The 288,358-nt window shown below is 36.1% G+C and overlaps 3 long non-coding RNA genes across 3 annotated transcripts; all 3 read right to left on the minus strand.

The window, feature by feature from the left end:
* Positions 1–6,404: 6,404 nt before the first annotated feature.
* Positions 6,405–110,753, minus strand: LOC128910708 (uncharacterized). The gene is made up of 3 exons (XR_008466835.1): positions 110,501–110,753; positions 92,515–92,691; positions 6,405–6,858 (listed from the first exon to the last, which is right to left on the minus strand). It is a non-coding gene; the product is annotated as an uncharacterized LOC128910708 (long non-coding RNA).
* Positions 110,754–110,871: 118 nt separating this feature from the next.
* LOC128910709 (uncharacterized) lies at positions 110,872–116,171 on the minus strand. The gene is made up of 3 exons (XR_008466836.1): positions 116,017–116,171; positions 114,520–114,739; positions 110,872–111,014 (listed from the first exon to the last, which is right to left on the minus strand). It is a non-coding gene; the product is annotated as an uncharacterized LOC128910709 (long non-coding RNA).
* Positions 116,172–127,822: 11,651 nt separating this feature from the next.
* LOC128910707 (uncharacterized) lies at positions 127,823–175,655 on the minus strand. Its single transcript, XR_008466834.1, has 6 exons — positions 175,536–175,655; positions 174,872–174,967; positions 174,677–174,743; positions 162,431–162,554; positions 141,593–141,728; positions 127,823–127,905 (listed from the first exon to the last, which is right to left on the minus strand). It is a non-coding gene; the product is annotated as an uncharacterized LOC128910707 (long non-coding RNA).
* Between the last annotated feature and the right edge of the window lie 112,703 nt (positions 175,656–288,358).

The raw sequence follows: 288,358 nt of genomic DNA on the forward strand, positions 1-288,358 counted from the left end.
CTATTATAGCTCTTCTTGAAGAGCTATCATATACATGTTCACACAGGACACATCACTAAAGAAAGGTTTGGGGCTTTGTTTCCTTTTTACTGTTGTTTAGAAGCAGTTTCTTAAGGATATACAACAATTTCCAGACCTAAAAGATACAGGGATCTGATGAGTAGTTATAATTTAGACACACAAGTCACCTACAGAATGCTTATTTCAGCCATTACTGGATATAAGAAATGTGGCTTCATGAAAGAAAAATCAACATAAGAGTAGAAAGCTCCAGATACTTATTGGAAAAAAGGAACCATTCTTATGGTAAAGATAGCAGAGTAGGAGATTTCACCGACCTACTCTGGGGACAAAATTTGAATAAGCCACAATAGCTGGGCTAAACCCCTCATAGTTTCAAAGGAAGGAGTAGCACCATGAGATGATGATCAGAGGCGAAAATACCCACTTTTACCTAGATGTAAGTTAGTTCTATTCAGTCTAGATCTAGTCCTTCCTAAAGATAAAACATACTTTAATATAAATTCTCAGACTCTTTGATTTCCTTGAGAAAGCCAGCAGAGACATGAAAATTGTGCATAAGTAGAATGAATTTTTTTAGTCTACACCACATCAACCCAAGACCTAGGTAAAACTGTAGAGCTGTTCATCTCCACCACTTGGGAAACTGACTCTGTAACTGCTGCATTTTCTCAGACATTTCCCAGATTTTCCCCACATAATCAGGCCTACAGCGAATTCACATTTATTTCCAAGTGTTTTCTCTCTTTTTACCTTTACCACTCTCTTCTCTTTTTTTCAAGTGCTTCTTCACTGATTTACCATTTAAGTGTTCATTACTATATCTGTATAGGCAGTAACCCCTTGAACTATTTCTACAATACATATCAATCATAACAAAGTAGAGTAGGAAGGACCTCAAAAATCAGCTAGGCTGCATGTTAGATCAACATCACAAAAGGATAAAAAAATTAAATAATTAGTTTCTGATGGCTGTCAATGACACGAACTATTCGTTATTGTAAATGAACTAAAATCTCTACAAGAAAAATTAATGCATGTTTGGAAGGCAAATAGGATCTGAATAACTACAATTTAGCTTCTTTTCACAATTTAGAGGAACAGAATATTTTCCTGTCTTTTTTTTTCCCCTTCTTTTTTCTTTATGACAGAACATTTCCACTTTCAGTATTTGCTTTTTTTCCTAAACCTACTCACAAAACCATTTATATTTTCACACCTTTAGTAGGTTATGTCAAAATTCCTGTGTACGTAAAAACAAACGTACTACATGTAACACCGAAGTATTGTACTGTTCCATTTTTAAATATGGAACTCATTTAGGACCCGTCTTAGATAACTGCATTTGAAGATTGATTTAATCGTTTTCTAGGCACTAGTTTGACAATACATTATTTTGGGGGTTGTTTCCTTGGGATATATTTCATATGTATACCACATCTTGTATGTATAGCACAGCCAATGGTGATGCCGATTTTTTTAATCTGCTAAAAAATAAAAAGAAAAAAAAGAATGCATAACATCTTAGTGTATTTATGCAGGATTGTGCAGTTGGTTTCTAGGGATTAAAAAAAAAAAAAAGAAGCAAAAAGCTAAAGTTTCACATCAAACGCATACACACAACACATCACATCAAGTAACTGAAGGTGCTCTTCTATTCTTTTAGTCTCAAACTTCCTACTTACCCTGATTGAGGTCAGACAGTCTCCTGTTGAGCAGCTTGCTCTGCTTTGCAGAATCTCGGTTTATCCTTGGATGCAGGCAATGACTTCCAGCCAGGCTGTGAATTGCTCCCCGTGGTGATCCCTGTCCTCCCACTGCAATGACCAGATCACTTCAAATCACTTGGAAAAATGCCTCCCAACTTACAAAACGCATCGCTTCAAACGAGATGTTCTTACGTAGGGCTCTAAAAGGGAGAGTAAATGCATGAGTACGGGAATCATGCTTCCACGCTGGATTAGCATATTCAAAAAGTCATTTCATTGTCTCTGTAAACAGTCACGTCTGCACAACCTTACACCAAAAGGTGCTGCACGTACTTGGTCAATGCTGTGGAGGTATGTGTCTTCACCATAGGTCTTTGGTACTGAAGATAACCTCAGTGTTCTCTTCTGCTCTTTCAAGTCTAATGCTTTTTGACACATTTCTACAAGCAGTGTGGGGAGCAAGTGTTACACTTAGTCACCTAAGGAACCTCACAGTAAGTTTTTAAAATTTTCCCCAAATCCTCTTCATCCTTCTAAGACACATTATATTCCCTCCATTGCACAGTGCGTTACAAGCTCTGCACAGTGTTTTTGCCTCCTTTGACTCAAAGCAGTGGCTCATCTTCTCCAGGGGGATAAGCAATAGCGAGAGACCTTCTGGATAAAGAAGATACTTTCTGAATATTTTCTCTCTGAGCTTGCACAGACCTCTGATGAAAGAGGCACCAGAGCTGGAGCTGCTTGGACAGCAAGAGAGCAGATGGCAACAGTCCTTCTATGCCAGAGCGGCATCTGTTTGTGGGTGAGAGTTTGCTGATGGAAAATCCATGGAGGGGACAAACTTATCCTGCTGCGACTCTGAATGATACTCAAAGAAACGCTACAGAGTTCCGAAGCTGTAAAGCTTCCCCCTGGTCAGCAAATGGCAGTTAAGACGACTGTTCTGGCTACAGATGCATTCACATCAAGATTTATGTGATTATGGATGAAAAAAAATAAAATTCCAAATTTAAAAAGACAAATAAAAATCACATGCTCAAAATTAAAAAAAAAAAAGCACGCATACCGAGAATACAGTTCTAGCCCAACTTGTGGAACGGTGGAAAAACGCTATTAGAATCTCTTAATCTTCTATCCATATAAATATATGGCCAGGGACATATTATATGCTAGAAAGTGTTTTAATGTAAAGCATAGTTGCAAACAGTAGCAGGTGCATCATGACACAAACGTGACAAAGATCAGGGCATAGCACTTCTTCAAAAGGCTGGGAGTGTGGTCCCTACCAGACACAGCGATGGTGCTTTTTTAATGGACTATCAATAGAAAGTTTCTCATGGGCAGAGAAGAGAGAGTGCAGTAGTTCAAAGGACATCACCTGAAATAATATTTAGATTGTTAACGAGAGATAAGTGCAAAAGAAACTTATTTCAACAAGGTAAAAGGAAACAAGTCATTCAGAAAAAGGCACTAATTCTTTCCTGTATTTCCCAGAAAGTACAGCATGAACTTGATTCATTCTGAACTCAGGAAATCTCACTTCAAAACTGAAGCATGATAGTCTCTACTTACACAATTTTTGCTTGTTTACAAGTTTACTCCTAAACCCCATGTATTTTGGGCCACTCCTGCTCTTCCCTGTACACATGTACATTGTTTTTATGACTCTTTTTTTCCACATACTTTTGATTATTATCAATGTATTGACCTTAACAGGGCTATAATTAAAGGGTAACATTAGTTTGTTCCCAAAACTTAGACCTTCTATAATATTCCCAATCGTTCTCAAAGACAGTGGTATTTAAACAGTAAGTATTTATGCACATGCATTCAAACGTGCCTTTCTTTATAAAGGTATAGTTTTACAAGCCTTATCGTATTTTTGTGTATTTTACATTATTCACGTTAAAAATAATCAAAAGTAAAAAGATCACATTTGCTCTTGAAAATGAACAAACAAAAACAGAATCGAAGAAGAATATGAATAAAAAAAAATAACAGCACGAAGTTAGTTCCAGTAATACGGAGTCCTACCTTTAAACTCTACTAAAGTAGAGTAATCCACATCCATAATGAAACTGATGTCATTAAAAACCTCTTAATAGACTAGAGGTCACCCATATAGATAGCCTTATATCTCCAATCTCCGTCTTTACCTGTGCAAACATGATTCGGAATTTCACACATGTGGCTGGGGGAATTTCCCCTCTCATTTTATCAGGTCTTTCAAGACTTTAATCTTATTGAACAGCATTATAGCTGCCTTTGTTGTTTGATCATGTAAAAAAACTGAGCCTGTTGGTTGAACAATTATATTCTCAGTGATGCAAATCAATGTTTTCCAGATGGACAACTGAAAGGACTCAACTCTTTCTGTTTTAAAAGCAGTGTCTGTTGTGCCATATTTCTTTTTATTGTTTATTGCCTCTCCCTCAAAAAAAAATAAAAAGGTGACGGTGGTGTTTATAACTTTGCATTTATTTTGTAACATCAGAAACCTACAATTCTGACTGCCAAAAAAATTAGCTTCAGAGAGTTCAGAAAGAAGCCAACTCCAGGGCAACCTGATAGCACCTACAGGAACTCTCAGGCACAATTTTGTATTGGGCATGTGCCAAATCACACATATTGCATGCACACTAATTGATCGTTACAGAATACCCCTTAACTACTGGGGGAAAGAAGCGATGTGACAAACCCAGACAGCGTTACAGCTCCAAAGAATTCTCTGGAGCAATGACAGCGTTACCAGATGCCTATCTGTCCTTGTATTTTACAACTTGGCTAAAGAAAAACTGCTTTTTCTCATCAGTTTTCAGGAGAAAAAAACACGCCAAAAATCCCAAAGTAAAAATGCCTAATGGATGGAAACAATCTCATTTGCAGTGAAAAGTTCCTTCCACTAAGAAAATGATTTGAGGAAAATCAGCAAGTTTATGGTTTTGTCCTAGGAATTGAATTTCCACCAATGCTAAAAATGTTTTTATTTCCAGTTTCAGGCCAGATACTTGAGTCCAGGCTTACTCAACTCAAAGGGTTCATTTACTTTAATGGATTACATGCTAAGAGTCTTAATTTACATTTACAGGCTTGTTTTAGTTGTACACTTAAAACAAAGTGGGCATCTCTAAAAAGTGGTAACAGGTAATGTAATTGACAATCTTGTCTGTTAATTCCATATTTTGGGATACCAGCTGTGGCCTGACATAAATATAAGGACTCCGGAGAAAAAATGGTAGAACTTTTTACAAGATCATTTCTTGCTACTTTTGTATCGCAGCACTACTTGTATAGTAGTCCGACTTTTTAACAAGACATATAGAATGAAGAATCAGCTCTCACAAGGCATGTATTATTTGACTGCTGTTACTGCTTTTGGGACTTCAAAGATATTTAACCTTCAACCTTACCAATGCCACTTACCTTTCATGAGACATCTGCCCAACAGCTGAGCTGTTAAATCACAGCTGTATCTGGAAAGTCACAGCTATAAACGATTTGAAAAAAGAGCTTCTATACAGATTGCGTATTTGAAATATGACAAGGTTACTGTCCTAATGCCAACAAGAAATCTCAAAGTCTTTGTATGGGAAAATAAGTATTTAAAACTTTAGAGAGAGCAAGAGAGATGGTGCTTTTTCTTCCACTGTAGAGCTTCAAAGTAAACCTTTGCAGTCTAATAGTTCAAGGGTGCTATTTAAGCAATTTCTCTCATTTGAACAAAAAGAAGTGCTCTAACTCGATCCCTGGTTTTGCTACAAGAATATGATGTTTCATTTTAACTTAATAAAATAAATGGTTCTCGTGTTGTACAGAATTTATACACATGCTGCCTAAGGTACCATTTAAAGACAGAACTTAGGGCAATACATTGCAGGGAGTTATTAGCAGGTCTAATATCAATATAAAGAATAGTACTGTAACTACCATAGTGACGTTGCTGATTTATTTAGCAGGAGCATCAGCAATTTTTTTGCCCTTCTATCATTGTGTTATAGCCTACTTCCTAATATTCATTTATCTCAGTTCCCACAGAAAAAGTGTTACTAGTTCTTTTTGGTCTTCTTCCCAGTTTCAACATCCTGTCTTGATCACTGCTTGGGCCACTGACAGTAGCAATATTTTATACAAAAATGAAGCTCTGTCAACTACTTGTTCCAAGTCAGTTGCTTTTCCTTCACGCTGATTTCAATTAACAGGGAAGAAAAAAAACCCCACTCATTTGTTATCAAGAACCTCAGATTTTCCTGTTCATTTCAAGCTGACTTGTGAATTCCACCTCGTAAACAAAACCTCTTTGTTTATTCTTTAGACATCACTGAACATCTCATTTTTTTTCTTAGTAGTATGCACAGAGTGAGAGGAGGGAAAAGCAGCAACTGAAAATAAAGTGGTTAGAGTTGTGCCATTCTGGACACCAGAACACAAAGAACCCATTTTACTGATATATGTGATGGGAAGAGAACTCTATTGTCAAAGTGTTACTATTTTTAAGGATTGTATTTCATCAAACATTTGAAATTTGCAGAACGCCTTGCATGCACATTCCATTTTTCCAAAGGCATGCTGTCTTGCCAGTGCAACCATAGGTTTCCCTTGCCCAGATTACTTGCTTAGATCACATTTTTCCCCACTAACTTCTACAGCTTTACTGGTATCAGCTGAACTCTACTGCTATTAGAAAGGAGATGGAGAGCAAGGAACTCCGACACTAAAAACTCAGCAAGAAAGTCTCATCTTCTGCCTCCCATTAAGGCACTCACCTCCTCAACAGTAATGCTGGTAAGCACGCTCTCTCCCGGTTCTTCCGGTCTTCTGTGGGTGTAAACACTATTGCCTTCTTCCCTAGGTGTGCACATAGCCGCAGCTGAGTACCTTCTTTCTCTTTTAAAATTCAAGTTGTCTATTTCTTTCCTTTCATCCTCTTAAAAACCCGTCTTTGTTCTGTCTTATCTCTGCTTGGCAATCAGGAGTCAGAGGACAGGAGAAAGCACCTTTATTCAAGCTTGAAGAGCAGCTCTAGCATGGTCTCAGCCCCAGAGGTGCACTTCCAGGGCCACCTGGATGCAGGTGCTTTGCTTGCACGCTGCATTTCCCTGTCGTTTCTTTCTGTACCATTTCGGTTTCTCTGTAAAAGATTCAGCGATAACAATAAGATAAACACAAACAAGTCTGGTAAATACAGGCCCTACAGATGCTCTCTTCAGGTTGGAAGAGAACTGTATACTTGATGTGAATTTTGAGAACAACAGATAACTTCAGTTCTGTGGAAAAGTTGGAAATTAATGAAAAATATTGTTCATTCCCCCCCTCATTTAAGGAGAAAAAAATCTGTAAAGTCTGACAGTGCCATCGTTGCCAGAAATCTTATAAGGCAGCAGACGGAGGGTCTGGCTAAGGCCACTAAGCTGATTGCTGAAAAGGAGCACGTACTTTACACCCAGCTGAAGCGGGTGGTAGACATGCAGTAACACATTGCAGCAGCGCGTACCTTTTTTCAAACACGGTGCTTCTTGGAACTGCTAGCTTTCCCCACTGATCTTAGTCCTTCCAGTAACTTCAAGACTTTACCGAGCCCATAGCTTTACGTAATCCCCAAAAAAGGATGAAAAGTCATCCTATGTTTCTTTAAATTTTACCCTTTCCTCCTCTTTCCCTTTCCATACAACCCTGTGCAGAACGCTTGAGAAGAGAGGCTAAACCCATGACCTTTATTTTCACTTAGTAGTCGGGGGGGAGAAGTGCCCCCACTTCGCCCCGGTTGGGGCTGGTAGAGGTGACGCAAGATTTTGAGTACCTGGTCCCATAGGTGCATTCCCTTCTGCTTCGCTGGTGCCACCCCGACACCCCAGCTGAGGCCGATCAACCAACTGCCAGCCGCAGTTCAGCCCTACAACCATGCTTCTGCCCTTTCTAATAAATACCTTCTATCCTGTGTGATAACAGGCGTCATCATTCAGTAGGACTTTATTCTATAATGCTTTTCTAGTGATTGAGGAGACTAACCCACACTATTACACCACCTCAGCAGAGGCTGGTTTTCCTCCCATTGAAGTCAATAGCAAAATTCTTGTAATAGAAAGAGAAACTGACTGCAGATGAACATTAACCATATCCTTTCAACGTTTTTCTCTGCCTAATGGAGTATATTAAAGCTTCTCTGCATAACTTCTGAATAATACTGTATGCAATTTCATTATTAAATTTTCACTTAATTTAATTCTGCTTTGAGGTTCTTGGTTAAAAATAAAATATGATTAATGCTTACAAAGGAGAATGAGAAATCTGGGTGTTCAGAATTCTGATAATGGCTACAGTTTCTGGGTAAATTGCTTCAGTAATTTTCATAGTAAAACACGTTAATGTTACCCTTGCTTATTGCAGTTCCTTACCCTAACAGACACTGCTCTTCCCTATGATTCTTTTTAAAATTAATTAGCATGGCATTTGGCTGCTTAATAGAACACACTGAAAAAACACTAGTTTTTCCTGAAGGTCATTAGTGGCTGTATACAACTGAAAGAACATGAACACACAGTTGTAGGCGTTTATTCTGCCTGCATCATGAATGAATTTCAGTTTTAGAGCAAGGAGAATTACCAGATCTCCCTCTGGCTGTCTGCTAAACCAGAGTTTTCAAGAGAAAAAAGCTTATACAGGTTAGGAGGACGAAGGACAACTGTGATATGCTCCAGGTCCAGTCTGAACAGGGAATCGGGATGCCAAACGTTTGATGATGCTATTAGCAGATCTATTCCCAATAGTGATTTAAAAAAATCTACCAATACTGTTTTGGATTAGGTATTTGCATAGGAGCCAAACAAAATCTGAGACTGCGTTTCCAAAAATTGAGTTTTATAAATTCTTGATCTTCTCAACCCATGCAGGCTCATATCCTGGCTTCCCAGTCAATCAGTGGAAGCTTGTTAGGATAATCAAGGATTCATTAGAGAAATAAATTTGATCGAATGGGGTAAAGAAAGACAGAACCTGGAGCCTTCCTATGCCCTTCATGCCCTATGTTTTCGTTATATGGATTTAGCTGGAACTTTTTTCAGGTAAGATGCGTGTGCTTTCAGAGTTTATCTACCTATTAACATGCGGTAAAATATAATATAGTAATTAAGCACAGTAGATGTAATATGACAAAAAAAATGGAAAAAAACCCTGTTAATTCAACAGAAGTGCCTTGGCCATACACCAAGCTAACCAGTCCATTTTCTTTATTAATTATTATTGTTATTATAGGAGATTCATAATATCTTTCCCAGTGGTAGTACGTCTGTAGGACTTGAATGTAACGAGGTGATTTGGAATTCACAAAGAGAGGGGTCACCCTATGATTAAGGATGCAGATAATCACATTTTCCAATGGGTTTTGTTAATTCACATTTGGCCAAGACATTAAAAGCAATTACGGCATTAAGCTCTGATGGGTTTAAACGAGGATCTTTTTAGATAAATAAATGTGCATGATAATAGGTGCTTTTTAAAAATTGAAATTTATTCCACAGATGATCTCCCAAGAAAACTACTGAATTCCAAATGCTGTGAAAATTTGAATCTGACTCCTAATCTACACTTCCCAGATAAATTTTAACTGAGCTTTATTAACTAGAAAGAACCTAATAAATGTGGTCCTTTTCCTAAGAATTATGCGATACTAGCCCCTGACCCAGAAAATAATCACCTTTGAGCATAATAAGTAGTTCTATTGAAATCAATAGAAATTCCCATAAAAGAAAAATATTAACTTAAGCATGTGTTTAGATCCTGTGAATAATTTGGACCTTACTTTTTATTTGAAACCTATCTTAAAAATAACAAGCCATAATGATCTGGAGAAGGAGATAAATTACAAAAAAAAAAATGGAGTCAGCAAATAACCGATATTACTTGCTGCAGCTACAGGTTAACAAATCAAACCTAAACCAGTTATTGCCCTTAGACAATAGGGAAATTCAGAGTAAGATCTTAGTCATGACTACTGGAGCCAGGGGTACTATTATTGTGCTTTGCTAAATCTCTGTAGCCTTCATTTATAGTCACACACAACTTGGCATAAAGAATTCTCCTTTACAGTCATGAATAAAGATTTAAATATTATTATTGACCATAGAAGTAACAAGAAGATTCCTAAAGAATAGTGATGAGATCCCCAAAGCAAAACCCACAGATAAACAGAACATGTATATGACTAAAGGTTTGTTTCCCAACCTACATCCAGCTCTACTTACAAAAACTTCACATCCTTTTTGTAAATGTGGGTACAAAAAAAGGCAAAACTCTCATATGCACTATATCTATCTCCTTCCCACTCAACATATGCTTTGCTTTTATTTTTCAGTTATATCTTTCCACTGAAGTGGGTATGTCCCCTACGAAGAAAATTTTTTCTCTGAAATAAGGAGGAAATGGTGGAAAAAAAGAAGATTTGAGGAGAGCTTCTATTGCTAATCATAAAATGTTTTGGTTGGCACAGGATAGTTAACAAATAGAAATTAATTTAATTTCAAAATGACAGGGAAAGGAATATTTTGTTTCTTAAGAAAGTATCAAACTGAACTATAATGTAACTTTTTATAGAGAAGCCAGACTTGCTTATAATTTGCAACTCTGAATATCACTTTGAGCCTTACCAGTGCAAGACTGGGGTTTTAGTTTAAGTTATCCTACTAAAAAAATGTGATGGAGACAATTACAAAATCTTATAAAATCCCAAAGGCAAGGAGCTATTTGTCAAATTAGTTAACATAAGTCATGGGGACACTGCTGCAGGCATGTATAAGTAGTTTCCAGAAAGCAGATAAATTCTCCTGAGCAGAGAGGGGTGTGAAATCAGCAACAACCACCTCCCTCAGCTTGAAAGCTATGCTGCAAAGGACTGCAGGATGCAGAAGTACGTGGTGCCCGCCCGAGCACTGCTGAGAGTGCGAAGGAAGGACTTAGAGCCATTAACAATCCTTCCTTTTTTAAGATATCACAAATCCAGCAGGGAACAGAGCCAGTTCTAGAGCGCTCTCTGGTAAACATAACTTCTTTACTATTTGTTCCTCTAGAAACAATAATGTTCCATCCAAGTCAGGAAGAAAAGTTACATTCAGTAATTTAACTTTGCTCTAAATACTTCCAATGGCCTGTAATCAAAATGCTCACTTCAGTAAGATAAGGATACAAACTCGGATCAAGATGTTAAAGAATAAAGCGATGAATACCAATACAATTTAAACAGTTGCTGATAGAGAACAAGCATTGCTTTCCATTTATAAGGCTCAATACACTTACGAAAAGGAAGGGGAAATAAAACCAAAGCGCATGAGTGCATGGCCATGGAGGGTTGCTTAAGCTCTTGATATTTAACTAAGTTTTCTTTCAGGCAAGCTTGCTTTCCCCACCACCCCCATGTTTCAATTTGCATCTCAGATACATAAGGTATTTTACTTTGTCAAGAGCTCCTCTTGCCCAGGTCTTGAGGACTGCATTATGGCAGAAAACAAATGTCAGAGTTCTTCAGTTCTGTACAAATCAGGTTTGAACTTTTGCAGTGCAACAAATGAGAAGCTCCTCATTACTAACCCAGTAACCCTATTTTGGAAAAAACTAAATGCACAGCCAATAGCCTGTTTTAGATTTCAGACTGGAAGCTTGTCAAAACTCTAATGTAAGCTTGTGGCTTTCTGTGAGTAATAAAAGGGACACAGTGACATGAATCTTTGGCTCTCGTAATCTGCATCATTTCACACAGAATATCCTTATAACCACGGTCCTAATACGTTCTACAAACTCTGTGGACCATTGTTGGGACATCTGAGTATTAAACGAGAGACTAAAATGTGAACCGCATGGATTAGTTAAGTAATAATGATGTATTTTTGCTCTCTTTCTGTTCCAGGGTACGAATCTTGGGTGTAGACAGAAATTCATGAGAGTCTTCAGACCAAATCCCAATATGCTGCCCACTTTACATAATCCATTGGAAGCATTCCTATAGGCTATAAAAACAGATCTAGCCAAATACTTGCCATGCAAAAATATGAGAAAAAGCTGGCCTTTTGACACAGAAGGCACCTCTTGGTTTTAATATAAAGAGATAAAACAGACTATGCTGAAGCAATCTGAAGACTTCAACAAGAAGGACAAAGTGCAAACAGGGATTTACTGCACATGGTGTATCTGATGAAGTCCTGAATGAAGGGAAAATACTAGTTCTGCAGAGCAGTCCTCAGCTGACATACAAAATGGGTGCTGGACCCAAATCTTAGGAACATTTTCAAATAAGACACGGATTTAGAATTGACAAAGCTGGAGCTATTAGCACATAGGACTATAGTTCAGCAGTCATCTCTACTAACCAAAGAACACCTGTCATCGTACTACTTATCCTACTGCATAAAAAAACCTGGTGAAAGACTTCTTACCATTAACTGGGATAGAACACAGCTCTGCCAGCAACTGATGCGCTCCAGCAGAATGCGAATCAGCCTCCACCCCTCTCACATCAGTTTGCCTTTCTCCACTCGCGAGTGCAAACACCTCAACCACTCTCAGAAACATCTGTTCATCCTCTAATGAGGAAGGAGGCAATGCTCTAATTTTATAGGTGCAATTCTATTAAAAAATTGATCTGTTCTCCAACTCACACCCTTGTAGCAGCTCAAACTACTAATCCTTCTCTTAGAGTTAGGACCTGTGATGGTAAAATACCACCCATTAGCTTCTGGATTACCCTGCTTCCAAAGCTTCCCTACTATAGTTTGGAAAACACTATGACATTTGGAGTTGCAAAAGTTGAAAAAGCAAGGATTCTCCTCAGAGATAAACTTTTCTCTTGCTTTTGGGTTGCTACCAGGAAATCTGCAAGCCTCTTGATACCAGACCTACCTTCCCCCTTTTCTTCCTTTTTAATATTATTGTCTCTCTTTTAATTATAGTGGCATCAAGAGACCCCAAATGCAATCAGTGACTTGTTCTGCCAGTCTCTGTGAAGACATATGGTATGAGACAGTCCTTGCCCTGAAGAGCTTACAGTTTAAATAGGCAAGACAATAATGAGACACATTAGCATTGTTATCACCATCTCCCAGGTGGGAAATCGAGTCACAAAGATGAAAAGCAACATGCTCCAAATCACATGTCTACACCATACAGTGAAGCACAGTTCGGTCCTCTCGGAGTTAACAAACATTTAAGCTGATAAATTGACAGGGTGGAAAGAAATGCTGATGTGCCAGTTTGGGTCCAGAAGCCCTACAGATTGGAAATGCACCATTTTGGCCAAGACAACAAGCCCTGAAAGGCAGCACTGTATGAAGCACGCTTACAGTACAACCAAGTCAGATGTCTGCACCATGCTTTCATTCCCATTCAGTCTGGGCAACTCCGAACACACTGCACAGGTACCCATGAAAAGTATATCGTGCAGAAACAGAAATTATTCGAGGCTAGATGAAATAGATTTCTTTACAATCCTCCTTCTGTTCTTTTATGATGGTGTCTGTCCCCAAGATGAGAAATGGACCTTGTTTACAGATTTGCCTTCTCAGCAATCCTGTTGAGCTGGCCTCCAAAGCATGAGCAGAAAATACCCATGTTTTTCATAGCAGTAAAGATCTGAAAGTGAAGCCAAATGGCATCAGTTTGCTATATATCAGTGAGGGAAACCTGTTTATAATGAAGAATATTGCACATAGTTGAAAAATAACACCGTAAGCTAAAGAGCAAGTGACTGCGTATACTTTTAATTCCTTTGCGGAAAAATGTTTCTGAAATGAACTTATTTAAAAAATATCATACCAGAAATGAGAGATTTCCCTTGTCTTTCTGAAGTTAAGTTACACATGGTATATGTGAATGAATAATATTTAGTGTTATTCATCAGTTCAGAGACCACTGGAAACGGAGTTATGCTGTCATATTAGTCTCTTTTCTCTATTGCTCTTTTGTTTCATCTGATGAATAGCATAGTAAATTTTATTTCTTTTATCAATAGATTTATCAATTATCCTGAGCTTTGCAAATTTTTTATTTGTTTTTGTCCAAATTTAGTGAAAAAAATATATAATTTGCTATAGTGCCTTCTTGTGCATGACTTTTTTTCCTGATAACCTCAGGATATCTGGTGATCTTTTGTAACCCTGTTGAGTAGTCTTCCATTATAATTTTGAAGCACAAATTCGTTTTCATAAAACCACTAACAGTTATGAAATAGATTCCCCCCCAACCCCCTGAAATTAGCACGGACTGGTGTGACAAAAACACTTACTGTATCACTTCTGTTATATTCGATGTTTTTCATTTTTGGCTACATATGATATATTATCCTTTACTTATTTAAAAAATACTTGAATACACTGTGGAGCACGTAGATTACTGCGGCTTGTATTATCAGACAAGTAGTGTGGAGGTACTATAGTAGTACTTGACGTTTGTTATTTATCTTGATCTTCTCTCTCCTTTCAACGTTTTGATGAGAAAATTCTGCATACTAAGCTGGTTAAGATAATGCAATACTTCTACTCTTAATTACTAGTTTCTCAAACGCACATGCAAAGCTTTCACGTATTAATAATCTATTATATAAAGAAAAGTACCATAGCAGCAAGTCTTCAAAAGCAAAGTAAAATAAGCTAACGTTTCTTTGAACAGTTAGTTTGCCTGAAGAAGTGATACGAAAATCAAAGGACTAAAGGAGATCTCCTGGAAAAGGTCCATGCCATACCATAGCCCTTTCATAAAGTCATCCAAACCAATTGTAAAATTAATTGTTTTATTTACCACCCTTTTGCATTACTACGTTTGGTAATGCCTCTTGATTGTATAAAATGAATGGTAATTTCAATTTTTTCCAATTAAAATCATGCTACCTGTCATTCCTCATCTATAAAGTCAATCATTTCTTTCCACAATTCAAAAGAGTATCACTATGTAACATAAAGATTGCTTTATCTGTCAGTCAGTTACTTAAAGCAGTAGCTACATGCTAGCTCATTAATGAATCCTGAAAAGTAGTCTGTTGGGGAACAAAAATGACGTCCCATTTTGCAGACAGGAAGAAGACTAAGGGAAAAAAAATATTTAATTTCCAATTCAAGCATACTGAAATCAACCTAAAAGATTCACATTTTACTTTCTAAGCTTTACTGCATCTACCGATTTAGAAGATCTGCAGACTGCGCACAACAGTTACCATCTCCGGAGTTCACTTATTACATATACTCAATGATCTACTAAAAGGTTATGCAGGAATGAACGAGAGAATATAGGTGCTCTGAATCAATTAGAATTGGCCTGAGAAGACGTGGTGTTCACGCTAATCAGTTGTGATAGTCTTCGCTCAAATAAGAAGTTTTCCCATGCCCTTTTATATAGACTTTTACATTCATTGAGTATTCACATCATCTCTAGAATAATTTGCATATCTATCTAATATTTAAGGAGGTATATGATGGCCTCTAGTGGTGCATATCAGCATGAAAATGCCAAACTACTGCTCTATTTCCTCATAGTTTTAAAGACAGCATGTAGGAAAAACAAACATACGTTTGAATTGTCTCTTCTGAATTAGAAGAACAGCAGGATATGGCACGCAGCAAAGACCGCGAATGTTTCATCACTTTTTGCTTGGTATATTCTTTAGCTGGAATTAGCCCTTCATATTAAAAAGACTTTCATCGCTGTATTTGTGAAATATTTTGAAGAGAAACATAGTTCTTGGTAAATTAATTCACAGCAATGAAAACACCAAAATAAAATTTTACCATACTAATTTTACCCTTTTCTTACAAATACGGCATCTCATAACCCAGAGAACTGTAAGAAGGCTCACACGGCGGATGGGATTTGCTATCAAGCTACAAAGTACAGACAGGCAAGCAATTAAACACTAATGGAGTCTTTAGTAGGTTAAATATTAAACAGCTATCTCTCTGTGCACGTCCTCTTAAATCTATTTGTTGCGATATTGCTATTTCTATATGGCCAAAAACTTGATTTTGTCTTTCAAAATGCTTAGCAAAAATGTCAACAGTTAGAGGCTGAAGTTTTAGGCAGGAACTTCAGCCTGAAAAGTTTCATATACTCTTGGAGTTTAGGAGAATTCACAAAAGTTGTTCTTAAGCAAGGATATGTATATATATGTATATATATTTTTCAACAAAAGCAATTAGCAATTTCCTGGCAAGTCTCTCCGTCATGTTTTTAAAAGAAATCTGTTAATTAACAAATAAACTCATAAGCATTTCTAGTCATCAGAATGTGAATTTACAAGAACTTGAAAGGCAGATCTACCGATCTCAGTCAGCATCCTCCATAGCTCTGCTTCAAGCGAGTTTTCAGAAACTAAGTCATACGACAGATAATTGCCATTGCTCGTTCCCAAGGAAAATGCAGAGATAAAAGGATACAGTGAGGCCATTCAAGGGAGTTTCTGAGTACGTATCTCTCTCTGTTATGCCAACCTTTTACAATAGCATCTTTCCCTATCCTAGGCTATCTGCAGTTAGAGGGACTAATTTTTTTTCCTTTGTTCTGAGTCATTTCGCAAGTATTGTAAGAGAGACGGAAGACAGTAATGTCACAGACCCTTTTCCTGTAATTTCTGCATCTTTGCGAGGAAGGTTGTTCAGGTGCAATCAGGTTCTTTTGACTGGAAAACAGAGTTTGGAAATCTCAGCAAGGCAAATGTTGCAAGATGCCTGTGAACTGCACAGACTGACAGTAAGCAAGACGTTTTCACATCAGAACAGAGCAGAAAACTATAGGCAAGGAAATACCTAAGCATACGGTAAGTAACTGATTAGGTCCTTACTGTCTATGAGCTGCTTCTCAGTGCAAAGGGTAGAAGTTGAATGGTTTTTTTAAACACTTCTGATAAGTTTTCAAGTATATACGATTTTTCAGCTGTACCTTTTTCCTTGCAGTTTCTCACATTTCCCCAGGGTGTTATGAATTTTCAGTATCTTACTGCCTCTTTAGGTACACACAGCTACTTCTACTACAGTCCTCCCCTAAGCACTGTATCCCCAGTCTCAGGGTTAGCAAACCACATTTTCACGGAGCCAAAGTGAGTCTACTAGATGAAAACCAAGAAGTGATCCTTTCGACAAGGGGATTTTTCTCTCCCACATTCTTTCCTCCTCTGCCTCACGCTCCCCTGCCTCGGCTCCTCAGCACCACATCCCCACTCTCCTGCTCTCTCTCCCTGGGATCTGGTTGCCCAACACAGTGTGAAATATTAACCAGATAATGATTTTTATTTGCCTTGCAGGAGATCAGAGAAGCTACTAAGAAAACCACCGCTATGAAGCAGAATGCAGACAGAGCCATCATCTGAGGAGCAGTCACCAGCCGCTCTCTGTGCAGCAGTGATGTTAATGTACAATGCTATATCTTAATAGCCATCTCAATTGGCTATTAAAATGCAGCACTGCACATTAAAATCACTACCCCACTGCTGCAGGAATACTTACCAAAGATGCAGTCCCTGAAAATTACCTTTCAGCTCAATGGAATGCTGCCATGCCAAATGAGCTGTCTCAGCTCCTCTAATTTTCTGCTAAAGAAATAAAACTCTTACTTTTTAATTTTAAATTTACATGATTATGCTGTATGGCATATTCTGCCAAGACAACACAGATATAGCACGGGTGTGCTGCATGCGGTGCCTCAGAATTCAATAGCAGAAATACTCTGAACCTCCTCAAGAAAATTGTTCTAACTTCCAGAGGAGTTATTATTCTCAGTTTCTTTAAAGAATACCTTTTAAGAGCATCCGCTTGCAGGTGTTGGAGAGGGGAGAACAGGAAAACGTAACTGCTAAGAGTTTGTTTCTGGAAACTTAGAGGTTATAAGCAAGTGAATTCTGAAAAGGTGGGATAAGAGAGATGATGAAGGCTATAGTATGAACGTAGGGGTAAAAGACACGAATGGAATACAGTCAAAAAGAGGAAGTGGAGAGGCTGGTAGGCTGTATAATAAAGGGGGAGGACGAAGCTTAAAAAAGAATTGAGTCTTTTGATCCAGAGAGATGGTTTGTGGGACAACTTTGTCTCATCTTCTGAGTACACAGATTCAGGTGAGAACAAGGAAAGCCACAGAGGCAGATGTAAAAGACAGAGTAATGTGGTGAGCTCATATTACCCTCCCTGAGTCATAGCAGAAGATGATCAGAAGTCAAAGAGGTATCTGGAATATAGCAAAAATATGTTTCAATTGCATAAGCTTCAAAATGTAAGGCAGAGTCTCTCCCTGCTTCAAATATCTACCAAGCTGAATTGATCTGATTTGAAAGGTAAAAAAAATATATGTTTGATGGGCTTGAGCATCTTACCTCCTCTTTAGCTACACAAAGCTTCTACACATCTGCTGCACAGTCCAGCCCTCACAACCATACCAGATCTGTCTGATTTGGTTTGAAAAGTAGAACTAGTTAGGGATATTAATATGAAACCAGGTGTCTGTCTTCAAAGAGCTGATCCATAAACATGTTTTAAGTACTCTGGGCAACATCAGTTTTGCTTAACCTTTTACCTGGATTCCTGATGTCTCTGGCCTCCAGGCAGATACAACTGCACCTTTTGGCTGAAGTCAGACACAATTCATTAGTCTGCCCCAGAGCCAGGGCCTCTTGAAGCTGCAGAGCAATAGCCCCAGGGAGTCTGCTAGCAGGGCTGTCCTGGATCTTGAGACCTCGAGGGAAACAGGCAGCTAGCCCAATGGAGTTGACAGTGTTGGCAGTTTCATTACTGGTATCATCTGGGATGCTGACAAGGACATCAGTTGTAACTAAAAATCTAAAGGGACAGAAAGTTCTTATTTGTCAGAGAATTCAGATGTGTGATTTCTCAGATTTAGTCTGAAACCATTTCTCCTTGCCCCTCAAATCCACACATGTGCAAACTAGGAATTGCTTTTTTGACAGCTCTACTGCAAAATAGAAAAACAAGGATCAATTTAAGTCTTCCTGTAAGAATATAGAACTGATCAAGCTGTAAAAAAATCACCCAACCAAACAAAAATGTATTCTGAATTACTTGGATGGATAGGATGACAGTTTATATAATCTACTGCTAGAATTTGCAAATACCTGACATTACGGTTAAGCAAAATTTTGAAAATGTCTTATAATTAGCTCTTCAAATAGAAGAAAGCAAAAACGCTGCTCTGCAGCAGAGATCACTCTCCCCTCTTTTTAGTCTGACATCCTCCATCAGTCTCCCGAAACACAGCAACACACCCGACTACAGAGTGACATCCAGCCTACTCAAGTGTGTGGGAGCAAGAGTCAGAAGCTCACTGTGCTCAAATGGAAGAAAAAGGTTTGGTCAGAAAAAAGTCATCTGGGATTTTGAACTTCACAGGATGGTTGAGGTTGGATGGGAGCTCTGGAGGACACCTGGTCCAAGTTCCCTGCTCAAGCAGGGCCACCTAGAGCTGGCTGCCCATGACCTTTCACTGGCAGGTACTTCTTGCCCTTGGAACTTGGTTATCCTTTTCAAACTTGGTTCAGAAAAAGCAAACACTTCTGAAATGGGGGTGGGGGGCAGGATTAATAGTGCTCCAAATAGTCTAACAGGCTGTGGGCTGGATTCCCCATTACCTGCCCCATTACATGCAGGCTCCAAAGCCTGCATGACTTCAGGAAAAGGGTGATGGTTGCCATGTATAAGTGTCCAGCTGTCAAAGGAGAGAACAGAAGAGCATCTGCCTTTAAAAACAGAAATAAAATAAGTCTTACCTAAAACCCAGAGTCTCTGCAGAAAGGAACATCATGCTGCATCATGCCCTCCCCTCCTCCTTCCCCCTCCCTGCCCCGCTCTGAGCCACTGCTTTATGCAACACCAGTACTAAGCACCAGCAAGATACTGCACTGGTGACCTTGGATTTTCCAGCCCATTACTCCTGACTGGTCTCCACAAGGCTGCTACATCACCACCTGCCACATAACACCTCCTCCAATGTCGCCAAGAAGTCAAACTCTGTTCGCGCTTCCCCCGGTCCCACCCCCTTTGGGTCACGGAGCTTTTTCTGTCGATCTGCAAACGGAAAGTGATCCGGGGCTGTCAGCGTACTAAGGATGCATCCTCCCTCCTATGACTGCGTTTGTCACTTATCCGATAGCAGGTGCAGAAGAAGAGAGAGGAAGATGAGTGGAAATATTTTCATTTTCAGCCCGGTTAAAGGAGTATTTCAAATCAACAGATGCTGTGAGCTTTATAAAGAAATCAAAAGCCCAGTAACTATTACAATTTTAAATATATTTTTGGAAAGAAACCTAGATACTTGCAAGGCATAAAGATGCATACACAGTCTGAATGATTATGTCCAGAAAACAGGGTCAAAACAACGTCCTCGCCACTTGTAGCAATTTTTACATGCAAGCCATATTTGAAGTAATTAGCATAGTTGTTTGCCTTTTTATTTCTACAAAAGCAGCTGACAGACTACCCAGAGACCCTAAAGAAAACTGCCTCGGGGAAGACAAAAGCTGTCAACATCAAGCTGCAAAGATCTCTTTGAGGAAGAAAACAAATTCCCAGCAAGAGAAGTTGATATGCCCGCTGATGAGCTGTTCAAATATGAAACACAGACACTTGGAGGGAGCCTGCTGCAAACACATCCACAGAAGAAACAGAACATTTGGCAAAAAATTTGGCATGAGAAAAAATGAAAGCTGAAAGCAAGCATAAGGATGTGATGGAACTAAGAAATGCTGGCATGCCATACAGAGAAGAACTGAAGGGAAAGCAAATATGCCTAGCAAACTAAATACAAAAACATGTGCTGGCTGGCAACAGCAGCTAAGCCCTGGCTATTCCCGGCTAGTAGTGATGCTACTTGATTCAAGTGTTAAGGGAGCACTTTGTGCCACACAGAAAAATGTGGTAGATGTGTTGATATTACTGTATTTTATTGAACCAATACAACAGCAACAACAAGAAACGTTTAATAATCTACCCCAGAGAGTTAGTAGAGAATTTTCTGTTTCAAAAGCTTTTTCAATTCCTAAAATGAATTTCCCCACAAAAACAACATTTCCCGTAGGCATTGTTAATTTTTGTCTAAATGCCTCAATTTTCTATTAGATGGTGGAAACTAAAACAAATCATTTGGACCAATTCAAGTATTTTTCTGCTTTTGGTTGAGCTTCTTGTCTGAAGCTGACATTTTGTGAGAGCAGCATTACTTGAGATCTTTAAATACCTCAGCAAAATTTAAAAGTAAAAAGCATGAACTCTGCATGCTTTCAAGGTCATAATTTGAACCTGTCACCACCTAGTGGCGAGAGAGTGGAGAGAGAGGTGGACTCTTTAGTAGAGTCCTTGAGTATTCCTGTGAACAATTATTTAGGGAGACTTTGTCAACTTACCTACTCTATTCCTTTCTATGTCCTAGTGGAGACAGATAAATCCTGGCATCCTTCAGAGGACTGCCCCAGAGGAGCCAATCATCTAAGAATGGAGAAAGTTTCAGTTTCTGTTTTGGGAACTTAAGTTTTCTCTACAGTCACATGGTTCATTGAAAAACGAGGATTTGGCAGAGTCCACAAGTGGAAACTTTTATGTGAATGTATGTATCCTGAACATACTTCAAAAATAAAAATACCTCCCCCTGCCACACCACAAAAACCCTGCAACACACATAAGCAATTAATGAAAGCAACAAGATGTAAAAATACTTAATCTATGTAATTTGATCCCTTTTAGCTGCTTTATAAAGTAATTCAGGCAGAGCTAAGACAATAATTCCACTGCAGACAATAAGGCAGTCATAAAACAGGGCAGGTAAAGCTACGACAATAATGAAATGATCTGAGTAAAGCCTATTATCTTCATTAATTTTCACTCACTTTCCACCACAGTGGGAAGATATTAACTTGCTAATATCTTTTATCCTGTTCAAAAAAGAAATGCATCCCTTGAGCAAATAAGCTAAGTTATTAATTTCTTTGAATCAGGATTTATAAAATAATAATTATTAATTAAATGTGTGCATAAAGTTTCTGGTTGCAACCTTTAGATGCAAAGTGTGACTGCTGTTTAAGAGAATATCCCTGCCTGTTATTTTAGAAACTCTGAAGTCTGCTAAGCACCTTGAAAAAGCCAGATTTTTTTTAAAATGCATCGGTAAAAAAAGCTTGACTCATTTTACTAACCTTGTCTATTACTATAATTTTTTAGCTATCCTCCAGACATTTTCTGTAGTAAAGCGTGCTGTACAGGTAGAATTGTCACTATCAGTTTATTCTGTTAAACGAACTGAATAATGGCTCTGCCATACCTAAAGGAACGCAACAAGAAATGATTCATGGTTTTGCTAAGAAATTTTGCCTAATAGTTGCGACTGGGGCTCAAAACCAGTTTCTAAAATGAAACAATCAGTTGCCATATTCCTTCTGTGGAATACAATGTGACGAACTCGATCGATGCCATTCACTTCACGTTTCAAAAACGCTTTACCAATAAATGGAAAACATTAGGAGTTAATAGGCACAAATCAAAGATCTAAACCCATGTTCTTTCATACACAGTTAGACTAAAAGTGTTGCAAACATGGGATTTTATTTTTCACATAGGAAAATAATTGCCTTCTGTAAGATTCTTGGGCCTAGCAAACCTCTTGTTACATTTATGCCTGAGAAAATCTACAGCTTCCTAAACACATGCAAAGCTACAGACAAGCGTTTAGTCGTGTCGTTTTCTCATGTGCTTTGAAGTCAGTTATTTTAAAGGCAAAACTGAAAAGATGCAACGATCTTTAAAAAAAGGTCCCGGGTTTTCATAAAAACCTTTAGAACACCAATTTCTTTCATCTTTGTTTCTTTATTATCCACAACTCTCCTTTATTATCCTTTTAGTGACTTTCAAAAGAAAGTGTGTACCCATTCACGTGAAGCATGTAAGGGAACTAAACAGCTCGATTTTACTCAAGAGATCACATTAAAGCAAATTAAAGTTTCCCTATAAATTATAAAACCTGTAATATTACTACAGAAGCTACTGAAACCCCCAGTACTTAGAAGACCTACTGTAGGACAGCTCAAAAAGCTTACTATTTATATGAACGTAAGAGAAAAACCACCAAAAAAACCCCACTAAGAACTCAGTCTCTTTTCTATAACTTGTAAAGTAAAAGGCATAACATGCTCCTCAGAAGTCCTCACTGAAGAATTTGTCTGGCACCAAGAGAGTACACCAAGGCATCAGCAGTAACCAACGATCACATGTTTCAAGTATTTTCAGTATCTGCAAACCACCGACACAATCAGTCAAAAATTCAAATGACAAACTAAAATGCCTGCGTTACCAACAAACGTTAACTATAGCAAGGTGAAGTCTCTCACAAGATCTGTCTGCGGCAGATGATTAAAAAAAGTTTATCAAACTCTATATTCGATACCCTAGAAAAAAGATCACCACAGAGTTCTCCTAAATGTAAAATTTTATTTCTATTGCAGATTCCACTAAAACATGAGAGACTAGAATCAAGATAAATTTCAACTTCAATAACTATAAAAAGACTTAAATCTGTCACTCTGAAGCCATACAAAATAACTAAAAGAACCACAGGAGACATGAGAATTATGACTTTGAGGCAAAGCACACATTCAATGAACCCCAACTGACTAAAGTAGATTTAAACTGAACAACAATATAAATCCAAACCAGAAAATTATACATGTCCCAACACATTTTAAATTCATAGTAACAATGTTTTTGTTGTTGATTATTTCCAAAACATCTGAATTTCAACATCTTTAAAAATAAAAGTAGAACACTGAAAGGACACCTTCCAACTGTCTCTAATGTACTAAAACTTCTTATAGCAATACTAGAGATCAAGACTTAATTTTGTCCAGAATCTTACTCAGCGAGATCAGTAAGATCCCCAGATCTTCCTCAGCGGAAGACAGTAGGCAATAGAAATAACTACCGTGGTGTACCAGAATTTGATTTAAATTGCACTCTAAGTTACATGCATGGCAATTCAAGACCATACATACCAGTGATTATATCCTTCAAAAGCAAAAGAATAACGACTTTGTTATTTGCATTCAGGGAAACAAAGCACAGTAAATCTCCAAGGTTATTCCTGATGCCAAGACAACTGAATGAATCAAGTCCTTAATAGAACTTCAGAGCCACGAGTTTTGCACGACTACAAAACCCAGACAAATAAATCTGGTTTCTCTCATAGGTTTTGCTGCTTTTAAAGGTAAGGGCTTGCCTGTCGTGTCAAGAGAGTTAGACACAGTGACTTAAAGAATGGACTAAGGGAAGTGGAATAAAAACAGTTATCACTTTTGAAAAATCTAGTAACGTGTCCTTGTATAGGATCAAGAATTATAATTTGTTTGTCCCAGGGGCCAGTATTCCCCAAACAGATGAGACATGAGGCAATGCAGGAGGCAAATATGGGCTCAGGCCACAGTTTAAAATATAAAAGAAGCTTAGTAACGAAGACTTACTTGAGAACAAACCATCTGTAGTTAATAGATTTCTTGAAGCAATTCTCTGTTATGTCCCAAGTATAACGTGCTGAAGGTTTTTACTATTGGTAGCTGGTCTCCAGACAAGAACTCTTCAGATGTTAATTATCTAATATAAAAGTTTAAAAAAACCCACAAAACCCCAAACCCAAACCACTAAAAGAGTGCAGCTAGCAAACAAACCAACCATCAACTAAAAAAATAAAAACAAAAAACATTTTAAAAGAGTAGTAGGTGACACACGCAACCCAAATAACTACGTACCTCTCCTAAAAAACAACCAACCAAACCCATCTCTCTACCCCCCCACAAACCAACCAACCAAAACACACCTATAAGGCTGATGCATAGTCCTGGGGACACCAGGAATCATTTCATCCCTGATATTCCAGCAGATTTTTCATTAGATTTTCCAAATATCTACTCAGCATAAGCCCTTTACCACCTCATGTCTTTCTGGTGTATGCTGCACAGGACGTAATCCTGACAGACGCCTACTTATTCATTTATTTTCCGTACTGGTTACCATTAAAGCATGGACCTATGTGGCCAGCTAGCTATACGTGCCTTCTGAACACACAAAGCTAAAGAATATCATTATTCCTGGATTCTGTAGAGCAAGTACAACTTACTTAACACTAATGCACGCTAAAATAATTTTCATGGAGCTATTAATTTGATATTACACAGATCGACACTTAACTCATTGTGTAAGAGCTGGCTGGAAACGGTTGTAGCAGGAGATGCAACTGAATGGATGAGAACTCAAACACTGAGGAATGAGGCAGACCTTTGACAAATTACCCAGTAAAGCTTACAAAGACACTGAAATACTTTAACCTCACGTAATTGAGATTTAATTTCAAGCAAATAATGTCAAAAACAAAAGGAGAGGTTTTTACCTGGTATGAACTAATGAAGCACCAGGAAAGCCAAGGACTTTTAAGAGCAAGGGTTACAAAAAACCCAACCCGAACAACCTAACAAAAACTCACCAGAACATAAGAGGAACATCACATCCATTTAAAAAAAAGAGAAGGCAAACATTAAAGAAGAAGAAAAAAAGATAATTCGGACAACTCTGGCTGTACACACCACTTCCATGATCATACATGATCCAAACAGCCAGAAAGGGAATTTGGGCCTCTCTAGTGCCATTCTGTTCCCACTTACTGAGATGCAACTACCCTTTAAGTCTCTGGCAGTGAAGTCAGAGAGATAAAGGGCAAGCTAACTCCTTAGATACATTAAAGATCAATGATGGGAGTAGTCTCTAAGACATGCAGAGTCAAGGAAACTGTTACTGACGACGAGTCTGAGCGTACAAGTTGGCAGCTGGAATTTTCTAAAATTGCCACAAAATACACATTCACAAGTCCCTAAGAGCTTCTTCACCAGCTGAAAGGATGAATGAAAATTACATGGTGGAAGCTGCTGTTGCCGAATAGCAGTAAACATGAATGATAGCACATATGTAATATCATGGTACAATACACATAAAGCTCCTTTTAAAAAGAGGGAGGAAAGAAAATGAAAGAATTCACCATCGGGAACAAATACCGAAGTTCTTTTATCAAAACTTCAATGGAAGTCGAGTGATGAATTTCAAAAGGGAATTTTGCTTGGCTAAGGAGAATTTAAATAAGAAACGAATAGTGGGTCAACAGCTTCACTTTTTATTAGGTACTTCACTGCCAAAAAAAAAATAAAAATCCTTCTGTCCTTCGTTTGCACATTCTGCATTCTGAACAGAACGAAAACCTGCCTGAAAATTATAAATTCTCTTAATGCTGCTATTTTACATTAATATATTATGTTAGCTTTAAATTATCGTAGTGGACAAACTAGCTGAGCTGGCTTGCTTTCTATACTGATGCTCCCAAGGGGAAAATTCTGCTTGTTAAAGCTAAAATCTCTTCATGTTTCCCTGAACGAGAAGATATAGAGAGCATTTTTAAAGCATTAACAATGTTCTTATTATCCCAATGTGATGTTTACACAGGATAATGACTGTTACCATACAATATCTTAATACACAAACTAATGCAAATGTATTATCTGCTAAGAAAATGGAATCTTTCTCACGCTACGTTTCAAAAGCAAGTATGCTGTCCAAAACCATTTATTCTCATGTGGGCTTAGGAACTGTTCGAACTCCACTGTTTACTTGACACTATTTGATACTTGGAAAGCAAATATTGCAAGGGAATATTTACTAAGTGGGGTTCAAGAAGAACTCAGCAGTGCTGCTGGCTTTGGCATGCACTGTGCCACCTTGCAAGAGTGGCAGAACCGCTGGTGCAGAACAGCAGCTTCGGAAGGAAGCGAGCGAGAACGCCCACACGCAGTTTTTCAAAACCTGGGATTTGCCTTTTTAGGTACTATCTAGATCTGCACTGATTCAGTGAATATATTTTTAAAATAAATATCGCTTTCGGTTTCCTGGATGCCCGTCAATACAAGTCCCTAACATTCTGTGGGAGGAAAGATTAAAAAAAAATAATGAAGTAACTAAATTGGAACTAGAACAGAATGTGGGTGTTTAGTATAACAAGTACGCTTTGGCAGGAATGTAAGCAGTTTGCAGGAAGTATTTAACTTGATTGGCAGAAATCTCTTAGAAGCGAATTAGTGATGCAAACTATTTAAAGGAAAATCAGAAATACAATTTAAGCATATTGGGTACCCATTAAGGACTGAATTATTTAAAACCCATCATACAGTATGATCCAGCAGTCCTCAAACGTACTAATTGTATTTGGATCATTTATTTCCATCACAATTTAATCAAAGATGTAGTTAAAGAGCAGGTTTGACGTGTCTGTATAAATCATACCATGAATTAATCGCCAAACAACAACAGTTAGGTGTTCATTGGTCTGCAAGAAGTGAAGCTTATGTGTCTTCTGGTGTTTGACTTTTGTTTTTGCCCCAAACTAGAATATCTGCATCGGCCTGAGAACTTTCTGCCTTGATATCTCAACAGCCTCTTGTTTTGATTATGTGTCAAACTACATTAATTATAACGGTGAGAGCAACATGGGGCAAGAAGTCTAGAATCCATTTCTTTTTTACTGAATAAGATGTCTTTTTGTTTCTTCCTCATTGTTACAGAGCAATAACCCAAAGAGATTGCTAACCTACTCTTACAGGCCTTCCATTTTACTGTCTCGACAAACTCTGTACCAAATGGTCTCATTTTTCTGGGTAGGAAAAACACCTACTTAATAGCCACGAAAATCTGACTGGCTATCAGACTATTCAACCACTTCCTTTCATTTTCTTTACTAAAAAAAATAATTTTTTTTTTTCCTATTGCTGTAAAGAATTACTAGTTCTAGTACCATTATCAAATTTAGAGAGGAGAGACTTTTTGAGGAGTTTTATTGTTTAACTTGTAGAGAATTTATTAAAAAAACCCCAACAAATCCACTAACTAAAGAAACCACCAACGCCTGCCCCCCAAAAACGCAACCCAAACCTACTCCATGCACTACAATTCAGAAAGCTTTCTATGAGTAAGAATACTCGAATACTCAGAAAGATCAAATCTGAATTTATAAAAATATGTCCATTTCATCTAATACTTTTTCTGATGGATTCAGAAAAAACAAAGCCATGAATTCTAAGCGATTTCTGAAGGTTGTTCCTTACAGTGCTACTGCAACATCAAACAAATTTGCCCGGAGGGAGGTGGGTAGAAAGGAGGAAGAGGAGAGAAGCTAGTAAATCCCATGAATCTCTGGAAGTTCCTAAAATCTCCATGAACCAGAAGCTCCATGAATCTTTGTTCATGGAGCTTCTGGTAAAAGATGATAAAATACTAACTCTCAAAACACAGATGGAAGACATCTCCAGGGACGGATCTAGGTTAAGTAAAGACCAAAACATTTGCAGGAATGACCATCAAGTGATTTGTCTCATAACCATGAAACCAGTAAACCTGACGCAGTCTCTTATTAGCTGTCCCATCAGATTACTGTTGATGAATATCAGAACTGAAACGTGTTGACTAAGAAACATTATTTTCCCGCTTCACCGATCTTAAATGTTTGGAATGCCAGATTAAAATAATTTGTGATATTGTATTTAACAATCCAAATTGATAACTGTGGTTTACCTGCTGTTCCAAGTAAGAAACACTTTATGACAGAACATAATATACTGGAAATAATATATCCACTTTTCCCTCTTCAAACAATTGCAGATTAACAGTTACCCATATTTTTTAAATAGTATTATATACACGCTAATTTTAATTTTTCCAAAGTCAAGTAAGTCAGGCATTAGGCTCACTTCCTGACCTTTCATGTCATGCACTCAGTGATAAACATATCTTGTATTTATTACATTTAATTAGCAGACTGGGAACACGTATTTCACACAAACTATTATTTATAGAAGTATCTGTACACTTTGTGTATATTAATTGAACTAGGAAAGGCAGAAACACACCAGTCAAGAGAACTGAATGAGATAAAATTCCCAGAGGATGTACTTCATTTCAAGTATTTGTACTTTTCCCCTTTTCAACAAGTTGTCTGAAATATTTTCTTTAAATAAACCATTTCGTATTGAGTTCTATTTCCTTGTTCCATAAAGTTTCTGCAAATAGCAACCCCGCAAGAAAACCCAAAACATATGCAGAGGGATCATTCCCTTCTTGCCTCATACTCCTGTCTTTATGTGTCTAGTGAAAAATCAGTGCAAGAAAGTGGCATCTAATTCTACCATTTTTTCCTGCTAGAGAGAGAGAGAGAGAGAGCGAGCGAGCGAGCGAGCATACAAGTCAAAAAGTTTTCTGAAGAAACAATTACTTTTGATTCCTTTATGAGGAATGGGTAGTGATTAAGCTACAAGGGTGAAATGATGGAGCAGTCTCTAATAAAAGGAGGAATCTATGGTGTTCAGTCTTGCACAGCTACCTAAAGACCATTCTACTTCATATGTTAAAATTTCTCACACAAAAATATTTTTTTAGGTGTAATGGGCATCTGAAAAAATTGTACAGGAATTCCAGTACTATATTAATTATTCTCTATTCTGTAATAATAAAAAATGAAGATAGCAGAATAAAACATGCCATTTTAGAAATGCTTTAAAGAGACAGCAGCTCTGCTTTAACTGATGCACTACGGATATGCAAATGAACATCTACATACCATTTGTAATTCCTACGGTTCCCAAGCTGCCAAACACAAAGGCTGCTACGGTACTTCAGCTCAGCAGACTACTCTATAAAAACACATCTGTTATCAGCACATTAATGAAAAGGCCTTTCCATAATATACATTAACACGTTAATATGCTCAATGTTATTTTTAACTTCTGTCAGTTTTCAAGCAATTTTCTGACAAAGAAAAACATAGGAAAGAAAGGAAGAAAAAAGACAAAAATTGTGATCTGGGACCAGAGAAATCCACAACTTTGACAAATATTCAGTATTTCCTGGCTTAGTGTGTCTGGGTGCATTTAGCAATTTAATGTAATCTAATGAAGCTAGGCTTTTTAGTTCTACTTGTGAATACAACCATCAGAGTACAAACTAAATTAATTATCGTGGTGAATCTATAAATCATAGTAGTGTGACCAATTATCTTAACAGGTTTGTAAGCTCTTTTAATGCTTTCTGTACTTACTTAGTTCCAACTGCTCCTGGTTTTTTTTTTTTTTTTAAATTAAAGGTAACCTTACCCTTATCCATATGAATTTTGTGAAGCTGTACCGCTGCTGACCACACACGCTGTGGCACCAGGATAACCTGATTAGTTTTTACCTGGGACCTTAGCAGACAAAGAGAGAATAAATATTTTTAAAAGTGATGGTCAGCTTGATAAAGATATGCCTGCTATGTTTTTTGTGAATTTGCTGAGAAAAAAAATTAGAGGTAATTTCTAACTTTCTTGAAAACGTATGTACACCAAGTTACCAGTCAATGAGTAAGTAAAGGAAAGACAAGGTGTTTTCACTGTGCAGGCAGACAACACAGTCAAACAGTGTCACTCAGCTCATCCTCACCTTCAAAGAGGAATGATGGCAGCCAGAGTGATTGTGGCTCTCTTCATCTGTGGGTAACACTGGATAATTAGACATTAATATGGACTAACTAGACAGGAACTCTAACTGCGGAATGTAAAAACTTCGCGCTCTTGATCCAATATTCTTGCTGATCCTCCCAGGGAAGCCTGAAACCAGAGAACAGAAGGTATCTTGATTTTGCAGTAGAAGGGTTCTCGGTACAGGCAAAACCAAGCATTGTCTTATAGTTGACAACAGCATGCGAGATGCATCCTCCAGCTTAGTCAGATATTTGACTAAGAGATGCTCCTCTACACTCTACTACACATTTAAACTGAGCTGTGGACTTTACAAGTCTTCAAGAGGAGAAATAGCATTTCTAGTCACATACAGATAATTTAAGAAATTGTTCTATACCAGACCCTAGTAGTTATTTCTCACCTTCCAGCCGTGCCCTAATCTAGACCTGTAAGAAAAGGTCAAACAAATTCAGTCAACGAGAGCCCTTTCTGTGCAGCGTGCACAGACAGTGTATGCCCTGGTGCACACACAAGGAGCGTAATGGTGCTATCCTTGCACTGATTATGCGCTACAAACATCCAGCCAGATCAGATTTTGCTAGAACAACATATTGATTACGCTTCTGCCAGTGAAATTGTTTTTCAAACTTAAAGCATGCTAAATAGTCTATATGACTTAAAAATCTATTAGTTTTCCTCGCTCCCCCCCTCCTTTAAGGACCCTAGTGAAAGTAAAAATATTAAAGCAGACGTAAATCCCGGCATATTTATGAAGGAGTTAAGCTCAGGGTTCCTCCACGTTTTCAATCAACAGAAGCAAGCATATAAGATTGAATGAATGACGAGCTCATGTTCAGCTAGTACAAATTTCAGATCCCCAAAGCATACCTATACATACCACACGTACACACACTGCCTCAGGGTCACAAATTTTCAAAACCCATTTTAGGTAACAGATGCACATCCAATACAGTGCAGAAGATATACGCAGAATTACAGTAATCACTCCATGGTTCTTTCTTAATCCTTTATCTTTCCATAAAACAGAAACTAGATAAACCTAGATTAATCTAATAGGTTGCCCTGAAGTTCAGCAGATTCCAAACATAAGATGGAATGCTTTGCAAATTCAAAGACTTATTACAAAGAACCCTGCCACAAGCCCTTTTAAAGAAATCAAAAATCAAAAGCTGATCACTGCATTTGTATCGCACAAAATGTCTAAAGAGCCTCAATAATATGGTGTAAGATCAACAATTCAAACTAAATAAAAATAATGAGAAATTAGTAAGGATCTAACTAATAACCTCTCTTAGAGGGTAACTTCAATGTAAGATTAAAGAATAATACTTGTTTTCAAAATAAGGGATGTATTTAAAATAGACTATTGCCAATAATCAAAATTGAGTATCAGTCCAATAGTTATCAGCACAATGGAAGGAAGTACCATACAAACTGTCCCCTTCATATACCACCTCTAATGCTAATTTGCCTGGATTTTCCAATGTCACTTTTAACTTGTACAGGACTACACATCTGAGTGCTTCCATTCTCGATATTTGCAGAAGTTAATATGAAAAAAAAAGTAGAGATTTTGCCACAAACATAATTGTGCCAGGTAACGACCATTTAATTTACACTGACTATTCTGTCTTCTCAACTGTAAATGTAACGGCGTTGATCCCTCCTGTCTTACCCATTGCTACAGCTCACGAGAAACTTCAGTGTGAAGAACAGAATTACACACATATTGATGGGAACAGAGGATCAAGTGCAGTACAAAGATGAGATATTGATCAATAGTCTCTGTCCAGGTACTCATTAAACAGACCCTCAGAGCAGATAACCAGAAAAGCATGTTCAAAATGGCAAAAGGTATTCTTCCCCAATGCACAAATATTTTAAGTAGCTCTTTATGTCATAAGTTAGTTTAGTTGTCCCAGAGAAAACAAGTTCAGATATGACGAAACTTACTTCACCTTGGAAAATTTCATTGTATTTGAACACCAAGTTTTTACTTTCAAGAGATATCCTACAGCCCGAGCATAGCACCAGAATGTCCTGTTCCCACCTTGCATCCAATTCTTTGTTCTTTTCATGTCTATTTGTCCTGCAAAAATATTTCTTAGTTCCAGCTGGTGTTAAGGAGACTGTATGGGTCAAAGGACATGAACCTTTTGAAGCAGAATGAAACTTTGAAATTAAATAATTGAATGTCTAAAGAATACAGTATATGTGGCAAAGAGGCGGGGGGGAAGAAGCCATGCTCTGTATTTTATATTTTCTATATTCCATCACCCCCCCGACAATATATCTCACTGATTGTACTAATTGTCACCAATATAATACCAGCAAAATTATTCGCTACTGGGAACAATTTTAAACACCTTTTTTTTTTTTTTTAATAAATACTCAATCACCTTTCTTCTTCATTTATTATTCTAGCACACCCCACCCCCAAGTTTTAGTTCAATTGAGATATGAATTAATTTAAAAGTTTACAATTAAAGAATCAACTTCTAATGCTGCAAACATTAACATACATGTGCAGCGTAAGTACAGGGTAAACCCACAGGCACCAGAGAGCTGCTCATCTGAGGCTAAGAGTTTCCTACTGCAAATCCCTTAACTGACAAAATGCAATCCAAACATTTTACATCACAATTATTTATATGCATGAATATCTAAAGGGAATAACTACTCACATATATAAAATTACTTTAAGTGAGGGGGGAAAAAACCTAATCACAATTAATGTCCACATTATCATTTCTAAAATACTTCTTTTCAAATATAATGCAATTCAGTACATAACATCTAATTAAATTTATAAAGAGTTGATCAAAGTTAAATATAAACAGAGAGTACAAAATACGTATTGTTATCAAATAATTTTGATTAAAGTAGTATTATTTAAAATTATACAATGAATACATAGATCATAATTTGATTTAGATGACTGTGGTGGAAAATATTTTGAACAAATGAAATATATTAATGTGAAAGACTACTCTTATGCTAACTGAAAATAGATATTGAAAGGAATCAACTAATTTTTAAAAACTAACTTTAAAATATTCTAGTTTTTTCCAATTATTTTGAGGTTTGCCTCTGAATATGATTACCCAGTGATATCACCTTGTGAAGAGATTAATCTCCAATAACACAAACAAATGCCAAAACCAGCCCTGACAAAATTAAAAACCAATCAACATATAAGAAAACCTGTGAAACTCCGAAACACATAACACAAAAGTCTCTTTTCTCTGACTGGTTTCTTTAAAATATTGCTGCTTCTTCCTTGATATAGAATTTTTGAGAATGAAGAACCAAACAAACTCAAAACAGTCATATGAATAAAGAACAGTAAAAAAAGGCAATTTCATTTAAGGAAAGAAACATAAGTAACTGGTGTCATTGTTCAGATGATTTAAAAAAAAAAAAAGAAAAAAAAAAACAACCCTCAAAACCCCGGTACGGTGTTTTCTTACACTAAGCAGCACAAACTGCCAGCCACCAAAAATTGAGAAGGGAGGGGGCCTCAGGCTATGGAATTAAAATAGAAGCCCGAAGAAAATGAGTAAAAAGCCCGAGTGGAAAGCTGAGGGGAAAAAATTCATAGGACAGCCAGAAAGCAAGGACTGTATCCTGGGAGCAAAGCAGTGAAATGATGCATGCAAATAAAAACTAATTGCTTGAAGACCTAGAAAGGACAATATGAACAAACATATAGAAAGAATATCTGAAAGTCTGGCACAAGCCTAGCATAAAGCATTGGCTTTTTCAGCAAAATGAACGGTGTTCCATCAGGTTCGTGTAGAAGACAGTTTTCCAATTTTAAGTCATATAGTGGTTTTTCCTTGCAGAGATTTAGATTAAAAATTGTTGTAATCTGTAAACTCAGAAGAGAGACAAGGTATACAAAACAGGGGCTTTCCAGGAGAAATAGTCTGTCCTGGTGAAATCCAGCAAAAATATGAAGCCTACAAAACGCCTTAAGCTAAGAAGTAATGGGGAGAAGAAATTAAAAGGAGCTTCAAGCTCCTTTAAACCAGAGATATTTTGCTCAGGGTTCCAGCGCACTTCTGTTTCTCAGCCTCCCTCATGTTGCTAAATTACAGGCACTGTGGGTAAAGCAGGTTTAGTTGAAGTGATGAATGAGCAGAAAAAAAGGGAGTAAAAATTCCTCTAGGATGCAGAGACAGGACATTAAATTCAAAGTCTCAGAAACCTTGGTTCCTTTCTTTGTTAGAACTTCTGAATCATTGCTAGTACACATATTTTTTTAATTCACCGGGGAGGGTAGTTTACAATGATCTAACCCACAGAGCAAGACGTTTGGCTTTCTGTCAGCAGCTTTGTTTTGAATTAAAAAAAAAGAAAATACATACTCATAGTGATTGCCACAGAACACACCTACATTCAAAGATTCACGTGAATATTGTCTCCAATTAAATCAAGGCTGACATATGGAAAGCTTTCTCTCCTTCTCTTAAAATAGTTCAATATTCTACCCCTAAAAAGTACAACTATGTATATCTGCAAATTAGGAGCAAAACCAAAGAAATTTAAAAACAAAACAAAACAGGCCAACTGATTCTGGCCACAGCTCAGTGTTGTGGCAAATGTAGAAGACAGAGACCCTTAATTAGCCAGACCAACCACGCGTTAATAAATCAATGTTGAATATCCAAGAGGATGGCAACTTGCAGTGACTGTCTGAGTCAATGATTCATAGAGATTATCCACACAGAAAAAAGAAACACCTTTGGAAACGTGAAGTATACGTTGCATTTTTGAGCTAGAAATTGCCTGTAAAATTAATTACAACACACTAAAAACTTTGCAACTAAAATTAATTTCTCCCTTACCACGTGTGAAATGGAGCTTAACCTAAAATAAAAAGCTTTTTGTACATCAAAAATTTTGTGAAGGTACTTCTTCCTTTTCTCTATAGAGATTTGCACCAAGCATAAGCATCTTGGATCTCTCTGGTATCAGTACTTTAATCTACTGGTGTTTATACAGAAACCTCCTCCCACCCACTCACTCAGTCCCATCGTCTTACTTGAGCTAAAAATCCCAAATTGGAAAAATACATACAGGAAAAATTCAAAAGCAACCAAAGGTCTACTCATTTAATCACAGTGGCAGAAGCATAGGAATTTCTTCAAGGACTGGGTTCAGGACTTCTTTTGAGGCGACACAATATTTTTAGCGGGCTAAAGCACTGTGTTTATGTACCTGAAGAACGATCAATTAAAAACCAGATCTAGTGTGGAGTTTGTAAATATTCACTTAATGTTTATTGCCATGAGGTAAATCATAAAGCTTTTGACTTAACCGCTGTGCATATAAGCATTTCTCCAAGGATCAAAACCCAAACTGGGAATAATTTGGATGACAGCATAGCGACGCCCACAATAAGTTACCTTAAACACTTGTAAGAAACAAGGAAAGGTTATATTTTTGTGTTGTGTTCCAGTTAGTACCACCTTTATTCTGTAATTAGCAGCAAAGTTTCTAAATCATGTTTTAACACTTTGAAAATTCCACAGGTTGCAACAAAGTGAAAACTCATGAAAAATATCAAAATGGCAGAGTTAATCCCTCTTACTAAAGTTGCCTCAACACATTGAGGAAACACTTGCAGGATTTTTTTCTTTTTTTTTTTTTTATTTTTTATTTTATGACTGCAGTGTTTTTAACTTCATACCATCAATTCATCATTTCCCCTTCAGCCACAGGAAACTTGTTTGACCCACAATGACGGATTGATTTACTTCAGACATTGTGTGGCTTATGAGTGTACGGACTTATATTTTATATGAGGGAAAGTTTGTTCTTCCTCAATCCCTCATCACTCCTCAAGCCCAGCCATAAAACAATGATCACCACACATAGACATAAAATTCAGACCAGGTCTGCAAGGCAAAACTCTTAGCTTTACCTTTTGTTCTTCATTGTCCCTTTTTGTCATCAAAACAAATGATACATGTAGTACGCATAGCATGAAAAATGACAATTAAGAACTTACAACAGAATATGGAATAGAATGGAAACAAGAAAAAGAAGTCTATGCCTGAATCTTGATTATTTGAAATCATGGCAAGGAAGAAAAAGTATCAGCTATAGCAGAAAAGAAAATTCATTTTGATAAAGGGTAACCAGTAACACCTGCTTTAAAACTGCATTTTATTAAGTTTTCCACAGAACACAGGGAAATACCCAAATATTCAAAAACTATGTTCATGTTTGACTCATTGCTCACAGGTAAGAGTACGATTTTTCAATGTTTAAAGGAGCAATCACAACAGTCAGAGTAATAATGATTTAAACAATTACTCTAGTAGCATTTGATCAAGGGGTGCTGTAACTCTTCTGCATAACGACTTCAAATTTTCAAGCAACGCTGTTTCCCTTTTTTCTCAGCCTGAAGCAAGAGCGGAAGGAGATAGAAACCAATACATTATAATTTTATACTTTGGAAAGCACGTTTAGGTCAGAGAAAAAGGAGTTTCCTCAGGCTTTTGTGACCAATACCAGATATGTTAGTGGCTGGAAGCAAGAAAACATACATCATGCTGCTGCTTGAGTCTAGAGGTGATATCAAACAACAACAACAGAAAAAATCCCCGAGTTGCCAAATATGTATTTTGGCTTTCTGATTTTATTTAGTTGTCAAGAAACTGCAAAGAATCCGAGAGCAGCCCTCTTAAAGGATAACGACTCTTGACAGCAAATACTTGTCTTTCTTCAAATTGTTTTCCTCTTGCTGACAGCTTTCCAATCTTCTCCAGAATTAGCTTGAATTGGTTTTCTTTCCTTACAGTTCCAGTTTTCTTCAGGCTTGTGGTTAGCTGAAAGGTAGTATTGTCTATGGTAAACTACATTAATGACTGCCACAGGAAGAGCTGACACTACAGACTACAGTACCACGGCACGGTCCGGCACTATGTGGCAATTAATTGACCTTTCCCCACTGTTCAGTCCACGAGAGGAGTTGAGGGCAACACTCCCAATGGCCACCATACCTCGGGGTAACGTTTTGAGACCTCAAGCATCAGCCTTGCTATGTGTTCTCTATGGATGGCCATTGAGATGAGGGCTGGGAGCTCTGCCTTACAATGCCTTACCCAATTAAAAACCTTAAGAGGGCGAGGGCTCATCAATTCCCAGGGTCCATTCTCCAGTCTCCACCACACTCTCCACAGACTTGGGAAACAAAGGAGATACCTGCCTCCACCCAATGAGCAGTATACCCAAAAGGGCCACACTCCAGGGACACGAGCATCCGACCTGTTAAGAAATTGTAGCTAGAAAGACACTTTTCAGAATCATAACTGATGTAGAAATTAGACATTTACTTAGAAAGTCAGGACAACATGTATTGGAGGTAAAAAGGGGAAAAATCCACAGCAAATAGATTTATTAAAAGTCATGCATAAAGGAAACCGCAAAAATCGAATACATGATGTACCAGAGGTAGAGCAGCAATGTGAAAACACAAAAGCAGAAGACAGCATGAAAGATAAACAGCTGTATCACAACAATTCAGTAACAAAAGGGCGAAACTGTAGGACCACATTATCAAAAAAGCCTGAGAGCACCCTTGGTTTCTGTGGAAATGAAACCCTTTACTGCGGCTGGGGAACCTAGTTAGTAACGTTTGCAGGACACCTTAAATTAATTGAGATCACTGGAAACGGCAGTCAAGCTCATTGATAACTTTTCTCATAATGAACCTTCTAAAATAGCAGTAGAAATCCAAAACACAAGGTAAGTGTCCACAAAAGGGCACTTTATTCAAACTGTGATATAGACTTTCTTGTCATCTTAACAAGCGTGAGATATGCCCTCCACGTAAGAAAACAATCAGTATTCCAGAAATAAGAGTACAAAAGCACCTTCTTCTATACTTTTTTTAAAAAATAAAATGCTAAAACTGTTGGCAAAACAATTCTGTTTCATTATAATGAAAATTTTATTACGCTATATCGAAGATACCAAGGTTAATTTATCCCAAGTTAAACAGAGGTAGCGTGACTAGCTAAAGCTTCCTGGGTTTTTTTTGGTGGTTTGTTTTTTTAATGTGGTAGACAAGATAAGGAGTAGCTCAGAAAAAGGAAAGCTTTGAAATAGCGCTTTTTTTTTAAAGCGGTATACTATTTTCTATGAAAAAACAAGCACATTAATAACGATTCAATCTTATTTTGTAGAGGGAGTCTCTGATGCAGAATTCCAGCTACAAATCTTACTTGGTGCTGCTCAGCCTTTTATTTTGAAGCTTCTGGTTTCTTATTAAAGAAAATGTAAATTGCTCTGAAAATGTTCTCTGCGTACAGGAACAGGCAAATCTCCCAGGGAACAACCTACATCTCTCAGGCTGTGACCAATCATTTGACTGTTGAAATTAAAAGATACTACAAAGTCTCAACTTTTTAGAAAATGACAAGCTCAACTTCAGAAATATAAATTGCCAAATACTTGGGTTTTATTTACCATGGAGGAAAACAAATTCTTTCCTGCTTTTTATATCCTCTTCATACCCCAAAGGATCTCTGGCTTTTCTAGATGCATTGTATGCAGTGCCCTGAGGGTACTTCTATTTGTATTATTATAGGTGGCTTTGAGAGCACAAAGGGAAGCTGAGCAGTTCTATCCTGGGTGAACTGTGAATGAGTCGCCCTGTAATACAAACGGAGGCACCCTGAGGGCACCACTGAATTTGTGTGTGTGTCTATGTATCTCTGTGTGTGCACGCTTTAAAACATAACCAGGGCAGAACGCTTTCAGATGAACTGATCTCTAAAGGTTGGAGTCTTGAAAGGCCTTTTTTTCTTTTTCCCCCCTTTTTTTTTTTTCACAGGCCTTGGCTTGCTTTCAGCATTACCAGTTTCTCTGATAACAAAACTACCTTTGTTTTTTTAATGTATTCAAGGCCTTATGGTTTCAAAATTTCCCCTTACAGTGACTGATTGTCAAACTTGTCATAAAATGCAACCTTAAGAAAAGTGATTCCATTTAAATGAATTAAAATATAGCTCTTCCATTAAAATTCAAAAGGGTCTCTAAAATACTTGTATCGAAAGTAAGCACCTATACTTTATCTTAACTATTTCCTTCCATTTCAAGGGTACGAACAAACATTTACATTGGGATTGTTTGATATTATCAATGTAGACTCCACTTTTCCCAGCTTGAGACCAGCTGAAGCATTTTCTGCCCTCATTGTAGATGTCAGTTAATAATACTTGTTCTATCCAAAAAAATATATAAATATATTCTACCCAAACCAAACTATAAATTCCCATACTGCTATAAAAAGTTGGGTTTTTTGTTTAAAAGAGGACTTAACCTATCATTTACATCACCAGAGCGTTTAAAAAAATCCAGCTTAGAAATTAAAATGGCTTTAACGTTCTTTGTAATACCGCTAAATAGAAGGATTTAAAAAAAAGAAATTTGATCTTGCAAATGTCTGCACTAATAGAAGCCTAACTCTTACAAATAATTGAATATGAATGGAACAAATCATTCCCTGTAGCATACACAGCATCGGACCCCAGGTTCATCCCATCTTCGATCTAGACCATGAATATGGACTTCCACTTTATTTCAAGTGCAAGTGGATGTGTTTTATTTATCAGCAAAGACAAACAATATGTTTTTCTTTGCTGTTGTGACCTAGGCAGCTGTTGGCTTGTAGAGCTCCAGCAAGGTCTTATTGGGCCATTGTACACAACTGTGCCTCTTTCTACCAAAGAATAATTTGCATTCTTTAGGTATTTATGATCTTGTTTCCTTAATCAACTAAGGTGAGCTCATTTCAAAGTAGCCTACCTTTTACATACACCTAGATGACCCAGTGATGCATCCTCTGTGAAAATACATACATGAAGCTCTTTGTGCCCTCAGGCTGCAAAAGGCCATGGAAGGCACAGCTGTTACCGATAGTGGCTATTGGTGGCATGCTGTTTGTAAGGTACCTCAAAATGTCTAAGTGATTTGAGAATGAAGCAGTTTTAGGACAATACAAGTAACAACTTTCTTTCTAAATCCATTTAAGTCATAGAGCACAACTGCTAGTAAAAGAATCTGGATAAAAAAAAAAAACTTTGCGCCAAACTTGGGATCAACCACCGTGAACGTAACTCGATTACTTTTAATTGAAAAAGCAAGATATGAATGTGGATTCTTACAAAATAACTGATTGCTCCTATAAGAATGCTAAAGAGTTTCTAGGACACTAGAATAATTACAACCAAAAGTAGAAAGCTCATCCTTTGCTTTGTGGTTTTATATTAACAAATCAGTAAAGCAGCATGAGAAGTTTGGTCAATATCTCTGATTTTTACATTCATTCATTCAAAATGGTGCCATTTGCATTCAGTTATAATGCACATTCAGTTATAAAGTCAGCAACAAAACAGGCATTAATTCTTCCTTCCATTTTTTCTGATTCTTTGTTGAAGTGCTGCATTTTTCAATTTTCGAAGAGTTGACACATTGATTACACATCCATTAACACGGATGGACTTCAGCAGCATACGACAAACACTGTGCAATAGAGCTTACGGTCAGCTTAGACACAGACAGACATGCTTAATTATTGTTTTTCCTCTTAATAAAGTCCTCCTAAAAGGGTACTGAAGTTTGTTCACAAATCCTAAGGGCTTTTTTTGTTTTATATGTTTTTTGGTGGTTTTATGCGTGTTTGGTTTTGGGTTTTTTTCAGTTTGTTTGGTTGGGTTTTTTTCGGTTTGTTTGGTTGGGTTTTTTTCGTCAATGAACAAAATACATCTTTAACCACTGTTTTTTTTCTTTCAAGACCAAAGATTAGTTACCTCCAATTACATGATACTATAGAATAATAGCACTTTGATTCATTTTACCTGATAGTAAACACACTCAAACCCAATATTCAGCATATTTTAAGCTGTTTATTTAAAACAGCCTGGAATTTTCATTCATAATATGCTTTTTTAAATATATAGACAAAGGTTTTGCTCATCTGGGTTGAAATTCATTCTGTGCAGAGTACTCATTTATATCTCTCTGAAAATTTAAACTAAGCTTCTCCCTCTCCCCTTAAGGAATGTAATTACTATCCTTCATTTCTAGTAGTTCCCATGATGTGCCTGTCTTCCAAATAGAGAATAATGCATTATCTGTGCCCCAAGGAATTTATATTAGAAGATAAACCATATTATTGTCTGTAAAATGAATTATTTTAAATAAAAAAAGATGCTAGGATGCAATTACTATGTTCAAGAGGACACATTTAGTTCTGTTTAAATTGATGTTGAAAAATGCTGCATGCTTAATGGCACAATTCAGCTAATAATATGCTACTACAGGAACTATATTCGTGAAGTCAAATGTAATTTGCATACAGATAAAATATCTATTTAATCTACTGTCCATATTCTAAAACAGAAATTATACATTGTTATTTGCTTCCAGTGTGACACAACTGTGGATAAAGACTCAAACCTTTCCTTGATATTCACACCACTCGCATATACATCATGCTGTATTTTTTTTTATGCTTCCTAAAACTCATATATGCTAGAGTTTTGTTTTCAAAACACCAATGCTATCACACGTGACTGAAAAAGACAAAACCAAAAAATGAAGACCCTCCCCGCTCAAAAAAACCCAACAACCCAAAACTAAAACAACCACCAAAACAAACCCCAACCAAACACAAAACAAATATTCAGGTTATTTTACAATATTGTTTAAAACCTCAATTATAACAATTTAAGTACATAATTGTAATAACTAAATACCATTTCTGCATTATAAGAGTAAAAATAGCAGATAAAGTAGTATATTAGCGCAGACCCACATAGATCCATGCCATCTTTTGAATAAGATGATAAAGCTTTTAATTATTTAAGCTTGCTGCTCTGTTTCATAATCATTTTACACGTCTATTTAGTGCTCCTGGCTGCCTGTATTTATTTGATAAAGCAATATATTCTTCCATTTTCCTCCTAACCCTCTTCTGCTCTTTTTACATAGTGATCAGGAGGAAAGATATAAAAATGGATCTCCATACTCACAGACCACAGGTGAAGAAAATATGCTTTTAAATATCAGGATGCAAGATACAAGACAGACATGAGCAGAAAAGAATGCAAAATGCTAAAAAAGTCACCTAGGAAGTGTTTGACGCCTCCATCGCTAGCAGGTATTATTAACAACTTAGTCACATTAAGCAGGCATTAGTTGTACCTGATTCTGTTCAGAGGCAGAGGGATGGATTGGATGGTTGCTGGAAGCCATTCACAGACCTATTCCTTGCCATTTTTCATGAAAATAAGTCTTAGGATAGATTCTACCTTCTTAATTACAGCACAATATAGTTTCAAGTGAATGAACATGGCAACAGAGATGTGACACATTAAGACTAAATTCCATTAAAAACAGTCTTTTATAATAACAGAATGTACCTGTTTTGTATCGGTACGAAACCTCACAGATCGTATTCGCAAACTTTTTTTGTTTTGTTTAGACTGCCTTATGTGTCATAGCCAGAAATCCTTGATCACTCATGCAAAACCTAGACCTGAAATTCTTCATTTTCAGGAAGCACTGATGTGCTGTTTTTCTCATATACTAGAAAAATGTTAAATGAATTGACCTGTACAGGTTTCATTTGAGTGAACCTACGACAGCTACAATTGCAGTACAGTTTCAAGCCTGACAACACATCTGTATGTTTTCAAATGTTGTAGTCTAAGGAGCATCAGCATATTTTTTCTTCACTTGTTTTCAGATCCCGATTAACTGTTTACCTCTTTCTTCCACAGTTACTTTAACACTTTTCAACCAGAATTAGCAGAACACTTTTCACAATAAAATGTGCAGATTTATTCTACTGCCCTGACTGCTGAACTCTTTTGTATTGGGACTAACGACGCTTTTCAATTGATTTGTACGTCTTTCCTACCATGCATAAAACAATATCACATTTCAGGATAGTTTCTGCCTATTTTCTATGCCTTCATATTCCAAATTTGAAACTGTTCCAAACAGAAACTGCTGCTGATGCTGGATAGATGGGAAGAAAGATGACATCATCAAGCATGGCGGATTCAAAACTTTAGGTCTCCTCTTACATGAGTAAGAAGCAGGTTTTGTCCCTGCATACACCAAGTGACAAAAATTCACTTTTGCCTATACTGCTGGAAAGCCTTTAGCTGCCTGTAAGACAGGATAAAATATTTTTCAAAAAAAGATATAACCAAGCAAAAGACAGCAAACTCGCTCTCTAGATAGGAAACGGAAGCAAATGCCAAATTGTTCCCTTGGACTAGATGAAGTAAGACATTTGCCAAGCTCCAAGGCACGTGTTATGGGCCACTCAACTCCTTAGATCACAGCAAAAGCTTATTTAGGCTTCTAGTTGACCTATTTGACCAGTGCAGGGCTTAAAAGCAGCTGAAAGAAAATTGCAGTCAGCCATTTAATCTATGTTCCAATTTAATCCATCTTCCCAGTTTCAGAGTCAGTGGTGCTTATGATCTGTTATCAGAACTGCAAAGTCCTATAAGTAGACTGCCTCTCACATTTCTTTACAAAAAAATTAGTTAACGCTAAAAGCCAATTTTCCAAGTCTTAAGGAAAACTTCACAAGCACAAACGTAATCTATATATTTATGTACATATGTGTGTAGAAACTACTGGTTCTTCACATTCATTTTTTCTGTATAAAGATTAATATATATTCCCTTCAAAGGCTAGGAGGATCTAATGTGTTTTGAGCAGAGATGAGTCCAATATTGCTACTTTATAAAAGTGAAGATATTTTACGGACAGCTATAGTAAGGTCACTTGACACACTTCGAACAGGTAACTAAGTTAAGAAAACTATTTAATATGGAGATTTTAGCCTTCTTTCTGGGATTAATTATTCTTTCAGAATTTGATAAGGAATCTTTGAATATCGTTGGACAAGAATTTCTTCCAACAATCTTTGGACAAGGAAAGGTAAACAGTCTTCAAGAAGGGATTAAGTCCAAGGATTCTGTAAGAGTGACTTAATTAAAAAGGCTTAAGAGAAGAAATGCTTTAATACGGGAAATGAGTACCATTTGACCCCTAAAGGTTGACTGAAAGTTATCACTTCTTTGAAGATGAGTGATCAATAAAAACTCAAAGGAAGAATTATCTTTAAAGGGGTCCTAGGAGTTGTTATTGGTAGAAAATAAGGAAAATAACTTGTGTTGCATGAGCTTCAGGCGCCACACAAAGCATCCCGCACACAGCAGCGTCTGAACACTGAGATTACACAACTTCTTCCATCTTTTGAGGACTACAAAGAATTAAATGTAAGATCTCTTAAAAATGATACACAGGTTTTCTTTGTGTAATTAGTTTGTCATTGCTTCCTTATGGTACATTCACAGCTGCACAGCTACCCCTTAGTTCTCAAAAGATGTTGGTCAAAACCTGTAACAGCTCATGGGATTCATCTTATCTTAATGAGACCAGAAAGGAAACCAGAGCCGGCACAAGTTTCTGGTCAAGCATTACTACTGTTCTGCAACATAACGATAAGGCTTGGATGTCAATAAGTCAGAGAAGTTATATCAAAACCAAGGTAAAGCCCTGGATCTCTATGAAATTATCTAGAATATATATAAAACTGAGAAGTAAAAAAACAGAGGAAAACCAATGGGAGCCAGTAATAATTTGTGAGACTGATCCATCCAAGATACTCTGTTCTAGCTTAACTAAGTTTACTAAAACTGTTACAGATGCTGGTGAAAGCACTGAATGAGGGAGACACAAGAGGAGTGAGAGAGGACACTATGGGGTTAAATTAAGACAATTAAAACAGAATATATCAAATGGCTAAAAAGTAACTTGAAACAATGAGACTTGTATTGGAGCCACTCTGATGATGGCAAGTTATCAGGAGATATCATATTAGTAAACTGTAATAATGCTATTTTAAGGGATACATACCAAGCACAGTAAGGGAAACAAATGGATGAACACAAGTACAGATACAAAGCAAATACCTCAGTAACCATCACATCTTCAGCGTCAGGCATACGAAAATGCAGAAAAGCAATTTCTTCCAAAGATTTCAGTGAAAACTGTGCATATGTGACCTGGGAGAAGCATTAGCCCAACACATATTTAATCTGATTACGGAAGTGCTATCTGCTGCTTTCCTGGTACAGCTGGATGGGGAAAAACCCAACTTCAAATGAGTAGATCAAATCAACCTCAGGCAAAAATATAACCCAACTTCCTTGCTAGAAATATACTCTGATTCTGTGAATCATGCAGAGGCATTGGCATAGCAAGCACACAGTCTTGAACACGCAGGCCTCTGTGAACAGTTTATAGTCACATGGAGATCAGCTGCTGTTGTTTGTCATCTATATTTCTGAAAAATGCCATATATGCAGCCCGATGACGCACTGAGAATTTTTTTTCAAGGAATTAGTCCCCTGCAGTTTGAAACAAATGACTCCAAACTGTTTTGTAGCAAGCCGAGCTGACATTGCAACAGGTAAATTACGTGAGCTATTTGTTTCCACAAAGGTAGCCTTTTTGTGTGTCCAAGCACAGGAGGAGCAGCAGTGCCTATACCACAGCTGCATTGCTCTTAACTCTGCAAAACTCGGAAACACATATGTCAATACAGCGCATCAGACTGTTCCCAGTGTTATCTTCTAACTAGACACGGTCCTAAAGGGTCAGGAAAAACCTTTTATCTCACTCTAAAACCAGATTAAAAAAAAAAAAGGGAAAAATCCAACCAGAAAAAAAAACAAACCTCAAAAAACCCCCAAAACACGCATGTTACTACACATAGGGAATAGTAACTTCTCAGGACTTAGATGTAGAACAATGCCTAGAAATTTTAGGTTTTATTAAAACTTTACAAGTGTCTAAATTTGGTTAACTTGCTCTATTGAGCTTGAACTTATAAGTCACGGATTGCCAGTTGGTTTCAAGTCATTGATAAATTCACAAACCACTTTGATCCTGATTTTGGTCTGAACTATTTGAACAGAGCAGTTTTTCCTCTGTGGCCGAGGCTGCTACCCAGTTAGTAGATACCACACCGTCTGTTCTGAGGTCCCCTCTCAACTTAAGTACTTTGTCCAGCTACCTAGGGCTGGGTTTTTTCAGGGCAGAAGTTGTATTGAGTCTGCCAAACACTTATGTAACACTGCCAAAATTTGCATTTTATTACACAAGAGAATAATCATGTCATAGACACTATTTACTTATTCGACCCTGCAGAGAACATCAAGTTCTCTTGACCGGACACCATTTTATCAAATTTCAGATGCAGCTACATCCTCGAAAGTTACAGTGCTGCCAGTTTAACCTTTCTTCCAATTTTGCTTTTCCTGCCTGTAACCTTCAAACAATATCTTCAGTTTTCACTAAGAATACATTTACTTGTATAAAAAAAAATTTTCAAAGCTATTGCTTTGGAAAACTTTCTCCCGTTATTTAACATTAAAGTAAAATGCAGTAGAATAAAAAGCAAATATTACATTTGGCAAAGTAAGAGTTCTTTTACTTCTCATGCCTCATTTAAGTTAGAGAATTGAAAGTTACATGCATACATTTCTGTTTGTAGACCAAAACTCAGTATTGCAAAACTAGAAATACTTGAAAGGAGAACTTCAAGGTTGCCAGAAACATGACAAGTTGCAAAATCCAGAAACGGCTCTGGATGGTTTTACCCAGCCATGGACAGCATCAAGTCACCTTGTAAAACAGAAGACCCCTATATTATAATGACATTTCAATCCTTGTAAAGGATTTAAAACTTGTCCTTTTTCTCATTTTCACGTGTGTTATAAATGTTATTTCTTAGAATTAGATACCAGTCCTAGCATTTTTCAGGGTTTTGTTTTACTGGCAGATTAAAAAAAAGGAATAACTCTAATCAACTGTAAGTAAAGGAAAAAATATTGTTCTTACCAAAACAAGTGAAAAGTCAGTCATGTGGTAACAAACAATACCAAGTGTTTCATTTAGAGGAACTTGTCACTAATGGTGGAAGACCTGAGCTAGATTTGCAGCATGATATACTCACCGCATAGAAAAGTCCCCTTGTGGAACAAGATTCCCCTTGTGAATCAAATTTCTTCCATCTCATTTTAGTTTTTCAGCATCTTGGCTATTAGGTAGAACTCTACAGCACAATTCCTATCACTTCTAACAGATGCATTAAATTAAATGTGTTTCTTTGATGGTCGTCATACGTCTAAAGAAAGACTGAGCTTCCAGGCTTTTTCCTCCAAAACAGAGATTTCTACAAGTTTGTCTTTTGAACTTTGACAAAAATACTGTCATATCCCTTTGCTGAAACCAGATTTTCATTCATCAAATAAGCATCCATCCAGACACGGTTTGTCAAATTAAATACCAACATCACAAAAGAAATATTTAAAGTTCTTTGCATTTAGGACTTTCAGTCTGAGATGCCCAGGGCTGTCACAAACCAATTAATGAGATTTCTCCCTAATTTCCTTTAGGAAAATTTAGCAATGTTAATTTAGCACACAACAGAAAGGTGTGACCTTCCCTACCAAAACAGCTGCACCTGAAGACGACTGCTTCCCAAAGCCTAAACAAAAAAGCTGTTGAGCACTGAGGTACTTAGACCTGGGAGACACTTTTACAAATAAAGGCTTCCATATTTCCACTAGGTATCTATTTGTATCAAAAAAGTTTTGGAACAACATGGAATACAGTTAATAAGCTCTTATTTAACTTAAGGCTTTTAATATAAAATAATATATACTCCCCAAAATGTGACTGTATTTTACATAAAAATATTGAACATGAGAGAAGCACAACAAAAAAAAAAAAGGGGTGAGGGCAAGAGAAAGAAGCACCTGGAAGTAAGGACTCTTTATACAGATCATCTTCTCTCCTGTCTGGGAAAAAGTATTTGCTACAAGCAGCACTGTAGCGATTTATTGTTTGTTTCTCTTGGAAAACTAACATTTCAAGAGAATTGCACTCTGGATTGGACTAAGAGAGAACAGGCTGCCAAGAGAAAATTATTAATTGAAAAGGTTATTCCTAGCTGGACTGAGAATACAAACGCAACCTCTCTGCCAGCTTTTTTCTGCGGCAAAGGAGTAGGTTCAACTATATAGCAACTTCTAAAACCAATCAAACAAATTTTATTCCCCACTTTAAATAGTGGGAGTAGGGGAGGAGGAGACTTAAATGTTTCTTACGTGCCCTAAACCGCACAATGTTTCTCACAGAACTAGCAAGTTTAGACTGAAAACAAAGGAAAAAACTTAAAGAAGAAAAGAAATAGAATCACAAAATCATCAGTGTGCATACAACCTTTTCTAGCAGCAGCTTGTGATATCCAGGGATATCTCTTTCCCATGTTAATTTCCTCTCCTTGTCTGTCATTCAAGGTAGAACTCCACTGCTAGTTTATTGGTCCAGCCCCAGTCACCCTTAACACAGTGCCTCTCTTCCAGTCCTACAGCACCATCATCTAATTCAGATGGAATGATTTCAGGTCTATTTTAATGTCAGAAAATAAAGATAAAAATTAGGAGGAAGAAGGTCCTCAACTTTCTAACTTACTCTCCTCTGCTGACTGCAAGCCTACTAGGCACAACGTTGTCTTAAATCATAGAACAGCCCAGGTTGGAAGGTACCTCAAAAGATCATCTGGTCCAACCTTTTAATGGAAAAGAGAGCCTCAATGACATTATCTAGCACCCTGACCAGTTATGTCTTGAAAACCTCCAGTGATGGGGACTCCACCATGTCCCTGGGGAGACTGAAGGGCATGAAAGTCTTCACGCTCTTCGCTTTCATTATCCAGGGGAATACGACAGAGATTACAGTTATAGTTATTTTCCTTACTCAGGATACATTAAATATATTACTGTTGTCCAAAGAGGCACATAATAACAATAGTATTTCATCACAATAGGGATAGAGTCTTAAGTTAAGCAAAGCAAATTATACAAAGAAGATATTGTGTTTCTTGTTCTAATTCATCAATAGATGTAGACAAACAGCTCCTTTTCCTCTAGAGATGACTACACAGAGAGGTTATAAAGTGTAATATTAAGGTAATCAGATCAGCTGACTGCAAATAACCAGCAGTCATCCAGAAAATTAACATCTGTCTATTACTTTTAAAAGTAAAATTGGTTCTACTATTTTCTAGCTATGTGAACATAGATGATTCGCTTCACCTGTTTTTATCTCGGTCTTCTCCCCTATGAAAACTAAGGAACAGATAATTTACTTCCTCTGTGAAGAACCGGGATACCTGAACAGGGCTGTTCCCCCTTAACTGATAAGTGATTTTAGTGTATCTGGTGTTCTTTTCCAGACGAGAAACACACTAATATAGGTTTCTTGGGGGAAAAATTTTCTTTAAAAAAAAAAAATAATTTGATGTCTGAAATCAAACATGTAACAAGAAAAAGTCTGAGATTTCAAATTTCATTTACATTTTTGGAGCTACTTGGTGGCAGTGAAGTACATGTCCTTCAATCAACAATACAATATCACTTCATGTTTTGGGGGGAAAACCCTTACTTCTTTTAAAGTACTTTGTGACTTTAAAAAAAAACCCAAAAGCCAAGAAAACCACAACCCCCCCAAAAAACACACAAAACAACCAACCAGAAATACTGAAATACTTTAAGAGATTCTTTGCCTGAATGCCTTAACTTGTTTCCTTTTGCGAGAATCAGGATTTCTGACGTCCTTTCTACAGACAAATAAAAACTTTCTCTATGGGACCATTTGTAGGTCTACTGCATATAATTACTGAACTTTATTGATATGGTTTCAGTATTTTTTTTCAAATGAGAAAAACCATTTATTTCCATTTTCAAAGGAGAAAAACACCCCCATTAAACTATGTCCACGAGAAATCTTATTTGTCATGCCTTTCCTGAAAGTTTGGAAATATAATAATATGCTTTTTACTGCAAAACGAATTGCTAGAGATAATAAAGACCCTCTGGTTGAACTTCAATATTCTTTTCATTAGGCAAAAAGGAAAGAAAGGAAAACAGCGAAGCACCATTCAGTAAGATTACAGCATAAAGTCTGCCAGAGAAATGAACTCCAGTAAGCAATCGTCTCCAAGATGGTGAGATCCCAGCTGTTCACCCATTTGGATCAAACTGATGAGCACATAGAAAATCACGCAACTGAGCTGCCAAACATTTCCCACTGCTCCAAGCACAGAGCCAACAGAGCTGCTGAAACCATAAGGTGATGCTCAAAATGAGCTCATTCACAATGTGCTTCTCTCTTCTTCTCAGAGTGTGTGAGAAAGCATATATTTCAGCACTGAGAGACTTCGAGACACACAGAAACAGAGATAAAGAAAAACTAATTAAGCTCTCTGTATGCTTACAAGCATTGCTAGTCATTGTAAACAACAAAATATCTTGCTCACCAGCCACATTTCAAAGAATCCCAGAGGGCTACTGCTATCACCCAGGTAGAAGAAAGGAAGATTGGAAGTATGACCAGCTGCATTCCCGATTTGCAGTGGAGAGATGGGATGCAAGGAGGAAGATGAAGGGAAACATTGCATTAGATTTCACAGTAGAAGGACTGTTAGAACAAACTGTTAAAAAGAACAGTTTGTTTAGTGCTGTAACCGCAAGTCACACTAATAGACATAATTTTCCATAATCTTCATGTGATCTTCTCTAATTTTCTCCCCTTTAATGCTACTTAAAACAGTTATTTTAACATCTTTTGTAATTTCTGGATTTCTTTATTGCATGCATTTCCCTCAGTAGGAAAAAGCTATCACTTTACTAGACTCTAGGCATCATCTTTTCATTATTTCCTACCTTTGAACTCTTGCTTTTATGTAGATTTCAGAGGCCATCTCTGCAGCTGGTTAGAATGGTAATGAGTGAAGAAAACCACCTCCAGACAACAGCTGAAACTCACAACAATTTAACTCGGACAAGGCCTTATGTCTTTTTCTTATTTATAGCAGGTTCCTTTGCTCCAAATCTCTTTTTGTGCTTCTACTTTTCTAACACCGTGAAAGTTTAAGAGAACTGATTAATAAGACGGTGCAAATTTTTTTTAAATGATACCTGAATGACAGGTCCATTCTACTTATCTGCAAGAGAAAACTAACAATTATCCTACCCCGCTCACAAGGGAGGCAAACAGCATCGCTTAGAGCTTTGCCTCAGAAGGGCAGAGAATTCAGGCCATTATATAGGAATTTCAGATTTTACAAGAACATATCTCCTAGTTCTCTACACTCGTTAAGTACAGCACTGCTTGTAACAGGGAGATATGTATACTTCCTGGGGGTTTGTGCTATTTATTGTCACAAAAATAAATTTGTGGGAAGAAAGATATCAGTGAAAGACAGCTATAACAATTTCTGTATAAAATAATTTAAAATCAGGATGGAAGCACTTGATCCATGTATACAGACAATATCCTGCTCAAATGGCAAAATAAGTACCTGCTAACAAATGGGAAGTAAAGACAAAAGAGACACTTGGAGGAAATATTTGCTGTTCTAAACCAGAGAAAACTTACACTGACTTAAGTGAAGGTTTTACGTCAGTAAAGACTGCAGTATTAGTTTCTACAAACGTTACCGAGAAGCTGTTGAGATGCAGCAGTGGGGAGAGTTTGGAAACTGGTTAGAGCAAATCCTATTTTCATTAGCGAAACTGCCACTATTAAGTAGTGAGATTGCACGGCTACATTTTCAGTAACTGACATTAACAGCCCTTTAAGGTTTTGAAGCTTTGATTTTTGTTTGTTTGTTTTAATCTAAGCAGTCCCATCCCTCAATTCTATGTTACAAAATGCTGAAATAGGGCTTGTCTGTCTATAGTCAATCAGCATCAATGCAAGTTTTCCACGTGTTCTGAAAATTAAAGGACAGGAAATTTTCTCTATCTCAAATTAAATAACAGAGTTAAATATTCTTCTTCAATGTAAGTACTGGTATGAAAGAACAATGTAGAAACACGAGAGATGACAGAGAAATGTGCAATTAAAATGACACAATTCAAAGAATGCTCAGTAGCCAAAATATGAGGAAGCTTACTGAGAAAACTTTCTAGCCTAACATGCAGAATGAAATTTAGCACACTGGAAAAAAATGGTTAATTGAAACATTTGATAGTTGTGGCTGTTGCATTAATTCTGAGAATATTTAATCATTTCCCCTCTAGTCATCTAATTTCTGCTGCTTTTCCACAAAATAAATACTTCCCAAATTTCCTTTAAGGAGGTTTCTTATCTTCCATTGCCATAATGTCTTTCCTTTTCAGTATCCTGTGTATCTTAGGATGCAACACAATTTGTTCTTTTCTATAACGGAATGCCTCACCATCAGATTTAATTCACCTGAAAGGAAACTGTCATTGCACTAAGATCATAATCCTATTTGACTTATATGATGCGTTTCAGTTGGTGTTTTATTTGCATGGAGGGGAAACCTCTTTTTATGAACAAAGTCTTCCTCCCTCTCCTTCCTCTGTGTCAGCTGCTATTCAGTAATTTACATGCACGTCCTGGTTACAGATTTTTTGCAAAGCAACATCCTGCAGTTACATGAAAAATACTGTTACCACAATATTAAGGAGGATAACAACTTTAACACAAGGACTGAACCTGGTTTTCTCATTGTTGTAAGGGGAAGGTAAATTTAAAGTCATATGTTTATTCTGTTTCCCGTGCCCTCCGAACAGATTATTTCATTTACTAATATTTTTACATTTACTAATATTTATTCTCACCCAGTTACTTGAAGTACACATTATTTAGACTTATAAGTTACATGACTCTAGATGATTCTGCTATTTAGTTTGCTCTCTTTTGTCTCTCCCTTCCAATTTAGTACCAACAGCACTGAACTCAGCCGTCCTTATAGAACAGAAACATTAAAGAAAGAGAAACTAACTTCATTTCTTGTCCAGGAACCCCATAAGACAGAGAAATATAAGGGAACAGTGGCAATTCTCCTTGAAGCCAGACCCAAGTGAAATTTCCTAGGATAGCGGGTTGACCTCTTAATTCAATTTTTCATCATTGCTGAGCAATTTTGACAAAAGTAACTCCTCAGACTACATAAAAGTGCTCTACAGAGGACAGTCTGAGAATCACCGTCCTAGATTACTGGCAAATGACAAATCCAGGCAATTTGAGAATTCTATTTCCTTAGAGAACTTTCTGCTTTCTCTTCATTTTTTTAATTTGTGTTTTTACCCCTAAACCTCTTCTTTTTGTATATATAGTTCAGCGTATTCTTACTTTCAGTTCTAGGGATCACTATTCCCTTCCAAAATAGAGCCTTCACAGAGTAAGAGATATGCCACAAGTTTTCACACACATAAATGATTTGTTATATTTGGCAGCACTAAAAATCAAGAACTGACAGCTTTCTAATCCTTGTGCTTTGTAACATAGGTCAAGTTTGATGAACATACTGGAACATTAGTACTAATGAGAACAGCATAAGTAGCACTAGACAAGGGAAAACAGAGGACAACCTTTTAAATAATAAAGAACCATTTGGAATACAATGACATTAAACTGAAATGAGAAAAAAATATTAATTAAAATAGCCTAATCAAAATCTTGTCAAGAGGTTTGGGAACATCAGTGTAGACCAGGCTTTCTCCTGGCCTCTAAAAAGTTTCCTTTCCTACAAAACTTCCATATGGATAAGAGGAAGACAGATAATGAAGTGGGATCTTGCCTTTCCTCTAAAAAAAAAAAATAAAAAACCCCCCACAAACAAACCAGAAAACATTGATCAGACACCTTTCTAAATCCCATAATTTAGAGATACAGTGATGGAGTCATTTCAGCAAGTGAAGGAGGCAGTTTTGCTTCTATCAGACACAATTCAAGAAAGGTCAAAAATATCAAGAGAGAGACTAATTAGTCTTTGCAAGTGGTCCTGATTCAGGTGTTGTGATTCTCTACTCACTTGATGTGGAAGCTTAAGCTCTCTGCCATTTCCCATAGGGTGTGAACCAGCCTTTAGTAAACCCAGGTTGCTGCTGAACTTTGTCAGCCTTCTCACAGGAACTGGAGATGGTACTCTATGGCCCATTGATAATGTGGGCAGACCAAGGTTGTCCAGATGCTTCCAGACTGGAAACCGTCACCCATCTGAAACCTTGTACCACCACAGTACTCAGAGTTTTACAAGTTTCTAGTTTTTGTTGTGGTTTTGCATTTGGGTTTTTTTGTTTGTTTTTTTTTTTTTTTTTTTTGTTTTTTGCTGGGCATGGGATGGGGGAAGGATTTTTCTTTACTTCTTGATTAGGCTTATCTCAGATAAAAACATTTGATTACTTTAGGTTACTGAACTTCATTCTTCTAAGATCAGACAATATTTGAGTCTCTTGGCAATTCAGAAGACAACTGGCACCCACATAAATTAACTCAGCCTTGAACAACAACAGCCGAGAAGAAACAAAAAAAGAAGCAGCAGACACTGTTTTGGAGAACAAATGTTTGGGATAGTAAAAAAATCTTTTTTTTTTTTGTTCTCTTGAATTCTGCTATCTGACATAGAAACCCCCTTAATTCCAGCCCTAGAGAGCAACATACAAATCAGATGCTATGTTTTCCAACAGAATTTTCAATGAATTCTTCAATCAGGAAAGGATTTTAGCAGCTTCTTCTGAGTACAGAGAAATTTCAATCCAAGTTTTTTTTTTCCCCAGGTCTGTCTCTGCCAGGAGATGGCAGAGAAAGAATCAAATACTGAAGGCTTAGGGGAGAAGCAGGAAATCAAGCTGCTCAATAACCACATATCCACTAAGATGTACAAAGCATAGCTGATGCAACTAACTAATCTGTACATTTTTGGAGGGCATCCTAGATTATTTAAAAACCAGACACTTTTAGGTGGGAAATATAAAGTTGTTTATACAGTTTTGTCCTCATCTTTATAGTTCTCTCTTTTTACCTAGCACAGAAAAATATTGCATAGGTAGAAAAGAATACACACATGTAGTCAGTGCATTATGCCAATCCATCACTCCTCTGTGTGCTTTTTAAACATGCTAGAAAAATATAATTATTTATCTGCTATTTAGATAGCTCGGTGTTAGGCTGTATCCAAAGGAAAACCAATGCTCACTATTCAGTTAGTTGCCCAAATTCCTCCTCCCCATGATTAGTTTTTGAGCAGAGGTAAATTGTCTGCCTCATTCCTACCCTTCAAAGCACTTAGATTTAGTAGCCTTTATTTATTTCTGATGCTTCCAGAAGGAAGCACTTTAATGTATTTTATGGCTTCTGTGATTCCAGAACTCTCTTTATAATAATGAAATAAACCCTATTTCCCCATCGTTTGTTAAGGGCATTTTGGGAAATCTGAAGCCTGAGACTGCATTGAGCAACAGTTTCTGGATGAGTCCTAATGATGAATGGGAAGAAAGGGTCTTGGTTCAAATCTCATACGCATACAGTTTCATATTGATACATATTACGTGACTACCAGTATTTATATTATAAAAGCAATTACATTAAATAGGTTAAGCAATCAAGTGGAATCCTACAAAGCCATTCTGAGTAACTACTATAAATCTTTCTGATATCCTGTGCTATCCTATTATATATAGGACATTACATATCCTGATATCCTGTGATATCCTATTTCAACAAATATTTGTAAGCTTTCCTCTACACAAGTGAGTTTAGTCTCATCAACTGCTTGTGGACCTGAACAACAATTTCAGATTTACTTAATTTCTAGCCTTCTGTCATTTTAAACCTTCAAATCTTCCACACAAATGTGACCAGATTTAAAATAATGTATTGCATATAGTGTAATCTCTGTAATATGTGAACCTCTTTCACCCCCCTTTTGTAGTCAATTTTTTTAGTTAGAAAGAGCTTTATTTATTTTTAAAAGTTTGCCCTGAAGAGTCATTTCAGAAGTTGCAACATTGTCCAGACTCTTTCAAAAATAGTTTTATTATTACTGCCCACATTTGTAACTGGACTGAAATATGTTTTGAAGCCATTACAGGACAGAAAATCCACTTGACTGTTCTTGTCCTTATGAACATTTATTTTCTTAGACGCTGTGCAATCTTAAAGTTATTTGAAAAAGACTGATCTTTTCACATAAAAAAACAGAATTTCATACAGAGCTTCAGAAAGTAGTGAGGGAGGGTTGCCTAGCTATACCTATCGCTTCAATATCTTAATGATGCAATAGAGAAAGAAAGGGGATATTTTGAAATAAAGATAGTTTGGGTGTCATACATGTGATTTATGGTGAATTTTATGATCTAATTTGATTATCAGCATTGTAACTATTAACACACCAAATACAACAGTTGCAGGCAAGACTACACACAAAATTTAAAATATGCATGTACTCCAGTAGTCCTTACAAGCTCTAGCTCAAATATCATACTGAACATGAGACAGTACAGGAGGAAAAGCACTACCAGTAAGTCAGGTATCTTTTCTGTCAGAGACTTTTCCTCCTAATCACACATTCATTGAATTTAATGTGGAAATGACTTTGATTTGAATATCAATCTTTACTACTAATATCCTTCCTTTCACTTATTACTCAAGGTACTCAAATTTGGCCAACTTACCAGCCCGAAGTTTGACAGCTCCACCTGAAGTTGCACATGTAGCCCATGAGTGTTTGCACAATGAGCTCAGAGAGATATGCAAGTTATTTAAGAAATTTGAGGGGGAAAAAAAAAATAAAATGAAAAGATTACAGCAAAACCAAAACCCACACTGAGAAAACCAACACACAACTGTTCAGTTTCATTTTTTCTTTTCAAACCTACGTCAGACTGACTAGTCTCTGAATAGCTTAGGATTCAATAGGTGCAGCATAGTGCCTGAGCAGAAATCCACACAGCGCACACTCGTATCTCTGCAGAATTGCTAACACTAAATAAATACATAAACCTGGAACTCAAACCTGGTTATATTAATCTTTGGATCTTTGTTTGGTTTATTTGGAAGTCCAAATAGGAGCTATTTCTTCTTATGTTTTGGAAATTTGAAAGAAAATTACACAGAAAATGATCACTAATTTATAAAAAAAAAAATTATCCATTTGTCTTTATGCTGCTACTCTTCCGAGTATCTCTTCTCAAGATCTATTTCACTGTGATAGTTAAGGTGAACTAGCAGTACATTAATAGACACTGGAATATTAAACCAGTTGTTTAGGTCACAAAGTTATGAAATTACATCTTTTCATTCTTATTCTAGTCCTCCCTCCCAGTTCCATTTTATTTATTTTCTACCCTGTTTTGTTTTCAGGCAAGATCACAGCATAATCCTGTTTCAGAATCTTTTGGATTGCAATAGAATCCAAGTCTAATTTAAACCCAAGACTATGCAGACCAAAATTACACTGATCACCTTGAAGTTAAAACCAGTATTGCTTCATCTTCAAGCCTATTGTCCTAATGTTATTTCTTAATCAAAAGCATGGTTACAATAATAACAGAAACTGCAAAAAGCAGAAAAAGATGATGGTTAAAAATGCAGGAAATGCCTTTTTTTTAATAAAACAAACAACAACTACTGCTCCCCAGAACAATAAAAAGGTGCAAGATAAAAGTGTAAGAGCAGATAACCACAGAACAGAAGGCACAGCTAACATTACGCATAATATTTGCTAACAGGGAAGATATTTCACTGTGAACAAAATAGCTAAAAGTGTCTACATCGGTGTCAAAGCTCATTTAATCTTATTCCCAAACAGTTTTGAAAAAAAAAAAAAAATGGCATCTATAAAAAGGGAATGCTTGAACTCTCTGTTGAGGTCAGATTTTCTCCTTTGGCATACTCAACAACCGTGATATTGTGACCTGTCGATCTGGCTGGGAAAAGTTAAAACCGAGTACTTAAAGCACACTAGCAGTTCAGCATGATACGAGTTAAAGTATTGATTAACCTATTGCTTTGCATTTTGATAGGTTAAAATTAAAATGTATCTAGTTTCCAGTATCTTTATCAGAATAAAATTTGGTAATAACAGGAGTCCAAAACATATTTGTATATCTGAACTTCATTTCCTCCTCTTTATTGGTAATGATTAAAAATAACAGATTCATAGCTTTTGTTGGAAGACATATACTTTTTAGCGACATCTAGAAATACATGTCTTCGTGCTTTTAAAAAAATTGTTAGACCTTTCAAGAAGTAATTTTGCTACAAAATATCACCCTCAGACTCTTTGTAGGACAGTACAGCCATTAATAATGCTTTGTTATTGCATATGATATGATTTACTCTCAACTCTAATGACTTACAATCCTTTTTTTTTTTTTTGGCAGTATGAGCAAATTAGCTCTGTTTTCCTGGCACAATTAGTTGCAAGTCCTTCATTTTCATTCTGCTGAAAACTGAAGGACAAATCAGTGATAACAGAATCAAGCACTTGGGTAGTCAGCTAAGATTGTTGTCTAGGAGCAATTTATCATGTAAATGGTGTCTGCTTTGTTTTATGGAAATCTGAAAACAGCTTTCTGCATGATTGAAGCCTTTGTCAATGAAAACCCCTTCAAAATGTGACAAATGTTTCTTATCTCTGGGAGATGCTGAAAGGACTTAAGTGATAAAAACTATATATACACTTACTATTTTTACCCAGGGCACACACATATATAGCATTCTGAGGATTTAGCAGCCCTGCCAGAAATAGAAGATTTTCTCTGTATTTTTTTTTTCTCTATTTTAGGTGGAAATCAGTTCCATTCCAGAGGATTCAAAAAAGGTTCTTTGTTTTGCCCACACCATGTATAAATATTAATTACCATCATCATAAATAAACAAAACACAGTATGAAGTGGTTTCCCAGAGAAAAAATGAAGCGTATTACAGATGATTCCCAAGCCTTTTTGGAACGTGAACTGTATGCTTATTAATTGTCACATTTGTCACACACCTATGTATGTCAAAGAAGTCACTTGCAGGCTCTCATTATCTCACAGACCTCCTCCTTCCCACTCTGCCAACCTGCAGTCATTTTCCATTGCATGTCATGGCTACATTTCAGCTCCCACAGGTGAATTATGATATATATTCCACCGTGAATAAACGACATCAAGATGGAACTTTACATACCTCATAACACAGACTTATGCTTTTTTTAATGAAACTGAAAAAGTCTGCTTCGCAGAGTCCCTTCAAATACATTTAGCTGATTGCTCATTTAAGAAAGTATCCTTAAACCATCTGGGATAAAAAAATATGTTACCCATAAGCCGCATATGAGAGTAACATGAAAACAGTTTCTAAGAACAGTGGCATCCAAAACAAATCTAAATTCAGCAAGCACTACTCTGGGATGAACAGGAACTTCCCACCTTCTACATTACAGATGATGCAAAGCATTCATTTTCAACAGAGGTCATCGTACTTTAAAACGTGAGTTCCACCAGCAAATGAAACATGGCTTTAACTACGCCATTCACCTTCTGTTTGCTTGAAGAATCGAAGATCCACACAAAGACCCATTTCTTATTTTGCTTAACCTATGCAAAAGCATGAGTATCATCCAACTGATGACAGAATGCATATCTCAAAAAAAAGTCTGAACTCATCCTTTTTTACTTGGCTTTCCTGAGTTTATTTTATCTCTCTTAATTGCTTAAGGAGATTTTGGCATTCGACGAGTTTTTTGCTTTAGAATGTATACTGTGTACACACACAGAGATATAAACACCTTCTCCCCACAGAGAAGGGGAAAACATTCGCTTAGGTTTTTTTTTTAAACTCCCCTCACAAAATTTCATATTCTTTATGACCTAACAGACATCAGCAACCAGAGGGCTTTAGCTATTTCTGTCATTGTCTACTTCCTAAATCTACTCCCTTGAAACAATGTGTAATGTCTCTCCAACATCTTTTTTTTTTTTTTTTTTTGGTGGGGGGTCAGGGGTAGGGCGTTGTCTTTGTTTTTTCTGAACCACCAAAACCAAAAAATTGTTAAAGCAGCAAAGAAAATACCCATTATGTGTCCTTGTCTGAGATCTCAGGAACAGGAGACATTTTACCCAGCCATTGACACCAGCAGCATAAACCCCTACCTCTCAGCAAGATCTCTAGATGCACCTAAGTTACCCATGTCAATGGCATAAAAGAGACCTTGGTTCTTGCCCTCTGAGAAAGAAGTCAGAGTGAGTTCAGTTGTACCTACCTACCCATTTCCAAAAACCAAGATGAAACTTATCCCAAGCCCCAGCAAACTTTTACTCTTGGAAACGACATACAATGTTCTGATAATAATTTTCAGTTATTGACCTTTCTGAACTTGCATCAGGAGAATAACAACCTTAAACTATTTACACAGTACAGTCATTTTCAGTTTCTTCATCAGCAGTATGCAAAAGACCAGTAAACCTGACTGCTTTCACCTGGAAGATGTTGGAGACAACTCTGGTACTGATATATTTCTGTTTCAGCAAGAAGCAGAGCATAGAGGGAGTAACTGAAACAGAGATAAAAGTAACAGCAGAGAAAAAAAAATAATTCTGAATGACTACCACTTTAATAAAGTCATTGCAAAATTCTTCTTTCAACACGGTAAAATCTAAAGTACTTCAGAAATCTGTGTCATCCCACCAGATAAAATGTGTTCTTGGATGGGGAAGATTCCTGTGTTGTACTCACATTCACTTGAACACACCCCCACCTCCCCCAAACACTCTACCTGGTACAACTCAACCTGGCTAACCAAAACCCAGCTGTTTCACTTACCATATTTAGTACCCTGAAATTCCTAGCCAGTCTTAGCAGCAGTGTTCATCTCCATTGGTTCAGAGCCACACTGTCCTTCCTACGCAGCCTGTATATTAATGTTGGTTGATCTGAAATCTACCGAACAGGCAGAAGTATTTGTTTACTGACACTCCAGAGTAAACTAATCAAGGCAAATATTTAAATTTTTACTTTACATATTTACATTTATTGGTTACAGGTATCCTGTAACATATCTTTACGTACCATCTTCGGGTTTTGTCCTTTTAATATTGAGTACATAGTATGAGTCAAAACAAGTGAAACAATGCTGAGAAGTTATTCCTAACTGGATATCTGCTTTCCTTTGCGTCTGAGTTCTGTCATCACACCTATGATGAAGCATGATATGTGCAGCAGATTTTAATCATGGAAGTTAATTTTCAGTCCTACAATCTTTAACACTTAATTACTTTCCTTCAAACCACTTTTTAATCTCAAGCCATTTTTATATTTAGTTTTGGAACACATAACTTTTGTACAGACTCATCTTTGTTACTTTCCCACACACACACACTATCTGAGTTACACTTCATTTTAAAATTCATTTTTTTTCCTTAGCTTCCAATATATTCAAGTTTGATAAAACCTAATGAGTTCAAAGGCAGTCAGATTAAAGTGCGCATTTTTGACATAAGCAATCTTCTTTAATAGAAGGCGCTTTTATTACCAACTTTGCATTCACTTTCTGGGCAAGAAAAGAGAGTAATTTTAATTTCAATGGGTATGGATTTTAATGGCACTCTCTAAAGCTTTACCAAATCTCCATCAGCCTGATAAATTTGGTCAAAAGGTTCATAGAAATGAAGTCTCAGCAGAGCGAGAAAATTTGCCTGGATTACATACTAGTCAGAAAGAGTAGTTTTGTATTTTCTTTACCATTTCAGCAGAGATTTGATTTCTCCCCTCAGGTTAGTATAACTAAAGAGACTAGGTGATGGGTTATGAAGGACAGGGTTTCTGGCTCAAATTGAAAATAACGGTGGACAAAGGCTTCTCAGGTAATTGAGTGTTTATGCCTGCAGCTGTATTCTGTTCAACATTCATCAGACTGATAGTATCTCCAGATAAAGCCTCTTAGTAAACCATTTTCATAATTTGGAACCCATCTGCACTAAGAAGAGACTGGTAGCCAATTGAAATCTTTTTCATTAACCCGAATGCTCTTTTTCTGGTAAAGTTTCAAGGTATGAGAGAGGGGAAAACACTTTAGAACAATTCAGTTATAAAATATTCCTTAATAATGCTAAAGAATAGACTTAACACATGTCATCAAGTAGCTGTCGGGAGAATATTACCACAGAACAACTTGTTTTTAATTTCAAAGAAAATCAGAGCTAATTAAACCTTTAAGGAACAAAATATAATGGCTTTTGATCAAAAATATAAACAATATTTTTTCAGCTTTTATTATTCTTCCACCTAGCTTTATCCCAAACTTTACTTATATGAGGGAAGCTCCAGGGAAAAAATTAAGATATATAGAGAGATATACATAGCTGAAACCTTTCTGTATCAAACACTACAGCAACACTACTTATTTGAAATGCTCTGTTGTTCTTTAATGAGCAGATAAACTCACAGAAGTTGCCTGAAGCAAATTTTAAATGAACATTAAATACTTCCATACTTTTAAGCACTAAAAACAAAGCTTAGAAAGTCAGATTTATTTAAAGAAAAAGCCAAATGGGTATTTCTATGGTCACCCAAACAAACACCCCCTCAGCCCTAACATATTCCAGTATTACTAAAAGGGAAAATAAAATTGAAAAAGAATCCTGTGTTTTCCCCTGATAATTTTTTTACAAGTGTGGCGGTTGAGGCAGGAAGATAAAACTTACGAACTAAGAAAGAAAATATTATTATGCTATTTCATAATAGCGTAGAGATTCCACTTGACAAATTTTGTTGGGTTGAAAATGCACAAGAGTATGAGTTCAAGTCATTCCACATGGAAGCTGATAGCTTTGCATATCATGTATACCGGGAGAAACAAACAAAGAAATGCCTGCTTTTAGAATTTGCTATATTTTAAATGCACTAGAAACTTTTTAATACTTCTTTTCATAAAACAAGGGATCATAAAGTGATTCTTCTTTGAGCACAAAGGAAGATATAATCAGCTCAGTGACATAAGTTTTTAAAATCAGAAGATAACAACGTTACAATGCAGTCTAACCTCCATTGTAATGTTGATGATGTCAGCCCATAATTCCTTCATCATATACATGACTTCTGTTTTCTTTTCTACAAAGTAGCTCTGTCTTCAGTGCATAGATCCCAGAAATGAAACACATAAACATAAATGTATTGCAGGCTTAAAATCTGATCTCTTTCTTTCAAGGTACGAAGTAGTACTGGAAAGTTAGGGGTGACCGCTTTTCCATTGCGTAAAATTGTCATTTTTAGTCATGAACAGAAACACGGTGTGGTAGACATTCAATTTTGAGTAACTATAAAGTTTACTGTTCAGTGACTTTTTTTTTTTTTTTATGACTCTCAGAGAAAGTTTTGAATTGCACTGGCAAAAATAAAATTAAATCTGCAGTATATTTCCCTCTGACTTTAAAAGTTATGATGGCTATAAGACACTTAAACTGCCTAGTGTAAACTTTAAGGAAATACAATTTGGGGCTAAAGGAAGAGAGAAATATTGTAAGTTCACAGTGAATTAATATAAGTATCCTATTTATATAAAGTTGTTCACATTTGTACATAGTTTTTTATTATTTTCTCCCATATTTCTAAAAGATAAGATCAGGACCCCAAGGAGGTAGGAATCTTATAAACACGTTGAAAGGACAATTACTGCAGAGCCTACCGAAACTACAGAAGAGAGTCAAATAAATGAGGGTTAGAAATTGATGTAGATCACGTTAAAGAGCAGTAAAAAAGTTCCAAAATTGAACTCTGATATTAAAAGCCACAGTGTACTGCCCTGCACATTGAACCTGCTTAAATTTAAAACAATTAGTCTTTCCTAATTTCAAAGGATCTTTTAGCTGCTTAAAACGCACAGAAATATGGAGAACTGAACAGTATTAAACTGCTCTGAACACATTAAAATATTAGGCTTTAGTCTTAGTTCTATGACAATTAATGCTTTGCAGATTTAGAACTTCATCACAGTATATTAATCAAGCTGTAAAAATACAAATTAGCTCTTTAGTATAGAAAAATGCTTTCTAAAATGATTTTAATAGTAATAAATTTCCTTCCTATGGTGCTTTAATTACATGTCTTAAATTACACGAATCTGTCTTATTCAACCTTCACGCTTGTGTTTATTTCTATTTAATTCTTAAATAAAAGTTCTGCATACATAGAAATGGCACACATGGAATAATATTGCTCTTCATAGTACACACACTGTCCTATCAGGAAGTCAGGACAGTACTTTATATTTATTGTGATGAATAGGACAACATATTTATCATTATAAAGGTCATAGTTTTTGCCAAGCAATCTTTATCCCTCAGCCTGATAGATTGGCTGGTGAAGACTATAACTTTAGACAGCACTGCACTTTCCAAATGACGCTCAATACTGAGATAATAAAGTGATATGTGAGCAGAGCACAGGCAGGTCTGCGGGGCAGCAGCAGGGTAAAAGGTAGCCCAGGAAAAATCCACACATCCTGGAAACAGCAGAAGATATTCAGAAAAGGTGAGAGTATTGGAAGAGGTGCAAAAGGTAGAGAGATGACAGTCAACATTAGTAAGTAAGTCTGGGGAGATGCAGAAAACAAGACAGAGGCTTCCAAACAACATACTCCCACACCGCAGCTGCTGGCAAGAGTGCAGAATTAGGAGCTACAGTTGAGGGAAATATCTGCTATGAGGGCACTAATCACGGTCAGCATTTAGAAAGGTTAGATTATGTGACCTTGGAGAAAAAGAGATTTATCCTGATCCAGGGGAAAACCATTTAAAAAAGATATGCAATGACAGCTCTACCACATACTTATCCTTACCTGTATATTTTCACCCAAAGATCATAAACAATAAACATTACCAAGGAATTTCAAATGGTCATACTTAGAACATAATCAAAATATGCATAAAATACTAAGTATTAAACTATTAACTATTTAAATGTATTGCACACACAAGGAAGTAGAGAAAGGATTAAGCTGAGAAAGTACTGATTTATTGAAATAAAATAGCACTTCAGTTAAACTGCCCCTTAGCTGCATCGTAAATGTATGTCTAAAAGACTTATCCTAAGACAAAAGATAATAACCAACAGTAAGCACTCCCAGCATATCTTAGAAAAGGTAAAAATACCATTTAAAAAAAACCTGCCAGCCCTACGCTAACTTAACAGAGAGTTCTCACCCAGTTGTCATCTTTCAGTAAAGGAGTGGTATTTAATAGCTGAGGTGTGGCAGCTATCTAAAATGCTTCAATATTTTAAGAACTCAACTGCTATATTTTAAGTGCTGCGTTAACTAAAGGTTTGGGTTTTGTCCCTCCATTTCACTGCTATATTTCTGCCACTTCCCTCTCGTTTTACTGCAGGCTCTGAACACCACTTTTCAATAGCAGGTACCCTAATCACCTTAATGGTACAGGATAAGCCTGAAATACCATCATGCGGTGCGTACAAGAGGAAAGGGATTTTTTGGGATTAGCTAGGATAATGCTACAGGATCCACTACTGGGAGAAATCCACTGTTTCCTAACAGACAAGAGCTGCTCAAACTGTGTCCAGTCAGTACTTTGATAATTTTCTACAGGCTAATGGACAGAAGATAGAGCCTGGTAAAACTCCTAAAAAGAAAAAAACAACACCACCACCACAACAAACCAAACAACCCAACAAAAAAAACCCCAAACACACAAATCCAAAAAAAGCCACACGAAAAAAAACCCCACACTGTAACACGGAGAGTAGAAGCTACCTCATCTGTTAGCAAACATAAGCAATAAAAGCATGGTACCGGCCTTCAAAGAAGGTTTTTTGTTTGGTTTTACATTGAGTTTGGTCAGGTTAAGTGTTAAAGTGAATTGCTACCAGCTCTTCATACATCAAGGAGACCCCCCCCAACACTCCATTGTTCAGCACACACACATCATGCACTGCAATCTTGGCGAGAGATTCAGTTAAGCTGTAAAGGCACCATTAACATACAAACTTAAATATTTATTCATCGACAGACACCATATAAGTAACACTCTCAGACATGGACAATTCCCTGGTTAAATAAAACTACTCCATGGCTTGCTGAGCCTGCCACTGCATCAGTCATGCGTATCTGCGTCAATCAAAGCAGGTCAAGGACCTGAGTGCGTTTTGGGGATCTGCCTTCCCACGTCACTTCGTCTGACAAGTGATTTGCAAGGTACGTTTTGCCTCTCCTGCGTATCAAAGATTACAAGTTACATTAGAGAATGAGCACAATGGATCTGGATAGTTTGGACGGTACAAAGGAAAAAAAAAATAAAAAAGGATGGGGTGGGAGAAACTGATGAGAAAGATGAGCACAGTTATGACTTTCCTCTTAGTTCGTTCTAGTTGCTGGGAGAGATGTTCATTGTCTTGGATATTTAAAAGAAAAAAAAAAAAAGATCATAAGTGCATGAGAAATAGCTGGGTTTCATACCAAATAATGATAGAATTAAGTTACTAGAAGGATTTTAAATACTTTCTCTGCAGGTTGTAATGAAAAAATGTTTGGGAATTTTATATTAGAAGATTCCTTTTTGGACAAGTTAATTCACCAGAGGTTTGGATTCCAGAGTTTGGTCATCTAGTAATTTCCCTGGGAAAAGCGCTTGTTTATGTAATAAGTTTAATCATATCATATTTTTATCATATAAGATAGCCCTTCTTTTCTCCATACTCAAGCTAGAAACTCCCTTCCCTGCCTGAAGAGAAACACCTTCCATTTTTATACTTGTTTACTCTCACCTGTCAGCATGATTCAGCCAAAGCCTTGGAGGTTTTAACACTTCAGGTTTAGTGTTTCTTCTGAAACACTTTTATAAGAGTCTTTTATACAAACAAACAAAACAGAAAGGAACTGCTGAGTTTATACCAAGGCCGCACTTCGCTTCAAATCATCTAGTGACGGAAAAATCTCACTTTCTGCTGTAATTTACATAGTCATTTATGCCATTATAGGATTGATGTGAAAGATGACTGTTCTGATTTGATAGCATTTTACATCTTTTTTCACTTTTTTTGTACCAGCTCGGCGACTGTGTAAGGTTCAGGGCAATGCCAGGCAGGCCCACTGGGCACTGATGAATTTGTATAGTCTCAGGAAAAGGATTAAGCAATTGACCTTGCGGAGAAAGAAAGAGGTGTTCTTTCTGGTTTATTTATTCTGTTTTTGAAATACTTTTGATTTAGGTACCGCCTGGTCCACCTAAAAGTTTTTTTGCTTCTCAGAAATGAATGGGGGGCTTACAATCAGTCACAATAAATTCGCAGTATCTGGGGGATAGACTCAATCACAAGTTTAATAAATAAGTAAATCATCATTCTAACTATCCTCAGAATTTTAACAAGTTGCTTCTGGAGTGACAAGAGAACAATAGAAAAAAATTGTTTTATTTATTCAGAAAGCAAACAGCTATTTATGAAATTCCTGCTATATTTATTATTGCTCCTTTGTTGCAAGATTTCATTTACTTGTAGGAGTTATTCTTGTGCATAAGAAAAAACATACGTGATGGAATACCGTAGATCAGATCCACAAATCGAGTGTATTTACATAAACTCAAACAAAACGTGGGCAAACTGTCATTTGATTTGTTCACACAAGATCAATCAGCATGGACATCTTCAGAAATAAATGCAGAATTTCACAAGAAGTGATTATTTTTTGTCTTTCCTTATGGAGCTCCCAATTGAAGTACATTCACCAACAGATTTGTTTAATTATATAAACAAAATGACTCAGAATTCCTCATAACATGCTTCTGACATATTTCACAATAGTGAACACTTATGCCTTACCTAAAGGTTCATTAGCTATCAGTGGGCATCTTCTGTAGATAGTCATTAAAGAGAGAATACAGTTATATCACGTATACTAATAACTCCACCACTTTCTTGTCTACCATATCCTCAACCTCCTCCAAATCTAGATAAAAAGCAAATCAAATAAATAAATCCAGCAAAATTTTTAAAAATAAAAACAAAGGTTAGAAGTTTTTTTTAAAAATTAGAAAACCTTATACAGCGTACAAGATGGTACAGACAGAATTAAAACGCACTGTATGTTTTCCAGTAACCCCCACATGATTACAAAAGGCACAAATCACCAACCTGCTATGGACACAAAAGCGTGCAAGGCAGTTTTATCTTAATCCCTCAGTTATGGTTCTGGTCAATGAATATAAATTACATAACGGTACCGATTCATCTGATCAAACCACCTTAGATAGCACCGTTCTGAGCTAATATAGTTTACAGTACTCCAACAGATAACCAGGAAGGCGGAAGTGTAAAGACAGAAAAGGAAATAAGAAGCAAAATACCAAGTCTTTTGTTTGAAACACATTCCTGACACAACCACAAATTTGTTTGTTTTTCATTATCTTTGATGTTGTAGCCAAGTCATTAATCCTAGAAGAAGCACCTTTCTAAAACATTTTTCCTCATCCTGATGTACTTATTCTATTTAAAAACCACGGTAACATACAGAAACCAGTGTCATTTCAGGGTGATTACTGTCCATAGCTGTACACTCTATATAAGGTAGGTTTTAATAATTTAAAAATTCACTACCTGGACAGACCGTTTAAACTACTTTCATGGAAGACCCTAAAAAACCCAACCCAACCTCACCCAAACAAAACCAAAAAAACACAACCCCAAGCCCCAAAATTCATAAGACATAAGTGATAGGGAAGAACTTTGCAGATTTCCCAACAATTACAAAATAATCTTATAAATATCCATTTGCCTGAATTATTTCTTCATCTGCCCTCATCTTCTTTCTCAAAAAAAATACATAGAGATGTAGGAAAAACTGGTGGAAGAATGTAAATGAGTATCTCTTCATCACAGACTGTCTACGCAAGAGGATTATGAACAGGAGGGTGAAAGACACAGGATCACTTTTCTCTACTCGTTAAGTGTTGCAATTTTTAAATGGCACTGCCTTGAATCCTCGTACTTTTCTCTACCCCCTTCAGAAGCCTGCATAAGATTTAACATTTGCCTACAGATTAAGCATCTGAGTCCCAGCAAATGGAGAAAGGGAGAGGAAACAAACCCAAACAACCATATACAAACTTGCAAGAAAACACCACCAGCGCCCTAGACAACATCAACCCATGTACCTGATCACCAGCAAAAATTAACACATCTTCAGCTCCTCTGCTCCATCGATACTTGTCTCACTTCTTTACCACAGAACTGGCAAATTATTATTTTCAGGTCCCATAGACAAGGAAGGAGATGGACAACACACAGCAACCACCAAGAAACAGATCCATCAGCAGGCTGAATTCTCACCCCTCATCCTGAAACTGACTGCAAATCAATGGGAGCAGCTGCATCACATTTTCACCACTTCAGGTGTTCTTCATCCACACTAGGGCTTCAGCTGTCTTTTTTTTAAAGCCTTCTCTTAGAATCTTGCATGCATCTGAAGGTTTCCAGGTGCTATGCTTTAAGGGTATTTGCGGGTTTCTTTCAATTTTTCCCCCTCCCCCAATTACATCCCTCTTAGAAGTTGACATAGAGTCTCTAAGAAATACAGCTGATGTCTGGGTTGATTTGCCACCCCTGAGGAGGAGCTTCAATTAATTTTTAGATAGTCATTGTTCTGCTGTTAAGTAGGAAGGCCTCACTGCCTTTAATGCTTGAAAGCTAAACTCTCTAGTGTTGCTCACTTACCAATCAAATTAATGTTAGCCACTCCTGTTAATTACATTGACTGCCAGGTGCTCCTGTTACTTGAGTTCTGTATTAAACCGTCTATTTGTGACAGATGCAAGGAGCAACTCGTTAACCTTCACATTAACAAGGATTTCTCTTGGTCACTTCCAGAAACTCTGCCTCTCTAATCTATTTACCCAAAACACTCATTTCCCTCCCTCTCTCATCTGCTATGTCTTTTAGGTATGATTTCCTAGATGCATGCAATTTATGAAACCAAAGGAGGACTTGTAGAATTGGATACGCTCTGTGCTTTCAAAAAAATTTTAAACTCTTTTTGTCCTAAGATTGATAACTGTAGTAGTCAGTAACTCCTCTGAGAGTATCACAGTGAACATACTGCATCAGCAGTACCCCTTACCTGATTCCTTTTCAATGTACAGTTAGTCTACAAGTATAAAAGTTCTGGTCAAAACATCAGCATAAATAACAAAGCAAAGATACAATATTGGAATAATGCAATGACCACATGCCTATAAACATTTATAAATATCCACAAGTGGCGCAGATACAACAGGGAATCGGCAACATTCTTCTCTACAAAGCCACAGAAGATCAATACAAACAATGTGAGAGCAGTGGCTGGCAAGAACTTCTAGGGGTGAAGGTGCTTTGCAGCACCAGTGAAGGAACCACTTTAGAACCAACACTTTCACTTCAGGTAGTAAAATGTTCTCTACTGCTAAATCTGTGGTGGTTAGATTTACAATTTGTTTTCCAAATACAGAAAATTTATAGATGTAGTCTGACAGACTTTTGTATGAAAAAATGATTTCTTAGTCCTATGAGGGAAACACAGGAATATCTTTAGTGCAAAAGTTATCTGCATAGATGCAAGAGGAACTGCAGGGAGACAACCTTGCTTTTGAGCACATTTCTGAAGCCCAAGGAGTCTGGGCAGCAGCTCTACCACTACAAGCATCAGAAATAAAGTGGATGCATGACACCAGCATTACTAGTCTACTGATTCTTTTCTGGTGGATCTCCAAGAGAATTTTTGTAAACTGAGATTTTCACAAGCAAGTGTGCGGCAGGCATATTTTCAATATAAGTTTCAAAAAGCAAGCATGGCTAATACCAAACGCCATAGATTCTAAAACCTTCAGGTTGAACTGAGAGAGTAAATCCACACAACCTGATAATCCAAGAAGAGAGTCAAGTGGATTTGTGATGAAACGCAGATTACATCGAAAGAACTTCAGTATCCCTGAACTGACTTCACTATGGTCAGAGGACTGAAAAGTCACATTTTGGGCTATTCTGGTCTCAGCTGTGATACCTCAGTAGCATTTCAGAATTTCATGGTTGTAATTAAGAAATAAATATGAGGTCATCTGTGCATGACTGAATCCACAGTAGAATCCCTTCTAATTTACAACAAAAGATAAAGTAAATTAGGTGTTTGTTGTAGGTGAATGACTTTTCAATAAAGCAAGGTTTCAATCATATCCTCTGCTGCCAGCAGCTTAGAGAAAAACAGAAAAAGAATTAAAAACGGCCTCCAAGACTGGCTAGCTCTGCCTCTCGGAAAAGTGCTGCACATTTATATAATTGTGCATGGATATAACAAAATACTCTACCATATCCTACATACTATCATAAATAAAATATTTAACCGAATTCTACCACTGACAATGCTGAATGTGATAAAAGAATGTTATTGCTCCCCTCCAACCTCCAAAAATGTCATACACGTTTTGAATTGACTTCAGAACAAATTAACTACAGGATCAGGGTTTTGAGGATCTGGGGGAGGTTGTGTGTTTTCCTTTGCATCTAGTTTATGACTTGCCTGCCTCTTGAGTCTCAAATATTTCGCCATTACATCTGGGAGAGAGAGATGTGTCAGCAACCTAGAAACAAAAAATATGAGTTGTTTCTAAGACCATGAACAGCTTGTTACCTGAATTATTAGTCTGGCTATAGGAATAAATGCCACTCACTCAAGGAAAACTGAAATCGTACAGTTTCAGACAATAAAAAACCCACAAAAGTCAGCAAAAAAAAAGTGAGAGAAAACTAACATTAGGATTTTTTTAGACATCACCTGTTGTTGATGTACCTCAAGATGTAGTGATGTGAGTTTTTTAGTGAGACCCCGCAACCCTGGCAAACAGAATTATTCAACTCTTTCAATGCTGAAGCATTGCATGTGAAAAAACTTTCCCCTAGCAAAAAGGCAAACATTTCAATAGTCTCTTTTTTCCACTTAACATGACTTAGCAGAATCCATACTGCTTTTCTCAAAGCCTGAAACAAGCAGAGAAAAATCTGTACTGTTAGCGAAAAGATAAGACAGGAAATTTTTATCAATATTTTTTCAATTTTGTTTGTGTTTAAAATAACCCAAACTTTTAATATTGTACTGTATAGTACTCTATTATTTATTTTTCTCAAGTTCCTTGTTGGGAGCAATTAATCTAAGTCACTTCACAGTGCACAGGGTGAAGGATTAAGACTTTCGGGTAGATAGTTGACTGAATGTGAGTTTCTAGCATGAAACTGTAACTAAGTGAGAAAACACAATTCCCCGATGTATAAAAAGAAGAGCAAGTAGGAAAGTGCTATTTTCTCTTTAGATAATAGATTGAGACTTTTATGGAACAAGGGTCAGGAAAGTTTTGCAATTCTTCATTTATGATAGACAAAATATTTGAAACAGATTAGTAATGAGCTGAGTTTTGGAAAATGCATCTGTTTTGCTTATTAAAGAGAAATTTAGGTTGTAGTTTCATGATAGTCTACACATATCTGCATGGATATGCAAAGAGCTATGACAGTTTTTTTCTGTCTAGCAGACAAAGCAAGATTAGCAAAGACAAAGCAAAAGTCAGTGTTTTGCCTTTGAAGAAAACCGGAGAAGAAATAAAGCACTTTTTTTTTTTTTAATTATGTCGATGAGACCTTACAGCAACTTCTCTAATAGTCCTTCATTCTAAACAGAGATGCTGCAGCTGAAGAAGAGTATGAACTTTGTGCAGAAATTACTGGATAATGCTCTGTCACCTTAAAATCAGCCACATGACTGTAATGCTACCTTATTTAGATGCATGCATTTAATAAATTTTGCTTTTCGCTCTCATTTTACTATTTCATTCTTTCTTATTTTAAATTTACCACTCCAAATTATTTTACTATTATGCTGTGATAAGTATGAGTTCAGCCAAAACGCGGTTTGCATCACTCCCATTGTAGTCAGTGGACTAGAGAAACATTTCAAATTCTGTCCAGTGAAACCAAGCAGAACTAAACCACCTTGTCTAACAGTAGTGCATACCTTCGATCTAATTATTCTTCCACTTATATTACTGTTGGCACTTCAAATGACTACTACGAATAAAAGAAAACTTCTTCAGACACGTCATCAAACATATGCTTGATTTGCCCCATAATTTATATCTGGAGGCATATGACATACCTAGGACTAAGCATTTCCATTTTTGGATCCTCTACTCCAAAGAAGGAAAATTAAAAAGTAAGTTAATCTAAACATTTTAGAACTGCTTTTCAGGCCTTCCTGAGGAAGCTTCCAGGAGGCGTAAGGATATAGGAAAGGTGTCCCAAGTGGTTTACAACTCCTAAATCTTCAGTACCATCTCATAGCTGAAAAGTATTCCTAGCGTTTACAGAGGAGATAAAATTTAATGTTATGAGTTCTAATGTGACAGTAAACCAGGGAAGGAGATAAAATATTGACTGAGCGTTGCTAATCTCGTATTTATGATACTATTACAATAATTCACTTTCTACTTCATAGTGCTGATGTGAAGTATTTAAGTAAGAGCAAGAAAACCAAACAAAACACAGAGAACAAAAGAAATATTAATTCATTTTGAATCTTTGAATCAATTTGAATCTTTGTCAGATCTACATTGGAGGTAAAAAGTGTTGGAAACCAATACGCAGGCTCCAGGTTATTTTTTATTTATGTTTTCCTTTAAAATCACTAAAAACTTATTTTTAAAAATAGTTTAGGAAACTAAATATAAAAGTACATCTTGGAAATTCTGTGTCTAAAGATGTTATCTTAAAAATTGGTGTCTGCTTTCAGAGGGGTCATAGGAAAGCAGAGCTTTTTTCATAATGCCCTGAGCACTGTGTTATTGGTATGCAATCTGAAGCGTAATGGTATACGTGTTCTTAATCAGGAACGGAAACAATAAACAAAGATTCTAAAAGAAATACCATCAATAATAATTACAAGGTAACTGAGTCTAGATTACAAACTTGCAACAAACCTTGAAGTAGCATTTGTTTTTCTACAAATATATGTTGTTCTAATTATGCCCTTGTATTCACATTTAGAGCTTTGTATGATAGCGAAAGACAAAATCTTTCTAAAAGTGTTTAATCAAACCACCTCACTTCAGAAGAACAATCACCTAAAGTAGAGATTTTTAGACAGCAAATACCAAAGCCCGGTACCATAGAAAAAATAGTGAAGAATCCCCCAAAATTTTCCTTCCTCCTTCTTGCAAAAACATGATAGCATAGTTTAAAACACTTACACCTTCAAAATGCATGCTATATTGCCATCGTCTGTATAATAAGATTTCACTTAGCAGAATCACAGTCCTTATGCTTCCGCCTCAGATGCTCTTTACGATTATTATTCATGCCAATGTAAACACCATGATGTAATGCCAAATTAAGCAACGATATACTGAGGTTACTTCCAGCTTTTTCAGATAATATCAATCTTCTAAAACTCATTCTCTGCCAGAGACTGTTGGAATAACAAATAATTTAATAAGCATGTAAACAAGAAGGCTCTATACAAATTTGGAAGACATTGGAAAGATGTCTGGTAAAATCACAGTACCTCAGCTTCTGCTATGATGGTGCTGACTGAAAATTTAAATTTCTGGGAAAGAATTACCTCAATAATACGTTTTAAAATATTCCTATATTCTCACCCACAGTAATACATTCTATTTAAATCTATAAAGAAAAATGATGGGCAAAAATGAAATCACCGTTTTCCATCCCCTTTGTTTCACTTCTTTTTACATCTGAACTCTTCTCCACAGGTCTGCTGTTTGCTGTACTGATTTATTGAGTCACAATTGACAACACTGTCCAGGTTACAGCTGAAGTAACACAAACAGCAATAAATCCATGAGATAGCCAGAAGATAAAACATGTGAAGAAACGACAATCTGAGACCCCTTCTGGACAGCTTGCCTAATAAGACCAAAACATTAAATCCAAGGTAAAGTTTACACATGTGGCATGTTTGTTCTTCTGCCTGATTAAGCCTTGTCTATGAAAAGATATTTTGCTAAGTAAGACCAATAGTGGCGTTATATTCAAAGTTATATAAAAAAGAATATGCAAGTCACATACGCATTTGACGTTTTATGACATTAGCCTGAGCAAAGTATTAATCAGATTGCATATACTTTCCCCTTGTAAAAAAACCATAAAAATCTGAATTTGCCATTTTCTTCTAGAAATAAAGAATTAGAATTCCCTAAAAATGTCCTTTCATCTTAAAGCAATTTGTCAAAGTATTTGTAGTGATGAGAACAATGGAGCCATCTGTACAAATGTATACAGAGGTTTATCTTTCCACTCTCAGGAAGTTCTCAGGAATTTAACCTTGCACTGTGAGGGAGCTGGTCTGAGAAATCCAGGTAGCACTGAATAGCTTTATGATTTGTGATTATTTTCCCCGGAAATCATTGCAGAGGAATATAGTGTTCAAAACTTGACTTACTATGCTGATATATTACCTATCTAGTTTCTCACACATACTGCCGATAGGCCAAAAAAAGGCAAAGCAAATGAGTTAATTTTTTTTCCTACAAGTAGAGACGGACAGAGGTTTGTGAGGTTTGCAGCACGACTGACCCTGTAATTCTGTTCTCAGTTGGCAGAGAATTTCATGTGTCTGTAGGAGGTGCTTCTCTAAGGCTAACTTAAATGTTAAACTAACTAATAAAATAAAACAAATTCAGTTACAAATAAATTACCTCCAAGTTTTCGGATGATGACAGAAGCAAACAGCAGAATCTAGACTGCAAGTAATCTTAAATAAAAGAAAACTGAATTAAGCTAAATATTTTATCATGTTAGTTGAAAGCTTAAGACAGTTATTTGCAAGTCCTGTTTCTCATTCCTGTCATTTCCAGTAATGTCTGGAAAAACATAGAAAAAAAGTTTTTTTGCTTTGTTTTGTTTTCTGCCTACAGTTGAAATCTGTAGAACTGCAGAAATTTTGCCTTCAATTTTAGCTGTGTCTGGTGAGAAATTTAGCTAAATAGATGAACAAATTATTTATATTTTCTGCAGTTTTTTTGAAAAGAGCTTAAGAACATTGGTCTGCTTTACAGAGAAAGAAAAGAGAAGCCATTTAGGGAGGACACACAACACGGCCACTGTGTGCAATCCACTTCCCCTGTATTCCTTAGCATTCACGTTGAATTAGAAATGTAAAAGATACGTGCTCGCCTCTGCCCACTATTACCCGTCCAGCTCTAACCCTGCTTTGAATCTACTGATAGTGTTTACTCTGCAACCTGCTGTGGCCACAAATTCCACAAGGTTACTTCCCACTGAGAAAAAATACTGTCTTTTGTCTAATTTAATCATGTCTCCTAGTAGTTTCAGTGATTGCCCTCTAGTTTTAGTTCTGTGAAATTTGGTGAACAGCAGTTCTGCATTTACCACCTTCCTGATTTTGATCTCGAGATCTTGATAGTATCCCCTCTCAGCTTTCTTCTTCTCAACTAAAAAGTTCCCCCAAAATGCTTTTAACCAAGCCAGTCCAGAAAGAGCGGTAACTAGGACACTTTTGCACAAAAATACTTAGAATTGGGAATACATAGGAATACATATGACTTTTTTTAAAAAGCTGAGAACATAGTTTTGCTAATACAGTGACACGTAATGTCCAATAGATTTTTAAATTCAACAGTTACAAACTCAAATCTTCTGAAATTACAGAAAACAAGGAAATGAACGAAGAGAGTTAAAAGGTTGGCTCTGTTTGCTGTAATTTGATTTTATTTAATTCAGGGCTAGACATGCCTTCTGGCTCACAGGACTGCAGAAACTTCCAAAACAGTCAGGTTTCTATAGCTGAAGCTGGAGTGTTTTGCACTGCTCCCACAGTCCTGGTTCCAGGATGCAGCATGAGTATGGGGTTGTTTCATGTTTCATCATCCCTTCAGACTTTTAATTTTGGCTCTACATTTGATTTGCCTACTGCATTTTCTCTGGTCAATTTTCCTCTATTTGATTTTGGCTTTCTTTCCCCTTTCATTTCCATTCTCTGCAGAGCCTCCTAAAAAATCCTTAAATTGAATTTTCTTTTTATATCAGAATGCATTTGAAATTTGTCAGAATGAGTCGTTAGCATTGTTAAAAAAATTAGTAATGCACAAGAAGCTGATGACAGCTCTACGAGTACACACCTATTGTAAGTTATTTAGTTTCAACTGGATCTCTAGTAGATAGGTACATTCTTTTTGGAAAAAAATGAAACTACAGAGGACTAAAATCCATGACACCAGATAGGACAAGCTGCCTCTGAGACATTCCGTGGAACGCCTAAGAGTTTGTACCTGAAGAAAGAAATACGCTGTGCCTTAGTGGAATTGATCCCTGTCCCTCCAGACTGTTTGGCTGGGACATACTGTCCTCCTTTTGGTTAGGATACAGATCTGCCACATGAGAGTTGTTAGGGTGCTTATGAGAAAGTAATCGAGACTTAAGAGAGGACCCCAACAATGCATAATTGGTAGAAACAAAAAAAGAATTTAAACAAGCCACAGGACAGAAAAGAAAATCAAGACAAAAGGGCAAGGAAGGATCAAGAGAAAATCTGCTTTATCCTTCCCTCCTACCTGCTGCTGTGATCAGGCTGCTAGAGCGTCAGTAACAAAAAGGCTGAAATCAGCCCCCAGGGTAATTCTTTAGCCAAGGGCCAAAATACAGATTATACGTATCTGGCAGCTTTCAGCCTCCATTTCTTTAATATACAGAGAGAAGCACCATATGTTTTGGTCCAAGATTGAACAAAAGATTTTTGGTTTGGATTCAAATTTTTTACCAATCCAAAACGTCATTAATCATAAAGGCTCTAATAATTACCCATTCAAACTGTTCCTATAGGACTGAGACAGAATTTCTATTGCTGAATTTTAAATTTTTAATTTATAACAAAAATTTTACTTTTTCCTCTAAAAGATCTGCTTGAAGCGTAAAACATAAGGAGGAATCCTATGGTCCATGATATTCAGGAGCTCTAATTTGATGATTGTGACTAACCTAATCTCATCATTTATGACTCTCTGATTTATACATTGTGCCTTAGTTACAGTGTCCACTACTGCTCAAAAAGAAAATCTATAAAGCCTAATAGTTTCATATTATCTCCTACACCTGTACAGAATTTTCTACTTCTGAATAGAATGAATATATACTATCATGACAAAAAGGTAAATTGTCCTTATACTGTTCAAGAAAGGAACCTATTAGGAAAACAACCCTGAGTCTTCTCCGTTGCTTGTTATTTCATTTTTTATTTATTACTGAATGTTTTTTGTCTAGTACTAGATGTCTCTTCCCTCATATACTCATTAAATGTTTGATGTTGGTCCTATCATTTTTCCTTATTTTAATCTATGTGTCACAATGGTGGCTGCCCAGCTATCTTATTTTTACAGTTTATTTTTATGGCTTCGGTTTACTCTCCATAGACTCCATTTTAAGCAAGCATCTATCTGCTGGTTTTATGGAAAGATAGCTGTGTTGTTCTTACTGACTCAGATATTTTGTAACAAAGGCAACATAGATTATATTTAAGATACTGTGTTTATGTGAAACAGTGTACCTCAAACACCTGATTTCATCCATTCAGGGTCCTTGGAAAAACACCAGTTGTAATCACAAAACCACACACGTTTATGGAACTATTTCAGAGTCTAAAGAATTAGGGGCTGGTGATTCCAGCTACTGCTTAGATTGAAAAGACTGCAAATGATTTGTTTCCCTTTCTGTGGAAGTATAGTGACTACTGAATGCTTTTAGACTCAGGTGCCTGGAGAAAGATGGCTTGTTTTCATGCTGTTGACAGAGGTAAAGTTAGTAGAGCAACTGGCAGTCACCAGACGTTCTGCCAATATTACTAAACTCCAGCTTTAAGGTAACTTTTCTCTGGATGGAGGGATAGTTCAGTCTTCATGCCAGTTAATTTCTCCCTGGAACTGCCAAAAAACATGACAATTAATGCTAGCTATGATGATATTTCTGATATGGACACTATTCCTCTGGGAGCTGGATTGAGTCATATAATCATTTCATAAAGAAAAATGAACAGGTGGTGGAAAGTTTTAGTCGTGCCAATTTTTGTTGGTCTTTAACCAAGAACTTAATTGTCTTTTAATCCATTACCATTCACTTAAGCTATCCTTTGGGAAAAGATTTGGTTGCTGCCTCAATAGTGAAGAAGTATCATTTAAGAAGGTGGAAGAATTTTTCCCTACGTCGTAGGGAAAAAAAGGTTACCTGGATATTTTCTAGCAGTAATACTATCAGCTACCTATATAGGGTATATTTATTATGAAACACATTTTTTCCTTTTTAGTGTGCCAGTATTGATATTTTGGATTTGCCTAATCACATTTAATCATACTTTATGAAACTTACATTTAATCACTTTTGGTTTTGGAGTGGATTATCCTGGAAGCATATTACTTTGTTCTGAGAAAACAAATTTATAGTAAGTATTTTGATGGTGCAGGCAGCTGTCATATAAAAGTAGCAATGTCATAACATAAAGAAGGTAAGATACTATAAACTTAAAGAAGGAGAATAAGAAACAAGGTTACTATTTTATAACTGCAATTTAACCTAAATGATTGCTTTTTCTTTTAAATCAAAATTTCGTCATTTCTTTGTCACTTTTAATGTTTGCATTTACTGTATCTGCAATAAAGACTTCTTTAGGTTTGTCAGGTTTAAGTAGAATAAAGACATAACATACATTTGACATTTTTAATAGGAAGAGATGAAATCAATAGAAATAAAAATGATAATTTGTGCAGTATAGCACAAGTTATAGCATCAGCTTCATCAATAAAATGTCTTTATATATGGACATCATTTTACTTTATTAAATCCACATCCATGATCTAAAGCTCTATTGAATCGTTGCAATGGTCATGCATATTTCAGATGTTTAAAGATGAAATTCGACTTCACTAGGCCTCCACCAATCATCCACATTGCTAATATAATTGCAAACTTTTATTTGCTTGCATGTCACTTATACAGCATTTAAATAAGGAGAGAGGAAAAAAACTATGTAAGGACTATGTGGAAGCCCTCTTAGCTTAAACAACTAATACGGAGCAAAGGTATACTTCTAAGAACAGCAAACAGAAGTATACTATAATGGTAAAGGAAATGAGTGTTACGATTTGCCTTTTCAAAAAATAGATAAATAGATCAGTTCAAGAGTGGAGGTGAGTGAGGGAGATGTCAAAAAAATAACATACCATTATCTTAAACATGCAGCACTACACAAAATACTTTAAAAAAATTCTTGATGAGCTACAACGCTCAAACTACATAGGTAATGTTTATAGCTGACTCAACATTAATTTAATTAACGTAATTTGCTCAACTTTTTCCGCCATCAGTATGAAATCCTATGACAATAAGTATAATACAACACTACCACAGCAGTAAACCAACTAACGTAAGATATTTTATAACCACTGAAAAATGTCTTCAGTAACATCTGCAGCGGGGCAGTATTTGCTAGAATAGTAATATAAGATTTGCTACCTGGGATACAAGGTTAGTAATGACAGATGCATTTGTAAATAACCTCTCAAGTTTTCAATGCAGGAGTTTGTTAAATGCATGCTAGAATTCCCTCTTTTCTCATGTTCTTCTCTTCTTTTTTTTTATTTTGAAAGAGTGGACTTATTTTATTTCCCTGATTATTATTACTATTTTTTTTACAAGTTAATGTTATAGCATTGTACGTGATTTTAAAACAAGAAGAATAAGTTTGGGAAGAAAGTGTGTTAATAGTGAGAATACTGGCTTCAGAATAGTAAGATTCAGGTTAGAGTACTTATTCATAACACTCCTCTCACAGGTCTTTTTTTAGAATACAAGTTCTCTGCTATCACTTGACTACCTGAAAGCTTAAAAAATCATGTAAGTAAAATTCAGGTTTCCAGCAACTCTACTTATAAGTATCTATGAGGCATTTCATCTATAATTTGCATTTGAAGTATTCATTCCTCATCTATTTTTTCTGTCTCTTCTACCTCCTCCGTTTTCTTTACCAAGCTCTTAAAAAAGACTATAAATGAGACCACCAGTGTATTCAGCCTCCTTCTCCTTCCCTTCTGCTCCAGTCTTTTGTTGTATATGCATACAAAATAGGCATTGCAGATTCTGAAATGCTGATTCAGATTCACAGAGCTGATTATTTTTTCCTGACTTCCGATTCTTTTGAATTTAACTGTGCTACTGAAAAGAAATAGAGATGAGCAGACCTGGGTCTCTCTACTGTGTGAAATGCTTTCCTGATTTCAGCAGACTGGGATATCTCCAGACTGTGCGGAGATGCCCCTGCCTGATCAGGTCTCACCACTCTCCTGTGATGTTCAGGTAACTCAGATAACAAGAGGAGACGGGTAATTAAATTCCATATCATATGGCATATGCATAAAAGGTGACAAGTTTAGTATCTATGGATTCTTAATTCTGATTTTCTTAATCTTACCTGTTCCACATCTCAGACTTCATGCTGCATTGATGTAAAGTTCTATAACCCTTCTCCATGCCTAAATAATACACTTTTCTTTGTTTAAAATAGCATTTTAGCATTTTTATTCAGATTTTATTTTCTCCTTTTTTTCTCCCTCCCCATTTGCTGTGGATACAAGAGGCAAATCTACGAATATCTTTTGCTAAGAAGCTAGGTGTTTATAAATAAAATAACAGAATACAATTTAACTTTAAATTGTGGAAGTACTTGGCTATAGTCTTACTCACCATCTCTCAGGGTCTCTCTGGCCCAACATATATAATTTCCCTTACAAAAGTGAAACTCCCTTGACAGAAACAACAAGAGAGTGCTCCTCAGTCTTGAACAGGCTATGCAGCCAGGCTACTGAGGTGTCTGCGAATATGGGCTCCCTTAGAATCAGGAAAAGTTGAATCCCTAGATTTCAAATTCAATTAAAGCCCACATCCCATAAAAATTCTGCCTGATACTGTACAGAAAAGATCAGGCATTTATTCCTCCTCTTCTATTTTCAGGATTTCAGTTTTCATAAATCATTGGAACTTTTTCATAGCAGAACGCCTTTCAGAAAGGAAAAAAAATTGATAAACACTAAAAGGATAAGGTAGGTGTCTTAGCTGTTGTATATTTACTCATGTCCCATTAAATAAACTCCCCCCCCCCCCGCAAGCCACATGGTAGTTAAGATTATAAATTTAGAATTCAGGTAGTCATCTTTTCCATCAGTTTTTAGATCTTTTATTATTGTGGACTCATTAGATCTAAACAAGCAGAAAAATTACCGCGTCTTTCATAAAAAAGCAGCTTGTACTCAGAAAAGTGTTGAACAAGTTTCTGCTACTTAAGGAGGCAGCTCCAAATAGTTAAATAATCTTAAACGTATACATCATCCAGTATAATGTTTGGAACTTAATTCCTGAACAAAATAAGGATCAAAAATCTCATTGAAATAAGTAGGACAGAGCAGGAAAGGTTTTTGTTCTGGGAGCTTGCTCATCGTGAATAAAAAAGGTGAGCAGCGTGACAGCCTTGTAGGTTAGCAAAGTTAATGCCCTTTCTTAAACTTTCTTTTTCACATTTCAGGCACATTAAGTCAAGTTTTGCCCTCACATGCATCACTGAGCTCAACAGGAGACCTCCTTATGCTTCCAAGGGCAAGATTTGTCCTATACTACTTTCGGAAACTTTCTAATATATGACTTTTTTCTTATTTACTTCACCTTTTTAAAACAGACTTTTTAATTTATTTTTCAGCACTCAGCTTTTTCTATCATTAATCATTCATAGTTTATTGTGATGCCCTAAATTTACATTCTTATCAGTTTTATCAGAAGACTACAATTAACAGCTTTTATTTAGCAATGAGTGCAAATAGAAGTGCAATAAAAATCTTCAACATCTTCTAAATTATTAAGTTGGGGTTTTTTTAAAATCTCATTTCCTCCACAGAAGTATATTTTCATATGCAAAACTTAACTTGCTTACACTTCTTGAATGATCATTCACATTCCTATTTTGAAAGGACCACTTAATCAAAGTATATGTCTTTTTTGATCATACGAAGCAAGCTGTTTCCAGATGGAAAAGCTTAGAAATTCTTTTCTTTGAACTGAAAGTAACATTCAAAGACATTTTTAAGGAGTAAAGTGTAATAAGTACCGAGCTTACATGTTTCTAAACAAACAGTGATGCCTAGTCTCTCTGGAACAAATGTGCAACAGAACAGACATTTAAAATATAACTAATATTTCTGTATTTGTATGCCTTGACACATACAATTGATACAGGGAGCTTTACTAAAGCAAACAAAACTCTCTGCTGCTCATGATAAACATACTGCATACTAATTTAAGATACCACTTTCTGTTTGTAGGTTATGAAGTTTAACATTAAATAATTTAATTTTGAGAGAAGTATGCTGATACATTTACACAACAAAATGCTCTCGTTTGCTGCCCATAACTCCTTTTTGAAAAAAGCTATTAAATACATACAATGATAATAGTTTTTTAATCTTTTTTTTAAAAAAAAACCTTTGGTGTGCTTTATCCTTTTGTTTAGCTGGGTGTCTCCCTTTAGTCATGTAGGTAAGAATAAACTGTAGTGGTTTTGCCAAAAGTGGGAGATAAGACTCTGCTCATCGCTGAATATATCAGCTTCTAAGAAAGCGCAGTGAGCAGCTCTACTAAAGGTCAGACAGTCACTGTACGTTCAGTCTGTAGCACCAAGATACTTTAGGTAAGACTGGATCTGCTTATTTGATCTTTAACAGTAAGCCACGAAAAGCAGTATAGCTTTAAAATACCTGTGCCATTCTCCAACTGTTCCATATAGTCAATATGTTCTATGCTTGGTGAGCTGAGCTCTAGGCTAGGTGTTTATCACCATGGCAAAATACTAGTAGATAAGAAAAAAAAGCCTGATCCTATGTTTCTATACGATCTATTTCAGTCTTGCAGCAAATAGAAGTCTATTATGCTACATAAAACACACAAAGGGATTTTGGTAAATAATTCTAATAGTCAAAAAAAGCTTTTCAGTCTCTATTATTTTCATAACCTTCTAGCTAAAAGCACAGAAATAAAATTTCCAGGGCAGTTTCTTCTTTGCAAAGGTGTATATTCTCCATGCATTCCCAGACGCTTTGATACAAAGACTATTCAGGGAAATAACACAAATATTTCTCAGGCAGATCATCACATCTGTACTTGGCTGAGTATAGGATACTGAGGCTTTTCTTCCCCTCAATCAACAAGAGATAGAGAGTAAAAAGTCTTTTACCAGCTCATTAAACATTTTGTGAGCATCAAATGCTGCAAGTTGCATTCCCTAGCATAATGCAAAAAATTCATTTGGACAAAAGGCTGCCTGGATATAAAAATATTTTTATTGGAAAGCCACTGGTGCCAACAGAAAAATGTGATTCCCATTTTCACATACTCAGTGATTGTGGACATTCATTTGCAGGTAGCTGTAAGATATCATTGGCAACACTGAACTAGGATAATGGGGTTAGAAAATAAAGCTCTGTTTGATTACAGGAACAGTTTCCAGAATATTTTACCAAGTCTTTCACAGCAATCAGAAGATACAGGCAAATGCATTCAGCTCCAGGTGAAGGCCTGATGTCATTTATTTTACCAGGAAAGAAGTGCTGTGTTCTGAAGAAACAACACACAAACTGTCAACTGGCAGAAGTTATTTGGAGAACAACTTCACTAACACTGAAGTCATGTTTGGGTCTGACAGTCCTACTATGAACAGCACCCAGAGATCGTAAGAGTACTGAGATTATTTTCTTTGCTCTGTCTTTATAGACCATAAACTTTTAGGTTGCCACAAGTCTAGAAGACGACAGTGTGACTGCCAACATTTTCTCAGTTTTAGAGTCAGGTATGGGCAGAATACAAACTAGTAGTAGGAACAGTAACTAAGTTACGATAGTCCACATTCAATATTCATTAGGAGTTACGTTATCCTGTACTGCCTGTCCTCCATTACTTGTTTCTAAAAGAAGTGGGGAAGAAAACCCCACAATGTGCAATGCATTTGATGAGGGTGGGAAAGGCAAATATTAAAGGAAGCCATTTGTTAAGCTTGGCAATAGAAAAATCTAGTATTTCCATAGAATTTATTAAACAGTTGAGAAGTAGCATCTATTTCAATTGTTTTGATTGGTTTTTTTGCAAATATTATCAAATACTCTACCAGAAATAATGCAAATATTGTATTAGAGACGTACAGTAACACTGCATTATGAGCTCTTAATCTTTCTCAGTTAGAAATATATTTACACAGGAGCTCATTGTTGACTTGGTTCTGATCCCACGGAAGTCAGTATAAATCTCACCGTTGTTAAACCAACAGAAATAATTTGAAATCCCACCCTTAATTAATATATTCTTAGTATGTAGCAAGACTCAAGACATGAATATTGACTCTGATGAGATAAGAATCTTCTTTACAACAGCCCAGTACTTTACTGGGATTAGGAAGGCACTTCTCTTCCTTTTTCTTTTCTTCCTTTTCCTTTTCTCATTTTCCCTCTTTCCTTTTCCCCTTTCCCTTTCTCTCTCTTTTCTTCTCAGCATGCTTAACTATTCCACTGTCAAGGCAGAACACTCACCAACTGAATGATCTGAATGATCAAACATACTGAAAGCCATGTACTTTTTCTCTTAGGAATGAACGTCTTCCTGAGACGTGAAGATGGTGAAACGTATTTTATAAGATTATGTTTCCACAGAAACATCACTCTCGATGGCAAGTATTAATGATATATGATCACTTTACCTATTACTTTGATAATAATGTTTTCTTGAAAATAACTCATGTCAATTGTGGGACCAAGTCTGTACCATTTAAAAATGTAACTTTTGTATGTTTTATAAAAGCATAAACCATTGCACTGTTCTTCTGATCAAAGAAAACATGAGCAGTCTGTGAGGCAAGAAGAAATGAGTCCCGCAGTGCCTAATTCAGGAGGCATCAGATATTCTACCTTTGTAGACAGAGCAGAATGAAAACTAACAGCAATCAAATAACCACAAATTCAGAAGATGGTGGGCATATAACTATTAGACACTAAGCCAGGCAACTGGTACTGAATATCAAACAAATTAGTTTTGCATTACAATAGAAATGCATTATATTTGCATGAAAATCCCATTTGTATAACTACCAAGTAAAGACAGTTAGGAATCAAAATAACTGGGTCAGAATGACAGAAGAACTACTTGAGGATAACTGGTTTTCATGTGAAGTAATTGCCAAAGGGCAAGATATGATTATTAAATTACTGGACAAATATTAAACCAATTATTATTATAAATTAGCGATTGATAAACTAAAGTGTTGTAAAAAGAAACTCTTCTCAGGAAAAGTTTGCAGTGGAAGGCGATTGGCACATCGATAGCGTTAATTGTGTGTCTCATACGAGTTGAAATTTACAACCCTGCTTTGTTCAGCAGATGTTTTAATTACATGCTTGGAGCACGCAGATGTTTTTGTGCAGTCAGGGAGAAAAATCCTCCACGATGTCACAGAATCGCAGGAGTAAGGCTGGAACTGATCTGGAGACTGACACAGTTCATCCTCCTGCACTGAAGCATGGTTAGATAGACTTGGACTACCTCCGACAGATGTTTGTTTTTAAAAGTTCCTATTAAAGGAGAGATTTCATAATTTCCCTGGGGAAGCTACTTCCTCCACCTTAATTATCCTTTTTTGCAAAAAAGTTTTCCCTGATATGTAACACAAATCATCTTTCCTACAAATCAAACCTTTTTTGTCTTATCCTAAGCTTTGTGGAGCCAGAAGTAAACATTTGCATATGAGAAGATTTATCTGCCCCTTCTTTCTCTTTTAAAGTATTCTAAATTCCCCAAACATCCCAAGTGTTCTGAGCCTGCAGTCAGTTTTGATGTGTGCTAGACAGTCGCCTGCAACACCAGTAACACGTCCACTTGAGGTACCAAAGGAAAATATTTATCCTGGTAACAAGTATCACCAATGTCCAGATACAATCTAATGTGAAGAGAGAGTTAAACACTTCTAGAAGAAAAGTAAGAACATCTAAACATAGGTCATATGTTTATCTTCTTTGACCATCTCTTTCTTAAAAACGAGGTGCCCAAAATACAAACAATATTTAATCCAGATTGTTACAAGCATGAAAAATATTGCAGTAATACTGCCAATATATTAATCTAACACTCCTATTAAATATAACTATAAATGAGATACGCATCTCTCAATAAACTAAAATTAACTTTTTGATGCACGAGAACCATACTTCTCAGTAGCTTTTTCAGGTTAGTCCAACTGTTTCACATTTTGTGCACACATTTGACTTCTCTCTTAAATAAAGTACTTTGCCTAGCCCTTTAAAATTACTAGTGTTATATACAAAGATAATTGTCAATTTGAAATCTGCACTCTGAAGTGCTTGCATCTTTATCTGCATCTTCCTATACATGTTTAAAAAAAATGTAACTGAAGGTAAGCCAACATACAAGTTACTGGAAAAAACCCTGAGCAGAATCATGTTCAGAAAAAAATACCTACAGTAATTCACTTGAAAATCTTTTTCACTTTGACCGCCTGCAACCAGTAACCAACCCTGGAGGTTTTTTTTCCCAAATTTGCACTTTCATCTTAAATTGAAATCAGCTAGTTATACCACACTTCCCTAGTTAGCTACCAAAACGTGATATGAAACTATGCAGGAAGTCCTACTAAAAGTCAGAATATATCTTATCTACTGTTTCTACCTTATCCACTCTGCCAGTTTTCTGGCTGAAGAAGAAAGTTAGATTGGTTCAATAAGATCTGCATGTGGGAAATACATGCTGCCTGTCCTTATCACCTTTTTATCCCCTAGATGCCTATAGATTTATTCATAATTTGTCCAGGTAAATTTCTCTGTATACCAGTTAGGCTGATTGGTCTTTTATTTCCCAAGAAGCACCCTTTTCTTCTTTAAAGTCCCTATACTTGCCCTTTGCCACTCCCCTGGGACTTCTCCCACCCTCCCTTAGTTCAAGGGGATAATTGCTAGTGTTCAGAGACTTCTTAGGCTACTTCCTTAAATACTCTGTGATGAAGTAAGGAACTGACCTTACTTTACTACTTTAATTCATCCAACTCACATAAACGTTCCCTCACCTACCTTTTAGTACTCCAGCTTGTCCTCTGTTTCTCTTGTTAACTATATGGGTTGCTATTAAGCAGTAGAACTGTATTTTCTTTTGCCTTTCTCTAATTTCTCAAGTATCTATGTGAGCTCTCCTGCTTGGTTTTATGTCTTTTGCTAGTTTTCCTTGGTATTGTTTCTTAGATTTCATGGTTATCCTCACACAGTTATGCTAGCCTCGATTTTTATACTCCATCATATTTTCTTTGTGTCTGCTTTTACACAACTCCTTTGGTTTTATTTTCAGATTCTAAAAGAGACCTTAACGCTTCCCTTTTCTTCTGCTATGCCTTCTCCTGCAACCACCATTTCTTCTGCACTTTCCACGCAAAGGGCTCTCAGAGGCCACAGTTTTAAAAAGTGAATATTGTACTAATGGGTACTTGGAAGAGAACACTTTTGTGCAGTAGTTGCAAGTGAAAGGGTGCTATCCCAGTTTAAGTTCTCGAGACAATATTGAATAATTTTTAAGTGAACTGTCCCCATGCCGCTGTTCTTGCTTCTTTTCTATTTCTTAGAACTGCAAACTGCATTATGTGACAATTATCTCTTCAATTGCCTTTCAGCCTTCACATGCTCAATCTGCTCTCCCTTACCTTTGCAGTGAACGTTACATCTAAGTTGCGTCCCCTGAGATAAGAAACTGGGCTCCATGATTTCAAGAACTTGTTCATGTCTACCGTGTTACCAGTAAATATCAAAGCAATTAAAGTGCCTCCTTCATTAGAACAGCATTCTTTGAATGCTTCCTGCAGTTTTTCCAAACCCTCATTCACCACTCCAATTCAGTGATCTGTAGTCAGTGCAGGATCCCTGGTCTTTTCCTTCTGTTGTCTTAACCCTGACTCTCTATTATTCCTCAAGTTTAGGTAAGCAAACCGCCTCACCTCTTTGAGAATTTGTTTTAGTTTTCTAGCCAGCATTAAAGAATGGGCTTACAGACTGTTACACAATATATTCATAGAGATTGTAACTCAGAAGAGTGTTTCAAACCCATTCCCCAGTCACCTCTGCTCAGTGACCTGCTGAAAAAGGATTAAAGTGTTCCAGCCTCTGAGCATCTTATTGTTATGCTCACATTAACAGCAATAAAACACCAAGTAGACTACAAGGCCTAGGAATGGGCAAGGCCGGATGCCAAGGAACCCCGAACCAAAAGGGATGCAGTCAAATTTCTCACAATCTCACCAACACAACCAATTTAGTGGTAATTAAAAAGTTCAGCTTTCCCCTTAGCTTAGTTATTGCCTAGAATATTTAGTTATTCCATTGGAATATTCCATTTTCCAATACAAAAAAATTTCTCTGTATGAGCTGACAATCTGATTCACTCCCCTTCCCTCCCCTACTGCTTACAAACCCCTCTCCCTACCCTTCGATCCATCCACACAGCGAGCTCTCTAAATAGGTCACACAGTGAATTAATTTTCATTTGGCGTACAAAAACTGTCATCTATTCAGATCTTATCTACTAACTGCATCACCACATTTCACTTCAGATGACTTTAAACAGGGACCACCAGAAGCATTTTATTTTTTCAGACTGAGTTCAGAATCTTGATTATAGCTTTGAAAGAAGTAAAAAGAAGTATTTCTCACATTATTATTAGTAGTAGTACATTTATCTGGAAGACAGATTTAATCCTACGAAGTGTTAAGAGGCTCAATAAAGGGTCTGTCAAGTATTTTCGCATGCTTTGATAAATGCCATTATGTGCATGCCAAATGAATACTATTAATATGGATGATTAAAAAATTAAGAACTTATTTGTTCATCCTTCATCATCAAGAGATGAATTTGCATTTTCATTTTTGCATTTTGGAAAGCAGTTTGTATTGAGCTAGAAAACCTCTAAAGCAAAATAAACTGAAATAAACCAAAACAACTCTGACCTTCAGGTAGAGAAACACTTGGATAGCCTTTTGATTTTTTCTGGGTTTCCAACATAGCATTTGACTATTGAAATTTCAATTATAAAAATCTACAAAGAGAAACGGGACTGACTCCTATGAAAAACAATGAGACAGTACCATCAAGTTCCTCCTGTATTTTTACAGGAGGCAGTTCCTCTTACGAATACACACTACTGCCAACTAGACACCGAAGTAATTTATCTAAAATTGTGGTCAATTTATGGTATTAATATCTACTACACAAAATAGATATCCCTCTATAAAATCTGATACTCTATGGCCACCCCGTTTATTATCAGGATACGCTCCTATGACTACGAGTGGGGCCGCACCATGTTTTTTTAGAAGAAAAAAATATATGTATTGCCATATATATAAGCCTTTGAACGTTCATGAAATTAAAAAGCACCCAAACTTTCACATGTTATGAATTGTCAGTCAGACATGTCCTTGAATGGAAAACGCTGTCAACCACACCAGATAAGTCTTTGTGTTTTTTCTTTTCTCTTGCTCTCTCCGTCTTCCAGAACATGCTAATGACTGGCATGGAGAAGTACTTCCAGTCTGTACAGTGTTTGAGTGCTAAATTTAGCAGCAAAACATACCAAAAAGTAGGAAATAGTATCAAGTAGAGAAAGGCTTTTGCATTTTCTCTTCCCCTTATTCTTGTGATCAAACAGTACCAAAAACCCTCAGATTAGGTAACACTAGTACTTAAAAAATGATTATGTTAATGAGAACACCATGTATCAGAGCAAACTACTTTTTACAAGAACAGTTTCTGGACTATAACTTCCATCTAAATACTTTCTTTTAGCCAACTATTCAGATATTACAGATGTTGAACATAAGTTGATACATACTTTATATCTACAGATAAAGAAAAAAAAAGTTTGTTGTTTGAAATTTTAAGTGTGTTCCTTGGCAGACAAAGAAAGACGTCTATTTGACAGCTAAAATGACTGAGAACAGTAGTGATAGCTCAGTTATTACTAGGGGATTTCTAATTTGTTCTCATCATAAAAGTTTAATGCTTGACTTTAATTTTATGGTTTCTAAATTCACAAGGAGACAGCCAGAATTTCAAAACCAATATACATTTACATTTCTGAGAAGAAAACAGAAATGAATCTGTTTATCTTTCCTTCTTGAGTATAAATGGCCTTTCTGTAGACCTTCAAAGTTAAGTGAATAGTGTTTTAAATATTTTAAGAACTCCATTTTATACTGCTGACATAACTTGGAATTTTGCCAAGTAAAACTCTATTCTAATGATCAATTGCTTTATATTTCCTTAAAGAAAATTAGCATACCCACAAAAATGCAGTTAAATATTTCTGATATTTAAACTACCAAATCCATATGAGAAACAAACAGGTTTTTAAACAGAAGGGTAGCACAGAGCTTTACGGTTTTCCTTTTTAAGAAACTTTACCTGATCTTGAAGGTTCTCTAAAACCTTAGGATAAAGACCTTATCTGTATAATCCAAGTAACTGCGATTCTAAGTTCACACACATGCATAATCAGCATTTGTTTTCAGGCAACTAGTTTATCACAAGCTTAGCAGTATAATATACAAAAATACCTACTCTTCATGTATGGATACAAACACTAGGAACAAAAATTCTTGAGTTTGAGTGCTAAATAACAAACAACAAACATATTTTAATTTTCAATGGGAAAGACTTCCTCATCACACTTTCCTCTTAGTTGAAAAGCAACTAAACATTTTCTTTTTTCTGCTATTTAAGGAAAAATGAAAAGAGACATCCCCAGTTGCAAAATAAAAGTTGCGTGTTACATGTGATTATTAAAGAGAAAAACAAGGTGTCTGTGATCATTTACATTAGCTTTTCACTGAAGATGAATCTTGTCATTAAATGCTTTCTAGTACTTCTCCATTCTGATATGCTGTATCAGAGATGAACAGTGGAAACTAAAATTTTTTTAAGAATTCTGCAGTAAACCAGTTTTGATTCACAAAATGCCAAGCATTTCTGAAGCAGTTCCTTGGAAGAAGTTAATTTCAAAAAAGGCTTTCACCGTACCTCAATTAAATTCCTTGTTAAATTCCTAGAGTGAACAAACCAAATCACAGAATAGCCAACTAAACGTTATGGTACTCCCTCTACAACAAAAATGTCTTCTTACACTTACAGCAGCAGACACATGTACCTGTGCCACCAGCAGTCCTTCAAAGTGCCTGGTGATACTGCAGTTAGGGCATACAGTCCTCCAGCAACTCTTATCTTCAGGTTGTATCTGCAAGAGCTCTTCTATAACCACCATGGCTTCCTCAGTGTTACCATCACCCAGTTTCTCAGTCAGCCATTTCTCTGTTGTTCAGAGCACCTGCAATGAGTACAGAAGAATAATGAAGATTTGCACCTGAATCCCTTTCGCAAAATATATGCAAAATCAAATCAAAGAATGTATTGACAAGGGAAAGGATGTGACTCTGTTCTGACGCTTCTGAAAGCACATTGATCAATTAAACCCAGAATGTATCACATTTTCTTTACTGCTTATTCATAGAGCCAAGTGTATCGATACTCCCAATGAGTAGGAGGTTTAAAAAACAAAAGTGGCTTTTTTCTGTTTTTTGGTTTGTTTTTTTTTGTTGTTGTTGGTTTTTTTGTTTGGTTGGTTGGTTGGTTTTTTCTGGGGAGGGGGGACAGTCTGGTATCTGTCTCCAGCGGGTTGAACTCACATGTGACCACCACCAGTGCAACATTCACATTAGCTTTTTCCCTTTTCCCTGAAAACTCCTTATTTGTCTCTTAGTTTATTTTATTCCTTTTTTGTAGGTTTTTTTTTTATCACCTGGTCTCATCAGAAAAGACTTTTTTTTTCTTTTTTTCACACAGCTGTGAGTCCATGGATATAGAAGCAGTGATAGAGAAATGACTAAAAAAAGAACCCTGACACCTATACAACTATATCATGTGCTGGTGTACTTGATATGTCTCTTCCCTCAGTATTAAAGTTTAAATTATGAGCCTGCAAGAGAAAAAGAATCAATTTTCTAAGCCTTTGGGTTTTTTTCTCCCTACGTCCTCACACTCTCATCTTTAGGGAATCAGCATTGTTCCCCAAATGTAAAGATAAGAATATAAGCTCAAGGCTAGATCTCCTAAAATTTCTTGCAGTTAAAATATGGCTGACTAATCCTCAATGGGAATCAGAGTCCGCATTCTCAAAAAAATTTTATTAAAAATCTATCCCCCAGAGAGATGAAATAAAGCTGATATTAATTCCTGTTCAGTTCAGAAATAATTACCTTGATATTCTACTTAATATATTTTTGTAAAGAAATTGTCATTAAGAGGTGGTTGTTCTAAAGAGTTCGCATTCTACCACTGCCTCTCTCACCTTCCAGTTATACCAAGATTACCTTTGTAGAAATTAACACATTTACATCAAAATAAAACTTCTTTTGTTGAGAGGATAAACTACTGCTGGATCTTTCTGGATATGTTATGTTTATGCTGTAGGTTTGTACCAGCACTAGTTTGTACCACAACATTTGTACCACAGGTTTGTACCACGATATTTCCTGAAGTACACTGCACTTTATTTCTGTTTTGGTGGATGGATATCAAACATGAGAATGTGAAATGGACTGAACACTTCAATCCATTTGCTGGCATGTACTGGGGTACCTCGCTGCACCAAGAAACTTCAACACACAGTATAAATAAAGCATCTTTAATCCTTGTGTTACCTTCCAATCATCCTTGAACAGAGGTAGCTTTCTGATGTTATTTTCTTTCTCAATATTTTCCTATTCTATAATCTCTTGAATGTATTTGGCTATATTATTTTTTTCTGAGTAGGTTTGGGTGTTTGCAAAACATTAAGAAAATACAAAGTTTCGGTATAGGTTTAATATGGTTTGCTTAAAGAGAAAATAAATCAGTTCTCAGGGTTGAAAGACTTCCTTAAAACTCCAATGGATGTTTAATCCTGTCAAATAGTTCTGCTGTGAAACAGCAAAAGTATTTTCTTCAGTTCTATGGAGCAGATACGTAACAAGACTCTTTCATTACACAACTGGTAGCACAAACTCTAGAGCAAAAAGGCTAACTCCATTTCTCACCAGACTTTTCTGATATGTAGCTTTGTTACAACTGATCTCATCCTCTTGTAATTTCTTTTCTTCTTGCTTTCATCAGAATATGCATATAAAGAGTATGGAAGTATTTCCCTCTAGACCTCCAGGATTTTACAAAAACTTTCTGTTCAAAGCTAGGAATGAGACAATGCATTCAATCAATCCTTGCAAAGATATGTAATTTCCTTAGTATCTGGAAAGATTTCACTTGTGAGTGGAAAGAAATTGAATTGCCTTATTTCCTTATTCTAAATTCCAATCTCAAGTAGTTTTCTTTACTAGATCTGTCTTAAATTTTAAAGTATAATTATCTCAACAGAATTTATTTATTTTTACAAATACAAAATGAATTTTAGCATGAAAAATTAACTCTGCATAAAGCAAGAATTCAATTTACAATGTACTAGTACTTCCAAGGTAATTTTTTAAAAGGAAATAAGACACTTTAGAATGGAAATCTGCCTATTTACACAGATGTGGTAAAAACAACCAGCAGTTTCCTGGATGCTGCAAAACAGATCAGTTAAACCATAAAGGACATCACATCACAAACTGTGCAAACAGGACAAGAGGTTGAAGAAGACTTTGTCTCCTACAAGACTGACATATTTTTATTCTTTTATGTGGGGAACACATTTAAAATTATTCATGTCATCACTATACATCTGAATCAAGAAAGAAATAACAAAGTCAATAGAAATGATACAGAACAGAAATACTCTCTTTTACTTCCACCTGGTGAGATCTTGGTTTACCACACAAACTGTGTGTGGTGTCTTCTATGTGCACTGAGTATAGTAATATCGGAGATTACTTAGAAGTAAAAAAAGAAATAGATCCAACTATTTAGACTGTTCTTAACATCCCTGTTTATATTTAACGAAATAAAATTTTATTTATTAAATTCTATTAAAACAGGGAAACAGTTTGAACTCCTTTGACAACTCAACACCTTCATATCAAAAGACTGCCTAGTGCCAGATTGAGAATTATTTTTAATATGTAACTATATCCGCCATGGCTGCTTTCTTTTATTTATATGTTTTTGCTTCTCATAACATTAGTATCTATGTTAAAGAGTTGGAAAGGGAAGGAGGGAGACGAGAAACCATAAAATTAATTAGTGGGTAATAAATCCACTAGCAGCTTCCTTCCTATATGGAAAGCAAGCAAATAAACAATATGCTAATTTCTCCTACTCCTGCCTTGTATTCCAAAGGCTGGACAGTTTTCTAGAAGTTGATCATCTTTTGTTATATTTTTCTTTTCCAGGGTCTCTCTTCTGCCCACTTTCATTGTTTGTTCATGTGCCCAAGTCCCAAGGTTCAGCATTAGTTCAAAAATCCCACTTAAATCTGTTTTCTCACAGCACTGTAAATGTTATCCAGGTCTAATAAGTCCCTGGAGTGCTACAATATTTTTTCAACTTACGTTTGTAGCATCCTATATGGATATTCGGATACTATCAACCTTTTGATTAATACATTGTGCTTATAATTTGTTATAATTGTTCTTAATCTTATCTCCATAATTGATCCTAATTGATCTGCAGGCCATTGTATGAACTGTAGATTGGCACAGAAGCATATTATATTTCATATAAAGATTTGTATGTTGTAAGCCTAGTAGGGACTATTAAAATCTATTTAGAGCTTATGCATAGTGCATGTCAAGTAAACACTGCATCAAATTTTTAATTGAATTTAGAACACAACCTCTAGAAAGATACACTTTCTAGATTTAAGAGTCTGCTGAGTGGGGGAATTGCTTTGTGATTTATTACCATCACTGGAAAAGCCCTTTAATAATACTTCTAGTTTAACCAGAGGACCATTGGTTGTCAGTCACTAAAGAGGTTATCTATCATCAAAAGTCTTTTTTCTCATACTTGTGTTAAAATACTAAAATTAAATTATCTCCCAAACGAACCTTGGACAGATGAAGTAGAGTAAAAGAATTAAACTCTCCAATCTGTACATGAGAATTTCTGATTCTCAAATCATTCTGATGGCTTTTTTTTCCTCTTCCAAATAAATTCTAATTTGTGAATTTCCTTTCTGTATTGTAGGTACTACACTCAAGCAAACATCTTATGGACTTGTTTATCCAAGTCAGCAGAATGTATTATCCACTTAATTTGACTTAATATTTCCTTCTCTACAGTTTCAAGTTGACCTTTGCCTTCTCAAACCAGTATTTCATCAGCAATATCTATAACCAGGACATCTAAGACATTTTCCAAATCAGTATGCAAGATAACGCACAGTTTCCCTGCCTATAAAGGGTGACTTCCAGTACATCCTAGTCTGTTTACGCAACTGTAACTACAGCAGCAAGAAAGTGTGAAAGGTGCATAGTAAATTCAGAGCTGACCTTCAAACATGACTCAATAGTTATACTTCCTAGGCAAGCTTCCAAAATCTTTCCTTAGGCAAGACATACAGCTATCTAAAAAATATTTTTACCCAAAATTTGTAGTATTCTTAAATTTCAAGCCTTTTCATGATACCTGTATGTAAGAAAATGGGGAATAAGAACAAGTGCTCACGTACATGTATCACATCAAGTAAAAAAAAAAAAAAAAGAATATGCAGATGTGTGACTTCATTTCTTTATTGTTTTCCTAGTAATAAAAAGGAGTGTCTCTGGAATATATCCTGCTTCATACATATTGCTAGATTTTTCTTCTGACGCCTGTTCTGGGCAATTCACCATCCTTCTCCATACACTTTGCTTTTCCAATGAGTTTCAGAGCAGACCAGCTGTTAGAGAAAGAGGCTTGCAAACACTACAAGAATTTTTTTTCTGTGCTTGATTTAGAGACCAGGTCTGCTTCTTCAAAGTTACCTTTATATCTGATTAGACATAATATATTTGAAAGACTATTTGATGGCAGTTAGACGGACCCTTGTTTTTAGTAAGGAGGTATTATAAAGATTAGAAAAATAGAGAATTAAAGAAAAAAAGAATTTCCCAGTTTCAGACTCCTAGGATAATTAAAGGATAGGGAAAATAACTGTTTATGTTCCTTTTCCTCATTTCACTATTCTTTGACACTTCCCTTTTTTTGGATTACTTTCATCCATTCATGAAGTAGCGCATAGTGTCAGGAGATTCCCACACAGGAAGGGCAAAACAATTACAAGAAGCTATTCAGAAACTGAAACAAAATGTCTGTGTCTTAGAAAAAGACCTTTTCTTAAGTCAAAAAGCAATGGAAAAACCATAGCTTGCTGAAAAAAAACCAAAAAACCAACACAACAAATTGTCCACACACACCCCCTTTTTTTTGGCTACTTTCTATTACTTTTTAGTCCTTTTTCAGGGGACTACTTTATAATTATTGAATAACTTGCCTAAACAAAAGAGGAATGTAAGAGTAAGAACAGAAATTGGGTAGCAGCGTAATTTATTCTTGCCTACTTCTTTCCTACATATTCAGTAACCCATGCAACTCAGCATATAAAGAGGGAGTAACACTCCTCCGTTCTATTCTGTACTGCTTCATCACTGGAAAAAGGACATAGTGGGGAAAGTGTACTTTTGGGTTGACAGAGTTAATTTATTTTCTTTTCTGGACTGGTCTACGAACCAAATAAGCTTTGTTGCCTTCTCTACCCAGGCTATCTGATAAACCGTAGCCTGACTGTAACTAATAATATGTAGTGCTCCCATAAAAAATTACCTAATCTTTTACCAGTAGATACAAATCAAGCTTTCCTAAAACCAGATTTCCTCTTGCTCGCTTTGCACTCTTGGCATCTAAAACACATTTGGCATAATTATTCTTCTTAATTATTCTATTTAATTGACACATTTATTCATCACATAGAAGAAAAAAAATTTTTTTACTTTATAGCATTGTTTCAAATCCCTGCTCTCTATGCATGTAATGTAAATCTTTCTCATTTAATCTCTTTCAAGCAAGACCTAAAGAAGCATTGTATCTTAATGCTATTCCTCACTAATAATTATTTTATAAACCACTGCTTCATTCTAGAAGAATTAGTTGAATTCCCTCTGTAACGACAGTGATGCAAACAATAAGATCTCACTTTCAGCAAAATCAAATGTATCTCTTAGGAACACATTCTGTAAGTGTCCATCCTGATTAATGCGTTACTGTTTGATGTAGCTTTTTTTTTCTCTTTAAACAATCCACCACCCTCCATATCTTCAAGCACACAAGACCCTCAGAATGTCAAGTTCCTCATGATATTGGGTTAATCAGAGTTATATTGAATTCTTAGGGGGAAAAAAATGTACTTCTGCTAAACAATAAATATCTACCTTTTTTTCACCCTCTCATAAATATGAAATAAGGAATTAAACAAGGATGAACACACAGTCTGATGCAGGTACCATTTTTCTCACATAAAATTACACTCTTTTTTTATGAGTGAAGACTGATTTGAGATGGATGAGGTGCAGCAGAAAGAACTCAACAAGGGAGCAAGGCATAAATTACTCCACTTTAATTTGGCCAATGGAAGTGAGAGTAAAAAACTGTTATTTACTGCCCATTATTCAAACTTATTAAATGAAATAGCTGTCACTATTTTTCTATGCCCCCACTGCAATGCAATAAAGCTCTTCTAGACCTTGGATCTAGAGGATGGATGTCAGTGGTACTCCAATAACACAGAGAAAGTAATGTGTTTTACAAAGAAGTTCTTCATATAAACACTCTCCTCTCTTTTGCTCGCTTCAATGTAAAAATAACACATTACATGGAATTATAGAATGGTTAGAGTTGGAAGAGACCTTAAAGATCATCTAGCTCAACTTAGTCTCCTAAATCTATACTTGGTTTTCACATTTATAATTTTATTGATTTTATATGCATATAAATTTGCACACCTGTATGCACATATATGAATTATATACATATATACACGCAAAACACATTTTTAAAAAGTAAATTGGAGACTAGGGAAGTTTCTCCATAGATAATGCATGCATAGATAAGCTTAACTACACACCAGCTGAATAGAAAGCAGGTCTCATGAATTAATACTTCTTTTGAAATCAATGTAACTCACTGAGTGAACATCTTGAACATCAAGTCATTCAAAGATTTGTAGATCTGAATCTAAGAAGCTATCATTAAATATGTACTTTTAAAAGCATGTCCATCACACACTGAACTTATCTCTCAATTTAAACGATAACATTAGGTAATGTGAGATATTCTGAAATACTGAAAATTCTGAAATCTTGAAGCAGTTTCACGCTCGTTTCATTCTGATAATGTTCTTATTATCTATGACACCTATAAAGATTATACCGAAGACAAGAAAAATAAAATTAGTTGTTTCTGTGATAATGAATGACTCAGTTAAGGCACAGTAAAGATCTCTAGTTCTTTTAAAGAGGCCAGCAGGTTGGTTTCTTTTATTTTTTTTTTTAGATTTTTCCTTATATGAGAGAAGTACACAGACAAAGAAAGAAGAAATAAGCAAATAAGGCATTTGTGACCACTGTAAATACTACAGTCTTTGGTTTTGAGCAGTATCCAACCTTAGTTTTTTTTCCTGTCATTGCAATATTACATGTATAATCTAGAAAATAAGCCTCCATAGGCAGCAATGAGTTCTTCATTATATTTGTACATAGAATAGGGGTAGAATTTCTGCTTAAATGTCCAGCACACTGTGTGCATTAGTTTCAGAATAGTCAGTCTGCTGTAATTAAATGCTATCTCGTGAGCAGCAATGGAACTATCACTCAGGATTAGTTCCAGTAGTAGTATCAGGCACACAAAAAAGCACACTATGTAGTATAGTATGTAGTAAAAAGCTGATAAATATTTCTCCTCCTATGACCATACATAGTTACTTCTACTCTAATGGTTGGACTAGATGATCTTAAAGGTCCCTTCCAACGTAGATTCTATGACTCTATATTCTAAGACAGCTTCTGATTATTAGATGTATTTCTAAGAACTTTTAAGCACTTAATAAGTAGAAAAGTTAAGAATTTACACTAGATTTTTTTTCCATGTTATGTATCTCTGAAATGATTTTACATTACTGGTGTATTAACAAATGTATTACACTAGCAAGGATTAAGAGTAATTCAAAATTCTAGATCTCCGCTGGCCTCACTGTTTCAAAGTCAGTTGTTAGAAAAATTATACATTGACACAGCTTAAGTTTCCAAATTAAACATTCAGAATACTAAGCTTCAGAATTCTGTTTGGTCATTTCAGAGCTACAAATTACCATTTTTATTCATAGATTGGTTCCTCTAGTAAAACCGGCCTACCTACTTTCTGTGACTAACTGTTAAGGCCAGACTCTTTCTCACAGTAAATATGCATTATTGTTTCTCGAAGGTGTTGTTTATATCCAGGGGAAAAGTATAGGACTGTATTGATTTACAACTTCTTTTAAAAATTTGGATTTAAAAATATACTATTATTCAGCTAGTCTCCTGTAAGTTGTAAGAGCTATTTTCATTTGCACTGGTTATATCTCAATAAATTTGCTAATTCCTAACTATGTTTCTTCCTGCCTTCATTAGCTTGATATTTGCATTTGCTCTTTTTGTTTGCTTATTTGTTTGTAAGATATAAACCTTTTGAATTACTAGTTCATTACATTAGCTTTTTAAAAGAAATTAAACTCTAGATTTAGACTTCAAAATATATTTCTGTGGGGGTACATAATTACACAGTATATAGATAATGTAATCAGATCTTAAGAAATTATATGCACTGTGGTCAGCAAATCTTTGCTACTCAAGAGCTATCTATTACATCCATTGGGCTGGTGGTCTTTTCATACTGATATGTCTATAGAATCTAAGATTTTCATCTTCACATACACGCAGAAGCCCCACTGACTTTTATATACAGAGTACAACTGCAAAGCTAGAGCATGTGTTTAAACAGACATCAAGACGTAGGCATAGGAGCAGCAAGAGCCTCTATAATCATACCATGAGATATGCATCTTCAGAACTTAACTTATCAAAAGATGATAAAAATCTACTGTGCGGCCAAAAAGCAAAAGGGTAGAATTTCTTCTAACATTCACTCTCTATCTACTTCTAAAAATCCCATAGTGAGATGATGAATTATCTTAAAAAGAGACCAAAATCATCATTCTCATTAAAAGGTTCAGGAACCTGCATTTCAAAATGTGTCTGTAGAAAAGAGGAAACAAGCTTATGCCCCACAAAAATACTTGTTTAAACTTGCATAAGTTAGCAGCTGTAAGCTTTGCAATTCTAAATGCCACCTAGCTGATTCATGCTGTATCTTCACATCTCTGGCAAACAATACAGCTATATCGCCAAAGTGATCAAAGTTCATCTGTCATCACAAGACACCTGCAATCAGCCATCATTTGACTTGTAACAGAGATGCTATGAGAATTAGTATTACCAAAATGGATTAACAACAGGCTCTATCTACAGAAATGAAAGCAGAGTCCATGTGGAGGCCTCATATTTGTACCATGACCATGCTGCCCTGTAACGCAGTATTGCGATTGCTAGTAACTAGCTATAAACTATGTAGTAAATTTGTAAGGCCTCAGGACTCAGGCTTCTGACACTTGCCCCACCTCAACTTTTCGTGAACTGACTGCAGTGTAGTCTTACTAAGTTTTGCTGTGACAGTAATTTTTCTGTTCACTGACATTTTTTGTAGTAGGACCAAGAAGGGCACAAGTGTGAGCATAATGCCCAAGAAAAGGGATAAAATCTAAGAAGTGTGCACTAAGAAGTGTGCGTATAACAATTTTAACTTAGACTTTATATATACGTACAGACATAAATTGATATGCAAGGTGTGCTTTCTTTTGCCCATAAACAAGATTATGAATGTAGCAACACTGTGCAGTGTGTTGCCTTCAAACAGTGCATGGCGTTACAAGGAAAATGCCTGAAACTCACAGCTGGGTGACAACAGTAACTTTGGTAGGAAGTGACAAATACTTTCAAAATTGTTTCATGCATCTCCCAGTATCTGAAAGTAATTGACAAAAAACTGCTGAAAATAACATTTCTTAACTCTTTCCTACTTTCCCCCAAGCTACCAAACATACTCAAGACATACTCATGCCATTTAAAGATTTCTCAGAACATGTCTGAGTTCAAATGGCAGAATATAAAACATTTTAATCCAGGGAAAATGCAGTGAGGTACTTTTTTACTCGGTGACTATAACACGTGACCTGTAAACAAAGTAATATTTTAAAATGGTACCTGTGACAGAATATAAAATGTTATAGGAATATGTTTGTACTCAACTGGTTTTACCAATGCTTTTAAGAAAAGCTTTAAACAAAGCAATTTTTCAAAGAATGCACTATCTGAAGGATGACGATGATGCAGAATTCTTAGGCATGGGAGAAGATACCAAAAAATATTGCTTATCTGGTTTCCAATAGCTAGATCTGAGATTTGCAATTTACATCTCTTCTTAACTAAAATCACAATGGATAAATCTGTGGGTTATTGAAAAACTGATTTCTGAATTTCTTTTACAAAAATATTGATGAAGAGTAGAAGAAATGCTTAACCTGCTAGCAGGTAAAACACCATCTTCCTAAAGGGTTGCACTGCGACCATTTACATATATGGTTTTAAAATGTTCAAAACAAACATTTCACTCAGAAAACCCTCTCCCATTCCCTAGTTACTTACAAAGATATATTCTGATTGAATAAACTCTGACTTTTTTATGTGGCTCCTGTAATGCATTAGTATAATTCTTTTTTTGAGAGAATCAAATCTAATAGCACTTCACTGATGAGGTCCAACCATTGCATCACTCATCCCTATTTCACATTTCTTGCCTTACTCTGCGGAGGCAAGAGAAATTTCCTCCCTTTTTGGAAATATGTACAAAAAGCAAGTTCTCATCTACCTCTTCTCTGCGCATTTTATATGCCAGGTTTTCACTCTTGAGGCACACTGCTCATCTTCATTTTAAACGTTTTAAATATAAAATAATCAACAGAAGAGGCAGAAACAACAATGCACATACTGGAATTTTAACATAAAGTTTGAGATCATCTAATCAAGAAAGAAGCAGTACATTCCAGATTAGTTAATTGGTCTTGACTGACTCAGATGCAATGGCCAAGGAACAGACTCCCATGCTGTGCTGAGACAGGGCATCCCTCCTCCCCCTCCCTTTTATTAGCCATGAAAGTAACTAACCCAGATATTTTAAAATTAGTAAGGACTGCAATTTAATTTGCATTGATTGTCACTTCTTATTTGATATATTCACATAGGCTGTTTTTCTTTGCCTGAGCTGCTTAAATTGAAAAACCCCCAAATTTTATCAGTATAACATACAGTACAATGAACAGTGTAAGTTTAATTATACTTTTGCTTTCCTAAAGATTTCTCTTTGCAGTTCAGTCCTTATTTCATCCCCTTTTAATTTCACAGAGAAGATTCTGAGAATGTGTTAGCAGAGCCTGCGATTTTTTCAATTTTTTTTCTTCACTTCAGATAGAAAAAACAACTTAAAATTACTGCTATAACCAGTAATGATACTGGTTATAGACGAATACCACAGAACTACCCCAAAAGTGTGTTACAAAACTTATTCAAGACCACTGTACTCAGCTGAGGGACTCACTGAGGGACCCAGGCCTTCTCTCCTTTTTCCATCCTAGAAAAAACCTTTTAGTAAAAAAAAATCTATTTGATAAAACTGTGTCAGCATAAGTAATAATGTATAGAAGTAAAATTCCCAAGAATTACATTGTTGGATATTTTTCAAATTTTTTATGCAATTCCTTTGTTTTCAATTCATGGTGGTTTGAGAAAAACAGTAAGTATACTTTGAAAGAAATGAATTCTGAAATGAAAAACTCCCATTTTTTCAACTTGATAGTAGAATGGGTACACTGATAGTGTAGATTGCGGATGGATAAACTGAGGAAAAAAAGGTATTTCGCTGAAGTGTAAGACTAACTCAGAGACCACTAACTCTTATTCTTACAGAGCTGCCCATGAGAACTTTCACTATTTGCCTTCAAAACCTTTATAACCTTTTGTATAGTCAGACGACAAATCCCTTACAAGCAGTATAACTCCCTATCACTAACTCCTTATTTCAAATTGAAAACAAAAGTTTTATAATGTAGGATTCAGCACAAACTTCTCAGAGAACATTTCAACTCTTAATTGCGCAAGGGACATGCGTTTTTCCCTATGATAGCTCTTCTGGATGCAAAGTTACCACACTGGCAATGTTGCAATTTACTAAGGTGCTAATGAGCTTCTTTAAATAACACAGATCATTGCAGTAATGTTCTTCTGTTGTGATTTTACAGTGGCAGAGGAGTTTCACGCAATGTGAGAGAGCATTGTAATTTGCTTTTCTATTTTCTTTCTCTACTCCAGATAGAAAAAACTAAGAAAAGTGTCAAATAAAATGACACTAATTTATTTCTATCAAATGGTCCCCTATTAAAGCTCATTTTCTTATGCAAAACAAGCAAATGGAAAGAGAAGGGGGAATTCCTTCTCTGGGTAAATACAAGCTCCCCTTACTACTTTTCAGAATGCTACATGTTTTCAAAACAACAGCAATACTCACTTGTGCCATTTTAGTCAAGCATTTATCAAAATATATTTATAGGTTTAAACACTGAAAAACATTCAGATGGGGCATGTTTTATATTTTGTTTCTCTCACTGCATTTTTTACAGGCAACGTGAAGGAATATTGTTAATTTTTTTTGCATCAGAGATTTTAATTTATGGAAAAAAACAGATGCTTGACAGCGACCTTTCACATGCATAAGGGACTCATCAAACAGCAGAAATTGAAAAGAGGGAAACAATTCTTTTAAGTAAATGTAATAGCTCCAGCAACGATAGTAGGATTCAGATCATTCAGTCTCAGCGTTCATGACAAGTTACTTCAATGTCCAAAGAGAGACCAAACACAATTTAAAGAAATACCGCCTCCAGTAAACTACAGATTACATGGTATCAAGTGCAACCACCAGCATAAATGGGCATACTAATTTTAAATTACAGGCACGCTGAATCCCTTATAGCAAAAATTAATTTCATCTACTACTTAAAATGTCAAATCTCTTTTAAGTGCTTGTCGTTTCTAAGGACAACAGCTACTGTTATATTATGAATATAACAGTATATATTGGTATATAGATGAATATTGGTATTAGTATATAACCACTACCAATGACAGAGCTTGTTTATTTGGGCTTTTTTACTTTTAAGGGAGTTAGACTGGGAGAAAATTAGACATAGCTGCACAGTCTATGTATACATCTCCAAGGGGTATATCTCCAGTACTGATACTGGGCTATTTCACAGAATCCCTGTTCCTGTACACCACATGTGACAGCAATTTTGCAGTTTCATTTTCTTTGGCTTCCCTTCCTTCTTCTCCTACCACCTATGACTCTGTTGCTACTGGGTGGTTCGACATTAGACCTCTGACCCTTCCCTCCCCAAACTACAGCAGCTACCACAGGCAGCACTGGGCCATGAAGGTGCCCATTAGAGCTTTATAGGTAGTGTTTGGCCCAAGCACTATGCCTAAAGAGTCACGGTAGGATAACCAAATTTATCCTAAACCGTATTGCAACATGAAATTTAAATTTTATGATTTAATGGCAACCACGTCTTAAATACATAAATAATTCACCTTGTTTTTTTTTAAAAAAATACAAAATATAAAGAAGTTCCATCATGTAAAATAATTACTAAGTATTTCTCAAAAATCAAGCTTGATAAATACTCAGATACGCCCTAAATGTTATATGTCCTCTGAAGACATCAAGTTTCATGTATTTCTCTTTTCCTAGAACAGCTGCCTCTCAGTTTAAGTTAGGCATTCAAATGGGGCGTCGGATATTCGGCCACAAGATTGATTTCTGCAAAACCCTACAGCTAACAAGGGTAAGATGTCTGAGAACAGACTGGGGCTCTGAGAAATCATGGATGACAATAGTAATGTGGAAACTATCGGATAATCACATTAGTGTTTGAAATTCTCCAAACGTCAACTGTGGAAGAATAATATTTCACAGGTTTTCACAGTCTTATTCACTTTTCATTGAAATCAAGTAAAACCACAGAAAACAGATGGAGAAACAATCAGGAACCCAACAAAACTGTAAATATAAAATTTCACACAACTGAAAATGTTTTGCAGATTTACTACAGGAATACTTTGATATTATTTCAACTGTTAGAAGATCATCTACTTTAGGATTTCAAATTAAACAGCTTATTTCCATACTGTGGTTTCTATGATTGCTACTTATGCTTTAAATGGCTTTGGAAAGCCAAACCACAGAACTTGATTTAGAATCACAGGGAACTATCTACCTACATGGCTTTCCTTCAGATTCATCTTTTAGGCAATCCTTGGTTTTGTTCATTAGACAAAAATTTCTGAAACTGGTTGAGATACTCTGAGAATCAAAGTGAAGGAAAACTGGTATTCCCAGTCTCATTTAATATTTTTTCTTATTTAGTAAACTAAAATTGACCAGCACGGAAAGAGACCAAACTACACATTAAAATGTAAGTACAATTCAGATTTAACATGAAACGTTTTCTAGAACCCTTAGTCAAAATCATTTTGATGCTCATTTCCACTGGGTACAGAAGTTCCTAGGGGCACAGAAGTATGACAGCCTCAGTGAGATGACAGTAGCCTCAAAAATACCAATAGCATTTGAAAGCGATGCTATTGTGAGAATGCTATGTTGCAGAAGCGAGACTGTGGAAGAACACAAAGCTTACTCCATCCCTGCCTATTTGTACTAAATAGAGAATAATTTCCTTCGCCAAGAGTGATTTTTTCAAACAAAAGATGTTTTTCCCAGGAAAAAATCATTAGGTTTTGGGTTTCTAAATTCTTATTTTCATTTTTCAAACATCTCCTGTCTAAGAACAATGTATTTCAGAGCACTTTTTTTGCTTGTCTTTTGTCCATGTGACAAACACTTCTTATCTACCATTTACTCTTTTCTGATGTTAAATGCTTTTGTGACATTAAAGATTTCAAGATTTTAGATCTGAGAGTCTTCTTATCACTAAGCTCAGATAGTTTCAGAACACACACCTAACAGTAGGCCAGAGATGAACTTCCATGCTTCATAATTGGGGGGTGTGTGGGGTGTAGTCATTTATGTCCTTTTTGAGAGAAGTTGTTCTTTGTATTTTGTATATAAGAACAACATTTACACAGTTTCCTTCAGCACATTCAGATGCACAATTATACAACATTGTTTTCTTCATTTAATTGATTTGAGATATCCTTAGGATACGAGTCCACGTGACGTGTTTTTGGCACTGATTTCCAAAGAAACAATGCTTAGTTCTTGACAATATACGCCATCACTACTTACATCCCTCCCCAGCTTTTTTTCTAATCACTTTTTTTTGGTAAAGTTGGTTCACTTTTTTTTTTACAGGTTTGCCTATGGTTTGGACACATCGATTGCTTTCTTGCAATTGTATTCTTATGTCTGCCATTCTTCTTGATCTAATTTAATCAGTAAGACTGTGCATTTAAGCATTCCCTGTTTAATATTCCGACCTTAATGCTATCATAAGAGAAAAGCTGAGATAATGGGTTCCTCTATCATTTTTCTGTGTGTGTGTGTCAAGTTATATGTCAAAATATTTCCAGTCTCTGCTCTTACGTCAATTTATGGATTTTGGACAAAATTTTCAGTATCCTTCTAGTCCATTAAGAACCCTCCTTGAGTACAGCACTAAATTACTCTTCAGCTTTTCCTGTTCTCTTGCCCCATGTTCAATGATGTCTTGGGCATTGTCTGAAAGAAAAAACACCCCAAAAATCTACCAATTGCATTTTGGTCAAATTCTGAGAGAAATCTTACTCTAATTTAATCCTGATGCAGCTGTCTCTTCCATTCTTTTCCTGGAATTTTTCAACTTTATGACTGATAAACACTTTAAAAATTACCTCACTTGCTTTCCTATTACATGGTCAATGTATGATTTCTGCATATTATATGTATTGAAAAAGATTTTCTGCATTGATGTTGAAATGACTATGAAGATTTCATGCAATAGGGCAATTTTCCTGAAATTAGGGCTTGATAAAGATGAAGCAGAATAATGAGGGGTTTTTTTAATTAGGAATTCAGAATTCTTGGTGGTGTCAGCACTGATTTTTTTTGAATTATAAAAATATAGTAATTCAAAGAGCTTCCAAACTTAACATTTTCTGTTTCATGATTTTGATGCCAATTTGGTAACGGTTTTGCTGCTTACATCCCACTGACAACTTCCAATCCACATACTAGTCAAGTTTCACTAAAGCTTTTTAACAGCTTCCTTTGCTCTTGCCAATTCAGATGATCAGAACACAATGCAGTCCCAGTATGAGCTGAAATATACTTGGTTCCCAAGGAGGACTTTGAATAGAAGTATATGTGACCAAAAGTAAACTGTAATGAGGGACCCAGTACTTGTCAGTTACCGTGCAGCAGACTCAATCCAATTCTGTTTGTACCAGAGAGAGGGACAGGAACTAACACTTATCCTGCTGCAGCTTTTTCTCATTGTATTTTTTTCATAGCAATTTAGAGAGATTTTAGTCTATCCAGCTGATGCAGGATCCTCAACTATGCATCACCTTTTTGTCACCACAAATGCCCCTGTGACTTCAGAGGACGACAGCTCAGAGAGCTCTTTCTAAATGAAAACTGCCATCTCACCCCACCAACACAAGCACTTTCCCCCCCATCCCACCAAGAAACCCCCAGCCCAACCTTGTTCTCAGCTGGATCACCTTCCCATGCTAGCTTACTCTGCAGTCACACAAGTAGTGGTGCTAACACATGCTGCAAGGTGGAGATGGACAGGGTCATGTCAAGTCCCATAGAAGCCCTCAGCTAAATGATCTTCAGTTCTGTAAAACATGGTTTTGCTGCATCCACGAGGAACTAAAACCCACACTTCCCTTCTTGGACTTTCGTTGCTTCTGTCCACCAAGCTTCCTTCTAACTCGAGGTCCTTATCTCCAGTTCTAAGACTTTACACTACCTTGGAAAACTGTTTCTTCACTGATAAATCCAGGGTGGAGGTTAATTCATTCAAACTTAACAGCATGGAGAGCAGAGAAACTGAAGCATGTACACACGCTGTAGCAAAGCATTGCAATAGTCTTCACATCACTCAAAACTTTCATGCATAGGATGGCTATTCAAGATCTTATTTTTAATAGCTCACGATAATAATAATAGAGGTAATTAGCCTCAGTTGAAATCAAAGAAAGTCAGAGCACTGGATGAGAAGAGGATGTTTCGAAACCGATATCTTGTTCAAATCTTTCTAAATGACTGTCAATTTCTTTTCAAAATTTGCCTTGAAAAAAATCTGATTTTCAGCTCATAGTAAGCTGCAATACTTAACCTAATAAACTCCCTTATTACTGATCAGTGTTGTCCAGTGTTATTGATTTGTTCTTTGTTTAAAGCAAGCTATATTTTATAGAGCCAATAAAAAAAGCCAATATGGGCTTTGTTGAACAGAAATGGATTTCCTAAATTATTCTGTCACATCAGACACCCATGTCACAAAATTGCCTTCATAAAATTATTGATCCCTGTCTTAGAAGCTTCTGATTATTTGACTTCTGTTTCCTGTATTTCCACTGAAAGACAGCATTTACTTGCTAGGAAGCTTTAGTAAGACGTTAAGGGCCTTCTAATTTAGTTATTTTTATTCATGACCAGGTTACAACTCTTCATCTTTTTATAGTATTTTTATTTAGTTCTTTCCCTTTCTCAGTGAGTAACCCTGTTTGCATTTACAGGTAGCAACCATTCAATCCTCCTTGCCGTGTCAATCATGCCAAATTATTCACGTATATGAAAGACATTTCTCTAACGCTTTTGCTAGCAACTTTCACTTTTCTAGGGTGTCAATACTCTACACACATTTGATGTACTACAAGATATATCTTGATGGGATGGGAGGGAGAAAACAACCACAAGCCCATCATCTCAGTACTTTGACAACTCTCTTTGTTTAGGGCTATAAGCCAATTACTTACCCAACTGAAATGTGACATCTCACAAGCACAGTCCAGGCGGCAGTCAAGGAGGGAGATTTTGGGAGGGAAGATGGTGAGCAGACTGTATGGACTGTGGATTCCTGGAATCAGATGACTCCTCTGCAAGGGAGGGTAATCTTCCTTTTCTCGGTGAAAGCGGCAGACAGCTCCTCTGAAGGCCTTCCTCCATGAAGTACCCTGTCACCAGCCGAGGGAGGCAGCCACAGAGAGCAGTGACCCTTCAAGTCACTAAAGCAGCTCAAAAGAAAAAAACACCACAGAGTTATTTCTTACTCATATTCACAGCTCTTAATCCAACATCTGCTGTTGGTTACGGTGGAGGTTCACAGGTGTTGCGTAGCTCTGAAAATCTACTTGCCTTGCTTCGTTTTCTTGTTGGTGATAAGTACTCTTAATGAGTATACCTGGGCTGATTTCAGCAGGCCTGATCTCAAAATTATGCCACATTTCACAGAAATTCCAGTGGTAAAATATTTCAGTATTTATTTTTAGTCTACACCGAATTAAAGAAAAACATAAATAGATAGTTCTTCTTACTCAGAGAAGTAGAACAACACTATATATACTTGTATTCAGAACAGAGACACTTAATTTTAATAGCTCCAGACAGAAGTAGGTCATGATTAGTATTTTGTTTTGTCATAAGCCTTATTTTTTTCAGTGGAATTCCTTACCGCAAACATCCCCTTCATCTTCTAGGAAGAAATTTTGATAATTTCCAAAATTATGACAATAGAATATTTCTTATTTTTTGGGATCATAAATGAACAATAAACAAGTTTTGATGCATCTCAGCTCTCCAGAGGTACAAATGCATTACTGAGAATAAATGCTGTCCTGTTGCTACAATATGAATAATTCATCATGACTAAGATCTCTTCGTCTTTATTTTCCACTATGCCTCTTTCAAAACGCAGTCTTGGGAACATAATTTATAGAAATTGTACATTTCTTATATACTTTATCTTACTGTCTGTAATGTCACTCTCTACTTTAAACACTGAAAATGGCATACCTATTAAATTTAATTATAAGGTATCCATTTTAATAAATATGCTCAGAACCTGTGTGTTTATCAATATATTATTTGCCATTATCAGCTGGTGTAGTATGCTATTTATATACAGGACCGTTGTGTTCTGTACCCTTTTTTTACTGGCTGTGTCCATGACAAGCATAAAATCACATATAATGTAGCAAGCAAAATAATAAACATTAATTTACTCAGCATCTAGTATGTATGCTGCCTAAAAGAGAAATGAATGCCAGTTAATGTAATGGTAGGTTTTTTTAATGTTTCAGCAATGTAAAAAAAGGTGAGTTTTTACCTGTGCCATTGTTTTAAATTCTAAACATAATTTCAGAAAAGTCATTTCTTCTCTTTACTTAGTAAGCTGTTTATCATGGATTCGATTTGTTCACTCTTCAAATCAAGAATGTTTTTTATTGAATGTGAGATTTGTATTGTTATTCTTCACTTCAAAGATCAAAGTCTTTTGTCTCCTACATCAGTCTGTGTGTGATCAGACGTCTATTATTAAAATACATTTTTGTTTTATGGAAAATATTTGCAGTCATATATAAAGCTATTGTATTATAAAAACAACTGCTCTGAAACAAAGGTGCTTTTTCTTTTTTTTTAATATAACAAACAATAAACTTTTCTGTGCTGAATTAAGAAGATATGGGTTTTTCATGAAGAGAGAAAGAAAACGTTGATGACTATTTAAAATAAGCCTTCAACCCAATATTGTGTCCATTTTTATGGGGGAGCTTATTAGTTGTTCAAGCTACATATCCTTGTTTCAGATTCGATGACTCACTGAATAAAAAACACAGTTAATGATAATGGCTCAATAGCTTTCTCCGTTTTTAGGCTGTAAGTATTTTAGCTCATTCTAAAATATTGGGCAAACATGGAGGAAAATTTACATTAGACTTCAATACAGGACAATGAACTGTATGTTTATACTCATGAGAAAATAATGTAATTTGATTCAGATATTGGTACATTTGTAAACTGTCGCTTCTTAACAAGTGCATATAATAAAAATAAATGAGAAATACAAGTGATCTTGGTAAAAACAGAAAAACAGTAGGTTAGTGAATTATCTTCATAGTTTAGGAGTGTTACCATATGTTCAAATTTGCCTTTGGTCCTTAGCAGAATGTACTGATCTCAAAGCTGTCCCAAGCAAATGAATACGCTAGGAAAGAAAATGAAAGTGTGGCATTTGAAAGTCAAAGCAGTTTATTCAGTGTAGCTTGTGAACTCAAAGGAAAAAAAAAATCAGATTGGAGAGGGAGAAAGGAATTTTACTTTGTGTTGAAAAAGTAGCAGAAAAAATAAACAGAGATGTTTTAAGATGACACAGTAAGTACTGATCAAAGTCTTATTGGGTGCATAGAAAGAAAGAATGGCATTTAAGTTTGAATGAAAATCAAAATGAAATCTACGAATAGCAACGAAAAGGAAAATACTAGAAGTAGGAAAAGACAGCGCTTAAAGGTTACAACAATTCTTAAAAAAAGATGAGAAAAATTTATTTGATGGTCTAATAACAGGGGAAAACTCAAAAAGGAAAAGTCTTCAAAATCTTTCTTTCTAAAGTCATTAGGAGTGAGTTTTAAGGAAGCAAGGTGGTGATTAATGCTTTTTTCTCGGTTTGCTTCATAGAACAGGTGTTTAATTCTGCAAGTCTCTTAAAATCACAGCCCAAAGGATTTTCAGCATGTGAAAAACCAGGACCAGAGTAACAGACAAAGAGCTCAGCAACGAAAAAACACAATACTGAAGATGAAATGACTAAAAATAAAGTTAGTAAGTGTACTTAAAAGTCATCCATAGCTGAGCAGATCTATTCTTTTGTATATGATAGTCTTTTATTTCAGGAACTCAACCTGTACCAAGTGACAGAAAATCCAGTTTGCACTACCAAAGGATGTCTTCTTGCACTTTCAGCTGCATTTTAAAGAATTATCTAGTAAAAAAATTACTAACATTTCTATACAGCACCTCCAAATCCACATACGCTCGCTGTCCATGAGTGATATTTCAATAAAAAAGAACAGTGCATTGTTTTACAATATGCTCATGCATAATTTTTCAGGATTTCACTATTGTTCCATGTCAAATCTGAACATGACATTTTATTTGTGTAACTGGAGAGATTCCTGATATTTATCATCTCTTTGCTCTTAACAAGTATTTTATCATGAATCACAGGATGCTTGCAGCTGTGCGTTTGATGAAAATTAAATCTGCACTTTTACCAATATAAAAAACAGTTTTACTGCACACACAGCAATGATATTTATCACGATTTGCTCATCTAAGCTGATGAAAGTCTCATCTGTACCATCAGAAAAGGAAAACAACAATCATCATTTATCAAATCCCATCAAAAGTGAAAATGAGGATTAACCTCGTGTTACAGCAGCCTCTCTGAATCTGATATTGTTAATCACATTTTATAAACAATCATCAAATCTATGGTCCAGTATGGACGTGTAAACCTCCTCGCAAAATATTCAGTGTGCTCACTAATTCCTGTCCTTCTGTTCTGAATGTAGGGACATGTTCATATTCCATATTTAACCGATTTCAATTTAGAAATCTGGAAAATCCTGGGATAAAATACTAATTTGAGTCAATGAACCAATAAACTGTTCATCTCTCCACAATTAAAAAATGTGGATTGTATAATCCTCTTTCTGTAGATAGGGATGTTTTTTAACTGAATATCCTCGAAGGGAGTGTAACTGTACTCTTCTTTTGTCTTTTCACCACACTAGGCTGTTTGAAAAGTTGATATAACCATGTGTGAGCTCAGATGGCCCCTTCCCAATCTCTTGCCTAAACCATAAAGAAGCTCTGATATAGAATTGTAATGCTGCCAATCTGTTAATACTATGGCGAAAGACCTATCATACATAGAAGCAAGTGGGTCACTAAGAGCAGGCAAACACAGAAGTGGTGAAGGGAGAGTAAGAGATACCTCAAAGTACTGTTTTTCCTTGCTCTTGTCAATTTATCAGGAATAAACCAAGGACAGAATTTTCTTTGTTGTTGTAAGAATTACAATTCAATGAGAATTTAAAACGTGTTTCTTCTCTCTCTGACATTTTTTCCATGATACGTATCTCTTTGACGTCCTCAAGCTCCAAGCCAGCACACTTACTTTGCCTACGGCTTTTTTGGAGACAGCCTTCAACAAACTGCATAAAGAAAAATGGAATGCAGATGAGAGTCACTCAAACAATTAATACTGGATTTTTATTTCCAAGCTAAAAAGATTCTTTAATTTTGGTGGACATCTTGATGCAACTATTCCTACCCAGCTGGATGCCATTAAGAATCACGACCAGATTGCCACAGGGCATCCTGACAATGGTATTTAAAAACCTATTACGACAAACCTTTAGTGCAACCGAGAGTTTATGGAATTAAATTAAGAAGGACGAAGGCTCACTTCCAAATTAAAATAGCAGAAAAAGAGCTTATTTTAAAATTGTTGCAAATAAGTTTATATAAGGCCATTTGATTACTCTGTTCTGATTTTTTATTTTTTTAACAACTATGGACAGCCAGTGAGAGGAGGGAGGGGGTCACAGGGAAGAGGAAAAAACAAAAGTAGTAACACGACCCTGTAAAATGAATGCGTTGTTTGTAAGATAGGAAAAACATTAAAATTCAAAGAAAACATGCTCCAAGTGTGCTATTTCATTTCAAAAAGACTTACATACTAAACAATAAAAGGTGTATTTCAAATTTATAATGAATTTTTAAATTACAGAAATTTTAAAAATACCCAGAAAGTTATCATTATTTACCAAGAGTTTATTTCAATAAAAAAGGATTATTCAATTATTCTTTTCATGAAACTATTGCAGAAGCCATGACCATAAACTGTTTTTATAAGCTTCCTCATAGACAAGCTATATTACATTCTTATTGGATATAAGACAAGTCAGTAACGAATGGAAAGATGTGGAAAGAGTCACAAAATTGAATTTTATGAATGTATGATGCAAATTTCTAGTACTGGTAATTTGAGGTACAAGGACAACAACTTTTAGTCTAGCCCATAACTCTTCTCTTTCTATGCTTTTCCAAATTTATTTTCCAGATCAGGCTTAGACTACATTTTCTCCTATAATGTTTTTGGATAACTTGGATAAAAGAGCATACTAGAGGTTCACCTCTAAAACACAAGCAACACAAAAAAAATTACATGTGTAAAATAAGCAAAGAAGATCTACTTCACGCATAACATTCAGATTTATAAAGCCAGCGTAGTTGCATTTCTTTGTTATCAGGAGTTTCCTTCATACCACATTCAAATCACAGAAAGAAACGAGATCTCTTTGGAGCTTCTCCCGCCTCCTCCTTCTTCAACTTGTATTTCATATTACTTAATAATATTTATCACAGAGATTTATACTGCTTAATAGATAGTCTACAATTTCTGCTTTTAATAAACAAATGAACTCACCAGCAGGAAGTAGCTAGTCAAGCTTCTGACTTCATTAATACACATTGCACGTGTAGCAACAGAAGTGTAAGATGTAATATTTCCTATAAGGATGATACATCAGGGGAAAATAATGATGTTCAGTTTATGCTCTAGAACTTTGAATAGAATCTGCTCAGTACTAAGGGACGTTAAATAGGCCAATAAATAGAAAAAAAAGAAAACATGAAAAACAAAAAGGTAAAATGCCAACAAAACACTGAACTTCACAAAGTAATCAAATACAGTCTTACCTGTTTATTTAGTCCTGATATTTAGTATTTCACATTAACTCCTCCACACTTACTTGAAAATCATATATTTATTCTAAAGTATACGTAAAAAAGAATATCCATCATTTGTCAGAAAAGTACATTAAATTACTTTGTGATGATGACTAATAATAGTCAATAATATGAAACTGAATTGGCACTATGAAAATTTTGTTGTGAATGTCACTGAAATATATTTCAATCAAACATAACAGGTTGAATCTCATTCACAATATGAAAATTTTTTGCCTTTCATTATGTGTCTCTGTGTGAAAGCAAGTATGTCTAGGCCTACTAATTTCATAAGCTGCATAACTGGGTTTTAATTTTATCCAACTCATTAAGTACAGAAAAAAAATATCATTTTTATCGAAAAATAAAGTATGGAAACTCTTGGAGGAGCTTAAGCTGTATATATATATAACAACTGTATATATGTGCCATGTCAGAGACATGAACTTTAGTTCTGTTAGACAGTTTTAGCTTAAAAAAGGATGTGGAAAAACATGAAATGTCAAATATCTATTTTACATTTTCAGATTTTTGAGTTTTCTGTTTCAATATTTTCAAAGTAAAACTTAGCTCTTTATCTCAAAACACACTCAGACACTGACTTAAATCAGAATAACAACACAACATGTAAACAAACCAAATTAATTTAAATGATTGGTCAAATACAATTGGTCAATACTCCTTCGATATCCTTCTTTTCCTTTTTGTCTGTTGTACTATCTTCCCCTTCTCCTACAAATAGCCTTTACATCTCCCGCCAAAAATACTTCCTAACTTGCCATGCCACGTATTTTTACTATAACCTCTGGCCTAAACAATTCCTCATCTACCCAGTTCTCCAGCATGTTGAACTGCCAAACAAAAGTATGAGGTTACAGACAAAGAAATAAAGAGAAGATGTGCTCTAAGTGCCATTTTCATTTGTAATGACTTGTAGATACTTTTTTTATACTGTCTTACAGCATTCTAATAAACACTTAATTCTAATACCTTTTATGCTTTCCATTTTTTTAAAAAAGGATTTTCATTAATATAAATTTATAACAGTATTTGTCTATATATTAAAATTTTAAAAAATCCAGTATATTCCGTTTATACCTATGATTTATGAAAATAAGGTTTCATACTTGCTGGTTGTTTCCACACATTCATTTAAGAGTTTATCTTTTATTATTTGAGCACTTCACTCTGGGTGTTCAAAGGCTATGTATAGCTTTCACAGATGGAGACAAGAAGCAGTGAAGCAGAGAGAGAAAGCAGGAGAGATTCTCACATGACTAACTCTGCTCTGCTACTCATTTCATGTGAAACATCCCATGATAAGTAAGAGCTGCAGAACGTGCACATCCATATTCTACCTTTGACAACATCAGTATTTTGATCAGCCAACAGAATATTCAAATGCATTCAAGAAACTAGATCCCTGGTGACCTGTGGTAGGGTGTCAGCACGCCTGCTGTTTATTGGCATAAGAGACTCAGCTCAGTAAATACAATCTGGTGTTTTCAGTGAAGAAAAAAAAAAGCAGGCGAACAGATAAATATATTTGGCATTTGGCAAATATATTAGGCCTAAACCAGCCAGGCTTTTCTCATATGTTTAAGGGGTATAACATCAGATATTGATATTTATGATGGTAGAGACACGGGACTAAGGAATGGCTAACTTGATTCAAATTGTGAGATTTTATACCTTTGGATGTCTAGTTACAAAGACAGTGACACACATGAAACTCCTTTTGCTTTTATTTTGACCAAAAGAAGTACCCCAGTACACCATTCTTTACACGCAAAATATTTAGCGACACAATGAAACACCTGCAATAAATGCAGGATGAGACCCTTAATTTCACCTCTTTCAGGGGCCACAATTAATTCTGAATCTACTTGTTTTCTCTTTACAGTGTTAGAAAACATTTGGTTGAGGCCAAAGCAGGACTTATTTCATAGCAGAGGGCATTCAGCAAAATAGGGCTACTGCCCCAAAGAGCCTGACATCTAATTTATCAAAAGATACAGCAAATGAGAAGGAAAACAGTGAGAGCAACAACATAAATGAAGATAAGAAATAATGATAAGCACAGGTTAAAGTTAGATTCACTGACAATATTATAAATTACATCTCTGAAGGCAATAATTTGCTATGTACTACGATATGCTTCAGCTATAAATAGGAAAATAATGAATGTCAAGCACTGTTTTTCATTGTACATCTCTTTCTCTTCTTATAGACCGCAGCTTGAGCACTGAAGCAGCAACCTCATCTTCCACCAAAATGACTTTACACAGTCCAGTAAAAGAACTAATTTTCAGGGATAGTGAAGTAATAATGCAAGTCTTCCCACATTTTTACAATCAAATACGACAAAGTCCACTGTCTTTGGTGGAAATTTCCTTTATTATCCTTTGCCAGTCTCCTGGAAAGGAGACTTTATATAGTGAAAGACATATTCTATCTCATTTGAAAGAATCACTCAACCATTTCTCATCTCTGGTGATCAGTCTTTCTTGCTATCTGCATCCTCAAATCATTGCCAATGCAAAAGGAATTTCCTGAATTCAGATCACTTTGCATTTCTTGTATTGCTCACCTATATTATTGTCTCATTACTTTCCTGTGTAGCTGAAGGATACAGCTACATGAGGAATGACAAACAGCAGAAGAGTCAAAGGCAACACCTAGAGAAATGAGTCTGTACTTTCAAGGAGTTTCCCAAATGGAAGTCTACCATTTTTTGCAGATTGATTGCATGATACAAAAATCGTATAACTGGCTGCACATATGTATGGGTATTTGTAGTTTATTCACTACCTTATTTGGTTTGGCAGTGGGGATGGGATGCAGGAAGGACTAGAACTGAACTTTTCCATATCCTCATGCACCGTTAAGTCAGATTCTCTAATATTGTAAAGCAAAATATCTAACTCCCTTTATGGCTACAACATTAAGCTACTCTATTCAGAGCAATAACCTAACTTCATATTCTCATTTATGTTCTAGATGCAGAGCCACAGTCCCTCCCAATTTCTGGTCATCAGGAGATTCTTAATATTCTGTGAAAATCAATGATTGGTTAAAGTAGACTCGAACCAGAAGAGCACTGCATCTGGCATTAGCAAGTAGTCATCTAATTTTGATGCTTTTGTAGTCTCTTCAGAAAAGGTAGTAGGGGACAAGTACCAATGACAATGATTATCTGTCTTCAAAGAAGGATGTCTTCCTGGGTGCAAGCCAAGCTCAAGTCCCTGCTGACTTTCAGATGGGGTTCTTTAGATGAAAAATATCTCAGGGAGTGAAGGGTCATAGAAAAATTAGCAGGAAAACATCTAAGCTGACCAGATCCACTAACTAACCTGGAAAAACTCAGAGGCTCTAAGAATCTTGGAATAATTTTATGGCAACATTCTAGCATGTGATGAAATGGGGTAGATTAATATGATATGACTGTAATGTTAATATCACATTTCAAGCGTATGCAGTGATTGAGTTCAGAATGATGACCACAATGCATAATGTTTCATAATGCACTCCTGAATTATGGTCCCTAATATTAACACTTTTTCAGAGGCTTCAATCATGAATATATTTCTCAGTTTTGTTGATTTAATGATAAAAAATACATTGACTTAATTACAGAAAGTAATTATAACCGTATGTTAGAAAAGTAGTTTTTAAACATCGTACATGTCCTGTGTAGACCAAAGGGAAGTGAGGTGAAAAGTATATTACAGTTTTATGTAGTGAATAGCAGTTTAAACTAGTTCCACAACTAAACCAGGTACTAAATTACCCTACTGTAGTCTGAATTAGTGCCTTTAGTGCAGTTAAAACAAATACAAATTTATCTTTTCTGGTGTAGTTTCTTGTTTTATCTTCTTAACATGCAGTGTGCCTATGTGAAGTTTTCTGAAAAAAATAGGTAAGCCTAAGTCTAGTATTTAGAAGACTTACGTTTTCTCTGCATGTAAATGAGCCCAGATCAACACAGCACAAAGAAAATTTTTCTCCTAGCTGGTAACAGAAATGTTTCTTTTACTAAATGGTAACTAAATGACATCTACTTGCTTGTCTGTTAAGCCTTTTTCAGGATGGGGACAGTTGTTCCCCAGTTCTTTTCATTCTGATTTTCATATAAAGTTTTTAGGAGTCAGGTTTTAGGAATAAACTTATTGTAGCAAAGATAATCCCTTTCAGCCTGTGTCAAAGTAGTTGTGAAATTACCTACTATATAATTTTGTCCTGATTCCTGAGGGCTTAGACTTTTCCCTAATGTTCATCTGTTAAATTGAACTTTTAGAATCTTAACATCTATTTCCTAAGCTTGTTTTCAAGTGTCTTTATTATTAATCATTCAGACTCTCAAACACCACTTTCTCCCCCACCTCTTCAACATCCCCCCTGCTTCCCCCCCCTTTTATGTTCCACAGTTTTGCTTCAGTCACTATTTTTTCTGGGTCCCTTCATATTTCTGACTACTTATTCTTATCTTTGATACAGCTCTAGTCATCTGCTGAACCACATCGACTTACTGGAATGAACACGGGCTATCAACTTGAAACCTCTCCTCTGAGCTGATTTCAATCAGTTTGCTTCCACTTGGCCTATAGTCTAATTTTTTTCAAGTCTACCTTCAGCTTTAATTGTACTGTCTCAGCAAAAACAACTGAATGTAATTCTGAAAGCAAATCTGTAGAAATTGTGGAAAGTAGAACAATACTTTTGCGGCTCAGGATTGATCCTTCTTTGGTTTGTAATATGTCTCTGCAGGAAATGTGAGAAAATAACCCATCTTAGCCTGAGTTAATAACTTCTTTTCTGGTTTGGCTTTTTTTTTTTTTTCAGTGGGCTTTTGGTTTTCCTGTCCTGCCTGACAAAACGAGAAAGGATAGCTGGAGGATGGAAGTAAACATATTGTTTAAGACACTAAAAATGTAATGGAATACTGTTCTGGCGAAAGAAACAAAGATCACACAGCTGATGTAGACATTAAAAGTTACTGATGTGTTGTTGACAGCAAGTGTTACCCTCTTTGAAAAATATTGACTAGCAAGATAAGAGAAATAAAATTACTTTGGGTTACTTGCCATTTTGATGTTGTGTGCTAATTTTCTCTAACTGCTTCACAAGAAAGCCCCAGGCTTTTCTATGCAGGAAGCAATGTATATCTTCTTTCACCTATACTTGCTTCACTGACCTTTTGACCTTGAAGTTTATCGCTGTATCCTGCAGCACAGCAACACAGAGGCCATGCTTTGCACATTCAGGCATCAGACTGCAGTGCTTTTTAGGCCCATTCCTCCACTGTGTGGAATAAACAAGAAGAAAGAATAAATAAGTAATTATGAAAAAAGAATCAGTCAGGATTACAGATAAATTGAAGCCTTATGGGATTAGCAGAACAATGTGTCTCCTTCAAAAAGTTGCAGAAAAAAGACAAAATTGTGTGGAAATGGGAGAACTATACATGAAGCAAGGAGAAAGGATGTACCCGTTACTCTGGAGAGAGTGAGAAAATTGTCAGCAAAGGAGATGGGTGGGAAAGGCTGCAAGGACTCCCTGAAAAAGGTGGTGAGATTGCATGCAAGGGATCTGAAGATGGAGATACGCACAGGGAGAAATCACTGGTGTGTTTAGGAAGTAAAAAGACTGTACCTTTCAATAAGGCATGTACGTTTACCAAAAGGCTGGGACCTTCAATCACATTCTATGCGAATATGCCAGTGACATAAGTGGTTTACTTTTTCAAAATGGATATACAATTATGCATGAAATTTAGCGGTCTGTTTTCCCAAGAAGTGATTTTATTTGATTCTATAATGTAATTAGATCAATCCAATATTCAGGTATAAATCCCTTTTCCCCTTTTAATATTTGTACATTCATTTGTGGAATCAGTATATGCAGCAGGCTTTTATCCAAAGGCAAAGTAACATTATTAAAAAGACTAAGCTGCCATAGCCTGGCAGGACTGCTGGAAACCACAGAAAACTAAACAAACTTCACTGTTTATTCATTGGGGTCAAACCTGCAGGCACGAAAACAGCATTACAGTGCACTCTTAATTTTTAATTTCCCTCCTATCTGTCAATACATTAAAAATCACAACATCTTTTTCCAGTAAAACAAATGTATACACATATAGCAGAAGAGCGTGCCTACATAAAAGTGTATTTAAAACTTTTTTTAAATATTGGCCAGGAAAAGCAACATTGAAAAAACCCAAGGTTTCTGTAACAAAACAAAATCCATACAAACCAATTTTGGTTCGCATCTCATTAAGAGATTTAGATGCCCTGAAGTGCAAAAATATAAGCAAAGCAACAAACTCCAACTCTGAAAAATGTCCATTCTTTTGTGACTTGCCCTAACCGCAAATGAAATGCCTTTCTTTTTATCTGACTACTCCTTGTCCCCCACTCTCCATCTTGTGTCAAGAAAAGAACATGACTGGGGTGCAGCAGGGAGGAAAGCAAATACTTTCTATGTTTTCACTGCAGTGTACTGTACATGATATTCTGGAATCTCTTTCATTGCCAAAGGAATGTACTTAGAGATCATGACAACACTGCAGCCCTTTTTCTTCTGTCAAGCACATCTGAGTTACCAAATAAAAGATTTGAGATTATAACTGTCTGAAAAAGAAAATTAAAGCCTTACAGAGAAGCAGATGCTACAGCATTATATATTCCAACTGTACACCGTGCTATGCATGACCAGCTGTAGCAGGACAACTGCTTATTTTAATGCTACGCATTGATCTTCTGTGCAGTGTCACAGCATTACAACATCTGGCTTCCCTCCTCTGTCTGCACTATTCGCTATAGCCACCTCATACGCCTACTTATTGACATTCTCTGCTCCCTGGAAGTAGCTTTTGCTGAGGGAATATGCATCTTTTTCTGTTTGTTTACAGGCACTACACACTTCATAACCACAGTTGCCCCTCAGCACAATTCAATTTTCTCAAACAACCTTAGTGCTTGAGCTACCAGTTACTATAGAGATCATTTTCACTGTTTATTGAAAAAAAAATAAACAAACTTGACGTTAAACCATAATATTTTGAGCAAGTGTTGCAATGGGGAAAACTCTACATGTGAAAGCATGTAGGAAGTAGGGAGTTTACCCATTGTTTTCAGTAGTCATGAGGAAGTGATTCTGCTACCTTTTTCTGCTGCAGCAATATACAGTAAAGAATATTATGCATAACCCTGCACAACCTTGAAACAACTGGTATTTATAAATTCAAATTCCATCCATGCCTGGATAAGTGAATGGAAGATTTCTCAGTCATATTATGATCTTAAATAGGAATTTGAATCAAACCTTATTTAAATAAGATGAAGGGGATACCACATATTCATTTTGTCTTGATATTTCTCATCACCTTGTTCATAATCATAGAATCTTTTTAAAGATTAGCATATATAAGTATTGTAACCTAGAAAACAAATAGCACAAAAAGCTTTTCTATTAAAAAAATAGGATCATTAGCCCTGCATATAAAAGATAAACTTTTCATTATACTTGCACCAAGCGTCAGGTTAGATTATTATTATAATGCTTCAAAATTATATCCTGCCCAATTTACTCCTTGCAAGTACTTCTGCCAAATGAAAACCTTTGTGTTAAGGCATGTTAAGAACAGACACCTCCTCTAGCAGGTCTGGCCCAGGACTCCGTCCTTGCCCAGCCGCTGGAGCACAGCCCAGTGCGCTTAGGGACACGGGGTCTCTGCCCGGGCCGAGGGACATGGTGGCTGCTGCTCTCATATCTGCAGGTTCAAGCAGTGGCAAAGCTGCGCATGCATCCAGCAGCTGGCTCATATCCACTCACACCAGTACCCCCTAGTAGTTGGCACTTGGTCCTTGCACGCACACAGGATAGAGAGATTATGCAGAGAGATAGTTAAGAAAGGATTTAACAAGACGACAGGACAGATTGGTGCTCAGGCACAGGGCTTAGACCAGCATAGTGACTGGCCATGTTTTACACACGACCAGACCGTTTTATCCCCCTATTTCTCCTTTGTTTCTCCCCCATTCCCTTCCCCTGCATGTTCCCATGTCAGTTTGCATAGTCCCGCTGAGCTCCCTCCACAACATTTTGAACCTTCAGGTTTCCATCGTTATTGGCTGCAAAGCCCAGGTTTGCATGCAGTTTCTTGATAGCCCATCAATTAGTGTGACTGACAAGGTTTGTTTCTTGTTTTGTCTCTGTTATGTTTGCCTGTCAGGTTCGTATTGTTTTGTCTATGGCTTACCCGTTTTTCCTTATTATCCCATTTGACAAGGTCCTCAATCAGATAATGTTACTGAAATAAACATTTCTGTATCCCACACGTAGCAAGGGAATAAAAGGCCTGTCGTGTGCTTGCACTGTCACTGTCCTCTGGCATCCAACCACCATGAAGGAAAACGTTGCTCAGTTCAAATGTAAAGAATCAAAAATGTGATCATGGAAAAGAACACAAAAGATAAATGGGATCTATGGGCAGAAATCCTATGAATGAGAAAGGAAGTGAGCAGGAAGCTAGTGAGTGAGAACTAAGATAGGCTGTAAGGGAAAAAAGCTGATATTCAGACTAAGGAGAAGCAATGGGAATGATCAAGTCAGTAATAATACCTGCAACCCTCTGATTACAGCGAGAATCCCCCTCCAGATCCCTGAGTGAAACCTGGTACTCTGAGGTCCTCTGTCAGCAGTGAAGATGTGTGAATCCTTCTAGCAACATGTATAGTTCATGATTGCGAAAGAATCGATACACTTGGAAGGTGAAAGCCCCTAGCACTACATCTGCTCTGTTAGCTCAAAGGCCAGAGGCCTGTGTTGGGGATTTAAAGACTCCAGTGCTGCTGATGAGCTCGTTATGAGATATGATGGGTTGCTTTTCTGTTCCTTGTTTGAATATATGTCCAAAATGTACACATTATACTGACTGTTCTTTGATATTGTAATCAGCAAATATAAATATAATAAATCCTTCTGTCCTGACCATACAGACTTCCTCAAAGATCGAGATAAAATCAAATTTAAAGCAATAGAAAAATTGAGATAATGCCCGCAACTAAAATTTAATCTCATTGTAGGTATCTGTTATTAAACTACTTGCTGTTGTCAACTGATGTTCCCTTCTTCATTTCAGAAAATCACTCTTATGAATAAGACCTTTACAGAAAAAGTACTAACATTGCAGTCATACATGCTCTTTAAACCATCTATTTACTTTTTGTTGAATATGTAGTGAATGGAAAAAGGATTTTCAGAAATAAAAATAAGGCAGCTGTATCTGCACTGCAGATCTCGATTAGATGTTAGCCTTTTCCTTAGCAGCCCTGTGAAAAAGTTTTATTCCAAACTTTATGACTTTTTAAAGGTTTTCCTTTGCTATTTCTTAAATCTTTGTTTTGTAGGTTTTTCCACTACAGATCCCAAGCCAAATTCCCGAGTATTTAGAAGAAACAGAAAATTGAGTAGAGCTCATCTCCTGAGCGTGTACAGCATTAAACTGTGCCAAGCACACTGAAGAATAGGAGGTTACAGACACCCCAAACTGGGAGCGCAAAACTAGTGAATACATTTAAGCTTAATTTCTCTGAATGGCCATTACCCATCTGTGAAATGGAGATAATAAAATCCCTTAACCTTATAAGGATTTTGTGAATATAAAGTAATGCCTGACATTATATTAATGAGTTCCACTTAAAAAATAGCATAGAAAAATCAATAATTTCTGCTTAAAGAGTGCAGTCTGAATAGTTTGAAGTCAATAAGGCATGTCCACACACTGAACAAGGACAAGAGAATGAAATACTGAATGCTTCTAATTAAGGAAGTACCGTCCCTGACTGAATGAGTCAGGGATCCCACGTAAAAAAAAAAATACTCTGTGATGATGTAATTAAAGACCATTATAATGCACATGCCCAAGGGAGCCAAATGAAGGTTGCATGGGCAACTTTAATTTTAATGTTTTCTAATTTGAGTGCTTGACTTTGTGACCTTAATATTTTTTTTTTAATATAATTTCCTGGATATAATAATAATTACTTGAGTAGGAAGAGAGAAATTAAAGAGTTATGCAGGATTTTCAGATGTGACCTGAAAAGCAGCGGGCCCTAGACGACAGAGAGCACCTTGAAGCTGGCAGACACTTCAGAGACAATGAGGAGACAGTACTATTGCAGTGAGAAGATAAGCAAGGGGACAAGTGTAACGAAAAGAGCTTCCCAGTCACCTGATTTTTAAGTGTTTATGACAATGACATATGAAATATTTTCCCATCCACAACACATTCAGTCAGACTCTTGCAGCTCCATCTGAAAGTAGAATTAAAGTCCACTCACACCCCACAGTTTTCCATGAACAAAGTATTTTTCAACAAGGCTCTTTTTGAGGAGGAAATTACGTACGCTTGAGGAGGGATTAGAGTTCGTCACCAATTTTTGTTACCTTGCAAAAATAGTGGGGACATTGACGAAGGTTTTGCTTGTGAATTGGAGCTTTCCTCAACAGTCTTAATGATGATTGTATCTTACAGAAGAGCTTTCATGAACTCCTGATTAGTATCAGATCATCTTTTCTAATATATTGTAGATTTTTGTGTCTCACCAAAAAAATGTGATCTCACTGCAGAAAAAAGGGAGGTTGAAAGAGTCATTAGCCCACTTTTAGTGGCTGCTATTTTTCCAGTAACATAAAAAGATAAAACAATTTACTTTAAAAAGTGTCTTATCAAGGTAACAAGCTATTACTTTGTGCGAGAATAAATGAAAAACACACTTATGCTACTCTGTGTTGCTTGAAGTTCAGATGAGGCTTTAAAAACAAGCAGATATTTAACAGAGGAGTCTCAACGCTATTTTGCAAATGTGTCTGGTATTTACAATACTTTCTGTATTTCTAGCATTTTCAAATGCCAAGCATATTGTTTTTTCCACTTGTTTCAGAAATGTACAGCATATATTAATTAAGGATCAAGCCTAATGCTGATTCCTGGCACACCACTGCTCGCTCCAGACAAACTGAGTAGATCACACAGCTTAGAAAACAAAAGGCTGTGCCACATCTGTTCTCCAAGCAAAGTCAGCACATGACTCTGTGAACAGTTGTGCCAAGACAAAGACAGTGGTGCTGCACATTACATGAGGAGAAGCCTATACTCCTGTACTCCCTTTTGAGGTATAAAATATAATCAAACCAACTTTTTCGCCTTCCCTATTCCCTGCCCTGCCCTGTGTTCTCCCCTGCCTGCCCCTCCCATCAATTCAGAAAAGGATCAATTCTTTCAGCTATAGCACCTGACTATGCCACCTTAGAACTCACACAAAAACATAGACCGAGAATTACAGTACCATGAAAAAAAGCCATTACATCAATTACTATGACTCATCCTTTACTAATTCTCTGCACTAAAGTACACACAGATTCTTGTACAGTAAATAGTACCCTCAGCAGCAAACCAGAAGGCTTACTACAAATGTTACAGAATGAAAGTCACGTACCTGTTGGATCTGGCAGAAGAGAATCCAGATCTGAAACAGGGTGAACTCAGTCTAGCAGGCACAAATCCAACTCCAAACAGCACCTAAAATGTAATGTTCACACTTGAATTAACTTCTGTTCACAATATGTGTCCCCTAACAGTTCGATACCCTAAGATTACTATTTAGCAGATACTGCTGATGTAGGAGGATTCCCTAAATAGAACTGACAGCATACATTGAAGAGAATATGGTATTTGAACATCCACAACTGTCATGGTTTTCGAAGCTGGGAAAGCGGGCTTGGGAAATATCCCAAATATCACATAAATGATACAGAGGATGTTAAGACCCCAATGTAGTTATATACTTACATGTGTCAATGCAGACATAAATTTAGGTCTTACAGCTTTGGACAAAATTAAAAACTGAAAGACATCTTGAATCTCCTCCAAGTAGCTAAATATTACTGACATGGATTAATGTTCCTATTTCATTTTCCTCTGCAGGAAAAGGGCAGGTGTAGCTTTCAAACATCAACAGTCTTAAGATGTTTAGAAAGTTCTCTCAGTTCTTGTGAAACAAATTTGTTATCACATTGGAATCTTTAGCAGCCATATCCTTAAAAAAAAATATAAAATATCCGTGTTTATTTTGACTCCTGCGCAACAAATTCCATCCCAATCCATGTCTGAGATACACAGAGAAGACAATGTAGTAATTGCTAATGATACCTTAACTGCAGCATGCCTATTTCATTCAGTAGATCATATTAAGTGATTTTGATTTTACACTTCATGAAGGAAAATAACAGATGACTTAAGATACTGTAATTAATCTCTTAACATTAATCTGATTGTCTTCATGAGCAGTGTGAACAAGGTGGAAAAAGGTTAGAGAGATAATCCTGGCTTTCTAAGTAATTCACTGAATGGCCATCAGCACTTCTCTTAACCTCTTCATAACTAAAGTTTCCCCATCATTTAAAAGATACGAGAATACTTACCTGCCTTTTACACCTGTAACACAGCTTTGAAAACACAATGTTGCAACGTAAGTACTCAGTATTTTTTTTTTTTTTTCCAAATTTCTATTTCCTATTCAGGAATAAGTATTTTTTTTTCCAGAATGCTAAAAATTATGTGGGAACACAAGCTGTACTCCATGAGTAACTGAAGACTCGGGAACACTTGGTTTTATCTAAGTGAAATCATCCATGAAGAAGCAATTCATGTCAAAGTTGCATAATACAGTTTGTGAATTAAAAATTAATGCAACTAAAACTATCAAGAAAGTGAGAGGAATATAGTTTTCAGGGTCTCCTAAAGCCAAAGCCACACAATATACTCCAGACAGTTTTGAAAGCTTGGGGCGACTATCAGCACGGCAATGTGAAGTGTTACTCACAACATTCAAATACAAACTTTGCATCTGCACATTTGTTTCTTGCAGCCTGCTCTTTCTGAGGAAGATTTCTTTATAATGGTACAGTACAGAAACTTTGCGAGGCTGACAATTACTTCAAACTGTCTTAATTAGGAACACTATTATGCAGATTGAAAACTAACTAAAAGGACGTAAACAGAAATAGTGCTAAAATGTGAAAAAGCAAAAAAGGTCTTGCCAATTTGTGTGAGGCTTGGTATCAGATTTTGTTTTATTTAACATTTAAAGTCCTGCAATAAAGAGTGAGTAGCACGTTAGTGACATTTGTAATTGATACTAAGCTGCAAAACTATGCTATTATTACTGAAGATGTAAAAATTGTACAGAAGAGATCTAGTCATATTGGAAACCTGGGAAGACAGTGAAATGAGAACTTCCTGGGAGATGGTGCAGCTATGGAATATTCCTCAATTCTAGGAAGAGATTTTTTAGAAATAGTAATTTATTAAATGTCAGATATGATTCAAATAAGATTGGATACAAATAACACTAGTTGCTTCCACTTGATTTTTCTCTCGTTTATCACTCTGACATATTCACAAGGAATCCTAGATTTACTTTAGCAGAAACCAGTAGACAAAGCCATCTTAAAAAAAAACAAACAAAAACCAACAAAACCAAAAAACCCTCAAAAAATCCCTCATGTGTTTTCCGTTATGATTTCAGCATGTAATCTTGTTTATAATAGTCCACTAAATCAGGCTGGCTTAATCACCTAAGTTATGTCTTTTATACCTTTGATTATCATCTTTTTCAAGGATGACATCTATATAACGCTTACTAGTTACACAAAACACTCAGTTATACTTACGTCAAATTTCATCAACATTACCTCAGCATGATTAGAGTATTAGAATTTAATTTTGCACTTATTATCCACAATTAATTATAGCAAGCAAAATATGTACTACCTTATCAAAAGTATAATCCCTCAGTTTTCATCATCTAACAAATAAAGGCACTATAACCCTTTTAAATGTATACATTACATTCAATTAATTTATCTATAGCAAACTACTTGGACCTCTATTTCTTTTGCTAAAAAATGAATAAAATTAGACAGGGTCACTAAGTATATTAACAGTTATTTCTGAAAATAACAATGGGACTCAAATTAGAAATGCAAATGAGCAAAACTAATTAGATGATGGCATGGGTACTTTCTAAGGTCTTGTGTACATCATAAAATAAGATTACGTACTTTGGGCTGACTAGCCCAAATGGAGTTGCTCAGGGCCTAGGACTAAATGTGTCTTTTCCGTCATGTGAGAACACACAGCTTAAATAACAGTGTGTTACTGGTACAACCTACCCTACCTAAGACAGGCCAGAAGTCTCCCCTGTGTAGGGTGGCTAGCAGTGGCTGGGGCACTGGATTATAGAAAAGGATTGTAAAATGCTGGAGAAGGATGTAATTCTTTTTTCCCCTACCCTTTTCTGGTCCCTAAGAAGTCTTATCTCAGAGCAATATCTGCTTTTCAGTTCCTTTCCTGTGCTTTGACAGCAAAAAGGAGAACTTGCCGAGAAAGCAGGAAAAGGACTTCAGTTAAACTAGAATGTAAAATTTTATTTCTAATTTCTGTGGCTTATTCACATGTTATAAATGATAAATACATAACTAAACCACTGTGGATCAGGGACAATGGAATACAGTTAAGGATGAGACTGTAAGACAAAAACTTTAAAAACTGCACATGTAATTTCAAGACTAGTCCAGTGACTCATAACAGCACAATACAGTGTGTCATGCTGGTCTATCCATGCAATTCCATGCTTTAATTTTGGTTTCCATTTTGAAGACCTTTTAAAGATCATTTTATTTTCAAAACAAGACTAGCTGACCAACAATCAATTACATATTTTGTGTTTGCTTTTGACCAGAGCTTTGGACTTTATTGATAGAATTTAGTTTTCTCTGTGGCAAAGCAGGTAATCAATTAAAGCATTTGTTTCATCTGTGAATAACAGCAACAAAAAAAAGATTGTTTTTCAGCTTAATATTAAAAATGTCAGAAAAACACATTTGAAAAACATTATCTGAAGTACCATTTTATACAGGCTGCTGAGAGATGAATATATTGTCAAAGCAATAAGCTACATGCTGTTGATTGTTTTTTTAGTATCTTAAGAGAATTTTGGTGATACATGTTTTTCCAAATGCTAACATTTAGAACAATTATTGTATTGTTTTTATCAATTTATTAAATCTAAAAATAATCTTTTCTTATTAGATATGCTGAACCTCACCACAGCAAACATCAAACAAGCAGGGAATAATTACCTTCGTGATCATGAAACTTTCATTTCACAATCTGCATCATATTTCGCTAAGTTCCTTTTACATTACATAACCGTAAACTGGTAGGTTTGTTTCAAAGGCGTTTTTTTCTTTGAGGGTATTTTGCTTTTTAGCAAAAGGCCTTTTCCTTTTTCTGTTTCCTTATTCATAATTTTTGCAGTGACATAAATAAAATCTGCAAATTACTATTTCATTCACTGTCATAAAATTATCCCACCACATACTGTTTCAATCATACGTTTCTTATCTCAAGATAGATAATTAGTCAGGAAAGAGTCATCAGGAACAGAATACTCCTAGCACAGCACTGTTTTATGCACCACCTGAGGAGCTATGCACTTCATCATAAAAGCAGTTGGACTGCAAAAAACAGTCTTCAGTTTGGTCTCCCATTCTTTAATTTATATGCAAAATATTTGCAACTTTTTATAGCTATAGTGCTATCATATGTTAACCATTAGAAATATCGGGGTTTAGATGTGCAAGGGATTGCACCTGAGTAACAGATTTGGTATGCTGGACTCTTTAGAAGTGTCTTTCAGAAATGAAAGTTTACAATGAATTGATATTCATATGCTATATCTGATAGCATCCTTGCCCACAACAGAAGATGTCAAAATATCACTCACTAATAAGAAGCCTGCTGTATTTATGCTGAGATTGAGATTTGATTTTTTACACAAAAATCAGATGTAAATAGCTGAACACATTGACTCAGCAGTGAAATAACGTTATTTACTTCATTTTTTAAATGTAAACGTAATGCATGGATGACACTGTATGAAGATTTTTTTCATCTAAACTAACATAACTACAATAAAAATGTCAATTACAGGAATATTTCCTAAAATAATTATAAAATATGTATTTGAAATTTACTTAGTGTAATATTATTGTGTATAAATTTAAATCAAAATATATATGGATCTATCAAAAGAGTCCTTCCAAAGAAAGGCTTATTACTTTTCACTAATTTAAAAAGAGGACATTAAAGAAAAGCTAAGTCCCCATCTTCTGAAGTATTCCAGTAGCTGATTGAAAGAATTTTTACAACTGACCTGCTCAGGGTAGTTTTCAGTAAAGGCTGAAAGAAAGCCTACTGATTTTCCTGTTCTAGTTCTTAAACAAGACCATTTCTACCTTTTACAGACCCAGTAATCCAAAACCGGATAAATCTCAGTATCACAAACAGGATTAAAACATAACACCTAGCCTTCAAGACTGTAATACGAGACTCGCACTACATAAGGAGACTATTTCATCTTATTAACTATAACAAGATGTCTATTACCCAGACCATCAGCATTTAAAAGGATTTAAGGGTTTCCATATCCAAGGTGGCTGGTTAATAACAGTCCTTAGAGATTACATTAACTAAAAATACAGCAGTTTAGTCTTCTGCTAGTCTAGGGAGAGAAAAGGGCACTGTGATTTATAGGATATATATAGTTTAAATAAAAATCTTGGGTCTAAGTGTTTTTATGAGAAATTGTGTCACATTCTTACAATTTTTTTCATGCAATTATTATTTTACCAAGAGGACTCTTTTGAATAACCATCAGCACTATGAATCCCCTTTTAGCTCTGCCTTCCTGAGAAAATGAATATGAATTTTTTAATAATTTCTTCAACGATTTCTAATTAACTATCGAGTAGACACGACATAAATGATGTCTTTACAACATCATATTTTACATTTACAAGAGTACTTCCTCCTCAACAATAACTTAGCCTGGTGACTAAAATCTTGATGTTCATCGAACTCTGGGGTAAAGACCTTACGTTAGTGCATTTACATCAAAACTCCCATATCATTAAACAACTAAATGGACTATTGTTAACACTTTACATTTAATCAGGAACGATGTGTTTTTCCTAAGCCTTGGCTGTTAGAATATGGATACCTGTCTTTAAAAAACTTCCAGTATTCACAATTCTGAGCAAATATCTAAAAATATTACACAAATGAATCATATGTATTTCTTATACACCATTATAAAGCAAGTTAATAATATTGGGTGGCTAGAATCATGATTAATTTTTAGTATCTGGTTTCACAACAAAATAACCCACACAAAAAGTGAAAGCATATGTTTGCTGGAGGAGGCAGAGTGTGATGGCCCTAAACGGGGGCCATACAGGTTCATTTGAATGCTTTGTCTGGAAATTCATGGCAAATCCTTGGTAAAGAGCCCTTTACCAAGACATGGTTAAAAAAAAAAGCACTTAATACAGCATCTACTACTTCTATCTAGCCATATACCCTGCTACCTTCTCTTAAAAGATAAAGCAGTAGGTTTAACTTGATTTCTTCTTGATATTCCTTGTTAGCTCTTACTCATAACCTAGGTGCTGGCACCTAATTTTTTTTTCCTAGGTGCTGGCAAGGAGTTTAATTATTCTCATAAATTAAGTTATATTGACAGCATGATAATTTTCTTGCTGTTCCTTTTTAAAGTTTCCCTTAAAGCAAAAAGAATATTTTCCCAGTTTTCTGGAACCTTTCCTGTTATCTTTGAGTGACAGTCGGCCTCTGAGACTGTTTCAATCATACTTTGGAAACCTTTGAATCAATTTTATCTGATTTAGCCCATTCAAAACACAATTTGTTCAAGTATCCGAATCCATCTTTCTTTAATCTGATACAAAATATTTGTTGTTGATAATAATTTTGCTTCTCATATTGAGAATATCCAACTGCATAAACTGGAGAAGACTGAATGAGAAAATATTTATTACTTTTGTTGGCATCATCTTTCAAAGAGCTTTCCTGGACCACTGAGCAGCAGACCAACACTTTCCTTAGTTTGCCTTTTACTGCTAATGCACTCATAGAATTATTTATTATCTTTTATGTGCCCTGGTAATTATATTTCATTTTGTGTTTTGGCCTTTCTCTGACTTTGTCCACGCATACTCTTAAAACAGAGAGAATTCCAATATCAAGGAGAGCTTTATTATTTCTATACAGTCTGCCTGCATTTAGGTGGTAGTCGGGGGAATAGCTGTAAATAAGGTAGGACAGGAAAGAGGCAAATTGGCTCTGTCCATCACATAAAATTCTCTTACTCTCTGAAACAAGATAGTTGTATCTGAGCTGCTTACTGCAAACAATCCTTGGCCCGTGCTAAATCCTAACTAGCCACTGGCCCAGGCTGTATCTATACCAGGAACTGCAATTTAACAGATCTGGGTTTATGTAAATCACCATTACTGAGTGTTCTGGACTATGAGCCGTCTGTTTGTAAGTGTAGAAATAAGTGGCTATTTTCCTATAAGGATGCTTATTATTACAGTATTTAGGTGAAGAAAATCAGAATTGAGATCACAAGATCCTTTTTTTTTTTTTTTAACTTATCAGGCATTACACCTTGCAAGAAGAAAACGGGACCACTCTGAAGGCCTCTGATTATATATTGTATTAGCAAATCTGCACTGGTAGATTATAGGATTTCTGAAACTCTTTCTTGAAAACCAAGGCTGAATGGCAGAAACCAATTCATTATTTCCAGGTTCAATTTATGAAATCACTTATTCTACAAACTGAGAACAGGGCAGGCCATTTACCTCTTGTGTCATACATCAAACTCTACAGCCTGAAGGGCCTCTTAAGGAAAAGAAAAAAAAATTACGCATTTAACCAGACAATCACTAAGTACCAAGAAACTTTTATTGTAACACCCTTCTGGTGTGCTTCCCTGACCTTTTCTAGAAGAAACACTACAGCTAGGAAAAAAAAGTGAATTAACATGAACAAAAAGCATAAGGATGCGAGCTCTTACGTCCATCGCACAGCAACCCCATAATTGTCACTAGACTTCCACCAGAACTGTTTAAGAGCAGAATGGGTTCTATATAGTGTGGTTTATAAAAAGCCTAGCTTTCATCATTACGTAACTCACAGACAAATAGAAACTAGCCCTGAACTTCAGCTGTAGGGGAAAACAAGCAAACTAAAACCAGAAAGAAAAAAAAAAAAACAAATTGAAAAATCAAAACCCCAAAAGCTAATTATAAAGTTACATTGAAGGAAATCGGTAAACACGTCAGACTCCATAGTGCCCATTCCATTTAGTCTACAGCCTCAACTGACACCGAGTTGTAGCCCTACTACTTTAGAATAGACTATTTCAGTTGGAAGGGACCTACAACAATCATCTAGTCCAACTGCCAACCACTGAACCCACTAAGGTTTCATTAGGTACTCCAAAAATTCACTAGTTGTTTTAGTTTCAACAAGGCAAATCTACATGATGCACACGATTCTGCCACTGGTCATATGGATAATACAGCTTTATACTGCTGACAGCCCTGGGCAGCTTGATGTCCACCTCATTGTTAAGTCTCAGCAAGGTTTGAAAATCAAGTTACCTTCAACTACAGTATGAACCATTAACCATGCAGAGAATACATGTCTTCCATTACAGTCTCCTAGAATCATAGAATCATTTAGGTTGGAAAAGACCCTTGGCATCATCAAGTCCAACCGTCAACCCCACTCTACAAAGTTCTCCCTTACACCATACCCCTTAACACCACATCTGCATTCTCCCCTCTCCTCTGGGAGACATAGTGCCTTTCCTACATTCTCCGCTCTCCTCTGGTTAGTTTATTGCCAAGGAGAAAAGAAAGAAAAAAATCCCTTGCATGAGGCCAAAAGAATGTCACAGTGGTGATTTTCAAAGAGGAATAAGCACCTCTGTGTACTCAAGAATGAATCTTGTCTTTTTTTTGGAGTGTTTTGCCGTCTCCTCCTCATGACTATTTTCAAAGGGTCTCCAGTGAGTTGCTTGACTTCTGTGAACTCTACTTAAGTTTCCTGTGTAGTAGATAGGGAGTATGGGCACCAACCATAAATTTTAGAAAACAGTTGGGCACCTAAAATTAAATTTTGTAATGCAGGGTGTTTCATTGTCATTGTCCTTTGTATGAACCTAGTCCATAGCACCTAAATACTTGATTTGCATAGATACAGGTTTATAAACAGAAAGAAGTGCATGCACAAATTGAGGCAAGCTTCAAATTGTCTGAAAATTGCTCTGTATCAGTAGAAGTTACACTCCGACAAAGCAAGTGGCTGTAGGAAAGAAAACAGAATGGAAGCATATGCTCCAAGTGCATCAGGAAAGGCAGACATAAAGATGCTAAAGGAAGAGAACTTAGTTAAAAAGAAGTAGTAATGGAAAAAAAAACAACCCACAATTGAAGGGAAAGAAAAAGTTTTAATAAGTTAGGCAAACAAGATTGAAAATGGTGTTAATTATGTCTAGCATCATAAATGGCAATTAAAAAAAGCAGAAACAGTGGATGCAATATAGTTGTTTTAAGTTGTTAGTGTAGCAGAAACTGCAGCACATCCCATCATCTAGGAACAATTACCAGCTGTTGCCATCAGGGAAATCATCCCTTCTTCACTGTTCTACTGTACAAAACCTATGTCCAAAACAACCAGATGTGATTAAGAGGGTGCATAGAACTCAGAATGCATAAGTTCAATTTTTTTATTCTTTCTCACTGTTCTGCAATCAGAATCCTATCCTTTCTTATCCTTTCTTGGATAACTTTCCCAACCATTTCTTCCCTAAACTCCTGGTTCATCCCATCTGCCTTACTACCAGGATTACATTTTATTCTGTGTAAAATGTTTTGGACCAATTTCTAAGAATTATACATAAGGGAAATTAAACAAAACAGATTGTTATCTTTTGGAAATTTTTCTGGTTTATGTCATGTAAAAATATATTTCTACTGACTAGAAAGAAAAGAAATGGAGAGGACAGACTGTAGCAGAGGATAATCTACATTCTGTAGCTGACATGGACTTTAGCAAGAGTAAAAACTGTATTTTCTCCCAGTTTTAATAAATGAAAGTCCTTTTGAGGACTATGATCTATGATGGTATTTTAGCCATTATTCAGCAAGATACAGAAGAGCGTAACAACATAGGGCAGGATGTCACTGATATAATCAGCACCATTAATACCATGATGATTTGACATTAAATGCAATTAGGAGGGGACATTTTTATGCTGCTGCTTTTTTGTTGTTATTGTTAGTTTAATAATCTCATCTTTGATAGACATGTTTACTCATACAGACTTTGTGTCTCTGTGCTACTGAATGAGTATCTGACTTTCAGACACAGATCCAGCCTCCTGCATTTTGATCTAATGGAGACAAACCTAATATAGTTAAACAGAAGGCTGCCAGCAGCCCTTTCAGATCAATTTATGATCTCATATGGCATTATCTTAAAGAAGATACATTTGTATTCTTTCATTAAATCTACCTTCTAAGACAAGTAGTTTATTTTATATATTTATATGTATATAAAAACCACACATACACGTAGTGGCTTAGCAGAGAACGGCTGCAAAAAAGTTTTTTACATAGGGAGACACTACATTTGAAGATTTATTTAAATAATTATGAAAAACTGTCACAGCTAGGCAGAAATATGAAAAAGAATTTCAATAAAAACTTTCCCCCAAAAAATCACTCACAAAAATAAGCCTGAGAAGACTACTGTTGAACACAGACATGCATGCTTTTTTTTTTAATATGTAAATTAAACTTCAGGTGTGAATTATACCTACCTGCTGCTTGTTTACATTTTATTAATACTAAATGTTAAGGACTTTTATGTGTAGTAATGCATATAATAAGTAACAGCCATACCGTGCAGATGAAAAAAGAAAAAAGGAATACAAATAAATACATACACGAAAAAAGTGAAACACACAGGAAATTCTAGAAAGAAAAATTTTTAGAAATAAAGAATGAGCCTGAGAGACAGAAGAAATAGGCTGACTATCCAGGGACCTTTAAGTTACAACAAAACTCACCTAGAGATTAAACTCTGAATCTCAGACTACCAAAAGTCAGTCTGGTCCTAAAAAGCAATTTAGAGTATTCTGATTGCTCTGAGAGGAATTAGTCAGGCAGCCAGGGATTTTCAGGGCATAGCTATGGGCTTGGGCAATGATGTAAAGCTGGCTATATTGCCTCTGCAGCCCCTACACATTCCCTTCTGCCAAAGAATTTCTCAACCAGTTACAAACTATTCACCTGAAAAACCTGCAATCCATTCCCATTTCTATCATAGATTTCCTCTATGACTGTGGACTGCTTCGTCTACAGGGTATGTGTAAATGGCAGAAAATGGGAGCATTTCACAGCTGTCAGGTTCAGAAGCATCCTGGGAGGTAGGGTGGGATAGTATCGACCTGTTGTCCCCTCGTCCTTATCATTCAGGCTGACTCTCCAGAAGGCAACCAAGCACGCAAGCCTGGAGGTGTCCAGGGTCACCGCGATAGCGGGGAAACCTGGGCGTGCTGGCTCTGCAGTCTTTCATCACAACTCAAGGCCATAGTTCAACGCACACTTTTTGGGGCAGTTCCCAGTTCACTGCTGATCTAAGCCACTTCCTTTTCATTGTGCACCATATCTTCATTGCACTGACAGAGCGACAACATGAATGGGACTGGTGAACCAGCCCAACTGAAAAATACCCTTTTTCTCTCATCAGTTTTAAAATTAGAGCATGTCCGTGACAGGCCACACAAAACAATGTACCAGCTCAGCCAGGACTGGAAAAAGGTGCTTACAGGCCAGGGCTGGAAAAAGAACAAACCTAAGAGACTTTAAGCTACCTGAAGACCTGCTGCCACAAAAAGCATGAGTGCCTCTCCAGAGCCTATTTTCCTCAGAAATAATACTGTTTCAATTTTTAGGTTTTACCCTATGGACAAAACGTCACATTAATAGGTAGGAAACAGTGCAGAGACACTGATATTGATCTGCCCCAAAACAGGGCTTTTTTGACAGGTTGCAATTTCCTTTTTATCACCAGATGTCTACTAGAATAGAATAGATTATTTCAGCTGGAAGGGACCTACAACGATCATCTAAGTCCAACTGCCTGATCAATTCAGGGCTGACCAAAAGTCAAAGCATGTTAAGAGCATTCCCCAAATACGTGTTGGATATTTTCACAGTTCCAACAACACGCCTCCATAAATATTTGAAACACAAAGAATGGACAAAAAGCTAAATTTTTCAGGACTATGAACAGGATTACAAGCTCCTCACATCTAAATGCACCCATCTAAATTTATTTCAGCTGCACTAAGATACCAGTAACATGGACACTGATGGGCTTGCAAATATGACACTGGATCTACAGAAGAATTGTGCCCTCCTGTCCAGTTAGTGCCTAAAATGGGCTTACTGTGTTATGCAAACTAGAGGCAGGTACCTACATTTTGGCACCCACATTGCTTTATCCATATCTGAATTCCATCTAGCACTATGGTGCTCAATTTGGCTAGAAAGATGTAACTGCTCACCTCTAAATCACTCCTGCTAATATGTTATATTGAGAGAGTAATTTTGGTTTTGGCTTTTGTTTACCATTACATTTTCTCTTTCAGCTACTCCAAGAATAGTTATACCAGACAAGAAACAATATCAAGGCACAAGTTTTCTCTTTATGCTGCAGGTTTTCTAAAAAAAATACCATAACCTCCCCCCCCATAAAAAATTGCAATAAAACATAAAACGAACATTTTAATGTAACCATATAAAATAAAAAAAAAACAACCCCCAAACCAAGCTGTTTTCTGAGGTGGCTAACAATACTGCTTTACATATTCCTGAAGAAAGTCAGAGCTGGACTTTCAATCTGCTTATGACTGAAATACACAAAGTACTGTTTTTTTTTCAAAGGAAAACAAACATCTGTGCAATACGAGCAGCCTCTCATCCTTGTTTCAGCTGTTCTTTCTGATTATTTTGCAAGACCATACAATGACCTTTTTCCTTTTTTTCCCCTCTACCTCCATCCATTTTAGAGGTGTTTAAGTAAACATTATGTTTTACAGGAGGGGGGAAAACATTTAAGACTTGATCACACAATTATATTCACATAGGCAAAGTCCCTTTGTAGTTAATTGTTTGTCTGCATAGAGGCTGAGCTTACCAACGAGCTCTGAGCTGCAGAATCTGTATTTATTTGACAAGGTATGCAATCTCACATCATGACATACAGATCCATGGTTTGGCAGACATTAGGAAGGAAGCAGACATACCAAATATTCTCCAGGAAAAGGGAAATAAACCTGCATTCTTTCAGAGCACATCTGTTTGTCCTGTACTGTATTCAGAAGAAAGTGATTTCTAAAATATTTTATTTTACATGAAGCATTATCTTTATTCCATAGTACTAAATGTATTCATTTTATTGCATTTCCTATAAGAAAAATTTTGGAGTTCAAAACGTTACTACTGGATTTTATATTTTGAACTATAAATTTTTCCTAGAACTCTTTAAAAACAGAGGAGGGGGATAATAATCTTAGTAGGACTATCACCAAAGCTGAGCAGTGGTATATGTATCACACATGACTTTTACCCTCTTCTGTGTTTAGAAAAGTTTGTTCATTTAGAAGCAAAATCTCAAAGAATGTTCAAAATATAGATGGTACCCTGATGCCTACCCCAGGAAGTAGATTAATTTAACTATTTGTCCCACTGAATTGGAGTTATACTTCACCTTTCCATGAACATTTTTTGTCTGATTGCTTTTAACTGTTGCCTTAGGCAGCCTCAAGTTATTTCCAGTCTTCTTGTTTTCCTCTGATTTTGAAGCTTCACTAATTATTTTTGTCTCTGTTTTTCTCTTTTGGATTTATCATTTTGAGCATTGGCAACTGAGGCAAATTAATTTCTCTTTGCCTTCCCATGAAGTCCTTTGATGGGTTCCCTATGGTACCTCTGGTTGGCATATTATGTTAAATAGGCGTTCTGCCTTCAGATTAAGAGATTATAATATATCTCTTAAATTGGTATTATACAGACTCTACCCTTTGAAGCTTGCAGAAGACAGAATTTAGCACCCACCCCAATTTATCTTCTTCCACAGGGGTACAATCCTGTTGAGGGCAGGCAGCAGCAAATTATCTTGAGTGACTTTTTTTTCCCCCCTCCTGCCTCAAAGCTTTCTACCAAAACCAGACATTAGCAAGGCAAGTTTTTATGGCACTCACCTGGTACTTCAGTGGCATGTGGGGAAGCAAATGCAGGAAGAGCCTGAGAGCGTTGACACTCCAATTCGCACTCGACTCCCGTTCCACTGAGAATGACAACCACCTCATGTTTGCAGCTCTCCCTTGCAGCACAGAGCTGAAATGACAGTTCAACTGAGTTGGTGACTGTTTCTGTAATTTATCTGGTAATAATGAAACGACAAACAAAAGCGCACTATGTATTTTTTTTTTCCTCCCCAAACCCCCTGTATGCTGAGGCATATAAACACCTGGCACCATTTTTCATCAATGTTTAACACAGCCTCTTCTATCTAGCGTTGCCTTCCCTTCTCCTAGCTCACGAAGTGCTCTCAAAACAGCACTCAGTTCCTCTCCCCAGCTTCTATCATTTACTGGTACTGCCACTTTGTTCGTTGTGGAGTGCAATTTCTTGGAGAAGAACAGAAAGTTCCACCTGGTCAAAATCACAACAGAAATCTGTTACTCTTCTCAGTCATGTCTAGCTTCTTACAAGCTGTCCCACTAAGCACAGCTATGTGAATTTTAGTGTATTTTATGCATCCTAGAACAAATAGGTAATTTTAATTGCTGCTAAGAGAGCTTACAGTTGACAGCTCTAACTTCCAAAACATTCCTGTATAAAGTTAATGATTGTTTAGGAACTAGAATAGCATGTATTTGACATAAAAATATCAGTTTCATTCAGATATAAATGGAGAAGAAAACATTTCAACATTTTTATCTTCATAAGCCGGAAACTTTTCAGAACTTTTAATTTCAGGTAATTCCACAACAGAGCCTGGAGCCTTTTGGATAATTCAAAAGAATTTAAATGATACTGTAAAATATCCATATTTACAAATGTATTATTAAAAACTGCTAATCAAAGTAATTTTTCCTGCAATATTATAATTTTTAATGAGTAATAGCCATTACGATATTTATCAAATACCAGAATTAAACAGGAATTCAGTGTTCTACAGACATGTATTAAACCAGGGCCTTACCTACTGCTTTCTTTCTGATGCTTCTCACAGTACAAGAATGTAAAAAGGCTGCATACGTTTTAAGACAATAAAAAAAAAAACAAAGCAAGCAATATACACTCACTTGGTTCCAGATAAAATAAATAAAAATAAAATAATTTACACACTATTCTTACCACATAAAGCTTGTGAACACACAGACATGTTCCCCTACCGAGTGGCTCTGGAGGGAAAAGAAATTGCTGCTTATAGCAAGCACTAGCCAGTTCAGGCAACTGTGTTCATATATGATTCATACCACTTTCAGCTAAGTATTTAGACACACAGTTAGGTTATTTTACTGTTCTTGTATTAGGTGGAAAATAGCTTTCCAAGCTTCTACACTTTCATTTTTAGGGCAAGAAAAACAGTTCCTTCTGACTCAGTGTTCCATGAATTCGGTCAATCCAGTGGATTTATTCAAGGAAACAGCATACAGTTGATTTCTCCATCTGACTGCAAGGCTGAAACTGATGGATGCCTCAAGCACATTCTCAAGATCAATCACTCTAAATCATGCAGCTCAGTAGGGCTCAGATCCCTTCTCTTTCCCCCCGAGATCTTAATTTCATGCTATAAAATAGTGTTAAAATATTAAAAGAATCAAGTTTCTAATATATTTTGAATAAATTATTATTCCATATGCAAAAATGTTTCAAAAATTCAGTGAGAAGAATTTATTTTTCAGTCTGCCGATGCACTTTAAGAAATTCTCTACTGCAAGTCTTTTGATAACTTACATCATAACTGACAACGTATTTGCCTCTGTCTTCATGCCACCAAAGCATGATAAGTGATAAGACACTCCTAAAATTGCAATGGGGATTTATAACTGTTTCTTTTTCCTGCAAATGATGCAACCACAATTATTTGGAAACATAATTTCTAGATGAAAGTATGAAGTCTGATGAAAAGCCCTAATGAAAAAACCCAGCGGGATATATTCTAGTCATGCCTCAGCACTTGCAAGAAATTTTCTGGCATCTGTATGAGTATCTTTCTACTACTCTGTTAAAATCTTTGAAAGACAAAACAACATCTTGGGCTCCATGCTTGCCTTCACGTGTGGGAAGTGAATGGAAGGAGGGATTAGAAAAGTCTTTATTAGTAAAGTAAAGCTGACTTCTATATAGTTCTAAACTAATTCCTTACACTGCAATTTTCTATTTGAGGACATACTAGGCCAAAAGGGCTTTTAGAGACTCATTATGAAAATGAAATGGATCTAGTTTAAGAATTGCTCAATCCCTACCACGGTTGTGTAACGTCTGGCCTGAAACACCTCAGGATTCGGTCCCACTGTCAAAGTCACTTGAATCTTCCTTACAGGGTCTGCAGTTACAGTCGTACTTGGGGGACACACAATGTTGAAAGTTTTTGAAGAAAAACATCTTTTCACAAATTCAGTGCTGTCGTTTAGTTTGCGTAATCCTACAGATTTAATCTAAATTTATAAAAAAACTAAACTAAAAAAAATATTCTACTTTCACACTTTTAGCACATCTTCAGGCACTATTTTGTAAAAAACAAAAAGGCATCATGTTTTCCCTTCTATGACTGCTGACAGGCCTTTTTCTTGAAGTCCTATGGGAAGTGTATCAGACATCTTTTAGATACCACATACGATGGCATCATTATCGATACAGACAATATACACAAATATCTTGCTGACCGATCTACAGTACATTAGGCAGCATAAATTTATAATGCCCTGAACAAATGATATTTAGAAAATCTATCCAAGCTTTACAGATGAATCTTCCAGCTATTTGCAACCATTTTCCTTTCTAACAAAGAGCTGAAAAACAATTCTAGTCAGAAGGTCAATTAGCTTTAACCCCCAGATTCTTCAGGAGAGCTTTACTTTAGCTACAATAAAAACATTGGGCTTGGAGCTCCATTAAGTTTATTAACAAAGTACAATACTTAGGTGACAGTGACATAGAAACCCTTAGACATTTTTAACACTCCAAGACTGTAGGTAATGCTGATAAAACAGAAGCGTAGCCTCTGATACAATATTATTTTAAACATAAAGAAGAAGACATTGTTTGAGAAGAAATATCCTTTCCTTACTTCGCCCTGATTCATTTTTTGGAACAGAGCAGTGCATGCAGAAGGTTTGGGTATCTTGCAAAAGTTTGGGGTTTCTTGGTTTGCAGTGATTGTTCCCATAACATTGGCTAGAACTTTATAAATACAGCTTATTTTTCTGTGTCTTGTCTTAATTTTGTGTGTAACACAATAGCCATTAAAAAGTAATTGTCACTTTAGAAACAATTACACATCAGGGTTATTAGAATTTCACATGATGAGCCTGTAATACATCTGTTCAACATTTTTACTTAAAATACAGATGTACAGTCACCTTCACTCGCCATGAGCTAGACATGTAAGCTGCATGTAAAATGAAGAAAATGTTAATTCCTTTTCCTTATGTTTCTTCACTGTATTGCAGCAGCCACTGGGGTGCCCACAACATTTAAACACATTTTCTTTTCATTTGGCTCCTGAGAGTATCCAACTCCCATCAAGGAAGCAAGTTGTAAACAAATTCACAGAACAATCCGCCAGCTTAGCTATTTAGAAAGGTGAAGATATTAAAAGCACTAATACATTATAATGACATAAAATCCATATGATGGGGAGTAAAATGAGCATATGCCAACTAGAATCGTGGTCTAGTGGTAGCACAACGCAGTGCCTAATGGGGAGCCACGAAGAGAGACTAGCAGTGCCAAGGAGGCCATATATCTCTAGGGAAGGAAACAGATCACTAATGGGAATCTGAAATCTTGCTGACTGAAGCAGTGTCATTGACATGCTAGTGGAGAAAACAGACTATTTTTAAAACAAACGGTAAGCGAAAGAACTATGATGTAGGGCCTTTGAGGTACAAATGATTAAAAGGAGTTTTAAAAAATGGGATGTCTGCTACCCTCCAAAGTAAATATGTACGTTACTGTAGTGGGAAGATTTTTATTTCCGGCATTTGCTTATTCATCTTGGTCATTAGAATTGAAATGGTCTTCATTTGGATAGCATGGGTTACAATTTGTCCCACAGAGCTTGCAATGGGGACATAGCTTCATAAGAACTGATAGCCGTCATTTTCCTTTCTTCTGCATTTTCTAATTTCACCCACCAGTGGAACACGCAGTGTTTTATTCATAAAGCAAGGTCACAGAAAGTATTTTCACAGCTTAATCTTCCATAACATTTTAACAAGCAAGACCACCCTTCAGCCCTGCTCTGTTTCAGTTATATTTTATCTCACGGAAATATCTGTAGCTTCAGAATGTCTGGAGAGGCATTTAAGATCAGCAGTTTTTCTTCATTTCACAGAGTACAACAAACCTACACACAGAGAAACAACTCTGCATTGGAACAAGACCATAAAATCAATTGCTTGTTTTAACTAATGTGTAGGATTTTGTTGCAGAACTAAATATAGCTGCATTCACATCCTAGATGTCATAGTTAAAATGTGGGCAGCCTGAGAATCGCATTGTATTCGATACGCTGAAATCACATCTTTGGTCCGTTCTGAAGTTGAACAAGCTGCTTACAGCCTTTTACAGGAACGTTCCACAGATGAGGCAGTAAAGCCCATGGTTCTGTCCATCACTCATTAACAGCGGTGCTGCGGGTATTTGTGTCCCCTAGTACTCACCAGCATTTCACAACTTCACTTCCATAAGTAACACTTGGTCATTATCTGTGGGAACGGCAGCTCTGTGGGCAGGGCTCAGATTTTCTCTTCCTGTAAAAGCGTGTAAAGGAATCTTAAAAATCGTGACCTTTCTGAGGAAAAACTTCACTCCTGTGGCCAAGGAGGCAGCAAGTTCCACTCCCAGAGGAATGGATTTGCCAGGAGTCTGAGATCAAAGTTGCCTATAGTGGCTCCTGCCCCAGTGTTATATCCTCTTCAAAGCAGTGACAGTTTTTTCAGGCCTGTGGGCTCAATAGCCTGCTCAGACAACCCGCACCTGAGCATAGGTGGAACAGCTCTGTAGAAAAATCAGCAGAAAAGGCTATACTATCCTGTACTATCTTTTTCACCTAAGGTTTGCTTGTGAAAGACAATGATGGTTTCTCCTCTGGTCTAACCCTATTATTCTTTCTCTTTGTCTCTTGCTCTTCTCTAGGGATCTGCAGAGTCTGGAAAAGGAGAGAAATGGAGCCAACAGAACACAGATTTGATTCTGGAGGGTGGTTATCTGGGTTAATTGCTTCAGTGGGAATTACTGTTAGGAAGACGCACGCAAAAATCACTGGGGATATGATCTGAGATAGGGTAGCCAGGCTGTTTGTGACTCACCTTTAAAGAGAGGCTTTCACTAAATAGAAAAATAGCATAGTTTGTGCTCCTCCTAAGACTACTGAAATTATGGGTGAGAAGAACAGGCATCTCAAAACCCCAACACTATTATGTGTTATGTCACACAAGAACCACTTTAGCAGAATCTTCAGGGAATGACATCAAGCCAGTTGCTTAAGGATAGGACATATTCCCTTAAGTACAGCCAAAGAGTAATTTGGAATAACGATATAATATTTTTAGACCTTTTCTTGGTCCCTTTCCCGTGAACTCTCTGGCTTGCAAGACTCATGAGTAAAAAGGGCAGTAAAATCAGATAATCCATGATTTATATATTAGATTCTTCTACAGCTGTCATTGCACTATTTCCCATTGGAACCAATACAGTTAAAAGAGTGTCTTAAGACAATGTATAGCTTGTGACAGCAAAGACTGCGTGTTTGGTAGGCATAATTTGCTATGTTTTTCTAACATCTGGAGTCAAAATGTCACATCAGACTGACAGTTACTTTGTACTTACAGCTAAATGAATACAGAAAGTCAACAACAAACTGTTAGGCTGAAGGCAAACAGAAGATATTTGCTGTCGTCTCATAAAGCTCCAAATTATTATTTTTAAATGCCAACAAATAAGGCACATAATGTAATGCAGCTAAAGACAGACCAAGACTGACCCATTTTATATTCCACAGAATTTTGGTGAGATTTATCTTGCAATGTTAAGTGGAGTTTTATATGCAGCCATTTTAAAAAAAAAAATAATATCAATTTCTGTAATTATTATTCATGTGTCTTAAGCCACTAAGAGATGATACAATAAACAGATTAATTATTGTGACCATGGTACTTAAAACAACAATGCCAAGCATTTTGGAAATGCTGGTGTTTTGATTAGATTGATGGGGAGAAAAAGAAAATAATTACATGGATATTATCTTACTGAATATTATTGTTTCTCATCATGTGGAACTGTATACATGAAGTGCTTAGCTACCACCCCCAATAAGCTGATCACAGATTTAGGCAGAAGGTCACCTCCACTTAACTATTCCCAAGATCTGACAGACACAGCCGCACGTTTGACATTTTTAAGACAGAATTAATTCCTAGTGGAAATCGTGCTAGTGCCCAGTTTCAGAGCTCCAACAATACTCTTTGGACTGACAGTATCTGGTTTCAATTGCACAGGTTGTTTTTTCTCAGCTCTTCTAACTGTTAAAACAAGAAACTAAAAACGTAAAATACTTTTTTTCCCCTAAAACCACCTGTTCACACAATGATGTGGCCACAAGAGTTACCTTCCAGTTTATCTTCATCCAAAAGGAATCCAATTCAGGTCCTAGTGACCAAGTATCTTCTAGCTTAACTTCACCCGAAAGGAATACAATTCAGGTCACAGTGGGCAAAGCACAGTAACTGGGGAGTTTTTTCTCAAAAGTGCACTCCTGCACCCATCCAACAGCAGAAGTCTAAGATGGGTACGGTAATACCACCAAATCCAGTCCTGATTCAGTGATAAACTATGTTCTTCAAGCATCGTTTTCTCAAGACTTAACAGTAAGCTGACCTTACCTCTCAGGCTACTGACATCCAAGATACCTCTGCTTGCAGAAACTGTCTGCAGCAGGCTCCAATACAGCCAGTCCTACTGGCTTGTGAAAATAGGTCCACAGCACTGAATATGTAATTCATGGTCAAACTGGTAACACATCGTCCTTAAAATGTTAAAGAAGGCCTTTTAAATCGTTGGGATGTTTCTTCTCTGCTTACACAAATATAGTCATCTGTGGGGTTATAAGTCATTTTGCAACTTGTCTTGTGTAGAACTGCAATTAGAAACTTATGAATATGAATAGGTTCTCTGCAGACAAATTCAAACAAAATGGCAAATTCTTTTAACTGTACTCAAGCAATTTCTATTTCAGTTTTGAATAGATGGCAAGTTTATAGTGATATGAAATTATATAATGAAGATCACACATAGAACACTTAGAATTATTCTCTAATGTGTCTATTTTCTTGAGTGACATTGCTCAGTACATGCAAAAATGTGGAAGAAACGACTGCTTATTATTCCTAATAAATACTTTAAAAATCTTCTTAACCTTCTAGCATTTTTCCTGCTTGTTTCTCCACTAAGAAAACTATTTTAAGATTTAACAACACAACGAAACTTTCAGCAATTTCTAAAGATGTTAATTCTTTCAGGAACTGATTTATAGCAATTTATAACTATTCACACACTAGCAACTTATAATACAGTTTTCAGTATCTACAAACACAACATAATACAAATCTCATTGATTTATGTTATTAATCAGAGAGGTCCAAAACAATTTATAAAGCAATTTCTCTTACAGGCAGCATACTGATTGTGTAAGTTATCTATACGTATCACCTCATCAGAAACTCCCTGATTGCTACACATAGACCCACTTTAAGAGCAGAACTAGGCACCAAGATTAAAATCTCTACATTTTGAGAAATAAAACTGAGAATTCTTTGTAAATCAACCAAATTGTAAACAACCTGTATAGAACTGGGATACTCTCCTAAAATTATTGCTTTAAAACTTGCATTCTTCTTTAAAAACAACTAGACAATTCTTAAGGTAAAAGGTGCTGAAAAAATATATGCAGCAAACTGCATATATTAAAAATATAGATGCTGTATCTTTCATGTCACTTGTGCACTGGTCTGAGAACACATTGAGATAAATTACATCTATTTCAAGACTAATTTGGAAAAAAACCTGAGCTGCACAATACAGAAATTGAACAAATTATCTAAAATGAAAATTAGGTCCACCAAGCCTTCAAATGAAAACCGTGTTCTTATTTGAAAGTCTGGTTGATCCATGACTTCCTCTGTGTGTAGGAGAAGTGTAGGGGAAATACCAAGTAAGTCCAGCAATTCCCAGCTGGCATACAGACAGTCCTTTCAAAACATGTGAGGAGGAGGATATCACTGTGTCTGGATTACTGTTTGTACTACTAGGTTGTCCTCCGCCCAGGACTCAGAGTCACATTTATCAAGGCAATTCTACTGCTGCAGTATCCAACACATCTAATTCTTACAGGTTTCCATAGTGGCAACTTCTACGCTACTTCTGCAAGTGATAGTACACATGCAATCGATATCCGTACGGCACCAGTACCCAACCAAGTTGCTGGGAAGCTAGTCTGGAACTACACAAATTTTTTGCTAAGGACTGCAATAACAACAATCTTCTAAGGTTTAGCAACAATGATTTAACAACTATACCAGGTATTATGAATTAGCCATATATCAGAATTAGCATAGAACAGATTATCTTCAAGCTGGTGATCATAATTATAGGAGTCCATTGAAACCTATGCAAACTCACAAGGTCGTTATTAACTGATGGAGGCATACGGAAATGTGACGCAAAATCCTGGATGCACAAACTATTGCAAAATATCCTGGATTTTGTTTTAGAATCTTAAATATACTGCGTGAAGAAGCCTTAAGCCTTATTCACATGTATCATTCTGTCTTACTTGGAGCTTAGAAATAACAATGCAGTTTTGAAAATTACATGTATTAAGCCTCTCTGGTTTAGTAGTCTGCAGGGAGTTGTTAGCAGTCACTCTGGACTCTGAATACTAGTTCTCATCTTATAAAATCAACTCAATTTCCATGGAGTTTTTCCATGAGTAGCTCCACCACTCTCTTCCCTGTAGTCCAGAGAACACCTTCTGTCAGCTCTTACTCCTTACAGAAAGAGTATGGCCTCAAGAAGACTCATGACATCTAAATGTGTGTGCACACAGACATAAATTTTGATGTGTCTCCAGACCAGTGACATGCTTTCACTTGTAAATACGTATTGCAAGTAAATATGGGATATTAGTAAATGAAATATTTGTAAGAATTGCTAGTATTATAGAGCTCACATCTGCTCTAAACTAACACAAATCATTTGTAGTGTCAGTAGTTTGGTTTGTTCCTAGGTTTTAATTCAGAGCCTTTTTCTGGCTCAGCTTAGTACATGAAGCAGGCTTGCATGCCAAAGCTGTGATTAACTTTATAGATGCAGTGGAATTATGGAAATGCATCATGCAAAAGTGCGTACTTGCCAAAATTATTCCATGACCTTGTGCTTAAGCTGAGTTTTAAATAATTCAGTGATGTATTGAATGAATAAATTTGTGCTGCTTGTTACTCTAAACAGTCATGCTTTCACTTTCCTTGCCATTTTTAATAAAGCCTTACTTTCTAATATTCATGAAATATTGCATTTCAATTAAATTACATACGTATTGAGAAAATAGTTTGCCCTAAGCTGTTTAGTGTTGACACCAACTGTCATTTGCCTTTTCTTTTTGCATAATAACCATGGAGATTTTATGTACAGGCAATATAAAGCACTGTCACACTTTAACGAGAAACTTTTTTGATCATGTATAGCACAAGAGACAATAAACCTAAGCTACTTTGTTATTTGTAAAGGCTATTAATTTAGCTTAAATAGTATATACTTAATCCAAACTTAAGTCTCCCATTCCTGGTTTCATGGAAACAGCATGCAAAAGTCTTCCAGCGTTTCAGGTGCTCAGTAAAAACTGCAGAACTCAAGGCTTTGAGTTGGTTCAGTTTGAGCTGAACCTGTTTTTAAAACGCAAAGGTAACAACAGTAAGAGCCACAAGTTAAAAGGTTAGTATTTTAAACAGCATAAGAAGGTAAGAGAGGATAGAAATGTAAAATTACACCTGCATTGAAGCAGCAAAATATCGTTCTCCAACTTGGCATTATTTCATTGTGGCTCAGAATACTTCCCTTTTAAAATGAGAATCCTATCCCCTTCTTACTTATAAGAAATAATTTTATATTTTCAAATTAAAAGTAAATTTATCTCATGATATCACTTTGGATAATAAAACTGTAACAATATTTTGTATTTAACTCTATCTATGTACTCATATGCTCCTTCTCATTCGACCTGATTTCATTTCCCACCATTTGGCCAAAATGAACAGCAATTTTTTAACAAGACCAGAAAGATCTCATGAAGTGCATACTGCATATCACCCTCTATGCCTGATGCAGAGAAGGAAAATTCATTATAGAGCTCAACTAGAGCCTGGTTCTCAAGCTGAAGCTGTAGGTACTTCTCTGTTCGATACGGAGACTTAACCATAGCTACAGTGCAGCTGCAGATAGCAGGTACCACAGAAGCTTCCAGCATGCAAGTGAATAGAAGCTGTGAAGAAAAAGTAAATATGAAATAAATGTCCCATTAGCACATGCTCAAAAGGCCAGCAAGCTTCTCACAACTCTTCTTTTGTCATTCCTTGCTCTTTTCAAATAGCAGGGGGCAAGGGAAAAACTGTTTCCAAGCTTCACCTGCTAGATGAAGATTTTTCATTAATGTCTGTAAACAAATGTGGATATGGTTACCATACTGCATCTCTAGCCATCTTAATAACTTTAAATTGGCCCCAACGTACTGTTAATCTTCACCTACTAGTGAAGCAACCACCAGCACCATTTGTCATAATGTCTTCAGCAAATTACCGCAAACTGTTACGGTTGCCTCAGTGTAACTAAGGGGCCACAAGTGTTTGCTTTGAAGCATTTCCATTGTAAGGAAGACAGTAGCAGAATAACTGTGAAAAGCTACACAACAGCAGCAAAGGCTTTTGATTCTGTAATTGAAGATATTTTGCAATATGCAGAAGAAAGTTTTAAATAAACACCCTAATTGTCATTAATTTCTTATAATTTCAGGAAAGGAGGTTGTCTTCAGCAGAAATAGTGAAACTACCAGTTCAGGAGAAGTTTAAAGTAAGACAGATCACGAGCCTCCTCATACAAATGTCTTCTGTTTGATGCTTCTGGGAAAACGTTGGAGTTTACTTGGTACGCAGTTTCTTGTTTAGGTGTCACTGATGCAATTACTCATGTGACGGATGAAAAGAAAGGCTGCATAAAAACGTTTAGCATATTCAACTCTAGCTCCGTTTTAACTTCCTTTAAGCAAATCGGAACCTTTTAGTTGATTTTAGCAAGTAGAATAAGTGCACAAGAAGGAAAGAAAGAATTGACATAATGACTGAGAATAATATAGTGATTCCACTATAGACTGGACTCATGCTGCTTCCTTCCACTTGCCCTATATCAAAACACAGTTTTATAAACAATGATATCTTGGTATCAGCAATGTTCTCTAGAATAAGACAAAACTATGATTTTTTTTAAGCAGCCACTATTTCATTACAAATCAATAGGTTATCTATCAATATTTTAAAACAAAACCATACAAAGAAGCGTATACCTAAGGGCATAATTAGATTAAAGCTGAAGGTCAGCTAGACCTTCTCATCTTTTGTTTTCTTCTCTGGGATCACAAATTTGAAAGATTTTAAAATCTACCTTAGTCAAAATAGCAATTTAAGCCTAGACACTGTTTCCTATATTCTGCAGTTTTAAGTTTTTATCATTAATTTTACTTATAAATTTTTAACCCTTATATAATTCCTTATTATCCAAATTTAATAACTCATATTGCATACCATGCATTTTCCACTCAAGAGATTAAAACCTTACAAGAATTGCTATGATCTCTAAAAGTAGTGGTCATTCAGGTTATTTTTATAGTATTCTTAAAGATTTCTGGGTTTCAATACATGGTAGATGTTTCAGAGCCAATACAATGTCCTTTAATCACTGATAGAATATTGTGAAAAAAAAAATTGAGAGAGACAGACCAAGAAAACATGAACTTGAGCACGTAACCTTGAAGACCAGATACTGGTAAATCACAGGATTAACACTCATGATTCAAGCACCAAGTCTAAGCTCACCCTTTTCTCGAATAGTTTTACCTTCTTTCATTCTCTGCATACGTCACTGAGACTGCAAAATTAAGCCTGGCCTTCACATAAGTATCTTAATGTATACCATCATTTTTGTGTCCTGTATATTTTTTTGTGAGTACTCTGGAGCGTGCACTTTCCCTTCCCTTTAGCTACAGAATCAGCATGCAAGTGCAACTCCAGCATAAAGCCTACAGCAGCTACAGGCAGCCTTTTTATGCTGCAGTCCCATTATAATATCTGTTGAACATTTAATGGAGTTTTGCCTGTTGTATAGGCTGATGACACTGAAGTGCTGGGCTATGAAGACATGAAACAAGAATGAGCACTAACAGAGATCTGGGCATGTAGCCTCTTTTCATTTCCTACACCATAATTCATGGTAATCTACTATGTTAGTGCTGTCCACTGACCTTCACCATATTACCCACAAGCTTTACAAAGTGTACGAAAAAAAATATTTTCTCCCACGAAAAAAGACATTCAAAATAAATCTTTTTTCTCTTCCTTCTTCAGAAGCCTGATATGGAGTGGTGGGGCCAGCAAGTCACGGAGCAAGATTCTCAGGCTCAGCTTCTATGTTACGTGCCAAGTGAACTGTTAGGGAGGAGGGAAATCTGAAGAGACTGGCAGGCACACAAGCTGAACAAGATGGTGCCAATAGCCTCTACATGATTCCCAATTTAGCTTTCCTGATTTCACCTAATTTGTTACAGCATCTTTTGTAAAACAACCAGCTTTATTCCTGGTGGTTCACGGTTTTCATAGTGAATCTGAAATGTTCTTTCTTACCACATCAGTGAAACTGTTCACATCCTTCTTTTCTCTTACTTTCAAAAAAGCATAGATAAAATACCCATTTTTCAATTAATTTACCGCAGCAATAAAAATTTGCTATGAATTAAGAACACAGCATTCAGTTCCTGAATGTGATAAGCACTATTTACCTCAAAGGGAAAAATAAAGAAAAAATCCAGACCTTATCAAAACTGTTCCATCATACAATGAGTCTGATTCTGTATTTTATAAGGAAACAATTAAAAAGATTGTCTGATGTTCCTTGTAAAAATAGGATGAACACAGTGCTAAAATAAAAATTATTTCCTACAAGTATTTTGCCAACCTCAAAATATCGCCAAAAATCACTGTATTTTGGTAGAAAATATGCTTTAAATTTCGATGTTTCCATAAACATAAGTTTTTTCACTACCTACTACTTTTCACCAAAGATACTTTGCTACCTTAAAAACCTCTATAGTCACAAAAAAGTGGGAAAGAGACAGACAGTACAGACATATGTAAGTCTTACCTTTGCCAAACTTCAGGACTACCTTATCTTCACAGTTCTTTTTCTGCATTCTTCCAATTCCCCAATATAAATAAATACAAAGCAAGAAAATATGATTCAAAAAGTGAGATTGTTTATGCAATTCCAAACATGTTAATGGAATTAAGAATAATTTTGACCTCACAAATAAATCTTATTATTTATTACCACTTCTATTACTAATAGTTCATTCTCTTCAGTTACCAAAATCTCCAGAAAATACAAAACAGCTAGAGCCAAATACAAATATAAGGCAATATAGCTTGTAACCATGTGGCCCTGAAGTACAGTATTCAGTAGCTAAAAACAGGCTAGAAGCTTCATACTGAGTTTGCGAGGCCTCAGGACTGAGCCTTGTCAGATCTGCTCTATCTGAACTTCTCTTGACCTGCTGCAGCTTTGCTTTACTTGGTTGAGCCGTGACAGCGATTTCTCTAAGTGACCAGGTGGCAATGGCTAATTCATACTACTTGTGTTTATCTTTGTACAGTACAACCACAGGATGACACCGATAACAAGCAGTTATTCTGCACAGAATGGGATACTTATGGCTCTACCAAAATGAGGCAGTGCCGAGAAATACAAGGCGGCAGCAGCAGCCTCAAGACACGGCACAGAGGAATGCACGCATGGGAGATTCCACAGCTATAAACAACTCACCCACAGTCACTCAAAGACATCCAGACCTGGACCTGGACATATCTGGTTTTAAGGACAACAAAGAAAACAAAGAAATTGTATCTAACATAAGTACAAGGCAACATATATAGTAAATTTGGGTGTTGTGTAGAGCTGTGGACCGATGAAGAGAGATGTAAAAGTATGTTAGTGAACGTGAAAAATGACCCCCAGAAAAAGGGCTAGAAACTAAGTTACTAAAATATTTTCTGCATAGATGGTGTTCTTTTTCATTTACTTGCAATTGTATCTGGACTAATTACGATTCTTGCATTAGACTATTAAGGCTTCAGTTAAATTATTTTCAACAAATTCTTTGTTTTATGTGTTACGTGTGTTTCCTGTGTTACATGCGTGCCCAAGCTTCCCAGGGAAGGGGAGAATTTGTATTACACAGCCATCATTTAAGAGCTTTTTATTTATATTTTTTAAATTTTCACAATTAATATTGAGAGGTTCCATAAGCTTGCAAATGGTCTGGCTTCACATTTTTATGACAGGCACCTCTTGATTTTAACATTTCCTACGGCACTGGACTAAAAGCGGATGCTTCTTAAGGGACACTGGAAGGATCTTTGCAATCTTCCTCTATTGATCACTACTGGAAATTTATGTATGGAGGTAAGAATATAAAAGACCATTTTCTTTGATAATGGACACTTCAAAAGGACTCTTCTCATTAAAGTATCTCTGAGGCCAGAGAATGCCAAATGCTTCCGTAGCTCACTTTGACTTCAGAGAGTTGCATTTTTATAACAGGACAAGCTCAGCATTTAACTTCCAAAAAGGATGAAGAAATGAAGCCCATCTAAAGTACCTCTATTTTACAAAAAAAAACCCAAACAAAACCATCCACATGCACATAAACTAATAAGGATTCTTAAGCCAGGTATTTCTATTTAAAGATCTGAGCTATACTAAAATAGGGGCTACTTTGGAGAAGTAATTGTAATAATACTGGGGGGAGATAATAAAAACACAAATACAATGTTGTTCTTTGCATAAGTGCTCTCCAAAGTGCAACTCCACAGTTAGACAATTCAGAAAAAGGGCTGAATATGTCAAGAAAGGTGGTAGTGCTGCTGAAGTTAAATTCTGACATATATGTCATGGTCATGTAGGATTTGTAGAACACATAAGCCTCAAGGTGATATTTGCTTGTAACTCAAGTCTGTGTAAGATGAATATTGTGGCATGGTGGCACTTGTTAAGTCAAGTTCAATATGCTCACTTTCATGATGCTCAAGTAAGACATTTGAAAGGACTCAGCATGGATCATAGGCACAAAAATATATCAGTGTTTTCAGCATGTTAAAAAAAGCTGCTTACATTTGATGATTTAAAGTCTTCGACATATATTCTCAGTATTTGTTCAAATTTTTGTCTTAATTACTAAGATGAGCACAGCTAGGACAAGCTACGATATAAATGAGTCACATAAAATGTGAAGCCATTAATAAAGCATGACACAGAATGCAGCATCTTAGTGTTTGGAGAGGTACAAGTTCTATTGAGATGTCACTTGTATACGGGAGTCTCACAAAAATGGCAGAAATTATATTTGAGAATTCTCACATTCTATCTTTATCACTGCCCAAGACATCCATAGTCTTTTGTGCTTAAATATAGCAGAAAGCCATTTGGTCTTGTCTTTTAATTAAGTATACATAAGAACTGTTTTACCAAAGCAGGCCAAAGGTCCATTGAATCCACTACCTGAGGGCGGCCACTGGAAGAGCATGAAACAAATACTCAAACTGAGACATTTTTCTATCTAAATATTTCTCAGATTTAACTTTAATCTATCAATGTGGTATAAATTAAAATAGCAAATCAAGAACAACTTCCCAAAGATGCATCTGTCTGATACCAAAGAAAGAATGTGTTTAGTTTTAATGTTTCTTTCTTCTCTGTATTTCAGTGAATTTTAATTTTCATGATGCAACACACACTTCAGAGGTTTTTTTCACTTGTATAATACCCAGTTTAGCACAGCATGTATAACACACATCTAAGCATGTTTGTATATTATATATTTTGAATATTGAAGTTAATATGCTTAAATACTTTCCTGAACTAGGTCCATTCTAAAGTGTCCAGACCGCAAAAAACTTCAACATCATAATATCAAATCATACACAGCTGCAAGCTAAAAAGGCATGGGCACAGTAACAAGAAAAATAAATAAAACCAAAAAGCCCATATTTTTGTAGATAAGAGAAGAAAATGCAACTCTATGAAGGTTTTAGAGTTTTGAAGGGCATTTCAAAGTAAAACACCTTTGACTTGATTATTTTAATTAGGTACACAATTCTCTTTCATCATTTGATCCAACTGTTTTCTTTCCTGTGTCTACACTGTTCACCTTAAAATAAAATAATAAAAAATGATTGGCTTGTCAGAATAGCGTATTTTAAAATAATCCATGATAATCAGTTCTATGATTTATTATTATTTTTCAAATTCAATTCTATCTTTTTTTAAGTCAATGACACATATTCAATTTATTCCAGGGGAGTGGGAGTGAGCCCTTGATTCACTCATTTGCATATAATCTGACAGAGAAACATGCTTTTGAATATAAAGTAAAATAAATCTGTTTCTCTTTGCAGTAACACAGGATAAAGGACTCCCAGGGCAAAGAACTGATGAGTAAGGTTAGTTTGTCAAAAATAGAATTACTATTGGAAAATAAAATCTCAAACTCTTTATAAGAGTGCAGTCTAATAACATTTTCTTCATGACTTCTGACTTTGCCGTTTGTGTAAACAAAGTTTCCTAAAGTGATTAGCAGTGTGATACAAACAGCTTATGACCCATTTGCAGATATAAAAGCCTCTCATCTAGTCTGTGGACCAACAGAAAACAAAATGTTGTTTAGAAGTAACCATTAAGCCAATATAACTCAATGCCCACTTTCAAAAACTTAAACTAGATCAAATAAAGTTCTGGTATTCCACGTTTAAGTGTGTGAATAAAACCACAGAATCTAAGAAGTGAATGCCCATTATTATAATGAAAACAACTAAAGTAACTACTAAGACAAAAGCCTGCCTTTTAGTGTGTGAATGAAGACACAGAAACTGAAGTTACCCTCTTGCATAAACGTTTGTCTCAGTCACGTCTAAAAAAAACCCGCCATAAATATTAGGTGCAAAAATAGCAGTTCTTTTTGGCTTTCTCATAAGGCAAATGAGAAAGAAATGGAAGCGTGCGTATGTGTGTTTGTGTGTGTAACTCATTTATCAGAAAGTAAACCAATTCAGGAAAAAGTCACATAAATGGATGTTAGTTCTACTTAACTTCAAAATAAAAATGGCAGTAAATTAAAATATACACCCAACTGAGATAGCTTGAGAGCTACACAGATTAATACCTATTTTTGACGTGCTGTCTGGTTCCATTTTCTAGGTTGGTAAAATTCATTAAAAAAACCAAATCTCTATAATAGAGATCAGTAAAGGATTCTGTATCACCTTTTATGAGAAAAATTTAAGCGCCAAAATTAAGAATCAAAACAAAACACACATGCAAAAAAAAAAAAAAAAAGAGAAGAAACACTTCAATGTCACTTCTTTGTCTGGGATTTCACAAATAGCAGTAAGCAAAAAAGTGATTCTAAAAATAGAATTTTAATGCAATGTATTATGTGGACAGCTGAAAATCTTATCAAGACAAAGTCATCCCACTCCTGCTATTTGAAAGTATTCTCTGCCTTTTAGATACCAAGCACTCTGTCTTTTCAAAGAGCACTGGAGGATATCATACAGATGAGACGCTCACTGATATCCTGGCCAAGCTCCATTGATTTTTCCAAATACTCTGTGTTAGCATTGAAGAGTCAAGGAAGGTCTCTATATCTCTGTTAGATTTTCCAGTGTCCTCTGAGCAATTTATATTACTTGTCCATTGAAACATCACAATATAAGGAAGACAGAATAACATGCATCTACAAGAAACAAGACACTGATCTCTAGTGTCTTATACACAATACACTGAACCTTAAACCCAGCACTCTAAGCTTTGTTGCTATTAAATTAACACCAAAAAAACCCCACACCAAAACCAGGTATTACCTTGTGTAGTAATATTTGTAACACTTCACATTTTATCAGTTTTATTTCTACACAGAAGTATGGGAGTTGCACCCCAAACAGTGCAGAGGCAAATGAACATAGTTTTTTCCCGGCTTCCAGCAAACCCCCTCCATGAGTATTCTCTTCTGCATCTCTTCAGCCATGTCTCCTCACTGCCTCTAGTATCCCCCTCCAACCCCTTACACTTTGCAGCTCTTTGAAGCTTTTAATCCCCATCTCTGAAAGACTCTGAAGCCTGCTTGACTTCATTTCTGTCCTGAACTCCTTCATTTTCTCCCGTTTCACATATTTACTTGTACCCAACCAACTCTCTTGAACAACTGTGTACGCGCATCCCATTCTTGTCTTTGTCCCTTGTGTGTCAAATCAACACAATCCTTTTCTTTTTTCCTCAAAAGGTACTGTTCTACTATGTAACCCACTTACAAAGAAGTGTTAAATCTCTATGTACAGACATACCTATACAATATGTATGTATATACAGACACACCAGTCTTCATAAATTATCTGTCTCCTGTAGACTCAATGCATTTTTTTGAACATTATTGATAGATTTATAGGTATGTTCTTGGACAAAGAGTTTGTCTCCCCCTGTTCTGTGCAGAAATAAAAACTCCAGTAGCATTCAGCTGATAATTATATACTGAATTTAAAAGTAATCAACCCAACGTGCCCTAGAAATTACTTATGAAAAGGATTATTCATGTATTGCCCTAACGCTTGCCACTCAGCCAGAAGTGATGCCTGACTTCACTGAAAGTATCGATTTCCTACCGTGAAATTTATTTTTCAAAAGTCATTTACAACGTACCCCATAGCACCAAAGAAGCTAGAGCATTTGAGCTTTAATCAGCAGTTAGTTCACCCCTGCTCTTCTGTCATTCCATCATTCACAAACATATGAAGACGTTCTTTCAGGAGCCCTTGAGGAGAACATGGCTGTGACTGAAAGTTTGAGAGTCTGTTTCACAGAGCAGAGCAGCTTTTAACTGAATGAAACATCATGTACATGCGAGAACCTCTCAGGCATCATTGAGCCAAAGTTTCAGTAATAGACCCAATAACAGTTCAGGAATTATCAATAAAACATATGAAGAATCTGGAGCACAGGCTTAGGTTCCCCATAAGTCTGCACACGGTAAAATCATTTTGTGAAGAGAATTCTACTTCTGTGTAGTTCTAAATATTTTTTTGATCTAGGACCTGGACTCTAGATGGACTGATGACTATATTGAACAATAATAAATTATTCTAACTCCTGGATACTGCTGCTGTTGTTGATTTACTGGGTCATGAAATAAATTAATGACTTAGTGTTTAAACCTTGCCTTTCATTTTCAGTTTCTAATATTCAAATTTGCAACCTTTAGACCAACAAATATATGAAGTTTAATTCTCCCTACACCGTACGGAAAGCCTAGATAACATTTAGATAGAGCCCAAAGTCAGATAAAATAGACATCCTCTGTAGCATTCTTGCCCAAGCTTTGGTCTCCCACTCATCAAAACAGTATGCCTGGTTGTAGAGCGCTGGGGCTTTTTCTATGTATACCCTGAGTTTCCATCCATGGAAACACAGTATAACAGAGAATGGAGAACAATATTATAGCAAACCATGGAGTAAAGATCAAGACCCACACTGAAGAGAGAAGTTTCGCATACATTGCAGAGTGTAGCTTAGTCAAGGTTACCTTTGAAGAAGTTAGCACAAATCTCAGAGACAGTGAATGCACAGCACCCTGGAAGTCAGCTCTGGCTAATTACTGCAGTGAGAATGGGCATTTTGGGAGCAAGGGAGACAGCTGAGAAAACTTCCTATAATGAGTTACCTTTGTCTGTGCTTGCCTGATCATTCAGATCATAAGCTAGGACTGGCAGACATGATTTTAGCTTGTCATCAAGCCAGAAGCTGAAAGCTGATTTAACAAAGTGCGTGTTACAGTCATCCATTTTTCTCAGGGCAAGGAAAACTTACAAGAATTCACGTGCTTTGGAATGGTCTCATTCTGGTCATAGATCAAGTGTTTCTGGATCACGGAGCTGTCTACGGTGATACAGCATTCACCAAACAAGGAACATACTCACCAGATGTATATATGCCATAACAGCTTTGAAAATAAACCTCTGATACTAACTTAAAGTATTTCTGATGAATATTTGCTCTATGGCAATACATCTCATGCAAATGTAACCATTATTCAATTAGAAACTCTGTTTCCTTATCACAATATTATAAGTACAGATCATAGTTAGTTCATATAAGAATTTTCATTTTCTTTATAAACGATAACTTGTTTAACCAAGTAATAAAATCAATTTCCGGCTTAACTACCAGCTTTTTCTTAGTCATTCTGAAGTAGGACAAAATAATAAATTAAAATTACATTAATAAAATTATCCAACACAAGTATACTTACTTCCTTCCTTAATACATCTTCACCTGTTCCCAGACACAGACCCCCAGGTCAGGTTTATATCACCTACATACTTAGTTTCCACAGTAATTCAGTAAGAGTAAGTGGCAGATATGAAAACCTCTGCAGTTCCTACCTGATGATTGACAGATGTTCTGAGTCTGAGTAGATCCATTAACAACGTACAATGATCTATGAAATCAGTTTCTGGTATATATATTCCAAACGATGAACAAGAATCAATGTCGTTTTAAAAACATCTACAAACAAAAAAAAAGAAAGAAAAAGAAAAAATTAACACTGTCAGGCTTGAGAAAGATGTGTGAACATTATATGTCAAGCTAATATGTGAATTTGGGCTTTGTATCATCCATATCCTTAGTCTGGTCCATAGCTGTCCTGGCTCTGGATTTCACAGTTTGCCATTAGTCAAGACAGACAGTACAGGGACAACAACGCAGGATAAGAACATGATTGTCATGAGCAACCACTGGAGAACTTGCTCCTTGATGCATCTTATGTCCTGGTTACTTCCCACCCAAGTGTGGGCACAATTGCAAATTCCCGTGTCAGTTCCACAAAAACTGTGGAAGAAAAGCTTCCTGTGGATTTCCTAATGGAACCGAGATAAGCTTCAATCATCACCTTCAACCCCAGCCCTGACAGCAGTAGGTCATTAGGCTTAGAGCTTAAAGCCCAGCACTTAAACATCTACTGCATACATAGTATTGGCAAAAGCCAAAGAGATTTGAATAAAGTTGCATCACTCATCTTTTTATGTCTTGAAACATTCTTGAAAAGCAAACAAAAAAACCCTAGGAGATAGAAACAAGGATGCCACAGGAGCCTCATTTTTAAGATGCATTTTTACATAGTTAAACTCATAAAATAATACAGTTGGATCCTGCTTTTACTTTTTTGGGTTTTTTTTGTTTTGTTTTGTTTTAATTTTTTTTTTAAACTATAGCAGATAAGCACGTAAGTGGATTTTCACACACAAACTATATGCTTTCTGATTAGGACACTCATATATATTACGGAGAGCTGGTGGGCAAAGGCAGAAACTGAGGAAAGGGAAGAATTTCTGAGGTAGCCTAACATGAAATAATTTACCGCTTACTGAAAATATTCAACTTGAAGAAAATGAAAAGTGTCTGATTATTCCTAGTGACAAATTATTCTGTAACACTGAAAAGAAAAATGTAAAAGCACAGGTATGTAATTATTCCTTAAAAGCAATCCAGACTCACATTTATAAATGACAGCATTAATCACGTGTATTCTCTGTAGGTGAAAAAAACACGATGATCTAGAGCAAATGTTATTTATGCATGTAGTTACAGAGTCAGCAAGCAGAAATTTTCAGAGCACGATCTCTTATTTAGAATTACATAGCTATCCATTTTTTATTAGTTCTAAATGCTTTCAATTGTCTTTTGAATTTCTGCATTCAAGTGCCACTTCAAGGAGATTACACTTCATTCGGGCAGCGAAGATTTAAAACTTAACATAGCTTCCAGTGCATACTTTAGGAAGTTGACTTGTTTCCAGATATTTACATTCTTTAGCTAACCACTGTCATGTAACAGGTTTTTGTTGGTTTTGGTTTTTTTTTTTTTTAAAAAAGATAACCCACATACAATATAAAAGATTTTTTTTGTATCAATGTTTTCTCCCTCCACTTTTTAAATCAAACCAACTTTGGTGTTTAAGTCTGTTACACTGCAAGCAAGTAAGGTTGGGTAGGTAACTAACTATAGCCCAGAAAATCCTTTAGTTTAGCAGCAAGTTTTCACTTATGCTATTTTCATAATATCTGTATTTTGGCAGATGTGTCGATTTCAAAGGTGTCAGTTTCACAGATAAGAAAAACAAATTGCAGAAATTCAAGCGTGTGCTACAGAGATGAGGCAATGCACCACCAGCAATCTAAAACCTTTCAAAAGTTAGCACATCATTTTGAATTTAGCCCTGGAAGATCTTACAAATGTGTTAAAGAAAACAATGCCAGAAAAATATTCTTCTGTGAATATTTTTTCCCCTTGTTACTTATGTTTCCTCCTCAAAGAAATGCATGCAATGAAACAGTTGGGTACTTAAAAGCTAGTGATGAAAGCAGAAGACTGACCAAGCTTAAAAAACTGAGTTTTCATTCATCTTACCATTGCTGGATAATCACCATTAAAGAGCATTTTTATTTCAAACATTTAGGAAAGTTTCTAAGAAAATTTTATTTACTGACAGAAATTTTGCTGACAAAATGCACAATTCTCATGTGAATTTTGGATATTTTCAGTATCAGTACTTAAAAAACCAGCCCTATCAGCTTTCCAGCACTTAAAGCTGAAAGGTTAGTAAGCAGTATAAAGCAGCTTACAATAGAGCTGCTACCAGAATGCCAGAGGCAGATTTTGGAGAAACAAATGTGGATTCCATGCCCTTAAGGAAACTAAGGGACAGCAAGCGGTTTTTATGTGCATTGCATGTGAAGTGACATAGTTGGAGCCACTGCATTTGCAGGGAGTAAAGGAGCACTCCAGAGAAACTTAACAAGCTTTCATATATATTCATATACCTTTAGGGACATAAAATTCTAAAAATAACTGACAAAGTGACTGAGAGCGTCTCTGGAAATATCTATTTTGCCTGCATGCTTAGCCAACCAATAACAAGAGCACGATGAGTCAGAAGCTATGAGGCTGCAGTTATTTTGAGAAGGGCGTTAACCACAAAGCCTCTGCAGTCCATTCATCAGCCTTGCATTAGCTCCTGGCTCCTATAATCTTGCAAACGCCTGGGTCGCACATTCCTTGAGTGAAGCAGACCTGCCAAAACTAGAATGAGTTTGTTTGATCACATCCTACTTCACAGATCTGCCGCTGCTCTAAGCAATATAAAGACAGACAGGACTCTGGAAAACACAATCCCCTATTTACGTTACCCAAGTTGTAGAATTAGTCCTAAAATATTTAGCTTGTTATAAGATCTGCATCCTAAATAAGTTAAGAAAAAGTAGAGAGGCAGGAAAATGATATGAAAACCAGTCCTACAAAGGAAAGGAAAACAGATAGTTTATCCAAAATAACTAACCAGGTTATACATATACACCAAGTTATAGCTATGTACTGTAATTGGTCTGTCAGGAAATACAGAGAGACCAAACAAAATTTCAGATAAAAGTCCCAAATGCAAATAAGCAACAATCAATAGCTGCAGTAGGTACTTCCACCAAAGATGAGGTAAGTAACCATTTTGAATAATTTATCATTGTAACAAGAGTCAGTTTGAAATAAAACCCAGGACATTTCATTAAATGGCAGCAGCAGCTAATTGATGAATTGTTTCTACTATAATTATTTTAATTTCTGGGATAAGAAAATGAATACAAAATCCTCGATCTTGACTAATATTATTTTTATTAGGTGAGAAAACAGTATAAATTGAGAACTTGTAAGGGGCCACATGCTCTACATCAAGTAATTGAACACTATCTTTCATTATAGGTTCTGAGAAAGGAATTACTGAAATCAGTTCTTTATTTAATATGAAAATTCTGGACAAATGAATTAACGTGTAAGGATAATGTGATTATGACATTAAAATTTTGTTGTATAGAAGTGTTGTCTTATTATACAGTTTTGCATGAAGTGCTATAAGTAATACCAAAGGTCCTTTCACTAAACCCATATGTAGAAAAATATTTTAGCATACAGTTCTGATATCTGTAATTACTTTAGTGCCCTGAAGACATGAAGGCACATAGCTGTCACAAGTGATATTTGTTAATGATAATGACTTAAAAGCTATAATAAGCTTTTTTTCATTGTTTGTAGAGAAGTAATATAGCTGCAGAAGAAAAAATATGATTCTTCAGCACAACTGAGAAGTTTTGATAACTTCACATGCAGAAATCCACTGAAAAAAATAAGGTGTAAGACAGCTGCCATTACTAGAGTATAATCAAAGGCATCTTTTTTTACAGACTCTCGGCGTTAAGATCACAGACTATTTTTTGGATTTCAAGTTAACTTAGATTAGATCACAAATCTTTGTTCTATTTAATCAAGACAGATTTCAAACAAATGTCCATATGAGACAACTAAAAAAGAAAACTCAAGTCATTGTCCTCGGAGTTAATATTCAGCACAGAACAGTACTTGACCAATAATTTAAAACATGTATTTTATTTGACACTGGACTGTCACTGCATATGGGAACATAAGACTGACATTGATTTTTTTGTGTGTGTATATATATATAAATTGCAAAAGTTAGGTGTACATTTAAATTCAATGCAATCTATTTACTATTGCCATTCAGCATTGATGCATATTGAATATCTGCTGAAAATGGAAGGTGTTGACTTTACCTTAACCTCAAATCCCAGAACAACTTTGACTATTTAGCCAAGTAAAGAGGAAGCAGAATTGCCTGTTGTTTGTAAATTGTTACAAGGTATAGAGTTTATTAGCCTGCTAACAATAAGGTCTGCCGATTAAATCAACATCTATACTTGCTAAAAATGTATGTCTGCATAACATCCCTTTAAAATCATCACAGTGCTCTTTCAGTGTATTAGCAGAGATGACAAATGTGCTCATAAAGGACTTATGTCTTACATGGTAATATCTGTGTTAGGTCAAATACAGTAGCATGCAGAAAAATCCTCCTCAGCCGTGCCACAAACTGTGGAAGGAAAATGTGATAGAAGATATTCAGTACCATCTCCACTAGATCAATTTCTAGGTCAGTTGTTTGTCCTTTAAAAATGTCAAAGCAAGACGAATGTTCACAACTGTACTCCTTTTGAATAATATGTTACATTTGAAACCTAAAATATGTCTTACTGTAACTTCTGGGATTAGCTTGAGTCAAAGAATGAGTTTGTCCAGCGTGAGGAGAGAAATGTAAAATAAAAACAGAGTCCTCAGGTACTGTGACTATGAACACAGATGTCATATACTGCAGCAGAAAAAACACTGCTGACCTCACGTTTTCAGGGGAAAGGATTTAGAGAATGGGTCACTGCTACCTGCTTCTTTAAACTATGCTTCTGCCATTCATTCTGTGTACTACTGACGAGCTTTTATCCATTTAAGGAATTAACTCTGTTTGGGATCACTTGTAAAATAGGTAATTTGAGCTTTATTAATTTTTTGCAGGAATTTCCTTTGCTTGCACAGGAGCTAATCAGTTTAACTTCTGAAACAATCTGGAGCGGAACACGGAAGTTTCTGATTGAAGCAGAAGAGCATTTTCTTTTGCTTACACTAAGTGCTCCATGAAATTAAACAAGGTTAGGTTTCCACTAAAGAAGGCAGGTTCTGCTTTGAAAAACCTGGACACGAAGTTCTGAAATATGAATACAATTTGACTGAGGTAATTCAAGCCAGGTGCTACACAGTGACAATCTTCTAGTCATGGTATTAGCACATATCTAGTCCTGTAAGGATTAATGAGATGCTTGAGAAATAATAAGTCTTACCATATAGTTATAAACAACTTTACTCTCACAGATGAATACCCTATTGACCTTACAAAAATGCTTTGCTTCTTTCAGCATTTCACAAAATTCATTTTAACTGTCTTCATACTAAGGAATACAGTATGTTTAAAAAAATACACGTATTCAGAGCCACTTTTTTCAGCCTCGTGGTTTTGGTTTGGTTGGTTTTTTTTTTTTGTTTTCTTTCACGGGGATCTGCAGATTGCATTAGCTTTTACCAGGAAAGAATTAACACTTTGGACCACACTTTCTGTGGTCCAGACACTCTCTGTCCGTGCAAAGCTGATCCATGCATCCAGCTTAACTGTTCAGTGAGGATCATCCCAAAACAAGGTACCAGAAAGTATGTACAAAACTTACTTTAACTCACTTTTCATGAAATAATATCTCCATGTAGCAACAAAACCTCAGCATCTGACTTGAGAAAGATTTTCATAAAGAAAGAAAAGTACATTGCGTAGCAGGGTAGGCCAGGTGACACAAAAGACACCTTTCAATCTCTCCAAACAATTCTGTACCAAGAGAAATGTAGACAGAGCCAGCTGTTAGGATTGCTACGGCTGGACAGAAAGAGGACAAAAACAAGCACTATTTACTTTACATTACTTTTTCCATTGACCAATCCATTAAGCATTGACTTAAATACTGAATTTATAACAAAAAAATGATACTTATTAATTCAGAGAAATAAAATACCAAGCATCGAGTTGTGCTTGTGACAGCAACAGCTTACAATAAGTCAGTCTATGTCTACGCACAGTGTAACATGCAGATCCTGGAACTGACATGGTTCTCTATTCCAAACATGAATGACATCAAGTAGGAAGATGATTAAATAATGAAGTGATATTGTAACGTGAGGTTACTGTACAATATAAACACTACAAGGATACTTGCCAATACAGTTACTTGAATTATGTAAGCAAATAATTTACATGTTTAATTAAAATTAGGAAATAGTGTTGGCTTTGTATATTTAAAAAACAAACAAACCAACCTTGTATTTGTTATTCAAGTGGAAAAAGCAGCAAAACACAAACATTCTGATCAGTTTTAAAAATCAGCATGTTGAGAAAAAGCACTAAACTGCAGGCTGGAAAATTTTATAAAGAAAATAGAGCTAGAAACGTTGTGTTGTCCCTTTTGAATCCTGATAATAAACTGGGCATCAGCGATGCCAAAGTTGGCAGAACAATAGATCCTAACAAGAACCGTGAAAAGGTCAAAACTGACCCACCTGCCTTAACACAGAATGAAAAGGATATTTGATGAAAGCTGTTAACACCTACAAGTAAGAGTCTTGGTATCTTTTATACACTGAATGAAAAGAATAAATAAATTTATATTAAAACTGTCAGTTTAAGAAGAGTTCTATGAATACGCTTTATTGCATTTTTTCATCTTTTTTTTTTTTGTTAGCATCTTAATTTGAATGAAAAGCTCACTCCACTGCTCCAAATCCTAGCTGTTCAGAAACTGGGATGGATGGTTCATGCAGAATTGAACAGTTTGTGAATAATGCATTGCTAATAACTAGAACAAGTAACTTAAAAAAAAAAAAAACAACAAAAACAAAACCAAACCAACAAACCCAACAATTAATAAATGGTACATCCAAGACTCCTTATCAAAAACAACCTTAAACCCTCGCTAAACTGTATGTAACACGAATTGGCCAAACTGGCTGCTCTTGCTCTGCCCCGGCGTCAGGGAGCATGCTAGATCTCAGAGTCGTTCCTCTCACTCCCTGCCAGATTACCCACAGAAGTGTCTCCCCCACACAGCCCCAAAGCATAGCTGGGGTACTCTGCAGATGTCAAAACCACTTCTTTTTTCTTTGGAATGGCAAGAAACAAACTTCTCCATCACTTACTGCCATTCAGGCCTCTAGTATCATCACCAATATGCTGTCCTGTGAAAATATTTGCCTACTGTCACTTAACTAACAGCAGGTTTCATTTTTGCATTTCAAGACTCTTTGAATATAGGACAGCTATCATTAAAATTATCCTAGATCCCCTTCATACCAATTTATTAGAATTTAAAACTGGGGGTCAAAGTATGGCTGGCTGTATTAAAAATGAACTAAAGCCATCTTAAATCCATATTGATTCATCTTTGTTATTATTATAGCCTGGTTTTCACATATTTTGGCATCACAGTCAATTTGTTCCACTTAGAACTACTTTGCAGCGTGTAGATATGCTTTGTATCACAGGAATGTGTTAATTAACAAAAACAGTTATAAAAGGTTTAACATCTCTTTCTTTTTTAATTTGACATTTGACTGAAATAGAAACACATAACCAAGGATAGCATATTGCATAAGATACACAGGCACGTAAGATAGTATGTGATGGCAAAGACTGCAGAGTATTATCAGATCCCTTTCTTCAGCCCTTTACTACTTCTCATGGCATCCTACCAACCAAAAAATAATACCAAGCAGGATGGTGTAAAAAATAATTGCTTAGTTACAAAACCGCAGTTTATTTGAAATTCATATTTATTCTAATAGTTATATGTAAATATGTAAACATATTTAATTTTCCTAGATAACTCTCATTACAGCTTTCTGTAATTTTGGGTGTAGGTACCTAGCTTTACGCCCTAAGATCATGAACTGTAAGCTTTATAGTTATTTAAACACATCACAGTTATTTAAGTATATAAGTATTTCTTTGAAAGCTGTATTTTGTTACATTCTGATAACCGACATTAATTATTCTGTATCAAAGTAGTTTTCTTAATGTTCCAGCTTGTGCCCATTGCCCCGTGTCCTATCACTGGACACCACTGACAGAATCACAGAATGGCAGGCGCTGGAAGGGACCTCTGGAGATCATCTAGTCCAACCCCCCTGCTAAGATAGGCTCACCTAGAGCAGGTTGCACTGGATAGCAACCAGGCAGGTTTTGAATATCTCCAAAGGAGGAGACTCCACAACCCCTCTGGGCAGCCTGTTCCAGTGCTCTGTCACCCTTCAAAGTAAAGAAGAAAAATCTGCAAACCCTCCCACATTAGCACATACATCTCCAGTGCTCATAATCCATACCGTTTTCTTCAATGCTTTACAAAGGATTCTTCTAGTTCGAGAATATCCATAGAAAAAAAATACTCTTCCAGATTAAGGTTTTTTCGAGTAATTTGGTTAGGGGCTCTGGATTAATCTCTATTAAATTCTATTAGACCTTTTCCTAAGGGTAATGTTTTCATATAATGAAATCCTGTAAACACAAGGTCAGGCAGTGAACCATAACTAAGCCGCACAAAATTAAATTCAGGAAAGACTACATGCAAGGTTTTCCTTTTTGTTCATCTAATCCTTAGATAACTCATGGTTAATGCTACAGAGGAAATCCTTAGCAGACTTGGGTCCTTACATGCTTGTGCAGCAAAGAAACTGCAATCTCATCCAGTCCGCCATGATGGGACACTTGCCCCCTTTGACCAAGTTCCTTTTCAGCCTTCACATCCAGCCTTCTTCAAGGAAAGCTCAAGGCTAGAGTGTGGGAGGGTCACTGTTAATACGTCTCTTACCTTTCCTTGACAGTGGTCTAGAAAGCAGCTAAGACTGAAAGGTCTACCATTTTAGCCCTGGCCTCAAAAATATCAGAACATATTAATTTCCAGAAGTACAATACGCCAAGCATGAATACAAAGTGGTTACTTCCTATTTAAATATACTTTTTAAAACACCTAACATTAACTCTGATGATCAAGCACTGTAAGGTCAGTGGTTACAACAGAAGAAATCACTGCAAAAAATCAGTGTCTGAAGCTCTTTGTTTCAGCTACCTTCACTAGTCTTAGAGAATGAAATTCTCCAAGTCTTAGAGAACGAAAGCATTTAATGTGTTAACATGGTTAAAGGTGATATGAAAAACTGTCATTTTCACAATGAAGGTAGTAATCCTAACTGGAAATAATCCTTTGGTTTTTAATCTCTCAGAGTAGGAGCAATGGTAGTCCTCAGAACTGCCCCTTTGAACCATGTGCCCAATCCAGGAAAGCAACGTGCTGTAGTTCTACTACATGAGTAGCATTTTAAAAAACAAGGGAAATTCTTCATTTTAAAAGTGTTTTTTCCTGGATGAACCAAGGAACTCAGCTATTTTTCTATACATGCCATACTTGGCAGAAGCAAAAAGGGCATTCTGAACTGGCAAAGAGCAGCATCAGATTTTTTTTCTGCATGTTCAATAGCTATTTAAAATAAGCATGACTGAATGAAACAGCCATGAGAATCTAAATGTAAAAATTCTTCTAAAAATTCAGAATTAAATGCTTTAGGACAGACTTTTCTCATATTTGTTTCTTATTAACTGAACTTTAGACCTCTCCTGCCTCGTAAACTGGCTGAAGACAAGCCTACTTTTTAGCAACAGATAAATAGTATGAAGATTTGGTCCACCCAGATGCATTGACTCCTTAGTAAAGTAAAATTAGATATTTTTTTTTTTTAAGGGAATGAATCTCCTGAAACCCTAACAGCCAAAGCTGGAATCTAATTTCTGGAACTGTGAGGGAATAAACTTCCCTTTACTCCCACATCCAAGGAGCCTGGAATACTCATAGCAGAATTGAAGGAAACAAATTACGAGTAGTAAGAAGATAGGACCAACTTCGCAGGAGGCAGAACCCAACCACAGGATATTTCTTCCTAACAGACAGAATCAAAACAACAGTTGAAAAGCACAAGTTATTGCCAAACAATTCTTTGACCAGTTAAAAAAACAAATCTGCAGGATGATTAAACCTCGTATCTTCCACACAGGTCTGAGACAGCAAGAATTAGTCCAACATCTCCAGTTATCTTATATAATATTTCTTTTGCCATAGAGGAAATTGTGAGGCCAGTGCAAATAATTAAAATACATTTTAAACTGATTAAAATATGTATTTTATGCAACACCCACACAAGGAGAAACTTTGCTTCAGTAGAAAAAGGACGATTCAGCTGTAGGCTGTTTTTATGTGTGTAGTATGAGTTGGCAGTAGTCTTTGATCCATATCCTTCGGGCAAATTTGACATCTATTTCACCCGAGGCAGGCACAGATCTTTTGAAGGATATTTCTATATAATGAATGACTGACTGCTGGAAGTCATGTCATTGTCCTCCCCCGCCTCTTCAGATCCGATTTGCAGGCCAGGTGAATCTCATGACATGTCTCCTAGTAAATCAAGCAGTGGGAAGAAATGCCTGAAATAGTCCCCATCATGCTGACACCATAAAATCTAGATGATAAGTGATTTTGAGAATCTGAAGAGAAACTCAGCTTACCCTTACATTCATTTCAGAATAGGGCAGCAATTTTGAAGAAAATTCAATCTTTCAAATAGCACATTTAGATTCCATGCAGAAGAAAATCCTCCACAACTCCTTTAAGTAAGATCCACTTTTCCTTCTTAGTTCACTTATCTCTGCCTGTATTTACTTGCTGTATTTCCTTTCAGTAAAACATTTCTCTAATGTCACAGCAGTTTATTTTAACCATGAAATATTTAGTTCTATAGCCGATAATTTAACACTACTCATTGCACATCGCAGTTTACTTCAAAGAAGTGTGTGCGACCTGTTTATGTAGGTGATGGACACATTGTAAGTGCCTTGGTAGATAATGAAAATAAATTGGGGACATAAACCCAGAAGTAATATCAGAACACCTGTGAGCTAACTATTCCTAACTGTAACCTTAGCAAAGTTTCACTGTGTATTTCTCTTCTGGTGATTACAAGGTGAACTGCTTAAACTATTTATTTATTCTTTCCTTCCATGCATTCTACAGTAGTAAGAAACCCTCTACTTATGAAAAAGAGCTAATCAATTAAGAATAAGTAAAGGATAAAATATTTCTGGAGGCAAACAATCCACAGCAAATAAAACCTGCCCTTTCACTATGCGATTTGATTTGCTAAACATCTGAACACATTTCCACTCACAAGTTTGCTATAGCAATTTGAATCCTTTTTATCTTCCAAAGAGCAGCTGCGCAAGGCTTTGTTTCGTGTAAAATCAGCATAAAAACAAGAAATGAGTTATCCACCTATAAATATCTTTTTGCTTTTGGTGAACAGTAGATGTTTTCACTAGTTGTCATAAGGAGGTAGGAATATGACCAGATATATATTTAAATAGTGTGGGTCTGCAGTACTAATAAATGGAAATTGAGAGTTTTCACTTTTCTTCTGTAGAGGCAAGGAATATTGTGCATCCTTGGCTTAATTTTACTGATCTTTGTTTTGCCAAAACTGAAAATTCTTTAATTTTAGATACATACAAACCTACGTCAATAAGGTCCAGAGCAAGATGGTTTAAAGTTACTGAGTAGTCATAGGCATGTATTAAAAGAGATTTTAAAAAAAAATATGTACTTAACACAGAGCATATTTAAAGTGTTTTTAAGGCTGTGAACATAGACCCTTCTTATACTGCAGGTATTAGGAAGACGTATGTGTAACACCTTCCTCAACACCTATCAGAATATCAAAGAGTCCACATAATTAGTCTCTGCAAAAACGAAGGCGACAGAGTGGACAGACTGGCACATTATTTGAAAGCAAAGAGAAATATCTTGTCTCAACAGTCATACCGTACATCCTAAGACAAAAAAGGAAGTCTACAAATGTGTAAGTAAATTGATTTTAGTTGATTTGAAAAAATAAAAAAATAAAATCTTTTCTTGGAATTCTACTCAAAGAAAAGTGTTTAACGGAATTCAAGGGTAATATTAAAAATCCATTTTTAATACATACAAATATATTAACTGCATTTTTTTCTTCTTCTACAAGATAACTCATTGACTTGCAATAGGAATTCCCACTACTTCAGCCATAATGGAAAAATCTTGACCTCATAGAAAGACAAAACTTACTCAGTCACTATGCTTTTGACCAAGATATGTCTTCTATCCCAGACAATTTCATCTTATGTTCTTAATCCTCAAAAAAGATAAACAAAAGACAAAACAGCAAGACTCACTCTAAAGTGAAATCTGAAGGTAACGGGGTTTTTTGGGTTTGTTTTGTTGGGGTTTTTTTGTTTGTTTGTTTGTTTTTAATAATCATACCTGTATCTTGTCTCCCTCCAGGTCCTGACTAGAGGTGTATCTTTCTGCTCTGGAACAGCAGCCTAGCCAATCCAGTGAAAAGACATCGAGTAACATCTGAAACAGTGCCAGAAGTTAAATGAAATAAATAAAAAGCTTAACCAAACCCCTCTGTTTCTGTCTCTGGATAGCGTTGCGGATTAATCTCAGCCTAGACACAAAATCCTGCACAGCCACTCACTCCCCCTCCCCAACAGGACAGGGGAAGAAAATAAGATGGAAACGCTCATGGGTCAAGATACAGACTAAGAGATCACTTACCAATCACCCTCATGAACAAAAAAGGCTCAACCTGAGGAAAATTAATTTAATTTATTGCCAATTAAAACAGAACTGGACGGTGACAAGCAAAGATGAAAATTAAAACACCTTCCTCTCACTCTAACCCTTCTTCCCAGGCTCAACTTCACACCTTCCTTCTGGATTCCCTCACCTGCCCCCCCAACCCTCCCCCTCGCCGGCAAGCGCCGCAGGGGACGAGGAATGGGGGCGGCAGCCAGTCTGTAACAGCTCCTCTCCCCCGCTCCAGCGTGGGTCCTTCCCACAGCCTGCAGCCCCTCAGGATAAAACCGCTCCTGTGCCGAGTCCTCTCCACAGGCCGCAGTTCCTTCAAGGAAATACCCACCTGCTCCAGCCTGGGGTCCTCCAGGGGCTGCAGGGGAATCTCTGCTCCGGCGCCAGGAGCGGCTCCTTCCCCTCCTTCTTCACTGATCTTGGTGTCTGCAGGGCTGCTTCTTACTCTTTTTTTCCTCCTCCTCCTCCAGCTTTTTTTGCCCTCTCTTAAATACACGTTCCCTGAGGCGCCACCACCCTGCGGTGGTCGGTCGGAAGCGGCTCAGGGCAGCCCCAGCCGCTCCTCACAGAGGCTGCCCCACGGCCACCCGCTACTGAAGCCCTGTAACAGCCGCTGCGGGTAGATACACCTGGGGTTGCAAAAGCGCCATTGTTTCGGGGTTGGTTTATTGGGAGGGGTGTATGAGAAATTGTGTTTTCTGCTTCTCAGTTTCACAACAACCACTATGTGTTTATGAGCGGATATTAGCAACAAAACAACCTTGAAAGTGACAGCAGACAAGCACACCTCTGTAATGCCTACCGAAATCAACATTACTCTTAAAACTCCTGCTGTTCTTGACTACAGTCTCAGGTAAACGTCAAGTTGGAAGCCAGCACAATTAGCTTATACAATCACCATAATTTTCTGTTAACATTTACTTAGTTTATGGGAAGTTAAAACCCGTCATATTCTCTTGGACACACAGGAAAACGCTTAATAAAATATCCAATTGTCCGTGTAGCTATCAAGCGGGTTTTTTTGGCTGTACTGCTATTTTTTAGTTTAATTTCTGATTTATAAACACCTGGGGTGGTGGGAGTGGTGTCCCTCCTTTTGGTAGTCTTGAAACCTTCACAAATCCCACAAGGCATGATTGTTGGATAGCAGATTAACAACAACTCTCCTTTCCTTTAGCTGCCTTCCTGAAAATAACTCACGGCCCATGCAGGAGGCTGTGGTCTACAAATTGAAAACCATGGAATTACACCGTCACAGGTAGCGTCTTGTTTCGGTTTGCGTTTCTCCAGATCACACACACATCTGAGGTTTTGGATTGCCAGCACTGCTCGTGAAGTCAGTGGGGTGGGAAACGTGAAAATGGCCATAGGAAGAGAACTTGGGATCAAAACGCTGAGAAGAATGTTCCCAAGGACTTCACAAATTGACATGATCTCGTAACACCTCAGTCAGAAAATGTTACTGTACTATTTATGGGAAAAAAAATCCAGGAATTTATTTGTATCTGTTAGTTATCTAGCACTTTGGTGTCAGAACGGGCTCCATTTAACTCTGGTTGTGGCACTGATGGTCATGTCTAATAAAACTGGTGTACAGTAATTTATTTTTTTTTTCCCCACTGGCACGATTGCAGAACATTCATTTCAAATGTGAAATGTATTCATCCCAGCTGCCATGAAACCATTTACGCCTTAAAGAACAGCGAGATGTTCCAAATTGCTTGGAACCTGTTCAGGTGGTTGGCAAACAGATCTCGCTGCAGGCAGCAGACCCATTCTGCTGGATTCAAAGGCCGGGCCTCTACATTTTGTTGATTTTGTATTTCATAATAAAATTGTAATTCACTTAGTTGCTGAGCAAGAGAAGTAAATAACCTTTTCCATGGCAATGTGTGCTTCTCTCTGAACATCCAAGGACCCTTGGATCCCACTCAAGGCCTCACCTCTGATGTTTATTTATGTATAGGCATTTCTAAGGCACTCAACACTGTAGTATCATAGTCCTTTGAGAATATAGTAGAACAAGCCTTACCACACGCTTGAAAATTAGAGAAGAGTCATTACACCATTTTACTAGTAGAAATACCAAGTCCAAGTACTTGAAAGTACATGGACTGCTTTGCTTAGTCACACGAGAAATACAATTTATGACTGATCTGAAGGAGTAAGATAATTAATTGGGGGGAAATTGGAGGAGGGATGGAAATTCGCTTTCAGTTCATTAGAGGAGTGTGTTACTCTTGAAGCTTTATCAGTGTTCACACTCATAGATACACACACAAGGCACTGAAGCACCCAGAGCTATGAATCCCATGCAGCTCACCTTTACAGGATGAACACTTCTGGACCACAAGAGCTCCACATTGGAGTCTGCAGAGCAGCACCGTGGTTACCCACAGTACAAAAGCGACCATGGGTGCACTGAGAAAGGCATGTGACAAGGCTGAAGAGGAAACTACATTAATGTCCAGGTCTTAACCAGGATCTTTTCAGAATGACATAGAGCAGTGGGTGCCAAGGACGGTCTCACAGGACATGATATGTCTTCTGAAGTTCAGCAATGCTTAGGCTTAAGAAGTGCTTGCACTATGAACTTCCACTGTGCAGGGGGCCATTAGGAGTGTGGAGGTGATTTTATTTTATTAAAAATTTTGTAAATTTTCATTATTCAGGTCTTACTTTAGCTGTATCAACAAATTTCTAGTTACTTTAAAGTCCAGAGGTGGAGTACCCTCAACATGAATTTAATCCTGTTGTCAAAATCTGAATATCTCCATAGCATGCCTTAACTGTGCAATTACTGTTTGTTCTGGGGGATGTTTTTTTCTTGGTTTTTTTTTTTTTTTTTTGGAAGGGATGAGAAATCTATACATAGTGGCCTGGATTAAATATTTGGATGGTTGCAAATCTCAAATTGAAAGAAACATCTATGCTCAACATACGTGATTAGACACTTATGTACTGTTCTTTCCCCCCCCCCCCCTCCTGAATTTAACCCTGACTAGTTTAAGTAATGGTTTTCAGCCGGTTTCTTAGGATCATTTCATCTAAGTGCTTAATTTTTCTAAATGTTTCCAGATCTCAAAAAAGGTAGAGCTTCATTGAGAAACTGAGTTTGAAAGAATAGTGTATGACCCACATGTTCTTAATTATGGAAATTGAAGGATTTTTCCAAGGTCACTCAAAACATGGAAAACTTTAAACAGTTCAGCAGCTGTACTCTTTTACAGTCTTATCACGAGCCTGCACTGACATACCTTATACTCAGCCTTAATGATAGAACAGAAAGCAGTACCTTATTCTTTTTATACAGGTAAAGCATTTAACCAGATGGCCAAAGGCTATTGCTTGATTACAATAAAGATAACTAAAAAAAGAAACACTGTTGTATGTGTATTTGTTTTCAGTACTCCTGTGCAGAAGCAGAACAAAAATCCAAACATGAGATTCTTACGACAAACAGAAGAGCCTTTCAAAAAATTCTCCAGGTCAACAAACCTAAGCTATTTCATACCTGTTTGAGGATCTAACTGAAGACTTGAAAGCCCCTCTGCACACTACTTTGCTGCCATCCCTTCTACATCTGTCTCTCACCATATACTTATCTGTTTGGGGTTTTTTTTGTGTTGTCTTTTTTTTCTAGGTTAAACAGAGCAGAAGTGAAGGAGTAGTCTGGGAGTTTCTCAGATGATAAATTTGTGAACAGTTCAGGAGGTGACTGAAGGTGTAGTATACTCTGGTTCAAAGAAAGTGGAAAAAAAAATCACACATATGATGAAACTTCTAAAAAAAAAAAAAGCACCTACACAACACAGAATCCTGTGCCGTGTTTCTAATGGAAGTCAGTGTATAGCAAACAAACAAAATAATCTTCTGTCTCTATGAACTTCTAGTCAATACAACACCTGTTATTTGTCTGTAACTTTAAAGCAAATACAATGCTGACATTTCCACTTTCAATTGTAATTCCTCTCTTGCAATACATGGTAGCAGAAACAGAGAACAAGCCTTCATACTCTGCCCGTGGAGCCTTTACTGGGATAACAGCTGCTGCCGTGTTGATCTAGTGGCTTCCAAACTGACTCTTGAATCTTTTTTCTCTTTTTTATCTTAGAAGAAATTAGTCCAATTATCCTTTTTCTTTTTTTAAGGAGGTCATTTTTTTTGCTTAAGGACGTGCAAAGAACACAAATACATTGTTTAAATGTAATTCCTTTTTTTTTTTAACCTAGAACTGATCTTAAAGCAGAATTTCAGCTCAGTGGAGTTTTTTGAAGGCAATAGGAAGTGTTCTGAAACAGGACAAAAAAGTTAAAATGAAACAGTTTCTTGTGGAAGTGGAAATATTAAGTAGTTAAATGGCAAAGTCAACAAGATCCCCAAGATCAGGAGCCAGATAAGCCAGGAGGTGTGCAGTACAGAGACAGCAAGATATCGGAGAGTTTGTAGTATAGGGAGCAAACAAGGCTGGTAGTAAACTACGCAGTAAGGTATCTGCTGTTCAGCTGACATGCTAATCTTTTTTTTGTCCGGAGTTTGGACAAACCTTCAGAATACTTCATTTGCTTTAGAAAAATACCTTATTTTATAGTTCCATCTCTGCCTGAAGATATGTTTAAGTTGCAAAGCCTCAGATGTGGATACCCATATGGATGAGAACATGGTTTCCTAAAGCAAATATAAGCGAATACATCAAAAAATAGCTCACTTGTATGAAAAAGGAATGTTTTCCTAAAGCCCTGAAATAAGACATTTTTTCAGTCTCAGAAAATTAAAAAACAAAACCAAAAAACCGACAACAAATAAAAGCCCCAAAAAGGCATCTTGGGAATAACTCCAGAAGAAGAGAAATTTTAGGTTAAAGAGTGCTTTTTTTTGATGTGTATAACAAACACACACTTTAGCTTTTTTTTTTTAAAAAAAAAAAAAGACAAGACCTTGGCTGAAGAAACATTTTGGCTTCTGTGAATTTCAATACTGATTATTTTAACGCCCTTTTATTAACCTAATTATACATTGTGAATTCTTCTAGAACTGTTCACAAGTAACCAGAGATGTCAATGTAAATGTGGGAAAGCAGGGCCAGGCTGTTAAGCTCTGACTGACCCATAAAAGGGAGCATTTAATTATGCAAATGAAATTAAAATGAAACTGGACACATGCACTCACACTGTCTTTACAAAAATACGATGTTATATTTTTCACTGATGATTGTGAGCCAGAATAAACGAACTCATGAGTTTGTTGGCTATTCACCCATATTTTCTACAACTTCAAGAAGTAAGAGCTGGCCACCACAGCGTCCTTGTGGCTGAAGTATTAGGAATATCAATTTAATATGGGTTATGTCAGTGTGTAGCCACAGTGAAATAGGAAAGTATTTTGCTTGATCATTAATAGATCCCTGGAAAGGTACTAAGTAAATAAAATTAAAGTGGAAAAATATATTCTTTTAAGAGAAATATTATTTTTTCTCACAAGATGCCCATGAGAAGAAGAGTCATCCTTTAATCCTTAAACACAACATGGCCTTAAAACCATATTATCATAGACATAAACATACAATGCTGAGGTGAGTCTCTGTATACCCCAACACTTTGCCATACATTCCAATACAGGGCTTTCACAGATAAAAAAGCCTGAGGCCCTTCACTTGACAAAAACGTCACAATTAAGTGGTGTGGGCATTTGTTGAGAGAACCTGGCTTAATACCTGCAAAAGATTAAATTGAAACCTGTGTATAACTAAGAGCAGCAAGAATCCCAGATGAGCTCATTTTCTACTAAGGTTTTTACACAGTCTTCCTAAAGAGCAGGGACAGGCAGCACAGCACACTGAAGCTCTCCAGGGTAAGCAAGAGGGACACGCTACTTGATGATACTGTCAGAACATAAAAGCCAACTTACACAGATCACTGTAAACTGGAATAGAGAGCGTACCTCAGCTTCATTCCGGGCATCGCTTCTCTGTGGAGGTCCTAGTAGAAGACAAAGTCCCACTACAGTACAGCTGATAGTTTCATACTGAGAGTTGTAAAACTGGTGTAATTGCAACATGAACTGAAATACTGTAATCAGTTCAGAGCCAGTCTCAGTCTCATATATGAAATTTCAGATAGCTTTGAATTTAGGTTTTGATAACAAGACAGAAAAAAAACCAACCCCAAGCCAAATTCTTTTGTGGCATCTATGGAATCTTAGAGGGTCCACAAGAGGAAGTATTACAAATTAGTTATATTGTTACAAAAATCAGTTTTCAAAGTACTTCTAAAGATTATTTTTTTTTTAAATGTGTTACAGCTTTACACCAAAAATTACACAATTCATCTCAGTTAACTTTAGGGTTCTATAATAACGCAATATAGACACTAAGTTAGTCATTTTGTATTTTCTTTGTGGCCAAATGGCAAGAAATAGCCGCTTTCAAGTTGCAATTAATTTAGCCTCTTTTAGATATCTACTTCAGGATGCAAATAATTACCTTAGATGATACTGATTATAACTCCACTGATTACAACAGACACTTGGAATGATTATCTTAGAGACAGATACCATCAGAGATTAAGACATGTAAGAAATCTTACGAGAAGGCAAAGCAAGGGGTTTGAATCTCAATCAGAACGAATGAAATTAAAACTTGGTGCATGGAATGAAAAATACAACTCTTACCCAGCTGACTTTCACTGCGTGTCCGTGCAATGCCTCCCCGGGTGTGTGGGGTAGCTGTGGCTGCAGGTGGGCTGCTGCAGGCCCTGTGCTGGGAGCTGCACGTCGGAGCTGAGATTCACGTGACAATTGATCTCTGCCCTTGGATAGCCTTTTGGACCATGGCACTGTTGGTTAAAAGACAACGGCTGTTGTCATTGTTTTCTTTTAAGGACACGTTTTTAAATCCCAGCTAAACAACAAATTCTCACTTGTGTGGTGATACTTACCAGACCTCAGAAATTAGAGGTTTTGGTAGTAGTACAGCATAACTACAAATTAGACACATCTAAATTCTTTTTCAGATTTGTCCTGAAGTTCCAGCTGCAGTAATGTCATCCAGATACATCTTCAACAGAAGGATGTAAAATCTTTAGTGGGGGAGATTTTCTCAGTAGACAAGAGTGCAGAATCAAAATTTAAGATATGAAGGTCAGATTCTACTGTAAATCAAAATACCTTCACTTTGACCAGAGTTCGCTCTCAGTCTACATGTGGGTATGACCACTTTGTTTTTACCCCATGCTTTTGTCCTATTCATTTGTTATCTGAAATTGGTTAGATGTAATAATTACGAGTGAAAAACTGAAGTGATCCTTTGAAAGTATATTTTAGATCATGTGGCATATGTAGAATTAATCTCCTAGCATTAATATAATTAAATTTCTATTAGTACAGTATTTGCTGGTAATTGGCACCTAATAAATACCTAAGTAGAAATAAAGTTTATTTTTATTTGCTAAGGCATTTCACCTGCCAAAAACTGATTCTAATTTTAGTGGTCACTGTGAGTTTCTTAATCCTTTAAGAAGGTATTGCTATTTATTAACAACTTACTTTCCTATCACTAAGCTATTAAAAAAAAAATCACATCAGTTATGACGCTAAATGATGCAAAGTTATTTCACCATTGATATAAACTTACAGCATATTTCAAGTTTGGTACATTTTCTAACGTTAGGTGCATCATTCTTTGACAACTGGTTGCTGGGTAATCATAATTTCTCTGACATTTTTCAAGCAAGCAGAAAAGTTTCTAAAGCAGTATCAGAAGGAAGAAATGAGGTTTGTTGGCAGAGGCAATATCTTTTATTAGACCAGCTGATATAATGGGGAACAATCAGGCAAGCTTTCTAGCACACAGTCGTGTAATCAATTCTTTTTGAAAAAACTACATAAGCACAAGAGAAGAGTAGAAATTGAAATCTTATTTTCACAGCTCATGTGTGGATTAGCAGGAATGTAATTTTGAAACAGAACTTTGAAAGGTATATCTTCAATTTGCAGATTTAAGTATCTATGAATAATAAAGAATTTTTTTTAGAATAAGGTATTACTTTCTGTTAGTGAACTTCCAGTAACGTCATGGGAGGTATCCAGATTTTCAAGTCCTAAAAATAATACCTTTTACAAATATTTCATGTATCTTACGTACTTTATAGAAAGCACATGATATATAGCTCTTTTATGTGCAGCAGAAAGAAATTTCAGTATCATCAGAAACAGAGATTTCAATAAAAGCAAATAAAGACATCTGTGTACACACAATAGCCCCTTAATCATTTTCTATATAGAGTCTTGTACTTATATGACACACGAGTAATTAGGGCATTTATATTCCATAGAGAGCGCCATGCAGAGGTACCATGAAAGCACGTCCACATGACAAATTCTATATAGTGGCAGCAACTTGACGCATATAGCAGTTTAGTTGCTTAACACTGCACTGCATCTAAACTTAGCAGTTCTGCCTTCACTAGGCAGCAATTTAATTTTTTTTGGTGGTTCTAGAGCAGGCTCAATTGGAAACAGCTCAGAGGTCTCAGCAGTTAGTGCTGCTCTAACATACCATAGTTATTCAAGTGAATAAGTAAATGAGAAAAAAAAAATGTGGAACTGTCCACAGAGATATGGACATTTGACTCAATAATGCTTCGCCCTTCACCATTAAACCATTTAGACTGTATGGAAACACAAATATTTCTACGTAAGAAAAAAGCAACTACATACAAATAATACAGGTGACTGCAAGAATTCAAGGTTAAAGCATAACGTTATGGTGAATGTAAAAATTAGAGAAATTCAGAATTAAGGTAGGGCTAAATGTGCTGATGCTAGCTTCAACATATGAAAATTAGAGCTAAACATACTAACTTTCTACTAAATACTATTTTAACTGTACTTTATGTGGTGTCATGGAAGAGCCACATGATTACAATATTAGCTTGAGTTTCCCCAGTCAAACTAATTTTAAGACAATATTTTTCCTTCTAACTTTTCTGTCCGAACAGAACCACCACAAGAAGCTTCTCTGTTCTCTCTGTAAATGTAACAATTTGAATGAAAACACCTCCCAAAAGTGGGACTGAATCCCAGATAGCTTTATCTCCAACGTCATACTCTAATCCAACAAAGAGCTGCACGCCCAATGGGCAAGGTTCATCTTCTCATAAATGGTCTGCTGAGAGGGCAGGTCACTCAGGTTGCAGTATAAGCAATGGACGCATTTATACTCTTTTCCATAAAAGAACAATGGCGTATCACATAAAATTGTCAGATAGCAAATTCAAAAGGATGTGCTTTCAGTGTTCTGCAGACGTCAACACACACACACATATATACACACACACAGATTATATGTGTATATTACACATATGTATCTGTGTGTGTATATACGCATGTATATGTATGTGTATACACACATACATCTGTGTGTGTGTGTATACACATATATACACACTGAATATATTAAAAGTTGAAATACTTTCCATATACATGGGAAACACGACTGGAATGCTAATTAAAAATTATAACTTCACTGTACATTACACTTTACATTCAAAATACAAGCTAAATAATGGGCAAATTAAACAAATCTGTCTGTAATCAACACCCGCTGCAGCGTGTGGTAAACTGAGAAAAATAACACTCCCATTAACTATAACAACAGCTGAATAGCGCGTTTGAATAGCGCGCCAGACTTTGGGGGTAAAATCCACGACCTTCAATCCTGCATCAGGAAAGAGTTTGTCCCTTCATGTTCTTGTAATACTTGGTCATTTTACTTGATCTTTTAGTAATGAAGTTCTCTATAATAACATGCAGTGAACCTCTTCTGAGAATTCCGATTGCAAGGTAAACATCAGGGAAAATAAACTGATTTATGCTCATTTAGTAAAATTTAACAGTATATTGATGCAGCTAGACAGCAGTTTAGCGCTACTAATAACGAAAAGCCAAAATTAAAGAAGTAGACAGAAAATTAAAGGTATGGGAAGTTAAATTTGCAAACGTAACATAAATGGAGGAAAGTTAGCAGATAATTAGAGTTTCTAATTTCTCTTTAAATGTCTCTCAGGTTGCGCACCAGGCAATTAGATTTCATTGGGCTTCAATTTACTGTTGGGAACAGTTGAAAGTGTAAGACTTTGGGAAGAGTAAAGGGAATTACGCTTTTTTAATGAATATGCTGAAAGTTACCGTAATGTGAACACAGATTTCAAGCTATGAAGAAAATTACTTTAGCCCTTCTTTAAAGAAATATTATTCATAGATCATAGTTCTTTTGAAGTACAGCTCTGTAAAACAATATAACAATGTATTAAAATGCCGGACTGAATTTCTGAAAAAAATAAACCAAAACAAAAAACAACCCACCAAAACAACCCCCCAGTATCAAACAAGCAAAAAACGTACCAAACCAATAGCATATTTGTAATAGCATATAGCACTGAAGAACGAGAAAACGCACCAGTATTTTTTCTCCCATAAGTTCATGGTAGTCTTCCATAAACACAGGTAGGAGCATCCACAGAGACCTAAATTCTAATCAATAGTTGTAACTACTAAATTCCAAATTACATTTAGTTATTGCCTTTGACTATGGATTGTAGCTGTATGAAACATGCTACTGAGGGGTTCAAGTGCCAACACATTTTTTTCCATTTTGGAGTCAGAATGGTTACCACTCCTGAGTTCCAGTTGGGCTGTTTGCTTCAGGTTCAAAATAAGCACACAATCTTAAAGTAAAAGAAGCTGTAATAACATATTTTAAAAGCACTCAGTCCAACATTTGAAAATACTGTTCAGCTTCTGTTCTAACTTCTACCAAGAATCTCAAATAATATAAAAATATAAATTTATTTAGAGTCTGATAATAAGATGCAGGTCAGAAGTAGTAATTATTTTTATAGCTAAAAGTAGGGGATTTTAAATACTATTTTTTTTAGTAGAAGACATCCTTACTTTCTAAAGCTCTTTGGTCTCGGTCTTGAAAAGATACACTAATTTGAGTATTTTTGTTTTACTTACTCTTGGATAATAGGAAAACCTGACAAATACTTTGTCTTTATAAAACAGGAGAAGGTAGTCAGAGGAAGAAGAAATAAGGTTTCCAAACACTGTACTGGTAAAGATAAAATTAATTCAGTTAATCAAAATTGTATAGGAGTAACACATCCATTTAGTTAGTTAGCAATTTTCTCATCTGAAACGTAACATGGGTAATTAGTTGAGAAAGCAGTGTGTTATATTATCTATGTCATTGCATCATGGCATAACAATTCAGTATTGTGGCTTTGACAAATGCTACAGGAAAGACTTCCGTTAACACCATTTTTAAAATGTAATCTCTTATATAATACATTTTACTATATACCTTTTGTAAAGGAGTGATTTGGCACATGTAGGTACATAAGCTGAGTGAGAAATTATGAGTTTTGAATTTCTATAAAAAAAAGATGATATTTTTAGGAGTTCTAAGCAGTCAGCAACTTCTCTTAAAAAACTCAAATCATACACTTTTCTAAATATATATAAAATTATGCATTAATAAATTGTAAACAAATATGTCATTCTCTTGTAGCTCATTTAGGGAGCTGTAAATCAGTAAAAAAAACGTACTCTGACTGGTATTTCAGATCATTCCATCCCTGAATTCTTATAAATTAGGCTAAAGAACACTTACATACTGTAAGGAGGTCTGTATGATAGACATTGTCAATGGATGCCCACTAGGTTAAACTCCAGGCAAAATAAAGTTAAAACTGCCATTTCCTTCTCAAGTCAAGCCTGAGCGGACAGAGAAACCTCATGGCTACTGCCTCTATACTTGAGTTACAATATTCATCTTATTTCCAAGATGAGCACCCTTACTGAAAGGCTATGGGCTGATTACCAAGAGAGAAGGAATAAATTCAATCCCTTGAAGTTATTCTACTGTGCAGAAATTAATTCAAGCTCCAGTGGGTGAAAGAGGGAGTATAAACAAAACTGGTCATGGAATTTCTCTAATGGGTTGGGAGGAAAAGCGGTCTTCAGGTCTCTAAAGCAATGAAGATTTTGCATTTTACCCACTGAATAAGAGTGTTTGCAGCAGAAATAGTACAATGATAAGGATTTTACCTTGATTTCCATTATTAAAAATTAAACATAATGTAAAAATTAAAATTGCTCTGGAGTTTTTACTCAGAAATTGGAAAGGAGCTAAAGCCGCTCCTTAGATCATTTACTGCCTCTTTCAGCTACAAATGCACATAATGGTTCATGGCCAACATTTAAGTTCTAACCTAGTTCTGAAAATTTAGCAACTGGTAATAGGTGTTGTAATAAAACTTACTTAGAAGGCCAGAGAAACGTGATAATTTAACTATGTGATGCAGCTTCGACTGTTAAACTTATACCATTTTCAGCTCTGGAGCTTTTTGCAAAAATCTTTCTTATTTCTTGATACATCTTTTTGTTTACTGCATTTACCACGTGTTTTTTTCTAGGTGCAGTTTCTCACAGAGCAGCAGCAAGCATTTCCTGGAGAAGGTTTTCTTGCATCATACCAACAAAGAGAAACTGAGACTATCTCCATTGTGTACCGGAGGACAAAATCCCACTATCTGGGTACGCCCAAGCCAAACATTGAGAGAAAGGTCCTGGCTACAGTATGCCTTGAATATCTTTCAAACTGCATGACAGACCTGGAAAAGAACCAAAACCTTCTGTTTCTTTCAAATAGCAACCACAGTAACGAGGAACAGTGGTTGATTGTGTAGTTGTCACATGGATTTAGGATGTACATAGAATCACAGAATCATTTAGGTTGGAAAAGACCTTTAAGATCATCAAGTCCAGCCGTAAACCTAACACTGCCAAGTCCACCACTAAACCATGTCCCTAAGTGCCATATCTACACGTAATAGAGCAAAACACAGAGCCAGGTCTGAGAATTTACCACAATGCTCCTGAGTCCTGTATTTAGAATAGGTGCCAAATAAACTCCAAGTGAACTCTGCTGATGATTTCATTGCAGTTAGTAATACTATAATCTTATTGTTATAGCTTACTTTGAAATGTATTCTATTTCTTCTAACACAGTGAATAGCGCCAAGCTCAATTCAACAGATTATATGAGCCTCAAAATAAGGATGTGCGATGTATCTCCAATGAGGTCAAATTATTTGAATATCTCTGAAAAGGAGCAAACATTTCAGCTGCATTTCTCACATTCTCAGCAGTAGTTTTCTCCTTTATTGCCAGTTTATGTCAAAGACATATGGTTTAGAAGAAGTGTCTCCCTTAGGAATACTTTTGCTTTCAATAAGAATTAGCGCTCCATTTTTTCTCCGAACTCTTTCAAGGCTTTGATGTCTTAGCTGAGACACAGCATTCTTTCATCTTGACATTCAGTAAAGGAAAGCATGCTTTTATTTATTTATTTAAATATATTTAGAAATAGCTTAGGTTAATTTAATTAGTTGTCATTTCTGTCTTGACATTCATACTTCAAAGGTCAATTTTCCCAGCTGTAGTGGCATACATATTTTTAAAATTAATAAAATTGAACAAAAAAATTCTCCTCTCTTTTGGGATTATCAATTGCAGATATATTCTCCATTTTAAAATGTATAAAAGAAACGCAAAAGAAAACTTAGTCCCTTCAGTAGGTTCACTCAGCATTACTGGCTGCAAAGATTTATTTCTCATCATTTGAATTTCAGGCATGCAGCCCCAATACAGTTGAAAAGGGGAGGTTTATAACCCGACTTAGCTAATGGAGATAAGATCTATCTTAGAACCTAACATCACTGCGTAATTTTCAGCACTCTCAACATCATCAGCCTCTGTTCCTGATGTGGTCTCTGTGCGACGAGGGAGGAGGTAGAGCTCTATGGAATGTTTAATTCACCTGTCTTGTCATACTCTAGATCACCGGAGGATCCCCAGAGCAGTGATAACTCTGCTATAAATGCCTAGCATATATACAGTACTGAGTGTACAGCACCTGCTTTTTAAACATATTTTTTCTTTCTACACAGTAAAATATGAAACAAAATGCTTTCCTGAGTTGATATTACCAGGTTCAAGTGTAATAAAATCTACAATTGTGTATTATTGTTGTCTTAATGCTATAGTTGACCAGAACATACTAATTTGCTAACAACAGGGAACAGCACTGAACAGTACTGAAACACTGTACCTCAGTGATTCAAAGTTTTAAGCATCTCTGAAAATTATCATTAAAAATGTTCATCATTAGGTCTCAAAATTCATTTTACTAGTATATATAGGTGGCCTAGTTTTGAGAAGAGAAAGCATGATGCTTAGTATTCTAGCCAAATCCGTTTCCAGATATCTAAATATGGACATATAATTATAGCCTTCCAATTTAAAGGTGTTCTACAATTATATATAATGCATCTGGCACTGAAAATGTTGTCTGCTGTTGTTCATAATGCCCAGAAAAGAAAGGAAATCCTCTTCTAAAATTTCAGTTGCTTACTATTTAAAGATCTAAAGTGCTTAAAATTTAAAGATCTTGTATTTCGAATATTTTATGATATTCCCAGGGATTCCTTGTAAAGAAGCTAAAATGTTGAGCTAAAATTTTTCATGCCAAGTTTGAGAAGTAATTTAAAAAATACATTTGAAGTCTCATCTTGTAGCTAGTTCACGTCATTTTCTCCTAATATAGATTCCTTCCTCCTTTTAATATAAATTCAATATTCTTATGAGCAGAGCCCTATTAAGGGCTTCTTTCACTGCAGTTTAATTTTCAGTAATCCAAGAAATATTCACTAGTATTGTCACTGCAAAACACCAAATCCAGCTGCAAATGAATGAATCAATACCATTCAGAGAGAACCCCAGTGTCCTACCTTCAATAGAGGTTTATCAATTTATTCCTTATTTTATCATCTCCCATTTCCGAGCAGAGCATTCCATCTATGTTTAATCAAAAAATTAAATTACCATTTTAATAGATTGAGATATTATATCTGAGAGCGTGCAAAGATAAAAGCAATGAACAGCTCTTTTAGATCCATTTTAGATCTATGCAACTCATTTTGGATCATTAAAAAGTGAAGGAATCAATTCCCACCAGCAGAATGAGCATGTGACAGTTTATGAAAATTCAATGGAACATCCAGGGTTGATAGGAAGCTGAGTTCGAATTAACCATACACCATAAAGTATTAGGTGAAGCCTTGCAGACCTACTTTTGTAAATCAAATACTTTGTAAAAATAAGATTTCCAATTTTCATTGCAGTTCATTCATTACAAAAGAGCAATCTCAAATTAAGGTCAAAATAGCGTTACTTCACTGAACCAGTAATTGTTCTTTTTATACCCGTCACTGGCAACCATAGAAAATAGACACAACCATTTGAAAGACAGCTTACCATAAAAAAATGCCCTAAAATGGTAATGTAATCTAGAGATGGATTTGTGCAGAAAATCAGAATATTGTCTCCCAAGACTTCTTCCCTGCCTCCATCATAACTACAAATCTGTTGCATGTCCAAATGAAGAAATAGAAACAACAATAATATACCAGACGTACAGGCCTGGAGAAATAGGAGAAAAGATAAAACCCAACACCTGTGACACAACCACTTGCATTTTACATTTTCTGGTCTGGCTGTACCTCTTCTTAGTGTTAACAACATCAGTTCTGTTACCAGAAACATTTGTTATTTTTCTAATTTTATGTTTGTATTAAATGGTAGAAACTGTTCATAGGAATAAACAAAGGGTCAGCCCTTAGCATAGCTCGTCCACGATCTCACTGGAGACTTGGCATTTTTTCAGAGATGGCACTGACACACAAACTGGGATGAAGTCCTCACATTCTTATGCCCTTCTCCCCTGAAACGCCTCCATCTTGACAGAAAATACAAAATACCTTCCTCGCTTTCTTCTTCGTTTCTTCTCTTGCACAAATGATTTCTGACAGTGATGATGCATGTTTATATCATGAAGAGAATCTGATCACAGGTATTTCCTATTATGGATTTGCAATCAATTAAGCCACATTTTGTCACCAATTTCCATGCTTCTGCCTGTGATCCAGTTCACTTTCAGGACATGCAGAGAGCCCTAGGTCCTCTACCCTACGTATTCCTGATCTGTCAGCACCAGATAACAAATGCATTCATGTGAGTGGCACTGATACCCGTTGGCATCTTTCCAAATAATTTTAGGTTCTCAAACTCTCATCACACTGACTGATCTTTGGACATTCAGCTTTTGCATGAGTGGCTATTTTCAGTACCACATCAAGAAGACTGACGGCCTTACTGCTTGTCATCGTACAGTACAGTAGCTGACTGCCCCTGGATAAGGTGACCCGAGGCTTCCCAGTTTGGCTAAGCTAGTGTCTGGTCCTGTTTGCTTTTTCAGGATTTTCCTACTGCCATGATAGGGTTTACTGGGATACAAAAATGTCCTTGGTTTTATTCTCCCTCAGCCAGTGTGTGTCACGTTCTTCTATTGACTTAAATCTTGTCATACCTATGCAAGCTTGTCTCCATACATTTGTAGCTCTGATCTCCGTAGCTAATCTCAGCTGCAGGTTTTTACTGTAAACTCAAATTAGTTTATGTTATTATTTCCATTTTACAACAGTGCACTGAAATTGGAATCAGACTTCATGATTGCATTGAACTGCAGAATTTAAAAATAAAACCACATCAAAAGGGATCCGGATAAGAGAAGGAAAATATTAAACAAAACGGTTTTATGCATCCTGTTTGCAATGATCACCTCTTCTAACGCTGAACATGCTTATGTACATAGATTTCTGAGCACACATATTGCTGGAGCAGCAAACAGAAAGTTCAAGATGACAGATTAATTGTAAACCCCACAGCTTGCATATCACCTGCTTTATACTCCCCTTCTCCCTTAAGCTATCCAAACTGTAGGGATGGAGGATGAAATTCTTCCTTTAGCCTGGAAATACGTCTTTTCTCCTTGATTTCTCTTTGAGACTAAGACTGATTTAGTGCATATTTAAAGTGGTATGGACCTCCTCATAGCAAAGTAAGAAGGCAGAAAACCCCATCACTGTTGCTCTTGCCTCTGTGCTCTTTTTATTTGATTTAATAGGAACTACTTTGAAACTGCTTTTTCTTTATTTTCCATTTCTATTTTTTCATTTGTAAATTTAAGCAAGTATTTTACATCTCTCTTCTTTCAAAATGACAAGACTTTGACAGTAATTGCTAAGACTATATGATTCATCATATTTAACTATGTTCCCCCTGAGTATCCAAAATAAGATTTTGCATAAGCTATTTTCAACTTTGAGTGGTCAGTGAAGAGACAGCGCAATCAAGATTTTCTAGAATATACAGCCTACACAGCCAGATTTTCTGATATTACTTCGTTTTACAGAGTGCAGCTCAAGGATGCTGCCTAAATAAAGCACACTTCTGCAGTACTCCTTAGGCAGTGCTGTCTCAAAGTAGCCTCAAGATCTTAACATGTATGTTAATCTGTGTCAATCAGAACTAAAACCAGAAACGTATTCAAGTTTACCCTTCTTATCACCTTTTTACAACTACTTTGGCAAGAAGAATAGTGCACAGTGTATTAATTTATGCATTGTTTCTGTACCATTCCTGCACAGGAACCATCTTCCTTGCAATGTTTACACAGCTTTTCTAGCAAAGTCCATTTGTGCTTTAATGCCATAGAAAATTATTTTACTTCCACTTAATCCTGGGTGTGTCATAGAATACCAGCCTGCTAAAACTAGGATAGGAATCCACACTGACAAAATAATTGTTAAAAAAAAAAAAAAAAATGTATTTTCAATTACCTGCTCTAGTACAAGCGATTGTAAAACATTAATCCCATGAAAGACAAGTCTGTTACAGCTGGCAACTGGCCTTGCAAGTTGGATTGGCTGTTTGTGGCCTTGCTGACAGTTGGCTGCATCTATTACATAAAAATGCAACTGTCTGTAAGAAGCACATCTCTCAGTTTTCTACAGAAAAAAAACCAGAATGCATTTTTCTGAAGTATCCAGTGACAATTTGGAAAATGCTTATTTTAACAAAACGTATGTTGGGTTTAGAATATGGCTGCCTACTGGTGGACATACATGGAAAACTGGAAGAAATGGAGAATTAAGAGCGCTACTAGAGTTGGCCTGAGCATTGTGCATGTAAACTTGATGTATGCGTTTGTGTACTTCTGTATAGATATGCACATATATGTGGGAGGGGGTTACATAGGTAGGTGCTTGGTTGTTTATTTACCCATTTTCCCAGTTCTAGAGTGCCATGTAATGGGGCACAGCATCTTGCATAAGAAGAGGTGACTTAAAATTGCTTTGCTTTTACCTTAGCTGCAAACAATTCTGATGGTTATCGAGGTATCAGTAGGCCGTTCTATGGGGCTGTTATGTCTATGCTCTTTACATCCTGATGGTTACTGGGTATATCTGGGTATACGTCTTACTATTAAGATACATTTATCAGAGCTTTGGGTTGTGGGGTCTAGGATTGTGAAATGATTCTCTCCCAGCTCTGTTGTTGCATTTATAAGTAAGGAATGATGACTCATTCCTAATATATTTCCTATAGTACTATGTAGGGATGGCATGTGGTTGGAGGTATGATGGGCTGATTTAGTCTTTCTTTCGATAATACCTTCAGAGTCAAAAAACACTGTTAGGGAAAATTTAAGTTATGTTGTGTTGCTGCTTCAGGAAAAAGCAAAATCAAGTAGAAAAGGTTAAAGTTCACAGAAAAAACCTGTAGAAATTTGATCTTAAAAATGGATATACAGAGTTTGGAGATTGGCTGGGCAGACTGTACGCATTTTGTGCAATTTCTGGAGAAAAGGAAACAGATGCTGTAGGTATAATTGCCCACTTCTGACATAAGTATTTAACTTTGACAAGTTATTCTTTGTCACAGATAATAATAACAAAGCCTAATGCAGTACCCAAATAACAAATGAACAGAATAACAAATAGAATTAGTAAAAAATAATTAGTATTAAGCAAGATATAAAATGAATAGATTACTTTTTTCATTCATATGTTTTTTCAGGTGACAGATGATAGGACACAGTAATGCGTATTGTAATTTCCCTTTGTTAAAGAGGGTAAACTATTCTGGATTCTTTCAAACACTTTCTGTGGGTTTTTTTTTTTGGGGGGGGGGATACATGGGATTTGTTTGTTTGTTGGTTGGTTTTTAAAATGTTCTGGAAGCTCCACACACAGGAAAATATAATATTTTTTTCTTTAAAAAAAATTCTGTGACATTTTTCTCCATTTTTTTCTCTTCAAAACTGGTAGAATAATTACTGTTGGCTTATTTTTGCAGACCTCAAATGGTAAGAGATTTATAACTCACACAAAATTAATACAAAATAACATACAGACATTAAACCTGTTTCGTTTTCAGCAAAAAGCATGTTTGGGGGGAAAGGTCACAAAAATATGTACAAGCTTTCAGCCAATGAAGTTCTTATCTTTCTTAGAAACCTCAGACCCAGCTTAAAATAACTCTTCCTCCTTGCACATCTGTTTGTCAAAAGGCATCCAGTACAATTTGGATGGTAGACATAAAGTAGTAATGAGAGTAAAATAGACAATATCTCAGTACCAAACACGGATATGTATTGCAGGTTATATAGGACTCTGTCCTATTTACAGCAATATTGAATTCTCACCTCTAAGGGCCAAAAGGACACAAACTGTGTAACCTTAAAATTATAGCCTGTGAAAGATTATTGTCTATCCTGAATGTCAAATCAGGATTACTTTGCCATTTGGGACGCTAGAACCTTAATTTACTTTTTTTCCCCTCCATTTCTTTCTTTCTTAAAATTATAGTTCCTTCAGAAGAGTTGGAATGAGGCAAGTTATCACAGAGAAGATGGATAATTGAGATTCATGCAGATGAAGCAGTCAAATATGTAAATTAAATGCAATGTAGGAAATGGATGTCATCATGAATATGTACAGTCTGAAAGAGAAAGACAGAAAAATGCATAGAAGCTTTCTCCTTCTATGCTGCTTTTAGAATACAAGTCCCTTGTGGCAGAAGTACTGCACGATTTTGGTCCGCAATAAATATTTATGGGAAGCATTCCTTAGTTCCTACAGTTTTGTTAGGAACAGCATTTATTTTGTACCACTGACATCCCTTTTGCACTCTGTTATCTTATCTCTCACAGGCCTAATTCCAGTGTTTTGTATGGATGATCAGCTTTAAGCAGCTGCTCTAAAGACTAAATTAAAGCATCAAATTTCAATGGACAGCAGTGAATAAAATGTTACACAGTAATTCTCCTAGTGTGGCCATCAAAAATTTTAAATGCATGTAAACATTAATAAATTGCTTTTATTAATAATCACGTTTATCATAACCTACTTGGGATAAAAGCTGAAGGAAGAATAGCAGTGACTGTGTGAGAAAACATTGAGATGGGCACCGTTGTGGCAACAGGGACGAGTCAGAGTCCAAAGAAACTGAGCTTACCTGAAATTTCTGAAACTATATCACTCCCTGCACATGGCAAAGCAGATAGGCGGTGTATGTAGAGCAAGCCTGGAGTTGCCATTGGGCTATTTCACACCAGCTGCTTGCCTTTCCATATGCACAGCAGACATTTCTTCTGAATGGCTTTATAAGGTGAAGACAGAAGTGCTGCTTCCCAAATCCTAAAATAGAAGAACTATTGTCACTCAATGAAACTTGCAGGAGAAAACAGGTCAAAAGAAGTCTTTCTTTACAGAGCAGGTAGCGGTCTGGCTTGTATTTCCTCCCTAAATAGCATCTCTTCACTGTCAAAGACAGAAAATCAGACTAGACCACTGGCAGATCATTGGCCTGACTGCAGGAAACTTCTCGTGTGATTACAACCTCTATTTGCTGTTTTTGTGGTGGGGAGAAGTTGGTTAGGGATGGTAGAAAGCTGTACATCAAAACTGGCACTTCCAATAGACTGAGAGCCCTTAGGTACGTACACTACATCAAATGTCCGCACAGGTAAATCCTCGCTTACCCCAAGGGTTTCTAAAAACAAGGGCTTTATCTATTTTTCTGTCATCTTTAGTATAGCCATCCATCTTGTTGTCTTTATCTAGATTTTATGCCTGTTCTTCCAGCTGGTTCACTGACAGCATTGTTGGCCGTAGAATATTTCTACGTCTGATTGCCACTACAGTTGCATTCACAGCTTTCCCCTGACTAGTCTCTTTATTTTAATATTGTTAAGGGTTATGACTTCAAGGAAATGATTAGCAACTTATAGATAGCAGAAGCATTCCTGTATCTGAGTAATTATCTACAGATCTTGTCTCATTCGGTGTAAATAACATTCTACTTAATGAGAAGTCTCCCAGTAGTTTTACCTTCTATAACACTTTCCCCAAATTATAGGCTATATAATGAAAACTGTCCTTTTTTTAACTAAACAGTTCAGTCTCTTTACCTCCATAAGTAGCATTTTCCCATTTTTGTTCTCTCTTTAACAGAAACATCTTCACTTTGAGCTTTTGTTTTCTTAAAGTCAAGTTTCAGCTGAGAACTTTCCATTACATGCTTTTTGCGTACAAAAACGCAGTCCTACACTTGTGGCCACAGTTGTCTTGGTTATGTTACAGCTCAGGTATACTCTACAGTATGGCTAATGCTATCTCCTCTCTCAGACAAATGTTTTCAAACCAATGTCTGTTCTCTACTGTCAGTATTAAGTCAGGTCTCCACCGTAGCCCTGCAGAGCGGTCACAGCAAAGAAGCTGGCTGAATTATACCCTTCCTGCACACCAGCAATATCAGTTTTCTCTTAGATTCACCTAGGCGATGGGTCAGTCCCAGACCAGACACCAAGAACAGGTGTAGAATTCAGTTGCCTTTGGCAGCAGCTTGTTGGGGCCAACAGGCCACCTGATTTGCCTGTGCCTAAAGAGGGAGGATTGATCCTTGCAGCCTTGAAAAGCCTTTCTCCAAGCTTGCACAACCCTTTTGCTCTTGCGGCTGCAAACCAGCATGGCTACACAGGCTGCACTTGTATGGAGTCTCTCAGCCATAATGCTCCTACATTTCTTCCACCCTCAGCTTCTTCAGCGCCTGAAAAATCTGCTGTCTGAGATTTTTCACATATTCCCCGTGAGTTCTTGATGGAAACCCTCAGCTCGGGTCCTTCCCTCTCCCTTGGAAGCAAGCTGGAATTTACTCCCAGTGCAATGTGGGGATAAGGCAGTAGGAACCCAAGAAGGAAAAGGTTTGCTTTGTATGAAGCGGACAGTAAGAGGCAGACTAAAGGAGGAATAAAAAAAGGATATGAACACAAAAATAATTTCCAAATGCAGTTACTGTGCTGGAAGAGAGAAGAGGTATTGGATACAGTTTAGATGGGGTGTACGTAAATCATCTCGCATTACGAAAGACAGGAGTTAGGTACACTTTAGATCTACCCTCTTGTCTTTTCCCTCTGATGAATTTTCCCTCCGTCCCTCCCTATATTCAGCAGCTTCAGGGCGGCATGTGCTGGAAAAGGAGCTGCTATTTATCAAATTAATCTTGAACATGCTGAGTCTCCAGCCTGCTTGTGGGTATGTGAAAAACTACACGCAAGCGTCTCACACTTATCTTTTCCCATTTATTCCAATTTATTCTTAAAGGAGCAATTTCCCTGTCAGTTTGCCACTCACCAGCAATTCCCAAATAACAGTATCTGAAATATTTTCTCCCCCACTCCTCTCGCTTAAATGCAAGTATAATAATAGGATCCTGAATGGCACAGTTTTGTGTTATCCAGTAATTTTAGATAACCACAAAATGGTTAATAACTGTTGCTACAGAATTTATAGGCAAATCCAATACCATTTTAATCTTCTCTAATTAACCTTGGTGTAACCCAGAATTAGCTTCTGATTTACTGTAGCTTACTGAATGCTTTGGGATAGAATAAGTGACAAAGAGATGATAATATTAACGTACATTTTAGTCTTTGAGTTGAATGAACATTATGGCTTTAATTCTCACGTTATTTACTTCCGTTTTAAACTGACACATGCCCATTGTGACCACAGTTGTCTTAATCCACAGCAAATTTAGCTAGAAAGAAAACCAGGCCCGCAATGCTGAGTTAAACAATCTGACACTTGCACTGTATAGACTTTGCACTTTCTTTCAGAGATAGGTGGGTTATTTCCAATACCTGCCGATCTCTACTTTTAATCAGATCTCATTTCTGTACAATTATCATTTCAGGCTTCTGTTGATTGCTTTTGCTAGGCATAATGAGTAGAAAGAAACACTATCTCATTGTGCAGAATATTGGATTGGTTGGTGTAATAGACTCGGTTCTATTTTTTGCCTTGCTCTTTGAAAAGTTAATTTTCTCTTTCATCAAATAACTAGCAGACTACTAATAGCATATAAGGTTTTAGAGGGATTTGCATTAAAGAATGCAGCTGAGTGCCTTATCTACTTTTGGAACCAGAGTGACATATGGATGCTTTTTTACTATTGAATACCTAAGGTGAAGTTTAACGCTTGCTGCAAGCCCCCCTTAGTTTTAAATTCATGGAATGAGAATGTGGATTAGCTCTCCCTGAAGCATACCCGTAGCATGGGGAGGAGGTGGTGGTGCTAGCACAGGCTTTGCAAGCATAAAGTTGCAGGTTCAAAGCATCATCAAAGGAGCAGAACCCTTCATTCCAGTTTGGAAGCTCAGAGAAATCCTCTTAAATCATATGCCATTGTATTGGGCCCTTTTTCACAGTGCCCGGAGGGAGAGCAGAAACCATTTGACAGACAGGATTCATTTTGCTAGGTGGATGGTGCCTGGGCCTCTACTTGCCACGGAGCATGAAGAGACAATAGTATAGACGCCCTGTGACTAAGATTTTCTGCAAAGTAAAGGAGGGACTGCTTGGTATGACCCTGCCATGGGCCCTGCTGCTTTACTTTTCAAATAATAGGGTAAAACTGTGGCTGGTACACAGTTTTGTCTCATTCAGAGAGCATAAACTGCGTAATACAGCCCCCATCAGTTCTGAGCACTTCCAGCTGTACAGATATGTTGGGGAACCCTCCAAAAAGACTTCAAGGCATAGACTCAAAATGTACCTTAAACTGACAAGCTGTACATCTAATTTCTCCCCAAGAAAACATGAGTACTGTCCTACAGTAATTTGGGGTACGTACTGTCAGTTGATCGTTACCACTTTATTAAAACCTAATCCACAACAGAAAAAACATTCAAGGATACTCCCTCAAATAGCATTTGCAATTCACACATTGAATAATGTGATGGCTCCTGAGCCGTGTTAATCCTACTCATGCTCCATATATCCTAACAAAGTTGAACACTCAACTGTAACTTCAAACTGAAACTGAGCACACAGGAAGAGCACAAAAATTCCTTTTCTCCCTGAAAAATGTAAGAATACTCTACTAAACTTGTTTGGGAGTAGATTTCCTTGTTCAGCCCAGTGCAGCACCTGCACCTGTAAAGTGGAGAAGAAACTGGCTCAGGCCCTTCTTAGCACTACGCTCATTCAGCAAGGCAAACAGAGATGCTCTGGCATAAAACTTGCCAAACACTGTTCTGTCCACATTTTGTGACACAAAACACTGTGATGTTTCTTCTACACACACAAAAAAGTTTTGTCAAGTCCCTTTTATGGAAGTGGGGCCTTTTTTTCTAGCTTGAAGTTCAAAGTACTTCTCTGTGATAAGGACCTTCCTGAATGCTAGTGAACTGAGAGTGTTGCCTGCAAAAGGGAAAAATCGAGGGAATTTGTTAAAAAGGAATTGCTGTTAGACATATTCACTCTCCTACAGGATAAACTGTCTGTAAGTGACACAGCTCTTGGTCAGCTGTACCTAAAAAACAGGAGTACCTGCCTTTCAGAGCATTCTAATGACTCCCTTCAACCTACATTGTGCTTTTCCTTCTTACCAAAACTCTGTAAGACCTGCTGAGAGGAAAGACTAGGGTCTGCAAGACAAGACTTGCAGGTTCAAGGACATTTACATCCATACTTTGAAAAGTAATGACTATTCTTTACTCCATTGTATCATCTTTGGAAGCCCAAACTGTGTACTTAAGACAGACTATGTTTGAAGGCACAATAGTGGCATTCATTGTGTTCCCAAAGAACACAATCTAATGATTATATAGTGATTTTCCTCCCACTAGCCCTTCAGTAAGAAGTCCATATAAGATACTTTACCTATCTAAAAATCTTTTGCTTATTTTCTCACAAAGCAACCTAGTGGGAACTGGCCTAAAAAGAGTTACTGGTCCTTTACAAAATGGCACTCTTAAGTACAGTTCACATACGTTCCTTTATAGAACCTTAGCCTTTATACCCCACATCTGAAGGCAATCTTAGGCAGGCTGGCATGCTAAGGAGCCATAATTATTTCCTTCCTGAATACTGTCCTAAAATTGAGTCAGACTACACTTTCTAATATCAGGCTGAGCATGATTCCATGATCTGTAGTCTACTTACCCCTAACCATAATCCTAACTTTAGTCTAACTGACCTTAGACTTTGCCCTGCTTCAGTGGAAGCTGAAAAAATGAAATACCTTATTTTTCATGGCTTAATCTAATAGCTATTGTGTAAAAACTACTTTACAGACTCTCTCACAGTAATTGTCTACCCTGGATTTTACTGAAAAGTACTCTACATGATTTTTACTAAATTCGCTTTAAATCCTTGTCTTACTAAAAATAGCACTTACATCATCCCCAACTCCTACCTATGATGAGAGCTAAGGGCCCTTCAATGGCTTCCAGGGAAATGACATTTCTTATTTTCTCAGTGTAATGTAACGCTAACTGTCCTAAAGTAACTCGAGGCTTTCTCCTCTAAGCATTTCCATTCAAATTACATACATGTTCTTTACTGAGCCCTATTTATTATACAAATGATAGCATTTATCTGAGACCCAATTCAATGATTCCAGAAAGAATGATGCAGTATTTAACTAACATCAGTAACTCGTAATTTTAAAAAGATTAGAAGAAACTCTAATAACCTAGATGGTCCTGTCCACAACCACTGGTCCTTTTCATTGCTGCTGCGCTTGTACACATGTCAACACAATGAGCTGTTGAACTCCAAGTGACATAGTTACAGTAACTACTCTGAGTGGGCAGAAAGTCTACAGAAAGAAGCGCAATGAACATTTGCTCACTCCAAAAACATACTTTGGGAAAATGTTTCTAGTGTTACTCTGTTTTCACACCATGCTAGCTAGCAATTCACATGCTAAGCAAAACTTCACATTAAGCCAAGGCTGAAAAATAGTACAAGGTGAGATGAAGAAACGCTTCTGATTTTCTCAGCAACGGAATTAACGGAATCTCTTCTGAACCGAAGAGAGGAGCTCCTCTTTTATAGGACTCTCACCTTATAAGTTACTTCTCTAAACCTTTACGTAAAGGCTATTCCTAACCCCAGTTTAGGCTAAGATGGCTTCAATAGCATTTAAAAAATAGAGATGATAGTCACTTTCTTGATTCTGACATGTCTCAGTTATAGTGGGGAAGGGGAAGCTGTCTGAAGCCAACGCTGCTCAGCTGTGCTCACTGTGCATCAGAGAGATTGTCTGAAAGAAGGCAAGCCGTGTACTCTCTGTAATAAAAGAATATCTACAAGTAAGTGTTTATTAAGTAATTTCAGCTGTAAGAGGCCTGACAACAGGAATTATAAAGCAATATTTTGCATTCAAAAGGCCAGCAAGCACAGGACTGACATTTATTGTCAAAAATAGTCCAAAACAAATGAACACAGCTAGAATCTTTCAAAGTGCCACTGCTTTAAATTTATTGTCTAGCTTTGGAAAGAAAATAATGAAACTTTACAGTTCCCTTGGTATTTTCTTTCTTGCCTTCTTGATTTATTGACATATGAGCATGATGTTAATTTGACTCAAAGAACTTTTATTATTATTAATAATAGCAATTCAATATAAATTAAAATTAAATTAATTATAATTAATTAACTTTAACACTTATGTACACAGTGATAACAGGGGCATTGATTTCTGCTTCCTAGCTTTTAATTTTCCTTTTTCAAGTAATAAGCTACTTTCTTTTTTTTTTGCTTTCTTTTCTTTTTTTTTTTTTTAAATTTTGTTCTAAACTGTTTGGAGACTATTGTCACAGTAATTTATATTATTTAAAATAATAAAATAATAAATGGGTGGCTTGTGCTTGTATAATATAATGTTTTCATGTTGTATTTACTGCATTTCACATGTTTTTAGAGTATTAAGTAATTCTGGACTCATTCTCCGCCATTTTTATTTGTTTGCTTTGTTTCATATAATGTACAAATAATTAAGAGAACTGTAAAATATTTGAAAAAATATATTCTAAATGCAAGGGAATATAATTTTCAGGAAAGAATTTTACAAAAACAATCATTTTCCATTACAGGAGGAATCTCGTTTCTCTTTAATGAAGAACAGTTTCTTGTATCTACTACTTCTGTGCTGCTTCCTTAGGAATTTTGTTTATGAAGTGAAGCATAGTAATGTTTAATTAGAGACTTAGCTACAAAACAGAAGAAATAAAAAAAATCAACAATGATAAAAAAGTCTTACAGACTTGGAAGACCTGCATTCTCTGTTCTTAGACTGCAGACGTCTAGTACCAAAAAGTAAGATGCATCATATAATACCTTGTTATTATAAGGTACTATTGCTTCTTGATAGATGACAATAAATTTATGAAGGTAAAAACTATCTACCATGTGTTCTGGTATATAAACATTTTTAACAGCTAACTAAGCACATTAATTCCTTGTGAGATAGTGTATTCTCTTCCTTTTGCGTATGATCTAATTAAATGCTTTGAGTCATATTAAATAATTCTTAAAATTGTTCAAGAAGCGCTGGAAGAGGAATTGCTAGGAAGACTGATATCAGCTGGTCACATTATTTACCTTCCCTTGTCTGTGTAAAGGCTTTGATGGTCAGTTATGTTGAACGGGAAATTTTGTATTGTTTCCTACACATTTTTCCCCCAAACTAAAAATGATAACTGCTAGACCTTCTACTGCTGAAGAAGCATTTTGTGTTTTCCCAGTGGCGATGAAAGTATAAAACATTCCATGAAATGCTAGGCAATTGCGATGTAAGAGAATTACAAATGCGATATTCCTGGTTATAGGATATGCTATCCATATAGAAGACAAACTGGACTTTCAGTAATTCACTATACCAGTAAAACAACGTCTATTAAATTTTTACCCACTTTTTACAGTAGGGATATACTTTTCAATAGCGTCTTTCACTATTGTAGTACAAATGGTTTCTCAGAGAGCAGTGCCTTCAAACTTAGTTGCAGTTAATGAGCTGCACGCAATATGTTTAAAACAATGAAGTGCTTAGCACCACAGGAAACTAAGGATGCTCAGCACCTTACAATAGCAGATCCAATACTGTTGCTGCTTGACTTTTAGATTACTGAATGTAAGCAGTTTATTTATCCATCACAACTGGAAAGGGAGATGCTATTGATCTGTTCCCTTTCTTCAGGGACTAAAGGACATCCAGATCCGTTAGACAGTCTATGGATGAATGATAGAGATCTTATGCCCTTTTAAAATACCTTTTGGGAAAGATCTTATATTACTTCCAGACTGAGTAGGAAAAAGGGGTGTGTGTTTGTTTGCTTTCTAAGTGTTTTGCCACCTGTAAAATAGCTTACCTGAACTTCAGAGGGAAATAACAAAAGAAGGTAAACAGGCACACAAAGGTGAAGTGACCAAACATTGCCTTTGAGAATTGGAGGTTACTTCAACTTCAAAGCTCATTCAGGCTGGTCTTTCACTTCTTAGTTGCAGGGCTGGGTGGAAAACAGTATTAAAAGGAGAAAGAATAGGGCAGACAGATAAAAAAAGGCTAGTGTTCAGCTAGCATTCGTGGCGCTCTTACAGGATGTAGAGCACTGAAGTCTTTCAAGTATGCTGAATACTTCTGACTTTGACTAGAGATTCCAGTGAGATCTTGATGAATGCTTTGTTGAAACTACCATATTAAAAAACTTTAAAAAGTCTCAGATTTGATAGACTTGTTCTTGTAAAGGTTAAAATCTATTGTTAAAATTTCTAGCCAGCCCTCTTTAGATGTATGAATAAATGTATCAACTGTGGAAAGCTTCTGTAGTGTCTACTAGAGAAAAAGGAGAGAACTGATTTTAGGTATTAAAACTAGGTACAACTGGCTCTAAATCTTATCACAACTGTTTAGTTCCTCCACAAGGTACTTTATTGAATGGATAGCCTATTGTGTTATGATGACATAGCACAAAATATTATCAAAAAACATTTGCATAAAGTAATTATGAATTTATGATAATTATGATATAGAGTTGGCATTATTTCTTTCTATTTTCTACTAGTGAAACATAACTGACAAAGTTTCCAGTAGATTTAATTAATCTATTAGACTTGTGTCATTCCCTGCACTCACTAGAAAATCAAAATAAAAGGCATGGTATTATGACAGAATAAGGAAAACAGAAAAAAAGCTGATCTATATCACTGTTTGCACTGTATGCAATATATAAATTAATGCCTTTAACACCAAGAAGTTTGTATTTTTTAAAATAATTCATTAGCTTAAGCACATGCAGAATGTGTATTTGCCTTTTTGCTCTGTTAGTCTGGCATATGAAAGTATAGTCTTGCTTTAAAAGAATAAATTGCTAAATTTATACAAAGTCAATAGCACTTTAGGACATAGAGTGTTTTACATTTTTCTTTTTTTTTTTTTTTTTTCATTTGGAAGATTTGCTATACCTATTAGCTTTTTCTCAGTAAATGCTCCTTGTGAGATTGAACACTTTTCATATCATTAATTTTCCCTAAACACATTTTCAGTGCTTTTATGTGATGTTAATAAAAGCTGAAACACTAGTTTTCAGAAATCATACGGCTGGGACAACCTATAAAGATGTCGATTCCAAGTGACAGTCAACACATAGCAGGATGAAACCATGTGTTTAGAGAAAAAAAAAAAAAAAGAGAGAGGGGAATTTATCACAACAAAGTCTTTGTAAGAAGTGTACGCACTTGTCTAAAAGCTATTGCCCATCTTTAACTAGATTCAGTCAAGTCAGGTAGACTTAGATATTAAATCACAGTTTTGGTATCAGCAAACCAGATACAATCTTATGGTAGAACCAGCTGCCACCCATACGTGACTTTTCAATAACAGGGAAGATGCCACTTTCCAAATATAACTGCGTTAATGATTATGTTTCTTTTGAAATAAAGGCTAAAGAGAAGCCATGAAAAGACTGGAGAAACACATTCTGATACTTTAGACAGGAAAAATTAAAATTATTACAGTCACAGTTATCTTATTCTCTAAGAAAATTATTTTTCTAATACTAAATGATATTCATTGAAATTTTACTATTTTTACTTTTTTGAACAAAATAATTAGAAGGATAATGGCTGCAACCTTAGACTCTATGTTTTAATATGTTTGTATACTGTACCTCTGTTGAACTTATTCAAGGCTCCATCTCCAGGTAGGGCAGAATAGTAAGTTTCATCCTTTTCAACTCTCAGAAGAAATGCTGGTCTGAAAGTAAGATAAAGACCACAGATTATAAACATCAAGCTCTTTTCCAGTCTGGTAAGAGAAATCACATTATATTATTATTACAGGTAACCCAAGCAGCGTTCCTCCGAGTTAAAAGAAATGTGTATCACAGTATATGAAAGGATATATCAGAAGACTTGTGAATGCTGGCCTCAAGCCAGTGATGTCACCAAACCTTAATTGCTTTGTTACAGCATCTTTCAACAGCAGTGTTTTAGCGATGTATTAACTTGGCTATATATTATTTCTGGAAGCTTTCTAGCTTTTATTTCTAGAAAAAGGAGATAGGAATAGCTTCAGTATCTGATTTATATTTAACAAGTAATCAAGTGAGCCAGGGACAAAATGAGCATTTTATCTGCTTTAGCAACTGTTCCACATGAAGAATTAATAACCTACTTCATTTATTTGAACAAGAGAGGTATACAGTATGGATCTATATGTCCTGATCTGAAACCATGCCAGGCCCAAAGTGTTGATTTTGGTCCAGAAGTGCATCTGTATAAATTTATTTTGCTAAATTTGTGTAGTACCCACGATAAATAAATAAATAAGGCAAAGCACTGTACTCCAGCGTTTCTCATTTTTAAGACTCTCTTTTTGGTTGCATGCAACTCTTCCAAAGTTTAGCTGTTTGGATAAGCCCATCCTAGTTACCTGTATTTTCTATACAGATGATTCCTTTGTTTCTGGTGAAGGAGACAGGGAACTTAATGTACTATTAGGCTTCACAAGAAGTGGTTTGCCAATCCTTTGCCTGAAATTTGGCAGGGAGTTGTCAAAGGAGAGCTTGTATCAATCCTGTGAAAAGTCACCCAAAATTTGACAAAACAGTAAAGCTTAAAATCAATGTTCACAGGAGAGCTGAGTGAAAGTATTAACTGGTATACTATTACGGACTTTGCTATAATTTCTTTCTCAGTTCAGTAATACCTATGATGCCTATCAATATGATATATGCCTTAGACCCAAATTTATTTGTTTGTTTGTTTTTCAACAATTCAGTGTAATTCAACTGTTAATTCCAAGCATTGCTCTCTTCATTCATGCGCAGATTTAAATATCTAGATTTTTAGAGCATGCAACTGCTGCCTATGTTTTCAAGGAAATTAAACCCACTTTTCACCAAAGGCAACTCTGAGGTAAATGTTCAAGTGTATCATTATAGTGTCATTTAGAATAAGGGTTTAACCCTATCAGAAGTAAAACTTCCAAACAACTGAGAGAATTAAAATGCAGACAGTAAGCTTTTGAAATTACAGGATATCTAGCTCCTGTTCATCCGTTCCTGACTGTCATTTCCTGGTAAAAGCTGTACTGAGTGATACTTGTGCAGTCTGCATGAGACCATGAAATCAAAACTTAGTGCATCGTACATCAGGTGTGATGCGTTCACATAAATGTATTCCTTCCACTGAAGCACATCTTCATAGATCCTTCAACCATGGAGTAGCTTCCAGATGGAGTGGAGGTTTCCAAGATAAGGCAATAACTTTTCTGGTTAATAATAAAGTAATGTGGAGATGAAAGCTCATTTTTTCCCCAAGCCTTCTACATATGATTCATTGCTCTTTTGCAAGTGAAGCTATCATTCTTATGACCCAAAACCAACAGTGATATTTCATAAAAGTGTGAAGCTCATGACATTGACAATCTTTACTTTTTCTGTCCTTGAATACTGTTATTTTTTCTGATTTCTGTTATAGCTACTTTAATTTTTAAATAATGTAAGTTAAACTGGTATTATGAAAAGAAATCTTTGTTTATTTTTACAACTTATAATTATTTTCCATTTTTTAGATTTTTGATACATTTTTTGTTGAGAAGCCAAATAAAAATTTGATGGATTTTCATAAAAAGATTCTAGCATACGCAATTTCTAATAAAATAGGCAAAAGAGATTCCTTCATGCTTCCCCCCCCGCCCCGTATTTCCTAACTTTCCTAATTGTCATTATAAAACTAAGTAAACTAAATCAACAACGGGAAAAAAAAAATATTTTCTTTCTGTGATAACTTATATGAACTCATCCTGTCAAATTTTGTAATTTATAATCACGGTGTCATGATACTTATTGTTTTTCTCTCTGTTACTATGTTAGGGATCCAGAAAAAATGAGCAAATATTCAATTGAAATCAAGTAAAAGATTCAAACATCCAAAATGGGACTTCAGTTTGTATCTAAATCTAAATTTTAATACTGGCAAACCCATGGGTTCTACCTAACACAGGTGGTACACTTCGTAGTATCAGAAAACTCATTTGAGTCTAATGAATACCTACAGTTTTGTTTCTGCAAATATTCAGGCATGACTCTTCTTTTTTTTTTTTTTTCAGTGTTAGCTCAGCTTCTCTGTTGTGTTTTTCCCAGTAAAGATCAAGGAGCTAAGGACTTCTCTGTTATGTCTCCTTTTGAGTAGCGATTCTCAGAATGTAACTGATAGCGTTGATTCCTCAAAAAAATAAATTAATTTGACTTTTTCCGTTTCAGACACTGAAGGAAAGTGGTTTGGACACTCTCAGAGCTACAGATTTGATGTAAAGGAGGATGTAAACAACCCACAACTTCATCTTCCTTTCCAAGAAGCACTAAGTCCTTTTAGCAAAGGGGAATGTTACTCAACAGAGTGTTGCTGGTTCCTGAAAATAAGGGCCAGCTGTGTCCACAAAAGAAAGGCTGCCTGCTTTCTTGGTCAGGCTGCAGGGTATATGGATCCATGTGCTTAAAGCTCGTCAATAAAGTACTTCACTGACCTCAGTGAGACCTGCTGCCACGAACAATCATGCAAGAACATGCATCCAATCGTTTCCCTCAGTAGTTGTGGATCCCATCTGGAGGTAGCTACATTTCTTCCTATGTTTATGTGACTCAGGTACTTCACAGAGGGTGCCTTACTCTTTAGGCCTGCTAGACAATGCCTGTGATCTCTCTGAATTGGATTTTTCCTTTTGACCGATAGATACATGTTTAAAGTTTACTATACTCACGTGAGAGTCAAAACACAGGGATTTTGATTTTTTTGCTGGTTTTGCTTTCCTTGCTTTAGGACATAGTTTTCTTAAAAATTAATGCATCTACTGTAATATTTTTTAGACTTAATTACAGTATTTTACACACAGACTGATTTTAAACTTAACAGAAACTTCAAAAATATATAAAAAATCATGAAAATTCAGTTTGCTTGTCATTTACATGTTTAACATTAGTAATGGAGGTACATGATTTAAATGAAATGTTGGCTTAAGATAGGCAATACCATGTATTTTGCAACTATTATAGCTAAGGGGAAAATATATTCTCAGATCCATGAGGCAGTCCTCATTTGAATGTGTTCACCTTCTCACAAGGCTGAGTAACCACACGAGAAGATGCTACTGTGCACGTTGTCTTTAAAGTTATACAGTGTCCAGAAATATCTAGCGTTTGTCATAGTAAGGGAGTGCAAATGTGCTTTTATAAAACTCTAGTCAATTCCTAAATAATGTTAATACACCTTTGAATTGCTTTGATAAACTCATAATGAGACCTTTCGACGCAGGGATGAATTAGGACTAAATTATTATTTTGTGGTGGGTCATTAAATTATGTGGGGTTCACGTGAACTAATATCTACAGGCAAGACAAATCATCTCACCTGTGGCCTGAACCAGTGACTTCAAAGCTGAATCATCGATCCAGTATTCCAATTAGCTCTCTTCTGTGTAGGTGGATAATCCTTTAACATCAGGACAAGCTTGGACTCTCAGCTTGATGCCCATTTTCATCACTGCCAACAGTTGCAATCAACCTACTGTTCCTGCAGCAAACAGTTCCGGAAGCTATTACTGCTTTTAACAGATCTCAACAGACAGTGTTGCTGCACATTTGCAGACAACTGTTACATATGATTAGTGTCAAACCAACCTGCTAAACCAAAATATTCTGAAAAGGAAGACTTAAGGCATGAGAATTATAGTGCCATTGGAAAATACTTATTCCCTTTTAAAGGGAATACTGACTTTCCCAACATAACCTTTTAATTTTTATTTTCCTATAAACTCCAAAGTAGCTTTGGAAGGAGAAGTTATAAATGCCACATAGCTATTCAATATTCCTGAACACGGAGGTAAATGTAAGTAGATCTATAAAATCAAAGAATGCTAGCAAACTAAATGCTGCTAAGCTCACATTTTTACAGTGACAAATGACTTCACATTTGTTGTAAAACATATTATAAAGGAAAATAAACTCGAGTATATGTAATTTAAGAACATTATGCTATAATCTTGATGTTCTCTTAATCTTTTCTGGATGCACTGCACGGCTTAAAGTTGACATTTTCAAAAAAAATCCTTTTTCATGATATTCAAAATACCTACCATGTAAAGCGTAGGCCATAAAAAGCTGACCTAAAAGAAAATTCCCTACCACGTTATCTATATTAGGCTTAATATTAACATATTACAAAGTGAAAGGAAGACACCTGTACGCATTTTAGTTTGAGGGCATCATTTAAGCTTGAGTCTAAAAGCTGTACTCAGAGTCTGAACTTTCATCCCCTAAAATGATTTCAGAGTTTGTTATAAAATACCAGGGTAGTCGGGCTGGATCCTTAGTATTACAGCGCTAGGACTTATGGCTAGATAGAACCATAATTAGGATGCCTTAAGCAAAGGAGAAATTGACAGCCATAGCACACCTCATCAGAGAACAGGTTTCCACTCACACACAGTTATTCTGAACTGCTGGCTTATTCTGCTCCTCAACCCCTTTTTCCCCGCTGGAAGATTTCCTGATTTGTTGCTTTGCACAGAGACAAGGACTGGCATGTCTTTTACCATCATCTGTCTGGCTCTGTCCTCTCGCTCTCCGCTTATGGAAAGAGGTGAAATAAGCCCATGCGCTGCTTTCCCTTCTCCGTGCACTCTGAACCAGTCTGAGCTTGCAAGTAAGATGATCTTCAATTGTTTGAGGAATGGTATTACTGAGCTCAGTGACTGGTTAATGCTAGTCTTCAGTATTTTCAGTTTCTGCAAGCCACATCAGAAAACCTGTCCAATTATATGAATGCTTATATCCTACTATCAGTCAGGATTTTTGCCTTAAACATTTGTTAGCTGAATAAGAATGTTACTTGCCTCCTCTACTGCATAATATAATTTTCATTATTTACTATGATATCAACTTTCTATTTGTCCTAAGGAATTGCACTTAAGAAAAATAAACATTGCAGTTATTAAACTATGGGGTTTACATCATAATAATTCAGCAAAAAAGACCTGAATTTAACTAACAGTGTGGTTGTGCTGCAAGGGAAAAACAATCTGTAGCAAGACATCAAATTGGTTTCAGGAAAACAGCTGAAGAGCCATGCCAAAGAATGCTGCTGCTGCATTGTGTTTGCATTTCTGTGATGGGATTTACATAACTCAACATGACATTATATTGGCTAAGACACAAATCTAGTCTTTAATCCAACAAGACGCACAGAGCTTGCTGTGTTGTGTCACCAAGATCCCCTCTGCCAGGCTTCTGTATCTTGCCCAGCCAAATACAATCTGTATGCATATTTATCCATTTAATACTTGCTGCATGTTACCCACTGCCTGCGTGCCCAAAAAGTAACAGTATACAGATATAAAACGCTCTCCTTGCAGACAAGTTATTTGCCATTGATACATAAGTGCCGAAATGGCAACTGCAATTCTGTTTACACAGTGAGTGAAAATAAGTCTTTCCTTTATTAGATCATCATTGCCCCTTTAATCTTTCTGCTTTCTTTCATTCCCCTCATATTTACTGGCACTTAATGAGTTTTTAGCAAGAACACTGCTAGAATCACAATCTGTCCATTAAGCTTACCACCAAAGATGTACTTTTGCAAAACACTAATGAAGAATGCAATGGCAAATCCGCGCTGCAGACGGAGTTCCGGTTCTGTAGGCTGTGTAATAATTTTGAAAAAAATACTTACTTGATACTTACTTAGACTGCTCAAGTTTTGCCTCAAACTTCACAATTACTGTTGCAGTCCTTCATTGATTCTTTGCCAAAAAACCCCTGCAGTCTCCCTGAGGAAAGGTAGATACACAAATTTGTTTCTAAGCTTATGAGTGCTATGAATAGCAATATCAATAATACCACTAGGCTGGTCAGTGTCAGCTTACAACCAACAGAGGAGCAAAATACAATTTTACTAGTCTAGTGTTTAATCCTAAAACTGTCTTTGCATTCAAGTTTTGCCTTTTATAGACACAATTATCACGTAAAATGACAGCATTATACAGATGACTATGACTCTGAATACAAGAAATGCTTATGAACTGTCCGCAAAGAAGACAAACTACCTTGACTTAAAATGTTTAAAGGTTCAGTTCTCCTATTGGAAGTTCCTTAAAAATTATCCCTCATTTTGTCTGATGTCACCTCTCACCTCTCCACCCCATGCATATATTTTTGTGAATGTTGTTGGCTGTTTTGTTCTTTATAAGACTATTCTTTGTGTTATAAAAACTGACTTTCTTTCCATTCTAAGTCACTTTACTCATAAATTTGAATGTGTTTGCTATTTTCAGTCCCACAAAATTACCTGAACTTCCTCTTCGATCCATCAAATCCTATCATGCCTATACAGGCCATCTTCAATCTCTGTTTCACATTTACAGTCCACGATCCTGCTCATTCTGAGACAGCTCCTTTGTTTTGCTTTCCTTAAAAACGCATCTTCAATATCTTAGGGCAAATCTCACAGTCAGAAAATCCTTTCCCACTTCATACATTCATACCTTTCTCTTTAAAGTGGATGCTCTTTCAGCTGCTGTCCGCAATTCGCAGAGCTTAGCTGAAATGAAAACTGCAGAGAATACGGTGCTTGAGACTTAGTCCACTTCCTTAGATCTTTCCCGCCTGAGAAATTCTCTCAAGAGAGTCTCGGTTGGCAATGCCATTTGGGCAGCTAGATCAGAGTGATCTAGTGATCTTAGAGCAGAGCGGAAAATACAAAACTGCATTCAGGAAAAAAACCCCAAAACCCATGAGTAAAAAATTTACACGAGTAAAATCCATTCTTACAACTAGCTTGCTTGCATTTTTGAAAATTTTATGCATAGAGTTCCCTGTTTAGTCTATTTTGAGACAACAGCTGGCTGTTGACTAAGCATAATTAGATTCAGGCAAAAATAACGTGCAAGAAATACATCATTTTACTTGCATTTATGGGTTCAGTTCAACCCAGTTGTGGAAAACCTTTAAAAGCTTCCCTCTGCTATCGGGAAAAGGATGAGGTCAGTTGGAGCACTCCAGTTAACACTGCCTGGGCTTAAATCTCTCTGGTTAACAGGTTCATTCTCAGTACAGATTTGTCAGTTAGGGATTCACTTTCCCATATGGTCTCTCAGACTCAAGTCTGTTGAGCACGGTACAGAATTCCATTGCTCTCATGCTTTTCTCATATTTGGAACCTACCTGACTATTCCCTGTAGACGTGTATTTTCTGTAGGAATAAAAATGGAGGTATATATTATTATTAGATTTTATTTCTGTACTCAAATACTTGTTAGAAAAGGCAAATTTAAATTATAGGGTGGTTGAAAATTTAGGAACATCCAAGAATCTCTATGAAACAAAAATTCAATTCAACACCCAATCTGGAACTTTCTGAAGGAAAATAGGATTATGTTGCTTCAAACTGAATGAAATGCACTGCAAAGCCACAATAAAGAAAATAAAAAACCCCAAACTCATAAGCTCTTACTAACATCTGTCACCACACAGTATCCCAGTAACTATACCTTCATAGTAGTTTGGTACATTGTCACTCTAAATCGCCATCTGTTCTGATCTATAAAACTGCATTTGTAGTACAGGGGGAAAGTCAGAAAATTAATTTGTATATATGAATTGCGATAATAAAAATGCATATTTAAAGTATTGAATTACTTTATAAGCAAAATAATCCTATTAGCTGAAAAGATTCTAAAATTACTTTTGATCATTGCAGTAACTCCTGGTGCAGGAGTTTCTCAGCAGTGAGCTGATGACAGCTCACTGACGCGTCCATAAAGTGGAAGTCTAGACTTCTCTCAGACATTCACAAATGCAAATGTGTTTATATTTCAGTACATCCCATTTCCAAATGCATTGTTAGAAAGTTCATTTTTCCCCATAGACGAACCCATAGACAAAGTTACTTTCTTAAAACATAGCATTCAAAACATAACTTCAGTCTGTAACCAGTTGTACCTAATACCTCTCCTTACCTCTACACTTCCCGTGAAATGACTGATGAGAACAAACCAAACCTAAGAATATAAAAGGAAGTTTATCAGCAGGACATATTTTGCTCCTTGCTACCTGTGTTTATCATCTTGGTCACGCCACACTCAAAAGTGAAGTTTGCGGTTTTAGAGAGTGGATTAAGAACTATTTAATTAGGATGAAACTCTGCAATAATATAGGGAGTCTGCAAGAGTTTAATATTTTCTTCTGTTTCAGTCAATGGACTTGTGCTACATCCTAAGTGCTGCTTTGATTGGTGGGCTTGAAAAAAAAATTAAATTATTAGGGTTTAACACTTGTGCGCTAAAAAGATAAGGAAGCAAAGGTGAACTATTAACATTTGGAATTAATTTGGAATTAGAGGTGTCACAAGGAGTGTGCTGTTAAAAATGAAAACTTTGGTTGATGGAAACATTTTTCTGTCTGGGAAAAGAGTATTTCAGCCTTTGGACTGGTTAGACTACTTCCAGAAGAAAAAAAAAAACAACCAAATGTTCAGCAAGCAAAGCTTTCAACACGGATATGGATGAAACAAAGAACATGGAAAGCGTGCCACCTGAGTTAATATCTGCCACTATTACTCACCCTGAACAATAATACTGGGGTTTTAGCTAAAATTTCTTACACATAAGGAGTGTTTGGGCCACACTACGTTTGTAGCAATCTGGCAAAACTGAATAAACTCTGAGGGGTTTCTCAGCACTTTACAGTAACGTTCTCTGCACTATCAAAAGCTTCATTTACTTCCCAGACTTCTTTTGTTGTGCCTGCAAGTGACCCTTTATAGAACAGGGAACAACCTACGTACGTGAGACCCTGTCCTGGGCGCAGTCTTGTGCTACATGGATTATTCTAAGTCAGTGGGCACTTTTTTCAACAATGACATTTAGTTGGAAAAAGATTTTTCTGGAATTTCTGAGACATTTGAGTTTTGCCAGAAAATTTTCATTACAGGAGCTTTCTTAGTCCTAGATAGAATTCTGAATCAAAACTAGAGAACAACGGAGCAACAATAAATAGCTTGATTACCAGAGTATTTCCCTTGTATGAGAACCTCATATTAAATATTTGCAAGCCAAGGATACAGTCTCAGGCTTGACATACTCTTACAGTCAACACTATGATATGTTTTACTGTTTGGGAATTTCCCACTTATGTCATTTTCCCAGAATACAGGAAAATATTTGCCTTTCAAGTATTGAGTGGAATACATATGTATATACATGTAGATTTGCACATAAATTTATACACATATATTTATGAATCTAGTAAAAAGGTCATTATGGGAAAAACATTTCTCTCATCAATTTTTTTATAAAAAAATCTCCAAAACTAAGGAGAATCATGACAGAAATTACAGAGCTGATTATGAAAATCAATATAAAACATTTGCAAGGCTTGTTCGAATTATAGATGCTAGGGATTGACAAAGAACTTGATATAAATATAAATATCTTTAACCAGAAAATGCCCAACAATAACTGCAAGAAATAAAGATGCTTTGAGTCTTTTCATACGCAAGATCCAGCACTGGAGTAGCATTTCTATGGTTAATAGGCACAAAACCCCACACTCGTGAGCAGCTGCTGGAGAAAATAGCTTATTGATGTTATGCTGGGAAAGAACATGAGTCTTGCAATCTGTGCAGCGACCAAATGCAATAAGAACTGTACATTTGATTTCAGATGAAATATTCATTTAAAACGTGTACAATTGTAGTACAGCCTTTATTCAATATTTCTTTCATTGCTATAACTTTGTAGAAACAACTTTTGAGCAGTGGGTAAGCTTCCAAAATAAAATAAACGATAGAGTAAGAGAGACAATGTATAATGCGTAATAGATGGAAGAACAGGTGCATCAGAAAGTTTTATATTTTGGACAGATTGTAAAACTGAGATATTTGGATGTGACTGAGTTATAAAGTCTGTAAGCAGAGGTAATGCAAGGAAATAGAAGTAAAGCAAACTGTTCTATATTTGATAAGTATTAGTGTTCTGACTTGAAATACTAGATGCTATTTAAAATCATTTGAGTGGGAGAGTGGACATGTCTGAAAATAAATATAGGGAAGCTTCCCTCATTTAGTATTTTTACTCTTGTTTCTGTGCTTGATTTTCTTAATATTACCGAAGTTATATTACCCTGTATTATGAACAGTTATACCTCTAAACACACTTATACCAAGTCAACAAATCTTCCTTAGACTTCAGTTAAAGTACCTGAATGAAAAAGATGTTATCTCATTTATGCCAGAGAAAATATAAGTTCTGGCAACAACTTAGTAATTGATATACAGTTGTTGCAAATTGCTAACACTTGATGTCAGGCCAGATATCCTTCAGGTCTTCACCTTCTGGAACTCTCCCATTTCTCTTATACCTCTTCAAAGACCCTTAAAACATCCGTCTCCTTTCTAGGGCCTAATTTTTGATTCTCAGCAGGTTTACTGTCTTAGGTAGGTAACTCAGGGGGTTCATAACAGTGCAGGAGTGGCCATCACGAAGTCAGGATTGTCAGGTCAATGGGCAGGAAGCTTGGAGCCAGATATTCAGCTGTAGCAGAGTAATCTGCACATCCATTTGCATTAAGACATCTTTACACTTCCCCTGCTCTTCTGTCCTTCTAGGAGAGTTTTTGTAAAGCCTAGACAGACTGTTGGAGCAGTTGGGAACTGCCAGAGCACCCCCTACACGTTTCTTGCTTGGGGTGCAAGTGTATGGACTGGACTGCGCTCCTGTAAACTGGTTGTGGTCCCTTATACTGCTACAAGACTGATAACCACAATCAGTTTCTACTTTTAAAAAGCCGTTGTGCTAGGGAAAAGAAGCAAAATGTACCTGAAGAAATGTTTTTAATTGGCTTAATCCTATGAAGGGATCGAAATTGCTAAACATCTTTCATCCTTAGTGGCTTAGTAAAAATACTAAGAAAGTTACAGTAGCTGTTCAGCATCTGGAAGTATCTCTAAAAATTGTCATGCCTGAAACAACGTGTTCAAAGCAGGCAAGGATGCTGGAGAACTTTATTATAAAAACTGATATTAGTATCTCCTCAAACAGTTTCCTTCTGCTCAAAACCCATGGTATTTCAGTATGCATGCTTCTCTGTTCATGCCTTCCTCGCTCACATCCCTCACCTCAGCAGCTTAATGAGTTTTGGTTACCCACCAGTGCTGTTGCTTCTCTCTGCATTGACAGCTTAAATTCTTGTCAATATTGTGGAAAAAGATTGTCCTACATGTATAGGTTGTATGTGTTTATACATATACCAGACATTTTCTTGACATTTCAAGTCAAATTAACTTGAAGGCTTTCTAAAAGCTTAAAAGTTTAGGTATCCTAAGTCATAGTTTCAAATTTTAAATCCCATACTTTCATCGCCACAGTTTGTGGTTTCCCTGCTACGTGCTATGTATGAGCCTAATCACAGAGCTGTGCAGTGTTACTATTGGGATATCCCTGCAGCAACTGACACATTTACTAATTAGAATAGTGGGGCAAATTTACTTGACTCATTCTTTAATCAAGAGAAATACTCCTGATAATGTGAATTTTGTAGCAGCAAAGACTGGCCAGGGACTTGAGGATTTAGCCTGAAATAAATACAAAAGCAAACAAATAAAAACAACGGGGAGAAATATTTTTTTCCTTCCCACTGGTGAAAATCAAATCTGGCTTACAATGCACAACCTTCCACCCAACCCCTATCCAGGAACAATGCCCTGGGTATTTATTTAACTGCACACAAATGTGCATTGTACCATAAGATTTTTTAAATATGGTTTATTTTTAAGTCTATTTCCATTCATTTTATTCACGATTAACATGACTCTAAATGCTGTGAGCTTTAGCCTATTTTGAACTTTCCTCATCTTCTATCACATGGACTTAATTTTTTGGAAGAGATTTAAATTTTTTGACATTTTAAAAGCACGGCAATTTTAGTGATGTACTAAGTATGCAAGGTCAACACTTAAGTACTAATACCTGACAAAAATAAAAGTCAAATATTTCTTAGCTGGTTTAAGCATAACTAAAGGATGAAGTTCTTTGAATTAAGTAGTGGCTCAAACTCATTTTCTAGGTTACGCAGATTACTGTAGAGAGCCCTCTAATACAACCTCAGTGTTAAATTTGAAGAAAAAAATGCTAGTATATTCAGTCTTAACAGGCTGAAAAATTGAGTTACCTTTTAAAAAATCTTGATTTAAAGGAATTCCCTAATTTAATATAGTTTTACTCTATGAAGATAAATCATAAAACTAAATCACTAAAATTCATCTTGTAAAAGAATGTATTATTGTAAGTCATTGAAGAGGGAGGAACGAATGGAATAAGTTTTATAGAGTTTATAAACTTATACATTTATTTACATATAAGCTTTAAGTTTGTATGTTTTGCAAGAATTATTAGGCACTACTCACCGTTTTCAATGCCTAAATTGGAAAGCCTGCAAACAAGTTACCAAAGAATAAATTAAAATAAGAACTTGCAAACTTCACCTATGTTAGTGAATTAAATGGTGCCCAACAAACTCTCCCAACCACTGGAACATAACCATCCAAATTAATAAACTTTAGGAGCTTTTCTAGTAGTCTTAGGGGCCAATTAGTGGTCTCCCAAACAATTCACAGATACGATATGTTAGCCAAAACATTCCAGGGACCGTGCTTAATAGGAAGTTTGAACATAGCCACTCTGCCCTGGTAGCTAAGACACTTCACGAAACTCCAATAAATGAGAGATTGTCCATGTCAGGTGGCCTCAGTTCCCAAGAGCTCTTCAAGACATGTCTAATTTACTAGTATAAACGTACCTGTATACTAAGCTAAGAAAAAGGGAATCAGTTAAATAATTGTGTACATTCTAAATAGAGAATATTTTAAAGGGATCAAAACCTGTATGCCTCAAAGTGGTACATTACCAAGTAGGGTATTTGTCCTGTAAACCATTATTATACTGTATGCTACATAGAGTATTTAAATGTAATTCTTGCTATTTCAGTGGAACCTGGACCGGAATATTGAGTCCTTCACTCCTAATCTCTCTTTTATGTTAATTATAAAGGAAGCGTTTGTCACTTCTTAATTTAAAGAAATCCTACAAATCAAAGAACGATGTTAATCTTTTGATTTTAAATATGACTCAGTTCATTGGTATAGCAAAATGGGAGAAGAGATGCTCAGAATTTATGTTTTAGATTATTATTTTACGTTTAATTCCAATACAACACTGCTCTGTGATCACTACGTTAGTGGATTTTAATTAGAGTTGGACAAATTACTACTTACAAACACAGTCTGATGAATTTGGTCCAACTTTCTGCCCAAGACCAGATGTGAACAGATTTTGAATTTTATTAATATTTGCTTATATCATGTAGGCAAACAAATTTCAGGCAGTGAGTTCTTGATGAATTGCTCCCTTTCCTATTCACTCTTTATTATTGCTGTGTGCTGTGAGATTGAATATCTAAATTAAAATATTTCTGAAGCAGAGCAAGAAGCAGAGCAATTATTTTTTTGTTTTTAGAGAAAGATTAAAAAAATAATTAACATTGATCATTTATTCACATACTGATACTCTTTCCCCAATGTAAAATGGATTATTGGTAATTGTCTGTTACATTCCACAGAAACATTTGCACAAAAGAATTTGCATTATTATTATATGCATTATACAGTGCATGAATATTGGTCATTTGAGCAACTATTGTAAATACTTCTTAGCTATTCTTGTGGAATATGATTATCAGATTTATATGATTCTGTAGATTTTTTTTTAATACTTAGAGTGTTGAAAAGTCATTCTTTACCTTTAGAAATAGTGGATAACATCCCTTCAGTGTTATAGCTTTCTACAAACCCTGAGTCTCAAAACAGTTTGATGTGGTGGCATAGTGTCTTAAACTGTTACATCTGGCTGATATATTCTTTGTTTTCTATGTGACTGTGTCTGTTTGGTTTTGTTTGTTGGGGTTTTTTTCTTTCATAATTTTTTTCCTGTCCTAGATTTGCAACAACTCTACAGTGTGGGGTCTGCTACAGCTCATTTGTCCACAAAGCACCATAGCCTCTAATTGAAAATCATCATCTTTTTCCTCATATTTAATGAGCTCACCAAACAGTGTCTGTCCAAACAGAATTACATGTATGTTTTCAATTCACCGGTCTTGCAATCACGTTTTTCTTAAAGGTGCTGTTTCCTAAACTTCATTTTTCGCTTCTAAACAAAAAGTCCAAGCTTCTTGCCTCACATTTCCTTTTCCACTGCAAATATTCTGAGCTCTATGTTCCTGAAATATAGTTCAGTTAGATTTCTATTTTTGCAGTATTATTACATATTATCGTATTAACTGTAGGTTAGATTTAATAAAAATAGGGAATACAATATCTTCAGGAGAGATACTGTCACCGGGGATTTCCAACAAGTTGAGATATCTCCCTGCAACCTTGAGTGAGACACAGATATTGCTGTTCTTGCTATTTACAATCTCAACTTTAAAGCAGATGAAAATATTTGTACCTAAAGTACTACCCAGGTAGATGTTTCTATAGACCCTGCATTTCGTACTAAGGAAAAAGCTGATAGATACTTCAATTCAATGTTCCCAATTCCAAGCAAGGGAGTAAGGCTAATTTTAGGTGTCTTCACAATCTATTGATTTAGTCCTATGTCTTTTTTTAGTTCCTCTATGCCAAGCAAAATATTGCAACTCAGGATAACAGGAAAATAGAAGAGGCATTTAAAACAGAGGCAACAATAATTACCATGAAATTTAGAAGTATTTCTGGACAGAACACATTAAATGTGAAGCTTTTAAGAATCACACTGCTTTTTCTGACAAGCTTTGAAAATCATTGGAAGCAGACCACTGCTTCAGAAAAAAATCACAAGATTAGGAGTCCTCTACTTTCTGAATCCCTGTCTGAAAAAGCACTTTTCTAACTTTGATTACCATGGCAACTCCTATTAGATACTTTATTAGCTAAATTGCAGCCAGGGAACAGATTACCCTATTTCGTATAATCATGTCTCAGGTAAGTAAGGTTGAATAATCAATGCAGTGCAATTTTTACCCAATTTATTTAAAAGGTTTCACGGCATATTTTTGCCTGAAAAGTATAAATGAACTTTTCAGTAATATTAAGGGCAACAAAAAGTCGTCACACTATTTTTCCAGTATTAACATACGCAAATTAATGTTTTAAGTAAAGGTCCTAAATGAATTAAAAAAAAAAAAGAAAATATAATAACCCTCCCCGTTTGACAAGATACTGTAATTTTTCATTGCCAAAGGAAATTGCATTCACAAAACCAATAAAATAAATTTTTACAAAGCAGGAGCTTAGCTAGGCTACAAATGCAGCTTTCACCTGCTTTGACCACTATCACTTTGATCTGGTGAAGTCTTTGAATTTCCTCCTCCAAATTACTTAATCACCAAGAATCTTGCATATTACAGCTTTTCAGTTTTCACAGCGAAACCAAAGGACTAAACAGCATAATTATAGTCAGAGTAAGAACATATTAAAATTAAAGAAAGAAATACTGTATTTAGATGTCATTTGATGGGAAAGAGTATCCATTAAAATCCCATTCCTCCTTGAAGCTTGATTGCTGGATGTCCCATAGATCAGGGGAAGAACTTCAGTGATGTGTTTCTGAAAGTACATTAGTCTGAGAAGGAGAAAGAAATAATTATACAGTACTTAGAATGTTTCTCATTTTGATCCTACCACTGTCACACACATTTAAAACTTCCAAGTAAGTGCCTGTGATAGTATTTAGATTTAAATTTTTATTCAGAAAATACGTAACAAAGTACTTTCTTATTTTATTTTAAAGATGGAAGAGATATTTAAGGGCTCATTTTAATTACTTCAAAAAGCAATATATTGATCTGGTTTCAGAGATTATCCTCTTTCCCAAGTCCATTTCGAATTTTAAAGTACCAGTAATTTTAAGTATGATACAAAGAAAATTAGTGTGTGTATCAACTGAAGTCACATTGCACGCAAAATTCCTGCTTTGAATTGAAAGTACACTCAGAAAGATATAAAATAGATACAGAAAAGAAACTACCAAGAGGAATCATGATTCTTCAGATGGGGCTTACATGTATTTAAATGATTTCTCTGAGAAGCATTGAAAACCATTCTAAATGTTATTCATATTATCTGCACAGTCTATGTGGGGAATAGAGGGGAAAATAGCGAGAGACCACGTAACAAAAGGTGATGGTAAAATCATTTGCCTATACTAAATCTCTAGGTTCTGTCCAACACAAAGTATCTCTCCTTGGCGGTTTGTTGTTTGGGTTTTTTTTTTTTTTAAGTATTTGTATCAAAATTTATATATGGGGGAAAAGGGCCTATAGAAATAATATGGAGAAAGAGTAAGAGGCAGTGCTAAAGTATATGACCTGTATTTGATGAAGAACAGAGACCCAGACTAATGTGATTAATCTCACTAGGAACAGACAACCCTGAACTGCTGCAAACCCCAATTTATTAGCCTGGGGAACATAAGGAGTCCCTCTTCCAACAGGCATCATTAATAAGCCTACACTTTCTGAGCTAGGTGAATTTTCATACACTATTGCAAGCAGTTGTGGAGAAAAGTGCAGAGTGCCAATACTTGGTGGACATTTCAAAGAGAGCAAAACTGCCATCAGAACAGACCTGATTTTCTTTTCTTCTCTGTTCTTCAAACACGCACTGTAGAACAGTCAGAATTTAGAAAGCGCTGCGTGAAGGTACACTCATTCTTCTCCATTATATATTCTAGAACATTACTTTTATTTAAGCTGGTTCATAATTATTTCTAAAATGTGAACCTCTAATCTGATTGTATCACATCACTTACAAACTTTGCCGGACACACAGATGGAGATTATACAGGAATCTCTAACTTTTCCTCTGAAGCAAGAAACAGCGATCACCTCAGGTCCCCTGTAATAGACCCCATACAGTTCCTACAGTCTCAAGGCACCACTTCTTGACAGACTAGTTTGTGGTCAAACTAACTGCTTTAAAACCATGCTACGCAGAAAAGTAGAATAAATACTTCCAGAGAAAAGTGTTAAGATGGAGAGTACTGAGTTAACTCAGAAGGAGTCAAGAATGCAAAGGAAGGAAGCAGCAGACGTTTTTGCTAACTGAGCAGTCATATGAATTTAAAAACAGAAAATGAGACCTATATGTAACTTTTTAGCTCAAAATTTTATTGGCTTACAGTTTCTCTTTCCATTCATTTTAGTTGTGCTTTTTATTATTTTCATAGGTGTAGTGATAAAAATAGGTGCTCTCAATTTTGACCAGTTATTATGCTTTAAAATTAAAAGCAGATCTTGATCTTGTAACATGTAATTTCTGATCCCCTTAGAGCACATTATATACTCATTTTTACCAAAAGAATGTTTGAAAATACGTCCCTTAAAATCATGTGCTTCCCTTAATCAAAAAAGAGAAAAACCAAACATCTTTCTCAGCGTTTCATGAGATAAGTCTGAATTATTAATAGGTCTGGGTTCACTTGGAAAAGTAAAGTAAATAATAACATGTTTTCAGTCAAGTAGCGTGGATCAACTAACAGGGAAGTATCATGTAGAAGGTAGAATAACAATACTGCAAGAATTTAATTTGTAAAACGTTACAGAGCCAATTTATTATTTTCTGGATGTTTAAACTGATTAATTAAAATAGTAATGAATGCATTAGAAGACTTTCAATGCTAACAAGCACAGTTTTGGCAGCTTTTCATGCTAAAAATAGTATGAACTTAAATTTTTAATCACAGAATGAGCAAAAGTGGACATAAACACACAGACATATCTGAGTACAAATATATATTTAGGCTGATGGAAGTCAGAATCTCAGGTAAAAGTTACCTTTAAAATATGATCCAGAGTATCCACAAATCATAGCCTGGCACCCAACAGTATAGCTCTCTATTCTGAAACAGAAAGTACAAACAAGTGTAAGTACATGAATCATCATATCTTGTTCATCAGTTTCTTAAAGTAATTTTAGTTACAGACTATAGAAATATTTCTCATGCAATACTAAAAAAAACAACTATGAAGTATCCAAACCTAATCCCTATCATGTATTTTTATGTCCTGAAAGAGATTAAAATGAATTGTTATCCTTTGCATAAGTACTTCTCTCTTTTTTTTTTAATTTTTATTAAACATACAATGAGTATATAAAGAAACACATAAAATTAGGAAGAAAATATTTGTCAGAAAGAGTAGGATACAAAAAAATGTGATAGATCTCTGTAATAAAAGCTTGGAGTCAGAATATTTTTCAAACCTTAAAAAGAACACGACAACAGTCTTTTTGTTTTCCTTAGCCATAGAAATACTGATCAATTAAAACTCTGATTGTATACTTGCAGTTTATTCATTGGTTTAGGAGAATAAGATGGCTGCCCTCCAGGCATTCACTAATGGTATTTTTCTTGATGAGTTTCTCTTTCCTCAGGATATCCAGAGGATATAAAGTACTCTGAGGGTTGATTTATGCCTGACACAAAGCTAAAGTCTAGAATACTTCTGTAGCAGACAAGAAAGATAATATTTTACTTAAAGGTGTCTTCATTAGTCTGCACAAAGGAAAGCTGAAGTTAGAAATTTATACTAGTCACTGGAGCTCAGAGATCCTAATTACATTTAGCACTGAGATTCAAAGAAGGGAAGACGACATCAGTCTAGTAAAATTGTTTATTGTTGTTCTTTTTCTTCTAATAATAAGATGCCAGATAGAAATCTCTCTATATATTAGCCAGCTAATTTTAATTGTGTTAGGGAAGATCTCTTATTGCTTCTATTAACTGATACTCATTTGCAGAAAATGTTATTCCCTCCCCAAAATATTTAACAACTTGTTCTTAACTTGGAAATTCTAAGAAGTTAAAAAGTCTCTTTAAAGATCTTTTTTCTTAGTAACACTGCTGCACTAGAGCAAGCATCTCCTCTCCTTAAACACCTGAGATGAACTATTTGCTCGACAAACTGACATAGCTCTCCCGAAAAATATTGATACAGCAATTAAATTGGAAGAAACTGCAGCTTTTTTCTCAAGAGCTTATTCAAAACATAAGTTTTATGCTGGCAATATGAACAGAGGAAAATTTAACTCTTTCACAAATTCCATATTTTTAAGCTCACAATGTCTTCCTGCACAATTTTATAGGGAGACCCGTGATGGCTCATATAAGTTCTTTACATGTTTATTTCAAATTTGTCCTTTATATACTGTATTTTTATTTTAAAATGCAGCAGTAAAAAGGCCATCTATTTAAGTTAGCTTTCAGCTGCATACAACCTACTGGAAAGGAGAAACTCTTGCTCTCTGCCTTTGAGCTGCAACTGAATGTGTGGAGTCAGTGCAGCTTTCTCAGCTACCTGCAAAAGGGACAGGACGTGAGACACAAACTAAGCGAGGAAACTTCATGCAGAAGGGGAGAGTAGAGAGTAAATCAGGAGGAGGAAAAGACCTATCATGGGCAAACATAGTAGAGGAAGATTAAGCAGTTTCTGATCTGTTTAGAGAAAATCAAAATAGCTATCTGTACTTACCAGGGAGCTCCACCAAAGATCCGGCAGAGATGAACACAGATGGGACATGTGAGTTGAATTTACCTAGAGGCGTATGGCAGAGAACACGGGAAAGATTTAACTAATGACTTAGGTGCACCATGCTCAAATTCTGCTGAGCGGCTGCTGACCCAAAAGCTCAGATAGGAGCTATTTGATAACAGGCTACAATGTAAACCTCAGCAGCTTATAGCCGAAACTGGAAACAAAGGGACTCAAGCTGGAAATTACACTCCTCTAGCAAAGACAAACAGTTATACCACCTTACAAAACAATAACAGAAAAATAAACTTGTTTGGAATTATGATAGCTAGGTAGGTGCACAAACATTTTTCCAGAACTGAAAAAGGGTATAGTAAAAATTTATTTCTTAAAGCCTGTAAAGGCCATGTCTGCTGCATAAAGGTGAGTGTAGGGAGAAAAACAAACACAAATTATTGAAAGGAGATGATCTATAAGCTTACTCAATAATGAATTTATAAGATAGTGAAGTATATACCAAAAGCAAAGGAAGTCATGTTTCCAGCAGTAATTTGAGATAATCGTGTAGTATTAATGCTCAAGGTTCAGAAAAAACACAATAAAATGATTCATCCACAAAGTACTGCTTACTAGTTTGTTGTCTCATCTCAGCAGGTGGTTTACAGAAGAGGCGATGAACTGGTGGAAGCAGTCAGGCTTCTTCTGAGGATTTAAACAGTTTTATGTTAACTGCTGCTTGAAAGCACAGTTTACAATAAAAGATATTCTACCAGTATGTTGGGCAAAGGAAGAGACTGGTAATTTTAGGGTGAGCCATGACTGCATGAGTTAAAAAAGGGAATAAAAAGGCTGAGACGTCAGCTAAAGGAAACATATATGCATTTCTTGTATTTCTTACTTATACAACCTATATTTCCTAAACAAAAAGTTGTCCTTGCAGAGACTGATACTGACTGACACTGGAGAGAGTTAATCCTTATTGTAGACATTAGAAAGTTAGGGAAGAAAAAAGTGACACAGATCTTCTTGTAAAACAGTCCAACTGAGGTTAGAACCGAATGTGTTAAAGAGGAGCCTACCCTACCCTCCAGTCTAAAACCAGAAAATCAAAAGGAGAAAGCAGTAACGCAGGCAATGAAATTTAGCCATACACAGGTAGCTACACTGAGTAGAGGCATAGACTTCAGATGAGCTCAGAGAAGAAGTAAAGCAAAAGTATCGCAGAAATCTGTCCATCTATTACTGTTGCCCTGAAATAGCCGACCTGATTGAGCCGGAAGCACTTTCAAACCAATTCCACAGAGTTACCTTTGAGCCCTTTTTATATCACAGCTGAGGTGAGGGTATCAGATGTCTCCATTGCATGTAAATTCTTGCTCCTTTCGGGAATACTGCAATCCGCATTTATGCAGGTTTCAACTCGTACCTGGGGAAGAGAAACCAGAAACTTCCTTAGGCACTTTTTTGTTGTTGTTGTTATTTTCAGAGGAAGAGCAATATCCTCCTCCTTTCACAGGCTTTCATATTTCACAGTATACAGCAACCCTTCATAGCATAGATAAGCAGACTTCCCTCCATCTTCAGCTATGCTATTTTAAATAAAATATAGAATATAAAACATTTCTATGTGAAACTGTGAAATGGAAATATCATCCATCCAGGAACATAGTTTATGCTTGGATTTTACAAGAAATGTAGTTAATTATTAAGTAAGGAATAACAAGTAGGTCCTGTTTGTTATTATGTTGTCACAAATTATCTTTAAAAACCAAGAAAAACACGTATTTTTTTAATGGTGCCATGATTATAAATTCACTTGGCATATCAGAATTGCACTGTAGGTAGGGTTATGAGGCTATTTATTGTTTTATTTTTTTATTTATTTTTTAATAGCAAAAATAGAAATTTAAAAATAAAACGGAGAGTTAGATAGAGTGAAAGTACCTAGTGGAATATGGTCTTTTGTCAGAAATATTACTTATATGTACCCAAAAGATAATCGTACAGGCATATTATTGACCAATTAAAGTCGCTTTATACTTCTCATTTAATTGAATTCTGTCTGGTGAGCAGTATATTCCAGTTACTGTACATAACTGATGGCTTGAATGTCAAGGTTGATAAAAGCCAAAAGTTTCAGAGTTATTTCAGATATATTGGATGAAGTTAAAAATCTAAGTGTGTTATAAGCCCCATTCATTAATGCATTAATATTGTCATTAAAAACATTTAACTTAGGCAATACACTCGTGGAAAACATATAATAGGAACAGAATTTAAAGTGGCAAGCTGTTCATAGAGTTCTACATTCGGAAGGAAATTATGTGATTGTCCTTACACAAAAAAGAAAAGGGATAGTTTTAGAGACATACATTTTTCTGCTCGTGAAAAGATGGATTTACAGACATGCTGAAGTTGTTGACCCAGCTGGCTTCAAATACTCCAGTGTTTTCAATGGATCCTGTCAAACAATAGGCCAGCAGACTGATAAAACAACTGAGGAATAGAATTAGGTAGTCGATACGCTCTGTATGTCATGACTTTCAGACCCAACCACTCGTGAAATGACAGAAGAGTACTTCAAGATTTACCTTGAGATTTCTCATCTTTCATAATATGTCTAATTTTTACTGTTAAATGCCTCTGTGTGGCTCTCAATGTCCTATAATACGAAAGGTAATAGTCTGGCTCAGTTTCAACATCTTGCTGAAGATGCAGAAAACACGCTTTCTACAAATTATATGCTCCCAAGAATGCATTAAATCCCTCTTCTGGAGGGCTCCAAAACAGATTTTTGTGCAGACACGATACCTATAATGCCATCCTGTGGCTCCTGAATCAGTTCCTGCATTCAGGAAAACTGGCTTTTTTTTTCTTTTTTTTTTTTTTTTCCTTTTTTAAAGCCTGTACAATAATTGGAATAACACTGTAGTATTTCTAAATGTCTAAAGGGGTGATTGTGCTGCTTACCTAAAAGTCCAGGTATTCCTGTTCAGATGGAAAGGACAATACATTCACAGAGACAGAACACCATTTACCCTCTTCCCCAAATAATTTCTCAGATGAAAAGCCTTCTTTCAAGTAAATAAGACTTTTCAGGAGGAACTTATCTCAGACACAACAGAAGAATAGCTCAGTGCATAAAATAGGACCTTTTGAACACTCTGCTCTTGAAATGGAGATTAAGACCCTTTTCTAGAAGAAAAAGAAGGCAGCAGGTTGACCCATTGCTTCAGTATTCTTATGATTGTTACTATTTATTACATTAATATTTTTATTTCAATTTTTGATATGCAGCACTGTTACAATTGAAATATATGGTTACTCCTATATTAAAGAGATAAAGCCAGCACTGAGCTAAAAGCAGTCACTTGGTCTCTCGAAGCTCGGCATTGTTAGAGTAGAAATCTTAAAGGGCGACTGTTAATATAGTCCTAAAAATAATGTTTTAAAGAAAAATAAAAGAAACATTGTGAGATGTGCATACTAAATGACTAATTCGTGTCTTGTAAACGACTGACTAAAAATACAAAATGCTGTGAAATTTGTTATCCAATAAGAGCCCTCTTTATGACATAATTCATTTTCTTACAGTTAAAAAAAAAATAAAGCTGGAGTGACTTAAATGAACACTCTCTCAAAGGTTAAATAAATTGTAATGCCATAGAACTACTGGTGTTTGGAACATTTAAAGGTCAGTTCCATATTTTTTTCCATAAAGTTTAAGCTTATTTTATTATTTACAAAAATGGTATTTCCCTCAGCTGCAAAAGTTTTGAAAGGTCCATCTTAATAACAGCATTGGAAGGGTAGTGCTAGGTTGAACAATGAAGGTGGCACAGAGGCATTGTCTCTTCCCCTGTGAATCTAGCATCAGCATAAACTTGCACATATACACAGCAAGAACAAAAGTTTCTAAAGAAAAGTTACTAAAGTTTCGATCTCAGTAAAGGTGTACCAAAAAACTTTATGCCAGAGCTAACACACATCTACCTCGGGTGTTTCCCCACCTACTAATAAGAATAACCTCGAGGTCAGTTCAAAATGGTATTTTGAGTACTGTGATTAAAAGGGTAAAACCCCCTTTTATCCACAAAGTATCCATACACAGGCAGATTTTAGAAGATTATGGGAATTAGAATTAATTATTTTTGCCTGATGATGTGAACAATGCTAACCTACAAATGTTAACCTACAAATCTGTGACAACCTGAGAAATTCCTTCTATGAATATAAGGAGGCCCCTGCAGAGAGGGGTTTAAGAGGCAAATGAATTAGCATCTTCAGATAAAAAGTTAATGCAATTGTGAATTTTTGAAAAACATATGCCTTGATTTCCTATCAATTACTTGAAATTCTAAATTGTGCTAAAATAGAATTTTAGGTGCAAAGTATGATTGGACTTCGTTGTCTCTTCCTTTACTCTACTAGACAATTCTTTGTATCACCAATGCAGGTGTTGCTTCTCTCGTTGTCTTGAAAAAAACCTGAGGAATTCCTTTTCAGGCTGAACTATTTATTGATGGGCAACAGACTGATTAATTCAAATACTTTCACCTCTTGCAGGGTGGAATTAGAAATTGGTCAAAACATTGTAATAAATGATATTTTCATTATCACTATTGAAGCACGACTCATAAGAGTTTGTCCAAATTGCCTTTCAGATCACCACTGACAGGAAAATCGCTTCTCATATCCTTCATGCATATCCCTTCCTCAGTACATTTTTGAATATTTCCTTTTACTTTTAGGTTTTATGCTACCTTCTCACTCCTTTCCACTTCCCGTTCTATTTATGTATGTATATACATCTTATTGACTGTTACCTACAGTGGATAACTATATGGAAATATTGTCTAATAAATTCTTGTTTTATAACAGAATACAAGAGGTCTGTTCAGCAATGACTGGTAAGTAACGTGTTAATAATTGCATTACTGCCACTTATCTACACTCCTTCTTAAATGTTTAAAAAGTGAAAGAAAATAAAATGTATGCATTAATAACACCGTCTTTTCTTTCCAGGTCCCAAATAAAGTAATTTCATTTCTTTTTCATTCCCAATCCCTTCCTGAGGGATGGAAAAATGAGGGAAGTAAGCAAAGTTAAATGTTTTTTAAGAGAGAACTTGGTTTTATCTTTTGGGGCAATTAAACACATTCAATTTTGCACATTTCAACTAATATTTTGATTTTTTTTTGATTAGTGCCCTTATTCTTTAAGTTGAAAATTCATTAATTCATGTTCTCTTTGCCATGTCTTGTACTGAAGAAAAAAAACCTGTTAATTTTAAAAATCGTAGAAAGCATTTGGGAAGGGACACGATGCAGTGAGTAGATTCAATTAAACATTTAGTTTAATCCAAATTAACTTCATAATTTAATATTCTGTTTTGTGATGAAAATTGAATTGTTTTTTGTAAATCTAAAATATTTTCAGGTGACCAGCGCACTCAGTAATCAACTTGAATGCCACTGCAGTGATTGGTATCTACGTACAGTAGTTATAGTTTGTACAGTTTGTAATCTGGTTTTTCTTCTTCTTGTTTTTACCTCCCTTGTAGTAACCCCTTTGGCAGACATATTGCTTAGAGTTGTTTTTTCCTGGCTACTGGGGTATGTACAGCTTCAAACCTCTCTTAAGAAACCAAATGAAGAACAAAGTGTCTGCTCAATGTTTTAACTATTACCATATTAACGGTTAATTAAATGCTTGAAAATACTGAATTTTGGAGCTTACTTGATAACAGGTGGAGTCTAATGGTTTTGTGTTGCTACTTTATGACCCGATCATTGTAATAACAGAAGGCATATATGGTAGCAAATGTACAGTGTGCTGGTATGTCTTATGATTTATACATAAAATTATATATATTTTTTGCAATGGCATCCTATTGCAAATATAAATGAATACTGTTATTCTTCTAAAATGTTGCACAAATAATATAACTACAATAAAGATCTTGAACACATGACTGTAAAAATGTCACGATGATAAAATGCAAGTATACGTAAACAAGCTAAAATAAACTTTTCACAGAGATATTTGATCAAATGCTGGAAGACTAAGTTACTTAGCTCTGATGCCACAACAAGTGATACCCTTTATTTTACTCCCCTTTCTTCCCCTCAAAATAGCGAAGATTGACTAAAAGAAGAAATCCAAGTTCATCAGAATATTTTAGGAACATTGAAAGATTTTTCTGTATAGAAGGGCGAAGTCCAAACATCAATTCAATTTTAAGAGGAGAAGGGATTTCAGCTTTGTATCTTCTCAGTAAAGTCAGGAAGGTGAAAAAGCATCTTGCTATTTCTTCACTTGAAATTTCATGGATATGGTATTTCTATGTTAATTTAATGTTAATATCCTGCTGAATCAAACAGGAATGAACAGATATATACAAAGTTGTAGGTTGAAAACTGTTATAAAGCAGACATCTGAGCAACTCTCAAAAGAGTGTTCAGTAACATCCACAGTCATCTCAACAAAAATGGAGGAATAATCTGGTGGTGTTTATCATACATGGAGCTGTAAACACAACAACACAAAGTCAGACTAAAATAGTAGTATCTAATCACTACTGAATCAGGCGTCCCGGGCCTAAGAGTTATAGGATTGTTCTGTATGACACACATATTTCTTTTTAGAAATCCCTTCTTTTCTCCGCTGCCCACTTTTCTTTTTTTAATGGCCAAAACATTTTTAGCTATTCCAGTTTACGGGGGAAAGGAAGAATCTTTGTGTCTGACCAAAATAACACAATTATTATCTCATTTGAAATGAGAAGTCACAGTTTTATAAAAGAAATGTTACAGATAAAACATCAACCATATCTGTGCAATTAAAATTACTATTATCAACACAGAATGGTGCTCAACTCAAACCTGTTGATTAATTAACTGGCCAATATCCAGCCTTATCCCTCTTCTACTGATGCTTTAACACAGCGCTAGATTTCTATCTTGCTTTCTCAGAATCAAAATAAAATTATAGTAATTTTGGGGGCAGTGGGGAGGTAAACTTCCACAACCGCTATAACTCTGTCTGTCCTTTGCCTACCCACTTGGTAGGCTCAGTCTTCTAATGCACCCTTGAGACTTTTCACTCCCCCTGTAATTTTACTGAGTTGAAGCATTTGCAGGATTTGACCCTTTGTGAGTCATTTCCATCTACTTCACAAAACCTTATGCATTGAAAAGTCATGCCTCAGCTTCTTTGCATGCTAATATCAAGCCTTGAGCTGAATGGAAATGTGTTCTTACCAACACTGTCACAGTTGCATATCTTTAAATTTAAGCAGGTAGGCCTTCTCTTCTGAACTACCATTTTGGCTAATGGCTGCTGGGTCTTTTCATATTGTTTTTTCATATACAGCTTCTCTATTACTGTTGCTATTCCGAATATTCTATTGCCAGTTACAGTACGAAAATATCTGTGAGAACAAACTCATGGATTGAGCCAAATTCAAGCAGGCATTTCAGTAATACATTCAAATTTGTTTAATACTTTCAGCCCTCTCTCTAATCCTTAAGTTTAATTAAAGTCATTGCTTTCCATTTACAACCATATACTTAAAATTTTATTCATCTGGAATAAAAATAACGAATCTGAATCCCAGTCTGTAAGTCTTTAGAGGATATATAGATAGGAGATATAGATATATACAAATAGGTGGTTTTATAGATGCATTTATGTTTAGATTGCAAGGAGTTGATGCAACGAGATATATTTCGGTAGAAATATAAGCAAAAAAAAAAGTACCTACTACAAATTTGCATCATTTACACCTTTAAGATGAAATTTAGTAGAGAGGGGAGAGGGCAAAAACTGAGGAAGTAGGAGAGAGAACCAAATCACCAATTTCTTTTTTATTAGATTTCTCAGATGACCATTTCTCTCTCAGCTTCCATTAAAGATACTTATCACCAATCAATTTGCAAGCTTTTTTGTCCTTTAGACTTCAAACTAGTCCATTTTCACATGCACTTACCATGGTCTTTCAAGAATCTGCTACGGTTCCAGTTCCGTTTTTTTTCTGTAGATTCAGTCAAATTCAGCAGCAAAATCACATCTTTTATGTTATCCTAAAAACCAAGATGTAAATGGCAAAAGTGAAACAAAAAACTTGCTCCATAGGGTTCTGTGAAGCAAACCCTGCAAGCTTACTCAACTATTCTAGTACATGATAAAAACCAGGCATTTATGCACAGAGTTCTGGAGCTTCAAAAAATCAAAATATTACAGGAAAACCTGACAATCAACAGAGCTCTTGGACTGATATCCTGTTAACATGTATAGGACAGAAAGGCATTCAGCAAATTCATTTTGCAAGGAAGGTCCTTGGTTACATTCCTGATGTGCATGGTTCTTCCATGTCAGTCTTCCAACTGCTCACATTTTTCTTTCTCAGTAATGTTGCCAGAGATTAAGGCATTCACTTAGAAGTGGAGCCAAGCAGCTTATAGCTCAGTTTTTAATGGTCTGTGAACAATCCTGCAAGAAGCAAAGCTCTAAGTTGCCACATCATCACTGTGACTCATGCCAGCTGTCAAGTGTCTTTTCTACTTGTTTTGGAGCTCTAGCTTAAGCTAACTTGTTTCACTTGGAATTTGAACAAATTGGAGGTACTTACATAGCAAAGCATTGGCCTGGGCTGAGACGTGACAATTAAGAGCAATGCCTCCAAGCAGAATCTGACATTTGCCACCTCTCACCTAAGACCAGTATATGCTGTTCGAGCACTTTTCAGTGCTAGTCCACTGAGAGTCAAAGTGGTCGACAGGGGAACAGGGAAAAAACTTTCACACAGGCAGGTGCCTGATTCATTTGGGACATGGTGCTCTCAGCTGAGACTGGTGACTGGCAGCGTTGAAGAGTTTCTCCTTGCTCAAAGATGTTTCTCTCTACATTAGAACACAACAGCCTCCGTTGAAAGCGAGTCAGTGACTTGCTGCTGATGCTGTTGCATGCCTGTGCTTTAGGCAAAAAAGGTGCAACTAGAATCCACAACAGGACTCGTATTCAACATCACACGTAAGTCACAGACTGTTTCTGGAAAGCATAACCCTGGTCTAGATGCAAATAGGATTCAAAGCTTAAGAAGCTAGTCGTGGAACTTGAACAACCCCTAGTTAGTGGCTGTTCAGTGCTTCAAATTCTCACTGTTGCCAGCCTGAACTAAAATGGCCTGAAGAACACATAAAAAGCCCAGGTTCTCCAGACTGAGATCTGGAAAACAGATTCTCCTGACAAGTATAGTAGACTATCTCCAGAGCACGCTCAACATGCAAACAGACAAGGTTCCTCACGGAAGTGCAGCTGCTTTGTTTTGCAATGAAGTCTGTAGTGCTACATACCACTAGCCAGTTTTTGTCAAGTATTCCTAATGGTTAAGCAGCAACGTATTCCACTGGTTAAAAGTCCAAGAAGATCCAATGCCTATCTAAGTCTTTTCTCTCACCTTTGAGCCACGAGCTTTACTTAATAGGCTTATAGGCATTTTCCACCCTGGGTTGCCATGGAAGTACAGAGGCATGCTTCACACTCTTACTGAAGTTGTGCCAAAATGTAAAAAAGAGTGAAAAAATTATTGGGCTAGAAATAGGGGCAGTACAACAATGGGTATGACTCTGTAGTAGGGTGATAAGAGCACTCACCTGGAGCTGGAGAGTTCTGAGTTCCTTCTTCCAGGATTATTTATTCACTTCTTTTTACCCAGCATATGTAATGAGAAAAGGTTAAATAAGATTGAGGAGCAAACATGGAAATTGACTGTATTTATACCATCAGGTAATTTTACTTTAACTGCAAGTTATTGTACCACATTCTTATTATCCTATTCCCTCATAATATAGAGAAGATCTTAAAATATTTCAGAATAACTGCTTTGGAATAACATTATTTTTTAACATAGAGTAACTACTGTCTATTTCTTTAACAATTTATTACTTGGTTTTTTTATGAACTACTAAAGACTCACGTACTCACAGAGAGAACACAAAGAAAAAAAAAGAAAAAAGAGAAGAACACACCTTTTCATGAAGAAATATAAAAATATTTACTTCTAATTTCAGGTTTTTAATACGTACACTTGTTTAAATAAAAACAGGTGAGATCTGAGTTCGTAATACCCCACAGGCATTAGGCTTGTCAGCTAGGCTTTGCTAATGACTGAGGTCTTTCACCTGTTCTGTTCCCTTGGATTACCTGTCCAGGAAATGGGCGGCATGTGTTCCACACACTGCTAGAGGTGTAAGACTGCTTTTCTTTTCATCATTCAAACTTCCCCCTGTAATTTATTCAGTCATGAAGCTGCAATGGAAATTTTGGCACTTAATGACCTTCCACAAATCAGAATATACATTGTTTCTTTGCTAGATAATTTGTGATGTTGACCTTTTAGCTGGTAAGGTACTAAATCATTAAAACACTGAAATCCCTAAAATCCTTTCTTGAGATAGCCAACGCATTTTCTTAAGCATTATTTTTGTATTAATTATTACAATAGCCTTGAAAATAAAATATTAAATTTTATATACTTTTTTATTTACAAACAGCTGCCACTCTAAATTCATAAGTTTTTCTTTTGAATTCTTTTAACAGGATAAATTCTCCTCAAAATTTACCGAGGGATAATTAATGGAGAAATGTTTCTCTCACTACGATTTTCCACAGAGTTGGTTTGTATGTGTAAATAAGTCAAATCTACACTATATACAGGCTCTGCCTGTATAAAAACATATAAACTGAGGAAATAGCTTTCTCGATTAATTGGTTCTGACTTGGAGTTACATCATCAATACCTTGTTAATAAAAATAATGTGGAGAGGCTTGATAAAACTATGATGGAATATTATTGGCCATGTAAGTGGTTTTCTTTTTATTTATTTATTTATTTAGGTCTATTACTGGAGCAGCGGAAGGGCTGCAGGGGCAGTGAGTGTGTCTCTCTTTGTGTCTTCAATCACCTGCCACCTCCTGAGAGTCCGGGTATGAGGCCATATCTTCAGAAGCAGAGTGTGTGTAGGAACAGAAAACAGCAAGGTCAGACCCCTCCGGCAGTAGCATGGTGTGTGTGAATAACCCTACTGAACAAGGAACAAATGCTGGAAAGGAACCGGGGAATTCAGCAGTACATTATTGAGGGCATCAACTCATGGACTAACACAGCTTCTTTTAACACATACAGCAGGTTTAAATCTAGTCTGCTGGGTTCAGAATTAGAGTTGGATTGCACAAATAAATGTAACGTACCTGGTTATCAGTACTAGCTTATATAAAGGAGTTGGACACATTCTCATTTATTTCAAAAGAAATCCTAGCTGGTCCATGACTTTTTTGTTTGTAGGTGCATTTTACCAGGAGATTGAGTTTTATTTCACTCATTCAATAGTGATTAATTTTAAAATAAGTAAAAGGAAATCCTAAAATACATAATTTGAAATTATTATTTCAGTCATTTTGAGCTTTCTCTATTAGAGAGGCTGGGGAGTGCACTTCCTTACAGAGTGCTGTACCAAGAGTCCTTGGCCAAACTTTGAACTTTCACAAAAAGCCAGATAATTCTCATTTATTTGCAGATTTCTCTAAAATTCCAACAACACTATTTTTCTCTTGTATGTTTCTGAGAACCCATATTAATGGGAAGCCGAGCTTTTACCAGATCATCTTATACCGCCTCTTCCTCCTTCCAATTATGAAGGTCATCAATTGTGGAAAAAATCCAAAACAAAACTCCAATGCCCTCTTTTCTTTTTTCCCTTTGGCTTCTCTCAGTCACTTTGAGTACATTTTCTTGCACGTTTCTCCCAAGGCTGTCCCATTCCTTTTCTCCCTGTAAAACAAAAGGTTTTTTCCCCTTAGTATGTACTACAGACTGATTTATTTTTTTTTGTCCACAATATAGGATTTTATGCTTTTAGAGGTCATGAATTACATATGGAGTTTATGCTTACTCAATAAAGGTTATTTTCTCCCTGCTCCTTTACATCTCTAAAAAGCACCTTTGATCATAAAATTCTCTTTGATCAACTACAGCAAAGTCTTCAGAGGTGTGTTAAATTGTTCACATTGTGTAAAATCCTTACTTTACAGAGAGAGAGTGTATCTTCTCTGCTTTTTAATAGTATTATTACCAGGGAACTCTCTTGTTGATTTATTATTTATTAGCAGAACAGTCACCTTAATCATTATTATTTCCTCTACTACAGAACGCAGCTCTCTCTGCTCTCTCTTATGCCTCATGCACTACCGAGAATTCTGCGCTGCGTTTTTATTGAAATCTTTAGTCTCCCATGACTGGCTTCACTCTCTCACAGTACGTGTTCTTAGATATTATGAGAAGTTACTAGTTTAGATTCCGACTTCTGCATACACAAAGAACAAACATAGTTTCAGTCTGAATAACCCTTTTGCACCCAAGTGATACCAAAGTAAGAACAAAAGAGGCCCAGAAAGCACCCTGTGTTTCTTCACAATAGTAGTCTGTATAGAGTCTAACAGAGAGGGATTGTGCAAAAGCTGAGGGATTAGTTAAACCAGGCACAGCAATGCTGAGAGTGATACTTCGCTTAAATTAATGAATGAGGCTTTCTAGTTGCCCCTCTGTTTATCAAGTAGAGAGGGCATGAGCACAACATTCACTTACTAGTAGGTTACGTTGCCCCACAGTAGTTTAGATCAATCAAACCTCCAATTATGGGATGATCACAGTGAACATTTGAAAAGGCTGAACCGTAGACCTCCACAGCTAAGTACACAGTGCCTACAGTTTATATTAAATTGCCAGGGTTTTCTATCAGCCTCTTGTTCTTTTGGGCTGGTTTTCAGGGAGTCTTACCAGATTCTGAGTAGAACTTTTTTTTTTTTTTCACTTTGCTATGTAAAAAAAAAAATCATATCCAAAATGTGAATGAAAATTTGCAATCTTGGTATGAAAAGGAGTTGGGTAGAATTAATTACAGCGTTTTAATTTCAGCTATTTTATTTTTCATTTATTTTATTACCAGTTCTGTCAGAGACAGAATTGTCCCTGAGGACTTACTGATTTATAACACCCAGAAATACAAATATTATAAGATTTTGTATTTATTAAACTTTCTCCTTCTAAAAACTACGGTAATTTTGAATTGAATAACACATATTCAAAGCTAAATGCAATGAACATTCTCCTAGGGAAAATTAAACTGCCTAATTATCAGAGAGATAGTTAGAAGCTATGGTGGTTTTTTCCCCTCCCCTATCCCTGGCCTCTTCAGGCAAAAACCCACCATATTTGATGTAAAAATTACATTATATAAAGTAACTTAAAATACAGTGAATCATGCACTGAAACTTTCTATCGCTTAGGTCAACAACTGGAAGCATATATAACTTTTTCACTAAATGCTTAAAAGTTGAATTCTGCAGTGATGCTTGGGTCTGTTAGTTAAGTTTGTATCAATCTCGTCCCCACAGTATGGTTCTCTGCCTTCTAACAGTTGCCTTAAATGACATCCTTAGGCAAGTAAGAATCTTCCCTAATGCTCGGAAATCCTAAGCATTGACTGCTTGATGTGAAAGTTAATGATTTATAATCTGGTTTTAAACTCACTGCAATGGATAAGTTCAAAGAAATGAACACAGTATGTGAGTATCTAACTCAAAAAATACTTCAGAGAATAATATATTTCCTGGAAGTGTATAAAGCATGCTTTTTCTTTCCAGTGGAATCTTATAAACTCACGTCTTATATTTTAAAATTATGCAGTAACCAGTGGCAAACTCAGGAACAGAAATGGAATTTCATCAGACCCAGCCTCCTGTTACTGCTTTATGAAACTTCCATTAAAACAAAAACAAAACCACCCAAAATCCAAAAACCAAAACGTTTTTGTTAAAGTCCAAAATATGTAAAATGCATACCACAAATTACTAAATAGAACTGCTTTTGAATATACCCTTTTCCCTTTTTAATATTGTCACTCTGCACATGGATTATTACTACTTTTTGTAATTCCAGTCTTTCAGAAGGTGTTAACTGTATGCTAGTGCATACTTACTTTATCCTTGCATGGAGAGAAAGTCTTTCCACTAATGGGCTGATATAGCTTATACTGAAGTGGCAAATGTGCGACTGTTCACAAATATATCATCAATAGCCTCATGACACACATGAATCATTTGAGCTTTGTAATTCAAGATTAGTTTGAGAATAAATTAATTTAAAAATAAATAGACGGTGAAGAAATTTTCAGTAACTGTAGAAATATAATTTCCTTCAGTTTTATCTTAGTTAACAGAATGCCCAACCCGTAACAGTCATAATTTATTTTATATTGGCGCATAAACAATTTATACTACATGTGCACTTAGAAAGTCGAGCTGGGATTGGAATACTGCTTGTGACATTAAAAGGACTTGGAGGAGACTTACTTCTGATGGAATTGGTAGTCTAAGTTACATATTTTTGCAAATAACATCTTTCTGTACATGCTAAGTTCCTACCACGATAATGAAATCTAGGACTTCAGTCCTCAGCATGCAATTACAAGTATGCAGAAAGAGTTGCATAGGAAGATTGGATCTACACAGGATAAGGACACCTATGCAGAGGAAATTCCAACATCAGACGCTGCCAAAGAAAGGGAAAAAAAAAATATCTTTGTTCTATTTTTTCTAAGCATACCAAAAGTTTTGAATGAGATACCATAAATTATCTAAGAACATTTATGAACCTTCACCTCTACTGAAATTTTTTTGAGAACTGAATTCTGTATAAATCTTTCCACATATTTTACCCCTAATTATAATTAATGCTCATTTCCCTGATTTTTACTTCTTTGGGTTTGTGCTATGACACTTTAAATTTTGTAATCACTTGTTTGATTTAGTTGCCTTCCTACCATTTAAAACAAAATTTACTATCTCTCCCTTAAAGAAACTCATTCGGTTTTCATTCCTTATGCATTTTTTCAATCACCATTCTTTTCAAAGAGCAAAGACACCAGTCTTGCCCTTAAAATGTTTATGTAGCAACACTATAACAGAGAATCAGATTTCCTTATTAGAACCAGGTTGTTAGTAAGGTTTCCTTCTTAGGAATTAGGTTCTTAAACTGCTAGAAAGACGCTAGACTGCATGAGTCTCTAGATACTCTTATCAGCTGTGGAGATGGAAACAGGAAGAACAATGTTATGACCTGAATTAATGAGACTGTAGGAAATACAAGTCAGTAGAAACCTACGCCAGAGAAATCATGATATGTTTTGTCTCCAGATTTATACTTAGAAAATCTTGCAGACTGCCTGGAAAGTTGCTCTTTTCTACGTAAACAATGCTTGTTTACAGTTAGGCTGCAGCAGGATCACTGACATCTCCATTCTGAACCATCAGAAAAAATGCAGAATGGTTATCCAGTCCCTTTAGAATGACCTTATTAATTTCTCTCCCCAGCTTGCACCATCTTTGGAACACAACCTGCAAATTCCATTGCAGTTTTGCAGCTGCTTAAAGGGATCAATGTAACAAGACTTTCTGTTATATATTTACCACATCTCCTAGGCTACTCACTAAATTAATTACTCTTATCTGTACAACCACTTTTTTTCTGAAAGGTACATATGTATCTTTCTTTTCTGAAAGTTACATAAGTAACTTTCATGTCTCTGCAGACATTTTGTTTTATTTCTTCTCCAAATGAGATACTACTTTTCTCTTTCTTTTTTTCTGACTAGAGATTTCAAGCCTTCAAACGCAACTTCAGCTCCTACAGGTACACTGGTGATGAAAATAATCTCCTTTACCTCTGCTCCCCATGTCATCAGGCCTTTTTATAATTATATGAACACATCTCTTTACATAGTATGTTCTGTGATCCCTCCAAATGCTCTAGCCAAAACAGATTTCTTTCTTCCACTTTTCTTCTATGAAGATAGCATATATTCACTTATTTTAGAAGTAGGTATCTAGACCTGTGATTATTTTTTTTTTATTCTCTGTAACATACAAACTCTCCTACAGAGAGAAAAGTTCAAATCCCTAGGAAAGATAGAGGTTTTTTTGGTGTGTTGTTTTGGGTTTTTTTCACCCATGTAGAATGGTAAAACAGCTCTTGTAAAAAAACATATGAAAGGCTAATATGGAATATCATTTTTATACGCATCCAGTTTGCTGAGGTGCCTTAGACACCATGAAAGTCCCTTATAGAAGAGAAATTCAATTCAGATAATTTTTTACGCATTTGAATTGAGACGTTTACAACTGTGGGAGGAATCTTCATGCAGTTTGTACAAAGTGCAAATGCAACTCAATTCCAAATCACTCTCAAGACAGAAAAGATAAATCTGTCTTTCCTTTCTTAGGAGTTCCACTGGTCAGGGTCAGTTTTAATTTCCACTGGAGCCTTGACAGTAGCCCTTGAGGCAAAGACTGTCAAAAGGTATTCACCGGCTGAGTACAAGCCCAAACTACTCCTGCTTTCTGGACAGCACTGCCTTTTGCAATTTTTCTCAAGGTAGAGTAGTGTGCTGCTTTTGACTGTTCCAGTCTTCCCCAGAGGACTTTCTGCAGGACTTACCTATAACCAGATTTATGTCAGCATAGGGAAATTACTGAAAGAGTATGAAACATCTTATAGCAAGAGATGCTCCCAAATTAACAATAAATATTTCAATTAAAGATTAGACATGTCATGAAACCACTCAACCAGCACCTTAATAGGATATTACATGGCCTAAATAGAAATGGTTATGGTTTATAGTTATTATCTATGACCTGTTTTGCAACTGCTAAGGCAAACTTAATGCCTAGCTACCAATCCATACTGAAAAATTCTAAAATGCTGAGTGCATACTCTCTGCGTACTATTCAGACAGAACGTGCATTGACATCACTTGGAAATTGGATATAAATCTAGGTCAAGGAGCTAAAATGCGTAACAGAAATCAATGAGAAATGATTGTCTAGCTGTTGAATTTGAGATTTTAAGTGTTCCCATTACAGCAGTATCAAACCATTTCAAGTGCCATCACAGAACAGTCTGATGCTTAAAAATACTGAGAGACTAGAAGGACTTGACAAGCCCTGCTTTCGGCTCCCATGCCAACTGCAGCATCACTCACCTTGCCAGCCCACCTCTCCTTCTGCGAGCATAACTGATGCTGTAGTCTCACAGACATCTACATTAAGAAAATACATATAAACACACATGCATACATATATTGCTTATACGTATAGGTGATCTGAATCCATTCTGTTACAGGGTTTAACCTGTGGCCAGAGAGCAGTTCTGCTGGTATAACATCAGAAGTGAGAGAGGTGCACAAAAAAGTGGCAGAAGATGCCAGGCTGAGCAATGGTTTAAAATCTAGATGTGAATCAGGTGGAGAAGGAAAAAAACCTCATGTCTCCTACATAACTGATTCATTTCCAGTTACTGAACTATTTGGATTTGTTACTGGCTTATACTGCTAGAGCTAAGAAAGTTAGACCAAAATTAGTGTATTTACAGGAAATTGTTCTGTCCTAGCAAATAGACGTTTTCCAGCAAAAAGCAATCTCATCAATTAGCAAATGTGGTCTTTGTCTGGAGACGAACGTTCTGCTTGTTTTGAGCTTTTCCAGTTTTTCATGCTATATAATCAGATATTCAGATTAAATAATTTTCTTTGAAACTACCTTATGTCCAGTTTAAACAACTTGAAACGGCACATAGGTGCCTTCTTTTGTGTGCCTACAACTGAAGTTTGGCTTTACAGAACAACATAGATAGCAAAATTTTTTCTCTTGGGATTGAGAAGCTTGGAAAGATACATTCAAAAGCTTTGCAACAGCACTGATGGGATCCCGTAACATTAGAAAAACTCTACAACATTAGAACAACATTAGGAAACTCTCCCTAATCTCTTTTCAGTATAACTAAAATGATACAGCAGAGAGATATTGAGAAACTCTAACCGTGGAACTGATACAAATGTAAAACTTCAACGTTAACAAAAACAAATTTTCATATTTTTCTTGATATCTTAATATTTGTAAACAAAGTAAACTATACAAATCTCTAAATTATTATGAATATAACAGTGTGAAAATAGCTGAGGAGATATTTAGGAACTTCTCTATATACTTTAAGAATAATTCATTCATTGAAGTGTACTTTATTATCTATGAAAAAAATACTAATGTAGCTATATAAGAGAAGCTGTACATAATAAAAGACTAACAACCTTCAGGGTATCCATTCACCATAAAACTAATTTCACACCTAGTCTATTATGTAATGTGCTATGAAAATATTCTTTGCTTCAAGATATCTTTATATGAGTTTGGACCATACAAAAGTTGTATTCAACGCTATGTGGATAATCCCTAGAATAATTTTAAAAACAGTGAGATAATGATGTATAACTTTTGTTTCACAAACTGGAAGCTAAGGTGGTTGGTGTAAAGAAAAGAAAAATCGTAATAACTATTTTTCCCTTATATCCAAATATTTACCATAATTGCCAATAGGCACTGAAAATATTTGGACTGTTAATTACTTTTATGGTTTGTATGCTTTGATGGATCTTTCTAAGACTGATGTAACTTAATGAATGAATTTTAAACATGCTATTATTAAATGTAATCAAAAGAAAAGAGTAGAAGCAAGCATTGCTTGTTGAAGCTGACTGAAAAAACATATTGTCTGAACTGCCTTTTTCTTTTAAAACTGTTTTGTCTCAGCTGTAGAAATAAGAAAAGTCAAAGAGACAATGAAAAAGAAACTCCAAAACCTGGTGGTTAGTGAAGCTAATAGAAATATTTCCCCTGAACCACATCCAAAAATCTAGACCATACCTGTGAATTGGAATGGCTGAGGACAGACTGTTTTTTTGGATCTGCTTCACAAAGACATGGAAATACAAACACAAGCTCCAACACAATCCAACACCCATTTAAATCAATAAGAAGCTTTCCATTGATTTCATAGGGAAACCAATAATTTCTTCAACAATATTCAATGAAGCCCAAAAGGGAGCAAACTGATGTAGAAAATGTACAACCAAACATAGTCATTCAGCATTTCTGAATTTTAAATTAGTTTACTATTCTTACTGATGGCTATTTCAATCAATTTTAAGTGATTCTAAAATTTTGATTAATCATTCCTCTCTTTCAAAGTCTTCATGACCAGTTATCTGGTCATAAAGAAAAGTTCAGGATACACACAAATACCGGTTCTCATGACTTGATGCTTATTTGCTCACTAATTCCGTTTGCTTAAGAGGGGATACTTTAGAAGAATTTATAATTAAGAATGAAGAAAGATATCCATTTATAAGCTAAAAAACATTTTTCCATGCCAATAACAGTATCTCTTAAGGCATAATTCAAAGAAAATAAGGATTTCTTTGCAATAAGTTAAACAATAAAAAAGCAAACAGATGGAGAATATATTTATGATAACATTCAAAATCTATAATGGGTATCTCAACCACTATCACTCTTTCTTCTGTCAGCCTAAAATCCTGATATTTCTCAGTTTCTAGGATACTCCAGCTGAATAAACTTATTTTTTTCCTTGTTCACTACTTCAATTGTCCACTACTGAAATGCTTGTATTATACGCAGAAAGGAAAAGTTCAACTGCAAACTTTTTTCCAACAGCAACTAGTGCATAAAAACAGAATATGTGGATAATAAAATGTGCTTTTCATTTTTAAGAATTTATTTTTATATGCCCATGCCATAAAAGAGCTTGTTATGACTGACGTGTAACCATTATGCCAGTTTTTCCTTAAATACTTATATATCCAAATATTCTGTTTGAAATACATAAAGAACACAACAGATATTAGCTCCTTTAAGCATTTATATTTTAAAGAAAAAAAGCTATAACATATTAAAAAAAAATGGAATTTTTATCACATTTAATGTCTTGCAAAAACCTCTACTTCTTTAACATTAAGAATCCTATGCCTTATCATACATAACTTTTCAAATGTTCCAGTAATACGTATGGGTCTCAAGTTACCTGAAATTGGGACCTATAGGTGTTTTTTATGATCTGTGGTAAGATAAAATGTACTATACAAGTTAAGTCGTCTTTTTCAAACATCCCAAACCCCTTTCCTTTTCACAAGACTTAAAACTATACATATTAGAAAGTTACTCTATTTTTACCTAGGAGAATTTTCAGCACTTTTATCCATCAGTTATATTTTAACAACCCTAAAATATACGTAACAATATACATAGAAGACATGCTGAATATAAATGTTTCTGGTGATTAATATACTGTAATTCTGGAGTTACATTTTTATCAGATTTTACAAAGGAAAATTGTTTGACAACAATCTCTATTCAGCAAGCTTTCAACAACAGCCATTGTTGTAGATGCTGCCTCATCTGTATATGTCCTCCTTGAAGGTCATATCAAAATTACAAAGAAGCAGCTGAAAGAAAATCAGAATTCTTACACAAAATAATAAATAAATAAATAAAAATATAAATATTTATATTATAAATAAATATAAATATAAATAAATAATAAAAAACCCAAATAAACACTCTATGACAAACATCACATGAACAAAATTCAACAAAGAAATCTCTGCTTGACTGAGAAATGCAATTTTACGCAAGGGCAAAGAATAAGCTCTCCTCAGCAAAGGCTATAGAAAGTGCAAGATAATCATACAATATGCTTGAGATAGATTTTTATCACTGTAACTGGTCCCACAGTAGAGTTTTAGAGAGGAATATAAGTATGAGGGATATATTGCAATAGTAACATTTATCAAAATCAATTCCAAAGTTTTCTTGGCACTGTCTGTTGACCTTCAGCCTAGCTTTGTACTATTACTAGCAAGAAGAGGACAAGGAATTCACGAGTAGATTATAACGATTAGAGAACAAAGCTCAAAGGACGCCTTCACCTGTGATCTGCCAGTCACGCTGGAAGCCTTCCAAGCAAATGAAAGTTTCTGACTTCATGAACAGAAGTTTTGTCACCACAGTGCAATGAAGAACAATCCTGAGCAGCCTGCTTGTGGCTTAGCCATCCAAGTTTCGCCTGAACTGGTCTGAAACTTTAAAACTCTCACTTATTCAGGTCGTGCAGGAAAAAAAAAAAACAAACCAACAAAAAACGATGAGATGGAACCAAGCGCAACAAAATTTTCACTGGAAAACCTTTGTGGACACACTAGGTACATCAATTTTTGTACACTGTACAGCCTACAAAAGTGATTGGCATTTCTAGTGTACAATTAGACATAAACACACAAACCGATCCAAAATATTTTGTAACATCAAAAAGGAAAAAAAAATTGGCATGAATTGTTGACAATTGGTGAAAGATGCAATATAGTCTCTCTATGTTAAACTTGTCAATCTTGCCTGAATCATTGATTAACTTCTTTCTGCTAACCACTAACTTACTGGGAATAAGTTAAAATTCTCAGGTTCTGACTAGCTTTTTCACACCTGACTATTTCCACCTCTCAAACAGAGATTTCTTAAAAGTGTCCTCATAAACCATTGCAAAACAAAGAAATCAGACCATTTTTAAATGTTTTGTACTAGACACCCAAAATACAAAGCCTAGTTACTGTTGTTGTTTCAAATGTTTGCCTTTGATTAACGGATGTTATAAATATATCCCTTTTTAATTTTACATACTTTCATTGTGTATTTTCAATATCATGTATGAAAATTCAGAAGAGAAGATCACATAATGTTAATTCACTGATATGTCATACATGATACATCACATTATCTATATATATTGAAAAAATTTCATACGCTGCTGCATGAGATCTACAATCTTAATGTGTCTTTCATCACTGTGCATTTTAGCTTTTATGTTTCATGTGGCTTTCTATCTTTTCAGTTTGATATTGAATGTATTATTTTTTGCAACACTTAACACATAGTGTTTTTCTCTGAGTCTTTCTTAATCTTACAGTTGTTTCTAAAGAGCTTTACCAATTTAGTTATACAACTCCACAGTAGAAACAGGTGGTATCTCAGAAGTAATAAAAAGACTCTTTCTATAGTGATATTAACAGGCAGTGGGAGACTGGATTTCTCATCAAAGTTTTACCTTTAAGTGAAGGTAGAAGTTTTGAATTGCAGCCATAAGCCTACTGTCCTTGACAAATTATAGACTATTAATTAATTCCATCAGCACTGCAGTAAAGCAATTTTTCCCTCAAAACTTGAAAAAAAAAAAAAAGATGAATTGAGGCTAAGAGCTCAGTCTAATCCTATAAACTGCCTGACTACTTGATTGGGCACATACAGAAGTCAGTTGTTCACTCAAGTACCTGATGAGTCACTGGTAGAGACATCATTACATGTAAAAATCCTGAATTCTCAGATTTCCTTACTTTCTTCTGGGCAATGCTGCCACCTTCTTTGACGTATAGCCAAAACAGGCTTCAAAAGTATTCCTACATTAAAAATAGGCATGGGAAAGAAAAACAACTCCAGTCTGAAATAATAATTTTTCCTGCAGAGAGCATAATAAAGATATAAAAGATCCTAAAGATACAATGGGGAAGCATATTTTTACTTCTATATTCCTTTGTCATTCACTGTTTCTGACAGGAATCAAAACTTAGTTTAAAGACTAAGAAGTTCTGCTCCTATCTTTGCTGCAGTCAAATTCTATTTTCTATCAGACAGACAAAGGCAGAAGCCATCGCCAGCTAGGGATGATAACATGCTCATCAAAATTTGTGAAATGCTGCTGAGAAGAATGTACAAAATGCTACAGTCTTACTATTAAAGGAGTGACAGTTCTGCTGTCTCACCAAGACACCACAACTTAGGATACTGTGGTCCTTTGCCACGTTATATTAATCTATGTTGAGGAATAGCCAGTAATATAATTTTTCGTACTATTCTTGGAGAATGACTGTTCCCTTAGAACAGGAACTATGATGATACAAAAATTATTTTAACTGCTATTCTTTCACAAAATTAAAGACAAAAGGATCAAAGTACCTTTCAACTTTATGCACTAACAGCTATTTAGAAACATCCTCCTACTCAAGTAGAAACATCTACCTACATTTTCTTGATCATTTAACAAGAGCAGAACAAATCTTGTTGTTATGTTAAAAAGTAAATGGGAAAAAGTTAGGCTGTTTGTGAAAGAGAAGAGCCCTACCAACGGCTTCTTGTAACTGGGGGCAAATTCCAGCTGTTGAATGCAGTGGTTTGGAAGATACCTGCTAAATGATTTACAAACTCACACAAGTTATGCAAGTTCCTAGCATGCAATAATTTCTTCACAAAGAAAATGCTCTTACCCGAATTGTAGTACTTTAGTCACATGTTACTGCTTAAAAGGAAACATCACAACATTCATTCTCCTTCTAGAAAGACTTTGACTTTGCAGCTAAACACTAGCAGTGATTTGACCATACCTATAGGTTTTGAGGACCTTAGCAAAAGAAACCCCCTTGCTGGAGTTAGGACTGACCTTTAGACTAAGGAGTCTAAACACAGTAAGACCAAAAAAATAGACTGGGGCAATGATTTTTCAACTTAGCTGCATGCTGCCTGAGAAAGGTGCATTGAAGAAGGTGGAGGTTTTCAAGACCTCGGCTTTGGCTCTTAGGGTATATATGTGATTTATATACATATATCTAAATCACAACAATATTTTGAGGGAAATTGCATTATACACTGTGACTTAGCTAATATGGTACCAAGTATCAGAAATTAATAGGTAACTTATTCCTGTCATGGTGCAATTAGTTCGCAAGCACGGTTACTGCAATGTCAGAAAACAAAAGATGCTTTGAAATACAAAGGAACAGCATGCCTGCAATTTTGTGTATTTCCCATTCTCACTACTTTATGACTATCTACAACTTAAGAACACTTTAAAAGCAATAAGATTGCCATGAATTTTTTAGTATTCTGAAAGGTTTAGAGAGGTTCCCTGAATCACTATCTTTGAAATGAAAGGCTATACAATTACTAAGCGATATTAGTTTTCCTATCATAAAATGCAATATAACCTTTAATTTAGAGTAGCTACTTTTTGCTCAGTAAAGGGGTTAAGGCATGTGTATAAAGGTACACGACTATCTGATGCCTACAAAAATAATCTATTCTCCCCTGCCAACTATAATACCAAGAAATCAGAAATTTCAATGAGTTGTGGCAAATCTATCATTGTGATATTGCTTCTACTGTTAGGACACTTTTTAATTGAAATACTGCCTTGGAATTTGACCTTTATTTATAAAGCAAACAAAATCCAATGAAAATAATAGTGACATGATAGATTACCAGGTAGAAAAGTTCACAGAAAGCTAAGATCATAACTATGACCATTGAAATACCAAAAAAGAAGCATAAAATGGTTTCTAAACATTAAAACTGTATTTATTCATATTGGAACTATACATATAGAAGATCTGTTACATAATACTCTCATTCTTCTATTTATAAAAAATGTATTCTAATTTAAGAAACTTTTCCATACCTATTAGCAGGTGTTATAACAGCCAGCTGGAATACATACAATTTCATTTTCATTTTCTCTTTCTGCATCTGTCTTTTTATGCTTCAGTATTTTCCTTTTTATGCTTTTTTAGTGTTACATCTTATAATTTGAGAACTTTTTCTTTTAGTCTATCCATTATATTCAACATAATTGGTCATAGACCAGACAAAATTTGCACGTACCTGAAACTGCTGTGTCTGCTTTTCAATGTACAAAGAAAACATTATTTTTCAAGCAACAATTTCATACAACACTAATGTTCTCCAGTGGCCAATTAGTTATAAGGTTGATTCTGCTAATACACATTTTGCTGAAGAGTGACTTGAATAGCTATTTTAATTGTAATGATTTCTACTTAATAAAATTCAATAGTAGGAAACACAATTCAAGCGCTTAGAGATGAGCACATGGTGAAGGACGCTCTGTAATACACGAAGAAGAAATGAACTGCTCCTACAGTCAGGTCCAAGCAAGACAACTTGCTAATAGATACATCACTACCATTCTCCATTGACAACACCATAGTTTTTGAAGTAATGGAATAAATGCACCTGATGCATAATGTGCAAAATAGCAGCTGCCACTTAAGTCTGTAGAGCGTGAAATGGATATTCCAGGCTACAGGGAGAGTAGCAGAGCAGCAGTCGTGAGGGCACTTACAAAGTGGTCTCACACACATGAACACTAGAATGGCTGAGACAGGCTTAATAGCATCTGAATAGCTAAGTTGCCTAGAGAACAAGGATATCATTTTTACACCCCCCCCCCCCCTTCAAATCAAAGGATAGTGGAAATCTTAGTAATTAAAGCTACATTAGATGTTGCAAAATGTAACAACGAGCCTGAAAAAGGTAACTAGAACTGAGGAGACTGTAGCAGGGTTGTTAGATATGAAAATGCAGTCATAGATTCTGAAAGCTTAAGATAGAACTGAACAACAAAAAAAGAAAACGAGGAACTCAGATAGTTTTTCCAGAGCTACAGTAAGCCTGGACCATAATAGACTATGCAGAACCAGGCAGACAGACCTTCCAGGCTTTCTTTAGGTTGTGAGTGTTGCCTTGAAGAATACGTGTTTCTTCAGCATTTCCGACAGAACTAACCTCAATATTCTAGATTTTTTTTTCTTCACTTAGGATGCAGATGAAGTGACTAGAATCCGGTTGTAAAACTAACAAGCACCATGTGATGTCAGTTTCACTTGTAACCTTTTGCTTTCAATTCTGTAACTTGAATGTTGACCTTAAACCCTACTGTATAAACTTCTCTTATTACAAACCTTGTATTTTGCAGACATATGAGGTCAGCAACGTTGGACACCTTACCTTTTCATAGAGTGAAAAAGCTCAAGAAAGGTGTGCGCTCTGAGGAATATATTTAGCAACCAGAATGTCCCACAAAGTGATTTAGGCCAAGCTGCACATTGGTACAACACATGCTAATGATGGTAATGCAATGGGGAAATGCAAACAGCACATCTCTACAGAATGTCTGCAGAGGCAGATCCCCAAAGTATTACAGGCTTCTTGCTTGCTTGAGACCCACAATGACCATTATATAATTGAAACTCCATTATTTATTGTGTTGCATTCATCTCTATTTTAGGAACTTTTTATATCCCTCTGTCTCTTTTTCCCCTCTGTAACAACTCTCTATTCTGTGTGCCCTCACATTATCTTGTTTAATTTAATATGAGTTAAGGATGAATAAAAATGATGAGTTAACATCGGCTGTCCTCTTCATTGGCAGGAAACTCTGCATGTAAATTGTCCTCCCATTCTAGGCTGTCCCGTTATCACTCTCTAGGACATGGATTGTTCAATACATTAAATCTTTGGGGAGGACAGGCAGAAACGGGACAGGAACAAAATAGCAGGTGACATCACTATTGCAAATGTTCTCCAAAGTGAAGCCCTGGTAAACAGAATGGTGGGCTTCATATGTTCCATACTTGATCTCTCTCAACTTTCTAGTTTTTTCAATGAAACAGCAGGATTCTGTTTCCTGTTGTTTGAATTCTGGAAATGATTGATTGTCCTTAAAAAATGTTACCATAGAATATAAACACAGCATATAAGAAAGTATTATTGTTCCATTCTTCTCAAAACTAATTATTTGTTATAAGATGTACTTGGCAATGAAATACTTAGTTTTTCTTCTGATACACCAATTTAAAAACTGAGGATGGGAAGTAGAGCTCCTTGATTTCATTGCAAACTAATGAGGCCTGACAATGCAAAAATCATTTCCTCTGGAGGTAGAGATATAACACTGTGAAAGCATCCGAGTCATGTAATCTACTTCCTGATTATCATATTGCAGGACTGACTGCTACTACTGTTTCTGAAAGATCTGTCTATCAATTCTTGAAAATCTCTGCAGCCATTGTTAAGCAAGTGAAAAAATCTGTCTTTGTAAGTGAAAACAATTATCAACCTGAATACAGATATGTGGTGGTCAAATTAGCTTGATTGTTCTCCCTTTCCTACCTCTGGGAGGAATTGATCACTGTCAGTTTATAACAACTTTCTCAATGTTTGAAGAATTCAGCAGGACTTGTTAAATTAGAAGTATTGTGTCTTCTGCTTTTGCCATTCACTGAGCCAGCTCTATCGTGACTAACAGCCATGGCTTCTTCTTACCAACTTGAATTTATTCCTCCTCAAGGTGTTTGCAAACTGAATGTTTCTTAGTTTGCTTTGGAACCTTTCTTGTTAGCAAAGTGAGGCTTATAGACCTATAATTCCCCATGGCCTCTTTTCTTTTCTAAGGTAGTAATTTATCTTTTCCCATCTTCACTCTTCCAGGACCCTCCTTTTGTCCTGTAAAACCTCTGAGAGATAATTGCTAATGGCCCAGACATTATTTCAGTTAAATGTTTATGTACCATAGGCAGAACACCATCGGGCCCTGCCTATGTAAAACCTAACTTAGCCAACATTTAACTTGATAGGTCTCTAATTTTGCTTGGTAGTTACCCTTGTTAAAAAGCCCTCTCTGTTGGGAGACAGTAAGAATACATTTGCATCTCCAATGGCAATGAATGCACTACAAAACAGTGCATTGGAAATCCAGTAACCTGATTTATATTCTGCCATCTGTGTATATTATTTGATTCTAGGGTTTTGGATAGCTTTGATAAGGTATTGATTCATGATGATATATTACTTATTCACTGACAGCATGATAGCAAGTCTTGACTCTGCAAATCCTATCGAAGATCACTGACTGGTCTGGGTTTTTTTTTTTTATGTGTCTTTTTTTTCCCCTGCAGTACTTGCTGCAGAAAACATTAGGCAGCTTACTGAAGCATAGTAACTCTTTCCATATTCTGCTGATGTGGGGAAGCTGAGGGAAAACAGACACAGACTTTGTACAGGACAGTCAGCAATTAGAAATAAGGAGAACATCTGACTGCAGGTAATATAATCTACAATTGTGAATAACACTCATGTAAACAAGAAGTAGAGCCTTGACATTTTCCCAGTCACTTATATTTTGAATTATGAAGTGTTTGTATAAGGATGGTTAAAATGAATGTAATTTTTCACTTGTATGCCTTCTTGTTTATATGATTCTTAAGGCTTCCTACTTTTCATTCATCTGGACTAAAATGTTTAAAAGTTTTCATTTCAGGCTTGCTTTCTCCATTCTTTCATTAGTCTCTAATTGTTGTTATAGTATCTCCACCACAGAAAATAAACAACATGTTTTAGATTTTTTGCAAAAGATCTTCTCCATACCAGCCTACTGGTTTTTCTTTTGGCATTGAATCTTTAAGAACATATTGTGTCTCTATTGTTTTCCAGTAGATATTTCAAAGTTTCCAGGATAGCTATTAGAAGGTTTTGTTCACATGAAATGCTAATGTTTAACTGTTGTCTTTGAAGGCTTTTCAAGCAATCCAAATTGGCCTTGGGGTGTATTACCATGAAAGTAATGGTGAGACTGAGAAAGAATTGTATGTAGGGCGAACATTAAACCAACATCAGGGCTTTGGCCAAATCCCTTTAGGGCAGCATGCCTTAATTCATAGCTATTGAGCAAGCACAGATGTAGCAAAGCAGATTGCTAGAGACAAGAAAATTTGGAAATCAAAGTTCAAGAAGCTTTGCATATATGGATGACAGGCTATAAAAGCAAAGCCAATTTAAGCATGTCCCATTGCAATGGTATCTTTCTACCTTGCTGAGAAGTACAACAGACTGTAATAATGGAAGAAAGGTCGCAGAGAGAGCAGCTTTATACTGACTCTAATGTGAAGAACACAGATCTTTAAGAGAATTCAAGCCTCTGACTCTCTCTGTTCCTCACATACTAGATCATCTGGAAGCAACAGAATAAATAACCAACAGGGAAAGGTTAATAATAGGTTTCAAACCCCCATCAAGTCAAAATCAAAAGTCAAGCAAAGTAGACATGAAAAACAGAGATAAAGGCAAGCATATTCAGGAACTGGTACAATAGTAGTGTATTATTGAAGCTGATTCAGATAAGAAAATACCAACTTTATTGTTATCTGAAATATGTATATTCGCTCTAGGGTTGTTTTATCATTCAAACAACTATGAACATACAGAAACAAAGCATGTCCATGAACACTTGCAGTCAAAGAAAAGGATGATTCCTTGATATTAATGCATTAATCTATACTAGGTAACATAATGTTCCATGATCACATAATGAAAGAGTATTTAGAAGAGCCACAGGGAAAAGGGCAACATACAACCAGCTGATAGAACCTTAAATGAGGAAAAATTCTCTGCTGGCAGAAATTGGCACTCTGCCTGGTACATCAATGAAGCTGAATCAATCTATAGAGAACTTGATCTTGAATAAGCCAATTTTAATTCTGCTAAAAAGACAATGAGGCTTAACAGCCTTCTACATATTTTATTCACAAATGAAAAAGAGCAGAAATCTGGACTAAACGGAGTAAACTATGTCAGCACAATCAAAAATATTACAGAAATCTCAAAAATAAATTTTAAAGGTCCCACATTATCAATTTTAATACAATGAATATACACAAAGATCCACCACTTATAACATGGCAGTGTCTCAGGCTTAGAAGACATTTGGAGTTCTGAATTTCATGGCATAGAGTAGAAAATTCACTGATAGTTTTGAAACTTATTGAAACATCAATTTCAGTTTTGAGAAACTGAATAAAAAGTTCTTTCTGAAAAGATTATTTTATTTTTTTTTTTTTTAAACATGTTTTCCACTGTAGGGAAGAAAAACCAACCACATTCTGTGGCTATATTCTAAATTGTGAATAATCATGCCTTTTCCCACCTTGACTGATACATAGAATTAAAACAAGTCTTTTTGTCTTCTCAGGCCATTGCATAGCTCTTATACTCAAGCAAATATGGTTAGACTGTCTGCTTTACAATGATTTTTGCTAGGCAGTCCCGTTGGTTTCATGAGCAACTGAAGAATGGGAATGAAAAAGCAATATGGAGAAAAAGGAGCAAAGAAAGGAAGGAACAACAAGGAAATTAAGAGCTACAGGGATTCAAATATGTGTGGAAGACTACCATGAGACGCAGACAGGTCTCAGACACCCTTATAGGTAGAACAGTACCTGCCACTATCATATAATAAGTTACAAGGGCACAAGCAAAGTACACAGGTTCTGGAAAGAAAGGAAAGCCAGATAATCCATACCCATATAATCTTCTGCAGGAGGAACTCCAACATCCAACTCCAACCCAAAGAGGTCACAGAACAACCACAACAGAACCTCAGAAGCAGCAAAGAGTGTAACAGTCATTCTTTCTATTCTTTTTTCACGAAGAAGATAACTTCCAATGTACTAATTTTCATTCACTGATTTCCAATCCCATTAATTTCTTACTTTCTAAAACAAATCTAAACAAAATCCCCTGATTACACCATCTTTTAATTGACCTTCAGAATGGAGTCTGCTTCCCTTTTAACATTTCCCTTCAATATTTTTTTTTTTCAGAGAACTGGGATGTATAACAAATCTTCATTTACTTTCCACAAGTGAACAAAAAAATGTAAGTCTGCAAGGCACAATTACTGTATTATTATCTGCTGCTTGCGCAAATTAATTTAGAGAAAAGTATCCAAACTATAACTCCAACCTGTACCAGCATTATAACCCTGTCATCTTTTTCTTTTATGGTTGTTTTAAAACGAATATAGAAAGAACATAATCCGAAATCTTTATGGACTATTGTCTTCATATTACCAGATGCCCAAAATTGACAGTTAATTATATGTAAGAAAAATTAAATGAGATTTTAGAGTAAGCAGAGTAAGTTCCAAAAACCTCCCCAGAAAGCTGAGGCTGACCTTCCAAGTACTGGAATAACAACAGTAATATGGTAACTGAGAGTAAAGATCACTATAGTACTGCTACTCATTGAAGACTTATTTCCTTATTGAAAACTTTAATGAGCAAAATTCTATGGTCAGTGACAGGGTTGAGGTCAGATTGGCCATACAATCTCTTATGGATCATTACTGAAATTTTGTTCCATACTGCTGTTCATTACATAGCAGTAGCCCTTTCAAGGAGGCTTTCAATTCATATGTTGAGCACTATAAGACAACTCTCGCAACCTAATGAGTTCTCCCCTCTGAGAGGAGCTACTGGATTATAGAGACCCATTTTGTTACTTACAGCACAAATATGTGAACAAGTATGGCATGTATAGTGCCTAGTGAAAGGTAACAAAACTGAGACAACAAATACAACTGTACAGAGACATACAGAACAGTCAGGTTTTAAAAAAATCAGATTAAAACTCCCTAGTGCTAATATCTGATATGCAAATTAATCATATCCATGCTCAAATTAGCGATCCGTAAAGATTTCGTAGCTCATTATCACCCACAGTCCTTGATACCCATGGCAAATATAACGTTTCTCATAATACATGAGAAGGACATCTTATTTGAACATAGTTTAGCCAGATCTTACCTTCAGTTTTTAATTTTTTTTTAAATTCCATATATTATTTTCTATCTCTAAAACATTCTAACCTTGCCACATCTTATACCTAAATAGAAATTTACTCTTAACCAAATATAAATACAGTAGCATCAGTAAACAAAAGATCATCACATCTCTATTAACTTCTAACCAGAATTATTTTTACGTTAAAAATGTTGTCTTTTCAACGATTGTGCCAATGGACCTTATATTGATTCAAACAAATACACAGAGATATTTTTCTCCAGCTTCACGTGGGTCATAGTGGCATCTGACAATAGACTTACCAAATCCATGTCAAAATGCAAAGTTTCAACTTCAGATAAGAAATGTCAGAAAAATCATATTTATATCTTCTATCTAAGCTAGTTCAGAGAAGAAATATATATTGTGGAAGACCACCACTGTGTTTCTGTTTTTATACCAGACAGATAAGTCTAATTCAGTAATTGGAGAAAACAGTCAAATAGAACAACACAGGAAGTCCCCCTGAGACGCTGACCAGGATCACATCCACCAATGTAATGTGAAAAACTAATTCTAGTTTTATGTGTTCCGCTTTCAGTCGCACTGCACTGGACCACATCAATATTGAACATCTTGTTGTCAACGTGTAAGTCTCTTACATGAAATAATATGGAACAATTTTGGTCCACAACTGCACTAATTTTGCTTATAGAAGCATAAAATAGGGTTTCTCGCTTGAAACAGGGTTTCAAACAGAAAATATTTGAATCTCAACTAAAAAACCAAAACAAAACAAAACCCAGAAGAACTCTTCTCTCTGCTCTCAAATGCCTGGTCTCATATTAAAAAATGATAGTTATCAGATATGAAAATTTGAATACTTAAATTCTGGTAGGATTATTAAGCATATTAATGATATCCAATAGAAAAGAGAATCTACGTTAAAGCAGTCCAAATTCACTCTCTGATACACTGAAGAACATACAGTAATAATAAGAAAATTCTTAGACAAGGTGCTATATCAAAGGTTTTTAAAGAAAGTAAGTGTTATGGGACTGGGAGAAAGGCTCTTTTGGAGACTGAAAACCAGTTAAAGGATAAGGTGCAAAGGACAGAGTTAATGGTCACTTTCCAGAATGGAGAAGGGTCAGCTGTGGTGTCTAACAGGAGTTGGTCCTGGGACTATTTTTATTCAATATGTAATCAATGACCTGGAAGAGGAAGTAAATAAAAAAAATTGCCCAGCAGAAAAGGACCTGGGGGTGTTGGTAAATAGCTGGCTGAGTATGAGCCAGAAGTGCGCACAGGTGGCCAAGAAGGCCAACGGCATGTTGGCCTGTATCAGGAATAGATGTCCAGCAGGATCATCCCCCTGTACTGGGCACTGGTGAGGCCACGCCTTGAATGCTGTGTTAAGTTTTGGGCCCCTCACAACAAGAAAGACATTGAGGTACTAGAGCGTGTCCAGAGAAGGGCAATGAAGCTGGTGAGGGGTCTAGAGAACAAGTCTTATGAGGAGTGACTGAGGGAACTGGCATTGTTTAGCCTGGAGAAAAGGAGGCTGAGGGGAGACTTTATCGCTCTCTACAACTACCTGAAAGGAGGGTGTAGTAAGGTGAGGGTTGGTCTCTGCTTCCAAGTAAAACATGATGAGAGGAAATGGCCTCAAGTTGCGCCAGGGGAGGTTTAGATTGAATATTAGGAAAAAATTTCTTCACTGAAAGGGTTATCAAGCATTGGAATAGGCTGCCCAGGGAATTATTTAAAAGACATGTAAGGTATTTAAAAGACATGTAGATGCAGCACTATGATTTTATGTTTTAGTGGGACTTGGCAGTGCTAGGTTAATGGTTGGACTCAATAATCTTAAAGGTCTTTTCCAACCTAAATGATTCTATGAAATGTCAAGATTTGTGAATGGATAATCAAATGTCGTTCAAATGATGAATGACTTTACAAAATTGAATAATCAGACAAAACCGGTGATGCAGCAGCTTCAATAGTGAAAAATATACTGAGCCATGCCCTCTGCAATGCTGACCTCAGAAGTAGCTGTTACAGTGCAGGAGAGATTTTTTTCAATCACTTTTTAGCATTCTTGGAAATCATCAGTTCAGTGTACAGCACCTAGGAAAGAAGCCAATAACATGTTGCAGATTAACATGACAGGTATTGAGAAAAATACAAAACTTGTCATTCTGTTACCACATACAAACTTGGTGAACCCGCATTATGGACACTGCATGTAGTTCTGTTTTTTTCATCTCAGGAAGAGTATACCAGAATCAGACAAGGAGATCAAAGGCATAGAGCAGCTGCTGTACAAAACTAATATGGCTGGGGCTCCTATGCTTGGAGAGAAAGTGCTGATCAATGTTTACAAAGTCACGAAGACAACAGGCAATTTATGCACAGCTGGTGCTTGCAGACAAAATCTAGTGGGTGCTTGATAAAAGTAGTATGATGAAAACAGATAAAGGAAGATATTTCTTTACATAGCAGGCACCAGAATTTGCAGACACAAAAGCATGTGGAGGCAGATGCTATCAGCAGGTTGACATATGAATTACATTATTGGACAACAGGAATACAAAAAGGATTAGTCAGTGACAGTCCCTAAAATATTCCTAACACAACAGTTGTTGATGCTGGCAGAGCGTGAGGGCAACAGAGTCCCTGTGTTACTTCTGGACACAGAATACTGTGCTAGATGGATGAGTGGTCTGGCTAAGTAGGGCATTCTCAATATGTCTGTGTTAAACAAAGGTATAAGAATGATAAACACTAGTACTGTTTCTTAAAATAATACAAAAGGCTCAGCACTTTTAGATCATACCTTTATGGCCTTAGAAGAGACCAAGAAATAAACCAGAAATCAAAATCTTTTCTGTAAGTTGCAGCTATCCCATTAAATAAATGAAAACAACTTTTGATTTCCTTCAATGAGCTACAGACCAAAAATTAAATGGGAAAACGCTAGTCTCAAAGTCTGATTTTCTTTAACACATAAGTTTCTGCATGACCAGAGCAATCTAGGAACCAACTGTGGTCTGGAAAGTTATTTCTACCTGCTCTACTTTTCTCTTGAACCACTTCTGAGAGAAGAGTTGTGCTAACATGACTATAGTTACCATGGTGTGAACCTTAGATAATAAATCTTGTCCGTAACTAACTAATTTGAAACGCTGTTAACAGGAATTTGTCTTAAATTCTAGCCAAAATTAGGCTTTTTGCTACCGTCTTGAATTCAGGATTCATAGCAATGATCCCTCTCCTAAAAATAGACTTTGAAAGAATGATTGTGCATTGGAAGTGCAACACTTTAAAAATACATCTGAAAGCAGAACATTCATTTCCCCTCAGGCTAATGGTTATAGTACTCATCTGGAAATCAGGAGAAACTTACTCAGTTTCCTTTACAGCCTTAGGGAAGAGTTTTAGAACATACTTTGTATACACATGCCTTCTTTCTAAGCGAATTTTTTTAAGATACCTTTACAGGGCCTAGGCTTGCTGCAGGGATGGCTTCTGTGAGGAGAAGCCAGGGGTTGCCCCGTGCTGTACACAGCCAGTTCCAGATGGTTCCACGACAGACACATCCCAGGACACAGCTGAGCCCATCAGCCACACTGGTGGTTCCGCTGTGAAAACGGCGGAATATATAAATATATAAAAAAATATTTAAGAAAGGTTGGAACACAGTAGACAAAGAGAGGAAGAAGAGGGAACAAAAAGAATGAGAAACAGCAGAGGTAACACAAAAGTCATGGGAGTGGGAAGTGCTCCACAGCAGAGCAGACCACCCTCCACCCCCATGCCACAGAGGGATTGCAGCCCATGGAGAACCCACACTGGAGCAGGTACTCCCTGAAGGGACTGCAGCCTGTGGAGGACCTGCACTGGAGCAGAAGAGAAGGAGCAGCAGAGAGAAACCTAGTCCTGACCACATTGCCCACCCCTGTGCTGCCTGCTGCCTTGCTGAAGGGACAGAGCGTTATCTGCAGTGATAAGCGGGGGAAGCAGAGGTACTTGGAGTGGAGATGGGCATGGGAGTGAAGCTGAGCCTGAGAAAGGGGGAGAAAAGATTTTCTTTAAGTGTACAAATGTGGTTTTTTAGGTTTTTTTTCCCCACTACTTTACGTGGTAATTAAATATTTATTTTAACTGTCAATAAATTAATTTCCCCAAGTTGGGTCTGGTTTACCTGTGACAGTAATTGATAAGTGACCTCCCTGTCTTTATCTCAACCCACAAGTTTTCTCACGCTGCTTCTTCCTGTTTTCCCCACCCCTCTCCGGCTGAGAGGGAGAGTGAGCAAGCAGGTAAGTGCATGTTTGGCGGCTAGCCAGGGCCAACCCATTATATATTATTATATTCTACTTATAGACATATTGAAAACATTCCTAAGGACAGCAGGAAGATCCAGTTTGTCTTCCAGAAGTAGAAGAATAAGATCAGCATAATAATAACGTGACTTCCTTTTACACAGGAGCCAGTGGTTGCCTTAAAAGTCAGCCAGGATTTGAACAAAGTGTAGACAGCACAAGAATTCTGGAAAAACAGATTCACAAACCAGAAAATAAAACCAATGATGTATTAAAGAATATCTCCTAAGTGATTTCATTGTTTTTAACCTACAAAATTCCATGAGCGTGGCATTCCACAGGTGTACTAAATTCTGTTTCAGATGTACAGATTGTACTAAATTCTGTTTCTGCTTACAAGATCTCACATTAGCATCCTAAAATAGAAAGTTTTTTACAATCTTCTGAATAACAAGTGAGTTTGATCACTTTTTTTTCTTAGACAAAGGAAAAAACACATAGAGCAAAAGTAAACTTCTAAACAAACTGAAGGATTACAAGGAATATGAGATGGCACAACCATTTAAAAATTAGACAAGCATCTGTCAGTGCAAAGTGATATTACAGGTGAAGAGAACACTCCTATGCATTTCCGTAACAACCGGGCAGATACTCTGGTTGTTAATAGTCTGTTTGCTCCTTTCTATTTTAGTCTTTGTGGATTTTTACAAAAGGCTACAATGAATCTTTTTAACCTGGTAAAAAACCTTCAGATAGCTTCAATTGGAGAGGAACTAAAAAAAACAATGGCTCTAATTTGTTTGTGCAAGGACTAGTTTGTCTTCATTTAGAGAAACTCCTTTTAATCACAAAAAATTGCTGACACTACCCATAGTTTCACAATTCCACAGAAACCATATGTCAGTAGAAAATCATTTATAACTTAATTAACCTAAATTTCAGATCACTCAGCTGGTTTAGTTGAATCAGGTGAAAAAATACTGTATATATTCTTTGTAAATGAGGATGATAAATCTCCATAAAATGTAGCGATCATCTTACCTTACTGTAAAACGTCTTAAGATCATAAAGCATTGACTACTCTATCACTGCAGTGATTAATTGCATCTGGATTTTTAAGGGGATTCTACCTGTTATTGAATTAAGTGCTATCAGGGCTTATTCAAAATTAGTTTTAGGATATTCATTTAATAATTCTAAAATGCATATGTTCAGAATGTTAGGTTGGGGATTAAATTTAAGAAAATTAAAATGAATTGCTATTATTAAGAAACTTTACTGGAAGAGTAACGGCAGGGAGATTTTGTACAAACTTTGACTCCACAGAGTGGGGAAAGTTACCTCTCAGATTTTTATTATTACAAGTCTTTTACCTTATGGTGACAGAAAAGATATTATAATGGATTTATGATACTTTAGCAGATTAGATCTATATTTCTGAGGCAAATACTCCCAATCTGGAGACACTAGTGGGAAAATAAGAACCAATGCTTTGGCAAACTGGAAATTAGGAATCTACTCTTTGTTTACCATTAAATGGTCTTGTCAGAGTATCTGTATTATGTGTTTAGTTGCTGGGATTGAAGAGAACCTTTCAGCCTCTCTCTTTGCAAGTTCAACTCTAAATACTTGAATGGAAATATTAATTAGAAACTCCACAAAATAAATCAATAAGGAAGATTAAATCACTTTGTCTTATTGAACTTGCTTTGGTGAATGGAAACTGTTTTTCTTTCACATTATCCAGAAAGTGTCAGAGAAAGTAATGAAATTGAACTGATCATGGAGCCGTACATTCTACTATATAAGCAATCTATCAGGTGCAAAATAATTTAGCCCATTGCCTAACGTAAGCATATATCTAGATAAGAATACCTGAGCTAACTACTGCAACTCTGCTTAAAATTACATTTCAATAAATTATGCCACCAAATGGCTCAAGACCACACAGTATTTCTGCAACATATTCAAACTCGCTACTATTTCTGGTTCATGCATTTCAGATTACATGTTTATACTATATACGTGCCAAAGCCTTTCAGCATTTCTGCATACAGAAGGCAGTGTTCCTCCCTCCCCCTCACCCACCTCAGCACAGAATTTTCTGCACAGGTCACCAGTGATGGGCAACTGTGGCAGAAACCCTGCACTATTGTACTTGCTTCTGGAACACACAAAGGTAAAGAGTTGAATGTGTCCTCAGAGTCTACTGGGTGACTCTACCTGCACAGATTAACCTTGCAGAGATGTTTCTTACAATCATGATTTCAACACTATCCTTAGAGATATTGCTCCAATAGAGGAAAGAAAACGTACGCTCTTTGGAGAACACATCATCACCCATGCACCCAAGAGGATTTGTAGAACTTATGGTTGCAAAAGCATGACTTATGATACCAGTTTTAAGATTTTCCCTATCGGATGAGCAAACTAGCTCATTGCCAAGCCAAAACAGCATATACAAAACATGAGCAATGGGAAAGTCTGGGGTCAAAACTGGATTTTAGTTAATGTAACAGGATAGACAGAGCTTAAATGTGCAAAGATATTATGTTATTTCCATTCAATGATAGGCACTGAATTTTTCTCTAGGATACTATTCGATTAAAAAAAAAAAAAGCATAAGACTAGCAGCCTTATAACTACTACACAGTATTTGAGTGTGAAATGAAAATAAAATATGTAAGATTACCCAGATTGCGGTTAAAAGGGCTCTGGCTTTCTTCAATACTGACAATGGGTTCTGTGGAACATCTCCCTCTATCTACCAAGCAGACCATTGAGAAAAATTAGAGTTTTTCCCTTCTCTCTCTTTATTTCCATTCTAAAAGCTAACGTCTTGCCTTATCATTAACCTTTCTATATTCCCCCACATCTTTCTAGCCTGTGCTTATGTTTTCTGATATCCTGTAGCTCGCTTAAGTGTTGCTGAGGAGATTGCCTTCCATAAGAGGGGCTAAACTGATTTACCTTTGTGCTTGCTTCCTTTCTCCAGCATTCTTTTCTCACCACAGACACCATGTCCTGTTGAAGTCTGTCAGCCTAACCAAGGCCGAGGGCCAAGTTTTGGGAATGACTGTAGGCTATTCTTAGCAGTGCATTCCACCTTTGTTAATTTTTTTTTCCTGACTAACCTGTGCAATGCTTGCATTTGCTGTTCCAGATATCTAATAGTAATTTAGATAAATGTATATTACATAATTGGATCTTCTGAGGCTAGCCCTGCTTTATGCCATTTCATCAGATTGTATACTAGCAAAAATTTTTTCACTAGGATGGTGGTCAAGCACTGGAACGAGCTTCCCCCAGGGTGGTCACGGCCCCAGTCCTGGAGTGTTTGGACAACACTGGAATCAAGAATCGTAATCAATGATCCTCATGGGTCCCTTTCAAGTCAGGATATTCTGTGATTCTATAGTCACAAATTTATACGAGAAGCAGATAAAAACTCCTCCCTTCCTCCTTTTAGGTGAATCAGATACAAAACAGCTGTACTGGAATAATTTGTAAGGTTTGAGCTCCAACTGAATGCAGAAAAGATGTTTGCTATGTCAGCTGATACTGTCAACATCACAGTATACTAGTTTAAATAATTTTTAAATCATTTCATTTCAGCTGTTCACCCCTACCATATTAAATTCAACTCTGATGGATATCATTGGACCAGTTTCCATGTTACAAGGCTATACAGAGAGCAATGTCCCCCTTCCAATGGGGTTTTAGATGTTCTTGACATGCTTCAGGGAATACTGTTTAACGTGCAGCAGCTGAAACTTCAAGTTGGAAAGAAGAGATTATTACTTATTTATTAGATCATTAATACTTTATAGCACATCATTCTACTTCAAAAGAAAAAAAAATACTATTTAATCATTTTTTTATGTTCAATTACAACTATATTTCTTAGATTGCTTTTTCAGTCTTAGCCCATCATACATGCAAAAGAAATGCACTTTTCTATTTTGCTTAACTTTTTTTTTTCCCAGAAAATAGTTATCTTTATTATTTCTTTAGAAGAAAGTCATCATTGGCATTAAGACTTTCTTCTTGCTTGAGTAGAGGGACTCAAATCTGGACGACAGAGAATTCATTGGGATTTTATATTATCTCTTCCAGCTCTCGTATTACTTCCAAAAATGTTATCTCTATCATTTAAGTCTGACAGTTTAAATAGACTGTTTCTTTCTGGTCCTGAGTTTCCATGTATCTTATGTGAAATATACAGATACTGATCCTCTCCTGTGTATATATATTTTTTTAACCAACCTATTATCTGTAACTCTAATCAATGTTCATTTCCCCATATCTGTAAGTACAAATATTTAATTTTGCCAGCAGATATTGGTTTTGTGGCATGGAATCTTATTTTCTCTTAGCAGGATAGGATGTCAGGAATTTTTGAAAATATGTTTAGTATTATACTACTTTTACTTATGACACATTTATTCTATTCATTTATTCTCCCTTCACACTGACCAGCAACTGGTTCAGTTGTATGTATTGCAGATCTTGCAATGTTATTAAAATGACTGTTATTTATCTCTGTTAGCTGTGGAAGCTGAAATATTTTATTTATAAATACATACACACTTATATAAGTGTAACATGCTAAATATTAAACTTAACACAGTCAGTTTTAAATAGAACTATTCTGTTTTGGGAGTTCTGAAGATTGAAGTTGAGAGCCTTACCAAATAACCTGTCAGAACTCCACGGTCTTTTAGTTCAAGTTTCAGTGAGCCTTCCTTCTCCCTATAATACTCTTCAATTCATATATCCTTGTCAAACAAGAAGGTGGTTATCACAGTATTTCATACTGAATGAGGAACTTGCTTGTGATATGAAAATTAGATGCACAGATAATACATGTATGTTTCGAGTAAACATACAGTGCTCACTGCAATAATATAACAAGTATTGCAAAAAAAACCTACATAAAGAAACAAAAAAAGCATTTTGACATTTGTATTCCCTAACTGGGAGAAGTGGTGCTTTAACTGTTCTGTAGTCATATCGTCCTCAAATTTATTCCTTATAGACCCCTTAATCACTTCCTTCAGGGAAGAGACCTGGTTAGAAAGGAACGTTCAAATACACCATATAACATCTCTCTAAAAGCTTTTAAGTGCTAGTAGGACCAAAAGAAAGCCATATACACCTCTCGGTTATTGTGAAGCTTTTGCTTCTGTTTCCAGGTAGGAGAGGAGGAGGAAACTGTATACCTCTCGCTGCTTATCCAAGTAAGCACCAGAGATACGGACAAGTTAAACTTTTAGCAGATCAAAGGAAGTCTTGGGGGCTGGGGGCACAGGGAGGATGATGGATTCTCCAGGTGGTACTCTCCATATCAGCTGGAAAGGCCTTGATCAGAGCTGATGCAATCAGCTGGCAAACACTTGGTTGCAGAGCTGCTGTCATCAACGAGAATTTGGCTTCCTCAATTGTGGTATCTCATTTGAGGATAACAAAGGACCACTGGGAAGGAGAGGAAGTAACCTGACCAAGTCATATCTGTCTGCAGGAACCGGCTTGTAAACCTAGACTGACCGGGGGGGTGAGGAACTGAAGCCCAGAAGTGATGCAGGAAAATCTCCAAACAATGGAGGTTTGCAGCAGAAAACCTCAGGTGATTCATTCAGAAGATTTCTTCAACTGTCTGTGTGCTAATGTGGAATTTTTCGTATGATCTGGATGATAGTTAACATGTACATCATTCTGCTTGCTGAAAGAATAGCTCTTTGGGGAGTAATCAGCATATTTTCCTTATATCCTCTTAGTGAGATAGATCTCACTATTCACTATCCATTTCAATGACCCCAGTTTCTTAGAATTGTATTGCTCCACCTTTTTTTAATCTTTAAATGTTCCTAAAATCTCTAATCATATTAAGCGTAGCAGTTTCTGGAGAGCACAATAGTTGCCCTTCAGAAGAGAGTCAGTTTCAGTTTAGATAGAGGAAACAGATTAGATGAAATAAATAAAGTTACAAGAAGATCTTCAATACTGCTCCCTATATTTACTAACAAAAAATTAAATACTGAAGTTACCAAACTGAAATTATTTTGTAAAAGAAGATACAATTCAAGCACAACCAGTTTGCCTTGTAAGCAAAAGAGAAAACAGGTAGAACCATAGATTAGTTTGGGTTAGAAGGGACCTTTAAAAGTCATCTAAGTCCAATCCTCCTGCAATGAGCAGGGGCATCTTCAATTAGATCAGGTTGTGCAGAGTCTCATCCAACCTGACCTTGAATGTTTCCAAAGGTGGGGCATCTTCCACCCCTCTGGGCAACCTGTTCCAGTGTTTCACCACCCTCATTGTAAAAAAAATTCTTCCTTATATCTAATCTAAATCTACCCTCTTTTAGTTTAAAGCCATTAATTACCCCTTGTCCTGTCACAACAGGCCCTGCTAAAAAGTCTGTCCCCATCTTTCTTAGAAGCCCCACTTTAAGTACTGAAAGGCCGCACAAAGGTGTCCCTGGAAGGTGTATAAATATATATACACGTGTGTGGATGTTCCAGAAAAAACATACATGATCTTACTGAGAACTGAAGCACGTTGGTGATGGCTCAAAATATACCAAATGATAAGATGCCCATAGCAATATGAGTGAAGGATGAAACAACAACAAAAAAAAAAACCAGTCCCCCCCACCAATGGAGTGAAGGGTATTGTGAAGATTGTAGAACCATACTAATACTGAAAGAGATTTTAGGAAGACACAGCTGGACTAATCATCCCTGGAATCCAGACACAGAGGCCATGCCCAGGCAATGCCAATAACCTTGCAGAATTGGCAAAGTTATGTATTCTAGTAAAAAAACCCAACAAACCGAAACCAAACGTCCTCAGGCAGGAACCTCAGGCCAACACTACTACCATTATGTGGCAAGTTCAACGTTACCATCACTGGAACTTGCAAAAAAAGTCCCATATACAGTAAGGGGAAAAAAAGAGTTCAACAGTCTTCATTGCAACACTGGCACAGATCCTGTGGCAGGCAAACTGTTCATCACAGATGACTTCAATGTGTTGCTTTGGCAGCTGACATCTGGTATACAGCAATTGATCACAACAAAGCTGGCAAGATAAACAACAGTGAACTTATGTTGTTCAATAATTCGCTGGATTATAAGAAAGAGCTTGTACTCATCACCAATCTGACAAGTCATGTTGGGAACATCAATATTTATAAGCAGGTGGATTTCACTGTGAGTGACTTTGTGTCTCAGATTGAGACATGGCACCATATAGTAAAATCTACAGGATAATTACCTACAAATCTAATCTTGACACGACTGTCAACATGAGTGCATTGTTGCTGTCACAAAAATCTTGCCAAATTTAATTTGCATAACTATGGAGAAAGCTCACCAACTGGAAAGTATTTTAACATAGGGAATCCATGTTGGGTTTTTGTTTTGTTTTGTTTCTGTGTTGTTTTTTTTTTACTAACACATATCTCCACAGAGCAGAACATGTTGTTTATAAAGATGCATGACACACTTTCCCAGAGAGATCAAACTGACTGGAAAAAAGGAAGTGTAATGGATTTACAGTGGTGAATTCTGAAGCTGCACAGTGTTGACTTCAAGAACAGCTATTTTCAAGATAACATTTGACATTGATATAAAATAGAAAAATGTCAATGTAATAATCACCCCCGCTCCTGTATAAAAAGAAACAATGTTGTCAATAATATTATCACTAATGACATGTCGTAAACATAGCAGCTGCAAAAGAATGTAATGGAAATTATAGTTGAGCCTTATGAAAAACAAAATCCAATGTGTCTGTCTACCAAAGGTAATCTATGTACTGGAGAATAACCTCTCTCCCTCATCTACCAAGCTCACTGCCTTATAACCATTTTACTTGTGTAGGTGAATAACATTTTTTTTTTATATATATATATGTGTGTGTGTGTGTGTTTGTGTATTGGTTGCTTTATAATTTTGTTACATGATTTGTTATGTCTGAAATCTTCAGTGACTTGGTCAGCTCATTGTCAGTAATCTAACCAGTTTTGCTTGTCCAAGCTTATTTTTCTGTGCTATAAAAAATACCATCTACCAAAATTCTGTTTTACTCTAAGTAGGAAGAATGCTGCAAAATAAAAGATTTTAATGTTTTTAGTTTTGATCAATTCAGTTGTTTTCTAAGTAGAGAGATACGTATACAAAGTCATTTAAGTGAGCTCAAAAATCTAAACTGAAAACATCTTTACTATGCAATTATTCAATATCACATATATCTGAAAGCTACAGGAATAAAAATATCTTCAGGTAAAATGTATTAATAAGTCATTACCCAAATCCAACAGTTAGGTTAATCATGTCCTGTTTTACAATAGTCTTTTCACAATTCTGGAGAAAATGTCATATAATATCCGGTATAAGGTGATAAATTAGAACCTTTTAAACATTTTATTATGTTTCAGTCTTTTATTTTACCCCTATCTTATCTTTTTAAAACAAAAGCAAAGCTAAGGGTCCAAGGAGGAAATGACAGTGTGTTAAGTAACAAATTTCAGGTTTAATACTCATAGATGAGTATTCTTAATTTCCTGTTTAAAAGCGAATGGCATGGCCACCCAGGTTAGGAAGCGGCTAAACTTTCATGTTCTGTTAGACAAGTCTTTAACCAGATTCAAAACCATTATGGAAGAAACCCCTTGCATAGAGAGACACCAATAACGTCTTTTACAAGTCCATAGTTCACATTAAAACATCATTTTCTTGCTATTCATTACTCTTGTACACCAGTGCTTTTCATCAGAAAAAATATTCCAAGAATTAATACGGAGCCATCAATAAGTAAAAACATTGGGTCGAGTTTTCCCCCTTTTTGCTGTAATAGTCTTGAAAAGACAGCACGATGCAGAAGCAATGAAGCAAATTTCAGGTACTTGGTAACATAAAACCTTAAAAAACAAATACCGTTAATAATTTTCCTTGTGTATAAGTTAAGTACCTGAACTAGCGCATCTTCCAGAAAAAAGGGGGGAAAAAGCTGTAGAATAGTTAGAAATTAACTCAAGATAGGATATTCCACTTGAAACAGTTAATAAGAGTGGGGGAAAAGCAACAAAACCCAGTTCATTCACCAGGTGACATCGATTATAAATATTTTTTCCATTTCTGCAATCTGTAAGTCAAAGTCCATAGTGCAGTCATATTCTTGTTTCAATTAGCTGATGGAATATGAAATAATTCCTCTACATCCAAAATATGGATCAGACCTAAAGATATTTTCCAGTCAGATTACTGCAGGACATTCAAAATGTACTGACAAAGAACTTCAACTGTTCAGGAGTTACATATAATTTTTTACAAGATTATGGTATAGTCTTTAATTATCCTTTTAACCTAGGGATGGAAAAAGTGTTTAACAGTACTGTAAGGATGCTGCTTATAGTAGACTCCTTATTACTAAAGTGTCTTAGGTGATATACTCACAGTAAAATAATCAAAGGCAAATAACTGTTGGGACAATAAATTACTGTCAGAACATTTGGTAACACTGTATGTCACAACCCTCCTGTATGGCTTCTCAATACAGGAATGCATATTGTCTTATCTGCAAATGCAAGCAACTTGAGACAAATATTTTTTAAACCATCAATCAAAGGGAGGATTGGAAAAGAGTTTAATAAAAGACCTGAATACATCTCCTAGGTCTATCTTCCTGATACTGTTACTGTTGAATGAAAAACCGATATGAATTTTTTTTGTTAATCTTACAAAAAATAATTCAACTTGAAACCCATCTGAGATTTAGTGAGCTTGCAAAAAAGGTGGCGTCCAAATGTAAAAAGAAATACGGTAACAATGTCATAACTGTCCTAAGTCTAACAAAGTAGCAACAGATGCAAGAAGGAACAATGGTTTCATACAATGTATGACAGAGTCTGAATTCCGTTCTACTGGTCTATATTAACTAACTAGTTTAAATGAATTAATTTTCATGAATTAATCAGTTGATTATAAAAAGTGACATACATTTCTGGTTTATCCTCCCTCTTAGAGAGCAGCTAGAGGCACAAGTCAGACTTGTTTAGGTCTTTTTCACTAATTGTCCACTGAATATTCATTAAAAAGCCATGTTAAAGTTGTGTCTTTGGTACTGGAAGTTTCTATACAGTTCGTGTTGTTCTGACAATTCATTTAACCGCTGAAATCTTGTGAAATACTATATTGTATTAAAAAGCATTGCACTGAAACATAGCCAGAACTAGCTGATTACAAGAGGAGTGTTCACACAGATTCAGTGTAAAATACACAGAAATTATAGGGGAGATGTGAAAAAATGGGGCAGCCCTTATAAATTTGTGATTCTTTGTGCACCTGCAGATCCCCAATACTCACAAGTCCACCACAACTCTGGTTGAGTTTCCATGTACACAGCTCTAAACAGCCGAGTCCCATTCAGAGCCGGAAGTTATACGGACAATTTCCTGAAACGCTGAAGTTAGAGCATGCCCAAAATCGGGTGTACGTCAGTCACAAAATGCATTCTCATTGCCTTTTGTCTTTTAACATGGGCATGAAGAGAGATGGTGTCATTTTGCCTTATTCAATAACTCAGATGTAAAGTGACTCATTCAGAAAACTGAAGACATGCCATGTTAGCCAGTAAGTACTTAAATTTATTGAATATACCTTGCTAGGAAATTTGCTAACTGGCAAGTTAGAGGTTAGAACCAGTAGACGGCCTGTTGGCTCATAGAGATATAGCAAAGAATGCAAAATTCCTGTTGTTAGAAAGAGTATGGAAAAGGTAGCATAGGGCACACGTCAGGGAAAAAAAGTATCTTTAAATGAAGATCCCCCTCTCAGATTTAATTCAGATTTCTATCTAGAGGCAGTTTAATGGGAACCATCCCACTGGCCAGGCAAATGCTCTAGCCTCTGGATTTTTAAACAGTCAAGTAGCGCACCTCATCTCCTACTCCTCCTAAACAGGAATTTTGTAGTCTGTGAGTTATTACACCTGCCAAAGGTTATTACTTCTGCCAAAGGTTATTACTGACATGAAGTCTTAGGCATACATTGGACATGGGTGCAGACCTAATTTAGATACCTAAATCTCAGAGTACAGTAGAAATGCAGAGATGTCTCTGTTGAGAAACTCTATGCAAACCTCTGCCAGTTCATGGCATTGCCTTCCTTGCACAACTTCATGTCTCCATGCATAAATTAAGGATACTGGACTGTTGAGTTTTAAGATCTTTTCTAGGAACCAGGAATCAAATTGTCGATGCCAATTTAACTTGTATATGTTAGTAAGCCTTTCTGGAGTATGCAGTTAATAATCAGTGCACATTATGTTTATTTACAGAACTCCTCCTTTTCAATTAGCAGGAAAAAAAACCCAACCAACTTCTATTCATTATCAGGACATTGCACAGATAAAATTATAGCCAGCAGTCACTATGCAGTGATATACACTTCAAGGAAAAATATCCATTATAATGATTTTCATACTTTATCTGCAACAATACTATAGGTATGGACCTTCATGTTGCATTCGAACATGTGGAAAAGAGCAGAACAGAATTATCAAAGATCTTTTTCTATTAACTTTTTCATGTAAAATGTGTGCTGACATTTATCCTTCCCTAAAATAATTTCTTAGGTTTATCTAAAATATTTGAAACGGTTTTTCTTTGTTGCATAAGGACATAGACTAGAAATTTTGTTCAGATTCTTCAGATGTGTCTATCATATATTACAAAAGCAGAGACTTTTGTATTAAGAATTTGATCTGAAATTATTTTATATCTCACCAATCACAATGGACTTTACTGCTTGGAGTACTACAAAAGAACCTACAATCTGAAATAAGTCAGGTTTTATGCCACAGTAGCTACATGACTTTTGCTGTGTGTTTACCTCACAGCCTGTCAGTCCATAGCTACTTTCAAAACTACTATCCACCAGATGACTGCATACATCAAGATTAATTGTTCATGAGGAAAAGAATAACAAAGCAAACCAAGAGCCTAAAGAGCAGAAGAAAAGTAGTATCTTTAAAACAATATGTTTACCTTTCCTGTAGGAACAAACTTCTTTGAAAATATGCCTCCCTTTCTAACATTTCTGGGTCAAAAGCATGAAGAACATGGCAGAATGCCAGGAATGTCAGAGCACTGAAAATAACATGCCAACGATATCAAAGAAAGATGAATAATAATGTGAGAAAAGAGAAAGGTCATACACCTTGTCATAAGAATAAACGAAGAATTTTAATACTTTATATCAAGAAAAGCTGAGGTACCCAATCAAAATCAAAATAAAATGAGAGAGAACACAGTTATTACAATTCACTTGTGGTTCTAAAATTTGGACATATTCATATGTAGAGGAAACACACCATTCACAATTTTAGAATTAACAAACTCACATGGAAGAAGAAAACACTAGAAAAAATGGAAAAATGGTTTCTCCTAAAAATTCCCTTCAAGTTAAGACAAAACCTCAAGCTCATGTATCAGTTATAAGAGAAGGAACACTACTGACCTCAGTGTACTGAATGTAATTATACTTCAGAGAAAATAGGTTCCTTAACCAAACTCAGGGGAGAATTAAGAATATTAAAACCTCAAACCAGTTTTGACCAAATTAAAAAGTGACGAGTAAGGCAACAAATGTATGTATTCAGATTGCCTTATATTTTAAAACAGGTAAAGAAAAGTCTCAGGAGTTAAATGCTTTTTATTTCTTCAGTGCCACTTCAGCAAGATATATCAATTTGGAAGTCCTTTCAGCATATAATGAATTTAGTGAAGTAGACGATTTCACTTGTAAAAGGAAAATTATAATATTATCCACATTCCTCTATTTTTTTAATAATCAAAATTAAAAAATATGCAAACCATAAATAAACCAACAACAAATTATTAAGATTTCATTTTTTATGGTGTTTTCTGGTGCAATGATCTTGAGTGTAGGTAAAATTCCAGTTTAAAATAGTGTCAAAAGTATGTACATACACCTGTCTGTCTAAAGGAAAATTAGGAAGCCTGTTTACTCAACAGCAATTTTTAAACCTGGCAGATTTAGAAAATCAGGCATGTTTTCACACTGTATTCACCAGAAGAGCAGCCAGAGGGCTGATCTACTGGAAACTCACCATGTAAAGCCATGATCTGAAAAGCTTGTATCTGTAAAACCATTTTGTAAGCTAATTTCATAAACATCTTCGAAATCTTCCCTAAATTGCTGAAATCCAAAATTTTAAGTCAAAATAATATCTTAGATAAGAAATAAAATTAAAGACCCACTTTAAAATTCGAAGACAGATTTGTAGGGATCAACAGGAAAACAGAAGAAAAACTATTTTCTTACTGACAACATAAAGTATTCATTCATGAAATAACAGCAATAGATTTCAAAACTAATTCACTTTTTTCTACGAAAGATAATGAAGAACTTAATGGAAAATGCCCTTTTCAGTTCTAATCATTTTTAATTTTATAATACTAAAGATATCAGAGAAAGCACTGTTATTCTGTTAATATTGTAATATTAGCTCTAATATGCAGAAAGACTAAAATTAATTGACTAAGAATATGGTACAGCAAAAGAAACAGCTGAAAAATGCTCCCAGCCCCTTCTGCCAAAATGCTATTCCAGCTATTTAGCAAATAAAGAATAACAGCTAATTACGATGAAGACAGCTAAATGTAATACTTCTCAAGCTGTAGCGTTTTGTGCATCAGCTAAACAAGCAGCAAAAAATGCAGTGTTTCTTTCCCCCCTTCTTTCTTCATCCTGCGTACATGAAGTGGCCCAAGTTCACTGCAGTTTGTGATCACAGCCCAACCGTTTAGCCCAATCCCTTAGTTACTTTCTAAAGTCTATGTGATTTTTGAAGTGCAGGTAATGGGCGGAGGATTTAAGTGACAGTGCCCATACAGACGTGCATGCTGCCAGGACAAGCCAGCCATTTTGCTCCAAGGTGACGACTACTCAGGGCCTCAACATTTTGGTTTCCCCTCCTGTGTGCAAGATAACGGGCCACCTTGACAACATGCCAAACCTTTTGCAAGAAAACCCTGGTAACAAAAGATATTATGCCCCCACTTACCAGGTTTGCAGGAGCTCGCCCAGCTGCAGAGCAGCTTTCTCCTCAGCCATTTCGTCAGGCACAAGGCGAGGCAGGCAGGAGGCAGTTACATGGCTGCTGACAGAAACCAAGACCTGCACTCCCTTTTCTGAAACCTTGGACTTCCCCAGGGTGCTGTGGCAGCTCGGCAGGGCTCCCTGGAGCTGGGTGATCCCACGATGGAGATGGCAGAGCCCACAGCCCCTGGGCTGAGGGGAGGCCACTGGCCATGCCGCCCCCAGGCCTCAGGGCGGCTCATGGCCCCATCGACAGCCCTGCTGCCTGGCTGCTGGGCCAGGACCTGGGCCCAGGGACACATCTGCAGGGCCGGCATGTGCCCGGCCTGTCCCCAGGCCTGCCGTCCCTCAGGGAAGGATTGGTGCTGCCCCTGGCCACCACCTTGGGACGGCACAGGCAACCTGATGAATTATAATGTCCCCAGAATCACGTTACAATGATCCACGCCTGGAGCTGCGCTGCTCAGCAAACTGCAGTGGCGAAGTATTAAGGTACTTCAAAAGGCTGTATCCATTTTCTGGGCACAGCACAATCTGCCTGTCTCTCAAGTCTGCCCACGAAGGCACAGCGAAGTAGAAACATTTAGGTGATGCATTGCCAGGAGCAGCTGGTTTTTTCCTCCCTCTCCCAGTCGGCGCCCCACAGACTCCATCTTCCTGCGGCCTCTCTGTCAGGCACCCGTGTATGGATGTGTGGGCAGGAACAAGCCCATGGCCCTGCAACATCTCCTTCCTCTCCACAGGCTTGGGAGCCCTCCTTCGTGGATGCCCTGTCTTCAGCAGACCTCTCTTGCTCCCCACCAGCCATGAAGCACTACCTCAGTGTCCTCATCTAAACTTGGAAAAGGCTGTCCTTGGCACACCTCTGGAGGCCCATTTCAGGCCGCAGTGTAATGATTCACCCTGTTTCACACTATTACCTAATCGATCTCAGCCTGCTTAATATGGGTCGTTCTGACTTGAGACACTGCTGTTGATCATCAAGATGTTATGTGGAATAAGCATCCTGGCAAAGTCTACTGCATTAACGCAGTTATGCCTGTCATTTAAAGCCATGATCATGGAAAGAAGTACTTTGGGCAAGATATATTTTGCAGAGAGCACAGCGTTAATGGTACTATTATCCCTTGCTTACTTGCACAAGTCCTTGAGGAGCAGCAGCCCTTGAGCAACCGGCCACCGAGGCCCCTCTTGAAGGAAGCTGAACACTGGCCGGCATCCGCTCGCTGAGACCTCACTCCAGCCTGGATGGTGTGGGCAAAGGGCACGTTCAACCCTGCCAACCATATCTGCCTCAAAAAAACTGAATCTTGGAGCCACTAAGGCAGACCTCAAACAGGGAGCACATTCTTCATTATGAAAAAATATATTTGACTATATGAAACAGTGCCACCTGGTGAACCTCCCCAAAACAACCTCCATCTCCATTTTAATAATCTTTCCTGTTCCTCCTTCGTTTCAGCTATTCTCTCCAAGAATTCGATGTGCCCTTGCTAGGAAAAGAAAGGAATGTATTTCAGGCAGCACTTTTACTCCTGTTGCTACAATCTAGTCCAGTCTTCTTATAAGGCAGACTTCACATAAAGGGGGAAAGAGAATAAAAAAGTGCAAGATAAAAAGAAACGTGCCTTTCTCTGTTACAGTTCTTTTCCTGGAAAGTCACAGTTGCAGCTGTCAGCACAGATTCTATTAGCTATTGTAGGAGCTTTACCTCCTAGTCCTGGAAAAACATTTGGTTATCCTTTTCCCCACTTCAGCCTTTGAAGCAAAATTCTACTTTACCAATATCAAGGTATCAATATCAATTGACTTTTCTACCCACCGTTGTTACACTAAATTCTTGTAAACAGCAAACATCTACGTGTCTTGGGAGAAAAGCAAATAAACAAGTATATCATAATGGAACCGGGTTACCTAAAGAGGAAACAGGTATTTTGCATATATGTAACAAGCCTTTTTTTCTCCCTTCCTCCTTTCTTTCCTTTTTCCTTTCCTTCCTTTCTCTGTCTTTCTAGGGCACAAGGGGTATAAGAATAAAGAGCAAAGAGGGTATTAAAAACTCCTTGAGGATCTGATATAAAAGGTTGAGCATAAGTTATAAGGAGCTATTCAATAAGAGTTATTTTGCTCTTTATTCTACTGTAATTATCACTTTTGTAGTCAAAGACTTAAATGTTTTAATTAACCTTGATTTCATCCTTTTGTGTCTTCAATATTATTCAATATCCTTCAAATATTTATGCATTTAAGTTAATCTAAAAAAATTAATACTTCTCTGGAAGAAAAATCCTAATGAAGTAGTGCCCACATCAAATTCTGTGGGCTGTTATACCAAAATATCATTTTGAAACTTTCAGTGTTGGGCTTTCTTTTCAACTATATGAGTGACTCGTCCTTCCCTGCAAAACCAAATACCTAAATCCCACCACTCGTCCCCCTTCCCCACTCCAGCCTCTGTCCAGGAGAGAAACTTGGTGTTCACCAGTGTCCCCTCTAATTAGAGGTAAGCAGAGAAGGACAGCCTGTAATTTCCAATAAACCCAGATTGTTATAATCAGAACTACACAATTTTCCCTTTTTTTTTTTTCCTACTTGCTTTTAAGGAAACGTATATGGATGGAAATTATGCTAATTCAAAGCAGCAAAAGAGAACTGGTACACTAGATGACTGAAGTAATGCGCATGTTTATGTAGAAACAAAGACATAACGCTTTGTTAGTTTGAGTTACTCACCTGAGGACCTTGCCTCTTGTTATTGCACCATTTTTCACAGCAGAAGTGAATTAGGAAAAATTTGTGAAGATATTTATTATCAGGCCTTGTCCGGCCGGAAAATTTGGAAAAGGGAAGAAAAAATGCCCCGTTTCAATTTAAAAGAAAGGAAACTTCAGTCTCAGAGTAGTTTTCTAAACCTAAATAATGTAGATCTGATGTATAATTAAAAATATCTTCTCTTGGAAAACATGACTTTACTACAGCTCTGCTAAAACAAGATCCATGCCTGTGGGAAATGATTCCATTGAGAGGCTATTTCCAGGAGCAGTGCTACAGGTGACCTCTGGCAATGTTAGAAAAAGCATACAAGAAAATTTGCCTCTTATCTTTTGAGGCATAAAATAGATGAAGAACACTAAGATCATTAAAAAGGGAAGAACTTTCCATATATGCCCTCTACCCCAACCTTGTCTAGAGCTCAGTCCCACTTGTGACACTTGAAAGTCAGTCACAAAAAAGTGTTTATGAAACTCTTCAGCTAGTTTAAATGTAAGAAATGATTTTTCACCCTACTCTTGCCCTGTGTTGCCTTAATCTTTCTTCTAATACAAAATTTATCAGATTTGGGATTTTGTTGATCTCTGCAGAATATTATCTGTATCATTTATATTTCTCTAGTAAGCTCATGCCTTTATTCTGGGTGTTTGTTTTCATATCTACAGCGAGCTTTACAAGGCATATATCTTTTTTGCTCTTCCTGCTGGCCCTAAAGAATGTATTTTTTTATTTTTTTTTTAGTATGGTAGTTTTATAAATATCTGAAGTGCTATAACAAGGTAATTTTCCAGAACAATAGAAACAGTAATAATCCAATGAATGACTACTTCAAGAAGGAAGGGAAGGGAGGGAGAGATTAAACATTTTAGATTCTGTATATGTTCTATGAATCTCAAAAAGCATAGGTTTCTATCTAAAGTCTCTATCTTTATTGAAAAGGCAAAAGTAGTACATACCTGTAGCATCTATTATCAATTTACGACAAAGACGTAAGGAAAGTCTTCAGCAGATGTGATTGCAGCCCACTTACTATAACATTCCACCTTAACAGCTGTATATCTTCATTAGGTGTGCATGTCCATGCATTGTATTGTGATTAAATCAACATACAGTTCTGTAGGGTTCAGAAGTCCTCTCTCTGGTCAGAGTTGTGAAACATAGCAGATTGGCAATGAACAAAAGAGAATATGGATAATTTCAATATTCACCTGATTTAGCTCTTCACATCGAAGATGACTCAGTGTTCACTCTGCCTGTTTTCTTATTCCTGTTTAAAAAATAACCTAGCTAAATTAGAAGTACTTTTAGAAGCAACATACTGGGAACACATACAAAAACCACAGAATCCTTCTGGCTATCCCAAAGGGACTGTCCATTAAAGTTTGGAATTTTGATATAGCTCTTATCTCCACAGTATTTAAACATCATTGTACAGTAATATTTATCCTCCCAGCTTCGCAGTGAGGTAGGGATGTAATACTATGTTTTATAGGTACTAAGTGGCAGTAATATTAAAAAACTAATCCATAAAAGGTGTCTTACTTTCTATTGACAATTGATATTACCGTGCCATTTCTTCATGAATAGGACTTATCACCAGTACAGGATACTATATGCCCAAAGGAATGCACAATAAATGCATAAGTGATCCTCAGATTCCCTCCTAGTCGTTGCACCCATAAGCTTGAGCCAGAGCTTGTCAAATACGGCAATATAATTTGACTCAAAAAATTTGTCTTTGAGGAAATCATTTTATGTTTTGGGAAGATTTGACTAGTTTTCTAACAGCTTACATACCACTACACACTTTTTTTCACAGTTCATTGCCAGACAGCATGGCAGCTTGCCATGAAATTAGGACATACCAGTCTTCTGTTCACCACACATTTTGGCAATGCTGCCATAGTCGTGGAGCTTCTAAGCTCCCTAGCAACTGGGAAAATCATCTTATAGCTGTCGCAAAGTCGCTCTTCTCAAGTTCCCTGGATCCTAACTCTTTTAATTTGGGTATTTTGTGGGAACTGAACACTACTGAAATTAATTATCTCAGCAATTAAATTCAATGCAAATGTTCTGGTCTGGGCTTTTGGAATTTTCATTTTCCCTAAAAGTATAAACTATACTGTATAAGCAAAATTAATTCCTCCTTTAAAGAGAATTAATTACGATATCCAGTCACTGGCAGATCCACAAAAAGTCAGATGTTCTGGCATATCAGTATTTTCAGCTCTGAGTTAGGAGATGAGAAATCTCTTTCAAAATTTTATAAACATTATATTTGAAAGTATTAAATAAAATATATCACTGAAACTTGTGCAGTTTATGATATAGGTGTTATGCTCCTTGAAATGAGGAGCAATGGACTGCATGCACAGGAGTCTAGAAAAGGGCTTAAAGGAACTCTAATGGTATCAAGTAAGAAGTCTGTACAACAAGGACAGGTTGAGAACCACAATACTTACACTTCCTCTATTTTTAAGAGTTGCTTTTTTGTAATTTTTATTACTCTAATTTAGTTAGACTTAGCCTTAAAGAGTGGCAGTATTCAGTGTATTTTGTCATGGTGAATTTATAGGAAAAAAGATAATTTCATCATAACTATGTGAGACTTCAAGGTCATCAGCACAGCAGTAACTGCAAATATTTTGCTAACGTCCAAGTGAAACAAGAACAGCATTCTTATCATGCTATTTTTGTGATTTGCCAACTGTGTTCCCTTGTCTGAGTGCATGTTAATGGCATTGATAGCTGAGAATTTCACCTATCAACAAGGAATGACTTTTAACAAGGGACAAAGAATCAAAATATAGTGATTAAATCCATCCCATCATCAACTTATTAGATGTGCTTTCTGAGATGCAACAAGTTATTTTGATTTCTTAGTTATTTTTTTTTTTGTTGGAGCAACAGACAGTTATTACATCTTGATGGGCTGAGATGAAAACACTACAGCCTGTATATTAAGATACAGGAAGGTGTGAACATGATTTTTTTCTTGCCTTTGGTAGGCATCCAAAAGTGTCAGCACTGATTTCATCAAGTATCCACCACTTTACAAAAAGGAAACACCAAACCCCTCAAAAAGTATTTGGTAGACATTCACATGAGCCATCTGATAAAATAGTGATAAGCCATCTAGAGTGTGACACATATTACCAGATGATTTTGAAATGAAAGAAAAAAACCCCAAACCTTTATGAAGAGCCATCTGTATTTCCTTAAGCTCTCTCTGTCTTGCATGCTGCTTGCTGTTTACTGTTGCCCAGGCGTAACTGTACTGGGACTGGAAGTACAAATGCCAAAATACTATAGCTGAGACCTACAGGAAAACAGAACATAGAGAAGCATCATAATAAAATTCGCATTGGTCTCATGAGATTCTCAGGCAAGTTCTGCAGAAAAGGAATAAGAACGGTGAAATGTTCATATTTTAAGACAATAAAAAACAATGGAGTCACTACCAAGCATACACCGAGTCATCCCTCACTCATTTTTATGCTACAATTCTGCTGCTCTAAAGCCTATTTCAGTCAAGATTCAGGATAACTATTTCTCTTGCAGAAGCAGGATCATTTTCTCAAATAGCTCCAGAAGCATATATGCAAGGTGTGTAACCCTATCTGTTCCTGAGGGCAAAAACCACAAACAAATTCAATTTTTGCACAAGTACCCGAGTAGTTAGTAGACATATTTTTACTAATAAATAAATGGAGGGTATATTTTACCAAATTCTTTTAAGCATTAAGTTTCACTATTATTCTCACATGGGCTTCACAATTAACAACTTCAGTTTCTACTATTAGAGGCGAAAAACACTCTGAGATGGGTTTCAGAAAAAAAAAAACCACAAAAAAAACCCCCCAACCAAACAACCCCCCCCCCGGCAGTGAACATCTCCTCAAATGCAATAGCTGGATTGCCTATTTATATCTAGCAATCACTAAGGTGTATATTGCTATAAGAGCATCCCAGGAAAGAAACTGTTCCTCAGAGATTTACTCTGGGCAAAGAATGATCACAGGCTCCCTAACAAACATGTCAGAACTCATTAAGCAGGAGGCTCATAAATACCAACAGATTATTCTAGCCGTAAAGTTACAATACTAAAAGCAAATTATTTCTATGGGCTTTGAATCAGGTATTAATGGTGTGTATCCAGATCCTCAGGAGGTGTAAACCAGTGTAGCTCCATTGACTTCAACACAGAAAGACACTGATCTGCTTGAAAGAATCCCCCTTTGGGGAGCTATTTCTGAGTTGTGAGATTTGTATCCAGCTCTTTGTTTTTATTCTTTCACATTCTTCTGTACATTCATCAAATTTTACACAGAACCAAATTAAACCCTTTGAGAACGAGTTCCATGCAGAAATAATTTAAAAGCCCAGAAACGTCAATTAAAATAATGTAAAACATTCATAAATTGAAAACAAAACTACCATTATTGGCCAATAAATTAGACAATGTAGAATTAAACCATGAAGGATTTAAGTTAAAAAACCAAAAGCAAACAAGTAGTTCAATGAAACTGCAGAACAGGAACTAATGAAGCCTGTCCTCTGATTTGCGTTCCGTGTAGGACATTTTTTGAGTCAAGAAAGGTGCGAGCACAAACGGAAGCTTTTTCTGCAGTAGACTCACTTATAAGATCTATCTTCTGTAACGATTTGTTGAAATCTTTAACAACAGGAGCTCATTGGCATTTCTCTCACCTGAGACATTTCTAGCAGTCGTATCCCAATTTTCATTAGCGTGTAAGAGTCAGCTGGAAATACTCTACTTCTGTCAGTCAAGAGGGCTCACCAGATGTCTATAAAACCAGGATAGTTCTCTGAGTGTTTTTTCACAGGAAATCAGCCCCCGATCCCACATATATGTGAAATTGAGTAAATGAAGATACAGAGAACTAATGTTTTCTATATACTCTTACAGAAGCTACACCTTATTATCTTCTCGTATCTGTTCATCAAAAAAGGTATTATTTACACCTGGATATTTTCTGAATTTTTAACATTGGTGTGTGTTTAATACACGAAACAAAGCAAAACTTTGCACTTGTACCGATACTGTATCGGGTTGTAACAATGGATGCATTTCAGACTCAGGATTATGAGAACTTACTGATTGCTGTGAGAACCTTGCAGTATAGGTCAAGCCCAAGTCTACCTTTGGTGGTTTACTAGTCACAGGCAAAGCTTCCAGTCAGTGCACTAGAACTTGAAATCTGATGGAGACAGCAGGATTTTGATAAAAAAAGTATAAAAATAGCATTAAACTGTCATGCACTCATATCAACTTGGGCTGCTAATTTCTAAAATGTCATGCGTTTACAGTACACATCAGCCAGATGAACTTGTTAGTTTAAGTCATTAATTATTCATTTCTAATTAATTATACTAGAGATTTTGCTTCGTGTCCTGTTGCTCATTATATAAGCTAACCATCTTACAGTTACTCGACTGATGCAAAATCCCAAATGAAGATTGTTAATACATGTGACTAATAAGACTGGTACACCTAAGTTGAAAGGAAGAGCACTTTGGTAGGTGTAGTGTGTTGGCTGGTAATAAGTCTCTGATGAATCTGCCCTGTGGATTGCTTTCTGAAACTACCTACATGAGCTTTAAATGCTTAAATTGTACTTTTGATCCTCAGTGCCAAAAATATAACAATTTCAAAAATAATTTCCTACTTTGGTAATCCTTGTAGCTCAAGTATTACACCAGCTTGCTAGTTGCCCTGAACATGTATCTATTCATATAGACCAGAAATTGTCTAAAGCTATTACTAATCTAGGAATTACAGAAAATGCTACAATAGTTATTAGCAAATATTCATTATTCCTATGGTAACTCAAGTATATTCAAAAGCATTTCTATCATTAAATAAAATAATATATTCTCAAGTTAATATGGCTCTTTTCCAAAGAAAGAAAATGGAGATAATAGACAGAAAGTGGTCATGTTACATAATTTAAACTACTAAATTCCTCTGTGCATCAACTGAAGGCTTTAAGCACACTGCAAGCTACCCAAGAGACCTCTACTGCAAATTAGAAGAGGATTATCTCAGTGCAGAACAGGGAAGACTTACCAGTATAGCAGCACACCGGTTCTTCAGTAAAGACTACATATGAAATGGCAAAAAGCTCTACTACCTAGTATGCACAAAAAGAACAGAAGTGAATTGACAAAGTGTTTCTTATGTTTGTTTCATAAGTTGATTAAATAAAAGGACGTCTGACGCAATTCTTAGCAAGAAAAAGGAGAAAAGAACAAGATGGGGTTCATTCTTTTCCCTGTTTTGTGGGCTGTCTACAGAAAGCTCCTCTGGAGTCACTGGGAGCCCTACCTAGCAGACATCCCTGACTCCAGCACTGTGAAATGCTCAGATGGTAAAGAAGTTGGGATCTTCAGGAGATTCAGACCCAAGATTCACAGGGTTGTTGTTTTTTTACTTATTCTTCCATGTCAGTCCCCAATAGTACAGTATGAATAGAAACCCAGCAACATGAATGCAAATCAAGAGTAGCAGAATTTAAGTAGCACTAAAGTCTCTCTAGCCTCCCCTTCCCCCCCCCCAAAAAAAAAAGGCAAAAGAAAATAAAAACTCTTTGATTTCCATAATGCTTGAAAATATTTTGTATGCTGTTTACAACTCACTGAATTTTGGGTTCACAAGTACTTTATCATCTCAATAAATCATGAATTTACTTAACATGGTTTTGATAACTCACCCTTGGATACTGTGTCTTTTTCTCTGTGTATCTATCCTGAAACTTATCTTGCAATCAACACTTCCAATTAAAAGATGATTGTAGAGCGTTGTACTTCTATCATATGACACTTCACCTCTGAGAAAAAGAAGTTTCTGTTCTCCCCCAAAGATGCGGAATTTTGTTACAAGCTTGTTTTCTTCCTAGGGATCAAAAGATCCTATTTTATTAACCTCAATGGATGTTTTCATAGTGTCAAGATCTTTTTGTGTTCACCTTATCAAAATTGGTCATCAATAAGGGGTTAGAATAATGCTGTGGTACAATTTAGTTAGTGCAACCCCCCCAACCTCTCCCATAAATATTCCCCTGGCAGACTCCAAGACACACCTCATCAGGTACCCCTCCAAAATACCCCCAAAATATCGCCCCCCAATCATCTAAATGTTTTTCTTCAGAAAAAAAATCCATTTAAAAATTTAATACTTCATCTTTCCTTTTTATAAATTAGGCAACGATCATGAGTTTTTTAAAAAGTAAGTAAAGTATGATCTTTGTAGGTATATTTATGAAGAAAGATTTTCATTTCATCTATTTACAAAGGCAATAACTAATATCTATCAGAAATTTTTAATTTTATAAAAATCTTTGATCTTACAATCTTTAGCTGCTGTCAGGGAGAGCTGTATCTCAAGTCTGAATCAGTATAGGGACTGTTAACACGGTTAGTTTACATAATGAGCAGCTATAGAGGATGCAAAAATCATCAGCATAATTACTTACAAATGAATAATTAATAGCTTGTATGCGAGTTAAGAGGTTCATCAGTGACACAAATTCATGAACATTTATGAGCAATTAATAACCAGAAAGTCATTGATAGATGGGCCAATGTAGTATATACAGAAATTTCAAATGGGAAGAAATCACTTTTCCAAGCCATGAGGTTGCCAACGGTGTGCGTCAGAGTGGTGGAAGGCTAAGCTTCAGGGACAAAGTGCCTACTGTGGGGGAATGGAGGATCCTGGTACTCGCACATTAATAGTTCATTTGTAAGGATCCAGCAGTGACATAAACCTTCCAAGAGCAAAATTGGTCTTAATGATTGACGTGCTTTAGAGAATGAAACAGAAACGGAGCAGAGGGAAGAAGCGGGCAGAGAGAGAACAGCAAAGCGTGGCTTTCTTCAGAAACCATAGATGTTCAAAACTAACAAGTTCTGAACCACAGCACTGTAAATATCCTCTCTAATAGGTATAAGTAATAAAGGATTTAATGAGTTTTTCATTTCTACCCAAAGGTGACTAATCACAGCAAGAACAAAGCAGAACTCCTGTAGCGCTATGTAAGGTTTGCTGCAAATGTTCTGGTTTCGTACACCTTCCTAATGCCCCACCGGGGGCACCTGAAGAATGAAATCCTGCTGACTGTAATAAAAGTCTGTAAAATTATAAGATGCTTAATGACAATATATAGTATAAGGCAATGACAGCAGTTTAGCATTAACAATAATGTAGACTCTAACTGCAAACTTCTACTATAGCAGCTTTTGAATAATATTCATGCTAAATTGCATCTAACTTTATTAGACTGCGTAATGAGGTTGAGGTTTTATTGGGTTTTAAGTGCAACCTTCTAGGGATTCAAAATTCCCATTATTTTTTAATCATTTTTAATAACAAAACCACCAAACAGTCACTAGGTAGGAAAGTTGTTTTAGCAAAGTTTTAATGACATAGTTTCTCAGGGCTGGTGAAGCATAGAAGCATGGCACACAAACTACCAGGGTGCGTACGCGTGTCTGTGTGTAGTGGCTGTAGAGACAGTCAAGGAGACAACTATTTCTGAAAAAGAGGAGACTAAGGAACCCCCTATTTTTTATTTCACCGAGGCAAAAGTTAAACATGAGTAGCAAATGAAACAGGTATAGAAACGGCACATTCCCAACTTAAAAGGATAGTGTAAGGAAGCCTTTGCTTAAGCTCTCATGGTCCATAGCTGAATGCTTTCTAAGTAGCTTGATTTTCATCTGAGATATTAAATAATAATAGTTATCAATCAAAACCAGGCATTTGTCCTTTATTGCAATAAGAGATCCTCTCTTAAATCACCCCCTCTTCTTTTTAAACAAGTTGCCTCGTTAATACCTTCTCCTTTTCCTTTTTTCAAATCCCACCAAGTAGTTTCCAGTGAAATGCCTCAGAAGGGATTTTATGACTTTGGGAGTGGCCAGTAATAGAGGAGGATTTTTGGTCAAAAGGCGAGGGGAAGATTTGAGGCATATCAAGAAGCGTTTACAGGCTGTGACCTTCTCATGGGGACACACGCTTAAAATATCAGACGCAAGTTCCTAACTGGCCTAAAGAAAGTGAACTAGGGTAAAAAAAATCTGCCTCTATATCAGAGTCAGAATACCAGATAATTTGCCTAACCAATTCTATTTCTTCTCTGAACAAAGAAGAAACTGATTCAATTGTTTTTGTTCGCCAAATACTGGATTACTGCTATTAAATTATTCCTGTATTTGTTCTTGTGTCTACTTTAATATGCATTGGGCAACTTTTAATTAAGTAAATAAAGTGTTCTTAAACATTATAATCTAAAATAAATATCCTTTAAAAGAAAAAAAACATTTAAAAAAGAAATCAAAGTAGTAGATATGTACAAGCACTTATTTCTCCCCTCTTTTCTTCCCACATCCTCCTCCCCTCAAAAAAGAAAACAATCCAACAACAAACATTCACCAAAAAACTCTGGAAGCAACAAAACTCCTGTGGAAAAATGTCTTTGTTCTGTTTTGCTATACATGCCTAATAGTTTATATCTAAATCAAAGATCGGGCTTGGGGGTTGATTTTTTCTTTATTATTATTTTTGACAGAAGACAGATTATTATATTTTATAATTGCTGATTTACATTAATGGGATTGGGTATGTTCTTATGGTTTCTTTATGCTGTACTGTTTCCTTTTATAATGGCTTTGTTTTCCACACTGGGTACACTTAAAAGGTTGTTTAATTTGGTTTCTTCATTAAAATATTACAGGAAAGATTATAAGCAAGTTTTAAAAAAAACAAATTTTGTTTAGTGTTCACTCACTCAAAATAGTTTATAATAGACTTATCCCAATTCAGAAGGAAGAAGAAAAAAGTGGCTGTTGCTCTAATTTTTTAATTGCAAAGTTTAAATTTAGTAATTAATGCAGTGTATAAACTTCTTTCTTAATTTGCCCTTCCTTTGTGATTTTCAACAGTGAAACTCTCCTGTCTCTGACTGGAGAAATGCCTTCTATACACATAGACTGAAACTACTAAAGGCAGGCTCTGTCAATGACTTGGGCATAAAGCTGATTCTAGT

This window comes from Rissa tridactyla, chromosome 5, assembly GCF_028500815.1.
Source record: "Rissa tridactyla isolate bRisTri1 chromosome 5, bRisTri1.patW.cur.20221130, whole genome shotgun sequence".
Lineage (NCBI taxonomy): Eukaryota > Metazoa > Chordata > Aves > Charadriiformes > Laridae > Rissa > Rissa tridactyla.